The sequence below is a fragment of the Corvus cornix genome, chromosome 2 (assembly GCF_000738735.6).
Source record: "Corvus cornix cornix isolate S_Up_H32 chromosome 2, ASM73873v5, whole genome shotgun sequence".
Classification (NCBI taxonomy): Eukaryota; Metazoa; Chordata; class Aves; order Passeriformes; family Corvidae; genus Corvus; species Corvus cornix.
In genome coordinates this window covers 2,965,510-3,253,867 of record NC_046333.1, presented here as the reverse complement: position 1 = coordinate 3,253,867, position 288,358 = coordinate 2,965,510, and the positions used below count along the sequence as shown (strand labels likewise).

Genomic DNA, 288,358 nt, shown 5'->3' with positions numbered 1-288,358 from the left:
CAAAGGGAGCATTTCAGAAGAACTGGGCTGATTTCTGGCACTGAGAGTTTCACAGGGAAGTGAGAACATGGAATGGGGAGAGCCTTGCTTGGAGGTTATTTCTGAATAAACTGAGTAAATTAAATAAATGGCACAACTGCCACTTTTTACACTTTTTGCACTTTACACTGTTCGAGCCTGGCAGTCACCCTCGTGCTCATTGTGGTGTCTGATGGCACATGCCCACTGCCAACCTCCAAAGACAAAAAACCCAGAAATTCCAGGTCTTTGAGCACGTGGCCTTTGGGAAACACAAGGGCTGAGTGCCACTTGTGGGTGATGATACTTCAAACAGCCCAAGCATTTGCCCTTTATACTGAGAAGCAGGAGAAGGTTTGCCCAGCTTGTTCAGCTGTTCAAGAACTTTTCAGAAGTTCTCATCTGCCACGTGGTTGGTGAATATGTGGGGGGTGCCTTTCACAGCCTAGAAACAGCACTGAGGACAAAGGTAGAAAGCCTTGGCACACCCAAGTGTAAGAGCTTCTTCCCAGGAAATTCCACAGCTCTTAACAGCCTGGAAAAGTAACCCTGTGCTGTGACTCATCTCACTGAGAAAACAAGTATTGATTAGACACGGCCTGACTAATTAGTTTGTTTCTTAACAGAGTTGCTTAGATGGCTTAAATGATCTTTTTCATCTTTAAAATCACTTGTAAAATTGATAAAAATCATGAGGCTGTATTTTTAATACGATTTTTGCTCAAATTTCTTTTATTTCTGTGAAAATTGGGTAAATCACTCTGAGACCCATAGCTACAGGACAGAGTGTCACTAATTCATTTTGTAAGAAAGTCACTTCCAATTAAATCGTGAGTCTTCAGCAACTTTGTGCTCGCAGCTTATTTCCCTCAAGCCCTATCCATGGTGCTGTTAATCTTTTTATGGCATTACTGATGTCTGCAAGTCAAACTGTACTTTTGAACAGCAAAAAACCTGATCTAGCTGCACCTCCCACTTCGGTTTCCAGCTAAGAACAAAGTAAGAGAGAAATCTGCTTTAAAAAAAAAATGAAGTGTTTTGATTTTAACAGTTTGATTAATAAAATGAGAGAAAAAAATCTCGTGAAATACTGGGAGCTGGCAGAACTTAGAATTGTGTTTAGAATTTGACTGGGAATGTGCAGCTCCGAAGTCCTGATATTTTTTTGGCTGCGCTGCCATGGCTTCTGTTCTATGGGACACCTGATAAACCGTAGTCAGTGCTGAGTAGATAGCTGGGATGTGTTCTATGCTTTACACTGCCTTAATTATTTAAATTGTACCTTTATTTAATTTAAGTTATCAGTTTAAAAAATTGACTTAATTTGACTTTCTACTTTATTAGAGGAGGGAGGAGAAGAATGGGAAAGGAATAGAATAATATTTATATGTAAAACTATTCTCAAAACCGAAAAAAATCCCCTTCATTTTTCTGCAAATAAATGAGAATTTGGCCCTTTTTTCCAGGTGAAGAGATGTTATTACAGTTCTAGATTTCAAGCCAGCAATCTTAGGGCATATTTGGTTTCTTGATGCAAATCTCCTTGTAAATACTTTTGTCATTATTTTCAAAGCTTTTGCACTCCAGCTGAGAGATTCAAATTGTAAATGGAGTTGGATTTTCAATGTACTGTGAGTATCCATTATCTATTGGTCTTCTCATTCTTTTTTCCCCAAAATGTTGCAGTGGATTCCACAAGTTCCACAGTTATCCCAAAAATAAAATCTTACTGAGTAAACACACAATAAAAGTGGGGTTTTGCTCTCAGTTTTCTTCACTTTTAGTTTCGATGACTCAGGACACGGTTCCTACTTAAGGTGGACTTGTCTAATTATTCATAAATTCCTCATTTGTTCTTAATTGGTTACTTTCTTTTCCTTTGAATTAGTTTTAACTCTCTGGCTGCTGGAGCTAATTTACCCGTCTAGATCCACTTTTGTTTTGTCTGCAGGATTCTTTTTTTCCACAGGCCAGGATCTTGTGAATCAACATTCCATGCCTGGGATTTACAGTGCTGAGATGTGCTCGGTGAGCTCCTGCTAAGGGCAGTGAGGATCTTCAAAGCCAGGGTGAGATCAAAGCGTGGTAAAGCCTCTCCCTTCCAGGCATTCCCAAATCCTCTCTGATGAGTTTGGCTGCCCAAGAGGAACAACATCCTTCAGATGCCGTCCCTGAGCTCACAGCCCTGTCCTTTGCACTGTGGAAGGGCATGGAGGACAAAAACTCTTCTCCGGAACCACTGCAGCAATCATCCCAAAGGGAATCTGGTGCTTGTGTGTTCTTCCTCCACAAAAATCCTGGTCAAACTCATAACAAATAATATCCAACCTGGAAGTTTTGGGTTTAGTGTGATGGTTTTAATATAATCTTTTGTTATTCACTGCCTTGACTTTGGGCTTCTTTGAAAAAGATCCCAAGAGATGCTTTGAGGGCTCTGGTAACACCTCAAATAATTCACGTGGAGCTGCAGAATGTGGGGAAGAGCAAGGAGGATATAGGAGAGAGGGGGGACCTGAGCTTCAGCCGGGGTTTGAATGAGCCCCTGGCTTTGTTCACATTTGACAGCTGGTTCAGAATGAGGTTTCATTCCAACTAGAAAGAAAGGCTTTACATTTTTCCACTTTCAGTTTGCGTATTTGAATGATTTCCTCATATATGTTTGTGTGTGTATACACACATGAAATTTGAAATGTGCATGAATTTATATATATTCATACATGAAAACAAACACATTGTTTTGTTTATATATAAATAATATATTTTATATCTTTTAGATATTTTTTGTTCACATATAAACAGAGGTGTTTTATTTACCACTATATTTTTGGTAGACTTTCAGTAGTGTCGCGGGTTCGGTTTGTAACCGGGCGGAAACACCAATTTAGTGTAGTGGTTTGGTCCAAAATACTCATTACTGTTTATCTGCTGTGAGATAAGAATTTGGAGAAATGCAAAGCAGGCACCAAACTTGAAAGAATATAAAGAAGTTTATTAACAGACCTAAAAGAAGAAAAAAAAAATTATACCACCTTCAGAACTCTCCTCCTCCCCCCACCTTCCTCCCTTCTCCCACTGACAATGTGAAAAGACAACCCTTAAGATGTTCAGTCTGTTTACCACTTCCATAATAACCTTGTTCAGTCCATTTAGAAAGAGAAGTCTCTTCTTGCTCATGCTATGAAAACATTATCACAACGAGACAGCCGCCCACTTCCAAATATTGTTCAGTCCATTTAGGAAGAGGAGTCTCTCTGCCTGCGTGTGAGTCCTTTCCCCCGACTTGCAGCTTTTCCCGCAACTGCTTTCAAGGGTCCACTCTTGAAGTTTTTTGGGGTACAATTTTAAGGTTGAGCCGTTCAGAAACAAAAACAGAGGCCCTTCTCCTTCCCTGGGAGCAAAGGGTCTTCATCATCTTCATCTTTAGGACTATCTCTGGGAGCATCTCTAGGAACTGAGGTTTTCTCCTTTCCCGTTTGGAGCAAAAGTCCTCATCTGGTTCATCTCTAGGGACTGAGGTTTTCTCCTTTCCCGTTTGGAGCAAAAGTCCTCATCTGGTTCATCTCTCCCTGTCCAAACTTCTCATGAAATTACAGCTGCGTCAGCATCTGCCTATCTCAGCGCAGGTGTTTTTGCTCACGAGTTGAACACTCCACCCCCCATATCTTCATGAAATTACAACAGGATACTCTGATATATCATAGCTTCACAACAGAATTTCAGCTTTAAGCATCTCCTCTCTCTCTTCCCTCAGGTTTTCAGCTCTTCACAGCAATAAAAGGGTTAATCTCACCTCGGCCTTGGCAGCTTTGCAGCTGGAATGTTGAATTTTTCTTATCGCAGTGGAGAGGGGGGAGAGCCGAGCCGCTCCGGCTGCCCACGGCAAGGCAGTGGCGGGGGGTTCCACGGCTGGAACAGGTCCATGGCTCCAGGGTGGCCGTGGCCCGGCCCGGCCTGGCCCAAGCAGGGCCTGGGCCGGGCCCCCTGGGCCCTGCTCGGGGCCTGCAGCCGCCTGTCCCAGCGCCGGAAACGAGAGAGAGCTTGGAGGGGGAGTTTGCCTATTCTTAAATGTGGATCACAGAGGTGATCACAACTTTAAGTGGCTTAGAGAATTGTCCATATTCAAACTGGCCAGCTGATAGGTTCTATCAGTTCCCAGAGGAAGCTGTAAGCACCCCTTAGCAAGGACGTCCCTTCCGGGACTATGCTTGCTAACCTATGACAAGTAGCCTTAAGGCTCCTGTTTCCAAATCAGAAGCAGATGTAGATCTTTATTTTTCCCACACAACTCATTAAAGCACCTTTGGGAACTAAAAAACCTCAAACACACCATTTTTGAAACATGGTCCTCAGTTATCTGAATTTTACTCTTTTTTATCCAGACATTATAAAGAGGATGAAATCTGTGTCTTGAGTCAAAATACTGAAATATTTCATGACAGATATTGTGAGACAAGTCTTTAATGTGTTAAAAATGCTTCCCCCAAGCTCCAATCATTTCAGTTTTCTTATTGGCAATTTTCAACCTGTTTTAAGTAAAGTAAGAACCTGTACCAGTGTATGTCTGATATATGTGGGAGAGGCTGAAGCATTGCTCTTCTCCATCGGTGAAGCTTTCTGCTCTTGGGTTTTCATCATTGCTGCACGAATGTGTTTCTGAAAAGTCATCTCTTTGTGCTTTTTGCATTGTCTTGAGCACTCTGGCGCTGCCTGAGCATATGGTACAGCTCAGAAGGGAGGCAGATCCAATGTTCCTCAGGCTGCCATGAAAACATCCCGTTATCCGAAGGGAAAAGCTGCTGTCTGCTCTTGCAAGGGTGGCAGAGTTCAGAGTAATCTTTAATGCACACATGAGGCCCAAGGGTTATCCTGCTGCTGCTTTGAGGCTGCCATGGGTTGATTTTGCAGCCGTTCCCCAAGCCCTGAAGGGCTCTGCTGTGCATTGTGTCTGCTGGGGATTTGTGCATGAGCAGAAGAATTATCTTTCTAATTCCTTAAATGATGTAGGAGCAGATGCAGCATTTGAGGTGTAAAAGAAAATGTGGGTGATGTGAGCTCCTCTGATGTGGTCTGACAGCATGAAAAGGATGCTGACAGTCTGGATGTTATCTCTCATTTCCTTTGCTGGAGTAAACCAACAGCCAATGTGAATAGCATTGGAGCAATCAAAAATTTTCAAATATATATTGAAAATTCATTGTTATTTCCAAAGGAAGTGAGTGTCAGGAAGTTGAGAGAGTTCGGTGATTGGGTTTGTGTTTTGGTTTGTTTGTTTTTAATTGCAATGGAGAAGGTGAAAGGCACTCATATAAGAGCACCTGTACTTGCTATTACTATTAACTTATTCTTTGGTAAGCTGTGCAGTGAATATTCTCTTTCCATGTGGCATAAGGACTGTTTTGTATAGGCACAGAAACACTAAGAATCAGCTTGTGTTCAACACGAACCATAAACTTAGTTCAGATGGAGCAAATCTCCTTTTTTTAATCATATATCTCTTGTCCTGTGATCTCTTCTGCCCTTTGTTTTCTGCAATGACATGGAGACAAGAGTTAAGTGTAACAAAATATCCAACACACCACTGTGTTGCTCTATGTCTTTCGAATCCTCCAGAAAAAAGGCTGCAAACAAGTTGTAGCCACTAGAGCTGAGTTTTTAAAGGAAGGCTTGTGCTTCATGGCAGAGGAAACACCCTTTGTTTTTCAAGACTCACCTTTTGTAAACTGAAGCTGGGAGAAAGGCTGGTGCCTTCTCCTGAAACTGGGAGAAAGGCTGCCTCTGTGTGGCATGATGGGGTTAGCAAACCTCGGGGTGGAGAGTGGGCTGGACCAGCTGGTGTCAGGATCTTGGGTATTTTTATTGCCACGCAGGAAATCTTAATTCCAAGTATATCTTGGACACAGAGCACTGGGAAGAAAGATTCCCTTCTGTTTAACTTTAGGAGAATTTTTGAAGGGACTGGAGAAAAGACCCTTCACATTTCTGAACAGGGATTCAAGCAAGCACCTTGGGGCACTGATCAGTTCTGAAACCAACATTCAAATACTCTTGTTTGGGTGAGGGGATATTCCAGTATTAAAACCTGACTTCTGGACAGTAGTGTGAACTTTCAGTCATGGTGTAAGTGAAAGAAGTGGCCTGGATCATGCTCAGAGTGCCTGGGAAATGAACAGTGAGTGTGGGAGGTGACAGACTACTGGTGTCTGAACAAATAATTTTTCCTTATGGTGGGAATTCTTTGTTTACCTGCACCCCCTGCTCACCATGTGAATGAACAGAGACAAGATAACATTAACAAATCAAAGTCAATCTGAGATAAATTTTCTCCTGAGCGTTGGAAAAAATGCCACCCAGTGCAGTTTGAGTGTGTTACAATGTCTGTGTTCCTAATATCTCTCTTTTCCCCTAAAAGATAATTGAAACAAAATTGACTTGAAAATTATAATGAGAATGTAGTGGGAACATCCTCAGTCCTTGACATAGGAGCTTTGTGTTTGCTCTTCTCCCTGAACATGGCTGAGAGGCATCAAATGGATGTGAGGGAAACAAGGAGAGATCCTGAATTCGTTTATGGGGTCCCTGTAGAGCAGGGCTGAGGGAATGTTCAGCTGATATAACAAAACCTGCACAATGCACGGTTCTCCTTTCCATTGCCTGTTTGACTTCATCCGAGCAAGCATCACTTTCTTGACCTGCTTTTCTTGTAGAGGGACAAGGCAGTTGCAGCTGACTTGGAATTCTCGGAATTTTCATAACAGAGCTGTAAAAATTCCTAGTGATTCCTGTCACGATGGTGCAAATCATTCAATTCATCTTGAAATAAGTGACCAGTTTCTCTCCAGGGGTCAGAGACCGTGAGTGATGCTGCTTTCTTGCTAACATTTGACTATTCTACCACCTGCAGTGGCAAACTCACACTTCTGCATGTTTGTAGTTTCGCTTCCATGTTCTTACCAGATGATTCTCATCTGCTTGCAGCAATAGCTTCAAAATCTGTTTCAAGCTTACTCTAAAATATTTGCATATTCAATCTCCCTTCACTCTCCAGCCCATAGTGGGATGGAGATAAATTTGGTTTACATCAAAAAAACAATATAGAGATAATGGCCTTGTGTTCTCACTACTGTTCCTTACTTTTTCCTACTGGTGGAAAAAAAGATTCCAATTTTGGAGATGTGACACCTGTATGGATGAATACCCAAACCAAAATGCAATATGACAATAGAGGATGTCCAGAGATTTATTTTTGTTTACACAGAAACATAACTTCTGTCTAATTGTTCATCTCTGAAGCGGATCATAAACTTTCTGATTTAGAAAAACCTTAAACCTGTATACTTGTATTCAGTTTTGCCAATATTACGTTGTTAAGGTTGCAATAAAACAATTTAAAAATGATCAAAATTCCTCTAAATTGTGAAATACACAAGAACTGCTTGAGGCAGGTGCTACTGCAGCTTTCCAAGGACTTGGTGTCCAGTGGTTGTTGTCAGCCAGTCACACCTCAGCCTGGGCAGAGTTCATGAAAGGGAAACACCAAGGGTAGGAGGAGCTGAAGGCTTAATCAGGAAATGGAATCAGAGGGACACTCCAGAGAAATCTGAGCTCACAATAGGATGAGATTTTGGAAAACAATTCCTGAAACCTCAGGTTTTGTAGAGCTTGGAAATGCCACGGGCAGCCTTCACAAGCCTGTTTATTTTGATTATCTCAAACTGTGTCACCCACTGTTTATGGAAAATTAAATCCTTGACTCCACTCTTCTTCAGCACAATGCAGGCCTTGCAACCCACCCAAACTGCAAATACATCTAACCCCAGCTTAACCCTCTCTGAATTAATAAATCTTCTTGTTCATTATTTTTTCCTGGAGATGGAACTTACCCTACATGTTTAGAAGCAATGCCTTCATGTAGGCATGGCACAAAGGCAGCGTTGCCATTGGAATGAGCACTGGCTTGTTTTGATTCCCTGATTAATCCCTTTTCCTTTGTGTCTGGGAATGGTGGGATTGGCCAGAGCTTTCATGGCTCAGACAGTCCCAGGCAGCCACAGTGATCACTACTGCTCATTTTATGTTAATCTCAGGAATTTCCCTCAGTGACCATGGAAACTCAAGGATCCTTATGGAGAAAAAACCCCCAAAAAACAGCAACAACACAAAAACATTTACATCTTAAATATAAACCAATTTTCCTCCCAACATGGCATCCACAGAAATTCCCTTTCTTTTCAGACAAGTAAATTATTTTGTGCCCAAAGGGATGTAATAAATTAAGCCTGGAGCTTTCATGGATGTGAAAACCTCATGTCCGTGTGTGTGTATGCATTAATAAAATAGTATGAAATGAGTCCCTGCCCTCTTCCCACATTATTTTGATGTTTCAGGTAAAAAATAACCTCACTGATCTATGGTAATAAAACTTCTATGTATCCACCTAACCTGCAATTGCTTCTGCTAAAACATTTCATTCTAAAAACCAGACTCATATGCAGTAAATTGTTTGGTGCCCCTCTTCCATGAGCTTTATTTTTGTCCTCACTGTTTTCTCTCCAGAGGAAGGAATGTCTTTACCTTCCATGATGGAATTAATAACTCTGAGAGTACAAAATGTCATATTGTTTTTAACAGCCTTGTAAAATTAGATCATAAACGTTTCTGGACTTTGTCATAAGATTTTTAAATATAATCCTTTTTACAAAGGGAAGATGGACACAATACAGGAATTTTCTAGTTGAGGCAACTGTAGTTCTTTAGTATCTGATTAATTTCTTTTACCTTTTGCATTCATTAAAAGTAGAAAAATCTGTCATTTGCCCCACACCATCTTATTTCTCTTTTGAGATAACACCTACTTTTTTCTTATCATATTGTCATTGCTACTTTAATCTTTTCTTCTCGATTATTTTGGAAGATCTTGCCCATCCCTTCTAATCTAGTTTTTAACGTATATTGCAGCTATGTCCTTCACTGACTTCCATGTCATTTCCCTATTTTCTACTCATCCTAATAATTTTAACTCTCATTCTGTTGCCTCGCATTTTCTGTAAACATGGACTTCACTGCTGACAGTTAAATGTTCCCATATTCACTGAGTAGCGAGCTCTGCAAGATCACAGTAAGAGATCATATTCTGGATATTGATAGCAAGGGAAATGCTGGCATTTTAGGCTGCAACCTTTCAATTCCTGAATTAGGACAATAAGCTTCCATCAAAAGTCTCCATTTTCTCCTGTGCTTTTCTGATGGTCTTGTTTTTTAGCTTTTCTTCTCCATTTTCCTCTTCATGCATTTCCCACTATCACTTTTCTTTCCTGCAGTACTTTTTGTGTTTATTTTCTTGCCCTACTCCTAATAGAAAATTTTAGTCCAGATTTGCTCTTCTCAAAGTTTAGTTAGATAATTCTATAGCAGATAAACATCTTTCCCACCCAAAACCAGGATAGATCTGCTGGGATGCTGACATGTCACATTTCTCTGGTTGTAGAGGGTTGTTAATATTTCTTATTATCTGTAATATTTATTGAGGTTGCTTCCTTCAGTAACTGTTTTAAGGACTGTGTTCTAATATGAAAACCACTTTTTTTATAATTTCTCAGCTCCTGGTTGAAGTATTTTGGGCTAGACAGAAACTGAATCAAAATTCACATTAAAAAACCACTCCAAACTCCATCTTCAATGACAGACTTCCTGATAATCTTCCTAAGGATGAAGGAATTTTCTTGCCTCTTCTTCTGCTGATATTTGGAATAAGACTTTCCCTTCTGTGAAATTATTCACGTGGATTCCCTAGTTATTTAATTAGTGCTTATCTGCATCTTTCAGTAAAATATTTTATTGTGGTTCCAGCCAATTTCTGCTTTAATCCTTTTTTTCATAAAATATCTACGTAACATATCAAAATGATTCTTTTTCAGATAATGATTTTTAATGAGAAGTGAAGAAAAACAAACCTGTTTGAAACAAGAAAACTCTTTGAATCTCAAAAATAATTCAAAATCAAGGCTCCTTAGAAACCCGCCAGGAGTTCAAACACGGGTAAAGAAGTCAAGGAGTCATGCTGGGAAGAAGGAATTATAAAAAGGAAATGATAAACATGGTTATTGTGCTGCTGAGTTTCAGCCTCTATACATCCTGGCCGAGAGGAAAATACTAATTTAATGTCTTTAATGCCTCTAATTTTCTTCAACAAAGCAAAAATTAAACCATCAGCTTGTTATTGTCATTTCAGTCTTCACACTGAACTCCCGAGTGTCTTTCTTGATGCTCACAGTGTACCCTGGAGGACATCCGCAATCTCTGGAATCCCCAGATATTACAGACTTCCTGACTCAAAGTGCCATCTTGGAATTTGATCTTCATTTCGATAATTCCAGTCAAGTAGATTCTGAGTTTACCCACAGCATATTGTCTTTTTGGGGACATGGGGCTGACTTTGTTCTTTGGCACAGTAAAAAGTGTAAAAGCTCCTTTTTTTTCCAACAATAAACAAGCTAATTTCTTATTAAAAAAATTGCATTTTTTGCTCATCAGTGAAGCCTTTTCCTGCATACCTTGGCATATTATCATATTCTTTTCCATTCCTTTCCCTACCTGCGTGTTTGGAGGGCTCAAGAAGAAGAGGTTTTCTGTCCTGTGCCCCCCCTCCCAAGCAGAGCTGTTCCGAAAATGACCTTTGAAGTCCAGAGGCTGCTTCCTTTCATTTGCAATAAATGCTCCCTATTAAGATCCTTCTTTTTCTGTTGCTCACAGCAACATTCTCAAAAAGGGAACACACTGTGCAGAACATGGAAAACAGGGAGGCTTTGCCTTTGTTCCCTTCGTGGAGGGAGGTTGGTTCACAGGGGGAATATAGAAATGCTCCAGTCCCTCAGTCATCACCTTAGCCCCTGCTGGACCCTCCCTAGGAGTTCTTTGCCTGTCTTGACCTGGAGAGCCCAGAACTCGACACAGGTCCAGGACAGAGTAGAGGGGAAGAGTGATCTCCCTCCAGCTGCTGGTCACTCTTCCTAATGAATCCCCAGATCCCAGTGACCTTCCTGTCCACAGGAGCACATTGTTAGCTCATGATTGACCTGCTGGCCACCATGACCCCCAGGTCCTTCTCCTGCTCTCCATCAGGTCACCCCCCAACCTGTCTTGAAGCCTAGAGTTATTTCTCCTCAGGTACTACACCTACAACAGGCATTAAGACTGTGCAATGATCCCATTTATCAATTTTGCTTCATCTTTAATTTTTTTAATAATTCTTTCCTTATTCCTAATGTTTATTAAGGTTATTGTTTCTTTTCAAGGCATATTAAATGCATACAGCACACTCGGCATTTTGCTTTTAATTTCAGCTACACGTTGTTTGCTTTTATGGCCTAGAAAATACAGTTTCATTTATTTTTCCTTCCTTTTAATATGCATTCTGATAAGTTAGAGTAACAAAAGGATTCTCAAGCTGGCTTTAGCATAACTAAATCTGTCAGACAAATTCCTAAAAGTGAATGTCTTTTATTTACACCTTCTTCTTGTATTAGCAGAAAAGGAATTTACATTGGTCCTCCGGTTTGTAGTGTTGTGATGTCGATGAAGAGGACATAGCATAGCCCATGGTCTAATGAGGAGTTGCCAATATTTCAAAATATCAGATTATCCATCTGATCGTTTTACAACTTTTAAAGGTGACAACAGTTAACAGAATCCATTTGGCGTAAAAAGCACCCGTTGAGCACAAAAGGCTGAAAGACAGATGCTTTTTGAAGCGACATGATCGTGTACATGAAAATGCTCCTTGAATTCTTAACAACGCTGAGAATAAAACTGGCAGATTGAATCTTGATTATGTTTTGTGCAATGCATAAATGCATCGTGTCAGCTTTTATTGTTAACAGATGTTTGCATCTGGGTCTTGGTCTTTTTTCTTAAGTTGCTGTTTTAAGTGCATGGAGCTGTTGTCCATCTCTTGGGTAGTTCTCTGTGTAGATTAAAATGCTCTTTCTGAATGAGAGGCAGCAGATATTCCTGTGGACAGTTGCCTACTTCACCTGTGATCATTGGTTTGTGGTGAGTCTTGTACCAAACAGCCTGACTCAGGGGGTTTCTATCACTCTCAGCAACTTCCTCACAAGGGGAAGTGGAGGGGCAGGCACCGAGCTCTTCTGGTGACCTGTGAGTCACCAGAGCCTAGTCACCTGAATCTGGTGATAGGACCTGACAGAACGGCCTGAAGCTGTGTCAAAGGAAGTTTAAATTGGGTATTAGGAAAAGGTTCTTCCCTCAGGGTGGTCGGGCACTGAAGAGTCTCCCCAGAGAATGGGCATGGACCCAAGGCTGCCAAAGTTCAAGAAACGTTTGTACAACACTCTCAGGCACAGGATGGAATTTTTAGGGTTGTCCTGTGCAGGGCCAGGAGTTGGACTTTATGATCCTTGTGGGTTCCTCCCAACTCAGAGTATTCTGTGAGTCTATATGCACGGAATACAAGTTAATTTACACTGATGACACAATCCCATCTTTCCTCGGGATGTATCATCATTTAAACACCTGTGGGCAGTACCAAAGCCAATGATGCCATGATGGTTTTTTGCCTTTTCTTTTAAATCCCTTTTATACCTTTTTACAACTTCTGTATTCTTAGTGCTTTTTGCCTGCATTCTTGGACTTGTTTGTTCAGCTCGGAGACTCAACATTTTAGAGGTTTTGTAGGTAGGGATCAGTGTGCCCCAGACCCCAAGGTCCTCTCCAGAACACATTCTGTAAACTGAGATAGAACCATCCAGGGGAAGGCCCCCTGGGGAGGGGGGCTCACTCGAACCTTTCATTGGGGAATCTTTGATAGATCTGCTAATTAGTAACATCTATAGTGTTATACCAGATCTTTTGGGGGTGGGCGTTGCAGGGTGCATTTTGGTTCATTCGACCTGGACTTGAGCACCTAAGGATCCTTAAAATAAATCCCAAGGTAAAATCCCTTTTTCTCTTCTAACCATGTTTGACTCTTAATTTTAAGACCAGAAAAAGTCATCACCACCATGTCAATATCAAGAATGGAGAAGCTTCCTGATGAGGAAAACAAGTGGCACCAACCCATCATGGGCAGGTGTTTCTGATTTGTTAATTTGTGTGATTGCCTGTGGGGCTTTCCTGGTGAGAAAGGCTCTGCAGAGCTGGGAGGGAACAGACAGAGCAGGGATTTATCTCCTGTCACTGTCAGGTGGTTCTGAGTCAGACTCCATGAGGTATCAATGTGCTCCTCTGAAGCAAGAGCTGCTGTTTTTATTGACATTATTTCCTGTGTCTGGTGCTGTCAAACAAACTGTGCTTAAGGACCTGTTGGCAGGACCATGGCCAGCTGCTTGTGTTGGGTTACAATACAAGGGCCAAACACAGAATCAAAGAATCATTAAGGTTGGAAAAGACCTCCAAAAACAAGTCCAACCTTAAACCAAATACCACAATAAAGCAGGCTCTAAAACTTTGGTGGTCAAAATATTCAACCATGCTCATTCCTGATTCCTGTGAGGCACCTCTTGGACTGTCGCGGGTTCGGTTTGTAACCGGGCGGAAACACCAATTTAGTGTAGTGGTTTGGTCCAAAATACTCATTACTGTTTATCTGCTGTGAGATAAGAATTTGGAGAAATGCAAAGCAGGCACCAAACTTGAAAGAATATAAAGAAGTTTATTAACAGACCTAAAAGAAGAAAAAAAAATTATACCACCTTCAGAACTCTCCTCCTCCCCCCACCTTCCTCCCTTCTCCCACTGACAATGTGAAAAGACAACCCTTAAGATGTTCAGTCTGTTACCACTTCCATAATAACCTTGTTCAGTCCATTTAGAAAGAGAAGTCCCTTCTTGCTCATGCTATGAAAACATTATCACAACGAGACAGCCGCCCACTTCCAAATATTGTTCAGTCCATTTAGGAAGAGGAGTCTCTCTGCCTGCGTGTGAGTCCTTTCCCCCGACTTGCAGCTTTTCCCGCAACTGCTTTCGAGGGTCCACTCTTGAAGTTTTTTGGGGTACAATTTTAAGGTTGAGCCGTTCAGAAACAAAAACAGAGGCCCTTCTCCTTCCCTGGGAGCAAAGGGTCTTCATCATCTTCATCTTTAGGACTATCTCTGGGAGCATCTCTAGGAACTGAGGTTTTCTCCTTTCCCGTTTGGAGCAAAAGTCCTCATCTGGTTCATCTCTAGGGACTGAGGTTTTCTCCTTTCCCATTTGGAGCAAAAGTCCTCATCTGGTTCATCTCTCCCTGTCCAAACTTCTCATGAAATTACAGCTGCGTCAACATCTGCCTATCTCAGCGCAGGTGCTTCTGCTCACGAGTTGAACACTCCACCCCCCATATCTTCATGAAATTACAACAGGATACTCTGATATATCATAGCTCCACAACAGAATTTCAGCTTTAAGCATCTCCTCTCTCTCTTCCCTCAGGTTTTCAGCTCTTCACAGCAATAAAAAGGGTTAATCTCACCTCGGCTTTGCAGCTTTGCAGCTGGAATGTTGAATTTTTCTTATCGCAGTGGAGAGGGGGGAGAGCCCAGCCGCTCCGGCTGCCCACGGCAAGGCAGTGGGGGGGGGTTCCACGGCTGGAACAGGTCCATGGCTTCAGGATGGCCGTGGCCCGGCCCGGCCTGGCCCGAGCAGGGCCTGGCCGGGCCCACTGGGCCCCGCTCAGGCCCTGCAGCCACCTGTCCCAGCGCCGGAAACGAGAGAGAGCTTGGGGGGGGAGTTTGCCTATTCTTAAATGTGGATCACAGAGGTGATCACAACTTTAAGTGGCTTAGAGAATTGTCCATATCCAAACTGGCCAGCTGATAGGTTCTATCAGTTCCCAGAGGAAACTGTAAGCACCCCTTAGCAAGGACGTCCCTTCCGGGACTGTGCTTGCTAACCTATGACATGGACCTAATCCTTCCACTGTCTTTTCACAGGAGTAGGATGATCTTATTCTGCTGGTTTCAGTCCCAAGACCTAAAGCCTCCTTGGAGGCATGGTTTAGTAAAAACAGGTAATTTCCACAGCTCCACCCATGCTGGGGGCTGTCTAGCTAGAATTTTAATCTGGAGGATCTGTGTCACCCCTGAAAAACCCTGCTCATAACCAGTTACCAGTTGGACTTTGAACTGTTCATGGCTGCCTCTCCAATCTGCTGATCTGGTCTATTTTCCAGCCACCTGGAAGTCCATGGACAAAAAGGAAAGGTTGTTTTCTGTTTTTTTTCAGGCTCCTGCAGTTTAATTTTGGGGAGTTTCTCTCTCCAAACTGGAGTTTCCAGCAGTAGAGATACCGCTCCAAGGGCAAAGAATTGTCAGCAAAAAAGTCCTCCTCCACTCCAGGAGTGCAGCAGTGTAGTGGTAAATAGTAAACCTTTTTCCAGCTTTGCGAGAGGCTCTTCATTGTGGATTAGGGATTTAAGAGATGTTATCAAAGCTAATTTATAGAAAAACGTAGCTGACACCAGCCACACACTTTCCACCAATGTCTGACTTGCTGAATTCACCAGCATGCTGGATAAAGTTTTTGGATGCTGGGTTGCTGATGTTGCTAGGTTACAGCCTGATGCAGAAGTTTGCATGTAAAATTCACATCATTGCCTCAGTTGCTTCCCCCCCAAAAAAATCTCAGAAAGGTCTTAACAAAACATAAAGTTCTGCCAGTGTATTTCCTTTTCCTTGCAAAGGGAATTGTGCCATGAAAATCAGATGGAACAATCTGCAAGGTGTTGGAGCTGTTTTCCTTCACTGTAGCAGCAATGTGGGCTGCAGCGTCTTGTGTCTAAATAACATCCATAAAACTGACTCAGCAGCCAGGCTGTTGGTGGGCATGATCCTATCATGGAATCCTGGAACGGTTTGGGTTGGAAGGGACCTTAAAATCATCTCATTCCAGCCCCTGCCATGGGAAGGGACACCTTCCACTATCCCAGGTTGCTCCAACATGGCCTTGAGCTCTTCCAGGGATGGGGCATCCACGGCCTCTCCGAGCAATCTGTGCCAGAGCCTCACTGTCCTCTGGGTGAAGAATTTCTTTCTAACTACTTAATATATCTTCCTGTACCTAATCTAAGTCTCTCCTCTTTTAGTTTAAAACCACTAAAGCCAGGAGTCACAGAGGACAGCAGTTCTCCTGTGTTATTGGACAGGAAAACAACCCTGGCAAAGAAAGCATTTATTTATTATTTGTTCTCCAAGTCTACACATGTCTTACCAAAATTTAACAGACTCACAGAATATTCTGAGCTGGAAGGGACACAAGAATCATTGAGTCCAACTCTTACAATGGCCCATGCAGGGATGGAACAGCAACCTTGGTGTTTTTAACCCCATGCTCCAACCAACTGAGCTCCATGACTCCTCTGCCCCTTCCTCATGCCTTAGATTAGTTCTAACAAATAAATTCTTCAATATGAGGGTGGTGAGGCACTGGAACATGCTGCCTGTAGACATTGTGGATGCCCCATCCCTGGAAGTTTTCAAGGCCAGGCTTTATGGAGGCTTGAACAACCTGATCTGGCGGGTGGCATTCCTGCCCATGGCAGGGGATTGGAGCTAAATGATCTTTAAGGTCCCTTCAAACCCAGCCATTCTGTGATTCTGTGGTTGGGTACAGACTCACTCTTTATTCTGGACAGGAGCAATGAGTCAGAGAAATGAAGGAAATCTCTCTTCAGTTCTTGGACTGCTTGAAAAGGTACCTTTGTTGCTGTACAGGTTTGTATAACATCCAATACCTCTGCAGATAATTCCTGTATGACACCCCGTGCCACATATGTTGCATATTTCCACACTGGCATTTGTCACAACCCTGGTGTGAGCATTAATTCCTGCATTTTCCACACCTGCTAATACACAACACGTCGTTTAACTACAGCTGTCACTTCAATTAGAATTTTCAGGGACATTTTCACTCTCTGTCCTGAAGGGAATGAAACTGCAGTCCACATACAAAATCTTTTCCATCCAACCACACTTTTTATGTCTTTGTCATGTCTAGTCCCTGTTGTTTATCACTGTCACTTCTTTTTTTTTCATACTTTTAAGCAGCATCAGCTTTTTCCCATGTGCTGCTCTCTTAGCAGGATCACAGCCCTTGAGGTGAAGCAAAGGGGAGATCATGGAAAGAAGGAAACTTTCACACAGAAGCCTTTCTTGATGCTGAAACACTGAACATGGCCACCGAGACCTCACAGTCTGCAGCAGAAGCACCAAAATCATGTTGCATAAAATTTCTAACCACCAACCAACTGATGCCCAGCCAGCCCCCAGGCAGATACCCCTGGACAACCTTTCCCTGAGTTTTATTGCTGAGCATGATGCCACGTGGCCTGGAATATCCCTTGGATTACATGGGGTCAGCTGTGGCAGCTGTGTCCCCCCCAATTCCCTGTGCAACCCCAATTCCCTCACTAGTGGGGTGGGTGAGAGGCACAAAAGGCTCTGTTCAAGCCCTGCTCAGCCATGACAAAAGCATCCCAGAATTATCCACACCATTTCCAGCCCAAACCCAAAATTTAGCCCCATAGGAGTTACTATGAAGGAAATAAGCCATACCCAATGCTCCAATATTTTTCCAGGATGTAGGCACTGATGTGCCTTCTCTAGAGGGGGCATTGCTCGAGAGATGTGCATGATTTTGGGGAGAAAATCGTGTCATCTCTTGCGTTTCAAGTGTCACCAAAGAGCCTCTCACAAATAAAACAGGTTTTCATTCTGCCTTACATCCAGCCTGCCACTGTCTCAGCTTGCCTGCCTGAGAGTAAAAAGCTTTTTCATTTCTCTGAGAAACTCTGGATTTTAAACTTTAAAAGGTAGAAATGCAGCCCTAAGAGTCAAAGCTCTCTCGGAACACGCACTTATTTTTATATTTCGGTCTTCCAGAGTGACTTGATTTTTTTTTTTTTTTGGTCTTTCAGAAACCAGCTTCCACAAATCACCTTTTCCTTCTTCCCTTTTCTTGTTGAGCTCATTGAACCAGTGGGCCAATGCCAGAGTCAGTACATTATAAATGACATTCCTCCAGATCAGCCTTGATGGACTGGAGATGATTCCTGTGGCAGCAGTGACAGGGTGCTTTTGGAAAACCTGTGGATAGGTGGGACAGTGAAGAATGAGGCAGAGCTGAAGGGTGAAGGCCAGGTGGGCATTAATCCTAATTCTAACTTTGACAATGGCCATTTCTGTGACCTGAGGAATTTTCCAGTTTCTTCCCTCGTCTCTAAAGCGAGCACAGAAGAGAAAGCTTCATCTCCCAACCCTCCTCTTGAGCTGGCAGCCTCAGCCACCACAAAGCAGCATATGCAGAGGAAAATCTGTTGGCAGAGCCTGCGACACTTGGTCTTTTCAGAGGTTTTCCTGTTGGGTATTGATCAGTCTCTGCCACGCCGTGTTCAGGGTAGGAGCTCACATTTTTTCTGGCCAAGGTATAAATGAGTCTCTTTGCAATCTTCACTCCAGTTCTCCTCGTCTTTGAATCCCAGTATATATTTTTCCCATTTTCTCCTCATGGCAATATTTTGCTGTTCCCATCCTGACTCCCCTTGCTCAGCTCTTGATTGATTGTCATTCAGTTTCTCCTTCTCCACATCACTTTATTTTTTCTTCCAATTTCCCCACAGGCAGCCTCTGCCTTCCCCTGCTACAGAAGGGTGACAGAGCCTGTGCTGAGCTTAACCAGCAAGTTTTTGCTTTGTCACTGTGCAGTGACAAGGTTAACTTTCCCCCAAAGCTAATTCAGCTTTTCAGAACACCTGTGGGCTGCGGAATCGATATGTGCAGTTAGATATTTTCACTTTTAAAGGGTGGCTCCCAGCAGAGCTGTGCTAACGGGGTCAGTAAACTTCAAATGCCTGGAATTCACAGGGGGAAAGAAGGATGCACAGCCTGAACACTGAGCATGGAGTGAAAACATGCTTGTTTTACTGATTTTTTTTCTTTTTTTGTGAGCATATTTATGCTGTTGCCTAGGATTATTATTAACTAGCAATCTAAAAAAAAGCCACCAGACATGACAAGGAGAACAAGTAAATTTTGAAGTGTTCAGAGTTGTTATTATGGGATTCAGTGTGCTGTACAACTGGATGGAATAATGAACCGTGAAAGCCATTACAGCGCAGCACAAAGTTTCAAATGGAGCTGATGAAAAATAAAAGTACTGGAAGAATATCTGCAGTGTAATTTTCCAGGAGATGGTTCCTGGCTGTCTGCAAGGTTGTTCTCAAGGCTTCCCAACAAGTAGAGGATTCCATGAGGGAGACAGGTCTTTTCTAGTCTTAACACTGTGTCCAAGCAGTGTCTGCTGAACAGAGAATGTGAGATGCAGGTCCATGGGAGGATCATCCTCATACTTGTGAGATCCCCCTCTCTTTTTTTTGCTGTGTCCTATGTATCAGAAAATATCCTGAGCTGGATATCATCAGGATCATCAAAGGCCAATTCTGCCTCAACAGGTCAGCTCCAAGAACCACACCACGCATAAATTCATATATTTCTATATATACAGTACCTTGGAAATAAATAAATTTTCCTTTTGCTGGTCACTTCGCTATGAAGAGTAGATCCAGGCCGGTGTAGTAGCTCCTGGACCTTCTCTATTACCCTCTGGAACCCCATGTTCCTTATCCACTGAGCTGTGGATTCCCAGGGATGAAGGCTGTGGAGCAGCACACAAACCAAACTGATTTCCTACCAAAGCTGGGAGAAAAAGAAGAGCAGCAGCTTGGTTTCACTGCCTCTGAGGGAATGCAAGGAGTAGGAACCAACATCCTCATCAGTGCCCTCTGAACCATTGGTTTTACTGAGTCCAGAGAAACAGCACTTTGTTCCTGGAGGAGAACGGGTTGCGCTTGTAACTGAGTTGTGCATAACTTGTAATTTAATTGTTCACTTACCCATATATTCCAGCTCTGGAAAGGGCTTACAGGAGAGTCAAAGTGTGCCTCGGAGAACAAAGTTGTTGAATGAAAGAATTTGGGAGATAAATTTTGTACTGGTATTTACTGCCTTTTGCAGGACCCATGATATTACATCAACATGGAAATATAAAGCCTTTGACAGCAGGAATCTGATGACCATGTGCTGTGGAAAGAGCATTTATTATCCCACTATTTGAAAATGATCTTTAAGAAACTACTTGTGGGAGATCACTGATGGAGAAAATTACTTTGAAGGAGTGTTATTGCTTTCAGTTGGTGCTGAATGAAGATGAGATCAAGCTCCTTGTATCCACAAGTTCTGTGAACAGTAGCATGGAAGAACCTCTAGGTAGAGATGCACATGAGGAAATCAAACTGCAGCAGGACTCAGCAAGATGGTGTATCCAGAGTGGCCTTTATTTCATAGTTCTTACTTACCAAAAACTGAATATAGTTCAAACAAAAGTAGTTTTTAACAAAAATGTTTGTGCAATTTGTTCATTTTGCTTCAAGACAGTGGAGATGGCCCTGTTCTGCTCCCTCTCAATTCCCTTAAGAATAGACCTGATGTAAATTCAAGTTTCAATACATGAACCAGCCCTCAAGAAGCATAAAATTAAATCAGTATCCAGCTTCTGACCTTGTTTTGAGTCTTCAGTGTTTTAAAAGCCTGAGGGGGAGAATTAACAGCTTCTAGTCTGTCCTCCTGTGTACAGTGGGTCACATTTTACCTAGCACTACAATTTTTAATGAGAATTTGAAAATGAAATTGAGATTTCAAAATTGCAAATAAAAAAAAAATAGTTGTAAGAGCATCTGTGATATCTCTGCCTATCATTTTAAGAAAACTCAAGTCTGGAAAATAGACTGATTATAGCAGAGTGGTTCTTGAGGATGAGGGAACTGGCAGGTTTGGAAATGGAGCCCTTAGCTTTGTAAGGCAAGCAAGTAGACTTGGGGGGGATTTTTTCTGTCACAAACTGCTGTCTAATGGCAGTCACAGAGGGAGGTGGGAGATATTTTTGCAAAGGGCACTGCTGTTACACTGTGCACCCTAATTTCCTATCTCTTTTCTTCTTTTCCTTCTCAGTAATGTGCAGGAAATGAGTGAAGTTAGAGGTGCATTTCATGTAAAATAATCCAGAATGATTGGTAGAATTAACTGAGAGGAGCTGGGCTCTCCTCTGGAAATGTAGTTGTTGATGTGATGTGCAGGCAGTGCTGGATTAATGACTGGACTCGATGGTTTTAGAGGTCTTTTCCAACCTAAATGGTTCTCTCATTCTGTGTTTCCCCCCCCTTTTCCCTCGCTGCTTCCAGCTCTGTTTGTCTGTAAAGCACAAAGAGAACACAGCACACGGGAAGTGTTAGATCTTGCATTCTTACAAAAGCATGACATTCAAACATGAAAGAAACCCCTCTTGTAAGCATTTTGTTAGAAATAAAACTGGCTGAGTGGCATTTAGTAGAGGTTGTGCACACAGAGCCTGGTCTAGAAAGAGAGCCAGTGGTTCTCTGCAGAGGCTCAGCACGACCTGTGCACCTGCCCAGGCAGGAGCAACTTTGAACATCACATAACAGCAAGCTTTTAAACTCGTTCCATGCAAACTTAGAGCTCTCTCTTCATGTACCTATTCTCTCTCACCTTTTCCCCCTTTTGCACTGCTTGTCAGATCTTCACACCCCCAGTGGCTTCAGTTCTGCAGTGACAGCACCTCAGTGGTTTGCTCATGGTTAGGTTGAGTTTCTATTCTACAAAATATTTTTTCCCAGTTTCAGCTGGATCCTGCTATGATCCATAGGCTGGCTCCTGTATAAAAAGTCTGGGTTAGTACAAGGCAGGTGTTTTTCTGCAGTAAGACTAAACTGGATGGCCTGGAAGCTGGGACACCCCAGTATCACCAGTGCAATCTCCCGCAAAAGTTTGCTATGGTTTTTTTTCTATTCTAAGTTAGAGCTGCTGAAGATGGGATGACAGGAATTGTGAGACCTCTGACTGAAAAATAAATGCCTTTGAAAGTAATAAATAAAGTAATCCTGTACACGCTGCTCAGTGATACTGAGGTTGTTCTCTCAGCTTTAATGATCTGTGTGTGGGAGAATCAAAGAGGATCATGTCCAACACACAGATAAAGCCATTCACTATCCCTGGAAATAGTTAAAAGATGGATATATGTGGTGCTTAGGGACCTGCTTTAGTGGTGGATTTGGCAGTGTTAGGTTAAAGGTTGGACTTGATGATCACAAGGGTCTTTTCCAGCCTAAATGATTCCATGACCCACCTTCCCAAGAGCTCCTTGCATTGTCAGTGCTGAGATCATGCTCTGGTGAGAGGAGGAGCATCAGCCCTTGCTAATGGGACATTCTATATCAGAATGGAAGAGGAACCTATGGGGAACACGCAAATCCCAATGGATATTTGGGAAATAATCTTTCTGGCACAAAATCCCACTGCAAATCTAGTGAATAGAATGGAAATTAGTGAAAACCTGGAATTAGAATGCAAATTATGCAATTCCTTCCCCTACCTTCTGATTGTAAGGTTCTGGTGCCTGGACAGAGTGAGAAAAGCTTGTGGATCATAACCCTAAAAGTCAAGTTCTTCCACCTTTCACTTTGTTCTGCAGGACTTTGTCTGCAGGAAATTTTGCTCGTGGTTTTGGATGTTACCTTTGGTATGAACTGCTCCCTGCACAAGCTTTTCAGATGGCTGAGGTTACTGGAATAGGGTCTCTGTTTTCTTTATAGCGTTATTAAAATCAAGTCCTTTGGCAGCACAGACCCATGATCTGCAATGAGCTCAGTTATTGGCAGAATTAATGGACCAGCAATTCTCTCACCTCTTATTTGATAATGGCTTTACCATCATGTCATTGAATATTCTGCTGTGGACAAAATCTGCTGTACATGAGGCCCTTGACTGTTTTCTCTTTGTGATCCAAAAAACACTGGTTTGTCAAGATTTGAGGCAGCATTTTGCAGCTGGAGGAGGTTATGTTTCGTTTTGTTCCAAGACATTTGCTCTTCCATGGTAATGAGCTGAGTGAGTGGGAATTCCCAGATTGCCAGGACAGACCTGTATGTGCAGGAGACTTCCAACAGCATCAAACCTTTATTTAGGCTGGTAAATCTGGAGGTACATTTTTTGCAGTTCTCTCTAAATCTGCCTGACTACAGAATTATGTTAACCTAATACTGATGCATTGACATCCCAGAAATTTTTTAGTCTTTTGAGCAAGTCTGTTGCCCATTATCCTACCGAGGATTTATGTAACAGCATGAGAAATGAGGTAGCATGGTGGTTAACACAATGTGAGCTGTCACCTCTCTGTTCATGGAAGTGGATGATGTTTGCATCCTGGGGTGCCTGAGCAATGATCCTGTTATCCCAGCTGACAGTAAACAACTGCACGACTTCTCTGGAAAAGCAGACGTGTCGCTCTGTGTCAGCAGGGTGCCTGTGACTCCTGCTCCTTCACCCTCTCACACTGAGAGCTCAGCACTTCTGCTGCTGCTGTGGTGGTTGCCAGCTGCTTCTCACTGGAAAACTGGGAAGTTTCAGTCAGTGCATCAGGAAAAAAGGCAGGGAGAGATATTAACCAGCTTCCAAAATGCTTGCAGAAGAAACAGATCCATTTGACAACATGTCCCTCTTCAGTGAAAATTAGGAAAGGCTTTAGGGCTGTTTTAAGAAGTTGGGGGCTTTTAAACTCATTTTCATGCTCTCTTTCTTTCATGCTATACCTGTGTTACCTGCTGAGCTGCAGTATTGCTGACTGCATGGCTGGGCAGGGCAGGGGGAAATGCATGGCATTAAAATTTGCTGTAGCAGGGCAGAGTCATCAGCCTTTGTGCTGTACTTACCCTGGGTTCAGCTGCCCTTTTCTCGTGCAAGAATAGTGCAGAGATCCCCACGATGCATCCACATTCCCATAATGTACCCAACATGACGTGGCTCCTCTGGGGAACCTCAGTCCTGTTTCTCTGGTCACCTGGCAGCTTGTATGAATGATGCTCTCTTTAAATAGGAAACCAGAGGAAGAGCTGAGAACGGAGATGGAGCGCAAAGAGATTCAATGTGGTCGATGTGCTTGCAGCCACACTTCACATTAAAGTGGTTTGCCAGGGGAAGCTCTGTTATGGATCTGGGGAATCAGCTGGAGAGCCTCTCAAAATCGAAGAGGAGATATTAGTGTGTAGCTAATAGGAAGTTTTTTAAATGTCTTGTCATCCATGTGGCATGAAACTTGCCTGGAGTTGTTCAAAAGGTGTTTGGATGTGGCAATTGAGGACAGGGTTTAGTGGCGAACATGGCAGCACTGGGTTAACTCTTGGAAAATCAATGATCTTGGAGAGTTTTTTTTGGATTCTGTGACTCTGTAATTGGTTTTGGGATTACCATCTGACCTCCTTCATGTGCTACACCCTTCACCTTTTTGTAGCATGAACTAGATTTGCCCCGAACGTCAGTGAAGTGCCTGACAAGTGGAGGTCAGGGAGGTTTAGACATGGTAAATACTCTTTAAAACTGACAGGACACACAGACTCCTTTGTTTTGAAAAGCCCATAGCTTAGGGATGTTGTTTGTAGATACCTTGTGTTTTCAAGGACCTTGCTTAAAAGATGTAAGGTATTAGTTCTTCAAAATTTCCCCAGATTTATGAGGTTATGCTTTCACACTCAGAAGAAAAGGGAACTGCTTTTATCCATGACTTCCATCCACGTGGCTCTCTTGCCTATGGAATTCCCCTGTGAGCAGATCCATCAGTGCTCAAATATCCTTGAAAGGCATTTGCTCAGAGCAGGGATTTTGATATGAATAAGCTTCGCAAAAGGAACCTGAAACCTTCCACTTAGTTTAAAATGAATCTCACCACCTGGGATCTTCCCCAGCCACCTCCCTGCTGGTTTCATAGTCCCACCGGAGAGCTGAGGAGCTCAGTGCCTCCAGGAGCAGCTTTGTTCCTTGCCAGAGCCTATTTCTCACCTACTTCTATCTCTGTGTGTGGAGGAGGCACCATCAGCCACTCCAGTGTTCAATAAACGCTGGCGGGATCGGGAGAGGTGGGGGATTCTTTGGAGCCGCTATTGATGTTTCCTAGGCAATGCTGACAAAACCACGCTGCCTCTAATTGGCTCCACTACAAATATTTACAGCTGTGAAAAGAAGTTTGCTGATCCCACAACGGTAGCCATGGTTGCCTATCTTTTTAGCTGCTGTTGTGCTGGTGAGAAACATGAATAGGTTGCAAGAATCCCTCCTCACTGGCTTTGTAGCAGGAACATTTGCTGACCCAAATGTAGAAACCAATTAAGCTCTAAAGCTTCTGTCTGTTTTTCTGGTGAGCTTTGCCATTTGTTCTGTTCATTAGCAAGAAACCCAAACCTAAAAAACGACCAACAAACCCATGGTGAAGGGCTACAACAAATCCAGGGCTTGTTACCATTTGTATTGGTTGTGTGTATATAAATAAAATATTATGTTTAAACATCATATTAATGCATTACTCTGTGAATTTGAATTCCCATGCTGGCAGTGTCTGTTTGCAGCCCTGTGTACTCAATCAGCCCCCCCCTTGAAGTAGAAATGTTGATGCAATATGTTCTAATATTTGTTCTGAAATTACCTTTTAGATTGAATGTGTACTTACTTCTCCTGATGGGAGGAGGGGAAGAACATGGAGCAGGCTCTTCCTGGTGGTGTTCAGTGACAGGACAAAAGGTAATGGGCACAAACAGAAATACTGGAAATGGCTTTTAAATAGAAGAAAAGATTCCTTACTTTGTGGGTGGTCTAAGACTGTAACAGGTTTCCCAGAGTGGTTCTGGAGTCCCCATCCTTGGAGACATTCAAAACCTTCCTGGACACTGTCCTGGCACAGCTGCTGTAGCTAATGCTTCTTGAGCAGAGGGGTTGGAGTAGGTGATATCAGAAACCCTGCCAAGCTCAAATATTTTCTCAATATGGAGCAAAAACTGCATTTTCTATTTCAGTCTTATTTTCTGTTTTGTTTAATGTGTGTCTCTTTTTAACTAAATTATGGCTCTGAAGTCCCACAGGATGAACCTGCAGCACAGGACATGCATTGACTCCTTCCTTTAATTGAGAAGGGCCATGCTCGGGCTTTAAACTGAAAGAGAGCAGGTTTCGATTAGATATTGGGGAGAAATTCTTCCCTGTGAGGGCAGTGAGGCCCTGGCACAGGATGCCCAGAGAATCTGTGGCTGCCCCTGGATCCCTGGAAGTGTCCAAGACCAGGTTGGATGGGGCTTGGAGCAGCCTGGGATAGTGGAAGGAGTCCCTGCCCATGGCAGGGGGTTGGGACTGGATGCTCTTTAGGAGCTTTTCCAACCCAAGCCATTCTATGACTCTATAATTCTATGAAACTATTTGTTCTGCTTTCAGGACTCTGAAATAATGCCCCATTTTTCAACAGAGGAGTGTCCCCATATGTTGCTATTCCTTCCATGCTTCAGATTTCAGAAAAATAACATTTTTTGGGAGTGAAAATCCAGAATTGCTTGGCAGACTTAAGAGCCTTGCTTGCTAATCAAGGACCACTAGACTGAACATTTGTATGAGCTTGTCACAGGCACCGTGAAAGGCAAGACTTCACACTGACATTTTGTGCTGAATGTATTTCTTTTCACTCAGGTAAAATGTGGGCTGATGCATTATGCCAGTGTTTGTTCTCCCTTTCCCAGCCAGTTCTTGAAAGTGGCTCATGAATGCACAGTGAATTACTTACATCTGTTTACTTCCAGCAGAGCTCAAGAAGCTTCTCATGAGGTTTGTTCCTCCCTGCCTAACGTTGTTCTTGGATGGGCTCTGCTTGTCAGGTTTTTGTGTCAGTGCTGGGTCTCGAGCTGAGACTGATGCTGCTGAAGCCTCCACACGTGGCAGGATGTGGCCATTGGTGAGAGCTCTCTGTAAATATTCATTGTGTTCTCAGACAGCAAATTGAAGATTAGGGTTGTGTGTTGGTTTTATGTCAACAATCTGTCAGGAAGGAGTTCAGGAGTGTTTTAGGATGCATCTACTTGGGGAAATTGTGAATTAGGGTTTAACTGGTGATGGATTATCCAAAATCTGCATGTGTGAGCAACCTTGATTTTGGTGGTGACTCAGAGCATGGACAAATGAGGTCATAATGATGGGTATCTCATTGACTAATTAATAAGATTGCACTCCATTTCCCCCTAAACTTCTATTGATCTATTAACATGTCTAATGGCATTGAAGACTCAGGAATTTCAATTTTGCCTTGACTATGAGGGGTTGCATTTAGTTGGAAGAGTTGATTCTTTGCCTCTTGGACTGTCTACTCTGAGCACCAAGCAGAGGACTTCAGGAACACATAAAAAACATCAGCTCCTTATTCAATTTCTTTTTATTTTTCTTGTGATCTTTTCCTAATTCTGTGCTATCTTTCAGATTCTTTGTTCCTCTGCTTTGAATTCAATCCATTCCAAATCAAGACTTAAATGATATTTTTGACTAGAGGATCTCCAAATGACCCTTGCTGCTGGAAGTACTTACCCTTCCTGTATTGTAAATGGAAAGAGAAACCAATTTGACGGGAGGGAGAACATGTCTTGATACAATCTTTGCTGGTCTTAAATTGATTGTTGTACTTCCTGGTGTGGGAGAATGAGAAATCATCTTTTTCAGGTGTATTTGCATGTTCTTTGTGAGGAACATCTCATCTGTCCACTAAAGGTGATCCCCTTTCTGTCCCATTATATTTGGTCTGCTTACTTGCTATTCAGTAATCCCCGATTTTGTTTAAATATCTGCCACACATTCAACAGGGGTGTTTTTTTTTGTTACAAAAGAAATACAGAGAATTAGCTCAAAGCAGACTTTTAAAAGGTTAGAACAATGGGAGTGAACCCAGCTTCAGAGGCACACAAAAATCCGTGATAGCAATGGAAGACCCATAAATTTGGATTCAGGCAATGTGTAGAGAAAGGATCTCAATTGTGGAAGGAATGGGAGAAGGAAAACAGTGTAGTGATACAGATTTTCACATGTTGCAACTCAATATATCTGTTGTGGTTGAGTTGTGATTTTGTCTTGAATTTAGATATTAGAAACGTCTCAAATCTCACTGAGGCAAGACCACCTGGAGTGGTGGTGGAATTTAATAGTCCATAGAGGAATTTAATAACATCTGAAGGCGATTCTGAATGATTCTGAGTTGGATGAAAATCACCTCGTCTCACAACACCAGAACTTTTCTGTCTTCATTTATAAAGCAGATAATAAATACACTTCAGTGCACACTTGGGTTTTAGCAGCTTTTCAAGCAAGGTGATTTCGATACTGTGAAATCGCCTCTTATTTTTCCTTTTTTTCTTTTTTCTTCTGTAAGAAAACTCTGTGAGTGGGCAATTGAAACTAAAACCCGTTGTGGGTCTTCAGAAAGCAGAGAGAAAAGCTTTTGAGAAGCCAATGTCAAGTGGAGGCATTCCACAGCAGCGCAGAGAGGCCTTTGCAACAGAGCCTTGCTTCCTGCAGTGAGGCAATCCTGGGAACCAGGGAAAAGGAACACGTTTTACAAACCACAGGAGAGAAATCAATACAATAAGAGGCTGTGAAAACCAACAGCAAATTTTTTTCTGACTCAGTTGCCTGAGCAAGGCCAACAACAACATTATTTGAAAGGCAGGATGGTGTATGAACAGTGCATGAAGAGATGGGATTTTCCAGCTCATGGAACCAAACTGCTGCCTGCAGCTGAATTTCTACAAACACACATGAAAAAAAAAAAAAAAAATCAGGCTGGTAGGAGAGCACAGAACAGGTTCTGGGCTTTTAGAAGATGGTGTGTTTTGGATGAAATCCTTAAAACAGTAACCATGGAGTGTGAACAGCGTCATTATGATAGAAACGATGTAAAACAAGTCTTGGTCTTATCTTGGATACGTTCCCTTCTGTGCCCAGTGCTGGTGTTACAAGTTGTGTTGCAGAGCTGTGCACAGATGTGCTGTAATTATTTCATTTGTGAATCTTTTAGCCTCTTCGTTCAGACTAATCATCTCTCCAGCTATTTATAGGTTGCAGCTGCCAACTGGAAAACCAGCAAAGATGGGAACGGGAGAGAAAAAACATCTTTTCCTAAAGTGCCTGTGGGCTGCAGCTGAATGCTTTAACTGATCTTGAGGCAGAGGTAGCTGTTCTCTTGAAGCACAGTTTTCTTGCCAAAAAAGAGCTTGTGGTAACACCACAATAATGCCTGCTCCAAAATACAATTTTGAAGTTGTCCGTCCTTTAGGAAGGATAGAAGAAATATATAATTATATATTACCCTTCCCTTTTTGTGTGAATCTTCATTTAAGGAGAATGTGTGATCTGAAAAGAATCACAAAGAGGAGCAGTAATTAAAGAATTTCCCTCCATCAGAACAGTTGATGGGAAAATGCAAACACAAAGAAGTTTTTTTGATTCTGTTTCATGACTACTCACTGTGTTTGGCAGTCATTGGGAGTCATGCAGAAGTGCTACATCAAAATGCCTTTATGCCACGTCCTTCCAAAGAAATATGGAAGAGAATGCTTTTGGGTTTTTTTTGTTGTGGGAAATGATTTTCAGGGCCAGGGTCCGAAAATTACTGTTTTTTCCTCAAAGCATACAAAAATCATAGAATGGCTTGGGTTGGAAGGGACTTTTAAGATCATCTAGTTACAAACCTAGCCCCAGGCACGGGCACCTTCCACTATCCCAGGTTGCTCCAAGCCCCGTCCAACCTGGCCTTGGACACTGCCAGGGATCCAGGGGCAGCCACAGCTTCTCTGGGCACCCTGTGCCAGGGCCTCCCCACCCTCACAATTCCTTCCCAATATCCCATCTAACCTTGCCCTCCTTCAGTTTGAAGCCATTCCCCCTTTTCCTGTCCCTCCATCCCTTGTCCCAAGTCCCTCTCCAGCTCTCCTGGAGCCCCTTTAGGCCCTGGAAGGTGCTCTGAGGTCTCCCCAGAGCCTTCTTTTCTCCAGACTGAGCAAATCCAGCTAACAAGCCAGAATGCTGGTTTTGAAAGTTACCTCTTTGTGAAGGGCAGTGGTGCTGCAGTCCCAGTCCCTGTCAGGAGTTCAGACATTCCTTGCAAGTCTCAGAAGCTCTGCCCTAAGCACTAAACCAAGACATTCTTATTTTGAACCTTTTCTTCCTCAACTGGCAGGGACAATCTTCATAATTTCTTTTGTTTGTGTTCATACTTGAACAGCTGGTACAGGAACCAGACTCAGTCCCTCTTTGTTTGACTTTCCATGCCTTTCACTGTTGTGTGACAAAGAAAAATATCACCAAATCTGCACATATATGCAGATCAGACTAAAAGTTCTTTAAGATCTTCTAGAAACTTCTTTTCCTTACTGGCACGAGTGTTTGGCACTAGGAGTTAAATCTGTATTTGTTTGCCAGATAAGGTGGCTAAGAGTGAGCCTGATTCTGGAACTGCGATTTCTATAAACAGCTCTTGGAAAGGCAGTCTAAGAGAGGAAATATACCTGCAAGAAATCAACCAGTGGTTTTTTGGGTTTTGTTTGTTTGTTGGGTTTTGTTTGGGTTTTTGGTTTGGTTTGGGTTTTTTTTTCGGTGATGCCCTGATTAAAGCAGAATTAAGTTTTCCCTGTTCTCTGCATCTCCCAAAGAACTTGTCATGGCAGTAGGCAGGGCTTAGTTATTCCCAGTCCTTGTGGGCAGATCTCTGGTGGCATTACCACCATTTCTATTTGTACCTCGAGACACTACCACCAGGCTGATGAGTCAAACCAACAGAGATGTGAACCAAATTCATCCAAAATCCAAACCAAGTTCATCTGTGCGAGCCAAAATCTTGAACCTGGCCTTATAACCCGGCCCTTTTCCCTGCTGTTGTTTTAATTTCTGCCTCTACAAGGTGCCTGTGGATGTTGGGCTGAACCAATCAATGGCTTTCTAGGCACTGACTAATGACCTCCTGCCTGGCTGCGGGGGCAGAAAGTCAATTATTTTGTTAACTGAGAATTCAATGCTGTGTCACCACACCTACTATGTTCTTCTTTCTCTTAGGAGCTGTCTAGAAGTTGTCACAACTCCTGAGCTCAGTGTCTGACTATGGGACGCGTAGGGTGCAATCCATTTATCCCAAATTTAGGAACTTGAAAGTGAAATGCCAATTTTTAAGTTCACTTTAGAGACAGATTTTTTTTTTTTTTTGAGGAAGATGCAGTTTCTCTTATTGTAAAATAGGTGATTTTGGAGAAATCAGCCAAATGAGCTCTAGCAGTAACTATTCCAGTGACTATAAATGAAATCTGTAGGGACAATTTAATAAAAAATAATAAACCAGCTACGCTGTTATTTTTCGTTGCTGGCCATGTCTGAATCCTTCAGGAAAGACGTGGAAAAACATTACTTGTGGATTAATACCTCTTTTGCTTAAACTTGTTAAGCAATGGAGAGACAGATGCCTTTTGTTCACTCCCTTTTCCAACAAAAGGGATGGTGATCATAATTTTATCTTCTGATCATAACTTCATCTACTTTTGATCATAATTTTAGCTATTCCTTCTGCAGACCATGACTCTGTCTCACCATTTATACAGGGAATACCACAGTAGGGGGAAGTAGTGGATCTGACCAATTTCTTTCTTCTGTATGAACATGGAATAAGACCCTCAAGCCCTAATGATGCTCCCAACATTTCTCTTCCTGTAGTGATTCTCAGTACTTTGTTGCTTCATTGCTTATTCATGGCAAGGAGCACGTGTTCAATACACAAGATAAAAAATACGACAGCATATTTATAAATGTAATAATTAAATGCAATTTTGAAATAAACCAACAGAAATAAATGTAAAAATCATAAAATTTAACAGTTGCAAACTGTATTTATTTTTAAAGGTACTCTGGATCAATTGCTTTCACGGGCATGTTGCTGTGCCAACATATTAGACTGCTGAAGATGCTGATTTGCCTGCTTTAAATATTATTCCTGAGCTCCTATTAATAGCTGTACTCATCAGAGAGATGAGGTGAGGACTAACACAGGCAAGTGCGGGTTGGTTGTACAATCAGGCTGGGGAATGAGCAGGGCACACACTCCCTGTGTTTCTCAGTCAGGAAAGGCTTGTCTGTGACACAAATGGGATGGTGAAGATGCTCTCCAAATAAATGAAGTCTGTGACTGGAAGGATTGTCCACCTGATGTCCAACTAAACACATCCCAGCCCTTAAAACTGGTAACTTATGCCCATAGGATGTGCAAATCCAGGGAAATGTATGACATCAAACTTAGGGATACATCTACCCTTAGCAGGTTTTTGAGCCTATAGAAGGTTGATTTTATTTTTCAGTGTAGTGAGAACACATCCTCTCCTCACATCTCCACCATCCATGATATTCTGAGCCATGAGCTTTCTACCACTGTCTGCCAAAAGCCGTCTCCACGTGCCTGTACCAGTGCTCGTTGCTGAAGATCCAATTTGTTCATTGCTTGATGGGACCACTCAAGAGTGGGATTCACCTGAGTGAAGGTAGATGTCCCTATCTCAGGTATCTGCAGCAGGTTAATTCACAGGACTGATCAGCATCACCAGTGATTTCCAGGGTGTGACTTTTCTCAGTTTTGTGTAAATGTAGAGAAATGATCAGCAAAATCCGTCTCTGAATGTTTCACTCTGGACCCACAAGCTCCGTTAAGGAGGTACTGGCTCAGGGGGCAGTTGAGCTGCTCGATGTGCTCTCAAAAAAGAGCTACAAACACGTGTGTTTGTCACAGAGGAGTTGGGATAAATGGACATGGACTTGTATTCCTCAGACAACAAGCCAAAGACTGATTCTGATCCAGGTGAAGAGAGGTAAAGTAGATTAAGGATTAATTACATTTGGGGACAAAGGTTAACGTATGAAAAACTGGAAAAATTACAATTTAGCTCCTTATTTGAATAATCAATGCACCCAACATGTGGTTGATGTCGTTTGCTGCTATGCTAGCTCTTTAACTGATTCTTACGAGTTAACAGCCTTCTGTTGGCTTTCCAAAATTTGATTCTCACTAACATAATTGTCCAGGGCTTCTGTGGCATTTTCTTGCTCATCTCTTGTCCCTTCAGTTTGTTCTCTGCAGCATCCCTGCCTCCAGAGACACTCCCCTTGCAGCCAGGGAGGAAAGTCTCAAGGATGTCCTCCGTCACATATTGAAGCTGGGTCTTAAGGCATGAAAGAGGAGAAGTTTCTGGCTCATAACACACCTCCCACCCCAACTGGTGACAGCCCAAACTGCTCTGCCTCAGGGCCCTCTCCCACTCCTTGCAGATGGGCCAGGGATCTTTCCAGAGGAGACACAATGTGTGAACCTCAGCCTGGACTACTTTCCTGTTTATATTTGTAGTTGAACTCTTTCTCACTCTAATTCTCCCCTCTATCAGAGAGAAGTTATGATGCTAAGAAGCTTCTCTGAGTCTGTGAGACCTTACATAAATTTATTAAGTTGGGATACAGGATTTAAGGGATAGTCAAAACTTCTTCCAGGCTGGCACAGTGCACAGAACCTAAACTTATGTATAACTATCTCACCCTTGATTCTGACTCATAAAACTGACTAAAACCAAGCCCTGGATGGTGTTAACTTCTCTTGGGCAATTGAAACAAATAATCTTTCCATGCAGTCACAGCAGAGTATAGGGCAGTGATGCCAGTGCTAGACCAAAATATTTATAAATATTCCTAAATATTTTTAAATCACTGTTGATTTCTCATTTTTGCTGTGACCACAGATGTTTTTGTTAACCAGCTAAGATTAGACTGATGATGATCTACTGGCAGAAGAGGTTTGGAGTGAGCAGTGCTGCTCCTGGAGCAGTTTTGATGTATTCATTCCTATTCTTATAGAGATCTTGGGAAATTTTATTCCTTTTGATCTCCTAAAGGAGATCTTAAGCAAGTCCTTCACACACGGCTGTTCTTCTTCATGAATTTCTGCAGATGGTGGCAAAGAGAGAAGGATTATCATTAATACCTGCCTTCATTTGACAGGTGAGGCAGGTTCAAATATGAAACCAATGGGGTTATGTTGAAGCTTCAGACAGAATTATTATCACTGCAAATCATCACTTTTCCTCAACCCTTCAAGTTGGAGCATTTTAAATTATTCTGCACATCCCCCCAGTAGCCACACAGGACTGAAGGAGAAAACCAGAAATGGTTTCTGTATGTCACATACCCCCACAAACAGTGAGCAGGAAGTCTCCTCTCAGAAGACCACCTTGTCCCCCAGCAGTGATCAGCTGGTTCTGGAGTGTCCTGGAGGAAACTGGAGTGTGGAGGAGAGAAGGATTTGGGTGATTTTTACTGTCTAGAGCTTCCTGATTGGAAGCTACAGAACCAGGCTCCTCCTGGAAATAAATGGCAAAAGGAGAAGAGGCAATGGACAGACAGGATTTCTTGGTGCCATTTCTGGTAGGTTTTCCTCTGAATTTACAGCCTATTTTTTTTTAAGTCCTTTACCGGAGCATACCATAAATACACTTGCTTTCTTCCTTTTTCCACCTCTCTGATTTAAAGTAATTCAAAAGTCTTGTCAAAAGGTTCTGTGTCTGACATCTGCTTTCCAAAATGTCTGAAATCACCAATCTTACTGTGATTAATGCATCAAACCATTTCTGGGAATTGCCTCAATACCACTAGAAGTGCTCTTCTAGCCACAGGCTCACACACCGTAAGTTAAGAGGCTTCTCTCTACTTGTACATCTTCTCTGGGACTGTGTTTATCTAATTCCAATTAAGAGGGCTTAGTGGATTTGCCTTTCTCATCGATGCACACATTGTCAGCTAAACAAAAATTCCTCTGGGAAAACCTCTTTTGATAGACGGGAAAGATAAGTTTGCCTTGTAAAGAAATTAGCATTGTAAACACACTTATAAATATTTGATATGTGATTCTGCTGAAGAAGGATTGTAATCTGAACCAGCATTATGTCAGGATTTTCAGTCTGGTTGCAGGCTCTGTGGAATGTGGGCTTGAAAAAGACCACCCAAGTTATGGCTGAGAAGAGCTGCACTTGATTTGGGAATGACTCCTCCAAACCAGTGTTTGAAGAAAAGCATTATGTCCAGCTGGAAAAATACCAAAATTACTCCAGAAGTCGCCCATTTGCTGCAGTGTGTTCAGGGAGGCCAGTAAGGAGATCTCCACCAGGCAGGGAGAACCAGATCTCTGAGATGTCCCTTTCAGAGAAGCTCCAAGGACATCTTTTTTGAACGCTTTCTTTGTGGCTTCATCCCTGCCTGAACCTCTGGGTTTGTTTTTTTTTTTTGTTTCCAGACTTTCTCATTGTATGTGTGAAGGCTGGTCCTACTGTGGGCAACATAACACAAGATTGATTGACATCTGGTGACATATCTGACATATCTTCAGGGCGTGATTAGCACTTCAAGTGTTTCTTCCCCAGTCTATTCCAATTTTTCATCCCCTGGATAAATTTCCCTATGATGCCTCACAAACTGCAGCTGCAGTAGGAGGTGGTCTTTGTGTTATTATTTTTAAAATGAGGCAGAAAAATTAGATAAATGCATCATACCAAGGCTAAGTTACTATGCTGGAAATGAAATTGAATCCTTTGTTCACTTTGGGCATCACAAGGAGTGGTTGTGGGCCTGGAAACAAAACTAGAAGCCTTTATTTTGGGGAGTGAAACAAAAGTTGAAGGGAAGAATCTGATGAGATAATAACTGTGATATGGTCCATAACCCAGATATCAGTCTCAACGGCTCAGTGCTTGGATTATTTAACACAGCCTGGAGATTTAGCCTTTATTTACCAGGGAGCCCTAAGTCACCCTGTTTGTACCTGTTTGGACCTACAACCCCTTTGCTCTCTGAATATTCTCCCTGCACAAGTTCAGCACCACGAATGCATTGTTGGTGTTGAGCAGGGGGATGCAATCTGTCCCCACACAAGAAACAAACAGAACAGGCTCCCAGCAGCACAAGGAAAAACAAACACACAAACCTGGGCACACTGACCCCAGCTTATTCACTCCCTGCCGCTCTGAAGAGCTCTTCCTTCTCAACTCGTCCAAGGGACAGGCAGAATAAAAATACTGCTCCAGGAATATGGAAGTCAAGTTGTTCCCTTCTTCTGCTTCCTCCCTTGCACATTGCTTGGAAGAGAAAATGAGCTGGAACAGGGCCAGGTGTCACTGCAGAGAGGAGTCCTTAGCTGGCAGGGAGCCTGCAGAATGTTTCCTACAACCTGGGATGTTTTTTCTGACACGATTCATCTTCCCTAACCTTCACCATCCAATAATTAGGCATCTAATCCAAGCCCTTCATTATGTCTCTCTGGAGCTGATGCAGAGAGGTTGGATGAATCGCCCTCTAGGGTTACTTGTCTCTGTGTGTTGACAACAGAGTCAGCCTAAAAGACTGGCTCAGAGCAGACAGCAAACTTCTTGGCAGCTAAAATAAAATGGGATGAGCCCGAGCATCAGCTGCACCCCGGTGACTGGCAGACTGACTCAGAGTAAGTCACAGCTCACTACAACAGTGTAAGTGCTCAGCAGGCATATTCCTGCATATTCCTGGCTCTGGGATCACTGTGTACATCCTCAACTCTGCAAAGTCTGGATTTAACATATTTTCTCTACCTACACTGGCACAGGTTGCCCAGAGAGGCTGTGGCTGCCCCATCTCTGGGAGTGTCCAAAGCCAGGTTGGACGGGGATTGAAGCAATGTGGAAGGTGTCCCTACCTGTGGCAGGAGTGTTGGAACTGGATGGTCTTTAAGATGTGCTTTAAGAGCCCTTCTAACCCAAACCTACGTATTCTTCCATGATATGCAATTTTGGTGGCAGCTGATCAGATCCACGAGCAAATCAGGGAACGAAGATGCATGGACTATGACCACATGAACATGGAATATAAATACACAGTGAGGTGGATTGAAAATGGGCTGAAATACTGAGGTCAAAGGGATGTCGGCAGCAGCAGGAAGTTTGGCAGGAGGCAAGTCAGGAATGCAGTACCACAGGTGTTGATTTTGGGACAAGATACCATGTAATATTTTTATTAATGCTATAAATGATTGGGACATCTGCAGGTTTGGAGACAACAAAAATCCAGGGGGAGTGGTTGTTTTGGCATTCAGAGAACCCTGTGGGTCTGGAGAAAATGGGCAGAGAGGATTCTCATGAAGGTCACTGAAGGAAAATGCTGATCCTTCACCTGGTGACGAATAAACTGATGCACCAGTGGGCTGGAAAGCAGCTTTGCAGAGAAGCCCTGAGGGGTCCCAGAGGACACCAAGCTGGCCATGAAACAGCAGAGTGTCCTCAGAGCAAAGGAAATTAAAGGCACCTTGGGCTGCATTAAGAATGGCATCAGCAGCAGGTGGAGGGACGGGATCCTTCCCCTCTGCTCATCCCCACTGGGATGTACCTGGGGTCTGTGCCCTGTGCTGGGCTAGAGGTGCAAGAGAGGTGTGGACAGACTCAACTGAGTCCACTGCAGCTCCCCAACAGTGTTTAAAACCTCAGTTCCAGAGAGCTGGGCCAGGTCAGCACGAGGAAGACAAAGGGAAGATCTTACCTTGTGGGGGGAAGAAAGAAGACATAGCCAGGGTACTCTCCATAATACCGAGAGAAAGAACAACCTGCAAGAAGAGGAAATCCCATCTGAACTTTTTCCCAAAGCATATTTAATGTCAGAGGGTTCAGTCACAGGGACAGTTTGTCCAGAGAGGCTGTGTAGCCTCCACCTCTGGAGATATTCAACACTTAACTGGAAAAAATCCCGGACAAGATTTCACTGAGGAGATGGCCCAGTCAGGACATTCTCCAGAAGTCCCTGACAACTTCCACCATCATGTCATTCTGTCTATTCCATCTCCTTGCTGCATAAATCAGAATCCCAGAATGGTTTGGGTTGGGAGGGACCTTAAAGATCATCCAGTTCCAACCCTTGCCATGGACAGGGACACCTTCAACTCCAAGCCCCATCCAAGCTGGCCTTGAGAACTTCCATGAAAGAAGAATCAGCTGTATGTGACATAATTCACACTTTGTAAAAAGTCACTTATTTCGATGCTGGTTTTATAGGGTGTGGATAAAAATATGCTCACATCCACTGCTTCCCTTGAGTTCCTGTCTGATCTTTTCTAATTCTTCAAAGCTGGTACAGCAACGGGGCATGAAATCCTGATGCAGATGACAATAAAACTAATGAATCACATCTAGAACATGATGCAAATGACATCACAGACTTTTTGGCAGAGTTAAAACCAGAACTCGCTCTGACAGGTCTTTGTATGTATTTGAAATGTTTTTCCTTCCAGATCCGAAGTTCGTGATCCAGAAATTCCTGTCTGAATTAATTCATGCTACTAGGATAATTTGGTTTTTTTAATTAATCCTCTCCCGAATTGTTTATCTCAGCTTGTCATATATTTGCAGACAACACTTTTAAGTGTTGGAACGGGGTGATCTCTAAGTTGCCCTTCATCCAAAACCATTCTGTGATTCTGTTCTTCTCTTTCTGTTGGGTGTAGAATGCACCCCAAGACGTTAGAGGTGTAATATCTACAGCTCACCTCATTCAGTGATTCATTTAAGCCCTTTAAACTCTGGCCTGAGGGAGTTTTCCCCAAAACATTTTATTTCAAGAGTCAGAAATGCTTCCTTTTCTCAATCGGGGTTTAAGCATTCACTTAAATTCCTTAAAGCACCTGTAGAAATGGATATATGGAGCAGGTTAATGGTGAATCATGTTTTGCTAAGGATAGCTGTGGCTCTCATGTTTGAATTCCTATTTTTAAATTGTAAGAACAGTTATAATTACATATTAAAAAAACTATTATATATGCTGCATATATAATTTTAAGATAATTATATAGCAACTAGATTAGGCTCTTATTTGCTTATCATGCCTAAAGACGTAACTTAACAATTATTTAATATTCACCTAATGTGGAACTGCCTTATTAATTTGGTGCTGAGCAGCAAAGACCTTTCTTTAAAAGAAAACATTCACAACTTTATGAAAGAATAGAATTGTCAGACATCTGTGAAGCAGCCAGTTTTTATTACAAATTAGCTTGGCTTACTTAAGAAAATGCATGTGATGTGTATTTTTTGGTACTGAGGCTGTCTAAAGGGATCTCAGAACCAATCCTTTCCCATTTTTATGGGGTGTGTGGTGTGGAAGCTTCCAGCCATAGCACAGAAACACCTGACACTGCCCAGAGACAAGGAGTGACCAACTCTTTGCCCTTTGAACCATCCCAAAACTCCTCTCTGAAGGGCTTTTCTACTCGTATGAAGAGCACAGAGAGTAAGCATCAGCTTTCCTAGTAACCACCTGAGCAGGAGAAACCATCTCAAAATGAATAAACACCCTTTTAGGTGAGGCAAACTCCAAATAGAGGAGGTGATGCAGGTGATCAGGGGACCACCATTTTTCCTCTGCTGATCCCCAGACCAATATCTGATCTTCCTTCACATTATCCTGCATGCTGTGTCTGGAAGATGCCTCCAAGTCTGCACAGCACTGGAGGGGGATGAAGTAAAGCAGGAAAATGGCATAAATTTCTAGGTATTTATCCCTGGAGGATTAGTGCCTACTACGAAAAGAAAAGCAAACTGAAACCCTGGAGTATTTTTGAGGCATTGAATGCTCAAGAGATGAGCAGAATTCCACATCCTCTTCTTTGGGGGCTTTATGCCAGGTAGTCTATAGGTGAACAAAAGCACACTGTGACCAACAGAGTGCTGATAGCTCATATTTTGTATAAGTACATGGGAAAATTCTAGTCTGAGTGTTTCAGAATTTCAGTGATGTCATTAAGCACACAATGATGTCTGTAAAACAGGCAGCTGGATTCTTTTTTAAAGCCAGCCACCTGTATCAGAGAGTTCAAGTGCATATACTTAAAAAAACCCACCAAATTAATTATTAGCACAAATAGGATGCAGACTTTGCACCTTAATTGTGTTTTGGCTCTACCCAATCCCAGATGTAATAAACTGTCCTGACTTATTTTCAGGGTCTATTTGCTTTTTCTACAATTTAGAGAGTTGAATGAATCCTTTAACCAGATGACAGCTGTGAGGAAAGACCTATGAGCATCACGACCTTTCTTCCGATTAGACTGGAGTCTGCAGTCCTGATGTGTGTTTTACATACAAGTAATCTACTAAGCCATGATTCACTGACAGCGGCTAAAGGGCTTAATTAACCAATTAATTCAAGTTTTATCCTTTCAAAGAGGAATTTAAATCCTAGTGATCTATGACCATACCTCTAAACCTTAAATAAATAGCCATGAATCAGCACAAACCAGGGCTGGCCTGTTTCTTTCCTGCAGGCACAGGACTTGTTGACTCAGTTGTTTGTGCAGGCTAAGCCTCCCAAATCATGTTTTCTAGAAACAAAGAGGGTAACCCAAGCATTCAGAGCAGGAAGCACAAGATAATTTATAATAGGATTAACTTTGCTCCATCACCCTCCCTGTGGCATTGCTGGATTTTCTGTGTTAAGATCTCCACTTGCAGCTGCTCTGGGTGATTGCAATTCTGTCCATGTCGCCTCTCTCCTGCAAGGCAGGGGTTGGCTTTGTGTTTATTTGGGTTGTTTTATTTACTCCAGTGACCATACCCAGCCACCTCTCCAGCAGATGAACGTCTCTTAGCAATGCTGAGGGAAACGGGCAATATTCACACAGAGCTCTTTGGGAGGCACAAGTGTTGCTTTCCTTATTTGCCATGCATGGCACTGAATTGAGGGAGTTTCTCTGTGCAAAGGAAATCCAGCCCTGGGAGCTGCTGAGGGTGTTAAGCTTGGATCTGCCTGCGTGACCCTGCAGGCACAACATGTGGCGTAGGACTCAGCCAAAGATGAAAACAACTAAGTTTAACTAAACATTCTACTGCTAGGTGTGTGTTTCTGCTCTCTCTGTGCTCAGTAGACACCTCAATCTGATTTAACTGTTTACATTTCTGTGTCTGTTTGTGATATCCTGCCTGAACTTCACTTGAATTTCAAGAGGGCATGGACCTTCCCTAGCTGTAGTTCCGTATCTGCCACTTCTGAGTGGGTGTCTCAGCTATCCCAGTCTCAAAAGCTGTTCCCTGGCTGTATGAGTAAATAAACTTACACCCTGAGCAGGGTAGTTCAGCTGCCCCAATGCCAGAGTCTTGCCACGAGTGAAATTAAAAATAATCTCTTTGGATAAAAAAGTTCTTTGGTAAAATGTCAAAGTGCTGGCAAACATGGTCTTACTTCAGACCTTTATTCATTTTGTCTGTTGGAACCTGAGAAATTATGACAAGGGAAGTAGGTTGCTATTTTTTTACTAACCAGAGGTGAGTTTTTGGTTCACCAAATGTAAATCCCTGTGAAATGTTCTAAATTATCTTATATTGCATGTGATATTTAATGGTGCCATACAGCAGTTGCCAGTCCCTTGTGTGTACCCTTAATACTGTTTTTCTGTAAAGGCCTTAGAATAGGAGAGTGAATAACCTGTATCAGTAGAAAATATCCAAGTAAAGGCTTTGTCAGGATTTTTGAGCACCACATCTCATCCTAACTCGTGTCTCATCCTGACTCTGTGACTGCTATAAAATGAGTAAAGGGTTTCCATGGCCTTTTGTCACTGACACCAGTGTTTAAAGGATTATTTGAGGCACTGTAGGAATATTTGCTCTGCTCAGATGGAAGCTCTGTCTAACTCAGCATCGTGCCTGACAAAGTTCAAAGGGAACAGGGAAAACATGACCTTGTCTTTGAGGTGTTCTTCAGCCATTTAGGGAAGCTGGTGTGTGTTTTTAGACAAGAAAAGTGAGTATTTGAAAGTATTGTTTGAATTCTGCAACTCAGAGGCTAAATAACAGTCCTCTGTCTGTAGTCTGAAAATGCATTTTCAGAGAAGAAAACATAATTCCCCTTTGGTTATGTCTTGAAACTCCCAGGACACCAAAGAATTCAAGAAAATTCTAATGGCAAGTGTTTACTCTTTATTTTTTTCCCTGCAAAATAAGATAACAACTAAGCCTGTCAATAACTGGTTATCATAGAAACATAGTTATTTTCATTGTGATTTTATCAGCACTCTCACTGTGATTCCACAGACATTGTGTGTTTTCAGAATTTCTATTTAAAGTGTAGCTTGGATGAATCTTTAGTAACCTTTCAATATATTTTTTTCTCCCTTGTACTGCAGCTAGAAACTAAAATCAAAATTACTGCACTGAAGGACACGAACAGGCCATGGACTCATCTCCTGGAGATGCATTCCACCAACTCTCAGTCATAACTCTGGGGTAGGACTGATATAGCCCTGCACAACAGTTAAATATCTGAGTTAGTATGACAGAATCATCTTACAGTTAAATAATCATCAACAGAAGATAATTCGGGTCATGCTAACCTGAGTATCCAAGACATCAGCAGAATTTTAGTTATCTTACATATCTCCTTTTATTAATTAAAAGGGAGTCAGGAATGATTAGCTCCAAAATAGGTATGTACCTTTTAGGAGCCCGCCTTGCAATAGCTACATTTTGCCTTTGGCAGCATCACAACATGGAATTAAAAGGGCACTGTGACTGTCTAATGTGGCAAATGAGGGACTCACCTGAGTGTTGGAGATAATAAAAGGAAAAGTTTCTTGTCAGTCACTGTGCAGAGAGCATTAAGTAGAAAAGAGCCTTAAAGAGATTTTTTTCAAGGCAAGCAGAGGTGAAAATCAAATAAAATTGACTTGAAGCAGGGAAAAAAAAGGAGGGAGAGAATAAAAGTAGGGCTGGATCAGAGGAGACTGGTTTAGAAATACTTGAAGAACTGCTCATACTGATGAGGAACATAGGAAAATGCCAGTTCCTGGAATAAATTAATTTATCCATTTTGCTACTTGAATGGAAGTAATTAGGCTTGGAATGAAGTGTGAAGTGCCCTGAATGAACATCCTTAATGTGTCTCCCACTGAAGTTTTGGGGATGGATCTCAGAGATCTTCACAGGCTCATGGAGGGAGCCTTTGCTCTGTGGAGAAGCACAAAAGGCTCATCATTGCTGTCCTACAGCCTGCTTAGGCCCAAGGAATGTGGGAGGGGAAAAAAAGAATCCTGATCATCAGAAAGCAGAACCATGGCTGAATTAGGAAAGATCTGTTAGGGTTATGTCCTCTATTTGGGCAACTTCAGGTGTTTTATCTCCCTGTGAGCCCACAGTTAACTCTGTCTGATGGCAGTGAATGTGAAAAATTACCTTTATCATTTTGATAAAAAGGCAGTTTGCAAAACTGTCTCTGTCTCAGTGAGGAGAGTTTCCTCCTTAATAGTCTCTCTGGAGGGAGACGCACATTCCACACCTTTGGAGACTCCAACTTTCATTTCAAATTCATGCTCTGCCTGAGCAGCATCTCCTGCAGTTCCATTTGTAGGGCTGAAAAGGAGCAGATGCTGTTAGGAGACGATGCCATGAGGGACAGCTTCCAAGACTTCTTTTTAGAGCTGGTTTTCTGCAGAACAAACACAGAGATATCACCATGCCAGCCACCAGCATCTAATCCCCTGACACCACAGTCACTGGCTCAAAATTTGGGGACACCGGGTGTTCCTCCTGCCAAACCATGGCCTCAGTGATAGACCAGGCCTCCTCTGCAGAACTGACCCCTGATGTGTTTGAAAAGCACGCACTGGAACATTTTTAAGTTTTCCAAACAGGGATGAAACCTGCAGCCACGGCCAGTGCACCACATGGAAACAGTTAATTTTTTGTACAGCAGAGATTGCCTTGTCAAACTTATTCTTTGCTGTGTTTCTAGGGCAACATCTCTGCTGCTGAGGCAAGACATGAAGCACACGGCTCCTCCCGTTCCACAGAATTTTCCATTTAAAAAGACATTCTGTTTTGGGCCCTGAGGGCAACCACAGAGTTACCTAAAATTAGTGATATGTTTTAAAAATGTTCTTTTTAATTGTTTCTTATTCCTTTTTTTTTTGTCCATAGAACTTAGGAAATTCTCCAGATTCAACCTACCCACAGTGTCAGAGCTGAAGATCAGACCAACCACATCCTGGTGCTCATTGGTTTGAAAATGTGACAATGGATAGCAAAGCAAACTCAATGCTCTGTTGTCTGTGCTATCACAGTTCTCTGGGGTTATTTGCATAATGATCACATCTATTGGGGCACTTTTTGCACCATTGCTTCAGCTGTTCTCCTTCAGCTCTGTCTTGACTGGCATAGTCTTGTAGTCATTAGGAATAATCAAATTAATTTTAAATACCTTTTTATAGAGTCCCAGAATGGTTTGGGTTGGAAGGAACCTTAAAGATCATCTCATTCCAACCCCTGCCATGGGCAGAGCCACCTTCCACTACCCCAGGGTGCTCCAAGCCCCATCCAACCTGGCCTTGGACACTTCCAGGGATAGGGCAGCCACAGCTTCTCTGGACAGCATATCCAACTACCTTCATCTGTGAATCTCAGGCAATTAGCAAGTATAAAATATTCTATTTTAAGTCAGTGCTGTCTATGGCACTAATTAGCATAATGAATGGCTCAAGAGAATCTTTTCATCATTAAAGGTGAGAAGGGACACCAATTTCTTATAATTCTGAAGGAAGAAAGCACAACCAGCCCTCTACAAAATCAGACCTTTCAAGTCCAAGACCAATATGCTGAAGCTCATTTGCCCCAGAGGGAATTTTGTGACTTTTATTATTGAGAAAGCACTTAGATTCCTGATACAGGAGACTTATGGACAAATAACATTTTAATTTTTCTATTTCTCTTTTGGTTAATCAAATAGACATTTGAAGTAATTTTTTAGAACAACAAGACACATGGAGTGCAATTAAAATCTTGATATTTGTTGTTCCTGGTGATTACTTTTAGCTGAGTGTTCAAAGCAATCCTGGCTCTAAACACAGCAAATGCAGTGGGTCAGGTAAATGATTCAGTAAATACTGAAGGTTTCATGCACCTATGGCAGCACAAGGAGCACGTGAGGCACCAAAGAATTTGTTTTATCCAGAGCATAAATAAGAGCTTATTTTTTATTCTTAGTTCAGCTCCCCTAACAGCAGTGTGTAAGGCAAGGCAGAATTTTAATCCAAGATTTGCTCAGAAAAAGTTGTTCACCAACAGAGCTCAGGCTGAGGAAGCAGCCCAAGCAAGGAATGATTAATGGATTGGCAAAACGACAAACATCTGGACAGGTCTTACAGTAGGATCTGCTTGACAAGAGCAGACCAATATTTATGTTCCAAGCACCAAAGGAAGATTATCCTTTGCTATCTTATCAAGGGGTATTGATCTCTTTGCTTCACAGTTAATCACCACAACAGGGACAAAGCAAAATCTAAACCCAAAAAATGATCAGAAAAACTATAACTGACGCTGATATATCTTTTTTTTTTTTTTTGCAATCTTTTTGAGAGAACTTTTCTGACAAATTCCAAGTAGTTTGAGTCCTAAAAATTACCCTTGGGCTGGGAGTTTCTGAGCTTTGATGCAGAATGTATGCAAAGAACTTTTTGTGGCAGATTCTTTATCTGGAAAATGGGTTTAATGATACTTTTTCTCTCCCTTTTCTTTCAGTTCTGGTAATTAAATGTTTACATGATGGTTCATATTAAACTGGGACAGGATCAGGCCTCTTGAGAGGCAAATAATAAGTCTTATGTCTTTACTAAGTGACCATGTCAGAGTGTTATTTTTCCTCCTGAATGATCTTCTAATTATTATTTTTTTAAAACGCACTTAATGGAAAAGGGGAACAAATGTTTCAGCCTTTGGACCTCATCTCAAGCTTGCACATTGCACAAAAGTGCATTATGAAAACCCTTTTGTACCAACTGTAATTAGAGATAATTGCCAGCAGCCTAGCTGTTCATTTTCAGGAACGAGGCACGGGTTATCTCTGCTCAAAATGCCCATTTCATTGTTCCTGCTCGTGTATTTTCATAGCAGGGACCTCTGCAGTTTTACTTCAGCATGTGAAGGGATAATTTATAGCCTGGCTGAACACAGGCTTAAAAAATGTGCAGTGTGGAGAGCCCACTCCAGCTCTGCTGCTTGGGAGGTGAGAGTGGTGTTGCTGCATAAAATTAGATTTTAGTGCCTGACCAAACGAGTCCAGCTATAGATTCTGCTTTATGGGGTCTCAGGAAAGGAACTTTGCTCTTTGTGTAACTTGAATAAAGCTACTCAGTTCTGGCAGTATTAATTTGGGCTGAATGGAAAAGTCAGGTTGTTCCTCCTGGACATCTTGTGGGGATGATTGTGATTGAGGATTTGGGGATGATGATGATTAGGAGAGAACTATTACATATTTATACAACCTCCAGCAAAATATTAGTTATTTTTCCTGCCAGTTCTTCTGATATGCTATGAAAATAAAACCATTAACACATCCTGAAAGTGCAAATGCAAAATACATTTTTGCCTATTTTTCCATATCTACCTGTGTACAGAATCATTGAATCGTGGAGTCATTAAGGCTGGAAAAGACCTCCAGGATCACTGAGACCAAGCATTAACCTCACCCTGCCAGGCCCAACCACTAACCCATGTTTCTAAGTGCCACATCTAAAAATGTGGCCGTATACATTTACAAACACAGTACTACACCTCATATTTTTTGCTCTCACTGGCTCCTCAAAGCAGTTAAATTTCAGATCAATCTCTTATAGTCGTAAAAATGAAAAGTAGCAACCATAAAGAACTTGAACAGGCAAATCATGGAGTCATTATTCTGGTTTGATCTTTGTTTCTTTTACTTTGGAGCAGGAATTACTGTTTCCTGTGAGCTGTATTTTAAGGAAAAAAAAATTAAAATGTTATCTTGAGAAAAATCTATTACAAATGAGTACTCAGGAAACATAGAGCTCAAGGACTGGAATGAAAAACGGAGATACAACCTGTGACTTACAAGGTATTGGCAACAGAAAGGTGAAATTTCACATCCCTTTGTAAGTATCCTTTTATCTTTGCCCTTAGGAAAGATCAAAGGGAGTTCATGGTATTTCTATTCGTGCTCAGTGCTTTATAAGTTGTACAAATATTTTGCCTAATGCAGTGTTAGGGCCCTTTGGGAGCTGGGCTGAGTCCACTCCACACATTGCTCATGATAATTTTGTCCATGCTTTTTAATCTCCTTATGAAACAGCTCTTGGTCCTCAGGACAAATTCTTTACCGTATTATTGTACAGAGCCGGAAGCCAAAAGAGCAGTAATTAAACAGAAAATGACTACATTATCTAGAATGTTTTTACATAAGATTTTTAAGAAATAAGAGCCTAAAAATTAAGCCCCAATATTCTTGTCTTGAGTACTGCAAGAGCTCTGGCCATTGTGACTTTCAAGACTCAGAGTACAACACTCCTGGAAGCTTATAAGACAGACAGGTCCTGATTCCTGTCTTTAATTAATTAAAGATCCTTAAATGAACTGCCATCTGCTGGGAATGTCCTTGAGATCCATGCTGGTTCAATGCTGACAGTGGATAGCTTCAGTTTTTTGCAAGGTGTTGCACAGCAAGGGGTGAAATGCAACCTGAAATGTATAGTCCTTGCAGTCAAAGGGAATCAGTAACATTTGTGCACAGAAGCTGAAGAATCACATTTATTTAACACAGTAAATACTGCTAGAGCAAAATTATCTGTGTCTGCCTCCCTCTCCCGTGACATGGGGAACCTTTCGCTGCTCCTCTGCTTTATTCTGCATCCCAGCCAGCCCAGATATTCATTTGTGCTTGGAGGGGATTATTTTTGCCCATTAGCTCCCTTTATCGCCATGTGAGAAATATCAGATCTTGAAATCCTATCCACCTTTGATACATAAAAAAGTTGCTTAATGAAAGCCTGTAAGACACTAATTATCCCGTTGGATTTCTAACTTGTGCTTGAAGTTCAGCTGCAAGAAGAGGTTGAAAACTGCAGCACAGAACAGAATTTGTGACTCTGGTTCAAAAGGAGGAATAATCTACTGAGCAAATGCTCAAAGTCTGGTTGTGCATTTGCTTGAGGCTGCACACAGGTTGTGGTGATCTGAGGAATCACGTGTGGAAAGCAGTGCCTTCATCATTTGATTTCCTCCTTCAGCCAAGGGAAATGTTTGCTGCATTCTTGTCACTGGAAAGAGAAGTTAAAAAAATATACAATTGTCTTCTTTGTTTTTAAATGAAGAAATCCTCTGTTTAACAGATAGGGGTTTTTATTATGTTAAGCAATGCAGTTAATTAAATTTATGGTAATTTTTACTTACATGACCATACTATTACCTTTCACACTAAAATACAAATTTGGGGAAGAAATGGAGTTCATGAAATTACTGAAAATGGCTTTTTAAATGACTTTCATTCCAAATGTCTTTGGAAACAACCTTGATAGCATTTTAAATGGGTTTTAAATATTCCATAACAATAATAGAAGACTTAGCCCTACATAGTAAAGATAGGGAAGATTATATAAATAGAGAAATAAGGAGAACCTTTGATTCTGATTTCTATGTCTATGCTGGAGGAGTGAACACTGTAAGCTTTAAGTAAGTGCTTCAGTTTAATGAAATAAGGAATATAATATACTGAGAAATTAAAAGTATCTTAATGTGGTTTTAACAACTTGAAGGAACAGAGTAATTAAACAAATAACCTTATTTATACAAAATGAAGAGCAACAGAAATAAGTCTAACCATAGAAATGTTCACCAGATTGTGCTGGTCGCCCAGGGGATTTAAAAAGAAAAGAATAAAGATCTTCATTAGCAGAAGGACTTGCAAAATCTGGTTTCTTTTCCATTCTGAAGATTCTCTGGTGTCAAATATTATGATTTAAATCCTGAATATCCAATTCTTATAATTGCAACACCAGCTGTTGCCCATCTCCTCTCAGTTCCTAACCATCCTTAGCAGACTTTAATACCCTTGAAGCATTTACCTCTTGTCTAATGATGATTGAACCCAGCCAAGGTACTTGATGAATAGTGGGGACTGGCAGACATGCAGCAGGGTTGCAGAAGCTTCCTTTCCTTAGGAAATCAATTAAAAAGTAATGAAGGCTTTGTTTGGGTCTTGCATTTTATGTGTTGGTGGTGCTGGGCAGGTGAAAATGGACTGAAAGCAAGGTTTGCTATGGCATCTAAGAGAAAAGAGGTGTCCAGCGTTAAATGGAAGAGTTGCAGGCCAGCAACCTGCTCTAGGGGAAGGTGTCCCCACCCATGGCAGGGGATTGGAACTGGATGGTGTTTGAGGTCCCTTCCAACCCAAACCAGGCTGTATTCTGATGCTATGGCTCTACTTATAAACAAATAAACACGAGGAAGTCCAGGGATTGGCTAGAGTGTGTGTGTGTGTACCTGCAATAATGTCTCACCTGAGCAAGAGCTGCTTCCTAAAGGCCGAGTGAGGGGATGGCTGAGAAGCCAGACAGGCTTTTTAAAGTCTCTGCCAACTCCTTGCAGCCACAGGAGCCCTGAAGAAACAGCTGCTGTTTTCAGACCCTGACATTTCAGAGCTCACACAGCCTCAGTGCTGGTCAACCCAAGAGCAGCTGCTCTGAGCAGCCTCCCCAGGGGCAGGAACACCCACAGAAGTTCTGTTTAATTGGCATTAAAAAAAATTTAAAAAAAAGAGTGGAGAATCAAAACCTGTCAGTCTCATCTGCTGCTCCTTCCTCCCCCTCAGCTACTCAACAGTTTTGCTAAGTTTTCTCTCAGTGTATCAACCATGTTGACCTTAGTAGGTTGGCTTAAGAGGGGGAGAAAAATTGAAAGGATTATCTGATGTCCAGGTGGCTCCCATCATTCATCACGGAAGCACGCATCCTGGGATGTCTGGGGAACAACCTTTCCATTAGAATTCCTATGTTGCTGTCTCAAGCTTTTCCCAGAGAAACATTTGTGTTCCCCTTGTTTAGTCCATTTCTCGGGTGTGGATACTGCTTCCATTCCATCCCACTAAATAAAGAATCCCCAACATGCAGAGAGTTTGGTTCATGCCACAGCCAGAGATAAAGATTTCCTGCTGTTTGAGACTCCTTTTGCCACCTGCATGTAAACAACTGTAATGATCTTGAAGGGTTGATAGCTTAATCTCCTGGGAATAGCGAAGGTGAAAGGAAAATGTCAGGCTCTGACAGTAATTGCATAAGTATGATTAAGCTAAACTGCTGCCTACAAACTTTGATTGTGGTACAGCAAAGGAAAATGAAAATTATTTCCTGCTTCAGAGCAGCATGGAGGGGAAAATACATCCTAATTTTTAATATATCAAGTGACAGAGGAATGATACCTCAGCAGTTTATTTATACAAATCCATTTGGGGATTTAGAATCATAGCTCAAGGAGAGTATTTTCATTGTGCATTACCCAGAGCCATCAAGGCTATAATTTAATTTGGGAGAATGGAAAGAAGAGGAAAATGTGGATTAAAATGGTGCTGTGTGTGTAAATAAAGCAGTACATAGTGCTAAACTGCAGCAGTATTAGGAGTAAACCATGATTATTTTGGAAGCTGTGGAAAGACAGCAGAAACATGACCTGTTTTTCTTTTTCTTCTCTATTCTGGGGCGAGATGGGAATACTTAGCTCAGCTCAGCAGTGTTTTCATCTGCCTTTGATTCAGCAGTGCTCTCACATACTTATCCTCTTCAGTCCAGATCCACAACTCAGATAATTTGACCCAGCACCACTGACTTTACTGGAATCACACCAATTTACTCTATCTGAGAATTTGGCCTGCCCTCATTTCTTCTTCTTCCTGTAGCAGTTTGTGGTCTCTTGTTGCCTTGGCTCTTTTTTTTTTAAATTAAGTATGTTCTTTCACAGCTTATTAAACCCTTTTTTTTAAAAACCCTTTTGTTTTGCAGCCCATCAAGGACACAAAGGTTAATGTGTCAGGTTTTGCTTCCTGATTTAAGTCTTTAGGCTTGACCGAGGCCACCAGGGAATGGCTTTTACAAATTGCTCATTGGTTCTGTGAAAAAACCTAATAACTTCAGAAGAATTCAGCTAATACACATCAAATAAATCCCCAATGGCTGATAAAAACCGCAACACACTCTGCTGGAAGATGATAATAGTTCATAGCTGTACCCAGCCTGCTCAGCTTTGCATGTGCTGGAATGCTCAGAATCAAACATTTCAGACAAAAGTGCAAGAAAATCTGAAGCTGGCAAATGTAGCGCAGTTTCAACTGTTCAAAGAGGTCCTGCTCTTTTTCCTGGAACACTCTTATCTGTAAGTTTTGCTCAAAATTCTCAGCTCTTTCTTATCCTGCAAAGGGCAGCTGGGTTGATAAAGAGTTGGGAATGTGCAGAAGCATTTGCTAATCAATGTATAAATACACCCAAATGATTGGTTTTAATTGTGCTTTTACAAGAAAGACAAAATTTTCATAGCAGAAGCTGGTAAAATGTGAAAATAAAACCAAGAAAAATAAATCACAAAGCCCAATTCAAGAAGAAAATGTCAAAAAATCTTTTTTGAGGGAGAGAAGAACAAGAGAAGGAGACAGTCCTGTCCTGGGAGGGAATAGTCCTCCTTTCCCTTTCCTGAGGAGCTGAGGTTTGATCTGGAGTTTAGCACTCAAAAGCCCAAATGTCCTGGAATGAAATAATTTCTTCCTTGGGCCAACTTCTTCGGAGGAGCAACGTTCAAAATCAGGCAATTTTATGAGTGCATTATTCTGGTCATTTTTCCAGCAACCTTTGACAGGGCTTGGAGCAGCCTGGGATAGTGGAAGGTGTCCCTGCCCATGGCAGGGGGTGGAACGAGAGGATCTTTGAGGTCCCTTCCAACCCAAACCTTTCTGGAATACCACAAAACACGAGGTATGAGGAGAGGTGGCACTGATACCCCGTTACAGAAAGTGTTGATTGGCTGTCCCTGCTCTCATTCCCACGGTGGGATTTTCTTCCCCTCTCCTTGGGTGCCTGCAGTGCAGATGTGGGTGGGAATTTCACCCCTCAGGGCTTCACTGACCATCAGTGGACAAAGCCAGGCAGCTTTTCAGCATGGCTTATTGTCACCTACACTGGATGTCTAATTGAGGATGACGGGAATTGGATCTCACTGTCCATTGACTGAATTGATCAGACCTTCTCAAGGAGCCCCACGGGAGCAGCTCAGGCAGAAATGTCTATTTTTTGCAGGTGCTTATGAATAGTAGAAGTAAATCCTTTGTGATAGATCTTGTATCTTTTTCTTTTTATCACACAGATACCTTGAATCAGCTTTTTAGCCTAGAATCTTCTATTTGCTTCTTTTTTTCACCATTTTCTCTCTTTTTTTTTTTTTAATTAAAAAATCTGTACACAAGATCTCTGTTACTCTGGGAATTTCTCTCTGTTGCTCTGGGAATTTCTCTTTCTTTTCCATAACCCCATTTAGAATTGCCCTTTTTTTTTTTTTCCCCAGGATTCATCATTATTTCCACAGCAACTAATGGGCATTCTTAAACAAAGAGTTGTTATTCCAGCTGAAAAATAAGCAGCAGAAGCAGATACATGACTGCAGCAGCAGAGGTACAGTCTTCTCTGCTTTTCAGAATTTTTGAGCATCCCTTGTCCTGTTTTATTCAAAAGGTATGACTCCAATGTCAGCCTGAGCAAATAAATGTTTTCTTTCCTATCCTTGCTACTAAAAATCAATAATTCAGTAGACTCTGGGGAAAAAAAAACCCTCTTGAAACCTAAAATATTAAATTTAAATTTAAATATGGCGTTCTTGTTCAAATAAGCAAGAAAACTAAGGGTAATCCCCCATCAGTATGGAATGGTTTTAATCCAGTTTATTTTCTGATATGGCCTGGAAGGGTTAAGTTATGAAGCTGGTGCCAAACATTTATTAGTTATGAAAGGAAAAAAAATATCATTCTAACATTTCACCAGAATGACAATGAAGGAGAAAAATACTGCTTGCCATGGGTGAAGGAACCAGAGTGTTCCCAGTTGTGGTGTTATTTATTCTAAGTCTTAGAAAGGAGAGTGAAATTCATTTCACTGAGCTCCACAAAAGCATCCAAACCACCTTCCTCAGCTCCTTCCATGGTCACTGAAAGAAAAAAAAGCATCTCCAGGGTGTGATTTTACCTAGACACTTATAGCTAATATAATTTTATCCTGTAAGGTGAAGGACTAAATTTAAATGCACCCCCAAATTAAATTATTTTCCTTAAAGCTGCAGTTCCTGTGTCAATATGAAGAGAGAAAAAACTTAACTATAATTGAAAAGGAAAATAAAAGTTTCCACCTTTCCTGATTGTCACAGAACAGCTTTAAAACATGTTGTGATGTCTCTGCAGAAATCAAGAAGCAAAATAAAAGGTTTTAATTGCTTTGGAAGTTTTATTATTTAATTATACCTGTGAGGGATTTCATACCAAGTAATCAGATCCCAAGGAAAAAGCGACAGGACAAGAGGAGACGGCTTCAAGTTGAGCCAGGGGAGGTTTAGGCTGGGAATTAAGAAATATTTCATCATGGAAAGGGTTGTCAAGTGTTGAAAGAGGTGCCCAGGGAGTCGCCATCCTTGAGGGAATTTAAATGATTTGGCACTTGGGGATGTGGCTCAGTGGTGACCCCCATGTCACTGCAGGAAACGCTTTTGACCCAGACGCTCCTTCAACTGCAATTTATCAGACTTATCCCAGAAAGTTTGCTCCTGGGATTTCCTGTCCAGCTGGCAGCGTGGTGACCTGGCTGGGGACACAAGTCATGGATCAGGTAAAGGTTAGAGGGGGCACCCATTTTGCCAGGAAGAGCAATTAACTGTCCTTGAATGGTTGTGGTCGTGGCAGTGCCAAATTCAATTCAGCTGCTGAGATGTAGCATTGCTGGAGCTTTGCCCAGGGTGAAATTGCAGGCACAGGGATCTTGGATCATCTGCTTTGAGGCACAGCCAGAGGATGCCAGTGTCTGTGGTTAGAGAAGTTTCCATGCTCTGTGGCATAGTTGACTGTGCTTGCTGTCACTCCATGACTTGCCGTCCAAATCAGTCACATCAGGACAAAAGATGTCCTATTTTACTTTGAATTTCCAGGAATTAGGGCTGGACACACCTCCCATAGTCACTTCTCAGCTGTTAAGGGTGGTTCATCAGGCCAGATTTTGTGGGTGTCTGTGACCAGAGACCATGGGTGCTCCTCAGAGAATGGAACGTGCTCATTTCTCAGCTCCCACGCTTTCCATCCATGTTATTACCAAGACAACTTCATGAGCCTGACAGATCAAACACAAGACCCTTGGGAATCTCACACCTCTCCTGAGCTGCTGGAGGAACTCTGGCAGAGTGGAGGTGAGGTGTGGTTAATTACAAAACACTCAAAAGCTTCAACAGAGTGAGGTCAAGGAGAAAGAAATCAAGAATGATGAGAAACAGAAACAGGTTCCCTCAGTGCTGCATTGTCCAGTGTAAGACAGCATAAATCAGACTGTGTTCCTTCTCATCACAGGTGTTTTTTGTGGTCTGTGCATATTTTAAGACAGGAAAACTTGGAGAAGTAAGCATTTCCCAGGAGGAAAGGGGTAAACTAGAGCCATGGAGCTCCTGGAGCAGGTCCAGAGGAGGACTGTGAAGGTGATGAAGGGACTGGAGCATCTCTGTGATGAGCAAACGCTGAGAGAGCTGGGGCTGTTCAGCCTCAAGAAGAGATGACTGAGAGGGGCCCCATCCCTGTCTGTCCCTGTCTGCAGGGAGGGCTCAGAGCAGGCACCAGGCCCTGCTCTGTGGGGTCCAGCAATGGGACAGGAGAAATGGGCAGGAACTGATCCCAGAAGTGCCACCGGGACATGAGGCAGAACTTCTTCCCTGCGCAGTGATCATGGGGGATTTGCTTCATTCCCAGGGATTGTGGTAAGGCAAGGGCCACACAGCTTTCTGAACCCTCTTTGTCTTGTTTTTAATTTTATTTTATTTACACTGGGGACACCTTTTTAGCACTGCAAACTTTCACTGAAGATGGAAATTGGCAGGATTTTGTCAGCCAGCTCCCTGCTGGATGCATCCTATTTGGCTCCAGGACTTGTACACGTCCAATTTACCAGGAGCAGGGGTTTGCTAGACTCCCAAATCCCCAATGCAGTGCTTTGTGTCCCTTCTCTCTGAGAAGAGAGACATTTTTTTTGTTCCTCTCTGAATCCATCAACCTAATTATTATGAACAGCTACAGCTGAGGCAAACAGCATCTACAACATTTCAATTAATGCTCTATTGAAAACACTTAGGACTGCATGTATCCACTCCAACCCTCCCAACCCAGCCACATTTTTCCCCTCCCAGTCTTCAAACAAGCCAGATGGAAAAAAAAAACTGTGTGCAGCAAACTTCCAGGTCACCACCGTGGGGCATGGAAAATGGATTGACACTGCACAAAGCACAACAGAAGCTAATTTTGCCTTGTCTCTTTAGTCCCTACTGAGCAGCTGAATCTGTGCCTGACAGAAAACAGCTCATGGTGGTGACAAGTGCCTTTGTCTCTCACTGTGGCCTGATAGTTAGCTCACCTTTCATGGTCCAAATATTTACCTGGAACCAGCATGGGTTGTGGATGCTGTTGTTGATGAAGATTAGACGATTTTGTGGAGTTTTCTACTCCTGTCTGGCATGGAGCCCCCAAAGGCTGTTGGAGACCCAAAAAAATTCATGAAGTACAGCTCAGCCTGGAAAGGGAGTTCCTCATCTTCCTGAAGGGAGGTTGGAATGATGTGGGGTCTCTCCTCCAAAGTAACGAGAGAGAGAACGAGAGCAATTGATCTCAAGTTGCACCAAGGTAGGTTTGGATTGGATTTTAGGAAATATTTTTTCACAGAAAGGGTGGTCAGACATTGGAGCAGGCTGCCCAGGGAAGTGGTGGAGTCACCATCCCTGGAGGAATTTAAAAGATATGTGGATGTGGCACTTGGGGACAGGGTTTAATGGCGGATTTGGCAGTGCTGAGTTAATGGTTCAACTCAGTAAATTTATTGGTCCTTTCCAACCTAAATAATTCTTTGATTCTACAAAATCTCACCTTTTCTAGCTTGGGACACCAGGGAGAAAGCAACAATTCTTTCCTGAGATGAAGGGAAAGAGAAGTGTAAGGGCACAGCACATCTACTTCACACCAGGAAAAACCTCCCCAAGGTGAAGAATTCTCAGACGAAGTGGCCTCATCCTCTGTGCCAAAGCTACAGACTGAAAGGGCCAAAGCTAAAAAGGAATCTGCTCTGTCACCTTTAGCTGATGTTTTGCACAGCTGGAAGTCGGGGATGAGCTCAGTAAAAATAGACGCTGACATTACAGACATTTAGCTCTGGGGTGGGCACCACCCTTTATGGTCAGATCCAGGACAGGATTCTCATTCCTAAACAAAATTTCTTGCCCTGTCAGCTTCACAGCTGTGCTCCAGAAGGACATAAAATTCCTCCACATCGTGCCAAGTTTGCCAGACCTCTGGGATGCCTGGTAGCCACAATAGGTGAGCATCCCTAATGCAAGCAGCCCCTTCCACAAAGGTCAGTGGATCTCTTTCCTGAAGTCTGGCAGGATAAATCTTACACACATGGACTCATTCACTCCCCTTGCTGGCTGTGTTTATAATTGGTCCCTACACAGTTGGAATAAAACTCCTGTTTTGTCAGAGGAGAAAAAAACAATTGCTCTTTGTTTAAGACGTGACATTATTCCATCCTCAAAGCGTCCCCTAAATGGAAACAAGATGAAAAACTAGCAATGACAAATGTGATTAATGTGTTGGAAGAGCTGGTAGTTTTATTTTCTATTGGAAAACTTTTTCATCCAAATAATGGAATGAATTTTTAAATACATTTTTGGTGAAAAATTAGTCAGTGGCACAATTCTAACCAGCTTCCTTTTCCTTCCTAGAAACACTTTTTTCCCCACAAAATGGGGGAAGGGAGGAATTATTTGTTTCTCTGCCTTTCTAGGTCATAATTTCATATTTTTAAAGCACCCCCATCACACTGAGTTATTTCCTTGTAGTGGGAATGAGAAATAAAGTGCATTACAAGAAAAAACTTGCAGGCAACATCTTACAAAACTGATATTATTTACTTTAGTGAACACCTTAGGAAAACCTCACAGGAAGATTAAATCAAACCTCCCTGGCAATTTCAACAAGGTATGCCCTGATAAGCACAAAAACCCCATAAATAACAGTGAAATTCACTCCTCACTTAAGGATCTTATAAATTTTACCAAACAACAGCCATTGTTGATGATAAAAAAATTGTCATTCATTATCCTTCAATTATTTTAAGAAGGGTCATGATACTATTTTATTTTTAAATTGTGATGATGATGATGATGCCATGATGATTTTTTGCCTTTTCTTTTATACCCCTTTTATATACCTTTTTATAGCTTTTGTGTTCTTAGTGGGTTTTAGCCTACATTCTTAGACTTGTTTCGTTAAGTTAGGAGAATAAACATCTTAGAAACCCCAGACCCCAAGGTCCTCTCCAGAACACGTTCTGTAAACTGAGATAGAACCATCCAGGGGAAGGTTCCTTGGGGAGGGGGGCTCACTCGAGCCTCTCACTGGGGAATCTTTGATAGATCTGCTAATTAGTAACACCTAGAATGTTATACCAGATGTTTTGGGGGTGGGTGCATTGCGGGGTGCATTTTGGTGCATTCCATCTGGACGTGTGCACCTAAGGATCCTTAAAATAAATCCCAAGGTAAAATCCTTTTTTCCCTTCTAACCGTGTTTGACTCTTGATTTTAAGACCAGGAAAAGGCATCAATGGTGATGATGATCCCCAGTCCCATGGGGATCCGAAATACATCCTAAATAACATAATGCATCCTAAGTACATCCCAAATAACCCAGGGTGCTGAAAAACCATTGGAATCTTTAGAAACAAAGCTCTGGGAATTTAATGACAGGTATTAAAATTTTAGGGAAAATTGTTTGTTAATCTAATAAAGAGCCTGATCAGAAGGGATTAAGAATAAAGTCATTAAAAACTAAAACTATGGAAAAGTGAAAAATCAAAATTATGACACTCTAGAAACCTAAATTTTAAAAGCATGTGCCCAAGGTCTCTGTGTATTTGCCAAGCCTTCTGAAAACCTTATTTTTCTCCAGGACAGGACTTGAGTTTGAAAAGAAGACAGAAGTAAGAGGAAGTTCTTCAAGGGAAAAGCAGCAACAACCTGCCAGAAGATGAGACAGGAATCAAGATGATGACAGTAAAAACTTCGTGTGCATGTGAAAAAGTTGGCAATATAAATGTTAATTATAGAGCACAGGGGTGTCTGGAGTGCTGACCACAACTAAGCACTGTGCTGTCAAGTTATTGGCATTTTAAGGAACAAAGCAAGTATGAAACCACAAAAGCCATTTCCTTCCAATAACCTTCCAGCTCATTTGATTTGATATCTATTCTGCAGCCTTGTGTTCCCAAAAAAAATGTTTGGCCCAGCACAGACTGAATAAAACCACTCACTTCTGGATGAGGTTTACAACCTTCTCTGGTGGAAAGCTCACTTTTTTTTTAAGCGTAGAATCCTAAACACCAGAAGATATTTTCAGGTAAATTTTCCTTTCACAGGGAAATGGTGTTGACAAGCATAATCTGAATTTTTCATGACAGAAAAATGTATGAAAAATTAAAAATGCTCCGTAAAGGTATGACCAATTTTTTTTTTTTTTTTCCTAGACCAGGGAAAACAGAGGAAGAAAGAGAGAGGAGAAATAATGTGAGCAGGAGCTCTTGTTATATGGTCATAACTATAAATCCAAACCCTAGGACAGTAAGGTCTTAAGATCTATCAATTTATTCTGCAAAGGGAGTCAAAAGTGTGGTCTTTGAAGAAAAAAAGTGAACTTGATCTCCAAAATTCACATGTGGAGACCATCACCCAGAAGTGACAAAGATTCACAAAGATTTACAGGGATCTTCCCCTGTGATCTTTTGCTTGGGCTCTCCTACGTGCAGTATCTCATTATCTTGCTATAAATGTTCTTTACACAGATACCTGCAAATATTTTGTTAGTCTGGGCAGCTGGGGATCACGACCCATGCTGCTGATATTTCATATTGACTAATAACTTCTTTAGAAATCAAATTATCCACAAATAAGGTTTTCTCCGTGTTCTACTCTTTCCATCACATGGTCCTGAAACAGCGGCATCATGGCAATTGAGGGGACCAGGCAGAGGCAGCCAAAATCTGAATTTCTTGTTTTCATAGCAGTTTTAGGAAAGACTCGGTTCTTGCCAGTGCAAAAACCTGTAAAACACTCCCGCAGGCAAGAGACAGATAACCTTGTTTATCATGATGTTAGAGTCTGCTGGATATGGGACAGAACACACACGTACCTCTAACAAGGTTAATGGGTTTGACAAAATGGCAACAAAGTCTTGTCAGACAGGGGGCTGCTTTCCTAATTAATAATTTATAGCAGGTTACAGGAGACTTAATAACACCAGCCAGTGACAGAAGGGAGAAGAAGGAGATTTTCAGCTGAGACGTTGAGATGTGTGTAAGTGGAACAGGCATGACCCAACGTGGGTGGTTTAATTAGTCAAAAAAACTTTGCGAATCTCTGCAGCCTCTGAGGATAAATAGGCAATGCTGAGTTGTGAGCAGTATCAAACTTCCTTCCTTTAAGGTGCAGAATATGAGCTTCTGCTCCAGGTTCATTGAAGACATTGGTCCTAATCACAGCAACAATCCCTAAAATTTTGCCAGATTTTGTGGCAATCACTAAATCTGCCAAATAAATGGCATGTGAAGTTCATCTTTGGTATTGTCCTCTTAAAATGTGTGATCTCTGAACCATGTAGAGAATAAGAGCCTGCTGAAGTGAAGACATTCAGTTCTCTCTAAACCTACACTATAAAGTCTTTTATTTGCTTTTAGTTTCTCCTGAGCGTTGTTACACCCAATGTAACTCCTGTTACACTGTTACACATTGTTATATATATATCTATATAAAACCCCAAACATAAAAATAAAAACAAACCAAAAAATAAAACAAGTATTCGTGAAAACTTCTTGTGAATGAGTAAAAAATATTTTCTATGAACAAGCGAAATGATCTGACCCATTTCTGTTACACACCATGTAAAGAAAGAGAGAAGAAGGATGAGAAAGAGCAAAAGGTGGGAAGTATTTGGCAAAGTTAGAGATAAAATAAAGAGGAAATGTAACATTTTGGTTTTTAGCCTTGACTACAGGAGAATGACAGAGAAAAGGAGGCTCAGGGGAGACCTTCTGGCTCTCCACAGCTCCCTGACAGGAGGCAGCAGCTGGGATGGGGTAGGGCTCTGCTCCCAGGGAAAAAGGAACAAGACAAGAGACAATGTCCCCAGGTTGCACCAGGGGAGGTTTAGTTTGAATATTAAGGAAAATTTCTTTCAGGAAAGAATTGTCAAGCTTTGGAAGAGGCTCCTCAGGGCAATGGTGGAGTGACAGTCCCTGGAGGGATTTGGAAAAGGTGTGGATGTGGCACTTGGGGACACAGCTCAGTGACGGGCTCGGCACTGTGTCTTGGGGTGACTTTATGATGTGTATCCCGTATCTCTGCTTTATGCCAGGAAATTAATTTTGTGGCTTTCTGTGCCTTTAAACTGAGCCTGAGAGGGGGGAGATAAAACCAAGGGAACTTTCAAAGCAGTTTACAGTTTGTTTTCACGGACACAGAGATAGAGAGGGCTCTCTGCATTCAGCTGTGGCAGGAGAGCAGGAGGGAAGGGAAGCACCCAGCTTGCTTTCTTTCCAGCCAGCTCTCGGCCAGTTTTTCAGCTCCTTTTCCTCTGGAGAGTTGAACTTTGTTTTCCTGGGACTCTGATCTTTCCCTTCTTCTCTGATGGATGGTTTCAACATCAGAATACATTGGGAGGACTTTCCACCAAGGCCTTGGCCCTGGAGGTGGGCCCAGCGCCCCATCCCAGCTCCAAGGAGGGGGAGAGAGAGACTACAGAAGGACTCTGAAATTTTCTCAGGTTTCTCTTCCACAGCGAGAGGTTTTATTATTATTTAGCATTATTATCCTTTTCCTGTGTGTTTGTTAAATAAATAGTTTTAATCTCTTTCACTTTCCTTCAAGGAAAATTCATTTTTTCCCGAACCTGGTGGGGGAAGGCTGGTTGTAACCTGCCTTCTCTCAGAGGATATTTTTCCTCCAAATTTGCCCAAACCATCACACACTGTTAAGTTCCTGTCCAGCCTCAACAGTCTTAAGGGTCTTCCCAAAACTAAATAATTCTGTAATTCTCTGACATTCAACCCATGCTAAGCCTGCGCTCACTGATTTGTTCTGGCTGAAGCACCTCCTTCAGAAAGATATTCTATTTTTATTTGAAGGCATCAGAAAGGAAGAATATATGGCTTAACTTTGAGTTGTTTACTGAGTACTAAAAACATGCTTTATTTCTAATATGAACTAATCTGGCTTCAACTTCCAGCCACTCCTGCTCTGTCCTTTACAATTAGGTTAAAGAGCTTATGAGGAGGCCTTATTTCCATCCAAGATGTTATATTCATGTATTATCTGACCATTATCAACCTCCTCTAGGTCATGTTGTAGTAACCAAAACAGACTTTTTTTGTTTGTCTTTCAGACCGTGATTTATACAACTGAAAACCAATTTTTTCAATGGAAATATCTCTACTGGAGTTATTCCCTCTTGACTCTTGGCAGCCACTGAAGAGCCAGTGAAAAGAGTCAGTGGAAACCAGGACACAATTTCTCTCACCCTAAAATAAATATCTGAAATATGCCACATGACTCACACCTGAAAAGGGCCTATTTCTTCCCACTGACTGTAAAATGAGCTGGGTCTGACCTGCTCAGCAGCAAATGCCAGTTTTGCAGATAAATAGTGTCAAACATGTTCTGTATCTCTAGCAATGTTTAGTCTTTTTCAGCAGCAGTGCACAAGGACGTGCAGTTTTCCTGGATGAGTTCCACAGGAACAGTATAGAGAGCAAAAATAATGCATTATTCTCCTCCTCATACAGCCAATAACCACTCCCACTCTTTCTTTGTTTTTGCACAGACAGACAAAGAGGATGACATTGAATCTTCTCTCCCTCTGCAACCCTTTTTAAATAACTGCTTGTCAAAACACACAATTACACACACACTGTTCTTCCATTCCTAATTCTCCAGTGTGGAACTCTCCAAATTACAAGGAACTATTGCACTGGTCCTCTTGGATTCAAGTGCCTCATTTGCTGCTATTTGATTATTTGCTGGGAAAGAAACCACATTTAGAAGTAACTTTTTTTCCCTCTTTCCATGAAAGCAGAGATTTAATAATGGTCAGCATCCTTGATAATGCTGGTCATTAGAATTATCTTGTTCTATCTGTCCCTGGGCCTGCATTTCATCTTCCATCAGGTCTTATCAGGATGCTGCAGCTGTCAATTAACCTCATTATCTGCAAGGGAAAAATAGACCCAGAACTGCTGGCTCATGTGATATCTGCAGTGGTGATTAGAAGAAGATTTGGCCACGTGAAAACAACTCTGTTTGCAAGTGAAGAGTCTGCATTTTGTATTGCAGTCCTGAGCTCCCTCCCTGATCAATCCCGTTGTGTGAGGCTGAGGATACCTCTGCACTGTTTGAAATCGTGTCCACATTTATCATCAGTGAGAGGAGAGGAGCATTCCAACCCTCCCTCTTCAAGATCTTTATTTGTTGGCTTACGAACCGAAAATGCTTTCCACATCCTTAATCTCCTTTAATAGATTTTTAAGGCTGTCTGCTGCCAGTTCAGATTGACAGTTGCAGTATTTCAATATTTATTATATTTAGAAAAACCTCCCTGTTTTGCTTTAATGCGAATGACGTCTCTGATTCCTTCCAGACGTCACCCTTACTTCACTGGACCTCTGTACACACCAAGTAAATGCTGCTACTGCTCATGAGCGATGTGAAAAAGGAAAAAAAACCACCAGAACCACAAACCAAACCTGTCTGGGGCTTGGGGACCCCAGGCAGCCCTTTTGTGCCATCATTGCTTTGCCCTTCCTCACTCTGATCTGCACAGGCTCATGATGTGCAGCTCAGGGATGTGGCAAGGCAGAGATAACAAGTCCAGCTCAAAACCTGCCAGGAACCAGACAAGCAAAAACACTCTGTAACAAATCCCAGGCACTCAGGGGCAGCCCAGAGTCCATTTGCTGTGTGTCAGAACAGTTGGCTCTTCCAGGGTTGGGCTGGCAGGGATAATTCCCTGATTTTACGGATGACATTTTTTACAACGAGGGTGGTGAGGTCCTGGCACAGGTTGTCCAGAGGAATTGTGGATGTCCCATCCCTGGAAGTGTCCAAGGCCAGATTGGAGCACTCTGGTCTAGTGGAGTTTGTCCTTGCCCATGGCAGGGGATTGGATGAGAGGACCCTTAAAGGTCCTTCCCAGCCCAAACTCTTCCAGGATTCCATCATTTTTTCTCCATCCATCATCTGTCTGAGATAAAACAGACTCTTGTGATACGGGACACATTTACAAGGCCCTTGGAGGACAAGAGGATGTTTTTCATATTCTCCTGATGCAGATGCAGGTGCACACATCCTTGGCTTGTGGTCTCACCACTACCCACCTCAGGATGGGTTTAGTGGTGGATGTGGAATTATTGCCCAGCAAGGTAAAGCTGGGTGTCATGAATTATGGTGCAACATATGCTGGGAAGAGGTGAAGATTCTCAGGCCTTGACTGGAAGACTTTGGCCAAAAAACACTCCTTGAAAAACACATTTGCCAGAGTGAGAGGAGGTTTAGAATCATAGAAACATTGGGGTTCTGGAGCTTTCTCCCCACCATCACCTTTAAATAGCTAATGTTCAGATTATGTTGCTCCTTCCTCCCAGTCTGAATGTGATTGATTTGAAAATGCAGCTTAATTGTCTTGTGGACACACCAGCCCCAGCCATTACACTGAACAGAGGCTGTGTGAGCCCAGAGGATTTGTTAGCATTGAGCCAGCATGAAGGGAATGCAGTTCCTGATGCCTTCAGGGTCACCTCTGGTCCAGGAGGAGATTATTGGAGCACAGGCTCAAATATTTGGAGGAACAAAGTCTCTCAGTAAAAACTTTCTGTTATCTAGAGGGGGAAAAATCCCAAAAAACAAAAAAACCAGGCAATCTTCCTCTCTCCTTTCCTGTCCTTCCTCTTAATTTTTCCCTTGGGAAAAAATGATACCAACTGTTTAGGATCAAGGAAGAGCAGCACCGTGAGGAGAAAATAAGAGCAAAGCAACATCGTGCAAGATCCAGTAGAAACCTCCAAGGGTGGAAGTCCCAAGAGCATCACCAGAACCAAAGATGCTTTTTTATAGACGAGCTGTAGCAAATGTCTCTGTGTCAGGCAGGTCTATCCACAGTTCTCCAGCTGAAGGGGTGTTTTCCATGCACATGGACCTGAGAGACCCGTGAAGGGCTGGCACAGGGGCTGACACCATCATTTTCCAGTCTAGTCTTCATCCTTTCCAAATTTTCCACTTATTAAATTGCTGCTTCTTCCACTCTCCGTGCTGCCATGAATCTCCAGTTCCCAATTTCCACCAAAAAGTGACTTGAACTGAGTTAAATCCATCTCTGCTTCGTTGACACCCAAAGCCTCCCTGCCCTGAAGGTGGGGTGACTGTCATTGCACTCATCCTTTCCTGCCTGTGTAGCTTTCCAGTGGCCTGGAAAGCAATAATTTTGGATTACTCTAAAATTATTTCTCACCCATTTTCCCTGATCGTAGTCATTACACAGTTGAGATGCTTTTTAGCCTTAAATTTGTGACATAGTACTGGAGAGGGAAAAAATAGCCAGGGGTTCACAGATGATCAAATATTGAAAATCACTGCTGAAGAAACACACTGAAAGAAACAAGAAAATTGGCAAACTGCTTCCTTGGGTTTTCCAGGCTCATTCCTGGTGAAAATTGAGTATAGGAAGCATTACTTCTGGTTTCCAAGGATGGGCTACTTAGGAAATTCTAGGCCTCTAAATGTCTTTTCCAAGAGGAAATGGTCTCTAGCTGTTCCATGGGAGGTTCAGGTTGGGTATCAGGGAGAATTTCTTCCTTGAAAAGGTGGTCAGGCACTGGAATGGGCTGCCCAGGGAAGTGGTGGAGTCTCCATCCCTCGGAGTGTTCAAGAAACAACTGGACGTGGCACTCAGTGCTCTGGTTTGGTTGACAAGGCCATGTTTGGTCACAGGTTGGACTTGATCCTGGAGGTCTTTTCCAACCTTAAAAATTCTATTAATCTTTAAAATATCTTTCTATTCATCAGCCATCACAAATCTATAAAACACTACCCTCTCCTGCTGTTTTCACTCTCTACCACATCCACATTTATACTCATCTGTGCAGAAAAACTGCTTTTGTATTTGGAATGAATCAAAGTACATAGGGAGGAGGGCATGGGGCTGTGTGAGCATCACCCTGACCCTCTATCCCTTCTTTAGCACTGAATTATCCGTGTGCTGAGATGCTGTTTGCAGGTGCTGTGCTTCTCTTCCTGGACACAGCTTTTCAGAGGTGCAGAACACAAACCCTGCTCTGGCTGCCCGAGGGCACTGCAGGGCTCTGTGCTGAACCACCTTCCAAGCACTGAGGATAATAATTATTATTTCACCAACACTTTGTTTGTTATTCAGGAATCCCCAGGCTGTTTTGCTTCCCCCCACAGAGCCAATTCCGACTCACATTGCAAATTTCTGCCTAGGATTCTAAGGAGATGATCTGAAGTGCTTCAAATGAGAATGATCGCTGGCAATTTTACTGGGAGAAAATTCCATGCAATCTAAATGATTGTGTTAAGCCAGCCTGCTTGCCTGTCATGATTTGGAAAGCTCTTTGAGAAAAAAAAAGCTCTGAAAGAGATGTCCACAAAAATTGCAGCTCTAAAGCTTATAAAGTCTTTATTACCAGTGCCGACACTTCTGATTGGTTTTTTTCCTAGATTACCAATCCATGTTCATTCAGAGCATTTCATTATGGCCCTAAAGTGTAAAACAGCAGAATGGATAGAATGATGTGCTTTATTGCTCTTAAAAAAGAACCAGAAATGAATAAAAGGAACATTCAGAGTTAGAGGCGCTGCAGCTGGATTGTGTTTTCATGCTCGTTGCAGAAAACCAGCTCCGTGGTTCATTGAAATATTTATCAGCAGAACAGATGCTTCCAAATTATCCAGGATAATCACAAATATATAGAAAATCAACTGCAACTTTGGCCTCTCCCTGCTGGTGGCAAAGCCTTAATTAAATGTGGGTGACCCTGGCCTGAAGCGTCTTGGGAAAACATCAGTATCCAGGGGTTGTGCAGTTATAACTCACGTGTGTGTCAACATCTGCTTCCATGAGATGGAGGAAAAACACTCTGGAGTTCAGAGCTGTGTTGTTGATGGTGTTCTCCAGGGGAGACCAGTACCATGACTGCCATTTTTAAATGGGGAAACTGAGGAAGAGAAGTGATGCAATCTGTGCCTTAATTGTGTCTCCCGTGATGGGGGAGGCTTTTTAGAGTCTGTGCCAGGAGTCAGAGATGAACAGGACTTTCAGCCTTCTCTTTCTTCTGTAGTTGTTCATTAAATCTTATCTAGAAAGTACAGGCCACTGACGTGACCCAGACATAGCATGAAGCAGAGAATGCAGGAAAAGCCAAATTATCAAGATTGCACAGCCCTTTTAAAGGTAAATTAACCAATGAAAACTTAAAATGCAAGATATTTTCACTTTTCTGCCAATGTCTAATAAATTATCTTATCACATCTTATCCGCAGGAACTGCGGAATTCTTTAGCCAATTATCCCAGACCACTTCTACTGCAGAATATGGAGAAGGAGAAGAAGAAGGAGAAGGAGAAGGAGAAGGAGAAGGAGAAGGAGAAGGAGAAGGAGGTCTGGAGAACAACAACAATCCTCCATTTTGATGTTTCTTGCTTTTATCTATTTACTATATTAATAAACCCAAAACGTCTAACTGTTTCACCCTGTGACAATCTTACATATTATTCTATCACCTAATTCACACCAGTGTAGATTCTAATTCTTCCCAGAGGCCAGGCAATTTTCCCCATGGATGAAGGTCAAAGATGGTGTTGTCCAGGAGGTAGAACCCTTCAGAACAGGCAGAGAAATATTCTCTGTAGTCTGGGTTCCCACAAGAAGGAGAAATGAGCTCACACCATCACTGTCACAACTTCAACTCAGGTTTTCTATTCATCAGACACAGCCATCACTTCAGAAAAAAGAATAACCTCTGCTTAATTCCCAATGTATTTGCAGGATGTATATTTATTCCTTAAAAAAACACACAGAGAAGTTGTTTTGAAAGATGAAATGGTGCTACAGCAATTTTGCAATATGTAAATTCCTGCTGCCTGTAGATCTAGTGGTATTAAGTCTGCACGTACTTGGTGAAAAGCCAAGGACGTCATGGGAGACATCTGAGGGACGTACTTTATCTTCAGCTGTAAAAGCACTAAAAATCAGCATGAGCAATGTGTATTATTACAGGAATTATTGACCTTATTTGCACTGAGTGGATGTACATATGGAAGAGGAGGCTGTAGTGATAGTCCTTCCACATTTATAAATGTAAACATTTATACTGCAGACATCTTCACTTAGTGGAATAAACTCATACTTTACTTTCAGCGGAGACGAGCTATTTTAAGAATCTCTTCTCTAAGAGAAAATGGGTTGAATCCCAGACTTGTATCTTTTCCAATGTTTCTAAACCTTTCATTCACCACTTGTAAGGATGGAGTAAGTTTGCTCCTGAGGGTTGTGAGACACTCAGTTACCATGGAATCATAGAAACATGGAATGGTTTGAGTTGGAAGGGACCTGAAAAAACATCCAGTTCCAACCCCTTCCACTAGCCCAGGTTGCTCCAAGCCCCGTCCAGCCTGGCCTTGGACACTGCCAGGGATCCAGGGGCAGCCACAGCTTCTCTGGGCACCCTGCGCCAAGGCCTCCCCACCCTCACAGGGAGCAATTCCTTCCTAATGTCCCATCTAAATCTACCCTCTTTCAGTTTAAAATCACACCCCCCCCCAACTATCCCTACCCGTGTGTAGAATCTGTGTAAAAAATCTGATTAAATGACAGAAACAGAATCTTTAAAGCAGCAGCACAGGTGGAAGGAAGCCAGAGGAATAGAAAAGAGAAATGCAAACAGCTACAATTGGATAAAGTGCAAAGATCAGAGCTGATTGAAGAAAGGATGCTGCAACCTTTGTACAAGGGCTTAGACTAAATTGAGTAAGAGAGGAATTAGGTTTTAAGGCAGGCATTAAGTGAATTTGTTATGCTGATGGGAAAAACTAAAAAGACAGAAAGCATTTGTGTCGGGCATAGGCAGATCTCACTCTTGCTAATCTTGCTAGTGCAGGGAAAAAAACCCAACAACTCATAAACCACCAATTTTTTAGGATGAGAATGTGTTATATCCACCTTCTGTAGTGTCAGCATCTTAGAATCAGACAATGAATGCTTTGATTGAACAGAGAGCAGAAACAAAGCTGGTATTTAAAATAAGTAACGTGTGAAGAACTGTTCATTTCAAATGTAAAATATGTGCAGAGTTACACTGAATTTTGAGATAGTCTTGCTGTGACAAAAATACAAAAGAAGTTATATTAAGCCCATTGAATTAATTTGCTGTTTATTGTAAGGCTATGTAAAGCAAGTATAAATGATTAATAGAAATGGAAGTGAGACATTTCAAAGATAAAAGAAAGTGCTAAAGAATCATTTTTGGGGAGCTTTTCCCTGAAATGACATTGCACCATGTCTTTCTGCCATGTGAAACACGAGGCCTTTTGTTCTGCATGACTTTGATTTTTGTAATTAACTCACTCTATTTTGCTTTCTGTAACAGGTATTTCTCTGTGTAACCCTAATAATGATCCTTGTTACTGTTGAGGGAGAACTGCCAAAATCAGGTTATCCATCAGCTGCTTAAAGAAAACATAAGAAATTCAAAAAGCAAAGTGATAAATTTCAGAATAGAGTAGAAATCCAGACCCAAACAAGAAGAGAGGGTGGTGGTTTTATTTATTTGCCTGTTTCTTTGAATGTTATTAATTACCTCAGAAAATAAGATGAATGGATTTTCTTTTTCATATTTTGAAAATATAGGATATTATTGAGTATATTTTGAGAATATGGGAATGTCCTATATTCATCAGATCCTTTGCCTGTCTAATCCAGTCTTCTCTTTGCCCTGAAAAGGTAAATTAGATGAAAATGTAAGAATCTGATGTCTAGGGTAATATATTTTGTTATTTTTGCCTTGACCTTTAGCAATTGCAGACTGATTAAAGCTGTCAAGTTGTAACATACTCTACTAAATTTATTTCAACATTATTAATGTTTCCTCCAGATAATCTTGCCAATTTTTTTTAATTTTCCAATCCCTTTGGTTTAAACTGTACTCTTGCTCTCTGTCATTTTTTACGGAAATGTGTTCCATCACTGGAAATTGTCTTATGAAGTATTTCCCTTTATCAGGGTTAAGTTCTACACCTTCCCATTCATCTGGCACCAGAAGCCATTAAAATTTACTCATTTATTGAAGTCAGTGATTTATTTTTGGATAAAGCATCTCCTTTAAGTGGCAAACAGACTTGTCTTGGAGATATCCAGCGTGGGATTCATCTCACCCACCTTTGGATGTTGACAACACAGGTTCCTTAAAGTCAGTGGAGAGAAACAGCACTTTTAGGATATGATTTTTCTCATTTATCCACATGCCTCCCTCAGGTTGATGTGATACATGCACTGGTTTCTGGCAACTATGAACGAGATTTCTGTGACTAGACAGGGAAACAAGGATTAGTTCAGCTACAGGCACCTCCACTGAAGATATATCCAACCTCTGATTAGATTAATCCCTCAGATATTACAGATCTCCCTCTTTCTCTGGGACATTATTGCAGTAGTTACTTTTTCTACTTCTTTTTTTATTTCTGAAATGCATTTGCTTGGCTTTTGCTTCCTAACTTTGGCTTTTGCTTTTCTCTTCTATGTTTGACAGAGCCCAAGCAGAAAGCCCTCTCCTGTTGTGAATATTTTATCTAATTTATTGTTTTCGTATGTTCATGTTAGAGGAGATGAAGAGAGAAATTTTGGATGAACCTGCCTTTGGTTGTTTGCCCAGAATTTTGTGGATGTCTCTGGATCCCTGGAAGTGTCCAAGGCCAGGCTGGATGCTGCTTGGAGCAAGCTGGGATAGTGGAAGGGGTCCCTGCCCACAGCAGGGGTAGCACTGGATGATCTTTAATGTCCTTTCCAACCCAAACCATTCTGTGATTCTGTGCTTTTCATGCTCAGAGAAGGGAACAGAGGCCACAGTCTCCTGTAGGAGATCAGATTTTATATCAGTGTACACTAAAATGCAAAGGGTTTTATGCAGCATGGGAACAGCAGAAGAGATTTCTGCTAGAGAAGGAAAAGGATTTTTAGCTTTGTCATATTCCATTTAAGAAAACTGGCTTTCAGCCAAGTGCAGGGGAAGAAAAATTACACAGAAAATAAAAAATACAGGAAAAAAGCAGGGGAAAACAGAACATATCTGAATGCAATTAGCAGTTGCACTCCAGTGACAAAGCATATTCCATATTTCAGAGTCTGGCTTACTAAATGATGATAAACTACCAGCAGCAGCAGACACAGCTACTCCCTTTGTGTAAGCACAAGTAGGAGATATTTTGTAATGGCTAAAGGTGCATTTTCAATCCCTGATTTATCTTGGAAGTTGCTATTTCGCATATAAATTCTATATAAATGCAGCACCCAGAACCGAAGACGGTGTATTAAGAAAGAAAAAAATATATGTAATAAAAGGAGTAAGAAATTGAGATAATGAAGTTCTGAGAGAAATACGAAACAAATAAAATTTTCTCCATAGATAAAAGATGACTCCACACAGAGAATGGCATCAGGTGAAACAGCAGAGGCATCAGTTCCTCAAGGAAAACTCCACAAGTTGTATTTGCAAATGTAGCCATGGGCTCCTTCCATTAAAACCCCTTCATGACGGCTTGGCTAACCCAGACTTGATGCTCAGGCCAATCATAGACCTTCTGCAGTCCTCACTGGAGGGTTATTTGCCTCCACTTGAAGGAAAAGAGAATTTTTTGGTCTTCTACAGCTGAATTTTTTTCCAGCTGTCCTCCTCCAGCAGTGGAGAATCTCCCTCCAAAGTGTTTCATGCAAGAAGAGAAGGCCAAGATGTCAAACTGAAGGTATTTTGAGAATCAAAGACCTTGAGCACCGTTGGATAACCCTCACCTCACCAGGAGTGCAGCAAGGAATGAACTCAAGACATCCTGTCAGAGCAATTAAAAGAAAAACACTTGGCTGCAGGGTTAGGGGAGCAATCTGTCTGTGCCTGCAGATAAAGGAAGGCAGAACTGTCCCAAGTGGCAAAAGCAGCTCATAAATCAAGAGAGCTCAGATGGGGAGTGCGACCTTTGAATTTAGCCACAAGTTGGTCGTTAGTAATTTCAGTAGGAACTGTCTAAGGAGGATGTATTGCATCTTCCAGATGCTGAAAACGGCGCTGGAAGATGAGGGAAGGTGTGTGAGTCAATTCAAGGTGGGAGCTGAAGAGATCAGCGACTTCTTCCTCAAATCTGCTTCATTATTGCCTTTATTATGCTTTAAGTAAGGAGATATTTTCTCAGCCAGGGCTTAGGCCACAAACCCTCAGATGAATGATCTGGAGCACAAAAATTCTCAGGTGGACCCCCCTTCAATCATCTTCAAGATCTGAAAGCGAGTATTTTATTAGGTGACTTTTAAAGGAAGACTTCATAGATTCTGATAGTTATCCACGCTATTTGGATAGAATAATGCACCTGAAAGGAGACTTCTGCTCATCAGTCACACTCAGATAAATATCCAGGAATGCCTGAATGCCTGGTGGAAGGTTTTCTCCATGCTTGTTGGCAAGCAGGAACCACAGATAACTTTCAGCCTTCGGAGAATACCTATTTCTTCAAATATTTCTAGTTTAAGCTCCTTATCTCACTACAATCAATATCCATATCCCACTACAATCAATATCCATATCTCACTACAATCAATATCCACCATTCTAAGAATTGATAAGGAATACTCCTTCAGCCTGTATTTATTCATGGTTTCATTTCTTTCGAAGCATTCACAAATTCTTATTAAACACAAAAGCTTTGTGCATATTGAGCTTCTTTACAGCTGTAGGTGGGAATTAAGACAGAGATATCAATTAATCTTTCTGAAGACCACCAGTTATTGATATTTGGATTATGAGAGAAGGCACAGATTTATGTTCCATGGTATTTTAATGCTGCTTTTCCCAATTCTTTCTACAGAGTGTCAAAAACTTTGGTTGAGAAACAAATCTTTGTAGTAACTCTTTCAGTGAAAAAAGGTGTTTGAAATTCTGGGAATTTCAAAAAATACATTGTTAAATTTTGGGGTTTTTTTATTAAATATCTGTTTGTGAAATTGAAAATATCCCTGACCAAATCATTGACTTCTGGTGCTACTTAAGGACAAGTCTCTCATTGTGCTATCTCACCACTCCTCCTGCAACCACCACCCCCCAACAAACAAAACAAGACAAGGAGAAGACAAAAATATTTCACTGGAAATTTCAATTTTCTCTGCCAAACCTCCTGCTGACCCTTAGGGGGACACAAGTGACAGCTCAGAGCTTATCCCTGAGAGCTTCTCAGCACTTTGTTGCTGCTTCCCATGGCCAGTGCTGCCAACACCCAGTCCCTTTTCTTCTCTGTGCTCCTACAGACTTCCCAGAAAAGTGGTGGAGTCACCATTCCTGGAATTGTTCAAAAATCATGTGGATTGGCAATTGAGGACATGGTTTAGTGGAGAACAAGGTGGTGCTGTTGGGTTGGTAATTGGGATTGGTGATTTTGAAGGTCTTTTCCAACCTTGACGATTCTGTGATTGTTAAAAGGCAGAAAACTTCATTTATCTGTGTTTGTTCTTGGATGTGAATGGATGGAAAATTGGACTTCCAGGAGCAAAGCAAGTGAAGAGAAATCCTGGGCTGGCTCTCACCTCAACTGTGGGAATAGCTGGTGTCTTCCATGTGAAACTTGAATATGCCTTTGGATATGACAACAGGAGGTTCAGAGGCTCACCATGACAAAATCCAGAGCCCCAGCCTGGGCTTAAAGTGCAGTTTGAACAGCAGACTCCTTCCACACTCCCGTGGAACTGGAAGTTCTCCTCGTCAGCTTTATTTTCTGTCAGACATAAAGCACCTTTTTGTGCTCTTTGAGACTTTACATGTCTTTTCCTCCTGATAAAGAGGTGCTGTCAGATAATTATAAACAATTCCTTCAGTGGGTGCCAAGTATGGGAACACAGTGCAAACACTGTTGGTCTCTGTTCCAATTCCAATTTTATCCAGCTTTCAGAAGGAGAGAAACTCCCAGATGTTTCTGATGTCCCCTGATGGTCACAGGAGGGCTCTATCCCCAGAAACAGAGGACACAGAACACAGAAATCCCTAGAAAATTAATCCATCTAAACTCCTTAAGTGTGGTAGGATGAATCTTGGCCATGGAGCAATAGAGGAGTTATAAGCAGAGCTGCAAGAATGCTGCAGCTTTCGGTTCAGATCGAAATAGATATTTATATAATAAATTACATAACACATATTTAAAGGTATATTTATAAAATGCATTTCTGTAAATCATATATGGCAGTCAGGTGAACTCCTTGGTGATGTGACAATGCGAAACTTGCAAGCATTTTTTAAAAAAGGTAGAAAGGAGGACCCTGGGAACTCCTGACCTGTCAGCTTCACCTCTGTGCCTGGGAAGATCACGGAACAGATCCTCCTGGAAGCTGTGCTGAGGCTCCTGGAGAATAGGGAAGTGATTCAGGACAGTCAGCACAGCTTTGCCAATGGCACATCCTGCCTGACCAGCCTGGCAGCCTTCTCTGATGGGGTGACTCCATCAGTGGACAAGGGGAGGGCTGCAGATGTCATTTATCTGCAATTCTGTAAAGCCTTTGAAACATCTTCCCCCCAACATCCTTCCCTCTAAATTAGAAAGAGGTGGATTTGATGAGTGGGCTGCTCAGCAGATAAGGAATTGCTTGGATGGTCACATCCAGAGGGTTGTGGTCAGTTGCTCAATGTTCTAATGGACATCAGTGGTGACCTCCAGGGGTCTGTATTGGGGTCAGCACTGATGAAAATCTTCATTAATGACACAGACGGTGGCATTGAGCACAGCCCCCGCTAATTTGCAGCTGGCACCAAGCTGAGGCTGCAGTGACATTCCTGAAGGATGGGGCAATCCAGAGGGACCCAGGCAAGCTCCAGAAGTGACACGTGGACCTCATGAGGCCCAACAAGGCCAAGTGCAAGGTCCTGCATGTGTTTGAGGCAGCCCCTGGTATCAATACAGGCTGGCAGGAGAATGGGTTGGGAGCAGACCTGTGGAGAAAGACTTGGGGATGCTGGTGGGTGACAAGGTGTGACAACAGAAAATGTAAGAATGTCTGCACTGAGTTAGACCAGAAGTCAGCAAGTCCAGCAAGGTCCCACAGAGATTGTTAGAAAGGGGCAAGCATTAACACAGAAGTGCCCTAAATTCCCTCTCAGCATCTACTGAAAAGTGTTTCAGAAATCTTCAGAGCCAGAAGTGGTCTCATGACATTTAATTGCCTTTATGGACTTTTCCTCCATGAAGTAGCTTTGAATCCTTGGAAGCTTCTAGCATCCCTCAGGTCATGTCACAATTTTTGTTTAAGACTTTTTTGTTGTTTTGAACCAGGCCATCCCGATTTTTTTTCTTTTTTGGCATCTTTCCAGCCTTGCATTAGGAAGGAGAGTGGACACTGTTTTCCTCATTTACCTTCTCAATGCCATTTTTATATTCACGCCATTTTCTGTCTCAGCAATCTCTGTACATTGATATAAGTTGAAGGCTCCTAATCTAGAGCAATTCCACAGGCGTAATTTCCATGATGACCTCCTGTTGTGTCTTGTTCATCACTACCTTGCCTGTTTTCACTCTCTCAGAGAAGCGAGCACACATTCCCTTCTGCTGACTCCCTCCAGTGGGGATGTAACTTCCATTGGAGGATGATTCACACAATGTAATTTCTTTAAACAGCTGATCATGAATCACAAGAAGTTGTCAAAGGGCATCTTTAGCTTATTTACCTGAGAAGAGGAAAGAACAAATTCTCTCCTCACGCCAAGTGAAGCTGGAGCTCCAGAAAGAGGAGGTAGGTCAGGTAGGGAAAAGAATTTTGAATTTATTGGTGACTGTACCCTTGACTTCAAGAGCAGTGGGATACTGGAGCCTTGCACCTGAGCTATTCACTCTGTTAGTAGATTTTGTGTATCTAAAATGTTCCCAGAGGAGCTGCAGGAGATGCATGACTGGATACAGGAATCACAGGGTTTGTTTCAAATCAATTCCCTTTGAGGGTATTGTGTTCAATGGCTGTTGCAGTGGGGATCCTGCAACACGCATATACCAAACCAGGAGTCCCGTGGAAAGGAAATATATATGGACAGACAGATTCTTGCTAGCTGTTTCAGAGATGTTTATTCCTCCAGCCGCATGGCCGGAGCTCTGCCCAGGAACTGTTCCAGTCCCCGGCCCAAGGGTCCTTCTGCCCACGCAGGGAACACAAACCAACCAATGGGAACGAGGCTGAGCAGGGGCAGGGAAACCCCGTGTCTGTGCCCTCAGGGCCCCTCTCCCAGGGCTACACAGCGGGGGAGGGACCCCAACACCTCACCCGTTTTATTTTAATAAAAGGAGAATGAAAACAACTGGATAAACATAACAAGAACAGTTTCAAAACAAAACAAGCCACCCTCCTGAGTCTTTAAATGTCTAAACAGATTCTGTGGAACATCTTAGGGCTGACAGAAGGGAGACAGAACTCTCTGAGCATGCTTTGTGGGGAAACTGAGGCAGGAGAGGGTTTAACTTCTTCCCTCCCCCTTTTCATCCCCCACTCGGCATTGGAAAGGGATTTTTGGGGAAACAATTGGCAAAAGCATGGTTTTGTGAGGGAAACCATGGATGAAAAAACGGATTGGGAATACACTGGGGGTAGTAGAACATAGGGTAAAAGGGAAAGGTGGGATTAGGAAAGGGAGACTGTAGGGGGGGCTTACAATGGAGATATTGTCTAACATGACTACAATTTTTTGCATATATACTGCCTTTTACAGAAACACCATCAGGCCCAGTGACCTGCGATGCTTGTAACCCTTTTCTCCCTAGCACAATTTTGAATTCCACCACCTCTCCATCTCCCCAGCTTGGGATGCATTTTTCAGGGTTATTCTTTTTCACTCGTTCTGTGAACGAGTATGTCTTACTGGTTGTCACACCTTGTTATAAAACCATAATTTTGCTTAACATTATACCATTTTACTATCCCTAAGATCTTAGCTACCATGATCTTTTCCTTTTTCCGAGTGGCTGCTGTTTTCTGTCTCGCTGCGTCTTTGCTCTCTCTTTCAGTCGCTCCCGTGTTGGAATTGTCAGGGCTGCTGGTGCCTGTGCGCTCTTCCCGGGGTCGCGTTTGGGGCTGCGCGGGCCGGGCCGGGCCGGGCCGCTCAGTTCTCCGAATGGCCTCCCATCCGCTCACCTGGGATGGAATTTCCAGCACCTCAGCTCTCACTGGTGGCTGCTCTCACACCTTCCAGCCTCCTGAGGTGCACAGCTCTGGGGGCTAAGCTACTTTATATTTACTAAGAGGTAAAAGCAGTCACACAATGGGATACCTGCTGCTCTTCAGGTTCATGGTTTGAGTCACTGCCTTTTAACACCGTGGTGCAGAGCTTTGTCTACCCACCAGGACTGCCCCAGCAGACCACAGCAGGTGAGGGATTCAGGATACTGCATCCCGCTGGCTCTGGACACAGTGCTACGAGCAGAAATGCCTTTGAACAGTACAGCTCACTTACATGGCTAAACAGGGAACAAATGACTGCACTGTCTGCATCATACTCCCACCAGATCTTGTCCTCAGGAACGAGGAATTGCCCCTTTCTGACTGTTGGGAATCTCCTGGTTGGTGGGAAGTGACTGAGGAATATGGAGACCAGAGGGTCCCACCTGTCACGAGGTATTTTTCAACCTCACACTGCACAAGAGAACTTTCCTCTCCTCTGGGTCTCCTTTGCATGCCCAGCACAGCTTGACCATCACACCAGAGGATCTGCAGGCCAGTCAGGCTTGGCAGGAGGGATCTCAGTGTGGGTGGCAGGCTGTGGCTCTATCTGGAGGCAGTTCTTGTCCAGCAGAGCAGAACAAGACATGTGGGTGAGCCTCAATATTCCAGGCTTGTCAAACCTGATAGTGAAAGAGGGATTCATTTCATTAACCATTAGAGGTCTAGAGTGGAGAGAAACAGGCACATTTAGAAACAGGCACAGCTCCTTGGAGCTGCTTTCAGTATCTCCTTGGGCTGGGATGGATCATGCCTCATATTCCAGTGGCTGCACTGATAACACCTGAACTTAAAATGAAGGCAGAGGTGCTTGGCCAGCTCAGACCCAGTTGTCCAGTTAACTAAATCACACCGCAGGTGTCAGAATAAAAAAGCAAGGACTTCCTAATAAAATACCTTTAACCCAGTCTCAGCACATATTCCTGCAACCAGCTCACACATGTAGGAGGACGGATGGATGGATGGATGGGTGGAAGGATGGATCAGCAGGAACTCACACTTTGCCCTCAGGAAGCCTCCTCCTGCCCCCCTCAGTCCCTCATACCAGCCAAGAGAATGGTTATTGTGCTTTACACACAAATAATAAAGACCTATTTAATAGACTGCTCAGGAGGATGACAATAAAACACCATTTACCGGGAAGTGGCTTAATTGTTTTTCTACTCATAAAAATGGACTTCTTTGGGGAACAAAGTTCTTGGATAGACTCTCCTGACTACTTCAGTAGGAAACCTGATACTAAAATCAGCTGAGATCATCTAAGGTCATCCAACTGCTGCTGGATATGGGCCACTAGATGATTCTTTTGGCCCACTGCCCTTCTCCTGGGAAAGATAGGGAGCAGATGTTGGATCAGCACATAATAATTGAACACCTGGGAGTCTTCTTCCATGCTTTGCAAGCTAAGGCAGCATCTCACTGCAGGGCTTTTGAGGCAGGACTGCCATAAATTCTGGGAGTTTTGAGAGAACACAGGGTTTTGGTTTTGTTTTCTCGTGGGTTTTTTTGGAGCAGGGGAAGAGGTCCTTTAAGTCCGCAGAGTGAACATAGATGCTTTTTTGTGGGAAGAACAAACATTGTGTTGTGGAGGGCTTTTTGTCCTACATCATCTAATGCCCTTCATTATCGAGTGCACCCTCAGGAATTTGGCCAATGACACTGATCTGGTGGTGTGGTGGACACGCTGGAGGGAAGGGATGGATCCAAAGGGGCCTGGACAGGCTGGAGAGGAGGGTCTGTGCAAACCTCTTGGAGTGCAACAGGGCCCAGTTCAAGGTGCTGCACCTGGGTTGGGGCGATCCCAAGCATAAAAACAGGTTGGGCAGGGAATGGATTGAAAACAGCCCTGAGAAGACTTGGAGGTGTTGGTGGATGAGAGGCTGGACATGACCCAGCACTGAGCACTCCCAGCCGAGAAAGTCAATTGTGCCCTGGCTGCATCAAAAAAAGTTGAGCAGCAAGTTGAGGGAGGGGATTCTCTCCCTCCACTCTGCTCTGGTGAATCCCCACCTGGAGAGCTGGGTCCAGCTCTGGCATCTCCAACATAAGAAAGATGTGGACATGTGGAGAGAGTCCACGGGAGGCCACAAATTTGATCAAAGGGCTGGAGCCCCTCTGCTCTGGAAACAGGCTGGGAGAGCTGGGGGTGTTCACCTGGAGATGAGAAGGCTCCAGGGAGAGCTCAGAGCCCCCTTCAGTGCCTAAAGGGGCTCCAGCAGAGCTGGAGAGGGACTTTGGAATACCACATGACGTGATGGGACAAAGAGGAATGGCTTTAAACTGAAAGAGGGCAGGGTTAAATGGGATATTAGGAAGAAATTTTTCCCTGTGAGGGTGGGGAGGCCCTGGCACAGGGTGCCCAGAGAAGCTGTGGCTGCCCCTGGATCCCTGGCAGTGTCCAGGCCAGGCTGGACGGGGCTTGGAGCAACCTGGGATAGTGGAAGGTGTCCCTGCCCATGGCAGGGGGTTGGAATGTGATCTTTAAGGTCCCTTCCAACATAAATCATTCTATGATTCTATAATCTTTCATTTGTTTTCTTTCGTCTCTTATCCAGTAAAGTTACCAAAAGCTGTGAGATGTGACTAGAGAAGATGGCAGGCCTGGAGGAAAACATCCAAAAGAAAGCTTTGAAAGTTCTGGTTGATTCTTTAGTCTGCTCCATGGTGCTGGAACAAAACCAGAGCTGAGTGCATTCACAGCGTGTCTGTACAAGGTTTTCTCCAGAGGAGGCATCTGAGCAGCCACGGGGCTGTGACTGTGCCAAGGGACTGGAGCAGGGCTGGCGGGGCTGCTGCTTCTGCTGGGGGGCTGTGCCCTCCAGGCTCCTGCACCTGGGCTCAGAGCCACAGGGACACACAGGAACTGGGCCAGGGCTTTCCACGCTGAGCAGGTCACGGATTTAGTTGATTTTATGACAAAATTGCCTTTTTTTCTCTCCTTTGTTTAAAGGAATTAGGGTGAAGGCAAGGAGGAGCTGAAATTAAGTCGTGCTATGGGAAATTGAAGATGGGAGATGCAGAAAATGAAGGGGAAAGGGTAAAAACCTGTAGAAAAGGAGGCTCAGGAGAGACCTTATCACTCTCTACAACTCCTTGACAGGAGGTTGTAGCCAGGTGGAGGTCAGTCTCTTCTCCCTGGACAAGAGGAAACGGCTTCAAGCTGTGCCAGGGGAGTTCAGGTTGGACATCAGGAAGAATTTTTTCACTGAAAGGGTTGTCAAGCACTGGAATGGGCTGCCCAGGGAAGTGGTGGACTCTCCTTCCCTGGAAGTGTCCAAGGAATGACTGGATACAGCATTCCGTGCTCTGTTTAGTTGACAAGAGGGTGTTTGGTTAAAGGTTGGAATCAATGACCTCGGGAGTCTTTCCCAACCTTAATGATTCTGTGATCCTATGGAAAGATAAGCAGAGGACAGGGCTTCCACAACAGGAGGAGCAGTAGTATGTATGCAGGTGTCATGGAATTTCAGGGTAATTAGAAGAACCTCATTAGCAGGCAGCTGCTCTTCCAGCACATCTCCGAATCTGGGTAAGGATGTGGGCATTCAGCATCTCAGACTCTTGGCACGGATCTGGGGGGCCTGAGAGCAGCATGGTTAACAGCAGCAAAATCAGTGTGGGGCCAAGTGTCCCCATGGGATACCCTGGCACAGGATGGGAGCTCAGGCTCCTTTAGTGGTCATTTTCCAGGTCTGGAGAGCCTCCCCTCGAGCACTGTGCAGAAGGGAGCAGTGCCTGGACGCTCTTGACATGTGACACCCTGCTCTTCTGCAGGTACCGGGCAGGGAACCAGCTGGACATCCCCTCTTCGCAGCCATCTCAGCCCTCCTTACAGCTCCCCTCCACTGGTTTTCCAGCAACAGGTGCCACTCCTGAGCTGCTGTTCCAGGGATCCCGTTGCTGGGTAGCTCTGTGGCACTGCAGGACAGCGCAGGTGCTGCTGTTCCTGGGCAGTCACTTCCCTCCCTGGGTGTGCATCTGCTGTGGGAGGGGAGAGAATCCTTTCCCCAAGCTCAGAGGGCTCAGCCTGGGCACAGGCCACCTGCCCATCTGCAAACACCATCTGAAAAATGCTGCTTCCAGCTGGAATTCCTGCTCTGCTCCCCCTCAGTTCCCCTCCCTGACAACTCCAGCTACTTTATCGCTTGTCTTTGCAATCAACTCCGCAGGTCCGGGAGAAACTGGCTCCCTTCATCCTCCCTCGCACAGCCCCCTCTCCCTCCCAGCAGCGATACCAACCTCCCTCCCATCGCCGTGTGCTGCTGACCCTGTCACAGTAATGATACAGGAAATAAAAATTTCTGGGACAGCAGAAACGGGGTTAAGGTGACAGAGTGAAGGCAGAATTGGGGGAGGTGGGAGAAGGGAAAAAAAAAAAAAAGGGGAAAGGGTGTTCGATTTAAGAAATTTGATTTGAATAAATCCCTCCTCCCGCTCCTCCTCATTGGTTTCTTTTTCTCCTCCATATTAATGAGAGCAGCCAAGGAGAAGCTATTGGTTCCGTATCGCTTTCCCTTTGCTCAGGCACTCGGGGGAGGAGGTGTTTGCATTTCTCCGCAGGACCAGCTCGCTTTGCAGAGCATTGTCTGGGTATGAGAATCACACACAGGCACAGAGGCAGGGGCGAGCGCACCGGAGCATCTCACCCCGGCACAGCATCTCAGCCAGCCTGAGCACCCCTCTCGTTCCCCGCCCCGCCCCGAGCACCGACAGCCCCCCTTAAAAAAGAAAAAAACAAAAAATAGAGAGGAAAAAAAAAAGTTTTAAAATATCCCGCCTCCCCTCTTGGCTTTATTTTTTTTGTTGTTGTTTGGGTTTTGGTGGGGGTTTTTTTGTTTGTTTTTTTTTTTTTATTTTTCTTTTTGATTTAGCGATGGCAAATTCCTTCACGGCCAGGAGCTGGCCCATCCCCTGAGCAAAGGCAGCCTGGACATGACCGGCAGGCGAGGGAGGAGGAATTTGGATTCCCTTCGGAGGCGCCGACCCCTCCTCCGGCCGGGGGGAGCGCGGCCGCGGCCGCTCGGAGCCAGCGCGGGCAGCGGGGCCGGACCGGCTCCCCGCGGCCACTGTCCCCCGCGGCCACTGTCCCCCCGCGGGGATGCGGCATCTCCAGCGCCGGGACGAGCCCTGCTGCAATGGTGAGTCCTTCCCCGGCCTCCCCCCGCTCCTCCCGGGGCAGCCCCATCCCCCGAGCCCGGGGATGCCACAGCGGCGCTGCCGCAGCCGGCGAGGGAAAGGAGCCGGCGGCTTGTCTGCGAGTGACATTGATTTACCGGCTCGTCCCTCGGCGTCCCCAGGTCCTGGAATACTTCTTTAGGGGGGAATTGCATGCGGGCTTCCTGCCTTCGGCAGGCTCGGAGGATGCGTCCTCCAGATAGATTTGGTTCTTTGCAAACAAATCAATCTCCCTTCGCAGGCGGTGACAGGTTAAGGCGCTCGGTATGGGAATCGCGTCTGATTTTAACACAATATGGCTGGTAAATAAAACCTGATTGCTAACAGCCCCGCCGCCGCTGTCGGCATTTCCGAGCTCAAGGCTCCCGATGCAGCTCTGCATCTTCACCTGCCGCAGAAACTCTGATTCACCCTTCAAAGCAGTGCAGCAGGACTCGCTTGTTTTTACTGTGGGGTAGTAAGGGAAAACTGCGGTTAGTGTGCCTTTGACCTCTGCTCGCGTGCGTCTGGGCACTTCTTATCAGTGTTTGAACAGCTGGTTCTAATAATACCATCTTCATGCAGAGCACATCTCCAGTCAGGGGGATGGCACACAGGACAGGCTCTTTTCCGCTGTGCTCTGAATTGAGGATGTCCAGCGTTCAGGTATGTGCTGGAATCTGAGGAGTTTACAGCCAGTGAGAGGAACAGAATGCAATCATGCAGCTTGCTGTGCAGAGCTGGAAAATGCACGGGAAAAAAGGGAGATTTGATTAGTGACACACGGGTGTTTATGGCTACACGATCATCCCACTTACACAGCAGCAGATCTGGAAGAACTCCCTGGAAGTGGATTTCTTCTGCCTCTGATCTGAAGGTGAACAGAATCTGGCCTTTAGCTTGAGGGATGTATTGGAGTAGCACTGGAGGTAGCTATAATAAGAAGAAAATCTTAACTAAAGTGAATAAGGCAGCAAAGTGACGTGATTCTTTCCCAGGGAATTATCAATTACCATCTGTCTGGTGCATGTTAATTACAATGCAAGTGGTGGACTGGTACAGCAATATGTAACTGAAGCAGCTTGTTGGATTTTTTTATTTAATCTGTTGGAGTCAAAAAAACAAATGGATTTGCACTTGCTGTTATTTGGGTGCACAGCCCCCTCTCTCCTCTGCTCAGCCTATGCAGCACTGGTCAGGTACAGCAGGGAAACGCTTCCATGGCTAATCCAAGGGAATGTTGGATTACTGGAGGTTAATGATAGCACGGAGGCAAACTCCTGAAAGTGCTCCTGGTGTAGCTGCAGAGCAGGGAGGTGTTACACAAGCATCTCTGGCTAATGCCAAACACCCTGGAGCTGGCTTGGAAGAAGTTGTCCTATCGTATGGGTAAGGCAACGCTGCTCCGATTTGGTGAATGATTAAGGAATGCTGGTCAGGGCAAAAACGGGAGTTGGATTCAAGTTGATGTGTCTGCTTGTGTCTGGGTTGTGGTCTTCCACCTTTATTCCCACTTGTTTCCGTGTGCTGCGGGCAAGGCTTGCTGCTTTGCTGTCATTCAGGACAGCTCCAGTTGATCTGGTTTTGTCCCGGCCATTTATCTCGGGCAGCGCAGGGCGGAAGATTTCCGCTGTTTTGTTCTCTCCATCCAAAGGCATGTGTGAAGGGCTGGGAGGATAACCATGGGCACTGCACAGCCTTCAAGGTCACGGGGGGCTTTTTCTTGTGATAAACACACTTATTTCTCTTTAAGCAGGCTTTGTGATCGCTCCTTGGCTTTAGCTTTCCATCATCCTTTGGGGTCCCTGCAGCAAACTGGAGGGCTCCTTTCTCCCTGTGGGTTTAAGATGTCTGATGTTGGCACGGTGGTGCCACAGCCTCACGGAGCTGCCCAGACCTGCTGCTGTCGGTGTTTGTGAGGCTCACAAACACGGAGGCAGGAGCTCTGTTGTGGGATGCTACCAGGCAGAGAAAACCTGAGATTTCTGAGCTTGTGGGGTGCGCTGCTGAGCACGTTCAGACCTTTGTTCATCGTGTCTCTCCTCATTTGGCTGACTGAGGCGGCATCCTGGAGATATTTTTTCCCAGGGTTGAGTTCCATATGTGCCTGTGCCTTTGCTAAGTTGAGCCCTGTGTCCCTGAGATGATTCATTCCAATGTAGCAGATTTTGTTTGCCTTTCCTTCCTTCTGAGCACACGTAGTACAAACAGTCTGATTCCTAAATTAGCTCAGATTATCTTTTAATGAAACCAGAGTATCTGAGTTAAGAAGCACTGAGAAAAAGTGAACTCAGGGCAGGATCATGCTGCAACTCATATCTGGTGGTGAAACCTGCAGAAATACCAGGTCTTGCAGTTAGTCCTGATTTGACAGAGAAATTGCTTATTTGCCACCATTCCCAGGAGAGGAAAACTGATCTGAGGATATGGAAGTCAGTGGAGATACTGAATTTTATTTCACCCAATTCTTTGGCCCAGAGAGTGCAGCCACAATCTTTAAGTCAATGAAGTGAATTTTTTTGTTGGCTTGTGTTTCCTTGTTTCCATTTCCTCTGCTCCCTTCACATCCAGCCAATCCCATACCATCTGTGCTTCGGCACACACTGCAGTCAACAGGATTTTGGAGTGAATTTTCCACATCAGGACAGAAGTGGAACAGCTCTGCTGAAAGGGATGTATATGCAGCAGTGAGGAGCTCTCTCTTTTTTGCTATCCACAACTCAAAAGTCATCTTTGCTGACACTGTCTCGTCAGGGTGAGCTGTGGCACCACTGAAACTGTCTGGTTCAGAGTATCCCCGAGGAGACTTTCCCTTGGTGCTGAACTTGTTCTGTTCTTAAGGAATGCTTTGCATACAGAAATGTGTTTGGTAGTTTTCCACAACACTACAAGTACTAGAATTCCTGTGTCTGTCGTGGCTGCTGAAACACTGTTTGGATTGTAATTGAGTGGGCACAAATATATGGGGAAAAAGGTAGATTTTTTTTTTCAGAAGCTTCATGGCTGTTTGTCTGCCCCTCACCCCATTGCTTTGCTGGTGTTTCATTCTCTGACCACCTTTTGCTCTCTCCATTTGTTATCTGCCTTCTTAGGCTTGCACTTTTATCTGCACAAGGCAAACCAGGAATGAGTATAAAACTCCCTGGGTTGTTCAAGCCTTGTTTATGTAACTTGCTGCAGCTCAGTGATTGTGTCCCCCTGCAAGCTCATCTCCAGAGTAGTTGCATTAATAATTTCAGGGCTGAACTTCTTAGGACGAGCTAAACCATTCCATCTCCCAAAGAAAACGTGGAAACATCACCCTGCAGAGCATTTAAAGCCAATGTGGCTGTTGTGCTGAGGAATATTCCCTCAGAAAGGGTCCTGCAGAAATACGCAGCTGCAGGGACTCTTGTTTGCTGCTTTGGTTCCAGGCTACTGTTGAATACAAATTCTTCAGTTTATCTGCCCTGGAGACACTCTGGCAGTCTCATCCCTGCTCATTCAGGGGTCATGTTTTACTCTTTGATAGACAGCTATGATCTGAAACTACTCTCATCTCTTTAATTGCCATATTTTTTAAAAAAAAATGTTTTAAAAGGTGGAAAAACCTCTGCTTAATGCCATTGTTAAAAAACCCCAAAAGAAAACAAGCACTGAAATACCCAACAAATAACTCAATAGTTCTAATTTTTGCTAATGTAATTGATAATTCACTCTAAAACTGAGAGAAAAGGGGATTAATATGTATATGGTCAAATTCTTCTTAATGATAATTATGGCAATAGCAATAATAATAATTTGTTTTATAACACATTGGGAACGTTGGCGTCTAAGTGCTCCTTACTGAGCACACATTAAACATCACCAGGTCTGTTTGCAGGTTTGTCCATCCAGTTTGAGGCATTTCACAAGAAGTATGCCTCAGTCACAGTGGCTTTTGCACCCCATTAGAGATGTTTGGGTCATGATTGCACGGGAGCTGCAAATGGAAGGATAATTATGGTCTGCTATTTATGATTTGTTGGTTTGCTAAATGGAGCTGAGGGTTAGGGCAGGAAAAGATGTTTTAATCTGTGTGGTGGGTTAATAGCCTGGATTTTTTATTTCTATTCATTTGTTGCTCACAATGAGGCACGTGTTGCTACTTTCTGTCCCTGCAAGGGACAGTGCATTGTCCAACCTGATTCTGTGAGGATCCTTAAGAAAAAATTTTGTATTGAAGGGAAATGTGACTGAATCAAGTTGTTTGTTTCTGGGGAGCAGATGTATCATTGGGTCCATCTCTGAGGAGCAGAGGATGTATAAATTCACTCATTGTCAAGAGGAAACTTGTCCCCAAATGATCCCCTGGCTAAACTATTGTTCATTTCCTGTGGAGGGAAGGCTTTCTCACTCAGAAGTGTTTGGCTGCCTGGATGATGCTCATCTACTCTCAGAAAGCATCTGACAACTGAATTCTCACATCCAAGCCAATCACCCTAATTCACGGTATTAGGAGTGAGGAGAGCAGTTCATCCCATCCTGGAGTGGGTCAGATGAATCACCCTGTGGAGGTTCTTGCAGCAGCTGACTCAGATACACATTCACAACCAGCCAGAGGGAGCCTTCCATGGTATCCCAGAGGCATCCCCAGGAAGTGAAATTCCTCTCTTGCTCCCATCTTTCTTTGGAGGGGAAGGCTGGTAATATTTTGCTAGCTCACAAGTAAGTTTTATGAAAAGCCCAAGACTGCTGTGGTGGACCCCACATCTTCCTCATCCACATCTTCCCCTTATTCCATGAAGAGAATTCTCCATGCTGCCACTTGTGCCAGACAATATCCTACCTAATTATCCTTTTTTGGGTTTTGTTTCTTAATTATTCATTGATTTTTTTTAAACCTGATAGGCTTCCTTAGTGTATCAACACTTTCTTCTTCTATCCAGTTACTCAGAGGGATTTGCCAGCTGAAGCTCGGCTGTGGTTTTGTGGACACATCAGCACAGGGACACATCTAGGACAGCGACATGATTTTCTGTGGGCACACACAAGCTGGCTCTGCCCATTCTCCGAGCCAGGCAGGAGCTGTGCAATGCTCCAAATTCATCTGCTCTGCCCTGGATGGGAATGGCTGCACTGGAAGTTGGACGGAGCTGGAGATGAATGCTGACCAGAACTCATTAGCTCAGGGTTGGCACCTTGTGAAATACATTTTGACCAGCTTGGAGCCCTTGTGCTCAGAAGTAGGTGACCTAAAAGCCAGCTTTTTGCCATATATCAACAGCTCAGTGCTTTTTCATTTTAATGCTTTCACCCTCTGTGCTAAGCTAACAAAGTCCACTGATAAATAGATTTAACTACCGCCTTCTTCCTTCACTATGGCCTTTAAAATTATTTACTGAAAACCAAATAATGCAAAGAAATAAAAACATGAATCTCTCAGGACACATTGATATATAGACTGGAGTTAAAGTTGTAGCAGTAAGAATTACATTTCTCCACAGCAGAAATAAATTATATATATTTGGAAAGTGAGTTTAAAATAGCTAAGATATCCTTAACTCCGAATTCCTTTTCCTGGAATGGAAAGACTTTATTAAATCACAATATTTCTGCTTCTGTTCTTAATGTCACATTTTTGAAGTGGATTTAGAGAAGGTGCTTTTTATTTCTAGCAAAAACATAAAATGGCACAGTCATGGTAATAAGTAAAAAGCATTTCCTTTTAAAACAAAATATTTGTAATAATGAAATTTGACATGCATCTGCATTCTTAAATTGATGCAATTAGTACCAAAAGCCAAATATGAGCTTGGGCTTAATTTGTATCTAAGATTTTGGACACACAACAGAACTTTCTCTCTTGGCCTAGAAACAAATTCTATAAAGAAGCCAGCACAAGTGCATTATTTAAAGACCCAAGTTAAAGTTAGTGAAGTTACTCATTTCCTGTGTTTTAGAGAGCTGGATCTTTGGATTCCTTCCAGGAGTTTTGTGCTCTAACTTAAGATGCAGAGGAGATGAGAGAGCATCCAAAATACCGCAGATGCTGGAGCTCTTCATGACTAAGGCTGCGAATGTGTCACAGCTGTCACTGGAGCCTTGCATGGCACAAGCCACACTCATTCATTTGGGTTTCATGGCTTTTGACAGCCTGGATGGGGTTTTTGTGCTGCTGAATGGGTTTGTGAGCCGAGATGATTACGTACAGTGGGCGAACAGCTGGAAGGAACTTCATTAGAGAATAGTTCTTGGTGGCTGCGGGGAGGGAGCAGAGCGGAAAGCCAATATTGGCCATGTGGAAGTTGTTTCTCTGCATCATTCAAGCCTCTGGACGCTGCTCTGTATTCTCCAGCTTTTTGTTCTCTGGCTTGTTGTTTGTTTGCTACACAGCTGGATGTAGCAATGATAGTCATGGAACAGAGCCTTCACAGGCTCCCAAAGTCTGAATTTCATTCAGAAGAGGAGAAGAAAAGCACATTACAGCCTTTTTGTCCCTCCAGCAAGTGTATTCCTGACAGATTTTCACCTCTGGTATTCAACTCTTTCCTCTGTACGGAACTTGCAGGTCCCTTTAGCTAAGGTAATTTTTATGATGCTGACCCAAAATGGGATCCAGCTCACAGATCAAGACACCTCAAGATGGGTGTGGGTTTTGAAGTGTCTGCCTGTATCTGAGTGCAGAAACTGCTATTACAATAAAAGCAGATTTAGGACATGATTCAGCCACTTCAGCATAGGTGTTAAGTGTCGTTTGAGATCCCCTGGGGTATCCAACCTCCATTAGGGATTTGTCAGCATGGTGTTTATCTACAGCACATCATTTCCCCTCTGTGTGAGGGCAGGTTAAATACGCTGGCGTGTTGGTGCACCGAACACCAGCGTTTCAGCTCCTGATTCTGGCCTTTGGCCAGTGCCCAGTCAATGTGGATAAATACAGTTATCTACTATGGACTGAGCTCTGCAGCTCTTTAGCCTAAAAAGTCTTCAATAAACACCACATAGATGGTTTCATTTGCTGTCTGAGTCCTGTTCTGGCTCTCTGATCCCTCCTGATGGTGTAGAATGAGACTGATCAAATCTTGGTCTCAGTGCTCTTACCAGACACACAAAGAATTGGTTGATTTTCATATACTTTCATGCAGGGCTTAAAAATACCTTTTTGTGTTTCTGTCTTGGGATCACAGTTAAGCTACTGGGGCACAAAAAAGAAAAAAAAAAATAAAGCAGCTACATTGCAGCTGTATCTGTTTAGCTCCAAATAATTCCTGGAATCATTTTTTCATGAGACAACCCCAAGACTGAATTTGACTTTTTCCAGATTCAGCTACCACTGACAGCTCCTGGCTTTTGTTGCCCAGATTGTGCTCTCCTTCTAGGGAGAGAAAGAACTGCTGAATTCTTTGAATGTTTGTGATTCACCATCTCCGGTCTGGAGTTTTTCCTTGCGACTCCTTTTCCCAGCTTCCTTGAGATGTAGGTTCTGTGGAGTTTTGCATTTTTAAAGAGAAAAGACCTTTCTGTCCAGGTTCCAAAGTGCTGTTGGCTTTACTACCTGATTGTTTCAGTTTCTCCAAACTCTCCTGTTTGGAATGAACAATTTCTACTACACACTTTCTTTGGTGAAGGTTTGTGTGGCTTTTGTCTGTTACCGTTTTTCTGGCATGTTCTCTGTCTCCAGAAAACACAGAGGTGGGTCCAAGGTGATTAAAGCAAAACATGGCCTATTTAGAGCAAAACTCTGCACAGCTCCAGCTTTAATATTCTTCTGATACACCCAGCCTCTTCCAGGTCTTCTTGGGAGGTTTATGTGCATCAGTTTGAAAAACCTCTGATGAAACTCTCCCTGAAAGAAAAATGTTCTTTTAACTTCCCAGGATCCATCTGGAAAAATAAGCCTTACATCTTCCTAGCACAAATAAAAATGGTTTCTCCAAACTAAAAGTCTCCCTTTTAACATGGTCTTGATTTAATTTTTTTTTCTCCTGATAGACCATTACGTCGACCTCTTGCTTTCTTTCCCACTGTCCCTACTGAATTAGAACAAGGACATAATTTAGTTACTCTGTTATTCCCAAAGAGCTTCTGAGGCAGACCTCAATAAATAGATTATGCATATTTTCATGTACACTGCATTATGCAGTACTATGGGTGTGACTCTTTGCCAAATCCATTCACAGCCAGAAGAAGTTTAGTGTGTGAAATGTCATGAAAAATATGGGTATGAAACCAACAACATGATAGCTCAACCAGATCACTTAGATAATTTGGAACTCACAGTTATTTTCTAAAAAGGTGAGAAGGAAGTTCACCTGAACATTAACATGCAGTTCATTTCTTCACTGACTGGAGGAACTCTAACCTGATATTCTGCTTAATGAACTGTCAGACTATTCCATAATGAATGTCATTCACCGAAATGTCGAAGTTTAAAAACGCTTTTGTTTAAACCAGGGCTTGTGTGAATTTTCTGGCAATCATATGTAATTTTATATAATTTCCTTTTTGCTTCTTTTATAACTACTTGCTCTAAAATACAACATTTTTCTGTGTGCAGATACACATAGGGCAGAACTAAATGGTGTTTCTTAAATGTTGTCTTTACAACAATGAAACCTGTGGAATCCAGATTTTGATTCTTTTGATCCCAAATTGGTCTCTAAAATTTACTGGATTGGACATCCTTTTTAGCTCCATTAGCTATGGGGGAATACAGGGTAGTGAGTGCTGAGGAAGAGCCAGGTAAGCCAGATACGATGATCTGAAAAAAGGAAAGTTAACAGATCTCCCTATTCCATGTAGCCTGGCCAGACTGGCAGGGATGTGCAGGCATGTCTGAGTGCATGGCCAAGATAATCCATATCAGTCTCTTCAGCAGCATGTTCAAACTGGCATTTTATAAATCAGCTCTGAGAGCTTTAACCCAAAATATTACAGCTTCTGATTCATGGGCTGGTTTCAACATGCCAAATTTTTCTGTACTTGTGCCACGTCCTTGCCATTTCCAAAATGCATCCCTGTAATGTGCTACTGTTTCTGTGTGACTTAAATATCACCACCTTTAGTGCCTCTGTGTTTGCATTTGGCCTGCAACAGGCAGAAGAGCAGACGAAAGCAAGGCCTGTATTCATCATTTTAGTGCATTTTTATCAGGAATGGCAAAGATAAAGAAGACAGGCTTGAGGATGGCTGAGCCTACTGTGTTCCTTCACATCTCTGCAGCTGCCCTCAACATAGAATGAGAGAATCAGAGAATCATAGAATGGTGTGGGCTGGAAGGGACCTTAGAGCCCATCCAGTTCCACCCCGTGCCGTGGGCAGGGACACCTTCCACTACCCCAGGTTGCTCCAAGCCCTGTCCAACCTGGCCTTGGACACTTCCAGAGAAGGGGAATCCACAACTTCTCTGGGCAACCTGTTCCAGTGCCCCACCATCCTCTGAGTAAAGAAGGCAATAATTTCCATTAATTTCTTTACTTATTGAAGAAAGTAATAATTTCCATCTTTCCTCAAAATGCATCTCAAGACTTGGCTTTGCTGCTGGAGCAGCATAGGTCAGGATGTTGTCCCGACATTCTCCTGCCTTTATTTTCAGCAATTCTAAACATTGTGTTAACCTTTGTGGCAATTTTTTCTCCTCTAAGTTGAAGAAGGCTAAGAAAAATGAGTGATGTAAGGGAACATGAAGAAGGAAGAAAAATACTGATGTGCTCTAAATTGGGCAGGTAGTAGTGAGATCATCTGAAGCTGGACTTAGCCTTCAACAAAGTTCTCATCTCTAAGAAAGAGATGTAAAGTCTTCCACTCTCACCAAAAGGAACCACAGTGATTTGCCAGTCCATTTAATGATCAAATGTGCAACATAGTAAAACAATGCACACTCCTCCAAGTGCTTTCCACTGCCCTCTGTGCTATTATCATTCTCTACCCCTTTTTTGCTGTGTTCCCTCTTTGTCCAGTTGCGATTCAGGCTGTTCTTACCATTACTTCAGCCAGCATCACCATCAGCTCCATGGCTGGCAGCTCTGTATTTTCAAGCTTGGTTTTACAAAATGTTCTATACGATCCCACACTTCATTCTTTATTGCCTCTCTCAGCACACTGCTGCCTTCAGTGACCCATGAATTACAACACAAACCAGGAGGAGCACAGCGTGACCTACACTTTTCTTCACCTGTTGTTTTGAGTTTTCCCCTCTGAGTTTCCTGTGAGCAGCTTTGGAAGAGCTCCTACATGGTGTTGTGCAATGAGCTCAGGGAAGGAACCCGTGTTCTTAATGTCAGCAATGTTGAAATATTTGTCAGATATATTTGTCCTGCTTGTTGCAACTTGGCTTTACAACAATACCATGGGATAAATAAGACATGACCCCAAGTTCTTAACATGTCTCGTAGCAAATATTCTACCAACATTCTTTGAATTCTTTCAAAATAAATCATTTAGACAAATCATTCTAAGAAACTTCTTTGTTCATTTGGGGATTTATTCAACGTGTTGCTCCAGTAACAATGAAATTCTATTGCAAAATCACAACACCCGGCACAAGACACCTGGAGAACTACACTTTGAGTAAATTTCTACAATATATCCATGTCATGGAATCGTAGAATAGCCTGGCTTGGAAGGGACCTTGAAAATAATTTCATTCCAACCCAACCCATGAGCAGGGACACCTTCCACTATCCCAGGTTGCCCCAAGCCCCATCCATCCTGGCCTTGAAGACTTCCAGGGATGAAGCATCCACACCTTCTCTGGGAAACCTGTTCCAGCACCTCACCAACTTCAGAGGGAAAAATTTCTTCCTTGATACCCCACATAAACCTTCTGTTGTCCTAGCACTACACATCCTTGTAAATAGACTCTCCATCACATCTACATAGATATAAACTTCAGCGATATATCTAAGGAGCATAAGAATATGAAGTTCAATTAATTTCTTTCTTCCTGAAGCAAAAATTATAGTAAATCAGATGTCTTGTGCCCCATAATAGCTTTTTCCCCCCCTACTGTCCATTACAGGAGTCTGGGATGACTTGGTTATCTATAAACATCCACAAAGTACACGTCTGAAGCTACTGGAAGAAATCCACTTTGATTTGTAAAACCTTCTCTTAGCTTCCCTTATGGATTTACAAAACAAAGGCTTTCCTTGTCAAGGATGGGACATAGGGTTAATAGATTTAAAGCAAAAAAAAAAGATCAAAGTATTTTCTTCATAGGTTTATAGAATTTAAAAGTGTATACTTACTCTTCTCCCAAAGGATTTCTTAAAAGTGTCACTGTCATTATCCTAAATTGGTAGTTAAGGAATTATCTGAGGAAAACTCAAGTCAGAGTTCTCGTGTGCTCAGACAGGCACAGACTCATCGTCAAACATTTTTCAGTTGCTTGGGTTTTGCATTTGTGCCTTTTTATCTGCACGTTGCACAGTGACAGAAATTTCTGTTGTCTTTTGGAGATGAAATGAACCTCCCTAGATGAGGGGAAACTGTTTTCATTAAGATCTCTTCAGCAGAGGTGCGTTTGCTTGACAGCACTGGCATGAATACCAATGAGACTGGAAATGGTGAGGAAGGCAGATAATCGTTTCCAGGCCTCTGATGGGAGGGAAGCAGTAAGAATCTGCAGTAACCTGGGAGAATCTGATACCCAAACTCTCTAGGCAATATCTAAATAAGGTATTTGACAAATGAAGGCAAATGGGAGTTGCAAACATTGTGACCCAGAGAGTTTTCACAGGCAGTTGGGATGAGGCTGTTCTAGTTGGGGGTGAAGCAGTTTGGCAGAGTGATTAAGAGTGATGACAAAGCCATTATTTGACTTCAGGGCCAAGGAAGGTTCCAAACCTGATGTATTTCACGATGTAGTTACAATATTAAAGCCATTTTCTTGCCCTGCTATGAAACCACCACTGCTGGTTGTTGGCTACTCCTCGAGCTCCTTCTTGTTCACAAACAGGTGGCTGAGAAATCACTTCTGATCCAAAGGTGGGGATGAGTTCAACATAAAAGCAAAGGCTCCTTGCTGGCTGCACAGAGAGATTTTTACCCCGGTAGGGCACTGCTCTGTGGTTATTGACTTGTTGCCATTGACAGATGGATTCACTGTGGTCCAGCTGTTTACTTGGACAACAGCTTTGCTTTTAGACCTTTAAAGCATTTTTGGTCTACATAGAAACCTCAGAAAGGAGAGTTACAGAGAGCCAGATCACCCTTTTACACGAGGAGAAGGGAAATAGAAGACTAGAGACTGCAAGAAGATAAGGACATACTAGAAATAAACTCGTCTAAATGACATGTTCTGGTTCTTGGATAAAAGTGCTTTAGTCCTCCAAGGAGCCTTGGGAAGTCAGATCTGACATGGACACCTGTCCATGGTAACCAGAAAATATTTCCAAAGTTCAAGTGCTCTGAAATGATTTTACATTAGTGAAACCTTTGCATCTGTTCTATTTAACTGATTTTCTTTAAGTCTTGGCTTAGTCCCCAGCAATTAAAAAAATAATTCTGTTCTTTAGTTGCTGCCTGTTCTGTGCTGTCTCTTTTCAATTAATTTAGCCACTATATGCTCCTTAGTCTGCAGCAGAACTGCTGACAGGGGATATCTGCTCTGTGTGCTCCTATTTAAATGTATTTCAGCAGAATATGTTATCAAACTTTTTGGGACATAAGGGATTCTACAACTCTGGAAAACATTGGCTGTGCTGTTGCTGGGAAATTAAACACCACTACAGAAGATCCTGAACTCCTGGAATTTGGTCACTAAGCCGTTATTAAATAATTATTAAATGAATGATAAATAATTTGCGTGGCATGTTGAATGGGTTTGCAGGTCAGCTAAGATTCTTCTTTACAATGCCTGGGCTCAAATCAGAGGTGATCCAATCTCATACATCATTCCCAACAAGCAGTGTGCAGATGGCCACTCTGCTTGAAGGGCTGAAGAGGTTAAACCATTTCTACAAACCCGTTTGCCTCAATCCAAACCCAGCACACATCTCAGTCACCGTGTGTGTGTGGGGTGTGTGTGAAGTGTGGCTGAAAAAACACCACAAATGAACAGACAGAAAAAATTCTGCCTTGTGCCTCCCACATTCCCCAGCTCCTGTGCTATTCTAGCTCTTCTGGAAGTGCTGTTGGATTGCAGAAGTATCTTAAGGCAAAATCCCTCAGTTTAGTCATGACTCTGTGCTTTGACATCGCATGTTCTGGCAAGTCTGGATTATGGTTTTTCTGGAGCATCAGAGTTCAAACCCCACATGAAGTGAGGCCTCAGCTGAGACAGGGTAGGAGAGATCTCCCTTGGTGGACAGACCTGATTTGCCAGAGGGTTGGAGGTTTTCTGGAAGAGAGAGGTGGCTGCACATCAAAGAGCCTGTATACTCCACTTGCAGATTCCTGGGAAGTTGTTTCCTTAGTGACAATAACAACAAGAGCAATTTTAGCGCATTTTCTTCATGTCTGTTTTTAGTGCTTTAGAGATATTCAGAAGTCAGAGTACAACTGGCACTTTCCTTCAGAAGAGTTGTTTCTTTACTGGGTTGTCTTTCTTTTCTCTTTTGTAGCTCACGTTGGCATATCAGAATTTTTGTTTATCACAGGGATCTGTCTTAAAACTTGTTGGCATTTTTGAATCCACAGACACCGTGGGAGCTGAAGGAACAGCTCTTGCAGGACTTTTAATGTGTCCAGTAAATGGAAGCAAGTTGGGAGGTTATCCCTGTGACATCAGTGCTGTGGGGCATGGAGGGCAGTCACTCCTTAAAGCCAATCCCACTGCCATGGAAGGGACTCACCAACCCCCAAAACAGGCTTGTAACAGGAAAGGTTGAGGAAGTGAAATGGAAAAAAAAAAAACCAAAAAAGCAACATGAAATCACGCTTCAGAGACAAATCTTGACAAAAGTCGTCGACCACCACATTTGTCACGATTCAGAGTAAATTTTGAAACGAAAATTTGGCACCTGATTTGGGGGGTTGTGGGGGGAAGAAATCACAGAGTCCCAGAATAGTTTGGGTTGAAAGGGACCTTAAAGTTCATCTCATTCCAACCCCCTGCCACGGGCAGGGACATCTTCCACTATCCCAGGGTCCTCCAAGCCCTGTCCAACCTGGCCTTGGACACTTCCAGAGATGGGATGTCCTTGCAAGGGAATGACCTGGAATTAGCTGAAAAATGGGACTGTTGTAGCAGTAAGATCAATTTTTTAGTCTTTTCTGAAGAAACCATGCTGGCTGAACACCCACTCTCCATCCTGGCAATTAAAGACCCTGAGCACACTCACAGGAATTTAGTTTTGATTTCCAAGAAAACAAGGCTGACTGAAACCATCCAGAAAAATACACAATTTGGAAGCTGGGAGGACCTTTAGAGGTCACAATGTGTTGTGAAGCTGAGGTAGAACATGGAAAAAAACCTGCAAACTCTATTACGTCTGAATTAGGAGGGCAGTCAGTACAGGCTTCATCTTTAACCAAAGAGACCAAAGAGTGACTGAAGTCAAAATATGATTCATGCCATGGAGGTGTCAGGCTCTTTTTATTAGCAGCAGAAAGAGATTAAAATATCTCTGCGTATAATTTAAATGCTAATAATTGACTGGGAAGAACTCTTTGTCCAGGAGCAGCACAGTCGATTCACTAACACCACATGATACTTTCTTTGTTCAGGGCATCACTTAATTTGAAATAAAATTCAATGTCATGAGCAACTTTGCTTTCCCTTCCTCAGTCAGGGCATGGGGGCTTAAAACATTGTGTTGTGTGCATTTTCAAATGTGATTTTAATTTCTTTTCAATTCTTAGACAGTAGTTCTTGATTAAAGTATGAATTGCTGAAAACTAAATCTGAATGAACCATATAGTATGGTCCAATATGGAAAAATCAATGAAAAAATAGAAATTAAAATATATATCCACTTAAAATATTCTTGAAATACCTTCCCCAGTTATAAAACAGAATTTCCAAACTGTCTCCCAACTCAGTTATCATCAACCTTTCTTCAGGGTGGGGAAAAAAAAAGCTAAAAATGTAAATGACAAACAGAAATAGCATTTATGATTAAATACTGATGGTCCATTTGCTATTTTAACACTTTAATTTGGATCATTAATTTAAATGGAGATCCCTAATAATGAAGCAGCAAGGTTAATTAAGTTCTAAGTCCTGCTTTGGACAACTTGTGCTGATGTCCACATTTCACACCAGTGCTTTGGAGCCAAATTTCAGTCGCTCTTGTGAACTGTTCCTTGCTGTTATGCAACTACTTTTTTTTCAGTATCTCACCATTATTAAGTGGTTCCAGCCTAGACTTGAATCTTTATCCCTTCGTCAAAAACCTGATCAGGTTTGACTCAGCTCTGCAATGCGTGGATGATAAAATCTAGATCACAAACTGTGCACTGCATGTGTATTTTACATTAAACCACTCGATAGTATCTGAGAAAATGAAAGTGATTTTTCTTAGCTCCAGCCTTCCGGGCTCTTTCATGGGTGAATCTATTAGAGCAGAATACCAAATTAGGAATTAAAAGATTTACTAGGTTAAAGCAGAGAAATCCCACATGGGATGCAAAATGATATGATGGTTATGTACTGGGGAGGGGGGGAAGTAAGGAGGGGTGAAAACAAGTAGCACAACAAGAGTTGAACAAATTAAACTGACAATGCACCATTTACTGAGCATGATGTGAACACATCGATTAAATGGCAAATTAAAGAGCAGGAGAATTTGGTGCATATTTTATTACTGGAAAATGTTTCCAGTCAGAAAATGAGAATATATGTGTTGCTAAGACCCAGCTTCACCTGCTCGGTCAAGAATGGCAAAACGAATTTGCTGTTTGAGAGTTCAAATCATAAACATCAAGAGTAAGAAATAGCACATACAAGAAAAAAGGAGAAAACCCCATAGGGTCATAGGAAGACCTTGGGTCCATGAGTTTTGAAGTGTGAAGTCCATGAAGTTGTTTTGGAGTCCTGCAGCTCTCTGAAGGCTCCAGAGCCTCCAGCCAAATCCACCACCTCATCATCACCTCTTGAATCTCCCCGATGAGCTGCTGAGGAGAGTTCCCTGACCTGATTGTATCACGCTGACCTTGGTTGGCAAAGCTTTATTTTTTCATAGAATCACAAAATCATAGAATCACAGACCATTTTGGGTTGGAAGGGACCTTAAAGATCATCCAGTTCCACCCCCTGCCATGGGCAGGGACACCTTCCACCATCTCAGATTGCTCCAAGCCCCGTCCAGCCTGGCCTTGGACACTTCCAGGGATCCAGGGGCAGCCACAGCTTCTCTGGGCAACTTGTGCCAGGGTCCCACCACCCTTTGAGTAAATAATTTCTTCCTAATATCCAATCTAAATCAACCCAATATTTAACCCAATTCACCTGGAGTAAATTGGGTCAGGCAATGATCCTACAAAGATTTCATTGTGGACAGGAGGCAGTGCAGCACTGCTTGGTGTTTCTAGGCTGACTGGGGGTAATGTCCTTTTCAGCATGTCCAGACCTGGGGACAGGGATATCCACAGCCTCCTTGAGGTGTTTGAAGCACCCCTATGGGATTTGTACCCAGTGGTGAGCACCTCATTCCTACAGAGAGTCAGCAGAAGGAAAGAATTCACATCATCTCACAAATTTCAATCACCTCTCAGCTAATGCAAACAAACACTATTAACTTAAAAAGAGTTGAGAAGAAAAACACTGTGAAAGAGTAAAAAAAGAGAATTTTGTGTTATTCCCTATGCTGGTGATCAGAGAAGGTACAGCTGGTACTCGGGGCTAAATTAATCCTGTGTGTATCTGTAATACTGAGGCTACCTAGATGTGAAGTACTCAATGTCCTCCTTTCTTACTCAAGGCACTCTGCAGAAGTTGCTACTTTTGTCTTCAGAGATGAAGATTGCCTTGAGGAGGCCTCTATGTGTGGGAGCAAACAGAGGCATTTGGTTTGCTTTGGAAAACACATTTAAAAGGCAGGAGAAAAAGAAAAACACATTAATTTCCATTTTAGAGAGATGCTAATTGACAGTGGACACAAAACTACTCTCAGGTCTGCAGTCATATTCCTCTCAGGGGGCACCATTTCATGGTAAACAAAAAACTGACTCTCAGTCCAGAGCTAAAAGGAGGCTGGTCTCACCTAAAGCTGCTTCAGCCCTACTTGCTTTATTACTGGCCCTCATCTGGGGTCTTCTCCTCTCTCTTGTGAGTTACCTGCCAGAGGGCCAGCTGGGCTCTGGCCTTTAGTAGAAACACCTGGTTCAGCACAGCTGTAACTCTTCAAGGTCGAGGCTGCCTGCAGCCCATTCTTCTTCTCCTACAGCTAGTCATGGCTTTTTGGACTGGAGCTGGATGATTATCACTGAATAATTATAAGGTTTTATTCACCTGCTTGTTTATGACCTGTAAGTCCTAATGTCCTGGTTTGGGGTTGATTTATTAGTTTGTTTTCCTTTTTGGAAGGGTGTTTTTTATGTTATCCTACGTTATTTTGTTTAAAAAACTGTCATTATTTTCATTGCTGACTTGAAGATAATAGAGAATATCACCACCTCTTTGTAGAATGTCAGCCAGAATTATTTCTGAAAAAAACTGCGATTATTGTCCATCAAGGAGGATTTAGTGATCAATTATAGTCAAGCAGTGCTGGATGGAATTAAACAATCCAAAAGACATCTAAATCCATGCCACAACTTTTGGTTTCATCTAAGTGGGAGACACACCCAAAATGTGCAAAATATTATTGGAAAAAATATTCTCTGCCTCACACAGTGGTTTCATTTCATGGCTGTTTCTGAATAAAACAATCTTCAATAAAATACCCAATTCTCTGGGCACATCTAATGGCAGCCAAGCTGTGCCCTGGAGAGTCCTCTGTGCACCATCCTATCCAGACTCCAGCACAAAATTTATTCTGCTTGTCCAAAACAGCCTCCCACTGTGCTGACTCCAGGTTATCACACATTTAGTTTGATTTGCTGAGAGGAGATCATTCTCTTCCTTCCCTTTCTGTGTCCCTACCCTGCTCTCCCCAGTGAGTTACATGTTTCAGCAAAACATACAAACTCATCCCATGCCTCATTTACTGCAGCTGGCAACAAGCTCCAGGGACAGAAGTGAACTCTGGGATATGAGGAAGGAAATACCATAAAATGTGGATTCACCTTTTCTACTGCATGTGGAGGATTTGATTGGGGTTTGTCTATTTTGGGGTGGGTTTTTTGTGGGTTTTTTTTTTCATTTGGTTGCTTGGTTGGTTTTGGGGGGGATTTTTTTTGGGTGGTGCCTGCAATGAAAAGCTGGTCTTTGGTGCAGGACACGTTCCCAGGTAAGAACAACAAAAGACTTTTAGATGCCAGTTCACCAGACTGTTGTGAAGATAACTCAGAGTTATTCTGTATCACTAGTACCTAGTTCCTAAGACTGCTTCCGTGTTTCAACACAAGAATGTTTCCAAGGTCAGCCAAAGCACAGACAAACCATTAAAATTTGCCCTAGGTTTTACCAACTGCCTCTCACGTACCATTGATGGTTTCTCCTTTATTTTCTCATCCTGGTCCACCTTTAATCTTCTCTTTAATCCTCTGTTTGGATGAGGAAGCCCAGGAAGGCCACTTGAAGGTAGCACTGTGCCATCTGCAGCCATGAGGGTCATCAATAATGCAGCCTGCAGAAATGAGGGCTTTGGGACAGTGGGATTTCTTGTCTTAATAAATTGCATCCTTTGGAGGCTGCTGGAGTGATCTCCCAGTGCTGGAGATCAATGAAACTTTCTCTTTCTTAGGTTGCTTTTCTTTAGATTGGGTATTAGGAAATGTTCCAATTGTTTCAGAAGTTTTTAGCAAATGCTGACCAGGATGGGCAGATCCTGTGTTTCCATGAGAAACCAGCCTGGGAAGCTGTGCCTGCCCACAGCGGTGCTCTTGTAGTTATTCCAGGAGCTTAGAAGAAACCCTCTCCCCAGAGCATCCAAGGAAATAGGGGAATAATGTAGAACTGTTAAATTATACACTGTGGTGAAATTGTGGAATCTTGAGCCAAAATCCTCTGTCCTAAAGAGTTTCTAAAGGGTCAAAGCTTCATCCCCAACGTGCGTGGAAAGGCACATGATGATGATGGTGTTTTTTCAGTGCCATTTCAGCTGAGCTTAAATTACATATTAAACTCAAGGTGGGTGTGAATGAAGACCTGAACAGAATTTACACTTGATATGATGTGAGGGAAGTAAAGGGAGGAGGTTGGAGCAGCAAGAAAAAAACTGTTGCTAAACACTTCACATTATTTGACCTTACTTTGCTGCCCACTATGAGATGCTACTCATCAGCTGAGTGTAGCTTTGGCAACTTTTAATGTTTGGACTGAATCTTTTAATGCTCTGCCTCAAATCTTTCTCTTTCCCTCCCTTCCTCCTGATAGAAAATATAGAGAAATAGGACCTAATTAATCTGTTGCTTTGAAATACATAATTTAGGATAATCTAACATATGCTGGGAACTCTATGGGATGTGCTGATTATGTCTCAAGGACTATACAAGGAATCTGGGGAAATTATCTCGGGTTTAGAGGTGCACATTTGAATGAGGTAACTCTCACCCAGGGCTCTGAAGGACCCCCCCTGCCATGGGGAGAGAAGCATTTTGTTGTGTCTTTGAGACATGAGTCAACCTATTTCAAGCTGTGCAGTGGGCACGCTGGAGAAGAGGGGATTTCAGCTTGATTGGATTTACGTGTTTATATCCTGGGTTTTACTGGGATGCATGATGATAAAATGACAAAGCTATCCAGTGGAAAGGAATAGCATTTTGATTGTTTTCTGGGCCACAAGAGATATTTCAGTTCCACATGACTCCTAAAGGAAAATGTGAATCATAGAAAGTTGGGTTGCATCTGATGCGATGACCATCCTGTCAATTTATAAACTTCATCATCAAACAGATTAATATCTATGATCAGGATTTCCAGCTTTCTCTTCAACAGACACATCCAAGAGAGGAAAATTACCCATTTTTTTAGTTTCCATTGTCTCCTGTTCACACAGGATCTGTACATAAGTTTGCTGCTGTAGTAGCTTGGAATTTGACAGGAGTAAAAACAATGCTATAATGGATGCAACTGATCTTTCCCAGTTGTGTTTTGATGGGTTTCTTTTGGGGTTTTTTTGACACCTTTAGAATTGATAAAATAAGAGAACACATCATTTATTGGCCAACGAATTCGGCATGTACTTGTATGTCTATGTGTGTGTGTGTTTATATTAAATTGTTTTGGTCCTGCATTTCTCTGGCCTTCCCAGGTATTCTCTTAGGGCCATATTCTGCCACCTTATAGAGCACTGTAGGGCCAGCTCATCTTCTAGAACTCTCATGGAAATCCATGAGTGCAAAATGAAGATGAATATAGAGATAGTCTTAATCACTGGCTGAAAAGATGATTCCATGGGCATGAATCACTTCCGTTCATTTGTATTTGCCTTTTTTTTTTTTTTTTTTGGTTTTTCTAGAAGTGGCAGAGCTACTTTATTCATAATAATAGTGAAGCAGTGGTTTATGAATTAAGCTGAATATTTACATTTTCTAGATTTTGTTAAGCTTAACTGCTGTAAGTCATGTATTCACACCCTTTTAAGGCTCTGGGCACCTGAAATACGACTTCAGCTAAGACATCATCAGTGCTCTGAACCATAGCTTGGGAATTCAGTTTTGTAGTGTGGAATTATTTTGCAAGGCTACAAGTTTTTAGGAGTTCCAGATTTTTCATAAAGGAAACAATCCAGAGATAACTACGAGAAGGGGCTGACAGGGTTGGAATTGTCTGCAACATTCTCAACAATGTCATCTGGTGTGTCCTTGCTTCGTGAGGTTCAAAGACCAAGGCCTTTGAAACCTGCTGAAAGAAAGGAAGAGAAAGAAAGAGAAAGAAAAAAAGAAAGAAAAAGAAAGAAAGATTTTCTCTAGACTTATTTCTCTAGACAATATTTTCTCCAGACTCATTTCTTTCTGTGTCAGACAAAGACTGCCTTTTGTGTGAGTAGGAGCTTTTAGAATCTTTTAGGTTGGAAAAGACCTCCAAGATCATTGAGTCCAACCATTAACTCATTAACATCACCAGGTTCATCACTACACCCTGTCCTGAAGTGCCACATCCATACACCCTTGAAACACCTCCAGGGATGCATTTTTCCTCATCAAAGTGTTCCTCATTGCAGAGACATGAGTTTACTCCATGCTTTAAGGTGAAAGGTGGGATCCAGCTCTGAGTCAGAGGGAACCTGTATCTATTAACACTGCAGTGATCCACGTGTCAGAGAAATTGGTTAACAAAGTACACACATGATATGGAGTCCTCTCAAAATTCTAAGTTTTGTTTTTGTTTTCCTCCTCTCTCTGGAAGGCACTTCCAGGGCTTTATCCTGCTGATGGTCCAAAGCTTTCTTGCAGTTCCCAGCTTAACTTCTTGTCCCAACACTGACTTTAATTTCAATCACTTTTCTTCCTCCTTTTTTTGATACTTCTGCTGTTCTCAGGGCTGTGCCTACTCCACACAGGCTTTCCTGAGCTAATCAAACTGATTTTCTTCTTTATTAGCCCTCTGTTTTCCAAGATGAGTGGCACATTTTCTGGGAGCAAGGCAAAGCCACGTGCTGCTGAGGGGAATTGCTCATCTTCTATTCACTGTGGAGGCAGCTGAGAGAAGCCAGCGTGGATAGAGATGGTTCCCTTTTAGAGAGCCAGATTTATGTGCCTTGGATTCCGTCCCTGGTTGCAAAACCATGTGCTGTGGAAGGTCCTAATAATGTCCAAATGTAATGAGTTTATTAAGCACGATATGGGACACAGCTGGGTGAGCTCAGGCTGTCAGAAATGCAGTAGGAAAGGAGGACAAAAGGAAATGTGGAGGGAAGAAAAATATGCGGTTTCCTGGTGCTCATGCAGTGTCTTAACCTTATCTTTCAGTGTAGTAGACAAGAATGAAACTGTTAAAAGGAAAAAAAAAAAGGAATGGAAGATAGGACTGTAGTCCCAGGCCTGTTCTGGGATACATTTCCTTGACAATGTGCACTTGAGGAATCACAAAAGTAGAGGCATCTTTTCTCTACCCAGTGAGGAGTTGGGAAACACATTATATCTGTGCCTTCTTTATCAAGATGGGCTGGAGTTTGGCCCATGAAAGCTTTCAATAATGTTGATTAGAAGCACAGAGGAGGAGCGTGGATGTTTATCTGGGCCATCACCACAGATTGTCAGCTCAGAGTGCTCAGTGAAGTACAAGCTGTTGCATTCAGAATGCCTCTGACTTTGCACTGGAAAATGACAAGGAATTGTACAAATGAGGCAGAGGAAGATCATTTGATCGTCCTCTCTGAACAACTTGGCAATTTTTCCACACTCCCAACCATCCTTTTCTCAATACCAAGGTTGTATCAGACTGTTTTCTTCACGCCATCTCACATTTATTCCTTTGGCATCAGGCTGATGCTCATTGTATTCACCACCTTCCAAAGCAACAGATTACTCCCTTTCATTCCCTATTTTATTACACAGATTACTCCCTTTCATTGCCTATTTTATTACGCAGATTACTCCCGTTCATTGCCTATTTTATTACTTCTGTTCTCATACGGGAAGGGTAGACTTGTTTCCTGGGGGTGATAAGAGTTTGTTGTGCTGTTGCTGGAGCTCCAAGATTGGGTCCATCACCAGCTACAGGAACACTCCTCTGCAGTCTGCCTGTGCTGAATAAATAGTGGAATGTTTTGTTAAAGATACCCTTGGTATTTCCTCACAGCTGAGAGCACCTTGCATGGAGCCTGGCTCAGGTCTGGGGATGTTTGATCTCAAGATAATCAGCTCAGCGCATCAACAGGGCTAATTGAAGTTGTTACTCTGATAAATAGAATATTTTGAGTTAAGGAATTGGTTTGAAGGTACTGTCCAAGTACTGCACTTGGGAAGATCCTCAGAGACAATGGGAATAAAAGGCTCTGGTCCAGAGCTGCATTTTCTGCTCTTACTCTTTCCTCTGCCTGTGAGAGATGTCTGCTCCACGTGTGCTGAGCAGGTTCAAAGCAGAGCCTGATGGACAGGTTGACAGACAGGTTACAGTGCTTACAACCTCCTACGTCATCATGAAAAACAATATTTACACCTACAACCAGGGAAGGAAATGCAGACCACCAGTCAAGAAAAGCAAATTAATCAAGGGGCTCTTGCAAAGCTTTGAAATACCAGGTAGAGAACTTTTTTTCCTGGTTGTGGAGTAATAATTTTGGAGGCCCTCACCAAGCAGCACTTAAAGCCCTGCTGGAATGGGAGCAGCACATCGTTATCTTTATGATCCCAGTATTAATTTCATATTAGCAATGAAGTATCGCATATACCACAGATGCTTAAAAAGGATAATTGATCTGCTGTGAAAATGGAATCTTCTCACATACTTTTTTTTTGCTTTGCATAATGCTTCCTGAATGTGTGGTAGTTGGCAATTATTTCCCTGCTCTATGGTCTTTAGTTAAGGAATCTTGTCATTTCACCATTTCAATAACATATGGGCACAATAAATCTGATGGATAATGCAATAGGGAAAATAATGCCAATCAAGGCAAGAATTTTATCGGTGATGTTATATGGGAGACCTGCCAAGAAAAGCAATCCTGTGCCCAGGGAGGTAGGAATTGTGTTCCATAGCCTCTGCTATCATGAGTCTCTCATTGCTTTCATTGCAAAGATAAGCTAGAAAATCTTGACCTCTGGGTGAATGATCCACCCATGTCCACCTGAATTTTCAGAGAGCCTGAAGCGGCAGCTCCATCAATGAGACATTCAAAGTCATTACAATGTCAAAATACTCAGTCAGAATTTAGATGTCATTAACCTTCAATGTTTCATCATATCTGTACTGGTGAAGCAGCATAATATGAAGGAGAAGAATCGTTATATTGTGAGAATTTCTTTTATTTATAAAATTCAGGCACTTTAAATGAAGTTTGTTAAAAAAAAAAAAAAATCAAGTCTTGTTTAGTTTTATATACTATGTCCCAGAAAAGCATAAGCTTTCAGATCTCAGGAAGGGCTGGGCTTTATGACCACACCTATGAAGGATGGGTTATAGCAGATTTGGACTTTCAAAGAGATTTTGATATTTTGTAGATAATCAAGAAATTAATCAGATCTTCAGACAGTGTAAATTTGGATGAGTTTCTTGAACTGGCTGAGCAAGACTTACTAAAATCTGTTTTAGAATAGTTTTACATGGGGTTTTTTATATGTTAGGAAAATTCTATAAAACTAGAGGACTAGAAAAAACAAGAGCTGTCTGGTTATACAGAAGTGATAAGGAGTGTACTTTGTAAGGACAAATTATAATGCTCATATCTTCAGGGAAATTCAATTTGATGGAAACCATTCAAAGGAAAAGAATAAAATTTTTAAAAAACCAACACTCCACCAAAATTGTAATCAGGGACAGCTGAAGTAAAACATACATGGAAGTTATTAGGCTGTGTTAATAAAAGGAATAAAGATAGTATTGAAAGTAAGAAAAGGCTGCAACATAGAGAGAAGTCAGGGCTCTGCTTTGCTTACCACTAATCCTTTGGTGTCATAAACTTTGGGAATGGAATTTTCTTTGCCCTCATCAGGCTGAACGAACAGAATTAAAAAAAAGAAAAATAAACTCTTGCAAAGCAGTAATTCACTTTGTCCAAAATTAGGCATAGTGTCATAAAACCATAGAATGGTTTGGGTTGGAAGGGACCTTTTAAAAGGCCTTCAGTCCAACCCCCTGCCATGGCAGGGGCACTTTCCACTAGACCAGGTCCCTCCAATCTCCATCCTTAAGGATGCCTTAAGGCATCAAGCTTTAGGATGTAGAAGTTGCTCCCTGAGGTTACCTACATCTCTGCTGACTGTACAGAGAGCCTGGGTAGGCTGGGCTGAACTATACAGATCTTTCTGATGTGGCAGTGCTGTTTTAATTCTTCACTGATGACCTGGATGATGGGACAGAGTGCACCTGCAGGAAGGTTGAAGGTTACACAAATTTAAGAGGAGTGGTTGATAGACTGAGAGGTTGATTCTGCTGTTGCTTGGAGGGAACCAGACAGGCTGGAGAAATAAGCAGAAAGAAACCTCATCATGCTGCAGAAAGAGACATGCAAAGTCCTGCACTGGGAGAGGAATAATCCCATGCACAAGGACAGGCTGGGGCTCAGCTGCTGGGAGGAAGTTCTACAGAGAAGGACTTAAAGCTCCGGGTGGACACAAAGTGGATCCTGAGCCAGCAGAGTGCCCTTGCAGCGATGAAATCCAAAAGCAGCATCAGCTGCATGAGGAAGAGCCTTGGCAGCAGGTCAAGGGAGGTGATAATTCCTCTTTCTCAGCCCTGGAGTGCTGGGTCCAGTGCTGAGAGCATGAACGCAGTGGGTTCTGTGAGGAGCCACAAAGATTGTTAAGGAATTAGAGCAAGACACTCAGAGACCTATGGCTGTTCAGCCTGGAGGAGGTTTGGGGGGGTCTTATCAGTGTGTAGAAATACCCGATGAGAGGGTGCAAAGGAGATGGACCCAGGCTCTTCTCTGTGCTCACAAAAGGCAACAAGCACAGACAGACATACAGGAAATTCAGCTGTAAGATAACTATTATTGTTAGAACGGTCAAATACTAAAACAGGTTGATCAGGGAAATTGTTGAGACTCAGCTTTTGAGATATTCAGAAATTGAAATGGGTTTTGAATAACCTGCTGTATGTGACCCTGCTCAACATGATAAAGCCAAGCAGCAACAGCAAACAGCATGCAGAAAACAGCTTCTTCTTCTTCTGTATGCTCTATATTAGCAGGGGAGTTGGACCAGACACTCTCCAGAAGTCCTTCCAACCCCCAACTCTGTGAATCCTCTTCAGCAGTTATTCTTCTTGCAAAAGCACGTTGCTTTGATTTATTTCCCACACAAGTCCTCATGGAAGTAAATGAAATCGATAATCCTACTTCATGCAGAAATATTTGGACACCTAAGCTCTCATTTGCGTATGGGAGTCTCAGCATCCGCAGTTTACCATTTCCTACTTTTGTAATCACACCTTTATCTTCGCTTCTAGAAAGGGAGTTCTGGTAAAATTCACAGGTGTTTTCTGAGTTTTATGCAAGGAAAAAAAATGAAAAGCCTGTTCCTCCAGAAAGTAAAAGGATTATTACTGAGTATTGCTAGCAGATTTATATTCATTAACACTGAAAAGCCTAAGCCAGGCAGCAGTTGAATGTATTTCTTTCAACTATTTCCATGCAAAATTGTTCTTAGTGCTGTATCAGCTCCCTTTTAAATTTTGTTTTCTAAAGCAACAATTTTCCTGCACAGTGAAAACACTGGATACCAGCAGTCTGTCTGAATGTATGTCATGAATGGGTATTTTTCAGCCTATGATTCCCACATCAGCTCACGTGTTAGAACAACGGACAGCCTGCATCCATCCTTGTGGACCATCCTGTGAAAAAATTCCACATTGTTTGTTGACAACTCTTTCAGGCAACGGTGTGGGATTTCTGAGGCCCTTGAGACATTCATGTGCAGCTGAAAAGGGTTTTGTCCTTTGTAGCAGTAAATCCTTTCTGAAAATCCACCTCTTGGACCTCCTGATGTAATGACCCTTTGAATCCTGTTTTGTCATTGACAGCAGATTTGGTGAGTGGGAACAAGGGCTTGAGGGACTTTCCCAGTTAAGTACATAAAGGGAGAATAAAAGTCTCCTTGGTTTGTAAAAGAAAGCAGAGTCAGACCCTCAGCTGCTGTGATCTGTGAAGAAACTTTAATTTCAGCAAATTTAGGAAGTAGGTAAACAAAACCAACCCAAAATATTTAAACTTGAAGAAATAATAACTACTCTATTAAAGATAGTGGAAAGATCATGATGTTCTTTTTTTTCTGCCTTAATAGGATTGCTCTTTGTGGAGTACTTTCCATGGAAAACTTTAGAGCCCTTGCTGTCTCATATTCAGTTACATCCTCTTTTAGCTTTCCTGTTGCCTTAAATATATCAGCATCAATTTATTGACATCCTAAACAATCAAATTCCTTCTCAATCCTTTGTGGTAGGTTAGACTTTGCTGGTTTGGGTTTCATATTGCTGATCCATATATTTCAGACTGGAGGTGGGATTATTCTGTCCAAATTTAGATATCCACAATGTAGATGTCAACAAATGAGCTGGCTGTTCAGAATTCCTTTACACTCTGGGAGACAAACTGAAAGTTTAAAGTAGATGGGTAAAATAGGTCAGACAAAACGCTTTCTTCACGTCTGCTTCTCCCTGTTGGTATAAAAAGAGACTTGATGATGAGCTCATGTGAGAGGATGTATCTCCCAGGTTTCTAAAATTAGGAGACGTGTCCTAGGTCACTGAGGGGTTGATTTCCCAACTCTGCTCGTTGCTGGCAAGCAGGAACTTGAGGAAGGGGCACCATGCCCTGTAATATAAATGATGGAGCTGGAATACCACGTTTGGGAACTTACAGGAGGGAGATTATCAAATGCAATGGGTTTTGCACCTTTGTATTGAGAGCCTAAGGACAGAAAAATATCAGGTGTGTAATGAAAGGTGCTCCAGCCCTCAGGAGAGCTACTAAGCTGGTCAGAGGGCAGGAACACCTCTCCTATGAATTCAGGCTGGGAGCTGGGACTGTTCGTCCTGGAGAAGAGAAGGCTCCAGGGAGACCTTAGGGGAACCCTGCAGTGCCTAAAGGGGGATTAAAAGGAGGCTGGAGGGGGACTCTTCATGTAGTGACAGTCTAAGGGAAAATGGCCTTAAATGGAAGGAGGGTAGGTTGAAATTAGATTTTAGGAAGAAATTCTTTACTTTGAGGTTGGTGAGACACTGGAACAGGTTGCCCAGAGAAGCTGTGGACTGACAATCCCTGGAGGTGTCCAAGGTCAGAAATCTGCTCTAGTGGAACGTGTCCCTATCCATGGCTTGGAATGATGATCTTTAAGGTCTCTTCCAACCCAAGCCATTCTAGGATTTTATGATAATTACCTGTTCATATATTTTGCACCCTGTAATTCTCCACCCATGTTTATTCTTCATAGGGAAACGTTCTTCATGTCTCTAAGTGTTGGAATAACTGTGCATGGAGTGGTTGACTTCCCTGAAATGTATTCAGTGTGCAAAAGCTCAATTTCTCCTGCATGTTGTCAGAAGCTTTCAGATTTCCACACTTGTGCAGTAGCTTGGTCATGGGGCAGGAAGAGGATGTGGTGGGAGCCCCTGACTGGACACTGAAGGGAGATGAATTAAGTAATGAATTCCCATTTGATCATCGCTGGTCTAAACCATTGTGGGCCAGCTTTGAAATGTGTTGGTTTCCTTTCAAACCACTGGCACGCGTCCCAGAGGACCACAACAAGGAGCCCAACAGGTCAGGTGGTTTCTTTTGGGTGAGATCTCAGTAAGAGCTCATAACTACCTTGGAAAGCCGCTAAAAATCCTCTTTCATTCATCCAAAAAAAAATTCCTCCATTTCATTCATCCAGTGGGTACATTCTGAGATGTTGTATAACAATTTTACCCATTATTTGATATGGTGACTTTTTATCCTTTTGAGCAGTGATTTATTCCCTTTTTTATGCCTCCCTGGGAGCAGTCCCATTGTACCTGGAAAGGACTCACTGTGTGCTTTTATTCATTCGTGACATCAGATTGTGCACTTGACACTTGTGGGCTTCTCATGGAGGAATTGTCCTCCCCAGCCTCCAGAGTCCCTTTTTTAGGTGGAGAAAGAAATGGGCACTTGCAGCAGAACAAGTTTTGCCAGAGCTTTCCCAACCTGCCCTTGAAGCAACTCAGATACTTTCATAAAGAATCTACTGTGGCACTGACAGTGTTTCCAGTGGACAAATGAATTCACCTTCAGAGGGGATGAATTATTTTCTTAAGTCATTATTTAACCAAAACAAAGTTGTTTGTTTTTATTTTCTTCTTCTTCCTGTATTTCAGCCATGCTTGAAATAACCCCCTGAAACCCATTCTATATTAGGAACAATCAGCTGAGTTTCAGATTCCCAGACACTTCAACAGCCCTTCTGTTTCACCAGAGATAATTGAAGATTATTTTGAGGAACTGTTTAACCATAACTGAAAGGTGCAACCCCTCTGTTATTGGCTATTCTGACTTCACTAATTTTAATTACAGTGGCAGATGCAGATAAAACAACAACATGAAGCATCAGTAATGAAATTACAGGATTTATCTACCAGTGGTATCAGAAGAAAATATGACCATTCAAGCTTCCCTTCCAAATGCAATACTGATATATTATTTATTTTTCTCAGTACTGAGTGGTCATGCTTTATCAGCATTGCCTATATTTTTTCTAAAAGTTTATTTTTCTAGTATAATATGGTTGATAGTACTTATCTGGGAGATAGCTGGGCTTTAATTGGTAATAGAGATAACTACCCTTTAACTGATAATAAAGATAAGTAGCTTTTAGTAATAGGTGGACTCTGAATATATGTCTAACTTACCTGCCAGGAACAGCTAAACAATATAAAAGGTTCTGCTGCAGGTCCAGGGCAGAAGTTCTGGGAGCTGTTATTCCCTAATAAACACTCCAGTCTCTGTGGATGACATGAAGGCCTCAGCCCAGTATTTGGTGCAGGTTTCCATGACTACTTTGAAGGGAAAAAAATTAAGTAGATGCTTTTATTTTCCCTGCAATATGTGGAAGAAAAGCCATGAAATGGTTTGCAGAGGTTCTTGTCTCTTTAGAAGCTCCTTTGAATCTCAAGACGAGACAGAAAACACCCACCCTCCACTTTTCAAACCTAGGGAATACCAGGTTAAAGTGAAAAGAGGGTCTTGTAAAGGTTACCACTTTCCCCCAGGGTATTTGTATTTACCCATCTTTTAGTCAGGCATCTCCCACCCTTCCCCTGCATTTAATCATTTCCTGATGAATTACAGTGACAGCATGAAAGGATAGAATTCAACTTCCACACCCCTCTCTGGCTTTTCTGGACTGAGCTGCACACAGGAGTGCAAATGATCAGGAAATAATTTCAAATCCAGTGGCTGCTAATGCATCTGTCTGGTTTTGTCGTGCTTCTGTTAATGGCATTCCAAGTCCTCACGGCTGAATGTCACCAGGGATGTTTGCTGTCCTCCTCAGCTGAGATCTTATCAATTGCTCGTTATTTGATAAACCATCAGAAGTACAGTTAAGTAATTAGATTCCATGCCAGAACAGAGCGTGAGTGACTGATCAAGTGAGGATGGAAGAAAACAGATCAGTTTAGAGTGAATTTCATGAATCATTGTTCTCCCAAAATTTAGAGAGGGATTAATTTTCCTGTTTTATTTTTTAATTGAAAGACTCTCCTTTCTAAATGCTGATGTCCTGGCAGCGTGTTGCAGTCAGTATAAAACTTGGGTGTCCTTTGGTTCTAAAAGTTCTTTCACAAAACACTCCTTTACAAATCAAAGTAGGATAATGAGAAATAAATCCAAATCTTAAAACACCTTCCCCCCAGTCCTCAATTCTTTCTGGGCAGAGACCAAGTGGTGTAGGTCACAAATATGAATGACATTGTTGTCCATGTAAGTCAATCCTGATTATGTCCTGGATGAATTCTTTAGCCTGAGACTCAGTTCATTCCTTTGCCCCTCTACTGCCAAGTTCTCAGAAAGGTTCTTAACAAGGTTATTAACAGGTTATTAACAAGTCTGGTAATGGATTTTGTTATCTGGACAAACTATCTTGGGAACCAGACAACCCCTAAAAAGCCCTGGACAGTTTTGCTTTTAAGACACTACTGAAAATCAGGAAAGGCAAACCACAAAAAGCAGAGATGAAGCAGCCAGGTCCTTTTTCTTCACAGTAATCCACCCTTCCTTCTCCCCTGGGTGCAATTTAGGTCTTTGCAGCTACAGAACCTGTTCCAGTATTTCTTTGACACAAGACACTGATCATACAGACAAGTCCTTGGCCTTAAATTAGATGCCCAAGACCATCTTTAAAATCTGCAAAAGCCTGTTTGATCTCTGCTAAGTGCAACTCGCAGTTCAAGTGTTGGATTCCCTGTTTTCTGTCCATTTCTTTTTCATTCTCTCCGTGGTTTCCATATTTATAATAATTTTCCTCTTTTTCTGCAGAGATCTGAGCCTTGATGTGAAGACCTCAACCAAAATATCTGCAGAGAGCCTGTGCTTCAGCCCTAATCACAGTGTTAACGAGCAAAACTTGTGCAAAATTAAGAGAGAAGATGGCCATCAACTGGAAGATCTGCTTCTTCAGCCTCGTATTGCTTCCTATGGTAAGGAAAAATAGGTTTATTTGCATTGCTCTGATATAAATATATGTTCTCAAGGCCAGCACTAGCCAAGAGGGAAGGATCTGCTGCTGACACTGATTCTGGGTTTTTCTGGGTGGTCTCATGGTTTGGGTTAAAGACTTTTCCAGCCTCCTTTGTTAATGAATTAGGACTGTGATCACTGCTCATCCTGAGAAGGGCATGTCCATCCCTTGAGGGAATTCCTTCACTGTTTCTATCCGAAATTCAAAACAAAATGAAGTAATAATTAAAAAAGAAAAAAAAAAAAAAAAAAGGGTCTCCTGTTTCAAATCCATTGGTTTAAGAATATTTTTTTCCAGACAGAGGGGTTAAAATTAGAGATTCACTTCATGCCCCCCTGTGAAACCTAAACCTTGAGATATTCCAGGCAGTGCTTTTGCAGGCCTCCATTTTCAGAGGAGCAATTTTAGGAAACAATACAACTGGGCCCCTAAAGATCCCAAAGGCACTTAAAGTAATTCATCATCTTTCTGAAGATATTCGACTCTTTATGAAGATGACAGGGATTAATTTTCCCCACAAGTCTTTACTTACTAAACAATGTGCTCTCCCATTAATAACTCAGTGTTAGCACATCTGGGGATTGTAGCTCTCCCTCTCCATTGTCCCTGCACACGGTGACTGGATCTCTCCTCACATAACAGCCATAAAACCACTGAACATAGATTTTTTTCTTCTTTCCTTTTGTAGCTGTGAGGAATTGTACACAAGCCCTGCAATAACCTCTTGTTGCGTTTCAGCACAATTCTGTGTTAAACCATTGATCACAAATTTGCTTTTCAGTTCTTCTCCAGGAGCACTGCTCACAGGGAATCAGTTACAAATAGCACCAGGATTTAAATCCTCCAGCTCATTCCCATTAAGAGCCTTCTACTACTTCCATGCAAATGCTTTACATTGCTTAATACATGGATATGTTCATGTTACTACGCTTTAATAGCCAGGTATCTGAAAGAATTCGTGACATTTAGTTGATTTTATTTTTAAATGATAGCTATTTAATGTGCTGGTGGTGTGACCAGAGCATTTTTCAGAAGTTTTTGCAGAGTTTTTTGCTCTTGTGTATCGATTTTGTGGCCTGTCTTCTCCAGTGCGTAGCAGGCAGCACATGGAACTTGTCTTGACTTTGGCACACAAAAATACATTTTCTTTCCCTTTGGCTCTTGTTTAGAGTCCACTTCATTTCACTGCACATCTGAAATGTGGCATAATTCAGCTAAATTCTAAAGCGTTGGGTTGGCACTGGTACCATGCTTGTGTTCATCCAGATAATACAGTCCTTTACATACAAATATCTGGTCTTGGAATTTTTTTCTAGAGCATGGCTCCTGTGAGTATTCCTTAGATTTCCTGGTCAGATAGAAGTGATTACTTAATAAAAACTGTGTTTAATTTTTATAATGTATCTCTAAAATTACTACAGTAAACTTCCTCTAAACTAATGGGGAGGGAGAAAAATCCCCAGACTTAACCTGATTTAGGCTCTGATGTTCATGTGAGATTCCTGACTGTAAAAGGAGTTTAGCTCAAATTCAGATGCTGTTTTTTGTAGACACAGAAGTTCTGGTGACATGGATCTATCCTGCCCTGGGAGAAACTGGAAAGCTGAATTCCTGGCCATGCAAGCATATTTTTCAGATTGCAACCAAAATAATTAAATGAATCAAAAGATAAAAGGCGTTTTTGTTAAATGGCCAACAACCTTCAATATTTCAAGATTTTAGGTGCTCAGCTTGAGACCTTCAAAAGGTGTCTTGTTATTTAGAGGTGAACAGTTTTTAATTAAGGGAAATAAATGAACAAATCCCTTGAGTTCTCAGATGGGTGACCTTCCTGGCAGATGGAGAAGGACAGCAAATTCCCAATTGCTCACGTTTCAGGACATAACTGTGGTTGCTGAGCTGGATAATTAGTGATCAGCTCCAGCTTGTGGAAAGAACAGTTCTTAATGAAATACCAAATAACAAACCAGAGCTAATAAGAAGAAACCTGCTTTTTATTTGCTGCTTCTGCAAAGTTTGTGATCTTTTTTTATGAATATAAGATTTTACTGCAGTCTTTTGCAGGAATCCAGATATTAAAGTTAACCATTTAACACACGTGAATTTGTGTATTTGCACACACAGAGCCCACCACAGAGATTATACAACAATTTCTGTATATTATTCATTTCTTATTAAATCCCTACAGTTCTTCTCACAGGCCAAATTTCAGGAATGATATGATGTTATTCATGGTTCTTCCCTTGCTGCAATTCTTTTGCGGTGCTTGTGGTAACACATTTCTCTCCACTGGGGCACACCCTTTCCCTTCAAACCATCTCTAGTGCGCTGTGCTGGTGACCTCAAATTGGCACTTTCCTGTCATGCAGATTTTCCAATTTTCTAGCAAGGGAGTGGATGTGACTTTAAAAAAAAATAGAGTAATTGAAAGTCATCCTAGACTCCAGAAAGTTCCTGGAAAAACTGGGTTGATAATGCTTTCCCCTAAGCACAGCTGGTGCTGTTCAGGGAATCTCCAGTCACTCCCAAGGAGAGCTCCTGGACTCAGGAGTCAGGATAGATCCCATTTTCCTCAGAGTGCCTGTATGAGCTCCTGGATCTTCACACCTGCTTGGACGTGTAGTTTTTGGCTCTACCAATAGTCAGACCCATTTTAGCCACAAAAGCCCCCAAACTGATGTCCACATCCATGAACAGACCAAGAAAAGGCAAAAAAGAGAACCAAGTATGAATGGGAAATTCCAGCTGGCTTCAAGTATAGGCTCTGACCAGATGACAAGAAGAGAATATGCTAAGAAATAACTAGAAATGAACATTTTAAGCCAGTTCTAACTGTCAGAGTCAAGGGTGATTCAGTTTTTCATGTGTTCAACAGCTGCTCTGCATTGACCTAACCTATGAACCACTTGGGACTGAAGGCACCATGATGCTTGCAAGGCCTTTAGAGGAATTCTTGAGCTTTATTTTTTTCCCCCCATTTTAAGTGCTTTCCTAGATTTAAATGCCTGTGTTGCTCTTTTGGCTGGTTTTAACCCACTTCTTTCAGCTGGCTCACCTCCTCTCAGTCATTCCCATTCTTTGCTTTGGATAAAGCTCTGAACAATCTGGGATAGTGGAAGGAGTCCCTGCCCATGGCAGGGCTTGGAACTGGATGGTCTTTGAGGTCCCTTCCAAACCCAACCATTCTAAAAAGTGAAAAGTGAATTCCCTTTCACTGTCATTTTGATTGACTTCACATTCCATCCATCTGTGATAACGCTGGGTAATGTTTTGGGTTTTTTTAATTGGAAAATATTAACAAAAGTCATCATAAAATTATGGAGGAGAAAGGATCCTAAACCATTGTTCCTTTGTCTGGTTCCAAATGTACTTGAGAAACAATGAGTTTCATGACTCACAAAGTTGGCTTGGTGTATGAACTGAATTCTAAATGTAACTGCAATGCAGGTGTTCTAAGTGTCTGGAATAATTCGATCAGATGTATTTCTTCACCTAATACTTGGAATTTCTTGTGGGTACATATTTAATATTGCTAAGCTTAAATGTTTCCAGTGGGAGAATATTCTGCGCAATGTTCGAGTAGCTGGGAAGAATGTTACTGTCTCCTTTAAAATAAAAATGTGGAAAAGGGAAGGTGTAAGTGAAGCCCCTTGTATAACAACCCTGAAGTGTGATCCCTGAGTGAGAGTCAGATGGGCAAATACAGATTTGGATGTACTGGCAGCACCTCACAGAGCAGAGATTGGATCTGATCTGGATCTGATAATGTTTAAGCAATTCGTGAAGAGGTGAGGATAGAAACTGAAGTGTTTGCTCAGCCCCTGTTTGTTTGCTGAGAGGGTAGTATCTCTCAATCTTCCCAGGGTGTGTAAAGGCTACAGAGCAGAGAACTCTCTGTATCCTCTATTATTCATCCCTGGCTGTCACTTCCAGTGCCAGGCTGCCTTCAAATAGAATCATCTACGTTCCAGCCTCTGTTATTTTTTAAAAGATGAGACACAGTGTATTCAGACACGATATTCTACTAGTTTTCCTCCCAGCCTGCAGTGTTTTTAAGTGCAGCCCAAATGTGAGGCTCCTCAGGCACGAACATAAACGGTTGGGTTGGTCCCTGCTCTTTAAGCAAACTATTCTTTCCATTCCAGGGCTTAATGAGAGAGCTTTTAATGAGCTTACCTGCCTGGTGATTTGTAGCATCTCATAACCCTGTTAGAGAAGTCAAGCTCTCTGTAGGTTTCTCTAGCACAGTGCACAGTTGCACGGGACTTCCCTGTTATTTATGGAATGAAAATATAAATAAGTACAAACACAGCCAGGGAGCTGCTGGGAATGTTCTCCACAGGAGACAAAGACTCAGCTAACCAAGGCATTAATGCTGCTGTAGCTTTTCCCTTTTAATAGGAGTTGTTGGTGCTGGGGGCAAGCAGCAGAAAATAGCAGCCTCTTAAAAGCCTTGTTTAAAATAGAAAAACAAAGTCCTGGGATGTGTAATACTGGGTAGAGCAGTTTCAAAGAGCAGGCTCAGAATTCTGGTATCACAAAAAATCATCTGAGAAGAGCAGTTTGGTAAAAGCACAGAGGCCTTGATACCAACCGACTTCAAGCACCTTTCTGAGGCACAAAAATTAGGATTTCAAGTTCCAGATGTTCATTATCCCGTCACTTAGGTGGGATAGGGACTTACAGAGAGTGCCAGAGTGAGAGTTCTCTCAGGGTGATGTCTCCACCTGAGATTTCTCTAAGTCTCTGGGGTTATTTTCTGAGAAAACTCAATGTGTTTACGCTCCTGAAGGTGGTGGGAGCCCTGGATATTGCGTTGGTTGCTCTGTCTGGTGCACTGGCTCTTGTAACCTCACCTGGGCACTTCAGGTGCCAGTACGAGTTATTGCAGAAGCTAAAGAAAGACATCTGATTAAAACATTTTTCATAGAATTATAGAATGATTTTGGACCTTAAAGGTCAGGTAATGTCAACCCCCCCTTCCCTGAGCAGGGACCCCTCCCACTAGACCAGGATTTTCAGGGCCCAGTTCAACCTGGTCTTGAAGCTTTTTAAGCTTATTAAGCTGATTTTCACAAAAGATAAATGACAGGGGAGAAAAAAAAGTCTAAAAATACACATATTCTACCAAAATGTGGTTCACAACACTGTGAGAAAACACAGGTATCTACCACAACTTTCCTTTAGACAGACAAGAAATCCCAGTCTTAGAAATGCAAGGCAGCAGGTAACAAAGCAAAAAGTAGTTGCCGTATATTACATTAATGTCTTCACTTTTTTGCCCTCTGGAAGTAGCAATAATTTCTGTGACAGGCAAATAAAATGATGACAACACTGATATAAGGACATTCATGTGATTTTTTTTCCCTGCTGGTTTTGAGTTCATGAGCTTGCAGGAGAGTGGGATGAGCAGTCAAACAACAAACTGGGCGTTAGGAGGAGTTCTTAAAAAGGAGCCTGTAAATAAATAAAAAAAATGTAAAATCAGAATCAGTGGTTTTTCTTGTTGCTCAGCTGTTATTATCCAGCTCCTGGAGGGATATTTTTCAAGTCTCTAGCAAGAATGTTGCTTGCCTGCAACTTGGGTTTGCTGAGTGTGCAGCCCAGGAGGATTTCCTGTGCAGGCAGCTTGAGGGGAGAGCTGTGATGCAGAACCAAAGCTGCATGGAGAGGAGGGGGAAATGGAAGCAAGAGAGCAGGAAGAAAGGACAAAACTATGAAAAAATCACATTTACAGCACTATTCCTCTATTAGGGATTTGGTCTCTTGTATTCCCACCTGCCCCTCTCAGCAGGGCTTGCAATAAAGGGTTTTTTCCCAATGTGTGAAATGAGCTCTGCTGCTTCTCAGAGTGGATGTGTGTCCTGTGGCAGGACTGAGCCCTGCCTGGGGATCAGGGAGTGCTGCTCAAAGCTTTTCTGGGGGAGCAGATGGGGTGAAACTCTCCAGACCAAACTTCCAGAGGTGTCCTGAGCACAGCTGTGGGGTCGGGAAGTTGATGTAAGGCAAAGCCTGCCGGGCTTGAGGGGGTTTCCAGGGCTTCTTTTCCAAAGCCATGACAATGTGGCTGTTTAACCAAAATCTGTGAGGCCTGTTAGAAAGAACTGCCAGCCCTAAAGCCCAAGTGTTGCTGTCACTGCAAGGGCACAGAACCAGCTGCACAAACCCCTCTCTGTTTCCCTGGGCAAGGGGTGAATTGCTCACTCCAGAGTGACTTATGCTCCTGAAAAGGAAGTTGTGTTCCTCTCAGGTCTATTTTCCCCATGAAAATGACTTGGAAGTGCAGATTTTGAAGATATGGATCCTGTCTCTACTAAAATCTGATGATCTCTGTGATACATTTATTTCATGCCAGTTTTTCCTTAAAGGACAACATGAATGCATCAGTGCTGCTTCTGTACTTCCCTGTGCATGTTAGAGCTGAGTTCTGCACCTAAATAAGTCAGGAAATTTACTTAGAGCAGTAATTAGCCACCTAAATGCTGGATGTCTGGATTAGAATCAGAGAATCATTGAATGATTTAGGCTGGAAGGGACCTTAAAGACCATCCAGTCCCACCCTCTGCCATGGCAGGGACACCTTCCACTATCCCAGATTTCTCCAAGCCCTGTCCAACCTGGCCTTGGACACTTCCAGGGATCCAGGGCAGCCACAGCTTCTCTGGGCACCCTGGGCCAGGGCCTCAGATTAAGATATTTATCTATATTAATATATAATCATAATTCTTCTCTACCCAGTGTCAAGGGACAAACACCTTTAGATACTGGTATAACCCATCCTAAAATCCCCCTAATGCTCTCTTTACTGCAGGGCCCTCAAAAACTACCTTAGACTAGACTTTGGTTTCTTTAGTTTTTTGAAACCTCATTTTTATTGAGCATTTATAAATGTTATGTGCATCATGAATAGATGACAGAAACTCACCCTTGCCCAACTGATTGTCTTATATTTTCAGTATCTTGTGACTCATCTTGGTAGGGTGGTTTGTAAGGTTATCCCAAATGCTGTTTACCACTGCTGCTTCCTGGAACACATTTTAAAAATTGAATACTAAATGTGTGTTCTTGTATGGGTGAGGGCAAATGCCATTGGATCTTTGTGTCTGGAGTAAAGAAAAATGGCAAATGCATCCATTAAATAATTTGGATTATAAAATTAAATACTTCATTATAAAAAACACCCCAAATTCAAAGAAGATCTATTTTAAACAGAACAGGGAAAATATTTTCCCCACAGAACAGTATTTTAAAAATATTTTGTAGTGCTTTCATAGAATTATTATTTCCAGTAGAGTTCAAAGAATCCAGTCTCAATTTCAACCACTTATTCTCCCTTTTTTTTCTGAATCCACTTTTTCTTCAGACAAGAAACAATATGGAAATGAACACTTTTTAAAACTCCTCAGCTCTTTTCAAAAGAAACAAATGCCAGTTGCTTGTGGATTTTTTTTTTTTTTGGCTATCAATATGGTTTAGACTGTAAATCCAATCAACGTGTTGAGGGAAAATAGTCTCAAGGAACATCTTTTGGCCAGATTTAATGTGTGCTGGGGAGTTTGATGCTTTCCCAACCTTTGTACGTGTTCAGTGCCTGACCTCACTGTTCCAGCCTCCTTTATATCTGGATTTCTATTGAGGATTTCAAAGTGATAAAGGATTTCACTGTTCCTGCCCTTCCCAATAACACATTTCTGCCGTGCTCTTTTCTTGCTCAGTGGGCTTCTTTTGGAGTGCAAACTTCTCTAAGAGAGTATTAATTCCCTAAGAGCTGTAGACAGAACAAAACACTTTATCTGCTGTGTCCTCTTTTCCAATGATTTTGGCCCCACAGGCTCTCTCCAGCTCAGAATCTGTGACCAAAATGTGTCATTCAGGGGTTATTTAGGCTAAATCCAGGCTTTGCTTTGGTTTGAAGACAGCTGAAATAGTTTGTCAACAATTTCACCTACTGATATTTGCACATTTGGGAAGGGGCAGTCCAAGGATTTTAATTTGGTTTTAATTATTCTTCCCTGACAGCCACATCTGAACATGTTTGCTATTTGCCATAAAACTATTTCAGACCTTCACTTTCTGCTTTCTTCTTTGCTGAGGGCCTTCAAGATAACAGATAATGCAAAATGTAGATTGGAATAGGATTAGAGATCTGCTAAAGCTCAAGGGTAGAATGTTGTTTTCGCTTCCTCAGAGATATTAAAATGTTCTTTTTCCTGCTGCCCTCTGGCTGAGCTGGTTTTAGTTATTAGATCTCTGTTAGCCAGTTATGATAATTTGCTCCATTATTTAAAAAACATACAACAAATGGCAAATTTGCCATTTCTGCAATAGAAATTAAATTCTCGTGTAGTTTCAATCTAAGTCCATTTTAGTAGCTCTTCCAGCAACACAGATATGCAAAATCTAAACCTTTTGGGCATCATATGGTTTATTGTGTCTGAACTAATGCAGGTGAACAAACTGCATCTCATTTAAAATGACTATCGACTCTCACTGTGTATTTTCAGTTTAAAACGTTTGCCCCCCAAAATGATGAATTTACTGTTCATCCCATAAGTGGCTGTAGCTGTAGGCATTCCCAGGAACACTTCGTTTGCAGAGCAGCTGTGGGAGAGCCAGGAATTTTGTACAGACAGGCAGCATCGGTGGGAATGGATTGAAGGATGCTGAAGGGCTTTTAAAACCCTAAGGAAAGCAGAGTAATATGATCACATATATGCATATATATTTATCTTCCCATTCCTCCATGTCATCCCCGTACCCTTAAAACCTGAATGCTGTTGGTTGATTCAACTAAATTTGACAGAACCACATTCTCAGAAAAATCAATTTTCTAACAGTTTCGTGCAGATGTTTAGGCAGGGACTTTTTTCTTAATTTCAAACAGAAAGATAAATTTCACAATAAACTTAATAAACTTGTTAGACAGAAGAGTATCCAAACTGGAGCTCATCTTAGGACTGGGGTTAATGGCTTTAAACTGAAAGAGGAGAGATTTAGATGGGATATTGGGAGGAAATTGTTCCCTGTGAGGGTGGGCAGGCCCTGGCACAGGGTGCCCAGAGAAGCTGTGGCTGCCCCTGGATCCCTGGAAGTGTCCAAGGCCAGGCTGGACAGGGCTTGGAGCAACCTGGGATAATGGAAGGTGTCGGGGTTGGAACTGGATGGTCTTTAAGGTCCCTTCCAACCCAAACCATTCTGGGATTCTGTGATCTGGGAGACACTGCTCCATGTGACCAATGGCTCATGACTTGTGCTGCTGTTCAAAGAACACAACAAATTTATTTAAATTTTTTAAATCTAACAGCTAATTCAGGCGTCTGGCACTTCAGGATGACTGGCAATTAGAGCAGTAACCCAAACCATGAGAGCTTGAGGGTCAATGTTCTTATTGACCCTTTTGGTGCTTGATTTGAGCAATTCTGCAGCTTCTTGCTACTCAGTTCCCTGTGTCAGAGACCAGCAGCACTGCCCTGTCCCTGAAAGGTGTGGAAAGAGGAATCCATTGGATGCCAAGGTGTGCTTAAGCCTTAGTGGAGGTGCCAAGGGTAGATGTGTGACATACAAGGAGTTTGATCTCTCAGCACTGTGGAGAAGCATATCCTGCCTGGAGATCTGTGCAGGGGTGAGGAGCTCTGGCTGACACTTGGCTTTCAGACATTCTGAGCTTTATATCTTCAGCTATCCTGAAATAAAAATAAAAGGACTGTTGTGTTGTATATTCCATCTCTTTTGCAGCTCAGACCATTAAAAATTTTCATCACTTGGATCTGAGTGAAACACAACCTCAGGTCATTAATTCATTGCACTGAAGTGATGATCAAACATCTCTATTTTTCTGCCTTTCCCCTCACACTTCTTTGTACCTCGGCTGGTATCTAAATTATTTTCACCCCCAAAATCCATATCCATGGATAGCACATGGCAGAGCAGCTGGGGACACCCTGGGTGCTGTTGCAAAGCAGTGCCTTCATTTTGCATTGATTTACATTTCCCTTCTCCACAGCAGTTTATTTATTAGATTAATCCAACTATTTGCTGGTTCTATTTTAATATTCAAGGGATTTTTTTTTCTGTGAATTAAAGCAGTAGATGGGGACAAAAAATAATAAAGTTTATTTTCCATTGGTTTTCACACTGTAACCTACTGGTTGCAACATTAATTGTGCAGCTATTGAATTTAGGGACTACAAAGATAGAGATTAAACTTCTTTTCCCTTTTGTATCCCTGGATTTTTCCCACAGCTCTGTTAACAAAATCCAAAATGCCACCTTGTGAATGACAAGCAGTATTTTAGGGGTGGCTCATCTTGTACTGAGGTCAGCTCCCACTGCACGGTGCTGCTGCAGAGGGCAGCTCTGGGATGTTGAGCAACGTGCAGTGGCAATTCTCCAGCTGTGCTCATGGATCTGGGAAAAAAACCAAACACCAAGCAGCTGCAGAAGCTGGCAGAAGCCGTTGCAAAATAACTCTTAAAACTGGGGAAGAATTAAATCCTATTTAACGTATTGCAAGGAAGAAAAAAGGGGAGTTTGACAGGCATGTGTATGAATAACATTAATCTAGAGAATTCTCAGTACTGCTTTTTGGCATTTTGGGACATTGTTTTTATTATTCAGAGCTTTGTGATTTTTTTCCACGTGTGAAAACGTGAAATATTTATCTCTTATCAAAGGTGTAATGTAGAAATTCTGAACTCAGTAATCTTGAGGATCAAATAAATGAGTTAACATACTGGAATCACCCAGAATAATCCGTGAGGGACAATATAAAAGAGGTTTCACCAGTTTTGCTTTCACATCTTTGTTTAGCTGAAGTATGACAGTAATTTGCTCTCCTGGCAGAGGAATCCCTGCTCTATTTCTCTCTTCAGCATGTATTATACAGAGAATTTTTACATGTGTTAATGTTTGCTTCTGAGAGCAGGGAAATCAAAGCAGCCAAAATAGCTGCTCCCATTTCTGATCCTGTCATTCTCCCTGGAACACTAAACTTTTTTCTTTCTGTTAACTTCAATCTGAATAAATTAGAACATTACCACAATTTAACATTACCATTTCAAGGGCTTTGGAACTATATTCCTTTTTTTTTTTTTTAATGAGTGGAGAAAAAATGCTCTGCTTGTCTTTATTCCATTGTACATGTCTGGCTCTAGATGGACAATAGTCAGAGAATCACAGAATCATGGAATGATTTGGGTTGGAAGGGACCTTAAAGCCCATCCAGTGCCACCCCCTGCCATGGGCAGGGACACCTTCCACTATCCCAGGCTGCTCCAAGCCCTGTCCAACCTGGCCTTGGACACTTCCAGGGATCCAGGGGCAGCCACAGCTTCTCTGGGCACCCTGTGCCAGGGCCTCCCCATCCTCCCAGGGAGCAATTTCTTCCCAATATCCCATCCATCCCTGCCCTCTTTCAGCTTAAAACCATTCCTGCATCCCTCCATCCCTTGTTCCAAGTCCCTCTCCAGCTCTCCTGGAGCCCCTTTAGGCACTGGAAAGGGCTCAAATATCTCCTTGAAGCCTTCTCCAGGTGAACACCCCCAGCTCTCTCAGCCTGTGCCTAGACTCCCTGGGAAGTAAAATTAAAGTACATGGTGGAACTGAGTTTTTTTTGTAACTAGAAATTCACCAGCACAAGAGAAATTAGCACCTGGACATGAGCAGGAAGGTGAAAATGAAACTGTTAAAGGTCAATAACTGAGAAATTCTGGGCACTTCAGGTCCTGGGCAGGCATTTATTGGGGATATCCAGCTGAAACTGAGCAGCAACCTCTTCTGAGGTTTTGGTGTACTAAGAAAAAGACACAGGTATGAACTCATGGCTGCCCTGCCAGCCAGGGAAGGTATTCTGAGGTTGGGTTGCAATTTTTGTGTGGCTTTCAGCAGCCACCACTGAGAAAGAGGCAAAATTTGGCTTGTGCTGCTGGGGTGGATAAAACATCAAGACACATCAAAGCATGTGGACATCAGGGATGGCTGAGGATTGCAGAACCACCGTCAGTGAGGTTATGATGTGGTTGGGTGTCAGGAAAAGTTTCTTCTACCTGAGGTTTGTCTGGCACTGGAACAGGTTTCCCAGGGAAGTGGTCATGGCACCAAGCCTGACAGAGCTCAATGAACACTTGGACAATTCTCTCTCACCTGGTGGGATTTTTGGGGCGTCCTGTGCAGGTCCTCAATGGTCCTTGCAAGCCCCTTGCAACTGAGCATGTTCTGTAATTCCATGTCACAGATGAAGTAGTATCCAGCATTTTCAAGCTCAAATACATAAGATTGGGCTCTCTTAGTCAACAGTCAAGGACCCCATTAATATGACATGCACGAAAACCCCAGCAGAACTCTCACCTCTTTCTCCAGGGTGCCAAGTTATTGACACTTTTACTACACCTTTAGCACATTAAATTGGGGAAGAGATGCTTGAATGTATCAGCCAGCACTTCTTATCTGTAAAGTAGAGCTGTAACCATTTATACTTCGGCTCTAAAGCCTTTTTTTTTTCTTTTTCCCTTTCCTGAAAAAGAAAAATTCTCTCTTGTTTAAGTATGGAAAAGGATCTGAGTCTCAAAGCCTGGGCATTGCAGTCAGCTGCAAACAGCACAGCTGAGGCATCTGCTACCCTGGGAGAGAGCCCCTGTGCCAGCAGTTCTGCATCCACAATGTCCCTGTACATGCCAACACTTCAGAAATGCCTTTTTATGAACTTTTTATTAAATGCAGATTAACTGCTGCGCCTTGTTGGAGCTGAGGACAACAGGACTTGCACTGCCAGGTTAATAAAACCCACCCCGAATCTGTCCTTATTTAGTGATGTGTCCCTTTGAGGAAATTTCTGTGTAGCACAAAAGGCAGAACATGTTGGAGCAGAATCTGGGTCATGACAAGGCTCTGACAGTGAGACCTGTGGCTTATCTGTCAGGGTTTGAAATGCATCCAAGCCCTGCTGGTTTGTTTGGAATGAAGTCACCCTTTAAGGGGGAGATCTGTTGGTAACAGAAGACCATCTCAGTCCCTGCATGTCGTCCCTCCTTAAATCAAACCCTACCCCACAGTGAAATAAGAGTAAAATAGAGATTTGAGGGCGGGTATGCAATCTGGCACTGGGTTTTGTTGGTTTAAGTTGGTTTTCTAGTAATTCTGCAGTGATATTTCGTAAGACATTTCTGAACTTTTCGAAACCTCCTAGAGGTTAGGCTCAGGAAATGTTGCGTGATCACTGGTAGGATTTTCTAAGAAGGTCTCATGAGCAGTGCATGTATGATAAATTCATTTTTGCACGCATTTTATGCTCCTATCCTGATGCCACATGAAGCAAAGCCTTTGGATAAGGACTCACACACGGATAGGAAATGCGCTTCTTGCAGGATTAAGTAGTAAGTTGCCTTTTTACATCATGGTTCATAAGCACTTTAAGTTAGAGTTTACAATGGCAGAGTATTCTTGATACACAATAATAAATAATGATACTGATACATAAAATGTTAGGAAAGGGAAAAAAAACCAGGAAAAAATTTGGAAAGGAGAACGAGGAAGCTGGATGTGTAACACACCTGCAGCAAGACCTGCTCTCAACTATGTTGTTCCATTCTAGTCCAAATTTTTACCTTTCCAAAATCTCAACTTTTGGGGATCCCATTCCCTAGCTATGTGAAAAAAAAAAAAAATTAAAATCATGAGTGTTCAGGGTCAGCTTCAACCAGGGAATGTTTTCTAGGGTGTAGGAAGGCTCCAGATATTAGTAGGAAACATTTCTGGATATTTTGCCCTGAGTGTAATTTGGACCAGCGGTTTCATCTGTTGTTTTTTTTTTTTTCTGGTCATTTCCTGGTTCCATCTCCGCTCTCCTCCTGTATCTGCTCTTCCTAACTCCTCACAAAATGGATTGAGGTGGACGTGTCTGAATTTTTCAGAATGTGTAAAAAGAAAACCCCTCTAATTGTTATACCTTGTCTGAGATGTTCTGGAATTCAGTTCTTGTGATTGAAGAAAGGAGCTGGGTGTGATTGTGTTTCCCTGTCTCTCAAGATCTTGTGAAGATGTCAGTAATTAATTACTGCTTATTTTGGGTTTTTTGTGGCTAATACACAGATCCCTGCTGGCTGTGAGTCTGGGCCTCTCTTTTATGGCATCTCTGAAAGAATTTTGTGGTTTTATTGTTCCTTTGAAACATCAGGCATGGGGACTTGAGGTCCAAAGCTATTTTCCATCACCTGTTCATTGCATGTCCTTGAGAGGGGTACATTTGTGCTGCAACCAGATCAAAAGGCATAATCCTAGTCCAGAGCTGCATGTTCTCAGGCTCTGAAAATATAATATATATAAAATATAAATAATATGACTATAATATATAGGGTTATAGGGTTAAAGACAAAGGCCAAATCTCCAGCTGAAAGTCATTATTTGTTAATCTGCATTAATGGAGAAATTAAAACATTTAATGAGACAAACACTGTAAAACAGGTAATGTGTCTTCCTACATGCAGTGGTGTCCAGGGCATCATTAAATGTCATTAAATTGTCATTTTTAAGCTTACAAATGCCCAAGACAGAGATGCTACGTGTGGTTAAACAACTATGAATTACAAACATACCAAATCCCTCCTGCTGCATCAGTGGGGGAACTGTGTTGGTGGAACTGATCACTCCTCTGGCAGGGATTTATCTACCCAGGGCTTGGTTATTCACTGTCAGGACATCACTGTGTACCACCAGAGATTTTATTTCCTGAGAACTGCATTGAAAAGTTTCTGTTCAAGAGTTGTTTCCAGATATTTGAATGCTGGTGATCAACCATGTACACAGCACTTCTGCTGGCCTGTACAGCCTGGGGTGCTGAAGGTGAACAAATAAGGCACAGATAAGAGTTTCCAAGAAGGAGGATGGGGATGGGGTTCCCCAGTGCTGGATCTGCTGCCACTCGAGTCACCTTGGGATCCCATTTTTGTTGCCAGCAGGAAACAAACACTGACACTGCAAGTCTCTCTTTGTTTTCACCCTGATAACTTAAGACATAAATACTGATCAAAACTGAGTGTCCAAAACATTAACTGGCTGTGAGAGAGGTGTTTTCTGCTGCTCCTCAGCAGCACAGCATTGAGACAGCCCTAAAAGCAGAGATAAGGTGCCCTTCGGTTGGCAGACAGTCATGAAAGTAGGACCTCTGCTTTGCTAGATCACCTAATAAAAGTGGCATTAGTATCATTCTCTCTGGTATAAACCCAGACTGAAGGATCACGGTGGATAAAAACTTCAGAGGGGGAAAATTTGGATTTTTTTATTGTGTGGAAAATTCGGTTTCAATATCTTCTGCCATGCTTCAGTAATATGTTAATATATCTCACCTTTTTTTTTTTTCCCCTTTCTTATTTTTTCGTTTTTTTCTCTTTTTATTTGTATTGTTTTGGTTTTTTTGTTTTGTTTTGTTTTAGGGGTTTTTTTTTTGTTTGGGGTTTTTTTGTTTGTTTGTTTTCTTTTTCAGTTTGGTTTGGTTTGGTTGCTTAAGTTTTGGGGTTTTTTCCCCATGGAGGAGGTTGCATCACCTTTTAAAACTCCAAGTAAATTTTTCCTTACCCCTAAACTGGATTACTTGAAGGACACCTCATGGGGCCTCCAAAAGAGTTGGAGAGGGACTTTTGACAAGGGCATATAGTGATAGAACAAAGGGGAATGGTTTAAAACTGACAGAGGGCAGGTTTAGATAAGATATGAGGGAGAAATTCTTCCCTGTGATGGTGGGGAGGCCCTGGCACAGGTTGCCCAGAGAAGCTGTGGCTGCCCCATCTTTTCCTTTCTGATCCCTTTAGCTGGGCTCCACGCTGGTGCTCTGATACCCCATTCACTCTGCTCCCTTCTTTTCTTCAGGAAAATGTACTTTATTCCCCTCCTTGAGTTTTTACAGCAAAATAGTGATGAAACCTTCCAGAAACAAGAAGGAGAAAGAAAGGTTTGCTGAGAAAACAACTCTAAGTACAGCCTTTTGTGCAAAGATTTGATTTTTTTGGGAACTCAGTGGGGTTTTTTAGTAGTGAGGGAATTTTTTTTTCATCCTCCACTTTAGCACAATACCCAACCCAATGTCTCTGAGCACTGAAAGAAGGAGGAAAATTGAGAATAAGCTTGAGCACTCCCAATTACCACTGCTGTAACAAGCTGTTTGCCTCTGTTCTCCAGTGCTCTCCCCATTCCCGGAGCCCCTTTAGGGAATATTGGAGTAAGATCTGCAGCACGAGGCGCTCACTGGAGCTGCCTGCAGGGAAAAGAGAAAGGGAAGAGCATGTGTGATAGTTGAGGGCAAATAGCTTTAATTTAATTAGCAGATTAATTAAAGCTTCCTCCCCTGGGCAGGGTATGTGCGTGTGTGCGTAGAAAGTTTTTCTGCAGCCTGCTGTAGCTGCTCATCAATGTGTTCCTGTTCCAAGTGTGACTCAGATGGGGCTCCCACTGAACTTGCTGGGAGCCTCTACAAAACAAATTTCCTGTCGGGGACCTTTTCTCTTCAGGGTTTTGTTTAAATGTAATGAAGTATAAATGGGCAAATAGTAACAAGTAGCGACAAGAGCTGGCTTTGCAAATGAATGTGGCATCCAGCAGCACGACAGCTGCAGAGCTCCTGAAAGCTTCTCTGTTTCCCGATGTCCCTGCGGTGAGAGAGGCCTGATGTTAGCACAGATTCCCTCAGAGAACCTCCCCAACAGTTCTATGCAGTGTGATGAACCACACAAGTATTTTTGGGAGCCCTGACTCTGCACACTTTGCATGAGTCCTGAGGAAAGCAGAGAAGGCCAACAGTATCCTGGGCTGAATTAACAAGAACAAAGTCAGTAGATAAAAGGAAATGTTTATTCCCTTCTACTCTGCACTTGATGGATCACTTATAAAATCACAGAATCATGGAATGGTTTGGGTTGGAAGGGACCTTAAAGATCATCCTGTTCCACCCTCTGCCATGGGCAGGGACACCTTCCACTATCCCAGGCTGCTCCAAGCCCTGGCCTTGGACACTTCCAGGGATCCAGGGGCAGCCACAGGTTCTCTGGGCAACCTGTGCCAGGGCCTCACCACCCTCACAAAAGATAATTTCTTCCTAATATCTAATCTAAATCTACTACTTCTGGAATATTACATCCAGTTTAGGCTCCTCAATATATAAAATACATCAGCCAACAACAGCAAGTTCAAAGGAGAGACACCGAGATGGCCTGTGTGGAGAGGATGAGGAAATTTGGCTTTTTTTACTGGTGGAAGGAGAGAAAATTTGGGGGCAACCTTGTAGCAGCCTCATGGTATCTATGAGGAGACCAAGAGGAGGAAAGAGCCGGGGCTCTCATCATGATGTGTGGCAGGAAAATGAACTGTGTGTGTCACCTGAAACAAGGGAGGGTCATACTGGAGAGAATCCTTTTCACCCTGAGGACAGGTAAGCATTGGAGTAAGCTCCACCGAGGTTGTGCAGTCCTCATTCTCAGAGTTTTCCAAAACCTGGGTGGAAAAAGCCCTGAGAAGCTTTACCAATCCTGTTTCTGACCCTGCTCCCAGTGGAAGGTTGAGCTGGAGTCTTTCGGAGGTCCCTTCCAACCTGAATTACCCTATGCTTCCATGATGATTCTCCCTGGAGACACCTGTGATGGATAGTTGCCATCATTCAGAGAAAGCCACCAGAGACAGGGATGTCTGGGTGAAGGCAAAGAGTAGGAGGGACTGAAGCTTTAAACACAAAATCTGTAGACCAGGAAAAGCAGGTTAAAGCTTTAGGTTATCTTTTACATCCTATTGATTTTGGGTTGCTCTGGCAGCTGATACAGAGTTCCAGGGCTGCTTTAAACAGGGGACATTCCTGTATTGCCAGCGCTGCCTCAAGAGTGAAAAAGGTGTACCTTTCCTGAAAATCCTCTGGAGAAAATAGGAGAGGAGAACGTGCCTCTGCGTTGCTGTTGCTGACAGAAAATACAGCTGTAAAAATGATGGTCCGGGACCTTCTTAAGGATCATCTGGACCCCCCTGTTCAGAGTTTATATGGGAATTTCAGGCTTCAGAGTAACCAGTCATTTTGCCAAGGCAGCAGATTGATCTAACAGAGAAAATCTGGGATCTGGGAAAGCAGGATCATGGTCACCTACAGGTTTACCCCTCTGGATCAGCAGTTCCTCAGATTCTATGAACCACGTGTCCCAGATTGCTCAGAAATCCAAGTGTTTCTATTTCAGCTCCCTCATTTCAGGTGTTCAGCTGAATCTGAACATCTCATCCCAGATTTATGTCAATATAAATCCTCATTTCTCAGCTGGGCACGATGTGTTAAAAAACAGGGATCCCACCCTTCAACTTCCTCTCCAGTAATTTTTATTAATTGATCAATCTGAACTTCTGTGTTAAATCTGAAATGGTTACCTGAGGCTGGAGCAGTCTGACCACAGAGGAAAAAAATACTCATTATTTATCCTCCTTTGTCAATCACAAATTCCAGCAATTTACATATGCATGACTTGCCTGTAACCCCCCATCCAGGAAATCTCTTGCTGTGACAGAGACTTGGCCAAACCCTGGATCCCCACTGGGCTGTTCTCTTTGCCAACAGCTCTGCCATGTCCCAGCCTGTGTCAGGAACTGGGAAGTGTCCTTGGAAGTGATTGTCAGTGATATTTGCAAGCCCTGGACCCCTGATCTCCTGCAGTGAGGCCATGCAACCCAATTTTGCTCCACTATTAAAAGCTTTCAAAGTGGTGAGAATCTTCCCATAAAGTTTTGTAAGGGAGTAGACCCCGATTTCTTAAATTCCCTTTCCTTTGAACAATTTGAAAAATAAGTGGGGATTGCCATGCTGGCAGGAGATTATCAGCTTTTCTACCCTGTGTTGGCCTCTGAGGAATGAAGGAAGAATCCGACCTGTCCTACTGGGAGTTGTACTTCAGAATTATATCTTTGGAGAAGAAATTCTCAGGAATTTCTGGAGAAAGCCATTTTTATGAAATAAAATCAGCAATCAGAAGGGCTGTTAAACTCTTATCTCAAGCACATTATGTCTAGCAGGATTTTTAATCACTTTTCCAGTGAGTGGTTCATCCTTGCCAGTACAAGGCTTTGAGAAGCATCACCTGCTGTTAGAGATAGGGATAAGTTGGTTTGATCCAAGATGATACTTCCCATGGAAGTCCTCAGCTCTCCTGGGAATGCTTCACAGTGCTCAAAGAGGGGATTTACAACTGGGGAACCTTCAAGAAAGACGGAGAGAGACTGTTTATGAGAGCCTATGCTGACAGGACAAAGGGACATGGTTTTAAACTGGAAGAGAGTAGGTTCAGATTGGATATTGTGAAGAAATTCTTACCATGAGGGTGCTGAGGCCCTGGCACACATTGCCCAGAGAAGCTGTGGCTGCCCCTGGATCCCTGGAAGTGTCCAAGGCCAGGTTGGACGAGGCTTGGAGCAGCTTGGGATAGTGGAAGGTGTCCCTGTCCATGGCAGGAAAATTGGAAAAAAATTATCTCTAAGGTCCCTCCCAATCCAAGCCATCCCATAATTCTATGATACTACAAAAAGACAGTTCAGGCAAACTCAAAACCAGGTTTACCCCATGTTGTGTAACACATCTTTTGTCGAGCATTCACTTCAGAAGGCATCCACTGAGAGAAGGGAACTGTTGAATGTGCTGCTGCTATTTTTTCATCTGCAGTGGGATGTGCATCTCTCCAGCAGCCATCAGTGTTAGAAGGTGCCCATATCTTAAATTCACAGCAGCCACTCTGAAAGGGATCGATGCCTTTTCTTGGCAGCGGGTTCTGCTGGTGTTTTTTTTTTTTTTTCCCCCTGCACAATTTGCTTAAACCATGGCATCCAAACTCTGCGGCAGATTGCACCATTGTGGCTGGGTTTGAATGAGTTCCCAATGGCTTTACCCCCTCACTCAGTGAGAAGTTTGAAATCACAGCGGTTTGGGTGCCATTTACACAGGAAGACAAAAAATGCAGTCAAGTGACAAACCTCAGACCTTTCTGGGGACAGCAACTTGTTGGACTGCCAAGCCGGTGTTGTGGGGCCCAGCAATGATGCAAATCAGTTCTGGAAGAAAATCCAGACAATCAGAGCTCCTTCCCAAACCCCTCTATTTTTAACACAACATTTTGCAATCCTGGCCCTGGTTTGACCAGCTGAATCATTGCTTGGTGAGAACGGGGACTCAATCTAATGGTGTTGTTTCCATGACAAAGTGAGCTGCTTTTGGCAATGCTCACGGAACAATTTATCATTCTTGAAGCTAACTTTCCAATACTGGAAGTCATAACAATTAGTAAAATGTGTGTAATTCAGCTTGAAGTGAGTGATCTCATGTACCTTGCAGATTAAACTCCTCTCTTGCATTATTTTAGAAACAACACTTAGGCAAAAGTTGAATCACACCCTAATTCATCTTTGTGTTGATGTAAACCCATATCCATGAAGGATTTAATGAAGATTTGCTGTCGTTGTTGTTGTTGATTCTTGCCTGTCCTTCTTTACCTCTCTCATTGTCACAGTGCCTGATATGACATATCCTGAATGGAGTGGAAATGTTCACATTCCTTAAAAAAAAAAAAATTAAAAGTCAGGACTTCAGAGATGCAGCACAAAAATGCAGAAGAGGAAAGAACAGCCAGTGGTACTGAATTACCATATTTGGTCTGGTCTTTATAGAAATGCCAAATGAATTCCCAGCTCACCATCATGTCATTACTAGGACTTCAAAGCAGATTTTCTGACCCTGGAGTTTCTCAGGAATACTGGTGACATCTCACTTCTGCAGATCCAGTGAGTTGACTCGTGCAGGGAAATCAAGTTTTATAGTAGTTGTGATATTCTTATTGAGAATAAAATGGGGAAAATGGTATTTTTTGAATAACTGAATGTAGTCAAAGACAGTTCAGGTTTTGTGGCTGGACTGTTCTGCACTGTTGGTATATATATATATAATTATATAGACCAAATTTATATTCTATAAATATATATAAAAATATAAATATATAGACCAAATTTATTGTACATATGTAAGTTGCAATATAAAAATCTGATATTAATTTTACCATAATGCCAAAGGAAGAGCAAAGAGTTAAGTGCTGGAAATTACACACAGCACATAGCAGTTTATATTTGTGCTGGCCACCTTAATAAAAGCCAAGGAAGGAAAATGAAAGCTCTGAATTTGTTGTACATCTACAATGTCCTGCCAACTTCTTGTGTTCTCTCAGAACTAAACAGATATTGACCCTTTTGCTGTCTTTGTATCTAAATGAATATACACCTTTTCTAAACTGATGTGAGTCAAAATCTTTCACTTCATTGAGAGTAATAAATTTTTCAAAAACCTGTGAATTTCATGCACTGTCGACTTGGATTCTTGGTTTTTCTAGTGCGTGTCAAAACAGACTTTAACTGCACACATCATTGATCTCTTCTGGGAAACTGAAACCAGACTGTCTCTGCTGAACACAGGAAATTGCAAATGTCCTCGGGGCAAAAGAAATGGGATCAGGAGGCCGTGGAGTTCAAGCTTACACTGCCACTTGGGCCTGACTTGGCAGGTTAAAGGCTCTACCACTCCATGGTCAATGGAGAAACATCAAACCCGTGGATCCTTTCAGGAAAATGTGATAACATTAAAGCCTCTCTGCATTCAACAGACAAACCTTTTGTTATTAACAGTCCAAGCCTTTTTGATTTTCCCAGATACGGAATTGCTTGTTAGGATGGATGACAGGCAGCTCATGTTCTCTGACACTGAGGTTGATGCTTCCTCCCTTCCTTTGCTTTCAGTTTCCATGTTCCCCAAAATTATTTTTGTAAAATCTGTTGATGAAGTGCTACAAAATGGCACAGAGTTGGTTATGGGAAGTCACACCAGAATAATCTGGCAGCACTGAAAGCTTGAGCAAAGCTGCAGGGACAGGTGAAGCACGTGGCTCTGGTGCTCTCTCTGTCCCCACCTGAGCCTCCTAAGCCAGACTTACTGAGATACGGTTGACTAAATTTAATCAGTTTAGTCAGAGACATCTGACTAGATGTGCCAGTCTGCAAGGAGAACAGTAAAGTCTGAGCTTTTAACCTTTGGCTTGCTTTATAATCAATCAAGTCCTGGCTTTGATACAGATCTAGCAAAGAAGATACCAAAAAAAAAGTAAGGATAAATCACACTCTTTTGTTTTTTCACTGTGGATTGAATCTAAACCTGCTTGTCAGATGTCTCTGAGGACATGGCCATAGTGGGTTTCTTAGTATTCTAGAATAGAATCACGGAATGGTTTGGGTTGGAAGGGGCCTTAAAGATCATCAGTTCCACCCCCTGCCCTGGGCAGGGACACCTTCCACTATCCCAGATTGCTCCAATCCCCATCCAGCCTGGCCTTGGACACTTCCTTCCAGGGATCCAGGGGCAGCCTGGAATAACCTGTGCTAGTGTTTCCCTAACCTCCATCATTTGATGGACTCTGGATAAATATCTGCATCTGTGTGTAGCATTTAACATCCACAGTCTCAAGCTGAAGCGTTCTGTAAGTTCTGCAAGTTAACAGTAAGTGTGTGAAGAAATATTTCCTTTTGTTCAGTCACATCCTGCTTGCATAGACAATGCATTATTATTATTAGCAGTAGTAGTAATAATAATAACAATATTATTACTAAATGACAGCTTTTCCAACTGGTACCTGGTGAGCTGTACAGAAGCTGCCACATTTGTGTATTGAGACAACCCCTGACCACTCTTTTCACACCTGGGCAACTGTGGAGAGTGAACCTGCACTAGCAGCAGAACTCTGGGTTTCTTTGCTATTTCCCTTTTATCTTTTAAAAATATATTCTAAGAATTTGAATGTCAGCCAATGCAATTTTCTCTGTCTTTGGGGAGGCTTAAGGGATGATGTAGCAAAAGCCCTTATGTTCTTGGGAGATCCTAGAGATCTGTGACAGTTTATCTTTTCCAGGCACTTGGGAGCCCTTAAAACAGAACCATGTTTGTTTTGAAGACAAACAAATCTAATAATGTGGTTGTGCCTGGTGTGTCCCTTGGGGGAAAATAGCTGAAATTTATTACTGGGATCTCGGAGATGATGAAACTGTGCAGCATTATGAGTTCCTACAAATGGTGAGGAAAGCTTTCCAGGAGAGTTCATCAAGCAACCCTCTCTGTCCCTGAAATAGGGGTGGTGGCTTTTTGCAAAGCTGGAAGTGTGCAGATGGTTCAGAGCATCATCACACAAACAAAAGCACAACGCAAGCACCATCAAACTGGATTATTACAGACTCACTGAATGGTGTGGGTTAGAAAGGACCTTAAAGAGAAATTTCATTCCAGACTCCTCCCATGGGACACCTTCCACTATCCCAGGCTGCTCCAAGCCCCTCCAGCCTGGCCTTGGACACTTCCAGGGATCCAGGGGCAGCCACAGCTTCTCTGGGCAATGTGTGCCAGGGCCTGCCCACCCTCACAGGGAAGAATTTCTTCCTGAGTCTTGATCGAAATCTCCCCTCTTTTATTTTAAAACTGTTCCTCCTTGTCCTGTCACTATCTGCCTGTGTAAAAATTTTTCTCCCCCTTTTTTATAAGCCACTTTAGCTGCTGAAAGGATTTCATGTGCCTTGGGATTTGCTGTCAGGGTGTGTTGAGTGCATGATGGTATTTTGGTGCATCCCTGATCCCAACTGTTCACTCCATTCCCTGGGAAGTGAGGGAAGAAAAGCTGAAGTGTGCAGATGGGGCTCCAAAACAAGCTAGAGTAGCTTAAATTTGGGTATTTCTTTCCCTGTTTCCTTGTCCCTACTTAGCAGATAAGGGGAAACGGGTCACGCTCCATTTCCTCTGTGGTTTTCCATTGTCAAGAGTGAAGGAAATGGGATGGGAAATAAGAAATAATGAAATTGCTCCAGTGAACCAGGAGGACCTTGCCCACCTTCAGCCAGGGCACTGATTTTCATGGTGTTTTTCACTGAGTGGGGTTTGAACCTCAGCTGTGCCCCTGTAAAGTGATCTCATGAAACCTGAGGTTTTATTCTCCTTGAATGATATTCCCTGGCCCCTGGCTGCTATAGGAATGAAATCCTGGATTGATTTCCAGAAATGGGTCACATTGTTATTTTGTTGCTGCTTTGGGATTTCCTGGATTGTGTTGCCTGCAGAGTTCCTCTCATAAACAAAATTTTTATTCCCTTCTTTTTTCCCCCTTTACTTTTTTGTTGTAGTGGGGTGTATTAGAGAGTTAAAGATAGAAAAATAGAAAAAGAGAAGGAAAATATTTGGATCAAGCCAGCCTGGTTTAATTGGCATTGTATTCTTTTTGGCAAAAGAATTTGCTGTAAATTCTCTGGGAATAAATAAAGTTAACACTGAGGAATGAACAAGGTGAAAGAATAAGAGAAACAGCTTTTAATTTGGTTTGGATTCCAGAGAGATTTTAATGAATTGTGCAAAGACTCACAAGAAACTGGTGGAGGATCAAACCAAGCCTAAATTGATTCCTGATTCCTCTTTAAATTATTTCTCTATTTAAAAGATATCCTTGTTTCAGCTTTTTATGAAGAAGGAATTAAATAAAAAAAAGCAAACATGTTAGAAATCACATTTTGACAGGAGGAACAATATAAAATCCCCAAATAATTTATGAGAATTTAAATTACTTCATTTGGCCTTAGACCTGCTAGAAGAAGAAGAAAGAAGAGTAAAAGTGAAGGAAAGAAAATGAAGTTTGTTACAGTTTTTGTTCAACTTTGAATGATATTTTTCTTTCTTCTTCCTTCTTTTTTTTTCTTGTAATGGAACCTTAAATCTTCCCGATGCTTCCTGATAACCTCACCATTAATTTTTTAAATGTTTTTGGGGTTTTTTTGTAACTGTAACTATTTTAATTTTGTAACTGGGTTTTTTTTTCCCATTTCCCCCCATATTTCAGGTTTCAGCAACCCATTCCAACTGCATCATTAAAAAGGAGCAAGAGACTTGTCTGGAGAAGATCCGGAGGGCGACGGCCCTGAACCCTCTCAATGACTCTTCTCCAGGTGAGTTTCAGTTCATGCACATTGAGCTGACAATTCAAAGTGTTTTTCACCATTTCCTGTGGTGCCTGGAGGGGTTTTCAGCAGTGTCAAAGCAAACACTTCATGGCAAGAGGAGCATCACTGCTGCTGAATGAGCTCGGGGAAATGTTGAAAGGACAAAAATTCAATCAATGGGAGTGCAAAAGAACCATTCCTGGTTATTATCAGAGGTCAGGAATCTGTTTCTTTACTTTAGGTAATGCAGTTACAAAATGTCTACAAAACCAAAAAAAAAAAAAAAAAAAAGGAAGAAAGAAAATTAAAAAGAAAAGACACCTGGATAATTTTTGCCTGGGTGACAGCAGCTTTGGGGACAGGATGTGACACAAAGTGCTGCTCTGGAGCAGCTCATTTTCCCTCCTCGTCTTGGTAATAATTTGTGCATCTCTCCCATGATCCGAAGCCCTTTACAGGGATTAACACTGGGATCTCTGTAATCTTGATGAAGGATACTTGTGCTATTGCTGAGATAAGAAACTGAGGCAGCGAGTGAAGAAATTTATAGTTTAATATCCTGTCTTATTTCCTCCTGACCGCAGCAGCAGCTGCCTGTGGCCAGCACCAAGGAGAGAAGGGCAAAGAATGGCAAAGGAACTAATTGGAAATCAGGATCCATTTACTGAGTCCTGTCCAAACTGCTTCTGCTGTGACTGGAATTGATAAAACCGCAGAGAAAAGCCGATAAAACACATTGTGTGTGATGAAGGAGGGGAGATTTGCCTCCCCTTTTTCTTGCAGCACATTTTAGTGCAGAAGTAAAGAAGGGCAGAGCGTAGATATCTGTGTTACCAGTGTCCTCTAAAGCAAACAGTTCTGCATTTTAGCTGCTGGGAGTGTTTCCATCAGAGGGGAGTGTTTCCATCAGGGTCCTGCTGTTCATCTCATGCATAAATTCATTTCTATTCTGCTGCCCAGCTCTGGGCAGACAAACTGTGTGCTGTGGTGGAAGTGAGAAAAGCTCCGTGTACTTCAGGCAGTTCATTTCACCCCCAGGGATGTGGTTTTGAGACCCTCTTTGTGCTTTACAGAAGAGCTTCCCAGTTTTTCCCTGGTCCAGAAGTGGCATAAGCAAGGAAAAAAGGGGAAAAAAGCCTGTTTCTCATCCCCTACCCCCAGAATGATGCCAGGAGCTGATCATGAGCCCTACTTCTTATGCAATGGCTATTGTTTGGATTCAGGAATTCATAGAACTCCCCAGGTGAATAGAGACCATTTCACCAGCCAGTTTGTTCTTTATCATCCAAATCCAGAATAACCCTGACAGCTGGGGACTATTCACTCTGAACTCCTCCCCCTGCCTGTTCCAAATTGAAAGGACACAACTCAGAGATAGAGGAAGCCCAGAGCCATTGGAAAGGCTTTTGAATCTCAATGTGATTAAATTTTATCACCCACTCAGGCAGGAAGGGACTGGATCCTTTCAGGCTCTCACTCTGAGCAGAACCCAGCTGCTCCCTGTTCTGCTCCCCCAGTCTTTGCAGGCTGAATCGCTGGGAAGATTTTCCCAGGCTCGCTGAGCATCTTTGAGTTGTTCCCCACATCCTGTGGCAACGACTTCCATACTTTATGTGGCTTTGAGTAAAGAAACCATATCCCCTCCGAGAGATTAATCTTCCAGTGAAGGATTCTGGTGTATTTCTTGTTTGAAAGCCCTTTCATTCCATAGATCCTGCTTGCTGTCCTTTTCCTCTAAGTTTTAAATATTTTAAATTTTTTTCTTAAATTTTTGTAGATATGTTTTAAATTTGTTTCATTTCACCTCTGGGACTACATTTCACTCTAAACTCTTTAAATCCTGACTTCAAAGCTCACTTTTCATTATATGGTGCTTACTTCAAGCCAGATCCTGCCACCCTCCCTCCCAACAAAGCTTTATCTCCTTAGTTAAAGGATGAGATATCAACAAAACTCTTATCACCTCCTTACTGGTTAAATTTTTGCGAGATGTTTCACCACAAAACTCCCTGAAGATGCAGTAACTTTCCAGAAGTTAAGCAGTCATAAGTGCAGGGTGTTGATTCCTCTTGCATTCCTCCTGCTGCACACAAACTGTTTCTTATTTGGGGAAAATGAATATTGCTGAACATACTTTTGTTTGTTCAGCACTAAGACTTACTAATGATGGCAGGTAGTGGAGAAATGTTACCAGTTTGTTTCTTTCAAAGAACGAGAAAGATGGGAAATAACTCCTTTGCTTGTCAGAAACAGCTGAAAGAGGGAAGAAATCCCTCCTGACTGGTGAATAAAATTCTGTTTTTTCACAATTACGTCTTCCCCTCTTTGACTATTCCTGCATGGAAGTTCCCATAGAACAATTCAGTATACACATTTTTTGAGAATATATTTCTCCTCACTGTGGCTGCAAGGTATGAAATGGGATTGTGAGCTTTTAGGAAGTCTGTAGGGGCTTGTGAACTGTTTCTGAGTGACTGTGATGTGAAAGAAAAATCCACCTTTTGTGGCAGGTGACACAAAGAGGGTCACGTACAGAACTTGGATCTGGGACATGAACAGTCTCTGTGTTCTGTATTTCTACAGGACTTAGAACAAGAATATAAAATGTTAGAGTTCATGAGTCCTTCTCCAAGGTGTCCACATGGCACAAAAACAATAATGGCAATACTATTTAAAATTATAAATAACTAATTATATTTATTTATTATCTCTGTTTGGAGGCCTTGTTTTCTGCACTGATAATTCTCTGCATGGGAAACCCTGTCCTTGGGTGGCAAAATAGGAAGAACAACTTATGGGTTCCTCCATTTTGCAGGAACTCAGCTCTGCTGCCTTGGCTTTACCCCCTTGCTGTGTTGGTGAACACAAACATCGACCAAATGGGGTTTCTGATGTTTCCCCCTTTCTCTCCTACTCTGCCTCTCATGCCCAGATGTTCTGCTCATTATTTCTTTATTCTTCACAGCACTGTTTTCTCTCCTTCTGCTGCTGTGCCATGCCTTTAATGCTTCAGAGGCAATGACTGCCTTGAGATTTTCTGTTTGGTTTCTTTTTTTCCATTAGTTTCATGATGGATTCTTCCTCTTAAATGCTTTAAATTCTTTAGGAAACTTTATATGAGAAGAAATAGGGGGCATGTGCTGACCCTATGTGTCCGTCCCCGTTCAGTCATCACTTACAGCCTGAATGAAAAAGAGAATTTGAAGGAAATGAAATCTCAGCAGGACCCAGAATCTGACTCCTTTGCTCTGGAGAAGGAATTAAACTGATAAAGCAGAGTAATGAAAGCCAAAGGCAGACAAGAAAGGAAGGAGAGCAGTGATTACTTCATACTCAACTTCCCCAGGCAGTGGAGCCAGGCTATTTCTTACATCAACGTTTCCAATCTCCTCTGTTTGAGTTTTCATCCCTCTCTTCCTGTGAAGCTGCCCCAGTTTGTGCTGGACCCTTTTCTAGCTCTCACCAACCCTCCAGGTGTTTTCTGCCAGATCAGAATTGATGAATCTCACTGCTGATCCACATGCACCCTTTTTTATTTCTGTTTCTCCTGTCCAGACTCTTCTGACCTGTTCCCAACCCTGGGGCTAGGAAAGACTGACACAGGAGTTACTCAGATATTAATGATAGTTTCCTGGCTTATGTGCATTTAGCAGAAGATTTATCTAATTAAATGTTGATACCTGCAAGTGCATCTGCACTACAAATGAGCAAGTCACCTTCCTCAGTTTGTAGCTCTGGATGTCTACCAAGTAGAGCCTGAGACAGACATTTATTCCCTCCTCAATGCAGATTAGATGATGTATATTTTTTCCCTCTGGACACATATGGAATTAAGGGTGACCATCTCAGCTCTAAATAATCACATTTAAGTGTCTACGTTTGATCAGACAAATCCCACCTTTAGCTTCTGGCTCTGATATATTGAGTAGGTCATGCTGGAGGTCTGGATCACCCCAAAAAAATCTGAATTGTGATGGAAAGAACCCTGCTGATGAAATGGAGAACACCTCCAGCTGTAGATTGGCATGAAAGAATTTTCCCAGCCTGTCCCTGTCTTGCTTTCCACTTTTGGAATGGGGTATTCCAGACTTGTCCCTTGAACGTGGCTCTCTCTCAAATGGTGGGGGAGTTCCTTGAGTGATCTGCAGTTTGTGCCTAAAATTTAATGTTCAAAGTGCTTAAAATGCACTAGCCTGGAATGAGCCAAGGTGTGACAAAAGTGAACTCAGCAGGAGAATTTGAATAGAAAAAGAAGTGATGAGGCCTTATTGGTGATTATGTGGTTCGTGACTCACTGTCAAATCAATCTTTAACTTGAAGCCCTTGTTTTCCAGCCCCACTCCTCCTGTCCTTCCTCTGAAAGATGTTGAAAGGAAGCGACATTCCCAGGCATGTCAAGGAATTGAAAGGAAGTGATGATTCCTACAGGGAATCACATCTAATCCTTGTTAAAAGTTACCCTGTAAATCAACAGGAAAGAAGCTGATAAGGGGTAGGAGATGGTAATCAGAAGGTAGTGTGGTGATGCAAAGAGAGATTTTGAATTATGTTTCCATCACACAAAGATGATGGAGCAGGTTTTTTTTTTCAGTTTCACATTTTTTATTGAGTGTCTCATCAGCCTCTTGTTCTCACAGAGCTTTTGAATTATCTGCTGTTATTTCTCCTGGCACCACTGGGAAGACATTACTTCACTGTGTCTCCCTTATTGAAGCAGCTGTGCCCAAGAACAACAGGACCAGGATTGAATCCAAGCTAATGAATTCCTGGAGTTGGAAGGGTATAGATAAGAAAATCTCTCTACACCTGACAGTTTCCTCTGTGGCTCCTTTTTAAGCAGGATACAGACCTAGATAGCTTTGATCTGCTTGGATACATCTCCCTTTGGTCAAAGATGCTTTTCTTTGCACTGATGGATTTATCCGTGTGACACTGCATAAAGTGTCTTCTGCTAAATTCATATTAGAGATGGTAGGAACAAGAAAGAATTTTGAGGGAGAAGCCAGGGACATGTGATGACAGACACAGGGTCTGTGCTTATTTCTGGCATCCATTCTGTAGAGTCTTTATCTGAACAAATCTCCTGTGCACCCCTGGGGACCCAAGCTGTGATCGAACTTTGCTTTTTCTCAGGCAAATGCAAGAAAAACTGCTTCACTGATCTCTGTTTTCCAAGCATTGATTCGTTCTTCAGCTCGTTGCTGAATTTCTCTGACTTTATCATCATGCTTTTTAGATGTTTTTGGGAAAGGGAGAATGGTTTTAAGTGAAAGGGGGTAGCTTTAGATTAGGTACTGGGAAGAAATTCTGCCCTGTGAGGGTGGGCAGGCCCTGGCACAGGGTGCCCAGAGAAGCTGTGGCTGCCCCTGGATCCCTGGAAGTGTCCAAGGCCAGGTTGGATGGAGCTTGGGGCATCCTGGGATAGTGGAAGGTGTCCCTGCACGTTGCAGGAGGTTGGAATTAAATGAACTTTAAGGTCCCTTCCAACCTAAACCATTCTAGGATTCTCTAAGTTTGTTCATCTGATAGAGTGAATAAATTCATGTCACCTCAAAATGGACTTATAAAATAGAGAGATCTTTATCAGTGATAGATATTGAAACTGAGTTTATAGTAGGTCAAAATCAGAACTCACTGACACTTACAAATACTTACAGAACTTCAATTTGCCCTATTTCTGCTTCCACCTCCTGCTGAGAAGGTTGTGTTACAAATGCCCATTTTTCTCCCTTGCCTATTAACACAACCATTGTGGAGGTCTGAAGTTGGGTTGAATGAATTCTGTTGGTAATAATGACCAAAATCTTCACACTCCAGGCATAAACCAAGCTTCCGGATCCATAAAGAATCTTTTCCTCCAATGCAGCAGCTGAAGCTAAAATGTTGATGCTGACCCACTGTGAATTCAGTCACATCAGTGAGGCTGAAAGCCTGGAAGTGCATTGTCATTGGAAAAGTTCAGGATCAGCTTTGACAGGGGAAAGAAAGGGTGTTGTGTCACAGCCAAACTGCCCTGGAATCATTTAAGGAAAGTTTTTTTGCTAGACACGGCTGCAGACAGGACAAACCTCCAGTGGGTGAACCAGCAGCACATTTCTTGGAAAAGTCTTTAGGATGTTTCTTTCTCATCCCTCTTTAATACACAGCCAAGCTATATTCACCTAAATGCTCTTCCTGGGGAGGCAAACTGTACAACAATAATTTTTCTGGTGAGGAATTCCTGGAAAGAGAGATTCAAATGCCATCCACATTGCACCCTAGACACAAAACTAATGGGAGATGAGCAGGGATATTCCTTTGGCGTTGTAACTCCCAGCTGAGATCATGGTGCTGGGAGCAGAAATAGAGTTTTTGTGATCCTACAGCTTTTGCTTCCAGGCCCAGCTGGATTGCCACTAGACTGGAAATCTCTGGACCATTTTTCATCAGGGATCACAGTGTGGTTGGAATCTTGTGTGTTTCAATTTCAAGAAAATCATTCCTTAATATACTGTCCCCTTGTCTTCAGTGCCACGTGCTATCCATGGGATAGTGCTGAGCCATGTCAAAGGGGTGTGTAGGGCCATGTGGAGAGTGTAGGGCCATGTGGAGTGTGTAGGGCTATGGAGTGTGTAGGGCCATGTGGAGTGTGTAGGGCCATGTGGAGAGTGTAGGGCCATGTGGAGTATGTAGGGCTATGGAGTGTGTAGGGCCATGTGGAGTGTGTAGGGCCATGGAGTGTGTAGGGCCATGGAGTGTGTAGGGCTATGTGGAGTGTGTAGGGCCATGTGGAGTGTGTAGGGCTATGTGGAGTGTGTAGGGCCATGTGGAGTGTGTAGGGCTATGTGGAGTGTGTAGGGCCATGTGGAGTGTGTAGGGCCATGTGGAGTGTGTAGGGCCATGGAGTGTGTAGGGCCATATGGAGAGTGTAGGGCCATGTGGAGTGTGTAGGGCTATGGAGTGTGTAGGGCCGTGTGGAGAGTGTAGGGCCATGTGGAGTGTGTAGGGCCATGTGGAGAGTGTAGGGCTATGGAGTGTGTAGGGCTATGGAGTGTGTAGGGCCATGTGGAGAGTGTAGGGCCATGTGGAGTGTGTAGGGCTATGGAGTGTGTAGGGCCATGTGGAGTGTGTAGGGCCATATGGAGTGTATAGGGCCATGTGGAGTGTGTAGGGCCATGTGGAGTGTGTAGGGCCATGGAGTGTGTAGGGCTATGTGGAGTGTGTAGGGCCATGTGGAGTGTGTAGGGCTATGTGGAGTGTGTAGGGCCATGTGGAGTGTGTAGGGCTATGTGGAGTGTGTAGGGCCATGTGGAGTGTGTAGGGCCATGTGGAGTGTGTAGGGCCATATGGAGAGTGTAGGGCCATGTGGAGTGTGTAGGGCTATGGAGTGTGTAGGGCCGTGTGGAGAGTGTAGGGCCATGTGGAGTGTGTAGGGCCATGTGGAGAGTGTAGGGCTATGGAGTGTGTAGGGCCATGGAGTGTGTAGGGCCATGTGGAGAGTGTAGGGCCATGTGGAGTGTGTAGGGCCATATGGAGTGTATAGGGCCATGTGGAGTGTGTAGGGCTATGGAGTGTGTAGGGCCATGTGGAGAGTGTAGGGCCATGTGGAGTGTGTATGGCCATGTGGAGTGTGTAGGGCCATATGGAGAGTGTAGGGCCATGTGGAGAGTGTAGGGCTATGGAGTGTGTAGGGCCATGTGGAGTGTGTAGGGCCATGTGGAGTGTATAGAGCCATGTGGAGTGTGTAGGGCCATGTGGAGTGTGTAGGGCCATGTGGAGTGTGTAGGGCCACATGGAGTGTGTAGGGCCATGTGGAGTGTGTAGGGCCATGTGGAGTGTGTAGGGCTATGTGGAGTGTGTAGGGCTATGTGGAGAGTGTAGGGCCACAGGTGCGTACTGCATCACCTGGGCACAGCTCTGCCATGGATTTCCCGCATAGGATAGATATGGATTCTTCAGTCTCTGCCATAAGAATCTTAACCTCAAGCCTTACAAGTTCTTATTCACCACTTCATCTCCAGGAACAGAATTTGTCTTTCTGGATTTTAGTGAGTAACACCTCAGTTCTCTGACCTAAACGAAGTCTGAACCCTTTAGAGCCGTGGCTCCTTCCTAAGAGCTATTCCTTTCCAGCTCCTCTGGGTTCCTGACATTTGTGGATAAATTGTTCTCTGGAACAGCCTTTTTCTCTCTCCCCTCACTCAGGAGGGAGGCCAGAGGACGAGTTAAGCCCTGTGGACTCTCTAAGCTGGTTAAAGCTTAGGTGAGGTGATCATCAGCCTGGGGATGGTCAGGGAAGATGACTCAGAGAAAAAGATGTAAAAATTGCTGTAATGGGGCAGAAATTTCTATTATGTCCTTGGGCAGCAGGAACACGCTGTGATGGTTTAAACAAGGACTGCCACCTTTGGAAGCCCTGCTGATAAATCTGAGTTTAATCATCTTCTCAGCATTTGCTGGACTTCCATTCAGGAAAGAAGGGAAGGAAAAGTACTGGAATTTAATATCTACAGCTCTGAAAACACCATTAGCTGTGAAACACATGTATGAGCCACTATTCCCATCCCATAGTATATTCATGTGATAATTCCCACCTGGTTCTTTCAAAACCATTACTTTTGTCATCTCCAGAATTGCCAGGAAGTCCTTCTATAATGGGCAAGGAACATAAGTTAAAAGAAAATGAAATGTGAATTAGAATTTGCCCAGGCAGCTGGGTACAATAATGACTTGGGTAAGATGAGTTTCTGGGAACTAGATTGAATAAAAGTTTAGTCATTGAAAAATGAGGGTTAAGGTTACATTTTAAAATAATTGAGGCTGAAAAACAGCAACCATTAACAAATTTGGGAAATGAAAATATATGGCCATTTCATATTGTTCTGTTCAACAGAACATTGTTTCAGAAGTATTGGTACTTAAACTGAATTAGGGATAAAAGCAAAGAAATGATAAAATTCAAGATAAAAAGCTAAAACTGAAATTTCCTTTCTGCCTGTCCAACTCTCTGTTTTCTTGTCAGACAGAATGAAGGAAAAACTCTGACTTAATTGAAAAGAATGGGATTTTTGTGAGTGTGTGTTTAAAAATAAAATATCCATTATTTACACAGTTCCACCTGTGAGTTCCTTGTTTCTATGGTGACGTCCAGTTCATTAAATCCTCTCTTTTCTTTGGTCCAGACTTAAATATTATGAAGACCACTCTAACCATCTAGTTCATCATGTACATGGTGATCTAGAGCAAAGGGGGCAGTTTCTTTCCAGTATATGCAGAGATTATTAAACTGTGAGGGTTTGCCCCACACATTGTTTACCTTCAGGGGATTTTTGTTTGTGTTTTGTTTATTTTTGCTTGGTTGGTTGGTTGATTTGGGGTTTTTAATGAACATTTTCAAATACACAGCATAGTAGATGCAACCTGGCCTAGTGTAAAGTGTCCCTACCCATGGTGGGGGTGAATGAGGTGATCTTTAAGGTCCCTTCCAACACAAACCATCCCATTATTCCATGATTTTAGATGCCTTTGCAATTGGTTTTACCTGTGGGGCAGAGGTACAATTCTAATTCACGTTGCCCCAAGCAGTTGTGAGCTGCACATGTAGTTGCAATCATGTTCTACCAGGCCACTGCAGTTAAAAAATGAATGATGAGAAGCAGCAAAAGTTACCCAATTAATGAGTGATGGTTTCATCTGTCAGTATCAGCAGAGTCGTGAGCAGCTGGAAGCTGTGACAACACTCACTCATCGAGTTTTTTAGCATCTGTACTACCATAGCTAAAAAAAAATTCCCAAAAAAGCTATTAAGGAGTCATCTGAATTATAAGTGAGCGATAATTGATAAGTGGCGTGTGATGGTGAACTCCTCTGAAACCAGTGCTCCATCCCAGCAGGCAGCAGCTGCACTCTTCTGGAGTGCTGAAACAAAAAAAGTGTTTCCTTGCATGGAGCTTGTGTTTTCATAAAGGTCCTGCAAACGTGTTACGCTTCTGTAAAAATGAGTGAGTCAGGTGTCAGACAACTGGATCTTTCTTTAAAAGGGAATTCAGTGAAAATGCTCTTTTGTTCCTATTCCCATGGCGTGTTCTGTGGCTGGCTGCTGGATGTTTTGACAAAGCAAGGCTTTCTTGCTGCTTCAGACTGTTTGTGTCCCTGAGAAAACACAGCAGTGAGAGAGAGAGCTCGATCCTTGCTGGAGGCAATGGCACAGTTGACTGGTTTCTAGGATCTTTATGTCCAGTGATGAAACATGGAGAAGGCAGCACTGATGGACTTTGGATTTCTCCTCACTGGCAATGATTACATTTCAGAGAAACCCTGGATGAGCCCTAGACTTTGCCTGTAAATTGCTTTCTAGTGTCCAATAAGCTCCTGAAGCAAGAGAAATAGGAAATTACGTTGGAGATTTTTAGGACCAGATGCAGGTGCAGGTGTATTCCTTAGGGTATCAAGACATTCTGTCACGGGGACTAGAGAAGAATCATGTCTACCCAGATTGGAAACTCAATGCCCTGAAGCATCTCAGGTTGCAGTAAAACCTTACCTTTGTTAAAACAAATTAAATCCTCAGAGTCAAAATACCTGACATTGCTTTCTAAAAGCCCCATGTCCGGTCTAAGTCAGTCACCCTGGCTCCCTGAATAACCAGTGATGGAAAACAGAAGACCAGTGCAGATCATTGCCCAGAGACACCTTCATTTTATCCCTGGAATTACTTTCAAAGCTTCAGTAAATACATTGACTTCATGGACTGGAGTGGAATGGGGAGACACTGAAGATGTAGTTGAAGATGTCTCTAACCATTGCAGCAGATTTGATCTAGATGATCTTTCAAGGCCTCTTCCAACCCAAACCATTCCATGATTCTAGGAATCTCAGTGAAAAGAGATAGGCATTTCCAGAGAATCAGTGATGTTTCCTAAGAAAATCCACCAAAAAATAAAAAAATTGAGGAAGTTTTGTTTGCTGGAGGATGTTAACCAAGCTATGAAAAAATGCATTGGTTGTAGACACGCAAAAAACCCACATTCCTTAAGTGAATAATTCTGAGCATTTGTTTGTAACAGAGAAACCGCAGGATTACTGCACACCACATCCAGGAAATTTGGTTGTTTTAGTCAAATTACCCAAAGGCAAGGAGAGAACAGTACAGCAACAATTTATGATCCCTGCTTGAGCTTAAAAAAGCCTAAAAGGATGTAAAAGATACTGGCACGTGTTAATATAGACTAAATACAGATTTTGATCCTTTCCTTAATTCTTCAGCTTTGAGTTTCTGCAGCTGAATAATTAATTAAATATGGCCAGTTAGTATAAGAGGATCTACCAACACAGACTGAAATTAGGACTCTGGGTGGTGTTAAGGGCACGTTTATCCCCCTGGTGTGATGGGAAATCTGCAATATTTGCCCATTCCCGCTGTGCCCTGCAATAGCTCCGCATTTGTAATGATGTTCCCCATTGCTGGTGACAATGACAATCAGGATCCTCCTTCCTTCTGGCTTTGTGTTGGGCAGGAGCCCAAGAAGGAGCAGAGTCACTGCAGCAGAGGCTCAGTGTGTGACACTGGTTTGTCAACAGCTGGCAGGGCTGGGGCTTGGACTCAGTGATCCTTGTGGGTCCCTTCCAACTCAGGATTTTCTGTGATTCTGTGAGTTTTCCTCACAGAACTTGAGGTTTCTGTGCCTTAGGTGTTTTCAGCTTGGCTGTTGTCCCAAAGCTGCCTTCCCAGTCAAAGGAAAAAAGCTGGATTTTTGAGGGAATGATTCATGAGATGCATTTCAAACATCTGCTTTCCAGTGAGAGACACTGTTCTCCAGGATTGCCTGTTCCTGTCTATTCCCACAAAAACTTTGAGGGCCATTCAAATGTAGATATTGGCAGGGGTCAGTTAAATCCCACTCTGGAAAGCAAATTTGCCAGGTGCTGCTTCCTTTGTTCACGAGAAGGTTGCCTGTACTTAAGACAACTGATGGGAGAACAATAAAGGTGATGGGAGCAAGAAAGGGTTGGAAGAAATTCTGATGGCTTTCTGTTGATAACTTTGATTGGAAGACTTTTCTGTACCCACTTAAGAATCACCTTTTCACCAGCACTTGGGTTTCTGGAGGAACATTCTGACATTTTATTTAAAATCACTCCTTTTGCTATTTGCCGGTATTGTAGGATCACTTGGAAAGTTCTAGTCGTGAACAAAATTGTATTAGACACTAGACTCAAGAAAGTCTTCTTAGCCTCTTCTTACCATGAAATGTTTTTTTTTCTTATGAGATTTCTGATATTCTCACAGAGGTGGCCAATGCTTAAAACTGCCCAACTGCACAATTTCATTTCTTGTTGCAGCCTCTTCTGTGCTTCATCCACTACTTCTTAATATACCTCACAAACTTAAGCCAAGATCTTCATTACAGGGAACTGCCTACTCAATAATACATGCAGCTGAATAAGTGTAATAATTTGGACTCCTGACAGGCTTTGCATATTGATTTTTCCTCAGCAAAATAAAACTGAAGCACAGTAAGTAAAATCATCTTCAGATGGACGAGCAAGTTATGGTGCTCCAACAAGTTTTTAACTGCTCTGTCTGCTAAGTGGTAGAAAAGTCTCTGTATTTACTTATCTCAGCATGGCAAAAACAAGATAATTCAGCCCTATTTACCCTCAAAAGCAGCAGCACAAAGTCACTTACATTGATATATTCCATGGCCACAGCAGGGGAATTGAAATTAAATGATCTTTAAGGTCCTTTCCAACCCAAACCATTCCATGTAACACCTTAAATATCAGCTCCCTGAGCCCTTACTGAGCTTTATTTTTTTCCACAAAGTTCTTGGCCTTTTCCACCGCTGGACTAACAAGGCAGGAGGAATTGCAGCTCCAGTCTTCATTGTATTTTTTTTAGTTTCGGTGCAAAGGGGGATGAGGGTGGGGAAGGGAGATCCTTGGCTTTACCCATGAGCTGCTATCCAGCACTGCTGGCTCAGACTGGACATGGTAGTTTGCTGCTGGAAAAAGGGAGGGAATGAAAAATGTGCAATTCCTTCCCCAAATTGCTCACAAGAAAAAGAGGGAACAGGAAAGTACAAAGGGAGAATTCTCTCATGTAACTTTTCCGGCCCTTTGTAACAGAAAAGAAAAAAGAACTCATGTTTTGGTTTGGGGATCATAAAGCTCAATATGTGGCAATAGTTCCTTGCAGAGAGGAGAATTTTGCATTCTGTGCTAGAAAACAAATTAACTTGGCCTGTGCTGTTTTGCTTCCCAGCTTGAGATTTCATTTTCTAATATGAGTTCCACCACAGAAACAAGTTACTCTTTGGTGCAGGAATTCTTTAGCAATGTCACTCTTGAGTTTAAAGGTGAAATTAATCTCCCTTTAGCTGGCTGAAAGCAGAGTATTTGCTTAAAGTGGACGTGTAGGCTCTTCTATGAAAAAAGAAAAATTAAATAAAAAAGAGGAAAAAAGTTGATTTGACCAGCCTATCTTTTATAACTATTTTAAGATAATATATGAATTTAAGGCACTTCAGAAGTAAGATAGAAGACCTTCTGCCCTGTTGATGTGTCATCTGTTTTTCCTTCATTTCCTATCGACAGGAATGTTGAACGTTGGAGTCCATTTTTTTTCCCAGTATAACCATTATTCCTGCAAAACAGTTGGAAAGGAACAGAATCTAGAAAACTTGCCAACAAGATTTCAAATCGATCTGTTCAAATAAATGTTCTTTCCTTCTCTTTGCCTTCCTGAATTTTGCTCCCGGATGCCATGAAGACTCACGATTTTGACGGCTCAATGAATGTATAATGTCTCATAAATTATTTACAGACAAATCAAAGTAATTACCTGTCTCTTGCACAACATTGTAAACATGGAGTTTAGAGGCATTTTTGGTTTTAACTTGAATATTTTTGAGCCTCAAGCCATGTGGAAATACCCCAAAAACCTCACTTCCCAGGTAATAAAATATTTATAGCTACGACCAGCTTGCTTTTTTAAAAGGATTTTTGATGAGACACACTTTTAAAATTTTGATGCTTCTTTAAGCAAGCACATTTTTTACCAAAATAAGAGCAGCCAATCGCCAGCTGGCAGTGGAAGGGTTCTGCTGTCAGCACCAAGAACAGGTGGAATTCTGCTGCTCTCAATCCCATCTCAACTCCCACTGAATCCAACAGGCATTTTTGGCATGTTTTTCAGTGAAGAGAACTGTACTGGGCTCCGTATTTAGGGAAAAAATGCCCCCCTTGGGGAACAATTGCATCACTGGATGTTAGACATCTAAATTATTGGCTAAATTAGCTGGCGAGTCTCCCAAGACTCCTTGTAGAGTTGATAGATACAGAGATTTACATCCAGTTTGCATATTAAAAAAACCTAAATTAAGGTGCCTTAATATGCAAGCTGAGTCCCACTGAAGGCACATCCATAATCTCAGAGAGCTGAGCTGCCTATTTCACTTCCCAGCCCTGGAATTCTTCTTTTTTTCAGTGTTCATAGACATTTTTTTACTTTTCCGGTTGGTGTTTTTGTTGTTGGGTCATTTTGGGTTTTTTTGGTGTTTTTCTTGTTTAGTTTTTTGTTTGGTGGGTTGGGGTTTTTTGGTTTTGTTTTTTGGGTTGTTTTTTTTTGTTGTTGTTGTTTTAGTTTTTGGGTTTTGGTGCATTTTGGTTTGGTTTTTTGCGGGTTTTTTCATTGGTTTAAACCAAATGGGAACCTTACCCAAATAGTTGGACATGGGTTAAACAGCATCGTTTTCACCCTTCAGGAGCAGATAGTTGAGCCTTGTGGACAAGCACCTGCAGATGCTTTTCTTATTGATCCTTTTCCTTGCCTTTCTGATTACCCTAAAAGCCATTTCAGACTTCCATGGCAGCTTCCACTTTTGGTAATCAGGCCATACATCTCCTGCTCTCCCAGCTGCTGGCATCGATTGGTTTGTGTCCTTCTGCAGAAAGACAAATTGAAGGGAGCAGAGTGAAACAACACAAGTACAAATCACAACCCAAACAAAAGGCAAGGCTGGAAGGATCCATCACTGAGTGACCTGGCTGAAGAAATTGCTGGACACAGAAGTCAGTGCACAAGGAAATGCTTTAGAGGAGAAAAAACAATTATTAGAGTGTGTAATGAGTATGCCCAAGCCATATGCCAAGAGCAAAGCCAAACTGAAATAATGAACACAAACAATTAATAAAATGTGCTGAAGGATTGTTGGGCATATTTTAAGAACTTACCTCATCCTTATTCCCAAGACAGGAAAGGACTTGAGTCTGCTCCAGATTTTTGGCCATAAAAAATAATGATTAATGTAATTCCACCCCTTCTCTGCTAACCTGCAAACTGCCCGAACCAGAACCCACTGTTACCATAACTGAATAATCCTGGACAGAATTAAATAGAGTGCTCCCAGTCAGCAGGGCTATTCCGTAATTGTCTTCATGCAGGACACACCAGAATCGCTGATCTGTTTCCCATTATTCCACTGGATTGAGAGCTCATAAAGAGATTTTCCAGTGGTGTGGTTACAGCAGCTGAGCATTCCTGCTCACATGAAGAAGATTTCTCACTTGGGTTATAAACTGAGTGGGTTTTGTGTGCTTCCTAATTTTTCTTCTACCTGCATCTCAGACTGTGGACTATCTGCAGATATCTGTAAATATAAACCTATACTCTCTACCTGCATAAATGCACACCTTCAGCTATAAAAACTTACATCTAACTGGGGTTTACATCAGGATTTAATTTTAAATCTGCTAAATAACATCTGTTCATTCGTAGAATATCAGGAAGGAATTTATCATTGTCTTATTATTATTGTCTGACACTGATGTTATTGCCATCCCTGCAAGTCAGAATTTCTCAAGTGACTGAAACATAAAGAAGTTTCTGGGTCTTTATTACTCAAGCACACAGAATTGTGCCCTGTAATACTTTTCTTTTTTCATGCTTTTTCCAGCTAATAAAAATGTCACAGACAATGGGAACTCCCCAAATTCCTTTTAGATATTTTAGTTATGGTTTATTTTGCCTGGGTGCAAAGAAGGATCTATGTGAACTCCATAGGTCCCTTTAGGTGTATTTTCCATTTCTCCATAATGATTCTACGTTCCAGTAAAGGAATATTGGTTAAAGTTATGCAAATTTTCATTGTTATTTATTACTTCAGATAGGAGGATAATTACCTGCCCGCACATATTGGTGAGAAAAACTACAGAGCAATTTCCATCCTACTTGATCTTTAACTCTTTCTAATAGGAAGAGGGGGAGAAGGAATAATAATATGCTTACCTAATTTTCATTTCTTTTTTAACCCACCTCTAAATTTTCTAAACCACTTAATCTCTGACTTATAGCAGCTTTAGACATGGAGAAACTAATTATCTATTTTGGAATTAACTCCTTATTTACAGGTGAGAATGTGCAGACTTTTTTTTCACAAATATGGTTAAAATCCACATTCTTTCCAAAATACTTCTTCCTTCAGTGATTCCATCAATGGCCTTTGTGGAGGCAGTGACTAGCCCATCAGTGTTGGAGGTTTGATCCATATCTCTGTATGTTCTTGGTGTTACTGGTCCTGTAAATTGATCATAAATTGTCCTCTTGGCAGCCACTTCCATTTCTTCCTGTATCCTGCCAGCCTTTAGACCAAGAAAGCCAGACCCATCACACTCCTTGTGATCCAAAGACAAGCAAAGAAGAATTATCTTGTCTCGAATTATTCAGATTTTGCATTAACACAACTGTAATTTTTGGGTCTTCCTGTGGTTTTCTGGGCATTTTCACCTAAGGCATTTCCCCTACCTAAACATCAGAAATACTTCTCACATCCTTTCCTCTGCTGTTTATTACCATTTCCAGTAATCCCAGTGAGGCTGGATCACATTTAATTTGCAGTGTTATTTTTTTTTTTCCACTCTCTGAATACATTGTGGGCACTCAGAGAAGTTCAATATGGAAGAGGAGACAGCGTTTGTTAAACTCTGACATTGTGTTCCTGTTCAGGAGCGTGAAGTGCAGCACATGAACCTCCCCCCTCACAGGGGATGGATATTGATAACGGATTTATTTCCTTTGTTTCCTCCACTAGACCATAAGGTCCCACGAGCTCTAATAAGGAATTGCTTGACTCACCACTGGAACAATTTCCAGGACAGATTATGGAATTTGCACGCTGGAAGAAATTAAGTTATTTAATTCAGTCATTTCTCATCCTCCGAAGGTTTGAAGGAGTAAACAAGGAACAAATTCCTCTCAGGAGTGTCCCCACTGGCGTCACTCTGCTTACATCAGGAATGAATCTGGCCCAAGATCTGTTCTAAGTTATCTTCTACATTTTCCACTGAGATAATTCTATTTATAAAAACCAGAAAAGCAGAAAATGGGCAGCAGGAGTTGGAATATGAAGGGGCAGCTTGATTTTACAACTTTGGCTCTGGAGAACATTTAGATTTCAGTGTCACCATTTATTGCAGTTTGTTTGGTGTTGTTTTCCAGCTGTAAAAAAGAGCAGAAAATCTTCTGACACCCAGAGCTACCCTGAAACAAAAACAGTAATAATTTGTAAATTCCTTTTGAGGGATCTTAATAGATGTGTACCACAATTTAATATAATTTCTGAAATTATCAATTATATAGACTTGAGGTCGGTTGCTCTTTTCAGTTGTTTATTGCCTGCCTGTTTTCTTTGGTCTGTTTATCCTTTTAGAAACAAGTCAAAATTCCTGACAAATGTTATTGAGTGGGCAATTATTAATCTCAGGCTTTGCCTGAATAATTCCCATTGAAAATCTTGGGATTTTTTAAGGCTCATCCTCAGATACAGTTTCAAGGTTAGTGCCTGATTTTAGTCCCACTCCAGTGCTGTTGTGAGATTAGTTAGAAATGACCAAATCAAAAGAAGATGTTATCATTTTTTTCTTTTGAGACAGAAAAGATTTGAAGCTGTGAATTTATTACTGTGAATCCTCAAGGCTCAAGAGACCTGCTGTTAAATTTTCTCCTCATCTTCTTCCATGCAATTAAATCCTGTCTCCATTTTCAAAGGAATTCAGACTCCAAACTACCAAAAAGACAGTCTGAAAAAATGTCCACTTTCTCTGTCTCCATGGCAACTGTTTATCCCAGAGATCTTTCCAGATGTCTTCTTCACAGGCCCATAAATATCATAATGGGCCAAATATTACTCTGAGGGTAGCAAAAGTGACAATGAACTGTTCAGCTCTCCAGCTTGGGAAGATTTTTTACCTTTTTAGCCGTAGCTGAAAGCCAGGTTCACTGTGAGGCCCATTAATACTTGTGGGAGAAATATATTAAACATATAGAATATTTTATATGTATGTATTTATCTCTATCCAGCTACTTCAACACCACAACCAGTTGCAGGTTTAGGTAATATTAATGAAACTATTCACAAAGACAGGCCACAGCTGATACTGCTCCACCCTGCTGTCCTTAGTCAATCCCTTTTTATGGCCAGGCTGTGGCTAGCCCTTGGGACAGGATGTGATCAAGGGAGGTGAGGCTGTGTGGAAGAGCAACACATCTTTATGGTTATTAATCCATCTTCTCAAACTCTGTCTTAAGTCTGCAGCTTTCAGCCAGGGTTTTTTATGATGCCCTTCCCAGAAATTACTCTGAGCCCATGTAAAGATTAAAACTTGTGGCAGTGTGATGCATGAGAAGCCTGCTAGGCACGGATGGAGCAGCTCCCTTTCCCCATCTGTCTCAGCCTGGAGAATTAATGAAAGACAGAGTTGATAAAGTGCAGGATGTCGTCTCCTTCCCCTCAGAAAGGAGGGAAGTGAGTCAGAACTGGTGCTGAGGGAGAATGATGATGTTTCGGCTGCCCCAAAAATAAAGGAAGAGAGGGGGACCAGGTGGTGCCAGGCAAAGCTGCCTCCAGCAGCTCCCCATGGTCTCCCACATCCCAAGTCCTGAGCAGTGCCGGATTATCTGCAGCTGATGAGCTTGGCACTGCCTCGGCTGCTGGCAGCTTGGAAGTGTCATCCTGTCCTCCAGCAGTGATGGAATAAAACATCTCCCAATTTTTTCAGAAATTTTTTTAGTAATTCACAGAGTCTCCCTGCCTCCAGAACAGCGAAGTGGTGCCTTTCTCACAGAGGAGTAGCCAATCCTTTTCATTATATTTAAATCAGGTTTAAAAAAACCAACGGCCCTGCTCAATTTCCCAGCTTATTGGCTTTTTACTCTCCTGCCTAATTAGACAAAGAAATGTTCCCAAGATTTTGCCAAATTGAAGTTTCCCTTAAAAACTCTTCAAAGCTCACCTAAGGCCAACTGGTTGGCAGCACTTGAAAGGTTCTGGAGATTTTCTTGGATGAGGTTTTGTTGGCAGGTATCAATGCAAGAGCAGCAATAAGTGTGAGCTTAGAAATAAATATCCTGTGGCTGCAAGAACTAAACAGCTTTAAAAGTAGAAAAAGAATTTGCATTTCTCTGATTATAAATAACAGCTCCTGTAATTTAAAAGCTGATCTTTGCCATGTATAAAATCTATAAGGAAAAAAAAGTTATAAAATGCAGCATACTTCATTAGTATAATAAATTTTGAAAAATATTATATATGATGTATAAATTTTTATATAATATATATGATATAATACTTATGTAAACTATTCAATATGTAATTATATAAAATATTTACTTCATATAATTACGATAAGAATATACAACAAATGTGTATTTATAATAACAATATATGCTAAATTTATCATGAAGTCATATTATTTTAATTGTAAAATATTTATTTTATAAAAATAATGTCCTATATAATCCAACATTCCAATCAAAAAACTCAGTGTTTTGGGTGCTTTCCCTTTGAGGTTTTAATGTGATCTATTACTAACTCAGTACGTTAGAAGTGGAATATCTCAAATAACTTTTTCTAATTTTCTCTTTGATTAATTAAGCTGATATTTTTAAGAGTTGTCTGCTAACAGTGCTGCACTTAGATCTCTGAAAATGTCATGAAGAAAACAACTCACTTTAGTGATAATGCTGCTCCAGTAGAAAGTCCTCTGATCGTTTATAAGTCTCCTTACATAAAGAATGGATTCTAAATAATCCTAATATAGTCCTGAGTAACTTTATACTGGGGCAGCAGCTGCCTAAGGAAAGGTGATGGGAAATTTTGGGGTGGGTCAAGTGCTGGTGAGTAGCATCCCAGTTTCTTGTTCTTCATGTACCACTCTGGCAGAGAAACTTGGACTGTGAGTGTGGAATTCCTCCGATTCCTGCTGGTTTAAACCTAAAATTAGGGTTTCTCTCATTGCCTTTTCTAATCAGGGGAAGAAAATACGCATCTCCAGGTGATAATTTATCTTAGGACACGTTGCCCAGAGAAGCTGTGGCTGCCCCTGGATCCTTGGAAGTGTCCAAGGCCAGGTTGGACGGGGCTTGGAGCAGCCTGGGATAGTGGAAGGTGTCCCTGCTCATGGCAGGGGGTTGGAATGAGGTGATCTTGAAGGTCTGTTCCAACCCAAACCAATCGGTGGTTCTGTGATAATTAGAAACCTTCTAGCAGTGCCCTCCACAGTTGTCTGTTTTATTTTGTGCACTGTAAAAGAAATGCAGAACTTCCCTTAGAATTACACATAAAATCTTTATACTGGTGAGGTGAATGAACAGCAGGTTAGACAGCACAAGGTGCATCTCTGGGCAGCAACAGCAATTCTTGGATAGAAAAACTACTTCTTGGTGTAATAACTGGGCCAAATGACCAGATGAAAGAACAAATAGACTTCGTTCTCATAATTCCAAAATTTGTCAGGAACTGGTAGAGGAGGAAAAGACTTTCTCTCTTTTATAACTTACTCTGAAATTTCAGTTGATGTTACATTTCTACTCGGTTATGGTCTGGACTTTCAAAAGAAACTAAAGAATCACAGAACTCCAGAATGGTTTGGGTTGGAAGAGACCTTAAAGCTCAATTTCTTCCACTCCCCTGCCATGGGCAGGGACTCCTTCCACTATCCCAGGCTGCTCCAAGCCCCATCCAACCTGGCCTTGGACACTTCCAGGGATCCAGGGGCAGCCACAGCTTCTCTGGGCACCCTGTGCCAGTGTCCCACAGTAAAGAATTTCTAGCACCTTATCTATCCCCGCCCTCTGGCAGTGGGAAGCCATTCCCTGTGTCCTGTCACCCCATACTTTTTCCTAAGTCCCTCTCCAGCTCTCCTGGAGCCCCTTTAGGCCTTGGAAGGGGCTCTGAAGTCTCCCTGGAGCCTCCTCTTCTCCAGCTGGACACCCCCAGCTGTCCCAGCCTGGCTCCAGAGCAGAGGGGCTCCAGCCCTCGAAGCTTCTCTGTGGCCTCCTCTGGACTCATTCCAACAGCTCCACATCTTTCCTATGCTGGAGGTGGGATCTCACCAGAGCAGAGCAGAGCAGAGCAGAGCTGCAGAATCCCCTCCCTTGTCCTGCTGCCCACCCTGATTTTGGAGCACAGTTGGCTCTCTGGGCTGGGACTGCACAGTTCTGGGTCTGGCAGAGTTCCAGGGTTGGTGCCCAACTCCAAACACCTCCAGAAACACCATTTCTGTGACAGGAACTTCTCCAAGACACCTGCACTTTGAAATGTCAATTACTTTTGAAAACCATATCCCCATACTCAGGCCACGCTCAAGCCCTTATTTATTTTGGTATTTACCTAGATTTATAAAGGAACAGAGAACTCCTATCTCATATTCCCCTCTCTCTGAAAGGCTTTATATGTAGTGTGCCCTTTAGAAGTTATTGTGCACCACATAATTCACTTTAATATGCTGCTTTGTTACATTGCGTTTCCTTTGATATTACTCTCCTGAAGGCAATACGACCTTGAAGGTGATATTTTAAACCAATAAATGAGGAGAGGAACCGAAAATCAAATGCAATGCTGTAGGCCAGAAGGACGGATTTTCATCTCAGGCCTTTATTTCCCTACATGAAAAATACAGAAGTCTAACATTTATGTAATTACATTTTTTCTTGATTTGCCAAGGGAAGAAATTTTATGCAAATTCTTGTCTGTTCCCTCCTGTCTGTGTATGAATCCATAAATTCCATTGCCCATCGCTCTTTTACTCCTTAGTTCAGTCCCCCATGTATGAAAATGGCATGCTGGATACAAGAAAAATATCAAAATAATAATTTTCATAGAGAAGGAGACAGGGAGGAGTTACATGCTTTGTTTAGAGGAGGGAATGAGTAAACAGAAAGTTACTACAGGGGTTTGCTATCCAAAAAAATATCCCTGCTTTGCACCTTCTCTTGCCAAAAAGTTGCCAGGGATGAGAGGAAGCATTTTGCACTGGGGCAGGATAAGGACATTGGAGGATTTTGTGGAAACTGGAAAGAGGATTTTAATATAGAGAGTGTGAGTAGAGAGGAGATTGTGATAGAGGCACCATAAACAGGACATAAATCTGCAAAAACCATAAGAAAATAGGACACAAATCTACCAAAAAGAGGGGTTTCTACACAGTCTTGGTGGCACAATGGCTCTGTGTTGGTGGAAGATAACAGGCTCTGTCCTCAGCTGATTTAAAATAAGGTCCATTCCTTCAACTCTGTGAACTTCACCTATGGGGCTGCCTGAAATCTGGATTTATATCTACCCACTAGCAAACTGTGACTCTCAAGACAGCCCTAGACAGAGGAGAAAAGGAATATAAGCAACTGATGCCTAAATGTCTTAAGCTTTTTCATAGATTTCTAACTTTTTAGATTTTTAACATATGTCTGTAGAATTTCTAGCACTTTCTTGCACTTTAGAACAGTAGTTACCCTTTCTCACACATTATGTCTCCTTCTTGAAATTCTATTTAGTCTTAGGGACACTTTCCACCAGACCAGGTTGCTCCAAGCTCCCACTCTTCCATGGATGGGACATCCATCACTTCTGTGGGCAACCTGTTCTGAGATAAATTATCACCTGGAGATGCTTATTTTTCTTCTCCTGATTAGAAAAAAGCAACGAGAGAAAGCCTAATTTTAGGTTTTCCTTTCAAGAAAAGGATTTCTAACAAGGACACCCTGTTTTGCAGCAGCACGTGGGAGACATAAGATAGAGGGTTAAGAACCTCTTGGAGGGACTCCAGTGGGGCAGGGTGGGTTACCAGGACAACCAGTCTCCTGATGTGGCCACCTAAAAACAGGGACTCGACAGGAATAAGGGAATAAAGGTAGGTATTTATTTGAAGGGCCTTCAAAGGTACCCCTGGGCAGGCCAAAGGCAGCACACGAGATGGACCCCAGGGCACGAGTTCTTCACACTTTTATAGGTTGGGTTCGTTTGCACATCAGGGTTAATTCTCCAATTAAAGCTTCAGTTAATGATGTAATTCCCCTCAGCTTGCCCCCCTTAGAGGCTCTTTGGTTTACACATTTGGGCCTAGGACGGTCTGGGTGTCCTTGCAAGCGCAGGCCCAGAGAGGCTTTGTTGTGTCTGCCCAGCACAGAGAGCAGAGGTTAACAGGCTACAAGGAACTTCAGAGTTACACACCAGGCAGTGCAGGATTTGAAAAATATAAAAGTTAAAACCTAAGGCATCAATGGGATGCAATTTCTAGATATCTTAATTAATTAAACTTATAAAAATTGTGAAAATCCAATGCCAGGCATGCTCACAGGGGTATTTTGTGCACCTGAAAGCTTTCATTAAAAGACTGCTCTTTATGTTGTCAATCCTAATATTGTTTGGAGGGTTTTTCTTCCGATTCCAGGCAACAGGACCATGAACAATTTCAGAAGAGCTGTTTATCACTGCTCTCCTGCCAGCATGACTTGCTTTGGGGATTTTTTTGATTTTTTTTTCTCTTGGTGCTTGTCCAGAAATTTCAGGCAAGCAGGAGCCTTTTAGCTGCCAGGAGTAGCAGGTTAGGGAGAGTGTGAAAGGAAGGACGGGAACAAGGCTTGTGAGGACCTCCATGGAGGCAGGACGACTAGAAAGGTATTAGTGCTGGGTATAATTTAAAAAATGCATCAGAAGATTCTGCAAAGATAAATAATTGTAGTTTCCTTGTTAATAGATATGGCCTTTGAAAGAGCTGGTTTTTTTCAGTGTCTGCCAAGTCAGATCCATCCTCAGGTGTGTGAGGCACCTCCCTCAGCTTCAACAGTGTGGAATTTAAACTTGGGTGTCATGGGTTTCACATGAAATTCATAGAAAATCCACAATATAAAATCCACAGTCTCAAATTCACATATAAATTCATATAAATTTCATATAAACAGTGTGCTTCAGCTAAAAGCACTCAGTTTTTTGAAGAAAAGTACAAAGTGGATCCAGTCACAGGGAGCTCACAGTCTATACATTAATTTTATTTCCCTTCTACAAGTAGAAGTTTGAGGCAGAGATATGGGGACTGATCATGAGGGCTTTTAATAGCAGCCACTGTGGCTTGCACTGTGTTCCTCAGGGACATGTCCCAGCCCTCAGCTGGACTCCTTTTCTCAGGATTGGGAAGTCTCTAAGGGACACTGTGGAGCCACTGGTGATCCCTCTGCCCAGAGAACAGAGTTGGCTCATGGCTACCCCAAAAGACCACACAGACCCTTCAGGGAATACAAACTTGTAAAAAACATTTCAAAGGCAGCTGTCTAAGTTAAGCTTTTTCATACCCTCCTTCTACTGAGTATAGTCTGTGAGGAGATGCAAGTTCTCTTTACAGGGTGGTTCACCACCGGTGCCACCTTAAAATGGGATTATTCCTGTCTGGAAAGTCTCCCTCCCGGAGCTACAGAGGAATCTTTGCTTTGCTGAATAGGCCAAAGGGTGAGGCTTGGACATCCAAAGTTGAACTAATCTGGTCTTAACCTATAGTGGCATGACGAGTTTGTGTTTCCTCAGAACTCAGCAGCAAGGAATAAGGGCTCCCAAAGGATCATCCATCCCTCAAAGGAGAGGAGTGAGTAAGTGGAAGCATTTCTCTGCCCATCCTATGAGAAGGACAGAAGCACTTACCCAGATGCCAAGTTTTGCACCACTTCTGTTACCTGGGATGAATCCCACAGTGTTCACCAAGCAGGAATTCCAGCTGCAGGGTGCAGTGCAGACATGGGAAGGGAAGGCAGGATTTGTGCTTTCTGGAAACAGCTTTGAGTTGTGCCAGGGGAGCTCTAGATTAGATATTGGGGGAAATTTCTTCACTGGCAGGGTGGTCAAGCATTGGAACAGGCTGCCCAAGGAAGTGGTGGAATCACCATCCCTGAAAGTGTTTAAAAACATGTGGATGTGGCACTTGGGGACAGGGTTTAGTGATGGACTTGGCAGTGCTGGTTTGATGTCCTGAGGGGGTTTTTCCAACCTTAATGACTCTGTAAATCTGTGATTGTTTTGTTTCCAAAACCATCCATCAGCAAAACCACTTTCTGCAATTTTTTTTTCATTCTGTCCCATGTGAAATCTTACTCTTTAAAACCATTCCTTGTTAATACTGATTCCTAAGGAATGATGAAAATTTAGGAAAATTTGTCCCCTTGAAGCTGCACCTTGCATTGTCTGAGCCACCTCTTTCCAAGCCTGCCTGGGCATCCCTACGTCACTGGGCAGTGGGGACATTGGCCAGTGCCAGAGGAGACCCTGCTGGGCAGTTTCACACTCAAGTCACTTTGATTTCCGTGGGCAGATTTCACCCAGCAGGAATTCCTGGCTGTAGCATGGTTTACAAATGCAGGGAGATTGTGCACGCTGGCCTTTATTCCATTTAATTTTTTTTATTGTTGTTGTCATCCTTTTTTTTGCTCCAGGTTGTTTGTTTCAAATATAGTTTTCCAAGTGGGATCAGACAATGTTCTTATTGATGGGGAAATCTTACAATCTCCATCTCTCCCCTATTTTAAGGTAAATTACTTGACTTGCTGGTTCTCTCTCCCTCTCTCTCAATGTCAGCACACCAATGTTTTCTAACACAATGAACTTGTAATATCGTTTTAAATGGGGCTGGTTTTTATCTCAGCATGGTATTACCAGAAAATCAGCCACCTGCTACAACTGAATTTCATCCACACTGCCATGGGATGTTTATGCTGTGGCTGTTTCTGTTCAGCAGCCTGAGGATTTCCTTGTATTTCTCTGCTTTGCAGTATCCCTTGCTGTCCCAGTGTTTGAAAGACAACAATGTTGAAAAAATATTAAGGAATAAGGAAGTTTTTCCTATTCCTATTCAACCCAGTTAATTCAAGCACGGCCAACAGGTGTTTCTCCAAAGATCTCATTAACCACTGATTATCTCCAGCATCTCTTGTAAGCAAATGTCTCATTAACGTGGATGTTCACACATAATTTACTTTTGTAGACAGTGCCATACTTCAGTGACCTATAAACCTGTTGCTGCACATCCTGAGATGAACATGGAAAATGCAATTCCTACTGCGTGGACAGGCACAAGCTATCAAAGACAATAAAATCTAATAGCACTCAATGTGGTCTTGATTTCCATCTTTAGTACATAAACAGTATCATAAAATCATGGAATCACACAATACCCTGAGCTGGAAGGGACCCACAAGGATCATCTAGTCCAACTCCTGGCCCTGCACAGGACACCCCAATATCCCCACCATGTGCCTGAGAGATTCCAAACCTTTCAAACCCCAGTTTTTGAGACTTTTCGAAATGTTCTAGTGAATTACAGCACTCATGGGAAGAGATCCTCATCTGGCAAAGGAAACAATCTGGGGTAGGAGTGGGAAAAGAGAGGAGAAGAAGCAAGTGTAAAGGATTCCTTTATTTTTAGCCAGCTCCTGTGAAGATTTAATTTTTGCAGTAATTTTGTATTTTGGTGGGTCTGGCGAGGCTGAGGGATTTTATGCAATAGGGTCAGGATTTTACGTGTTTATTAATTTATATTAAGTGATCTGATACAACATCCTTTAGTTTGAAAGAATATTTCCCAACTGCTTGTGCTATGCCATCACTGTGATGTGTAAAATGTTGTTATTACGATGTTGAACATCAAAACAACAACATTGTTTGATGCTGACCTAATTCCTCAAACACCAGCTCACTCAGAACTGCTCTACTCACCACACGTGGTACTCTCAGCCTTGTATTTTTGTGAGAAAACGTAGGACTTGGAAAAAAGGCCCCAATTCCAGTCCTGAGAACATTCCTCCTCCACTGATGGGGATCTGCTGCTATCCCCAGAGCTGATGGAGCCCACACAGCTTTTACAAGTTCATCACCCACATCTCGTTATACTGGACTTGTGCTGGGAGGAAAGGAACACTTGGATGTATTATCTGCTTTTCCTGAAGGTTTTATTTCCCTTGGCATGCAGTCAAAGAGAGAATTTTGACAGACAACCTCATAGAAAGTCATGGAGCTGGAGGGTTTTTTTCAGCTGATAGGATTATTTGCTCAATCTCAACATCAAATGCAAATAAGCAGTGGAAATATTTAGGTTTAGTTCTTTCTTTTCCTGCTGAGGCAGAAGATGATTTCTATTTGAGATTCCTTCACTAAGTCTTTTTCTTTTTTTTTTAACAGCAGGAAATTTGAGAGATTGCTCTGAGTTTTTATGTACACTGGATAAGCCTTCTAGGTTTGTGGTGATTTGCAGAATTACAGGAAGATTTATTCTTCTTAAAAGCCAGTTTTTCACATCTCTGGCACAGAGACCAGAAAGAAGCTGGAGCTGGGTTCTTTTACTGTGTTTACAATAAATTTACAATTAATTTTTCTTACATCCCAAGAGAAGACAACTCCCACCCACAGTCCCATCACCTCCTCTTTCTGCCTTCATGTAGCAGGAAATTGGGATTTTTTACCACTCAGACCCTTACTCCAAAGTTTGTTACCTGAAGCCTCATCTTTGAACTGTTATTAAAGGCCTGAATCCATCCTTAGCTTATGCAAGAAATCGTTAGAGGCCAAAAAAATCCTCTTTTGGCATTGTGAGTTTATATTCTCTAGAGCAACGACTGCAGTAAAAACAATGAATGATGTTAGGACAGTTCTTTGGTAAGGAAGGACATTTTTTTTAGAGAATAAGCAGGATGGAAGAGTTTGTCTCACACATCCACAGAAATGGCTGCAGGATGAAGCAGAAATGAGCAAGTTTCCAAACTTTCACAAGGATTAAAGCCAACAGAAATTCAAAGACTTTAATCAAAGATATGGTCCATAAATCTTTTTTTTTTTTAAATTAACCCAGTATTTCTGAAAGATCACTAAATAGCAGCAGGTTTCATACTCACAAGAAAATTTGTTTCTGGTGTGTTGGAGTGATTTAATTGGGACTAAGGAATGTCATCTTCTGTGGGAGCAGAGGCTGGCCATTACTGTGTGATGCTACTATGGATTTTATGCTATTCCTATGAATGAAAAATATTTTTGTCCCAGGGAAATTGACACTGTTTATTATTCTAAACGAGAACATTTTTATTTCTAGAAGGAAGAACCAACCACAAAGCTCAATAACAGTGTGAGGAAAGGGATGGATTTCCACCACTCACATATTTTATCCCTCCCTCTCTTCCACAGGCTGCCCAGGAATGTGGGACAATATCACATGCTGGAAACCTGCAAGTGTGGGCGAAATTGTCTTTGTCAAGTGTCCTGCACTGTTCAGATTTATCATCTCTGAAGATGGTAAAGTATTTTCTCTTTGTTCTTTGCCTCTGCCTGGTAAAGCCTCATAGCCAGCATGAGTGTAAAACCTCACTTAGATCCTCAGGATAAAGGGAGATCAAAAACTCTGCAGCTGGGCTCTAGTTATAAATAAATTGCAGAAAACCAGGATATTTGTGTGTAGATACGTGTGTGAGCACAGGGTGGGAGGGAAGGTGTGAAAAAAGCCTTCATAGACTACACAACATGAAAATATCACAAATTTTAACTCCTGAAGGGAATCTTCTGCCCTTGGGTCTGACTGAATTCAGTGGGGACCCCAATCTGTGTTTGGGTCTTGGGTAACACAGTTGGGATCTATTTTAGCAAATAATTAAAACTTAGAGCAGCTTCTGCTTGTGCTGAAGGAGAACATAGGCTTGAGATGACCAATGTGAGGAGCTCCCATGCTGGGGGTCAAGGAAAGAGTTAAAGATTTCTGGAGGGAAGCAGATGTTCCATCACACTTTTTTTGTGGGCTGTAGAAATGAGACATAAACATCCTTCAGGCCCTGTGCTGCTAATTAACACTGATTGGTCCATTTGCTCCCAGCACCCACCACGCCCTGCAGATCCCTTAATTAGCACTGTCCTTTGAGGGACAAGTTCATCACTGTCCCCCAGGATCCTTTTTCCCAAAGTTTATGTTACCAATTAATTATTCATTTACAGCCTTGAGTCCAAAATCTGCTTTTTCAGCATCGCCACACACAGAGCACCATTTCTGGGAGAGAGTGTTTCATACTCAGCTCCAGGAACGCTGAAATCCTTCCTTTTAATACATCCATTCCAAGGTGTCCAGGCACAGGCGTCACCTATGTCACCTAACCCATGTCCCACTTTATAAACAAGATTAACTCAATTTGACCTGGTCCATAAATAGAAATATTTTTCATTTATTTAAATTAAATTATTTAAATAAAAATAATTAGGTTTTTTATTGTATTTCTTTATTACACTTATTTAAACCAACATTTTATTTAAATAAAATCAGAAATTTTATTGTATTTATTATATTGACTGCTTCCATTTATTTAAATAAAGATGTTATTTATTTACGTTAAATTATTTAAATAAAAATGATAAAAATTGTTTACTTTAAAAAAGTATTTCTTTAAATAAAAATAATAGAGCCTTTAAAGGAACAATTAAAAAAAAACACATACATACATATATATATATGTAAGCTCTATTTATGTTTTTATTTATTCATAGGCATATTTATTTTACCTATGTCAAATAAAAGGCTGAAATAACATTTTTAGATAATTTTCCCAGGATTTACAGACCTCCTCACACACTGTGCTTCCCACTTGGCCTGTAACAGAGTGACAGTGTGGCCCTAAGGGAGGAATATTCCATCCAGTGGAAACATATGTCCCGTTCCTTTATCTCCTCACGGGATCCCCAATAAAAGTGGCAGCTGTTACCTCGTGTAGGGCTGGGTTTGAGGGGTTTTGGGACATCTGTTCAGTAGGAACAAACCCAAGATTCATAATTCATTAGATAAACAAATAAACATTTAATCTGGAGTAGCTGGAAATCTCGGCAGATGTGGCTGGGATTGCGCTGCTGACCCCAAGGTGGAATTATCAACATCCCAAAGCACTCTCCTGGGTGAATCAGCATCGGCTTTGCCATCATTGCTGCTAATTTTAATTAGCCAAGTGTATTTGTTTCAATGAGGGTTTAATGAAAAAAGTCACATTTTATGATGGTTCCCTAAATAAAGGGTTATTAGCGAACTAGAATGTTTCTAAGACACGGATAATCACATTTTAGGGATTGTTAAGGTGTCCTCTGGCTGCTGCTCTGTTTCTAGAATATGGAGCTAGGCTGGACATGAACACTAATATTTATTAATAGTAAAATCAGTCCTAGTACAGCAACGTTTTTATATGACCACAGATCATTTTTACAAACACAGCAATAACTTGAAATTATATTTTTTTAAATCTTGTGCTCTGAAGCATCTGTAGGTACAATGTAATCACAGGGGAATCATGGGATGTGCTAATCTTTAGGAGTGGATAGGAAATACCTTATTTGGCTTTGGATATTTAAATTTATATGTGAAAGTCTGAAGAGATCACATGGATTTCTCGTTCAGTGGATAGAAATCAATGGGCACTTGTAGAGATGCCTTCTCTGACCCCTCTCAAATGCTTCTCTTGAGGTGAACGAAGTCACTGCAGAGGCTGCTCATTTTATGAATTTCTGAAAGGAATCTGACTGCCTTTACTTGGATGTCTGATTTCCATATGGAGTAAAATGGGAAAAAAATAAAAGAGACTACAAAAGAAAAATTAACTAACTAAGCTGTCATCTGGAGTGATGCTTTTTGGAAAAATTAGCTGTGTATTTGCTAAAAGTACCAGCTGTTGCTGGTTTTTATCTGCTCTGCTTTAACCTTCACTGCAGTGGAACCAAGGAGTAACGTTCGAGCTGCTGTCAACATCATGCAGAAAGTCCAAAGTGAAATTCTGAGTTCTTGGCAACCCTGCCTTCTAAAATTCCATTTCACCTCTCTGATCACCAGAATTTTTCATTCCTTTCAGATGCAGACTGTGAACGAAAACGTAATTCTCAAAATCTCTCCCCTGGAGATTCCATTTCTCCAGTGGAAAAAGCTTATTAGTTCCTGAGTCTTTTCTCATCTTGTAAATTAGGGATTGCAGTGGCTTTCCTTCTAGATACTTCCCAAAAATTCACTTGATTTCCTCTTCCACATGGATTTCTTTGATTGATATCCCTCAATCATTATTTCCACCAGGAGCTCTCACTTCCATGACCTCTCTGTTGCATGTTACAATTTCTCCAGTGCCTTCCCAGCACAGGCCCCAGAGACACCCACTCCACAGCAGGATATATTCAAAGCATTCTAAGGCATCTTTGCAGAGGTAAAAAGAAGAAAACCGTGTCAAGCTGTGGTGTTACCTCTCAGTAGGACATAGCAAGACCTGGAGATGGCCCTAACACACTGATCTGCACTCCCAGCTGGAGAATTTTCTCTGTTTTGTTCTTTTTTCCCTTCTTATTTTTTTTCCTGACAGAGGTGACACTGCCTGGCAATGGAAACCTACAGAAGCAAAGTCTGTGCTTTTTTCTGCTTTTCACTGTGGAGCTGAAATATTCTGGAACCTATAAACCCACCCAAATGGACCACGGAATGAAAGTAAATAACGATCAGAAATGAGCGTGTTTTTAGGTCTTTGATTTGCAGTAAAAAAAAATACAAATTGTACTAGACAGTTTCTGGGCATTGGCATATGCTCCGCATTTGGAAAATGCTTTCATTCACAAATCCAAATGATAAATATGAGCAGCTCTTACTGAATCTTCCAGCAATTTCATTTATCTGGTGCTCAGTTCAGGACACTCCCTGCTACATTTACCACAAAATATGGTTTTCCCATGTACAGCAGGGAAAATGCTCCTAATTTTTACCAAAGGCATAAAACTTATCCTACATTGGTACCAGGATTAAGGGTTCCTAATTAAAATCCAATAGAATAAAGAATGTAATCGGGTATTAGAGAGTTTAAGAGGGAATTACATCCTATGCTCACATTTCTGAACCAAGCTCTTTGGCTTGTTGCTTCTCTTGGTTGAACACAATCAGTGCTCAGGCAACGAGCTCTGTTATCCCAAGAAATTGGAAATAGTTGGTCACTGATCCCATTTAAACCACAGGGAAACACTCAAGTACTTTGCTGTACTAATTAATTGATTAATTGATTCTGTAAGAACCCGAAGCCTCATAAGTGCTGCACTAGAGGTGCCACGGGTGGACAGCGGGATTTACGAACACAGGGTTAATTGGATTTGGGAAGCAGTCTGTGCCCGAGGTTAGATGTTATCCCTCATCAGTTAGAATAAGATGACAAGAGAAGAGTTAATGAGAGGGGAAGTGATGCTCCATCTTCATTTTGTGTCGTTCTGGAGAGACAGTCCTGGTAAAGCCTTTAAAAACTCCCAAACTGGGAGAAAAGACAAGAAAAGTCCTTGACTTCCCAAAGTGAAAGCTGGTGACAATATTTGCAACTTACAAGTTCTATTAGTTTGGGTTTTGTATTGGTAGTTTTTTATTTAGACAGGAAGAAAAGGTGACTGTTAAAGGTCAGGGCCCTTCTAGACACCAAAATGTCCCTGGAAGATTGTGCGCTTATTTTCTGCTGAGGTAAAAGACTCAGGGTTTTGTTGCTACTACTGAAATTAAGGTCAGCATTGCTGCAGAGTGAAATTGGAAATGGCATTTGCCTGTCAAAACAGCAAAAGGTCAGTGCAAAGGTCCGGATTTCTCTTCAAGGATATCTTGCCTGGATGAGTGTTCCAACATCCTGCTTGAAAACCAAGGGAAGGAAAACCCTGTAAGCAAGGAGCTGTCTCTGGAAAACACATATGACCCGTCCCATAGCAGTCTCATCATGGGAACAATAATGAGCCATTGGAGCTTGTTTATATTTATTTATTGATGTAAGATCCTACATAGCATTCACAAGCAAGTTGAATGCAAAAGTATCTGTTTTATGTATAAACCATAAATGTATGTGCATATATAATGGCACTTGATAGATAACAGGTCATTTCCAGGTGGTTTTCATCCCTGGCCTTTGCAGAGGCAGTAAAGCCATGGGATTGCTCCAGCTTTTTCCAAAGAGAGGAGGACAAGCTATAACTAAGCCTCCTCGGTCACAGCATCACAAAGTCCATCTGCAATGCAGAGAGAAATGGGAGGAAAACACTGTCATCAAAGGATAGCAACTGGATCTACTTTTCTAATCAAGTAGCTGAGGCCTCTCAGATGTTTTCTAGCAGAAAAAAAAAAAAGACATTTTGTGGCCTTTCCCACCAAATTATGGGGACTCTGTGCCTCTGATACTCAAACGGGCAGCATGAGCAAGAGCATTTCAGCTAAAGATCAAGTCCTTGGCTCTCTGCAAGGGGACATCCTGCCGTGGCCAGGGGAAAGCTGTAACACAGCTCAAGACCTTTGTCAATGATCTGAGAGCTAATTTGGCCTTGGGAAAAAAAAAAAAATCATGCACTTTGGGAAGAATGCAAGGGTGGAAGATGCTGAGAGCTGCTGAGTGGTTTGGAGAACACTTGGACTGCAAAAGGATGCAGATTGAATTGTAGGTGCAACATGGGCAGATCCTTCAACCTTTCTTAATTGTCTTTGCTCCTCTTGACCCAAATGATTGGGAAAGGAGTTCCAGGCAATTGCAGGATTGTAGGTGTGGTGGGCACACATTCATTCTTACCTTTAAGCAAGAGATTTAATTTGCTTTCTTCTCGAGAAGTCATTTCAGGACCGATAATCTTTTTTTTTTCTTATTTTTTCCTGGTACTTGTTTGAAAAGCATTTGATTTTCTCTCAAATACGATCCCTGCCCTCTTCAGAGCTAGGAGACTCTCCAAAAGCAATTGCATTGATCCTGCACTCTGATGGATGCTCCTGTGACAGCCAGACTCAGAGGAAGGACTCACATAAGGTTTAGATGATGCTTAGTTGCTATGGTGACCTCAGTCCACTTCTAGTTTCACATCCTTTAACAGGAAAGAGGAAGAAAAGAATAAAGCCATGATTTCCCTTACATGTTATTGATCATATCTGTGCATCAGTCCTACCTTAGCCAGCCCTGTGTGCTCTGGCCTTTCTCTTCTCCATATGGGACCTCACTGGAATTCTCCCATTATTTCCAGGCATGATTCACTGGGTCTTTTTGTCCCTGTGCCCTGAAAGTAAACTGGGATATAGGAAGAAATTAATTATATATCAGTTCTGTCCCTGCCTTTACTGCAATGTCTTGCACAAACCACTGGGTAACAAAGAGTTTGCAGAAGTTCCTCTCATGGTAGGACAGATATCTAAACCCAAGCACCCTCTGCAAGTGCCAGTCTCTCTGCCCTTATGGGAGAAGGCTTCAAAACCAGGTGAACTTATCTTCAGGTAGATAAAGTGGATGGAATGAGTTTGCCCCCCAGGATCAGTTACTCAGATGTCCTCAGGCACCAGTTCCTATTCAAACACACAAATATGAACCCTTGATTATCCTCTGCCCCAGTTTTCTTGTTTTCTAATTTTGTGTGAGCATTATGTTCACAAATCCCTTTGTCAAGGCAAACAGTGATATACAATAAAGGGTAGAATAAGAGAATCCCAGAATGGGTTGGGTTGGAAGGAACCTTAAAAATTTTCTTATTCCAGCTCTACTGCCGTAGACACCTTCCACTATCCCAGGTGGCTCCAAGCCCCGTCCAGCCTGGCCTTGGACACTTCCAGGGATTCAGGGGCAGCCACAGCTTCTCTGGGCACCCTGTGCCAGGGCCTGCCCACCCTCACATGGAAGAATTCTTCCTAATATCCCACCTAACCCTGCCCTCTGGCAGTGGGAAGTCATTCCCCCATGTCCTGTCACCTCCTGCCCCAGTATAATGACTTTTAATCTGTAATTTAAAGTATTGGCTATAGAGCATGAGGCTGGAGACTCCCAACCCCCTGGAAATAGTTGTGGGAAGCACTTAGCACAGGGAAAGGTGTGTGAACCTGTAGGGCCATGTACTCTGTGACCTCGCCTGCCTGCTACGTCCTGCAGATCCTGCTAATGAAACTGCAAAGGCCAAGCAGCTAATCCCGGATTAATCAATCAATTACAGAATCACAGAATGGTTTCAGTTGCAAATGACCTTAAAAATCATTTAGTTCTCACCCCCCTGCCATGGGCAGGGACACCTTCCACTATCCCAGGTTGCTCCAAGCCCCATCCAGCCTGGCCTTGGACACTTCCAGGGATCCAGGGGCAGCCACAGCTGCTCTGGAAAACACAAAGAGCCCTAACAAAGGAACTGGGATGGTTGGACAGTGTGTGTGGGACTGTGTGTGTGCAGGCACAGGATTGGGCAGAGGGCTGATGCCCCTTCTAGGGAAGAAGCAGGCAGGGTATGGAACCAGTACCCGTGTGGGGAGCTCAGAGAGCTGCAGAAAAGCTGCTAAGTAGCCTGCTGCTCCCGACTGTGGCTTTGCCAGCCGGCTGAACAGATTGCTGGAGCAGGAGAGCAGCAGGCAGCCATGGGGAAGGGAGAGAGGAGGCTCAGCGTGGTGGATGCTGCGGAGTCGAGCGTGAGAGCTCGCTGATTTATTTCATATTTAGAAATTAAGTGTTTAAGCTTCTAATCAGTGCTATATAAAACAGGAAAAAAAAGATTTCAATTCCTGCCCAGCCGCATATCTGGACAGCCGGATAACAAGGGGTTGTAAATGTTTTCCACAGCCTCCCCCTGCCATAGTCGCACTTTCTGTAGGGACACAATTAACATGCAATGAAAACAGTGCAGGCTTTGTGCATTGATCTTAATGCTGTCAAAATCCAAAACCTTCTGGAGAATTACCTTTGTGGAGCAGCCCTCCAACCCTCAATACGGAGATGAGAACAACAGGGCTACGGGAGAAGTGTGGGCGAGCCAATTGAGGACAGAACCGCTTTGGAAGCCTTTCATCCCCTCCCACCCCGCCACTAATAAGGGACAAATGCTGGAACAAAAGGGTTAAATGCAAGTTGTGTTCAGATAAACAAAGCCACGGGAGGCCAGGCAGGTGCCGTGCCAGCTGACACCAGGAGCAGCCAGCACAGATTTGGCACCAAGGAGGAGATCTAAAAGGCTCCGAGGCTCGTCGTGCACAGGCTGGTTCTTGGCTTCAGCTTTCCCCGCCCTGTCCACTTTACATCAGGAGCAACAATTGCTTTCATCGAGTTTCTCATCAGTTGTTGCACGGTGAGGGATGAGTTATGTGTTCTGGGTCTCAGTAAATAAAAATCAAGGAGGAAAGTCTGATAAATATGCAAGAAAAGGGCAGGAAAGGTCTGGGTCTCTGCCACCAGCTCCGTGGGGAGCCACTGGCAAATCCTTCCACTTCTTTTTTTCCTCCTTCTTTACCTCTTCAGGCAGAAAAAAACAAAAATAAGGAATATTTTCTGCACTTGGGCTTTGGAACTGAGAATTCAGCATTCTGATAGATCTTCTCTAGGATTTCTAAGCAGTGCTGCAAATAACATCATATTAACAATGTCAATTAAAGCATTAATTGTAGATTTGCTTCCCAAAGAGTGACACTTACTCAAGTCTGGTCAGACAGTGAATAACACAGCCTGACAATACACTGGATAAACCATCCTGTGTCGAGGATAACAGCAGCTTCCTCAGGGCTTTATTGACTGATAAGAGCAATTATTGATTTAATAAGTGATGTTATAAGGCACTGTTTAGTCTCTGCTGTCATGTCCATATTTCCATAGTTTAACTACACGTGAGAAGCACAGATGTCATTCAAATAAATCATAAAATCTGATATTTAAGATGCTGTTATCATAGAATAATAGAAACATGGAATGGCTTGGGTTCAGCAGGAGCTTAAAGCTCATCCAGTGCCACCCCCTGCCACAGGCAGGGACACGTTCCACTATCCCAGGTGGCTCCAAGCCCTGTCCAACCTGGCCTTGGACACTTCCAGGGATCCAGGGGCAGCCCCAGCTTCTCTGGGCACCCTGTGCCAGGGCCTCCCCACCCTCACAGGGAGGAATTTCTTCCTAATCCCCAAACTAAACCAGTCCTCTTTCAGTGTGAAGCTGTTCCTCCTCATCCTATCACTACATGCTCTTCTCAAAAGTCCCTTGTAAATGTAATCCTTGAGTTAAACCCCTGAAAAATGTGTTTCCAGTCAAAATAAAGATGAAAATCATAATTTATTTATTCTTCATTTCTGGAAGAGCAACGCATTTCATTAGCCCATTGTATAATCACATCAGTGGGCTTTCTCTTCTTCATCACTGAAGTCAAATACACCAATTTCTCATTGTTTGTGTCCCGAGAGTAGGACAGCGAGAGGGCTTGTGGGAAGGCCCACGCAGTCCCCAGAGAGGGGTCCTGTAGCCTTGCCCACTCCATCCCTGACAGCAGAGGAAATTTGCTGAGGGCACTCTAGAGTCTTAAAGGCACTGAGGTGAAAAAATAACCCAGAAAAAAAAATCTTTTGAGGTCATATTGTGATAAATGAGAATAACTTCCCCATGTCTGGGATTCTTTACAACCCTTTAAATGCGAGGTCAGGTCTTCTCCCTCTCTATGTAAATCCATCAAATGTTAAGCACATCCATTTGAACTCCATTGCGTTCTCAGATGTGTGAGGAAACATCAACGATGCCATGGGTTTCTGTCGAGTAAATATCCGTATTTTGAGCAGGAAGCATAAATTACATTGTCTGAGAGAAGGGCAGCAGCAGCAGCAGGCAGGAATTCAAAGGCAGGTGGTGGCTGTATGTTCCCTCATTACGCCCTGTTATATGTATAAAAATATATCTGTTGGTATATATATTTATAGATATAAATATATAAAAATATATCTCTTTATATCTATATATAAAAACATCTGCTAATATATACACATGAAAATGTATTAATATATCTGTATATATATGTACATATGCGTGTATATAAATGTATGTACAGAGATATATGATATATCTTTATAAAAATACAGAAATTTAAATAAATACATGGAAATATAAAAACATATTCATACACCCACAAATATATTTGTGTATGTGTGCATTTTATCCCAATGCTCAACAGATGAACTTTGACTTTTTGTTGTAACTCAGGGCATGACATTCAATGTAAATCTAATTAACTTCCCAGTAGCTTAACTTATTAGTGAAAATTGGATTGATGAATCAAGCCTAAAAGCCTGTACAGACGAAGGTTGTACTGGAACTTTCTTCAGTACATTAGTTAGGATTCAGGTATAGAAATATATGTTAATAAAAGGCTTGTTTTCTCCTAAAAATCAGAACATTAACGTTGTTGGAAAAGTGAATCCCTTCATAATGCCCAAACAAAGTGAAATGCAATAATAATTTGGCTATAAATTTTTAAAAAACACAAGCCTTTTCATTTCAGAAAAAACTACATTAGTATGATGTTTTAACTGTTATTACAGATGTCATGAAATTAAAAATGAGCTAAAATCTAATATTTTAACATCAGTGGTACTACCTGCCATCTATATTTACAATGGAATAATGATAATTTTTATTTCATGCTTTTTAGATTGTAGGGGAAAAATAGCTGCATTCAAAACATTTAAATTTAAGAGAAATGTCTTTTTCTGGCCATCACTGTAATATGCAGGATGCCAGGAACATCAGGCATCAATCTACTTAATATTGGCCTGGTCTTTCTCCAGAAAGAATTCTGCACAATTTTAATGTCAAATTACTCCACAAATGATAAAATAAAACTGGATTTTTATGAGTCAAAGTGGTTTTTAGAGATTTTCTTGCAGCTTCTTCTTACCCTGCTTGTGTGGGTCGTTGTAAGATCCAGGCTGCTGAGTGAGGAGAACTCACTTAAGGGACAAGTTCCATCAGAGCTGCTGGTTCGAGTGGCAGATGCTGTGAAAAACACTGTGAAAGAAGTGATAAAGGAGTGGTGGTTTGCTCTTTGATCCTCTCATTGCCTGGTAAACCCACAGATAAAAATTCCCACACCACAACCTGACATCTGTGTTCTGAATTCTGATTTTATCAACACACCCTATTTTAGAAACACATCCCGATTTTGGCAACAAATTCCTAAATCTGAGCTACATCACTGCTAATAAACCCGGGGTTTGGTGGATTTAAGAGGAGAAAAGGTCTCTCCAAACTATTGTGCAGAGCCATCCCTGTTACTCTGCAGCATCGCTGCTTCAGTCCCGTGCAGCAGCTGAACCACCTTGGCTGCAAAATGTTTGCTCAGAGCGCTGGGGACTCCTCTTCTGAATTTAGAGACTTCCCCAACATCTGCAAATACCCAAGAATTAAGGAGTCACAAAATATCCTGAGTTAGAAGGGACCCACCAGGATCATCCAGCCCAGCTCCTGGCCCCGCACAGACACCCCAAAATCCCACCCTGTGCATCCCTGGGAGTGTTGTCCAAACACTCCTGGTGCTCTGGCAGCCTTGGGGCCACTCCCATTCCCTGGGGAATCTGGGCAGTGCCCCAGCACCCTCTGGGGGAAGAACCTTTTCCTAAAATCCAGCCTAAATTCTTACATGGGAAATCCTGTGAGCAGCTGGAGTTGGGAAGAGAAGGATGGAGACCTCAGGTGTTCTCGCAGTGGCTTCCAGTATCAACCCTCCAAAGTCCCCAGCGGGTTGGATGTGCAGGTTTGATGTTTAGTAATCCATCCAAAGTTGCAGCACAGCCTCTCTGATGCTTCAGATGAATTTTCTATACTCCCACCACCATTTTCACATTAAACCCTCTTTTCTCTCTCTTAAAAGCTAAACATTCACATCTGATTTACTTCAGAGGGGACACAGAAATCAACGAATTTCAAATTATGTGAATTATAAAATAAAAAATGTGTTTTATGTTGTGCTGAAAAGCCTCCTGTTATTATTTTATTTCTTTAGATGCTTTCTCCTTTCCCATAGGATCAAAATCAGTCTTTGTTTGGATTTTACTTTTAATAAAAACCTTCTCACACAATTTGGGGAAGGTTTTTCCAATCCCTAATTAACATTTGACCATTGGGGTTAAAAGGGGAACAACCTGAAGCCCTGAGGCTGCCCCAGAGGATGCAGAACTAAACTGATGAGAACATTTAACCTGCTCTAGTGGTCAGTGAAGTGCTGGAAACGTTTTTTCCCTGATTTCTGGGCCACTGTCAGAGCGATTTGCAGCAGCTCCCTGAGGCTCCTCTGTGCACGATGCAGCAGCTCCACTCCCTGGCTCAAGGCAGCTCCTCCTCCTGCATCCCCAACTGAGCCAGGATCCACCCAGGAGTCAGGAGAGTCTGATTTCAGCCCAATTCGGATTAAACATTGAGCACAGCAGGTGGGAGGTTGGTTTGGCATCATTCCAACAATTTATTTTGGAAGAACAAAAGAAAGGGAAAGGAAGATTTCTAATGTAAACCCAAAGTTTTATCATTTCCCACTGTAACAGTTGTATTTTTTAGAAACTACTCAGCATGGGTTTGGGAACAATGTTTTGGAAATGTGTGAGTCTTTCTTCAGAACCTTCCCCTGAAAAATAATTTTTAAAAATCCACAAAAATCCTCCTACATCTGTTTTTCTTATTCTTCCCAGAGTCTGATGAAACTTCATGATAACCAGATACTTAACAAAACAATACAATCATCATCTTCGGAAAACCCTTTTCCATTCATAAATACTCAGGACTAATACAGAAATAAAGATTCAAACTTGCAGTTCTTCTCTGGGCTCTGCTACATCCGTTCCTCTTATGGGAGTCAAGCTTTTATCAAAATTAAATTGCAAACTATGATCAGGACTGAATTAATTGTTTTCATTCTTCTAATTTCAGGTTGGGAAGTGGATAATTTGGGGCAAACCCATGCAGGTAAGAACCAGTTGTGCTGCCTACATCCTCGGTACGTCTGTTCCCAAAAATTGTGTGCACATGATAATACCAGAGTACTGAAAAGTTGTTTGTGTATCAACCATTATGACAATGATACGTGTACTTAACTGCAATACTTGCAGAAAAAGTGAAATTAAAAATCTCATGAATCAAAGTGATTTAACCTAATCTTACTTAAACCAATTAGTTACTGCTCTTTGTCGTTGATGGATGGAAACAATTTTTCATTAATTCTCTGAAAACTGATCGTATTTAAATACCTGTGGATTATAAATGTGAATTCCTAAAGATATAATATTTGACTTCTATAATTTTACAATAAGCTTTGCTCCTGTTTGATTGTATGTGGTTTTAGTTCTAAATTTAGAGGTTCAACTTTGATTTAAACTCTCAAGTAAATCTGTGTTTACTTCCTGAGAAGACAGCACCAAGTATTTATTGCCTTTGGGCCTGATCTAAACAAATAAAAATCAATTGCACTCCATTCACTGATTTCCACAGAGACCAGTTTGGGCCCTAATAGAAAACACAATCAAAACAATTTCATACTCAATTTCCACTTTTCTAGGTGATTATGACCTGCTGGAAAGCACAGCCCAGTCTCTCCTAGGTAAGAAACAGAACCATGGAAATTTTTTTCTCTCTTTTTATTTCTCTCTGTTAAAAAGGAAGCTGAGCTTTTTTCCTGCCGTTTTGCTATTATTTTCTAATCAGTTCTAATTGTTATGACACATTTTCTGCTCTGTTACTTTTAGCAATAACATGAAAATTTATTCCTCCTCTCTTAAGCCTTGCAATCTAGCAAGTATGCTGCTATAAATTATATCTACCTGCTTAACAATAATTGCTAAATAGTGTTAAAGAAAGTCAGCACCATGATTCAGTGCTTTTTTTTTTCCATAGAAAACTAGGGATGAATGTGCAAGAGTAATTTAACAAAATGTGCCAAGTAATGCAATGTTCTTAAATGAACGCTGTGGTTAAAGAGATATATTCTGCTGCATGGGTGGCAAACAGATCCTCTAAAAGAAGGTTAAAAGTAAGGTTATGAGAGACTAAACTGCTCTAAGAATGCAAAGCAGCACAACTTTAATAGCAAACCCAAGCCTTAGAAATTTCCATCTGTTTTGGTCAAGATGCAACTGAAACTCCAAAAAGTGTGATAATTTGATAAATGGAGGCTGTTCCTTTGTGCTGGAGAGGAAGAAGTGCAGCAGCAGCTCAGCCCTAATTTTTTAGGAAGGCCACTGAGCTTTGGGAAGAATAATGGTGCTTCCAAAGAGCCCCCCAGTGGCTGTCCTACCTCAGGCAGCTTTGTAGGAAAATGAATGTCAAGAGACTCTTCCTCTTCTGTTCCCAACTCTGCCTTCCCAGTGTGGTTTTTAAGCCTAAATGTGCCAGTGAAGGCATTTAGGAGCTGGTTCTTATATGAGATTACCCAAAACATTAAGGTACTTAAGCCAATATTTGCATAAAATTAATATTCTAAACCAGGATTGGAACAATGAATAGACAGAGGAATGTGAGAAGCTCTGAATTCACCAGCTGAGGTCACCCTGGGCATCTGGAGATGCAAAGGAACATTTTGCCATGAAGACAGGGATGGGAGAGAGATTCCCATTCCATCTTCGTTTTCTGCAGACCCTTCCCACAAAGTCACGCTCAGATCAGAGCCTGGGCTTGAAGATAAGTGAGTGGGATGTGTGTTCTCTGACTACAGCAGATCAATCCAGCTGCCTGTCCATGGATATGTAATGGCTATTCGAGATATCCCACAGTATCCTGACTGGCTTCCAGCACCTGGACAGAAAAGATCGTGTTAGCCTGGTGTTTTCTCACCAGTCCCATGCATTTGCCTCCGATACAGACCACTAAAAATAGCACAAAGGGCCTGTTTTTAAGCACTGGACTTCCCCTTTAGCCACCTGGAGTGGAGATACCTTCATCAAAGCTGTGCTCCTGGGATGCCTTTTCAAGAGAAATGGACATTTAGCTGAGCCCTGGTTCAGGAACCCACTTGAGAACGAGATTTTTGGTGGCTTGGAGACACTGAATATACTGATTAAATGTTTTTGCTCTCTGGTGACCAACTGTAGTAGTAGCCATCCATAGGCACCTCTTGCAGGACTGGATCATTTAACATGTCATTAAATTTCAAGAATTAAATCCATGGATAGGCAGACAAACAGCGCTTTCAGGAGAACTGTGGGGTTTTCCTTGCACCAAGGGGAGGAAGGGGATGTCTTGGGGTTTTTTCATGGGATGTCACGTTCCCCCCTGTCCTTGGCATAGGGGACATCAGCAGGAACTGCACTGAGGATGGCTGGTCTGAACCTTTCCCTCACTATTATGATGCCTGCGGCTTCGATGAGAACGAAACAGAGTCCGATAACCAGGTGCAAATTAATCTCATAATTAAAAACAAATGAAGGGGTGGGGGGAGCAGCAGGCTGCTTTCTGTCCAGCCTCTGGTCATGTTCTGATGTGACAGCGATTAGAACAAACAATCAGATGTACATGGGCATAAAACTGTGAGAAGTGAGATCTGAATCCTTCCTGGGCCTGTATTGAATATTTATAGGGGATAAGCTTTTAATGTTGATGTAGATTGGAACTTTTAGAATCATGGGCTAACCCCTATTCTCTCCCTGGTGATAAAGGATCTCATAGCCAATTCTTTTTTCTATAAATTCTTACAAAAAATATAGATATCCACTGCTAGCTCACTGATAAATAACCTCATGGTGTGCAGACCCAGACATAGAGCAGAGCTTGATGTACAGTGAGATCTCAGAGGAAAGAACCCAGGCTGTTCAAGACACAGATCCTGCCTCTGGTTCTCCCTGCATATTGGCAGGTGTGTGGCTGTTGATGAACCCTTTAACCCTCTGGTTTTTGCCTCCCAAGGATTACTACTATCTCTCCGTGAAGGCTCTGTACACCGTGGGATACAGCACTTCCCTGGTGTCCCTCACCACTGCCATGGTCATCCTGTGTCGCTTCAGGTGAGTGGGGACACGAGCAGTGAGCTGCTCAGTCCCTGGAGGAAGGAAACTGGAGCTCAGCTGCCCCAAACAGAGTTAAAGCTTTTGTCTCACCTGAGGTAGAATAAGAAGGAGAAAATCCTTTAGCTGGGCTGCTCCCCCAGCTTGGACACACTCCAGAAGTCACATTTCAGCAGGGTATAAATGCAGCAGGAGAAGCTGTGCATCTGGTTTATGAAACTTCATGAGCTGCACTGGACTGGTTCTATTGTCTATTTTATGCTTCTCTGCATCCTTCTACAAGAAAATCCACAAATCCTCCTCTTGCTCAGGTTTAGGGTCAGTACTAACATAGTCCTGGCTTAGATGTTGCTGTTCTTAGCACCAACGTGCTCTGGACGAGTGTGTTCAGGCCCAGTGTGACATTTCCATGAAATAAAACTATTTTCTTCTTTCTTTCTCTTTTCCCCCCTCCCCCCACCTCTTTCCTCTCTAGGAAGCTTCACTGCACTCGGAATTTCATCCACATGAACCTCTTTGTTTCGTTCATCCTCCGTGCAATATCTGTATTCATTAAGGATGGAGTTCTTTATGCTGAGCAGGATGGCAACCACTGTTTTATCTCCACGGTGAGTCAAACTGAAACCAAAGCCTTTTCCTTCATTTTTTTTTCCAAAGTGAGATAACAAAAAGCAGTGGGGCAGGCAGCAGTCTGTGGAGTATCATGAGCTGAGATGTTATTGGGGGAAAGTTGGTGTTTAACCTCCCACCCAGTTCACAGCCGGACTGGGTGTTTCATCTCATGATGTCACCAGCATCCTTCAGAACAAGCCCACAGGTTTTTATTTCCTGACTCTACCCTGTTTGTTTCTCCCTTTCCCAGATCTGCTCAGTGGTAGGTGGGATGAGAGCAGACATGAGCAATTTCCTTCGACTGCAGGTCTGGTTTTTCTCCAGAGCCTCATTTGTTCTGGATGTCAGGCAGAGTCACATGTAAACAGGATGACCATTCAGACGCAGAGAATACATCTGATGGTCACACTTGCAGAAAATCATCAGCACTTCCCCCATCTTTGTCTCTGAAATGTGTAGTTTCATGCAGAGCACTCTTTCACTGATGCATTTAGCTGTATATTATGTGTAAATCCTGATTCCTTTCACATTTAAGGCTAGTATTTGATATGATAAATCAGCTCACTGGGTGTAATTATGGCAGAATTACAAACTGAGCTCTCCTTTATCCATCCAGTTATGAGCTAAATTCCCTGTGAGTCACTTCCACAAGGCAAGTGCAGCTGTGTAGTTTCCTAGTCAGCCTTTTCTTTGTCATTGAAACTAGTTTTTGCTCTTAATTCTTCTCCATGAGAAAGCTGAAGCCATGTAAGGTCTGTAGTTTGTTCATGTTGCTCTTCCAATGGTGGCATCTGCCTCTTTGTTTGGAAACACTTAAAGCATAAAACACGTTAAAATCAGCCATTTTATGGCCAGAGCTTCAGCCCTGGTAGAGCTTCCGTGAAGAAACTCGAGATCTGATGGTTTAAACACCTCGGTTGTAGATTTGGCCCAGAGGATGAAGTCTAAGTGGGAAGCAATCACTGCCTCCAGCAGGAGCTTCCATTTTATACACAAATTCTGCTGGGATTTGTTGGAAACTCCTGCTTTTGTAGGACTAATAGCATCCACCATTGCACCGGGGTGCAGCACTGGAAAGACCAATGTATCCCACTCTCACAGGGTAGAGCTTGGTTTCCACCTTAGGCTTTTGTCACAGAATCACAGAATCGTTTAGGTTGGAAAAACCCTCTAAAATTGAGTCCAACCATTCCCAAGCACCACCACATTCACCACTAAAGCACGTCCCCAAGTGCCACGTTTGCACGTCTTTTAAACACCTCCATGCATGGTAACTCCACCACTGACCTGGAGCCTGTTCCAGTGATTGACAACCCCTCTGTGAAGAAATTTTACCTAATAGCCGATCTCAACCTCCCCTGATGCAATTTAAGACAATTTCCTCTTGTCCTATCGTTTGTTACCTGGGAGAAGAGACTGACCTTGTTACCACCTCCTGTTAGGGAGTTGTAGACAGTGATAATGTCCTCCCTGAGCCTCCTTTTCTCCAGGCTAAACAAACTCCGTTCCTTTTTTAAAAAATTTAATGTTTTATTTTAATTCTATTTCTATTTTTCATTTTTCTTTAGTTTGCTCCTTCCCCCTCCTGTCCATGAATGAAAGCTTCCATCATTTTTTTACAGCTGATCACTCAGCCTCCTTTTTTCTCACACTTACTTCCATTTTCTGTCCTTGAGTGACAACACTGATGATGGATGGCAAGGAAGTGCAATTCCCAGCTGCACACAGGAGGGTTCATCCTTTCAGATCCTGCTCTCAGGGCTTTCCACAATCATCCTGCCATTTCACATCCTTCCCTAAGTTTCTCAGCACACAACTGGATTCTTTTCTTCCCTGCATTTAACCCTGGAAGGAGGCTTAAGTCCAGCAATTGGTGTTCTCTGGGGCTGTGGGCTCTCAGCAATGCAGGACATGCTCAAGCTGCTCTGCAGGTGCTTCTTGACCACTTCCCACTGGTAAAATTGGCTTCTTCCCCATCCAGGCTTTGCTGCCTAAGTGATACCTCACATTCTTCCCATTCTTTAAAACTTACTATTAAAAGTCCATAATACCAGTCCCAGCTTTTTCCACTGAGAGATTTGGAGAGCTTAAAAGCATTTTTTTCTGTTAGATTGAAATAACTTTGTTCTTCTTGCTCCTCTGCAGGTGGAATGCAAAGCAGTGATGGTGTTTTTTCACTACTGTGTCATGTCCAACTACTTCTGGCTGTTCATCGAGGGCTTGTACCTCTTCACTTTGCTGGTAGAAACCTTCTTCCCAGAGAGGAGATATTTCTACTGGTACACAATCATTGGCTGGGGTATGTGGCATTTCTTGTCTCAAATGTGTCTCAAGGGTGCAGGATGACTCCACAAACCATCTGGTATTTCCACATGCAGTTTCAAATTATAATTTTAGTCTTGGTATAAAAGTACCACCACAGCCCAAACTATGTTGTGATTTTTGGTGTGATTAGAGTTGCACTGAAATCTGGAGGACATCGCATCTCTTGCAGAGGTGTAATCCACAACAGAAAATTGCCTTCTACAAGATATGATCTTAATATCAACTTCTTCAGCTTAATCAAATCTGTAAGGCTGAGTCCAGTCCATTTTCTATGACTTCATTTGTGCCTTTCTCCCAGATAATGACTAAATAGAAAATGTATCCAAAAGAGTATTCACGTCTGCTTATCCTACCTGGATGGGAAATAAAAACTTGCAGTGGGAAGGAACAAGATTTGTTTCAGAAAAGCCAGTTAAATGATGATAACCACTGTAATTATTTTTCATTCTGGCCTTCTGGATATAAGTTGATTCCTGTGTTAATTCAAGCACTTCTTTGCTGATGTTTTTGTGCAGAAGTCGGATGGTGAATGCAGAAGAATACATTCATTTAAAATGTTCCCTGAGAAGGTTAAACTTCATTTTAATACATATATACACTTCTGAAATAATTAGAAATGATCCTGTATATTCATGTGTAAAGTTTACACACCAACCCCATGCCTTAAACTATTCTCCTTTGAAAACGCATCCTTATGTAGCCTGAACCTTCAAGAAATCAACAGATGGTCTTGTTTTTTCCCACCTGAAGCAGTTGTACACAAACCAAAATTTTTATCTCCTGGTAAAGACTCCCTACAGTAGGGAGAAGAAAAAAATGTTGGGAGAAGGTATAGAGATAAAGAAGGTATAGAGAGAAAAAAGTGAACAAATCATCATAAATAATCTGTGCCATAAAAAGGCTGTTGGAAATGGATGGTTACTGGAAAAGGCTTTTGGAAAAGGAACAGTTGGAAAAAGTGTTCAAAGTTCCTTTTGTACCATCTGCAGCTGTATAATCACATTATAGCTGAGAGAAAAGTGTGTTTCCATGGAGAAATTGGGGGTTACATACATGAAAATCTGACCATTAGAAAGGAAAGCAATGGAAAATTGCAAATTGTAAAATCTTTATAATCTGAACATAGATCAAAAGTTGAGTCCCTTTAATTAATTTTGCACAATTTTCATATGTGTCGATTTCTCTGAATGTGAGAATACTGAAAACCAGCATATATTAACCGACTTTAATATTTTTTTAATCAGTCCTTGTAATGAATGAACTACCCAGATGGATTCATTCTGCAATGCAACCTTAAAATATTTAGCGTTGAGTCCTGTAAATAATATCTGGCTGTTCAATTTATAGACCTGATGGAATCATGGAATGGTTTGTGTTGAAGAGGACCTTTAAAATTCATCTAATTCCAACCCCCTGCCATGGGCAGGGACACCTTCCACTATCCCAGGTGGCTCCAAGCCCCGTCCAACCTGGCCTTGGACACTTCCACAGGGATCCAGGAGCAGCCACAGCTTCTCTGGGCACCCTGTGCCAGGGCCTGCCCACCCTCACAGGGAGCAATTCGTTCCCCATATCCCATCTATCCCTGCCCTCTGGCAGTGGGAAGCCATTCCCTGGATCCTCTCACTCCAAGCCCTTGTCCTAAGTCCCTCCCCAGCATTCCTGAAGCCCCTTTAGGCCCTGGAAGGGTCTCTGAGGTCTCCTCAGAACCTTTTCTTCTCCAGGTGAACACCCCCAGCTCTTCCAGCTTTTCTCCACAGTAAAGGGGCTCCAGCCCTCGGAGCACCTTCATGGCCTCCTCTGGATTCATGGCAGCAGGTCCATGTCCAGCATATGCTGGGTGTCCCACACCTGGGCACAACACTCAAACCACTTCAGATTCAAAACAGTGTTATTAATGTCCTTTAGTAACTCTCCAGGTGTGGATGGTGTGAGGTTTGTTTCGTTCTTTTAAACACAATTATTTTCTCAGCTCTCGCGTGTTTCAGCTGCACTTGCACTTCCCCTGACCTGGTGGGAGCAATTGGCACTTTGCAAAGCCAACAGAGGCACTTCCAGACTCTGGATTCAATCCCTGGAGGGCAAAAGCAGCCCCTCAGCTCAGGTGGGGAGGGAGCTGCGCTGAAGCAGCACGAAACAAGAGCTCAGCACTTTGCAGCATCTGGATGTTTATCTGTTTCTTCAAATGTGCTGAGATGTCAGTGTCCTCATTTGATTAATGAGAACTGCATATGGCTCTGTTGATCCAGGCAATTTTTCCTTCCTAAATCTGCAATATGCTGGTGAATTCTCTGGATAGACTGCTGTCTTCCTGAGCTCTCTCCTAATGCCTGCTCATAACTCAGGGCAGCAGAAGTCAGCAAGAATAAATCTCAGCCTTCAGGGCTTGCCTGTTTTCTAATGTTCCTCAGAAGCTGAAAAGGAGGTGATGAAGAGATATAAATCTTTTGATGTAAAGAAAAGCAGTGTGAGTATTTGTATATTCATGCAGCAGATGGTTCAAAACTCCAAGCTGATCTGAAACGTGGGGTTTTTAACTGTATTTTTATGAAACATTCAGTTTTAATTCTGCCTTCCTGCACATTTTACAGATTTGGAGCACTATTCAAAGCATCAAAATTTATATAGAGGAAATCAGTGCAAACTAAATAAAACATGAGACCCATGTTTCACAGATTCATAGAATGGTTTGGATTGGAAGAGACCATAAAACTCATCTCATTCCAATCCTCCTGCCATGGACACCTTCCACCATCCCAGGTTGCTCCAAACCTCATCCAACCCAGCCTTGAACACTTCCAGGGATGAGACACCCATAGCTTCTCTGGGCAAATATTTGATATTTCAAGGTTAATTTGATAAAATGAAAATTAAAATTTGATATTTAAAAATTAATTTTAGCTCCTTTAAGGGCACAAAGATCTCAGTGTTTTCTAGGTGTTCACCTGTGAGAAAAGTAGACTTCGACTGAAATTAAATATGCATTTCTTTTCCCCAAAGCCTGTCATTTTATGTCTTTATATAATTTTCCCTTCAATTTTTTCTCTGTGTGGTTGTTTGAAGGGGGAGGACTCCATCAGTCACCCAGGTCTAACAGGGATATTTTTATTTCTGATGGTGGGAATATGATTAGACTGAGACTCGTCTAAGTGGGTTCAAATGGGTTACTAATTAATGTGACATCAACATAGCCTTGCAAAATGTATGAAATATAATTGTTCCTGTCAACTCGCCACAGTCTCGTTCACTGCTGGGAGATGGGGTTATCAAGGTCCTTGTTTTGTTTGCTTTTAAGCACTTTATTTTTCCAGAGGCGCCTGAACAGGTGTCAGTAATTTCTTAGTGAAAGATTTTATTTTCCAGACAGTGGAGATCCAACTTGTCTTGCATAAATGCATTATTTTATAAAAATATTTCCACTGAAAAATCACACTTTTAGTTTTTTTCAGAAAGGAAAATAAATCCAGGTTTTTCAGTGCATTCTTACTGTTTTAATTAAATTTGTATTTTACATGCATTTTTTGAAAGTGAAGAAATGTCTGAAATAGGAATTAAATCCTTACTCCAACATTCTCTTTTTGGAGTCTGTTCTTGTGTTTTGGTATTTTTTTAATGAAAAAAAATTAAATATTCCTGTGAGCTAAGGAAACTTCTTTTCTATGGATTTGTTTTGGTTACATAAGTAAAGCAAAACTGGTTATTTACACAGGAACAGAACAAATGCAACATATGTAAATCATTTACAACAAAACCACAGAAGAATACACAGAATCCAATAATGCCATTCCAGCTCAACATCTGGCACTGCAGTTCTTGCCTGATTCCAGTAGCTCTAGACATGGATGTGGCTGATTCTGTTCTGTCCAGACTTTGTTTGACTCCTCATGCAGCAAGATGTAGCAAAACATTGAGCAGTAATGACCCAGAACAGTGTCTTTCTTTCCTGTTACCAGTTTTCCTTCTGCAATCCCACCCCTGATTGAGATGGATATTTCTAGAGCTCTGAATTAACTCAGTAATTTGCATTATCTCATGCACAAGTGCTGTTAGGAAGCAAAACCTCAGTGGAGAGGTTGCATCAAATGCTCACTGCTGAATATCAAGTGTGTCTGGAATGTTAATGGTGTCACTGTTTTGTCCTGTGCAGGTACCCCAACAATTTGTGTCACTGTCTGGGCAGTGCTGAGGCTTCACTTCGATGACACTGGGTAGGTGCTGCTGTGTGGGAAATGATTTCAGGTGCGTCCAGCACCATGGCAAGGGTGCCACAGGAATGTGATGATCGGAGAGCACAGAATCACAGAGTGAAAGAATCATTTAGGTTGGGAAAGACCTCCAAGGTCATCGAGTCCAAGCTGTGCCCCATCCCCACCACGTCACAGAGCCCAGAGCACTGAGTGCCACATCCAGGTGTTCCTTGGACACCTCCAGGGATGGGGACTCCAAACCTCCCTGGGCAGCCCCTTCCAATGTTCAACAACCCTTTTAGTGAAAAAAATCTTCCTGATGTCTAGCCTGAACCTCCCCTGGCACAGCTTGAGGCCATGTCCTATTTTCTCCTTCTATTTCTGGCATTGATTTGTGTACAAACATAGCTTAGGTGCAGTGTTCAAGTAAATAAACTTTCCTGTTCATAAAGAGCCACAGTTCGATGTCTGTGCCACCCCTGCTCTGGGGAATTCCTAAAAGAAGATTCAGGCATCAAACCTGTAAACCTGCACCCCATTCCCCTTTCCATTAAATTACTGGAGCCCAGGATATGGTTTGTCTCATCTTACAAGAGCTGTGAGTTGAATCCCACATAATTCTCTGCTTCTTTCCCACTGATTGTGGAGGAGGATGAAGGTGATAAACTCAGCTGTAGAAATTATTGGAGACAAATCTAATACAATGAAGGAAATCTGCACAAGGCATTGCTGAGCTTTGACTTACTGTGGCAATTAGGAGTTTAGCTTCCCACTGAGGAGGGTTTTCCATGAATCTTGCAGGGGAGATGAATAGGGGTGAGACAGAAATCCACATTCTGTCTTCTGTGTGGAAAAAAAAAGTTAAACTATTTCAGAAAGAATTCAAAAGGGTAGGTCCTTCCCAAATTGTCTCTTTTGGCGAGGAAAAAAAGCTGCAAATATCCTGTATCCCTTTTCTAAAGGACCAGAAGGAAAAGCTGCTCCCAGAGATGCACCTGCATATTTTGGTAGTCAGGATCTGCTCTGATAGAGCAGCAACTGTGGCATGTAGGAATGGATGTGTATTTACACCCTGAAAAGACAAACTTGGCAAGGCTTTTTCAGGAGAGTTATGTTTGAACTTGGTGAAATGTTAGAAAAAATGAGGCAGACTGAGTAAAATTTCAAAAATCAGTCAGTGGTTCTTTGAAAACACAGAACTGACGGGCAGGCACTTCGTACCCAAATCCCATTTCCAAGTCATTGAGGCTTATGCTTTAATTTTCCCTAATACTGGAGATACCTGGATCCAAAATTGCCACAAAACTCATTGTTCTGTCAGGTTTTATTCATCCTTGTTCTTCCAGACTCTCTCTGGAAAGCACATAAAGCCTTTCCTCCAGTGGGCATGCCAGTGCTTTGACCCAATGTTCTATTTTGACATTAAGACAAATTAAATCATTTATTTCCATGCAAAATAAGCCAGAAACCCCTGTTGTGTTATTATTATGATTACAACACTGGTCCTGAAAGCACTAATTTCTCTTACAAGTCCAAATAGCCCTTGCATTTTGCAGGTAGGAGAATGTCTCATAGAATGAAAAAGAAGAAATAAAAAAACAAACAAAAAGGTTCCTTGTATTTAGAGACGCTATTTAGCATGCAAGACATTCAGACAGGTTCTAGCTGAGAGTCTCAGTGGTTACTTTTTGTAAGTCAGCAAGCATTGTTCTGGGAGTGGGGGAGAAGCCAGCATGAGCCTGAAAACATTGCAGAAATTACTGAACCGGAAAACCACAGTGGCAAAGGCATGGACTGGAATACAGGCTCAGAGCCCAAGTCCCCTCCTGCCTGTCCCTTATAAAACTGGCAGAGCTCCCTCGACTTCAGCTTCTGACTTCCATCACTGTCAGTGACAGGATTGAGGAGATAAATGCAACTGTTGATCCAGAGCTCTGCTCCTGATTTAACAGGAGTTATTCCAGACGTGCACCAGAGATGTAGCAGAGATCAGACTCTGGCCTTTGCAAATGGAAATCACATCCTTTCCCCAGCCCTCTGCATCCCTTCCCTTCATCCATCCTGGAGAAGAGTCTTGCACTGTAGGGAAGCATTTGACAGAAATTAGGGAGCTTGTTTACATAGTACAAAAAATTCCAAGCATTCTGTTGTGCATTCCCACTTGTTTATCTGAGGAGGAGATGGTGGTTCCTTGCCCCACATTTATCCTGTAGGTGTCACAGGGACTGGACAAAAAAAATCCTGGAAAAAAACCTCTCATGAGCTTAATCTGATTCACTGTTGACATCTACAAGGAGGAGGTTGGGAATTGAGCTTACTGGGGACATGTCATGTAACAACAGAGGAGTGGTCTAAACAAAGGAAAAGGTCTAAGAAGAGGAGAAGAAAAAAGCAGAGAGGTCTAAGAATAGGAATTTGTAGGGGATGATGTATCACCCTAGAGTACACATTTCAAACACCTCAGTATGGGGAAGAAAACCCCAAAACGACCACCAAGTGTCTCTTTGTCCCAACCAGATTTTGGGATAATTAACTGGGCTATTGGTGTCTACAATCCAGGTGACTGGAATCAGAGGAGGCAGATTCCTATCCCTGTTGCTCCTCGTTCCTACACAGACAAATTGCCACACATCGGTATCTACTTGTACAGCTAAATTAATATGAGAATTTGCCCAGATTCTTCCAACATTGTTCAGTTCACCAAAAACTTCCATGTCAAATTTAATGTCCTTCATAAGGAGGTTGAGCTCGAAAATAATGGATGTTTTCAGTAGACAACACCTAATTGATAAATACAAAGAATTTGAAAGATAGTGGATGATTTTAGGTCCGTACAATTGTTGATCACTGAAAAAACCCCAGATTTCCAGACTGTGGGTAAGGCAAACCCTCTGAGCATTTATCTTCTTTCAAATATTTTAAGTTGGGCATCCAAAGTAAGGTTACTCGGAAATATTAATTTACAATTGAAAATCTCAGTCATCAGTCCCATAGATTTTGGGTGGTTTCAGGTTTCCATGCTTTGCAAACAGAAGGAAAAATACATCATTTTGTGTAAATTTGACACTCCACCTGTAAATTTTCTCAATTCTCACCAGCTGTGCCACACACATCCTTAGTGTTGGTTTTGAGAATCCAGTAAAATAAATATTCTTCATCTGAAATGAATAAATAAATTGTTCGAGTGAAAAGAATGAATATTGTTTGACTGAAAATAATGAATATTGGTCAATGGAAAATATAAATTTAACTGAAATTTTTAAACCAGCCATCACTCAGCCGTTTGGGATTTCTCTCACACGCACTTTGATGATGGGATTTTAGTTCTGCTTCCTCACTTTTACGCATGTGTATAGTTTTGTGTAAAGATTTTCACTTTTCCCCCAGATGCTACCACGCAACCATTTAAATGACACACAAGTTGCCTTAAACTCTCATGAGACCAGCAGTGTTCTATTCCTGTATGTTCTTCCCAATTGTTTTTTGTCATTTGACAAATGCACCGTGACAGCCTCTGCTGGGACTTTGGCTCTTTTCCCAGTGGGAAGGAAAAACTCCTTTCTCAGAACTGCAGGTACAAAGTAGACAGATTTCTGTGATTTAATATTTTCTAGGGGGAAGAAAGTGGAGACAAATGAAAGAAAATTTTTAGCTGACAAATTCCTGATGACTTAAAAGAGTCATTAAGACATTTCTCAATAATAAAGAGTAGTCAGAGGCTAAGAAATAAGATTCTTTTTGTTATTATTGACCTCCTAGCTCTAAAAATGTATGTTAACATTAAACCCTATTTGTACATGAGTCCTATATTTGAATGTCCAAGTGCACTTACGTGAAATAAACTTCTGCAGAATCCTTTGGTGATTCCAGAGGAAGGGTTTAAATTCTGGGGTAGAAATGTCATTTTATTTATGTCTACTCACCAGCAACAGCTTAACAAATTAGCTGACCCCAACTGTTGGCCAGTATTTGATCCTTCTCAGATGAATCCTGGATAGGACTTCCAACCCAATGACTGGAAAATGATTCCTATATGTGAATACAACCAGGATCCTGGTGTGTAAGAATGCTTGTGTCAGGGTCAGAAGCTCACATTCGTCTCTGTTAACCCTAGAAAAATAAGTGAAACTTCAAATTTTGGAATAACCATCTCTTACTCTTCAATGTATCCCTGAAGTTTTGGTTTTTTTTAAAAGAGGCATCTTCACAATTGTAGACACAGAAACACACTTAAATGGGTTTTCCAAAATACTTAAGCTGTTTAATAAGAAGTTCCATTGAAACTGCCACAAAAGTATTTCTTTTACTTTCAGAAAATTGTGGAAAGGCTGTAAAAGAAAGCTGCAATAAGACAAAGTAAAGAACTATCACTTCAAACTTCAATAAAATAATTTAGCTGCGAAACCAACCTCTCGCATTCTTCCCCCTTAAAAACAGTTTTAAGCTCATTAATTTCTTTGTTATGTCTTGTTTTCTTTCCTTCTCTTCCCCCATCCCATTCTTTCCTTAACGTCTGCAGCTGCTGGGACATGAATGACAACACTGCCTTGTGGTGGGTGATCAAGGGTCCCGTGGTCGGGTCAATCATGGTGAGTAGCACTTGGAGAATGTGAGGAATGACACAACTCTTCGTTCTTAATTAATATAAGTAAGAACAATTTATTAAAACAACAATCAGCAAAAAAATTGCAAGTACAAAAGAATAATAAAGCCAAAAAGAAAAACGGGTCTGCAGTGATTAGAGACCTTGTTGGCCGAATGGGCTCAAAAGTCCCAAAGCAGAGACCTTACAACGCTGGGGGGCTTCAGCTAGCCCAAAGTCAGAGTGGTTAAATTGCCTTTTGAAAGAGGTAGAGGCCTGTGCTCCCAGCGTCAGGCGTCACCAGCAGCCCGTCTGAGGTGAAAATGGCACCTCTGAGCTGGTGTGCAGCAGTTTTATAGAGTCTGGGTCCCGCCCATGAGCGCCCACTGTCCAGCCCCCATGGTCCTGGATGATCGGTGGTGTCTTGAGGTGAGGTCATCTCAGTCTGCCAATGGCTTGTTGTTATTTAGGGGAAAAATGCCATCGGCTCCAAAGGTGGGAGAAGCCCTCATTAAAATTCCAGGTTGCCACGGTGGGCCAGGTTCTAAAAATAGCTCCCTGTCAGTTTGAAGGTCTCCTTTTTGGCAAAGCTCAAAACTCACTTAAAACTTACACAGGTTAAGAACACTTGGTAAAAGGTTTAAAACTGGGCTATAAGTATTTCAGAGAACTCTTAAAAACAGGGTAATTAACTTGGGCACATACAGGAATTAAGACATTGTGGGTTTTTACACTTTTTAGGGACAAAAGAGGGGAACAAACTTGTGGAACTTTATTAACAAGGGATTTTTAACGAGGAATTATGTAAAACACTTAATCAACTAATGAGGGGAATAACTTTGGAACTTAATAACTCTTAACTGGGTTGATGGGTAATTTGAATAAGCGCTAATTAAACAATTAACAATTAAAAGTTGAAAACACTTAATATGCAAAGGCCAACACTCCATTTCAGATATGACAGAGAAGATACTTCCTCAACTCTCCTGAGGACAAATAACCAATTTAAACCTCTTGAAATACTTTACAAACTGTGCGGCATCCCTGTGCTGGACTGGTGGGAAAATTCTCTAAATTTCCACTGTTTTCCACCCACAATGCTGAGGAGTTCCATTATTGAGAAGAATTATTGCAAATTAAATGATGGAGCACTTCCTGCAAGCAAAGACTCTGTAGGAAAGGAGTGGTTCAGTTGCTTAAACACAGACACAAATGCCGTAATTAAGACCCCAGAGCATGTGGAACATTGGTCTGGAGCTGGCAGACCTGTCTTAGGATGTATGGAAATTCTGTGCCTGTTGGGGTGTCAGCTGAAGGCCAAGTGGGACAGCCTGGGGCATCTAAGAAAACATTAAATGTCAGTGGCAAGGAAAATGCGCTCTGTTTGCTGAATGGGATTAATTTCAGAGCTACATTTATCTAATATTAGCTTTAAAATAGTACTTGGTCATAGTGCAAGATGCTGAATTGTCAGCAAGGTGTCTGAGCTCTCTTTAAGTGATGGAAGTCTTGCATTTGGCTCAAATTATATCAGATACCTGCACATGGAGGACTGAGAGGTTCTAAAGTGCCCTGTTTGGGCTTCACAGAATGGATAAAATTGGAAAGGATCACTGGAAGTTATCTAGTCCAACCTCCCTGCTGAAGCAGGATCCCCAAGAACACATTCCTCAGGATTGTATCCAGATGGATTCTGAATATCTGAAGAGAAGGAGAAATTCTGTTGCTCCAAGTAATATGGGAATTTTAAAATGCTGTTATTCTCCTGCAGTTAGGAAAATAAATTGAGCCCCTGGACAATATGGTCAGTGGTGCCTGAAAGTCCATCAGGCTTGCCACATGTGTCTCATTCAGGGCACCCTCAGTTGTTCTCCACACTCCAGGGACAAAATTTAGCAGGTTTTCAGTGACTTTTGTGGGAATTCAGGCATCCAGCTCACAGGTAACCAGTAAAACAGGAGGTTTTATCAGGTTTGGTATTTCTCCTTTAAAGTCTTTGGACAGCTCTGTAGAGTCCAGCAATCTTCGGGTAAATCAAAGATAATTCAGCCAATTTCAGCACCAAAACAGAGATGGTTTAATGATCCAAGGCTTTTGTCCATGTGTGAATTTCCATGTTTTACAGACACCTTCTACTTGGGGAATCAGTTAAACCTGGTTTCTATGGAAGGCATTAAAGAACCAAGCAACCAGCAAGGGATGACTGGGCTTCTCCATCCCTTTGTAGTCCTGTGACCAGATAGAAATTCCTGGAAAAGATGCTCATATCTAGTTCCTGGTCTCCCTATAGGAGTGTAAGATTTTATAATGGCCTGACTTAAATTTCCACTGCTCAGGCTTTAAGAAGCTATGGAGCTGGTGACAGCCAAATCTCAAGCCCAAGCATTGAAATAAACTAATTCTATCATTCTCCAGGTTTTTAAAACCAATGGACACTGCTAAACTGAGAAGTCCTTTGGTTCAGAGAGTGGGAGTTAAAAATGCCTTTACTCTGAGGTCTTTATTTTGTGATTTTTATGTGCAGGGATCTCTCCTTTTACTCTGCACAGGTTGATAATGAAAAATGTTGAAACATTTCCATTTTTGTTTCTCTTGTGCTTGAAACTGCAGAAATTCTGCCTCATTTTAGCTGCAGCAAGGGGGTATTTTTACCTGTAAAAGGGGTGATAAAACCTTTGGGGACTTTCCCCATAACTACTGACCTTATAAAACTTTTAGACTGGTGTTTGGAGAAGAAAAAGGGAATGTAACCAGCAAGTCACGGGGAATGTCTCATTCTCATACTTCGTAAAAGTATGTCATAGTCACAATTTTTTCCTTTTTTTTTCCCCCCTTAGATAAACTTTGTGCTTTTTATTGGCATAATTGTGATACTTGTGCAGAAACTCCAGTCACCTGATATCGGGGGCAATGAATCCAGCATTTACTTGTAAGTACAAATAAAGCAGTAATCAATTTAAATTACTGATATACACATAGGAAAAAAACCACAAAGTGAAAAAAAGACACTTCAGCTGAATTTGGCTGATTTTTGAAAAGAGTTGCAGGGTCTATTAAATTACTTTGGTTGATTTTTACTTGAATTTTTCAATCCACCAGCCGTGAAAGTGCATTTTAGTGCCAGCTTTCACCTTTCTTTAAAAGACCTATAAAAAAAGCATAAATACAAGATTAAAAACAAACCCCAACCAAATCTAGAGTTTTTACAGGTCAGTTATCTAAAAATTAACATATTGTCGAGGTAGAAATATTGTTGTTATATTCATGGGATGGTTTGCTGTGCTTCATAAGTTCCAGGACATGGTTCAAAGTTCACTGAAATCAATGAAATTTGGTGAAAAGGTTAAATTAACTTTAGGCTGAATTATAATTTAGGAAGATCCCCTAGAGCTGCTTATGCCCACGTTTCTTGAAAATTTAAATGCATTCCACTTAAGCCAAACATTTCACACACACACCCCTAAAATTTTTTTAAAATGCACACAAATCCTAAAATTTTCCTCTAGATGTTTGTAGCTTTGTGATTTATATATATTTTTTTAAGCTGGAATCCTTTTTATTAGTTTCCGCCTCATAAGAGGGCAGAGGTTGGCCAGTTGAGGTGGTCGTCTTTATCATTTTGAGTGCATGCAGTCATTTTCCTTATCAAAATTACATAATCCTCTGGAATAAGTAGGATATGTGCCACCACATTTGGTGTTGGCCTAAACTCAACACACATTTGATGTTGCGATTTTTTGGTGAGCTTGAGTGGTTTTTTGTACTCATAAACATAGGTAGGACTATTTAATTTAGTACTAAATTCCTGATGAAAATAGACAAACCATGAGCACCTTAAATAAAACTAAAAGGTGTTGGGGTAAAGTAGGAGGTGCTTATTTTGTAGCAAATACAATTATCCAGTGACTAGTTTCACCCTAAGTGACCGCAATCATAGTATAATGATGTCATCTATCTAAATGACAATTTTCAGGGAAAAATATGTCCTCCAGATGCCTATTTTTCTTCCCCCCTCCCCCCCCCCCCCATTATCTAGTTTAGATTTGCATTAAATAATAATATTTTCTACATTGATTTTCATGTCTGTAGCCAGACATCCACTTACTGAAAGCCCTGCCCTTGCATCTTACTCTAAACCGTGTTTCCTCAGCAAAAAATAATGCTTTAAAATGATTCTTCAGGTGGATTTATCTCAGAAATAAAGCTGAGGATGAGAGTTAGTGACTAGGTTAACTTGTGCATGGTCTGCCTAGGGCTTGCATGAAGGCTTCCCATGGATGTGCTGCTGGGAAGTCCTCCCTGAGTCTTAGATTGGAACTAACACCCAAGATGTGCAGAGCTCGTTCTGAGCCTGAATTTTTAAGTGCATGTTTGGTGTCTGCTGCACATCTCACGTATGAAGCAAAGCATGCCATGGGCTCCAAAGATTTAACTGGATTGTTAATGATCAAACATCCTCATCATCTTGGATCAATATGGTGACTGGGTTTTGCTGGTGTTTTTCCTATGTGTATAGTTAGCCACCAAAACCAAGAGAAAACATCATATTTTCTGTTTCATTCGCTGCCATTATTTTTTTCTCATTTTTTTTGCAACTTTTATAACTGGGTGTGTATAAATCGATCTCGCATTGATGTATGTGTTACAGAGTGGAGTGTTGTTTATCCAAACAGATTTGACAGCAGAAAAGTTCACACAGGAACAATAAAAAGGAGTGAAATTAATAATTCTGTGCAGATATACACCAGACAGCGTCAATATTTGTGCAGATATACCCTGTAAAAAGAGAGCTTGCGAGGAAGGAAAACGGTAGATCATAATCTGGTTCTGTCACCATATTGAAATATCTCACATTTAGACTGTGGCTCATATTAAGCATTTTCCATGTTCTATTTTGCTGTTTCAACCTATTACAGCATCATTCCATCAAATTCCTCATCCAGATCTTTATTCCAGAACATCTTTAAGCACTTTCCCTTTAGTAGATGAGGAACAATGAGGTTGAGGAAGGACTTTCAGCCTGTTTCTGAAGGTAATACCACGTGGATCTGCAGCAGGGATTGAGACTCATTCTAATATCAGTCCTCCATTTTTTTGGAATAACCCTTTAGCCAGCTGGGACTTCCCTTTCAAAAAAGAAAATGAAAGACCCCAAAAACTTGGCTACTGACTTTGAGGAGGATTTCTTTTTTTATATGTTTGGCACATATTTAGGTCCAGGTCCTTTTAATGACTATTTTTGTTAGACAAATCTGCCTCTGCTTCTACTTCATAGACACGGTGGTGGTGGTTCTGCAAAGCACTTAAGCCTGTATTTGATTTTGAAAGCCCTGGGGGTGGGCTTAAATTCAAAGATTAATCATATATTGCTACCACTGTGCATTCATTATTAAACTCTCCCACTGGAGAAGTTAGCTGGGAGCTATGACAGGACCGTGGCAGAAGAGAGCACTGCAGGGGAACTGATGCTTAATTAATGCCGTGTAGCCACTGGAGAATCTAAGATTTGCCTTAAAATAAATCAAACAATCATTTGTATCATTTGCCACGCTTTACAAGCGCTTTACTCCCATAAACAAAATTCTCTCTAATTCTCTCATTGTGTGAAACAATGCCTTTAGGCTGACAAAAACCTGGAACATGTCGCTAATTCCTAAGAATTTTCGGGAGTGGCCAAGTGCTTCCGTGGTTATAAACTTCCATTTCATCAGTTTGTGTGTTCAGTCATTCATTGCCAGTCTCATGCCTACTCAACCTTTCCTCATGCTTTAGCTCCCCTCAGAGCTGCCTGCATGCTGCTGATCCCATCTCAGCCCAAGACCCCAAAAACCCACCAGGTTCTGGGAGAGCAACAACTCCATCTTTCTTTCACTGATGTTTTCGATAGAAACTCCTCTTTAAGGCTGAAAATATTGGGGGCTAGATTCATCAAAATGCCTAAGCAGCTGAGGTAGGAATTCAAAAAGGAACAGAAGACACCCTTTTAATGATCATTTTAATTTTATTATTATTTTGGGTTCTTTTTCTAAGAAACTTTCATGCTTCCTCCCAATAGTCATCCTAACCATTAGTTACTTTTTAGTGTGAGGAGTGCCAGAGGCAGAAGTTTTTTCTTGAAACGTGCCTAGTTTCAGTTAATCTTATGTCAGTCTTGAATAATTCTCCCAAATTAAGCATAGAACAGAAGCAAGATCAGTAATGCAATTTAAATAGATTTTTATCTGAGTGAGAAGTTCTGAGACTCCCAGGTGGTGGGGAAGCATAAAGTGCAATTGATAGTATTCTTAAAGGAATTAAGACAGCTATTAGCATAGTTCAGGGAGGTTCTCACCCCATCTGGTGAATGAGTATCATAAACAGCAGTAATGTGCCACGGTTACAGGCATAAAATGGTTTGGGTTGGAAGGGGCCTTAAAATCATCCAGTGCCACCCCTGCCATGAGCAGGGACACCTTCCACTATCCCAGGAGGCTCCAAGCCCCATCCAGCCTGGCCTTGGACACTTCCAGGGATCCAGGGGCAGCCACAGCTTCTCTGGGCACCCTGTGCCAGGGCCTCCCCACCCTCACAGTTTAAATTCCATTTAAAGCCATTTCTCCTTGTGACAAGTCCTATTTAATCTCACGGAAAAACTGACCAAGTCTTGAATTAGTATCTATATTTTCCATCCAGCTATAAATTAATTAACGTGATTCCAAACAGAAAGAACCCCCTGATTTTTAGCAATCTCCAATTGCAGTTTGTAGCTATTTTGAAGAAGTAGCAGATTATTTAGGGATAGTTACCCCATGTGCTCAGAGCCAAGGAGCACCACACCAGGAGTCCATGAATTAAATGGGATCTCACAGGCCTGGGGACCACAAACATTTATTCACAACCCTGCAGTGGCTGTTTCAGCACACAGAGCAGCACATCAGGCCCACATTATTTGCATGGATTTATCATCTATCAGTTCTTTCTCTGGACTTTTAGGAAAGGGATAATAAACTAGTCTGGCAAGACTTCACTATTTTTACTGTGAAAAATCCAGCCAACAACGTGTAACCTGGTATGTCAGAATCTGTTTTCGGGCATCCTGGTTTTGGTCAAATTGTTGTAGAGAGAGTACATCACCTTCCCCCAAAAAAAGCCATAGTTCTGCAGAAATGCCTACACAAAGCCTAAATCCACACTGTTATTTTCATGAGCATTGCTGCATTGCTGAAATATTCACTCTAGAGAGAAAATCATCAGCATCACTACCATAAAACACCACAATATTTAGTGGGTGCATGATGTAGATGCATGCTGGAATAACCCATAAGATTAAAAAGACCCACACATTTCCATCAAGTCTTTGCTTCTTCATTCATTTTCAAGGATCAAGCACATATAACTGAAAAAAATCCTCTTTTTATTTTATTCTGATTTCCAGTTTATCATGACTGGTATAATTTGGGAGGGGGAAGCTTGTTTCTGCTTTTGCTTTGACAGATTCTTCATAAATTTTGTATCACATGTTGAAAACTCAATGAAAAGAAAATAAACCCCACATATATATCTAGCTAATTCAGGTCTACGTCATTCCTCCAATCAGCATCTTGCTGGAAAGAAAGGAGAATCATGGCATATATCATAGGTAGGTATGATTTTACCTATGGTGCAACCTAGAGGGTTAGGGCAGCAAAAGCAATGTTGTAACCCAGATGTTTTGGTAAACAACACTCCTCTAAAATTCACCTCCAAAGTCACTGGACACGCAGTGATTCATTCTGCTGCCGCTTTGTCTTGCTGCAAGTGCTCAGACTGCCAGAATTGATGATTACTGACAGGGTGCCTTGGTGCCAAAAGGCTCATTTTTTGACCAGCAAATGGCAGATGTTGGATGGACAGTGTGTTCTCTAGGAAGACACTGCAATTTCTGACCCCCAGGTACTGCCAGTTGGGTGCTGGGATGCCCAACGACCCAGCAACGAAAGGAACTCATGTCCTTGGGTTAATCCGTTTCTACCACAGGAAAACAAACTGGAAAACACAGATGATGGTCATTTGATGTCAGTGCATGATCAGCAAGGACCTAGTGCTCATTTCTAAGGAATGCCAGGGGAGTAGATACTTGCTGCTTTGATCGACACTAATTCTTGATGGATTTATTTAAAGCTCTAGAAAAAATGTGCTCATTCACTACTGTACTTTTCATGTGCCCTGCCCAAGGCAAATTGTTATTTTGGGTGCTGATTTGATTTTTTTGGTTGTTTTTTATTTTGGAATTTTTGGCTGGGGAGGAGGGGGGTGTTCATTTGTGCCAATCTTTTCAGGTAGGGATTGGAAAAAAACTGAGCGTACTCATTAGGAATGTAAGATCATGTAGGCTGTGTACTATAATTAGCAGGAGTATAATTAACAGGGATTTATTTATTTTCAGATAAAATAATCAAAAGCCCAGTTCTGCTTTGATTATCTGTGGTTTCTATTGCTGTAAAATCAAACAGCACAGAATATTTAGTGTGTTTATAATGTTCCTGTGAGCTGTTATTGCTACTGAACAACTGAGGGTAAAATGCACCTAAATCCCTCAGGTGCCTGTGGCAAGGGCAGGAAGATGAATTTATGGTTGTCAAATCTACTTTCCCAACCTTAATGCTGTCCTGTCATCCAGTGCATCCTTTACATTCTTACATAAATGGTGAGATTAGACCTAAAACTATTTCTACCTTGAAAGGGCTTTTGTTATTCCATGGGCCACTTGCCAGAGGGATATTCCACAAGAGCAAATCAATATTTATAAAGGAAATTCCATTCCATTTCCAATGATATACAAGCACCTGACCAGAGCTTTGGTGGGATCTGATTTTGAAATCATGGATCACAAAACTTATTTCTTGTGGTTACAACATCACCTGTGATGAATGCAACATTAAAAAGGGTTCTGCTTCTGCTATTTGGAAACATTTAAAAGGTGGATTTTAGGGTGCAAGGCCTTGGCCTGCACAGGTGGTGTCTGTGTGGTGGAGGCTGACTCCTGTCCTTTTTCCTTTTGCAGTAGTATTGAAAAATAGGATGACTTTGTCTTTAAACACTATTTCTGTGGCTGTAAGGCATTTTTATGGGAAATTTTATGGTTTAAATGGGTATACAGACAGAGAAAAGGACACAACGGTGATTTTTGTTCTTGATGAACCCATGATATTTTGAAATCTGCCTAGGTTTCACATGTAAGAATTCTCTGATGATGACTTAAAATTTCTCCTTGGCTCCATGATCTGTGGCAGCCTTAGAGAACAGTTCTTTGTCCACAATCTGCATCCTAAAAGAGCAAAGCATGGACTTTTTTCCCCCATCTGTCACAAGAGCAAGCCATGAACTGAAAAAGAGCAATTTTGCATCAGAAGAGAAGCCACTAAAAGATGCTCCTTCTCTTGAAAGATCAAGGAGGTGTGCAGGTTAGTGAGGGAGAGAATAATGCCAGGTTTTATCCAACAATGTAATTCTCTTTAGAGAAATGATTTTTCCATTTTTTTTTTCTTAAGAAAACACAGTAAAGCTTGATGCACTCTCAACAGTTCTAACAAGGGCTGGATTAGCCCTAACAGCCCTGTTTCCATAGAGTTTGAGGGGCCAAAAAAGGCTAATAGCTTTTTATGAGTTCCCATTGAAACGTTAGTGGCATATCTCTGCAAATTTCAGATCTAAACACCTTTCAAAGACAGTACCAAAGCCATCATGGCTTGATTGCCATAACTGGTGTGGAACAGAACTCAGAACACCCAAGCCAGAGGGATTTATAGGTAAGTGCTTGTGTCTGTAGGGTGCCTGTGTAAATATAGGATTTTGCCCACACATGTGCTGTCTGAAACACTTTAGATATCTAAAATTGTTCCAGCCTTGCTGTTTAAAAGGTCACAAATACTTTAGCAATGTGCACGATATAAAGCTTCATATTGTAAAGGGAGAGTGGCTGCACTTCACTGAATTTGCTGTAACATTGTAAATTTTGCCACACACTGGAGCTTCCTGATTAGCAAAAATAAGGTAGCTTTTGGAAAGAAAATGTAGAAGGGATCTCAAATGTGCTTCTGAAGTCACTGCACTTGGTCAGAGTGAATAACCTAATTTTGATGTGTATTGATAAGCTTCAGTTGTCATGGAGATCAGCAGGAGAGGGAACGTCCAGTGCCCAAGGCCACTCATCTTTACAAATTACCCATGGATTTGGGTGCAGTATCTTTTACCAGAGTAGCTTCCTTACATCCTGGGAAAGATAATGGCTTTGGAGATTCAGAAAAATTTTCAGAGGATTCAAATTTAGCGTGAGCTAGGGAATACCCAAATTAGAGCATTCTGGCTGTTTGGCCTTTCCCTCATGCATTGCTCATAGCTGAGTTTGCTGTTTGAATGCACTGTTAGACTGAAAGGGGTAGATCTGAATTTTTACTTGTCCCCAAATCAGTTTGCACCTCTGATTCTTTGAATCAGTTGCTTAATGTAAAGTTGAAGGTGGAGCTGAAGCAACTGGTCATGCAGCAGTTGATGTGAGACTGCAGGAAATGGGGAATCATTCTGGCATCTCTGATCCTGAACGTGCTTTCAATTTATACCAAGGCTTGATGCCCACCAGCATCCATGGTCTTCCAGTTAGTTTTTCCCACCATTCACATTTTTGCCTCTATCATTTGAGGACAACAGAAGTTTTACTTTGCCCTCAGTGTCTCTGCTTCTCCTTGCCATTGATTTATTATCTTCAGCAGCTGGCACATTCCACATCCAGTGGGGTTAGTTTTACATCTGGAGAGATTTTAGGATGTACTCCAAGCAATTACACAGCCTGAGGTAAGGAAGGGACAAGAAAGATGGCACTGTCCCAGTGCAGAAGGCATTTTGATCTGGATAGACAAATTTCTTGTGAGGAGCTCATGACTAACACTGTGTGTCAAAGGAACTGTGTGGTGCAGAATCACAGTAATCAGTTTTCCAATAACAAACTCTGCCTTGGAGAGTAAAAGAACATCCTCAAAGGCCACCAGGCTACAGTGGCTTAATACTGAATTAAGTCTCAGTGAAGGTGGTTTAAACAAATGTAAACTACCTCAAGACAGGACCAATCCAAAGCCATGTGTAAAGTTCATATCCCAGTCTTAGTCCCACCTGTATCATTACTGAGAGACTTCCAAACTGTAATTCCTCTTCATATTTCCAATGAAAACACAGGAGTTGTTCAGCTGATTAAACATCTGCAAGCCCAGGCTTTTTTAACAGAGGCAGTGCTCTCTTTTTTCATTAAGGAGAGTTGTAGAGATGGGTTGTACCTTGAATCTGCAGGGATATTGTATAACATGTAAGGCAGGTGAGTCAAAACAATGTAACCGAAGCTTCAGAGCTCAAATTATATAAACTCAGTGTTGTTATACTGAGCTGAGCTCTGCCAGCTGACAGGAACCAAAACCTGTCTGTAAGACTTAAAAATGCACTTCTTGTGTCAGCCTGGGACAATAAACACCTGTGGGCTTTGCTCATTTGCTATCTTTCACAATGAGCTAAATCCCATTCTCAGATATTTATGCCTGGATTTGGAGATGCACATTCTTCATTTGAAACAGTGATGTATTCAAGACCATTTAAGAATCTCATTTGTCATGGTACATTTTTCTATTTGAACATTCTATTGCCTGCTGCACCACAGTTATGTTACTGCACCTCCATCAGAATGATTCCACAGTGCTCGACTTGGATCTGTGCTCTGAAGTCAGAGAGAATAACCCAGCTCGGTAAAACAGGAGCTCCAGAGTTAACACAGGGGAAGGATCAGGACACAGAACCTTGAAGCTCCTGTTCATTTAAAGGCTGTTATTGTTGGAAGAATTCTGCCCTCTGCTGCCAGCTTTATTCTCTAGAGCACCAGCAAATACTAAGCTTAATCTCTTCATTATTTAACTCCAAGTGTAGAAGCGATGTTCTCCTTCTTTTTATGTCCGCTCTGTAGAAGTTAGAAAAGCCAAGAATGAGCACTACAGACATGATTTTTGGCTCTCTTTGGCCATTCTGTTTCACCTTCAAGCCTCAGATCTGCTCAAGGGTCGCATTTACTGGACAAAAATTTCCAGTTCAAATTCATCTTTGTTAAATATTTGGTTTTAACCACAGCATTAACCTGCAAGCACTAATTCAGATTCGGCCTCTTATTTTGGTTGCATTAGCAGGGAAAAGTGAAGCTCTAGCTAACAAGACTAAGAATTTGGGGGTTTTTTTCAGTTAAAGGCTAGAGAAACAGAGTTTCTTTTTTTTTCTCATGAAGACTACAACATTGGTTTTATGTTTAGCCCAACAGCATGGGATCTATCTGATTTAATAAAACAATCCTGCTGTGGGCTCCTTCCACAGTCAGTAGAGACCTACCCAGTCCAGAGAATAGAATCCTTTAGTACAGCTTATTTCTCTTTAAACAACAGGTTTAAAATAGGTCAGGTAAATCTCACTTAATGGCCTGTTTCTCACCAGTGACTGCCAAGGTGGCATGGGGTGACAAGGAAAAAGGCACGCAGCTATTTTGTTAACCTCAAAAAATAGAGGAGATACAACTAAAAAACTTTGCTGAGAAGCACCTGTGCTTATTCTGTGTCAGGATGAGGGGTGAATGACTCTGGCTGCACACAGTGGGTCAGAGCTGCAGCCACTGCAGGGTGATGGAATTGTAGAGTCTGATTGCTGCTCGCAGAACGAGTTCTGATGTCCAAACTGTTTCCATCTGCTCTGTAAGGGCAGGGTGTTTGTAAATGTGGTCGGTGTTTTGGAAGGGAAACAAGTGCAGCTTCAGGGAATCCTCAGCTACTGAGCAGCAAGGAAAAGTCCCCCAGCCTAGAGCAGGATCAGCTGAGGGGAAGTGGGTGTGTGATATAAATAATATACTATACGGATCCACTTTTCAATTTTCTCCTCTCTCTCCCATACAATCTCTCTGCTTCCACTTTGGTTAACTTTCTACTGTATTTTCAATGCTTTACTTCATTGATTTGTTTCTGCATTCCTTCTCCTGCTACTACACAGTTGCCAATCCTACTCGTGGTGAGGTTACATAGAATGAATGGAGCAGGTTGCACAAAGATTCGTCACGAGGCGCAGTTTTAATTTGCATGAATCAAGTTCTACCTTTATTGCGTTTCCCAAAGGATTCCCGTTCAGCACATTCAGAGACAAGGCACAAACTCCATCATTCCCTGAGTGCTGGTAGTGACCTAAATTCAGAACCCTGACCATTTTCATTATGGATATACTTGGCCTGGATAATGCAGCATAACCTCCTTCCCCTGGATCAGCATGCTTGTTTCACTCCTCTTAAGCACCTCTGAGACATCTAGAATTGAGTTGCAACTCCTTTTGCCTCAGACTTGTGTTCTCTCTCATTTGCATTGACTCGCCAGACGTCCAGGTGTTCGGTCTGATGCAGTGTGGCCTTCAGCCACATCATCCATTGCTCATTTCTTCCCGGGAATGTTTAACCTTTTCTTTCCCCTTCCACCCTAGCACCCTCCCTCTTCCTCCCAGATGCAGCTGCAGTCCCTGCCCAGGACACTTGCGGTGAGACTCAGCTTGTTTGCCTTTAGCTGTCTAAAGTCTCGTACTCAATCTGAGCAGTCCAGTCGTCGTCTATGGTCACTCGGGGAGACCAGGGCACCTCCGTCAGACAGAGCATCCCCTATGGCTTAGATGCCTCTGTCACACAGGGCAGCTCAGCCTGGAAGTCCCTGCTCTTTCCATGATTGAGTGAGCTCAAGATGATAGTTCAGTTCGAAATTTGTCTCTGGCACGTAGAGTTAGATGTGACCAATTCCGTTCTCTGTGTGCCTACAGAGGTCTGAGGATCCTGCCCTGATTTGTGTAGTGTTTTCATAGCCATGCTCTCATTCCTATTCATTTTCTTATATTTGTCTATTTTTTCCTCCATTTTTTTTTCTGGTTCCTGCCTCCTCTGTCTCTTCTCTTTTTCTCCCTTTCCTTCCACCAACGTCTGTACTTTGATAATAAATAAATAAATAAGGTTTAAAAAATAAAAGAGGAGGGAGAAAGGAAAGAAAACATCTCTAAATTCTGTACTCTAAAGATTTGGGACATTTTACACCATTCAATATCAGAGAGATGACTCTACCTAAATTAGAAATGGCAGAAAATAAGTGCTAACAGCACTTAAAATATTAAGGTTTTCCTAAAAAGTGCTAGCAATATTTTCCATCCCAAACCTGTGTGTAAGTATCCCCTCAGTGGGTGGGGAGCAGCAGTTAATCCTTAGATAATATTTTCAAAATCAAGTCTGTTTTTTTTCAATAATTCTAGTAAATACCAAGTGCTGTCACATTAGGTCTATTCACCAGGAAAACCTATTAAAAAAATCAATTCCTGTCAAATAAAACAGGGCATAAGCAGTAAAGGAAACATGGATGGGAATTTATTTCTAGGTTGCCATAGCAACATTAAGTATATCATTGAAGACCACAACCCCCTACAACAACCCATGGCTAAGACTTTTAAAAGTGATTATTGATTTTTAGATGTTTCATTTTCAGGTTCTGTACCTTAATATGCCTTGTAAATGCTGCTTTTCAACACAGGCTGAGCAGCCCCCTTGTGGTAAAAATTGGTCTGAGAAATGTGTTTCAGATCAAGTGATCAAAAAAATGAGTGGCACTCAAAATCCGTAGTCACTTCTGAAAGCCTCAGTCAAAGTAAAATGTAACTATCTCTAAAACCTCCTTCCTCATTTCTGTTCAGTCTTAGCTGACAATTAATGCCCAACTCAGCTCTGTGAAAAACAGGTGGTTGAAAAATTTAGCACAGAAATTGTAGTGTAAAAGGAGCAATCACTTTCATATTTACTTCCTCAGCAACATCCGAGAAATGAAATTCATTTTACGAGTTGAAACAAGTTACTATTTCTATTTTCTGGATGTGTGCATGCCACAAGACTGTGTTTTTTCCAGGTCTTATGCTGTAATATTTAAAAACAACGCAGTTATCAGGCTTTAATTATCCAAAAGGAAACAAAACATAACTCCAGTAATGGGGATTGACTTAAAGGAGTTAAAAGTGGGGAGAAATTTAGTAAGCTTTCAATTTATCCTGGTTTACTGTTCAGATTATAAATTCCATGAGTTGTAAACACAGATCTTAGACTGTGTAACAGAAACAGAGTTTGGTTTGTTTGAACAAGCTTAAATATTTGCCTTGAAGGCAATTAATTTAAAAATCAACATATTATCCTTTATAGTTTAATGGAGGTTCAATCAGTGATGTGGGGTGTTCATCCCATCCTAGAGTGGACATCTGAAACAGGTCAGATGTACCCTGGCCAGTAAGTGTGTATTTCTCTCTCAGCTATTTATTCTGGTGATTCTCAGGGTCCATTTTACTTAGACATCCATACTGTAAACATCCAACCTTTCCTGAGGTGAATCCCACCAAAATAACCACATGTTGAAAACAAAACAAAACTTCTCCCCTTGAAAGTCGACAAGAAATCATTATTTTCAATTCTCATGGTTTTCAGCCCCTCGTAACAGATATAAAATCTCTTATAGGATCCCTCCAAATGCCTTTCCGTGTTTCAGATTACCCTTCTTAGTGGCTGATTTAAATCAGCCTCTCCTGGCTGGTTGTAAAGCAGCTATTTTGTTCTCTGTAGCAGCTGTTCCTAGAATCCAACATGCAGGGATCAAGGTCCTGCTCCACAGTGTATGAGCCTGTTGCTTTGATGACCACACTGTCTCAGTGTATGTGACAAAAAATAAGTGGTACCTCCAAAATTACCAGCCAGTCATGCAGATTCCATTCTGAGCTCCCTCCCCATCACCAAGGATGATGGATGAAAAACTGCTTTGGTGTCCTTACTAGAACTCTGCTAAAAAGAAGGGATCCACATTACAATAAAAATCAGGAATACCTGATCCAATTCACCTTAGATTGATCCCCATCCTACAAGTTTATGTTACTCTCTGATTGTTCTCCACGAGCATGCAGTCAACTTTCATTTAATATATTGTTCTGTTACCCTCTGTACAAGGCCAGACTGCACAGGTCGTGTGCATTTTGGATGCATAGCGCTGCCTGCCTGCCTTCAGGGTGTTCGAGTTTTGGTTTGTCTGTGAATCAGCACATCACAACAGCCAGCAACAGCCAATGCATTTTGATTTTAGTTAATTCTTTAATTTCTGCTTCAGTCAAGCAGCTGGTTCGTGCTGTGACTCCATTCTGTCGTGTCCGCTTTCCATCTTTGTGACGTGTCTCATGAAATGTGTTGAAAGTGACCTACCTTGGCCTGTTCACAATATGCTGAAAAAAATGCTAATCTTGTCATATTTAGCAGCTGCGTTCAGAAATGCTACTGTAAGCCTAAGAGGGCTAACCAGCACTCTTGCAAGATGTCAGAACTATCAACCATTACCCTGTAAGTGTACGCACTCCTGTGACATTACTGTGTGTGTGTGACGCATGTTGCAGTTAAATGAATGGATGAGAGCAGAGGGGAAGTAACCAGAGAGCAAAGCATTCATTTAGTTCTTGTTGCATGTAGAATTTTTTTGTTCTTGTTCTGTGCTTTTGCTGATGCACCACAATTGAGGATTTGAAGGTTGTTTTAATTTTTTATTTTTTTTTTTTTTTTTTTTTTTTTTTTTTTTTTTTTGTAATTACGGCTGATGCTATTTATGGTTTTGGGTAGTATCTGTACAGAATTAATAGCTGCTCTTTATTGTACAGCAAAAAGGTGAGAACCTTCATACTGAGAGAAAATGTTTCACCTGAAAGTTTCCTAGAAAAACTGGGTGAGATTGAGTCAATCAGACACTCAGTGGGTATAAAACATCTTCTGTTCATTGCACTGAGTGAAGTTAACTTAATAAACACCCAGGTGTGAGGAAAGGCTAAAGTTGACCTAATATCAAAATGAATTGTGTCTATCAGAAGTTATAGAATCATTGAGGTTGGAAAAGACGTCCATGATCATCACCTTCAGTCCAACATTGTCAAATATCATTGCCAAATATAGAGTGAGGCATCCAGAAGAATGAATAAATGCCATTCAGCCAAGAGTTGTGTGAATTAATCACCATCCCATAGTCCACCTGACTCCTTGCTCCTGGCACAAATAACCCACAGGTTTTCACAGATTCCTGCAGTCATTAGGGATGGAAAAGAGCTTCAAGGTCATCATCTCATTTTGTTTAGATGAGGTGCAATTTCAGATGTTTTCTGATGGTCAGTCTCCTGAATTTCACGGCAGTTTTTTTAAGTGTGAATCAATACTCAGAGATGTCCTCACACACAGACCAAACACTCCAGGATTTTGCTAAAGAATATTTAGTAGTTATCTTTGACACCATTAAGGAAAAAAATATTATTTTATAATTTAACTGCATATATAGTTATGGGTTTTTTTAGTTAGAAAAAACATTAAAGTGAATTTTTTATATGCTTTCATATCTCTTTGAGGTATTTAAGAAATAGACCAATGAAGATGCTGAAAAATATTCACTCAACAGACTGGAACTCTGCAAAAGCAGATAGAAATAGAGGAGAGGAAAACAGCAGCTCCATATTCTACACAGAGAGCAGCTGAAGACTAAGAACAGTTAGGTAAAACTAGGAGTTAGGTTTAGGAGGAAATAGTTTGAAATATAAAGTTTGCTGCTTAGTGGACATCCTGATGCAGCACAGATGTCATGTTGGGCCTTTGCAGAGAACCAAATTTCATATTAAATGCAGCGTTTCTGAAAGATGGGAGACTGATAACTCTCTAAGCTGAAATCCTCTGCCTAGTCAAGGGCAAGAAGAGTTCAGCCTCAACAGGAGGTATTTAAACCTATTTTTTGTGTGTGTTAAAGTATGAAAGTCTTGGTAAGCTTTTCTCTTTTTCAAGTCCTTGCTCTGGAGATGGAAAAATTAAAAACCTGGAATCACTTACTGTGTTCAGGTGTTTCCTCAGGTCTTTTGGAAGTGATCCTACAGGCCTAATTAAATTTTTGGGAAAGACTGGAAAAGATCTGTCAGGGAAATTACTGAGGTTCCTGAAAGTTGTTTTAATATGTTGAGCATTTTGTGATAAAATAGATTCTTCAGTTTATTAAACATGAGCTGTGTTGAGCATTTCGTTCTAATGACATCCTGTGCCTTCATGGTTTGCTCTTTATCCTTCTATTTGAAATCCTGTTATGATTATTTTTTGCACACATTTATCATGGAGATGATGAATATGTACCTTTGGCCAGAGAAACTGGGTTCCTCTAATCTAAACTTCACAAATCAACAGGGCAGCAATTTCTATGACAAACTCAGTCCTGGTTCCTTTTGAGGTCAATTAATAGATTTAGGATGTGATAAGAACTTCCTTAGGGGCAGAGGATTTGTCCTTGTGTGTCAGTGCTTCTTGCTCTTCATAAAGAATAAAGGGAATGTAAGTGTGGATTTAATTTAACTAAAAATAGATGCCATCATTGCAGATATGTCAAAGCATTAAGTTAATCAAAGTATACATTAATAGATGTACTCAGTACCCACAGGGTTTACAACAGGAGTCACCTCTTGTTAAAGAGACATCTGTAGCACACAAGAATTATGTTTTAAAAGTCTAATTTTCTCTGCAGTGACTTTAGAGACATTTTTAAAATAATTTCATTATCAATATCTACACTATGTATGTCCAAACCTTGGTGAGGTGAATGTTGCTTTGCAGGACTAGAGACCTTGATGTCTTCATTGCAGAAGTTTATATTTGATCAAAGTATTTCACTTAAGAGAGCTTTTAAACTGGGCAATTCTCTTATTTTTGAGACGTGGGACTAAATGGCAAAACAACAATATAATCTTACTTCAAAGTCTGTGGTTTGGAGACTTTTGCTTCTTTTTTGATTTTTTTATCTCAACAAGGGTGAGCGGTTGAGACTTAAGCAGTCTCCTTAATAAGTGTGCAATGGAAAAATAAAAGCATGATTCCTTCAAATACTGGTCAAATTAGACAACCTTCCTACTTTGTGTTTCTTTTACCATAAAGTTCTCATTTCATTTTTCAATAGAGGACTGAGGGAAAACAGAGGACTCTGCTATCTGTTTGTTTGTACTAACACTTCATGGAAAATCCACATTCATAGCCATGCTACTGGAGAAAGTCTTATGTTTGAAGTGTTTTTAAGGAAAATAAGAGCTAGAAAACAGAATGTCAGCCTCAACAAAAATTGATATTCAAATAGCTTTTTTTAAAAAAAAACCTAAGACTTTCTTCTCTGTGGGGAAATCTGAACAAGGCTTTCACTAGACCTTTTGGAGAACATTATCTTTCAAACAGCCACTTGAATGATCATTGTCCTCAGAACTTTTAGCTTCACCCCCCAAGTTTCTTCTCTGTCTGAAAGAGTGGGGAAAGAAAAGAGGAGGAATATCTTTGGCTGTAACACTCCTGAGAATTCCATTATGTCATTTAAGATTTTCATTCCCCGCTGCACATAAACTTAGACATCTCACAAAACCTTCTTTAAGTCTTCTCTCTTCCCAGTGTTCTTGAAAAAAAGCAATTCTTCATCATCATCCATGCAGGCATTAATATCTCTCAAGTTTTTTCTTATCATTAAAATCTTCTTTTCCTCTTTATAGATCTTAATAATCTATAAACTTCAGAATGTGTTATTTAATGCATTTTCTGCCTCGTTTTTATGACCATATTGAAGACAACATCTCAACTAAGTTGATGATGGCACTATATTTTAAGTTTCTACAAACTAATTACATGATTACTCAGGTATAAATAATGTCACAAAGCTGAAAGTAAAAAAAGATTTATTCTGCATCTTTCCCTAAATTAATCTCCCAAGAGTGCAGTGGGACAGAACATATTAATACACAATTCTATTCTGACTTTCAGATCAAAACAACATTTATCCTTTTGTTGTTGTCCTTAAGTCTGAATATAAATGATAGAAGATACAGAGAGATGATACTTTTTGGTCCAGTTTATTACCTTTAATTTGATTTTTTTTTTAATTCCATGACTAGTTTAAGACACTTATATTCTTTACATACATTTTTTACAGAGATAACATTACTCTATAATCTCTTCTTCAATGTTTCTGTTCCTTTTTATTAACCTGATTGCATGTCCGTAGAGAAAAAGAACTAGGAAGGACTCCAAAAGCTCTTTTATACTGGCTCACTCCTGTATAGATTACTTTTTTTAGAGATCATCAAAGCTGGGCACTCTTTATGCTCTTCATCACACTGTTCCAAGGTTGTTCCTCCCTTTTCAAATGCTTTTGGCCAATGTGTAATTTTTTAACCCACAAGAACAGTGTTCTCTGGTTTGTGGGGTCTTTCACCAAGACCTGAGGTTTGGTGTCCATCAGACATTTAGGGCAGTCTCCAGGCAAGAGTTGTGATAAATTTATCTCCATTATGGCCCAAAGTCTGACTGAGAGACACCAGCGCTGCCCTGATGTCCCATTCCCAGTTCACTACTGGAGATAACTGTGCTCTCAGAATTCTTGGAGATGAGTTAATTAAATCTTCAATGCTGCTAAAACAAACACATCATTTTGGGTTATCATCGAGCATGTGTTGGCAAATTCAAATCTGTCTGCAAGGTACCAAATAGATAAAAGCAGAGGGGACATTTGAGTTTTAACAAATATGCCGCTCTTCAAAAAATCTTTATGGCTTTTTTCCTTCTTTTGTCCTCCATCTGCCTTCTTCCCTTACCTGAATGTAATCAATTATATCCTTCTCCTCTGAAAATGCCCTGGAGGTTACTTTAGGTGGCTTTGTTTTTAATAAAGCACTTGCTCATTTTCAGATCAACATCTGCTTTCTCTTTGCTCTTTCTTTTGCTGCTCAGTCAGCAAATGACACCAAAACAGGCCTGAGTCTTGGCTGGTCCCTGCTTTGGGGGAATGTCACCAGTTAAGTGCTCACATGTAACACATTCATTTCCAGCCCTTTTGTTTATATCTGCTGGGCTTGATTTCCCTCTGAAACCTCTTTATTCTGAAGCAACTGCAAAGTAGTTAAACAGTGGAATTGCACTCAGGTTTCCAGTAGTATAAATGAGACCAAAATCAAACCTTCAGGAATAATTGTGAGTATAAGAACAAGAACATGCAGGGGGGGTTAGCTTTTATTTGTATGGCTGTTGTTTTTTTAGCTTTATTTGTGTGGTTGTTTTGGAATTTTTTTGCTGTTCAGAAACATATTCACACACACACACAAAATCAACAAAAAACCCAAGTGATTTCAAATGCTCCACTGGGATTAAGCAAGAGGGTGAGAGGTTTATAATTGTACCATGGTAGCAGTCTGAATCCTTTAGCAAGATTCCCCTCCTCATTTTTTGGCACGGTAGGAGGAAATTCCAGGTTATAATAATGCAAATTAAAATAGCAGCAGAGAGCATTAAGCATTATTAATGTGCCATTACTGTAGCAGTGTGAAGAAGGGGGAGCAAACTGCAGTGTGTGTGCCATCAGTCTTTGGGAGCAAACAGGAATGTTGCGTATTTGTTTGTATAATTATGCAGTGTATGTATTTCCCCAAAGTCAGTCAGCAAAATATTTTCTGTGTTTTCTTCTTTAATTAAAGCGCAGGTTGCTAATTGCAAGGCTGCATTAAAGTTCTCTCCCTCTGTTGTGACAGGAGACTGGCTCGCTCCACCCTGCTGCTGATCCCCTTGTTTGGAATTCACTACACGGTGTTTGCCTTTTCTCCTGAGAATGTCAGTAAGCGGGAGAGACTGGTGTTTGAGTTGGGACTGGGATCCTTCCAGGTGATTATGCACTGAATTCTGCCTTCCTTAGAACCAAATCTCTATTCTTCATAACTGCTTTGCATGCACAGCTCTCAGAGTGTGTCTCTGCTCATTTATGTGTATGTTTTGTATACCAGGATTTTGGTTTTATTTGTTTGCTTGGTTGTTTTCCTTTTTTTAAAATCCTGCTATTTTCTGGCATTCCTTCAGGATTTGAATTACTTTTTTGTTTTCTCTCCCATTTCCCTAGGGTTTTGTTGTTGCTGTTCTCTACTGCTTCTTGAATGGGGAGGTAAGACTTTTAATATTTAGCGTCCCTCACCTATCATCCACATCCCATTTTCTTGTGGGAGTAACTGCTGTTCTAACTGTCCATTCTAACTCACCATCTACCATAATCCCTGATACCTTAGGCTGAATCTCACAATTCTCAGAAAAAAAAATAAATAAAAGAGGATTTGTAATGTCTTTTTTAAACCAAAACACTGGCCTTTCCAGAGATGATGGCTCAGATTAAGGCTCCCTAATAGGGGTAGGATATGGACTGGTCTCTTTTGAAATGTCATCCCAGGTGCAGAATTTTGCAGTGGTTTTGTTGAACTTTGCCCTGTTCTTGCCAGCCCACTCTCCCAGCCAGTTCAGCTCTCTCCAAGAGGTCTGACATGTCCATTTCACCACCCAGTTTGGTGCCATCAGCCAAATTGGTGAGGGTGCTTTCAATCCCTTCACTGGGATTGTGATGAAGATGGTGAGGCCCTGGCGCAGGGTGCCCAGAGAAGCTGTGGCTGCCCCTGGATCCCTGGAAGTGTCCAAGGCCAGGTTGGACAGGGCTTGGAGATCCTGGGATAGTGGAAGGTGTCCCTGTGGGAGGGGGTTGGGACTGGATGGTCTTTAGGGTCTCTTCCAACCCAAACCATTCTATGCTCTGTGTAGAACAGTGTGGGGTCCAATATCAATACCTGGAGGACCCGACTAGTGATAAGGTGCCAGCCTGAGTAAAAACCATTGTTCACCACCCTCTCAGTGTGGTCTCTTTCCCACCATGCAGATCACCCACTCACTCCTTATCTTGCCAGCTTTCCTAGGAGAAGGGCTGGGGGAAACTGCCAAACCCTTCACTGAAGTCCAAGTTTTCATGGGTCCTGGGCCTCTTTTTCTGGCACCGCCCAACTGGTGCCAGCTTCTCTCCTGAGCCCTGCCACTTTCATCCCTACACACAAACAGCCCAAGGGTGTCAGATACCCAGAACCATCCCCCACACACCACCTGGGTGCCTTGCAAGCCTCACACCTCTCAACACATGGCAACTGCTGCTGCTGCTGGCATCAGTTTCCCACATTTGTGGGGTATTTTCTGATTCACTTGTGTCAATCTGCATTTCCCTGCCTTTGTTTATCTGGCTGAATATCTGAGGTAGTGGTTTTCTGAACTGATGGAAGAGGGTTCCCTGCTCAAGGTTGCCTTAAGAGGAACATCTAGAGTTCATCCATTCTCTCCTCCACTGCTACACATCTCTTGTGCACCCCAACAGCTGGAGTCTTTTCCTAAAATCACCTTCTTTTCTTCTTTTCAAGGGGGCTGAGTGCAGGTATAGCCTGACATTGCTGATCTCTGGTACAAAAGGTCTCAAACTCCTCAATCCAAGTGATTCCTTCTCAGATAAACCATAGCAATCTCTAAGCTCATCAAACAAACTCAGAGGTCATCTTTGCTCATGGGTATAGTCAAGATCTCCTGAAAGCCCTTGGAGAGAGTGGGGGGTGGTTCTTAGCCAAACCAACAAAACCAGGTTAATTAAAGCCATTTTCCCTCTCAAGATATCAGAGAATGGTGATGAAAGAACGTCTTGGGCCTCCACTAAATTTCCTACAGCAAGAAAGGGTTGGGAATATCACACTGTCCCAGATGCAAGCACTATTCCCATTTTACAGAGATAATATAACTCCATGCTCTATCTAATTTGTAAATATCTATACTTTAACCAAAATAGGAATTTGGAGGTCCTAGAAGGAGAATGTAAGTTTTCCAGTTGGATTTTTCCTCCCTATAGTTTTTGTCCATACGGTTGAAGCCCTTGTTTAGCATTTCAACTTACGCTGATCCATTTTGACAATATTAATCCAGGAAAATCTAGAAACTACTGTTACAGACAAGAAAAACATCTTTGTCACAGAAGCTCACTGGAGACTGGAAAAATATATTGGGAAAACATCTCTGCATAGTTCCTTGTTCGTCCTCTATTTAATTCAGAAATATGATACAGGAATGAGTAATAGACCAAGTAAATGTTGGTCTGAACTACTGTGATCTTTCTCATATTAAATCTTTACTATTTTATATATTTATACATATGTGCACACCCTAGCAGTGTTGCCAGGAAACTGGTGATGAGTGAAAAGAAGAAAAGCTGTGGACTTATTGTCTAATTGAATTTCTGAGCATGGATTGTTTTACTCTTAGTGATTTACTGGGGGTGCCCATTAAGAAAAAAAAAAAAACTTTCAAGAAAAAAAGGGTGTCACAGATGAACATTAATCCCAGAGCTGGTCTGCTTGGAGAGAATCTGAAAGCAGGAGGCAAAGTTTTCAGTAAACATCCATCCATTAATGGCAGGTGAGAGCAGCTGCCTGTGTGGACAGGGTGTTTCAGTATTTTCCAGTACTTTTTGATTGCTCATTTCTTTGGCTCCTTATTATGTCTCTGGTAGTGGCCTTTGATGAAAACAGGCTATTTTTTCCTCCAGGTAGTGTTGATCAGGTCTTCCATGCACCTCTGGGCTGATCCCAAATTATCTGAAGTCAGACACAGAACATGGGCTGGGCTGTAGTTCCCACTGCATGCCCAGACCTGTTCCAGCCATGGAGAAGTAACTTCAGATTTTGCTGAAAATCTGAGTTTAATAACAACCTTAAAAATAGTTCTGTGGAATTGTGGGGTTTTTTCTAATCTTGATAATTTGTCAGCATGTCCTCGAGCGGCTAAGTACATAAAAAATGACCTTTTGAAGTTTCTCCCTAAAGGTGCAATCAGAAATAAAGAGAAAATGGAGGAGCTGGAAAGTCAACCGGTATTTTGCTGTGGATTTCAAACATCGCCATCCTTCTCTAGCGAGCAGCGGAGTGAACGGGGGGACACAACTCTCCATTCTGAGCAAGAGCAGCTCTCAGATTCGGATGTCCAGCATAAATGCGGAGAACCTGGCGACATGAGCAGCTGAGGAGAACATAGCAACCAACAAGCAAACCAAAAACCATCCCTCGAAAAAGAAAAAAATGAAATAATAGTTTTGGTGGTGGTGCAGGTCTCTCCTTCCCTTTTTCCTTTCCTTTCCTTTCCTTTCCTTTCCTTTCCTTTCCTTTCCTTTCCTTTCCTTTCCTTTCCTTTCCTTTCCTTTCCTTTCCTTTCCTTTCCTTTCCTTTCCTTTCCTTTCCTTTCCTTTCCTTTCCTTTCCTTTCCTTTCCTTTCCTTCCTTTCCTTTCCTTTCCTTTCCTTTCCTTTCCTTTCCTTCCTTCCTTTCCTTTCCTTTCCTTTCCTTTCCTTTCCTTTCCTTTCCTTTCCTTTCCTTTCCTTTCCTTTCCTTTCCTTTCCTTCCTTTCCTTTCCTTTCCTTCCTTTCCTCTTTCCTTCTCCTCTCCTCTCCTCTCCTCTCCTCTCCTCTCCTCTCCTCTCCTCTCCTCTCCTCTCCTCTCCTCTCCTCTCCTCTCCTCTCCTCTCCTCTCCTCTCCTCTCCTCTCCTCTCCTCTCCTCTCCTCTCCTCTCCTCTCCTCTCCTCTCCTCTCCTCTCCTCTCCTCTCCTCTCCTCTCCTCTCCTCTCCTCTCCTCTCCTCTCCTCTCCTCTCCTCTCCTCTCCTCTCCTCTCCTCTCCTCTGAAAAAGCAAAGGAAATGTGTAAATATCTCTTTTTAACAGTCACTGTAAATACCCAGCTGTACTCAAGACCATTAATGGAGAATGTTTAAAAGACAAACAAGAGGCCAAACCCACCCACTCAACTATTGCCATTGCAGGGCATCTGCGAGTAATCCGTTGTCCGTCCAAAGTAACAAGTGATTGCTGTGCAGTTGTGATCCTTGGTTGCCAAACTGATCCTAGTCTGTGAATGGACATGACCTTTGTCATTTTTCCACTTGGTTTCCATTTTGGGTTGGATTTGCCTATTTTTGTTCCCCTAGTCCAACATGTCTTAGCCTGTCCCTGTCTTTTGGCACGTGAACTTCTGCAGTGTTTCTCTTTGGAGTCTTAGGATGGAGCTAACATGCTTGGGTGGATCAATCCAGCTGATTCAGGAGGATCTCCAGAAAATTAAGTTCATGGCTGGATTTAGTCAGACATTCCCGATGGATTTAAAGGAACAGCTGTGACAATGTGAATCTGCACATCAGTGCAGGAACTTCAGGCGAGAGCAGTGGGATCCGCTGTGCTTTTCCGTACCCAGGGACACTTCCAGGAATTCTTTCTGTCCTAGCTAAGCTGTGAATTTTCTAAAAGGGCCGTGCAGTTGAGATATAGCTCTATTTTTGGCATCAATTGATAGATTGATCATTTGGACTCTTTGAATAACACAAATAATTGTCCCTTCCCTCCCACTTTAAGAGCAAGAGTCAGTTCCAGGGTGGCCTTTCTGTCCAGATGACCTTGAACCCTCTGCATCAGTGGCCAGAAGTGGCATTGGTGGCTTGGGGCAGTGCTGTCACAGAGTGCCGTGCCTTTGCAATCTGGTTGACTTCCATGTGCTGACTCTTCTCTGCCAGAGCAAAGAGGCACGAGGAGGACCTGGCAGGATCACTCTGGAAGGTAAAAAATCACCTGCATTTGGTGTGAAAAAAATGACTAAACTGAACACTAAGATGGCACAGAAGGAAAGGATAAGGACTTTGGATGACTTCTCACACCTGGCAGTTCTCTCTCTCTCGGGATATTCGGTTTGTTTCACCACCAATGGTCTTACTGCTTTTCTTGGAGAGGAACTGGAATGTTCTTTCAACCTTTGCCTTGTAGTTAAAGCCACGACTGCTACAAATCTACTTCAACCCAATGTCGATGATGTCAATTCTTAAGAGTCTTTATACAGCGCAAAAAAGGCTTCGAGGGCCGTCCTAGCGCTCCCTTCATCTTGGATTTATGGATTTATGAACTGAGAAATATATATATATATATCTCAAATATATATATATGTGCGTGTATGTGTATGCATATATTACAAACAAAGACGAAAATGGCATTTTAAATGTGAAGTTTTGAACTGAAACTAATAGTAACCAGGAAATTCAAAATTCAGGCTTGTTCTTCGGTGTTAGTTGACATGATCATAAACTAAAAACAACAAAAAAAGAAGTGAAATACTCGGAATTTTAGTGTCAGCTGAGTGTGAGCTTTTAATTTCACTGGTTTTTGTTAGTTTAAGTAAAAGAGAAAAAAGAGTTTTAATGTCATTTTAAGCAAAGATTTTTAAAGATAATCCTAGTTTACTTATTTTTAAAAGGAGAAAAAATAAGGTCTCAGAAAGTTGTGAAAGACATATTAATTATAATAATACTTAACACTTGTATAGTCCTTTATGGGAAATAATCTGATCTTGGCTGGAGCCATCTAAATGTATGTAAATTTAATTCAAAACAGACAGAAATGTTGTTTGAGGTCATATTGGTACAGGATCATGCTCTTAAGAGATGGGGACAGCCCTGTCATGTGAAATCTACCCTGGCACAGAGGACCAGCAAAACAGTTGAAACCACTTCCATTTTACTCCAGGTTCATAAGTGGGATTATTATGATCCAAACACCTTTTTTTTCCCAAGCCTACAGCACTGATTTGCTGCTCTGAGAGCAGATTTTATTCCCCTCCTCCCAGCTCTCTGCAAAAGTCACTGAAGTGTTTTTAACTGATAGATCAGCCCTTCCTCTCTCTTTAGATGCTTCTAAAAGCTGTTTTAGAAAGTTTCCCAGGGAACCAGGTACTTTGCTGTCCAGAAAGAGTTAAGGAAAGGCAGATTTATCAGGTAAATGCATATTTGGACAATTTTCTGTAGGATGGAATTTCACAAGGATTATATATTGACAACACTGTAAATGTATTATTTTAAAAAAATCCAAAGCTATTTTTTGCATGAATGGCTACTAGCCAGTTTTCAATCATCAATAAAATAGAATTGTTGAGAAAAAGATATCAAATAACTGCCTCTAGCTGGAGACCTTTTTCTTGTTTCAGTCCAGAACTAGAAGGTGTTTGGATCTTTTCTTTTAATTTATTTTTATTGCTGTTGTTGAAATACTTCTGAGCTTACTTCTGGGTTCTGTTGTTTTCCTGGCCATCCTACAGTGCTCTGCAATTTGAGTTGGTGGATCTCAGTCCAGTGCCTTGTGGGCAAATGTCCACATCACCAAAACCACCCTCCAACCCTGCACACTGGAGACCAGGTCCTCAGCTAAATTAAATCCAGTACAGAAAACCGCTGTTATTGTTGTTTGAATAAACCCACTTCACCTGGAATTGGGATTTGGCCTCAGCACATTGCTATTACCATTAACTTCTGGTGGTCCCAGCTAGAGAGTCCAAGGATGGAAAGTTGTGAAAATTTGCTACTTCCTCGAGCCAATGCTCAGGAGTTTGGAGAGCAGTGGAGGGGAAATTTCTGCTGTTGCAGACATTGTGTTTCTTGTTCAGTAGAAAAATTGAATCTGTTCACTGATTTACCAGAAGAAATGGGATCTCTCAACATATTAACTATAAAATATATAATACAAGAAAAACCCCAAACCAACCCTTTTATAATGATATTATTTCTCTGAATAAAAGTGCTGATGCACTGGCAGATGGGGCTTTTCCTGAGTCACTGGAACTTTCCCAGTGTCCCTGGAAAGGTCACACTCGAGGTGTTCACAGTTATGGAATCCAGACTCTGATGCCATCGCACAAACGAGCTCTCCACAAATCTCTCTGTTGAATGTAAGCTGCAGGTTCTGGCCAGGCATGGCCACCCCACAGTGGCTGTTTTCCCATTTGTTTCGGGAAGGAAGGATCCAACAGGCAGTTTGCTTCTATGTGTGTGTAAATATCAACTGAGTGTACCAGTGCTTTGTTTGATTTTTCACTGTGAAATATATTTTGGAGCTAGAAAGGCTGTGTTATTAAAAACAGTACACAATTAAAACAAAACCCAAGTGTGCAGTGCTCCTTGAGCCATTTTTTCTACCATGTCCATGATGTATTTCCTGTCTAAATTTTCTTATTTTGCTTTTATAAATGTACAAAACTTTTTGTGCTGCAGGTTTTGTGACTATTTACTGTATCTAACCACTGTTTGATTATTGACTTGTCAGTGTGGAGTGCTGGTACTGCAGGACAATTCACATCCCAAAAATGAAAACTACAACCTAGATAGGAAAGGACAAGGCTGTTTTGTTGCTGCATGGGGATGTCACCTCCTTTTACCTTCACTTTTAGTATTTCTGGAACTCAGAGCCCAGGGAAAGAACCTGCAATGCTTAGTTCTGGGAAGCTTTCTATCCTAGAGGAAAAATACCCAAGTTCCTCTGCATCATTTAAGCATTTGCATTTGAAAACCAGGTGTTAAAATGGAGTGGTGGTAGATGGGATGAAGGTAGGTGAGTCCAGTGGAAAATGTAGTTTGGAAGTTAAATCCAGACACTTTATTGGGTGTTTGGCTCCTCCTCCTCAGCATCTGTCTCTCATTGTGCCTAGACACTGCCCTGCAGCTGCAAAGCTAAACAACAACCAGAAGTGGGCATGAACTGATAATTTGAGATTACCTTTGCAAAGGATTACCTTTGTGCTGATAATTTGAGATTACCTTTGCAAAGATGACTCTCCCTGGACTCTCTCCATCATCACAGCAAGTGTGAGATACCTTCCAGAAGGGAATGCAGAGCAGTTCATAGAATCCACAGCCAAGGCTGGAGGTGACCTCAAATGGCCCATCTGGTCCAACCTTCCATGAGAAAGGGAGACCAGATGAGTTTATCCAACATCCTGTCCAGTCACATCTTGAAGATTTCCACTGATGGGGACCACGCCACATCTCTGGGGAGGTTGTTCCCAGGAATGGCTGTTCTCACTCTAAAAAAATTTCTTTCTTATATCAAGATGATCCCTCTCCTGGTGCAGCTTGTCACCCTTGCATTCTCCATGTGGATCCTTGTGAAAAAAGAACCTTCATCGTCTTTCTCACCACTCAGTACCGGAATAGTTTGATGAGGTCCCCACTGAGGTTTCTTTTCTCCAGAAATTAGTTCAGTTTTTCTTCTCTGCCCACATTGTCCATCCCTTTAATGATCTTCATGGTCCTCCTTTTGACCCTCTCCAGTCTGGCCACGTCTTTCTTGGATTTTGAGGACCAGAATGGGACACAAGATAGAGTTTCTTGGACTCCTGCTGAAAACCTGACCATGAAACTCTGATCCTCCTCAGCAGTGATAGAAGGATTAGAAGCCATCATTTGCCTCGCCCATGTAATGTAAAATTGTGGCTTTTCATAATATTTTCGTAGCAAAGGTGAATGAAATTCTGCTTCTGAATAGCAGAATAGATCGAGTGCTTGGATATGAAGGAACCTCTCGTCAGCTCAAAAATTCAGGTTTTTTTTCAAAAGTCCCATGGACAAAAGAAACCAGTAACTAAAAATAGGCAAAGCCACAAGGATCAAGACCAAAACATATTCACTCAATATGAAGGAAACTCTGTAACTGCCATTATTTTTGTACTATTTTGCTCCCACTCCTAAACTGATCACCTCTCCCTTCAAAATTCAGCACCTTTTGTTCACCTTCTCTTCCCACTGGAAAGTTATTGTAAAACTTTTCTGGCAGTGAGAAACCTTTATCTGAACTTGGAGTTGAAATAACTCCTGGCTCACTTGGATTCCTTGTCATATTAATCTTGCCTCCAGTTTTCTTCTCTTTTCCTGAGATATAAACAGCTTTATTTCAGATGAGGTCTACAGTTTGTCTTTGATCATGCAGCTGAAAGATAAGACTAAAAATAATCCTGTTATTAAGATGCATTTCTTTCAGCTCTAATCCAAATTTGGGCAGCAAAACCAATGCAAAGAATCAAATACAGACAGGCATGGATCCATTAAGAACAGCAGGAAAATTACCTGGAAGCAGCAGCCAAGCATCCTGAGGGGAAAAAAAAAAAAAAAGGAAAGAAATAAAAAAGAAACAATAAAAATTAAGAGAAAGATTTCCAGTTCTTGAAAGTGCATAAATGAGATTTGGGGGTTGAACAATTTTCACTCAGCCAAACGCAAAAGGAAAAGAATTCCAATATTTTGCTTTTCTGTTTTCAGTTATAATTTTGCAAGGGAAGCTTTTCCTGTCAAATGGATGGGACACTCAGTCAAAAAACTGCAGGAAATCATCATTCAAATAGGTTAAAATACACTGATGGTGTCAGTTTGGGAGGTTTCAGTGCTTTTGTCTGACACTGTTACTAAATCTCTACTAAATCTGGCCTGTGAACCATACAAATATCCAACTTTACATTATTTTTTCCAGCCCAGCCCTGACAGAAACTAGAAATTTCCGATTTATAGCAAAAAAGTCTATGTCCAGGGTGACTTTAGCAAACAGTAGCAACAAAAGCAATGCAAACCCCATTAATTTAATTGGCTTGTTTGCCTTGGCATTTAAACTTGGGTTTCAGTAGTGTTTCAGGAACAATTGCCCATGTCAGAAGTTTTCAACCTGTAGCTTGTGGAGGCTTCAGAGCCCAGAGATTGTTTCTGAAGTGTCCATGGAAGATTATTAAGGAAAATAAGTTCATTCTTTGTATAACAATAGATTCTTTAAGGCTCCTGAAGAGCTTTAGTCTTACTTGTATTTTATGCAAAGGCTCCCACAGATCAAAAACTGAGAAAGTTCAATAAATTAAGATTTTTCCCCGTAAGATTATGTGATTCCATGATACCACACTCTCCCTTTAGTTCTGAGATCTCTCTCATGTGGGCAAGGCTTCAAGAGCAAGGTGTGCTTGTATTATTAATATTGTGCTTCTCCTCCTGTGCTCTGTGGCACTGCAGGACAGTGATTCTGACCTCGGCAGAGCTGTCAGAGCGTGGAAGGTCTAAAGGGAAGCAAGATCTGTGGTAAGAACAGGATATATGGATGCCACATGGGATCCTGCTTGGCATCCAGCTGCCAGGCAGGATTAGTGTCTCCTTAGTCATATCTATGGATATCTAGGAAACAGATAAACTCACGGAGTGGGATTCAGTCCAAACTCAGACTTTATAATCTCAGTGAGGGCAGTGTTCCTTGGGCTCCCGTTTCTGCAGCTGTAAAAACGTACATAATGCAAAAAAACAACCATATATCTGTTTTTAACTATTTTTCTTCCTTAGGGGTTAAATATCAAGGGCTGTGTTAGAGATGTGTCCCTTTGAACATCTGGCACTTCTGGCATTAGGTATTAAACCTCTGGAAGAGATCTTGTGTTCCTGAGGAGACAGCTAAGAGCACACCCACATCACTTAGACACCAAAAGTGAAGATTTCTTCCTTTAATCTGTTTTCTCCACTTTGCCTTTTTGGTCACAAGAGAGAAGTGAGCAATTTCAGAGTACAAGCATCACACATATTTTTGATGTCTACTCCAGGGCCAGGTGATTCACACTTTGCCAGTGGCTGTTTCTCTCCACCAGGACATCTCCCTGACCAGACTGGAGACAGATGCTGACCCTGGGGAGGCCTAGATATAAATGAATTTTCCCTGTTAACTTTGCCCAGTCACTATTGCTCTGTCTCATGCATGCTGAGAAATGATGGTCTTGAAAAGCTTTGGGCTGGATCCTGTTGGGTGCTACCAAGCAGATCTGGGAGAGGTGGATGCCTGGTAAAGAGTTAGGAGCTCTCATGAAGAGTTTTCAGGATGCTTTGTTCTCCCTGTCAGATTGTGTCCACGCTACCAGCACTTCTGTGTCCAGGAGCAAACCATAGTATATAGTGCACATGCAGTGAGAAAAAGAAAAAACCCAGGATTTTACCCTCTGATTTTAGCAGTCAGGCACATGCAACCAGTTCAGAATTGCATTTAAGAACAAATTAGGAAGATAAGGAGGATGCAGTAGCAGCTAAGGATGCTCCGATGTTAATGATGCTCCGTGTATATCTGTACTAAAGAGCTAAGTTCAGCTAAATACACATTGTACTTTGTGTATGGAAACACACCAGCAGAGCTTGAACAATGTTTTGAACCTCATGGTCTTTCACCTTCTTATGATTCAAATTGCAATTTCCCATTGGCTTTCTTTTGGGGAATTCATCCATGTGAAGAATTACTGTGTGATATGACACTGTGTGATATGACACTCTTCAGTGTCTGAAATTACTTAGGCTTCTGCATATGCCTTTCCCAATGGACTTTGTGCTTGCAGAGAAGTCTCAAGAGGCCTTTGTGTATCAGTATAATCTGTAAAATACAAGTATTTGGTGTGTTCATTCTCTTTCCCTTCTACTTGTCAATTTAGTGGCAATGCAACCTGCTGTAGCTCTGAGAAGAACCAAGTTATCGGATGGAAAGCTGTATTTTGGCTTTTGACTGTGTCAAGGTACAAAGGTACTGGCCTGGTGGGTCTAATACTGACCTTTTTTGGTCAAAATTGGTTTAATTGGTAACAGGATCTGGGGTTATTAAGCTTTGTTATGAGGTGGAAACACAGATATCAACTGCTGCTTTCTAACCTTTTTTGTGTTTTGAGAAATTGTTTTTAACATGTATACTGCTGTAGATGACACAATAAATGTATTATCATTTTGTAAAAGTCTGTTCTGATATAAAATTGCACCAAAGAGAACTTTTTGTCTGTGAACTTACAGGGCAGTGTATTCTTCTTTGGGCTAAAAGGGTTCTCTGGCTTCTTCATGGGAAGGAGACCCTGGATTCTGCTGGACAAAGTCAGTCCTGAACCAACCAGGGGTGAACTCTCTGCCATGCACAGTGTTCCTTCTCCAAAAACCAGTGTTTATGTCCCTGCGTCAGTATCAGACAGGCCTGTGGGCTAAAATCACCAAATCAAATGTAACACACTCTCTAAAAACCCCTGTGGCTCTGGGTTTGATCCACAGGTCCTCTGGGGACTAAATACTATTGCTGCAGGGTATAAACAGTAGAAGAAACTCTGTTGTCCTCAAACAAAGACGTTGCCAGCTGGCAAAGGTGGGAAAAGATTGGTCTCTGTAACACCTGATGTGTTTCAAGGCTTTGTTTCTTTCATAGTCAAAGCAAACCTGAAGAGTTTTATCATCAGGGTAATTCTTAAAGTATCAAGTACATTCACACTACTGAAACAGAGGATTCCACAGAAGATGAATTATTTCTGATGTTTTTCCCCCTCTTTATCCTTTGTTTCAGCTACCATAAGTCTTTGCCTGTCCCTCGTGGATCTATGAATCCTCCAAACAGGCTGCATCTTTTGAATGTTACCCTCCCTCATTGTTAAGCCAAAGTTCAGGTGTTTGGAGCCCTGTCGTTTGATGGAAAAGTGGACACACATTTAGTGAAAGTGAGGTCAGAGATGTGTCAGGGAGCAGCAGGGCTGGGGGCTGGAGATCCCCGTCCCACAGCATTGCTGAGGCAGCACCTGGGATCAAAGGGGACCATGGGCAGATGGGGAATTGGGAGGGACAGGGCAGATCTATATATTTTCACTTTTTGCTGCATTTCAAGTCACCATAAATACCCTTCACATGGATTTCCACGTGACCTGAGGCAGCCTCAGCCCTTTTTTTTGAGGGCTGGTTGATGGGGCACAGGATGTCCCCTTCCCACCATGTGCAGAATGGCTGCACCAGTCAGTGTCTCCCTAATCATGGAGATCAGCAAATGTAGAACAGGGAATCTGCAGAAAGCCTAATTTCTTAAGGTTACATCTAGCCTAAGTGATTTTTTAGGCTCCTTTTATAGCTAAGAGGCAGAGAAAGAAAAGGTACCTCCAAAAGTATTTCAGCCACTCTAAAAGCCCTACATAAATATCTGCTATTTTAAAGACAAAATACCACACTAGAGCACATTTGCTCCAAATCCCAGACACCTGATTTAAATGAGGAAAACCTCATTAATAGGTCTGTCAACACACCAAGGAACAACGACCTTGAACTCAGTTGTATTTTCTGCAACTGGACAAATCTTACTCAGATGCTCAAATAATTCTTGCTCTGGATGAATCAGGCAGCCTCAGGGAAGTTTTGAATGTGCAAATCTGCCTGCTGGAAAGATTTATTTTAATTTGGAGCCCAATCAATCAAATTTTCTGAAAAAAAACATGCTGACATTGTCGGAGTTAGAAATCTACTCTCTGCTCTAGAAATTTCAGTTACCTCGACAACCTGTCTTTGCTGCAACGCCACAAAAAAAAAGCTGAAAAAGTAGGTTTTGATCTTGCCAGGGTGTCACGTAGTTTGTAAAGGGATTTTAAAACAATTCTTGGAGAGTTAAACTCTGCAAAAGACGCGAGGGGATCAGAGGAGAAAGCAGCCATGGCCTTTAAAGATCTGTTGCAGCTGCCCTTTGAGAGTCGTTTAAAACTCTCTCATAATTCCAGGAGAGGTTTGGGAGCCCTGCCTGGCTTTGTGGGCTGCACACATCCAGCTCCAGGAGGTGGCAGTGGCTCCACACGGAGCACACAGCACTCAACGCGGTTTAGGATGACGTTCTTCTGTCTTCCCCCGCCTTCTGGGAAGCAAAACATCCCTGCCTGAAGCGCTCCCGACTCATAAACACACCCACACGAACTCAGGTGGGTCACCAAAACAGGGATCAGGATTCTTTTCACAGCCCAAATCAAATCTTTATCCAAGAAATTTTTGCACTCCTCAGGATTAGTAACCTTTTATTTTATAAAGTCTCAAATGAAATATCCAAACGGACACAAACTAAATGTGCAAACTCAAATGAAATATCCAAACTGACATAAACTAAATGTACAAACTCACAGCAGCTGTAATTTCCACTTGCATTTTATGAATGGACATCATACATTTTGTATCCAAATTCTCATTACTATGCTCAGCAACAGAACACAGGAACAGAGGTTACTTTTACAAACAATGCTGATAAAAAAGTCAGAATAGACAAAATTACTCCTTATAATGAACATATGAGATTGTGGGCAGATGGGTTAAATGCCTAATTAGTAAAGAACTTATTTGAATTGAATTTATAGAACCTGGACTGTTCATCTCTGCTCTAATAGAACTAGAGATGAAGCACCTAAATCAGCAAAGAGGTTTCCAGGAGTCAAATGTCTGTTGACCTAAATAATTAACCAAGAGCAGAGCAAACTGAGGGACTGGAGTACTGGGGGTTTTAGCTAAATTGACACTGGAGCTCAGAGTGTGAGTGAATGGCTGTGGTCTCCAGCAGTGCTTCCAAGCCTGATGCAGGTTCTCCTGGGAATGCTTGACCCATCTTGTGTACCTTGAGTGCCTTTTCTTTGCTTCTGGAAAGGCTGAGGTCGAGTCCAGCTCAGTCCTGAAGAAAGAGGAAGGTCACCCAAAGAATGGTGCAAGCATGGCTCTGGTTCACTCTGCTTCACCAGACCAGATTTTGCTTCACCAGACGTCACTGCCGGGCTGTGCATCCTGATCCCTGAAACTGCACTGAGTGCAGTGATAATGAGCTGAGAAACGCTGGGCGGGACTGAGACTTTAGTTCTTAAAGGCAGGTCCTCAAAAAAGCACAAAAATACAGTTTAATTGGGTGTTTCACTGATTGATCTTCAAGGTTTTGAACGTCTGTCCCACACAAACCGACATCTGGGCGCTAAGAGTAGGTCTGTAAGTCATTCTGAGCACAAGGCACCCCAGCTAGCACCTGGCATTGGGTTTGCTCTAATTTATTCCTTCACACATCATCTGCCTAATATTCCTCTGCTCCATATTTTCCTTTGGACAAGAAAGGGTTTGGGATCCTCTGGCCTAATTTAGTCTCTGTTCAACAGGCTTAGAAGGAAAAAAAAAATCAAGCAGATATTTTGTGTCACTTGTTTGTGTCACTGAAGACATATTGAGATTCCTTTTAAAGCAGATTGCTTTGCTGTAGGTAAGTGCTTGGCAGGTTTCTGTGCCTCATCTCCATTAAATTGTCTCAAGACACCTCAAAACAAGTCGTAAAACACCAGAAATCATTATGGCAAAGCCTGGCCACCAAATAACCCTTTCAAATGATGGTTAGGAATCATGGTCTTGAAAACTGGAAATTTTGGGAAATGCTAACAAAGATATGACAAACATGCTGGGCCTGGGAGGAGTTAATGTAGGGGGGGGTTGTATGCTAACCTGTTGATTCACTCCAGCTCAAAGTCTGGCTTTTCACAGCAAAACAAAGGGGATTTTATGCTTCAGGACAGAAAGAATCAGAGTTGTGATGCAGATCTGTACCAGGTGAGAAAAGCAACTCCTGTTCAGGACAAGGAATTTACAGGAGGCTCCTGACACTATGGAAAGCCACAAAGGATCCAGTTGGCCACCTCGGGATAGCACATCACAATATCACAATGTCACAGCAATTTGCCCTGCTCAGACAGTGGTGACACCGTCCTGGGACACAGAGGTTCTCCGTTTGGGGCTGATTTTGTCCAGCAGGGATAACTGAGTGACGTGGTTGACTGGGCTGGTTTCTCTGGACAAGGTCCCGTGTTTGTGGGTGAAGGTCAGGTATTCCTGGTACTGCCACTTGCACAGTTGTTTCTTCAGCTCAGTCTGAACCTGTAGGAAGTTACAAACAAAGAAAAATTTGCTGAACACTGAAGGTAAAATATGCCCAAAAGTCTACCTGAGTACTTAGCCCAGATAAGTCAGGATTAAACCTTAACACATTTTTAGAAGAATTTGAACTCTGTCCTTATTCATTTTGAAAATAAATCAATTTAATTTCAAAAATTCAGAGGATGGCATGCAGAAGTACATTTGGACATCAGGGAAAGTCACTGGCAATATTTATCATTTTGGTGGCTCCTACTCTGCCTTAATTTTCCCTGTTCACCACACAGACACACAGACAGCCCCTGTGTACAACTTCATGGATGGGTCTCTGGATCTTCCAAGAATCTAAAAAATAAAAGAGAGATTTCCTCCACCAATTCAGTGTTCCCGCACTATCCCAGCAAACTCAAGGCCCTCCAGCACTCCTCAGTTTCATCCATACTGATAACACCTTGCCTGGAAGCAGCACAGTCTCTCACATTGTCACAGATACTCAAAAACTGTGAAAAAACACACACACACACACACACAGAAAATAATAATTAATTTTTATGATTGCAGGGAGCCACAACAGATGCACTGCCAAGTGGTAATGAGTGGCCAAGCTGCTCCAGGAGCAGTTATTCCTAAGAAACATGGACAGAAGCCAGCCCAGCTTCGTTTTGGGGCCAAAGATCAGGCTCTGCCTGTCCTGCTTTCAACACCTACTGGATTTCTGTGCTGTGAGGTACATTGTGCAAGCTATTAAAAGGCTGCTGAAGCAATTAAAAGGCTGCTGGCAAGGAGTCTGTGATACAGAAGGCAGGTTGGAAGTAGCACATTCTGTATTTACAGCTGAGTCTTGAAGGCACTCTCTCGGAATGGCCAATATCAATTGTTTTCCTAAGTAACAAACATATTTTAGGAATTATTCGTCGTTGGGTAGGATTGCTTGCACCTCCATTTAGCCTTTCCTGTGAGGTGCTGGAGTGTGTCCAGTGAAGGGCAATGGAGCTGGTGAAGGGATTGGAGAGTAAATCCTGTGAGGAGCAGCTGAGGGAGCTGGGAAAGGGGCTCAGGCTGGAGCAAAGGAGGCTCAGGGGGGACCTTGTGGCTCTGCACAAGTCCCTGACAGGAGGGGGCAGCCGGGGGGGTCGGGCTCTGCTCCCAGGGAACAGGGACAGGAGAGAGGGAACGGCCTCAGGCTGGGCCAAGGGAGGCTCGGGGTGGACAGCAGGAGGAATTTCCTCATGGGAAGGGTTGTCAAACATTGGCAGGGGCTGCCCAGGGAGGTTTGGAGTCCCCATCTCTGGAGGTGTCCAAGGAAGGGCTGGATGTGGCACTCAGTGCTCTGGGCTGGTGACAAGGTGGGGTTTGGGCACAGCTTGGACTCGACGGTCTTGGAGGGCTTTTCCAACATTAATAGTTCCTTGTTCTATGAGAATTGTCCAAGTTTAAGCCACTGCAGAGACTGAGGCACCATTAATGTGTAATTCTCAACTAACACACTCACTTTTCTGAGGTTGAGATGTGGTTCTGCATTTTCTCATCAGTTTTTATTTGTTCTGCTCTTTTGGAGAAAGCGCCAGCAAATTTAGTGAGGTTTTTGAATGATAAGCTCACTACACTCTACTGCAGGGAATTTATCCAAATTCTACCGGTGTTATAAAACCAGGGAAGAAAGGGTTTGAACAAAACTCCTGATTGTACAAGATGCCCTGGAAAAGGGAAAGGGAAAACAAAAGGGAAAAGGGGAGGGGAAAGAAGAAACAGAAAAGGGGAAAGAGGAAAGGAAAAGGGGAAAGGGAAAGGAGAAAAAGTAAATGGGGAAAGAGGAAAGGAGAAAGGAAAGGGGAAAGGGAAAAAGAATGGGAAGTGGGAAATGAAGAAAATCACTAGGAGAAAATAAACATAGAGAAAGTGAAGAGCTCTACAAGATTTCCATTGACTTATCATCATGATAGCTATCAAAAATAAACCAGGAGAGAAGTCCCCTGAGAGGAAATTCAGCAACCATTTTTAAAGGGTCATTGCTTCAACGTTTATTTTGTATCCTCCTGTCAGAACTGCATGAATACAAATAAAGTCAACAAAGGTAACAAGGGACAAAAAAGATATGGGGATGTCATGGTTTCAGGAGCAGATCAAAGACAGATCTGTTCTGAAAATAGGAAAAGAAATTAAAAAACAAGAGGGAACTGTTGAGTTTTAAACTCAACAGATTGATAATCTCACGTACTTGCTACTCACCTCTGCATTTGAGAAGCAATATAGGAGAGCAACAACAAAACCCTAGGGCAGGAGGATAGGGGGTAGAGGGAGAAAAACCATAAGGATTTAAAATACAGAATCAATGACAGACATCAGGTTTCAGTCACAGTTTGTGTAAGACAAAGAATGCATATTTTCCATTTTTCTATTGGAGTTCAGGCAATGTGACACTATTTATTGAGTTTTCATAATAGAATTAAATTCCTCAGTGGACTGGTGACATTTTATGTTTATTACTGCCTTTGTACAGAGACAACAAGGATTAATTTGCTGTTTATTTTATCCCACAAACTAATTCTCCCTCAGATAAGGTAAGCATGGAAGAGGGGTCATTTGCAACACATGTCAATGTGGACAAGTTGTGGTGGGGTACAGAGGAAAGGGAAGGGAAAAGATCTCAGCTGTTCAGTACAAAATGTACTATACACTGGTCCTGACCATCTCAAATTCATGATGTTGTTCTGAGTAGTGATACAGCAAAATAAACAATGAAATACTGACATGGTTCACTACCCCTGAAGGGTGAGGGCAGAGCAGGTTGTTATAAACTCTTATTTACCATCCCTCTTATCATTATTACATGTGAAATCATTTTCAATCAGTTCACCTTAATCCACAGACCGGTCTTCATGGCATTCTGTCATTTTTATTCAATAAAGGTAGATATTATACTTATTTGGTGATTATTAATATGAAGCCTGACTCAGAGATTTCAAATAATAAAAGAGCAAGCAACAGAAGAGCTTGTGAAGGAGTGAGATGGGACGTGTGCATTGAAATTGGACACATTAATAAATCCTACTCTAACAACCAGCCTGAAGTGTGGTGTTACAGACCAGACATCCCAGGGCTGTTAAATATTTTGTCCGTCTTACCTGAAATGAGCCCAGGCCCAGCTCGATATAAAGCCGAGCTTCCAGACCAGTGCTCTCTGGGAAAAATGCAAACACAATGTAGTGCACCCCAAAGAGGGGGATCAAAAGCAATGTGGATTTTGCAAGTCGCCTGGGAAAGCAGGAATTAAAGAACAATGTTAGAGATATGGAGTGAGTGTCAGCAATTATATGGTGCAACTTTTTTTCATTCAGAGAACTGTCGCTGTTATCCCCAGAGAGACGGCGAAAATCACGACTTAAGTCCAGGTCAGATTCGTGTGGCTGAAGCGACCTCATTTAATCACCCATACCATTTATAGCATGGTTCCCAAAAGAGAAATTACATGATTGGCTTATTGACCCACCACCTCTCAAGGTGATAGGTTGAGCAGTAAGACACCCAGTTCCAAATATTACTCTTCAAGAAGGAAAATAATTTTCCCAGTTCTCACAACAACCTGCAGGTATAAAAATGGTTTACATTCTCTCAAACTGTTGTCCGTCCAGTTCGCATGAGAACGAAAGCTTTCAAAGAGAAGCTGTGAGAAGCTGCATTTCTCTAACTGCCCTCTCATGAGAAAGAGAAGTTTCACAGGAAAATTCCTCTGCCAGCCCTTCCTAGCATCCACAGAGAACAGCTTCAAATGGAGGCAGCTGCATCCAGAGAAGTTATGGAAAGGTCCTCTGACTGCACTGGTGGGATCCCCAACGGCTGCGAAGGGGTTTTTAAGCAGCCAGGACTAGGTTTGGTTACAGATTGTATCCTGTTACTGCAAAGAATTTAAAGGAAATTATCTGCATCTTTCTCTGTGTGGCCATTTGTGCAGAAAGGATTGGGAGTGAGACGGATGCATCACCTGGCATTTAGTTTTTACACTTTCAAGCTTTTGAAGTTTCATGCTTTATATTTTACTTTGCTCTTTGTCCCCAACATATGGACCCCACCCTTTTTGCCCTGAAGAAAAAGCAAGATGTGATATTTGGGATGAAAAAGAACGTTCGTGTTGTCATTTCTTCTCTTTCTATTAGAGGAGGAGTAGAACTTTCTGTTCTCCTACCCATAAAAAATGTCTTCTAGGAGATAGAACAGGTGAATACCAAGAGACACAGAAATACTTACACAAAGTGGCTTGAATGTCTCCCTCCTCCCTCTTGGGATTTCAATTTATGGACTAGAATCCTGATCACATTAATGAATATAATAAAGTTAATCTGTGAAGACAAGACAAAATCTGTAAATTTACTACAAACCAGGACTTACCTTCAGTTGATACAAATAACTGAAAATCCCCACTTTTAGGAATTGCACTGCTGTAAACCAGTGCTCATCTGTTCTCAGCTCGAATCAATAGCTTCAGAAATAATAATCATCTTTCCCACCAATATATAGTTGCATAAAATATGATGAAAGTTCTGTTTAATTAATGTAGACCTACATATCTTAATATCATTTGATGTCTTACATTAATGCCTTGTACTTCTGGTTAGAACTTTGCAGATTTTAAATGGTCTAAAAAGTGCCTCCTGTTCTCTTCATTGTTTATGACAGGGATTATACAAGATACAGACCTAAAAACCAGACTGCTCCCTCCCTAAATTCAGGTGGTATAAATTCCTGGATAAGGGAGATTTTTTTGCCTTATGATCATAAGAACTCATTTTAAAAGCACACTAGATAAAAATATCTGTACTCAGAAACTGAAGGGGAAACTAAAATACTCACTAATACAGTTAGCAGGATGGGGCCTTTGATGATCCATAACACCACTCCATTTTCATCATCATCCCAACATCTGAAACAACAAATAAAACCAGTTTTTTATCTGTCCCATGAGAGCTTCCCACAACACACAAAAGCACTTCTGCCACAGGAAAGGAAAGTGGTGGACACTAAGTTTTAAATCGCTGTCTAAATGTCCCTGGTTTCTGTATAGTCCAATCTAAAGAAAATTTAATCAGCAAGAAGCACAGATTGAAGAAGCAAAACAAAGTCAAGAAATACACATTTGTGTTTTCAGGCTTCTTTCCTGCTCTTCTTACCATTCTCAACTCAACTTCTTTCTCAACTCTCCTGAGTTCTGAGCAGGTAGGTATAAAATAGTGCCTTTTCCAGCTGATGTGAAATGATCTGAAAGCCTACAGGACAGCTTTTGTATCTGAATCTCACTTAAAAAGATTAAAATAAAATAAAATCAAATAATTGAGTGCAAACAAAAGAAGAAACTACCTAAGACTTAATGCTGGTTGTTTGGGAAGTTCTTATTTGAAGAGATTAGGGTTAGTAATTTATGGTTGACTTTATACAGAAGCAGCAATTTTCTTGAAATATAATTATTTCAAGGACTGGGCATTAGGGAACTAAAATGAAATTTCAATAGTTTATGTGATATTTCCAGGGTTTATTAACCCATGTATGGACATAAAAATCACAAGACTTAAAGTATTTTCTCCCTTACTTATGTACAAGCTGTAAAAATTACAGTGCAACTTTGGAGCATGAGGGGTTTTTCCTTTCTTTCTTTTCTATACATCTTTTTTCCCCCCTCAGAAAAACAGAACACCATAAAAAATGGGATGCTCTTGTCTTCCTTATCCAAGCTCTGACTTACCCAGTGTTTTGTTGGTGGATTCGTGTGAGGACCCAAGCAAACATCACAGCAGTGGGAGCTCCTGAGCAAATCAACGGGAACACAATAGCTGGTTTGAATATCATGTCCCATGGAATCTTTATTCCAATAGGTTCACAGTTGGATTAAAGGTCAAATTATGGGTCAGACAATTTTCAATAACTTTATGAAAGAATTTAATTTGCAGTTCAGGGAAAGGAAAAAAGAAAGGAATAAAAGGACAGGAGAATGAAATCATAACAAAGGAGAACAGGGGATGCTGTGAAACTACATTTTCAGAAATAAAAAGCTAAGAATTACTTGAAGGTTTGGATAGGAATTGAAAGCACTTGTAAAGCTGGAGTAAGCGTTTATTTAGCTGGGGCTCTTTCATCTTATGAATTGTGGCCAACAAACTCTCTTTGTACAGCAGCTGGAAGAGTGCACATTTTTGTCCTAAGGACTCTACTAATCACCCTAGACCAACCAGTGGATAAGAATTCCATGAAAATTTAACTGAATCCAGGGTCCAGTGATTTCCAGCCTCATTTTATCACTGCTTATCGTTCTATCCTTCTACATTCATGTGTTTTTTTAAGAAGGTCCATAAACTAGAAATTGCTTTTGCTCTCCTCCTGTGGAATTGAATCTCCAAAGACTGAGTGACTTTCAAAGCTGCCACAAAAGGCACTCTAATCTGAAACAGGTGACATTTTCACTGAGGAATCTATAGAAATATAGGTAATTTCTTTCTAAGTATCATTTGAGTTCTGTAGGAAGGGTGCAGAATTTGTCCTTCCAAATTTTAGCCCTTTGCTCAAGTCCTTTAAGGTGGGACCATGTTAAATTCAAGTTGGCTTTTTAATTAATGAAAAGAAATATTTACCTCCACATCACCTGAGATCTGAGTTACCCCTGAGGTGTCTCTCACCTTCCATTGATTACAAAAGGAGATGAGGATTATCACATTATTAATTGAGTTGTTTGCCTTCTTATCTCAAGTTGTCCATGATTAATCAAGGGCTGAGAGTCTACTTTCAGACAATCCTATTTGGAATAGCTCCAAAAAAATTTAATTACATTAAATAAAGTCTAAAAATCTGAAGGTGAAGGATAAATTAATATTTATTCAGGATAATTTGGATTTCACTTCTAAGTCAAAAAATGTCATTGTAACTGCTCAGTTTGGGTGCCTGTGTTTTAGACCAGCCAAGATGAGATGGGGGAGTATCTGAGAGTCACAATAATTCTGAACAGTGAAAGAAATCTTGTGGGTTTCACATTCCCATTATGAAGAGATGTAATTTTATTAGAGATAATTTAGATTGCTGTGTAACATCAAAAGATTCCTTAAAACCCGGAGATCTCTTGAAAATAAAAGAAAAATAGAATTGCTTGATTCCTAGGCTTGGACTCACATGATTTAAGATTAATCTGTCAAATTCTGCCAACTTAATCATCCAAACTTCTTTAGTCAGTGGAGGAATTAAACATATTTCTAGGATATTATCTGGCCATATCACTCATCCTCTTGAGGCCTGGATAAATCACCACCATGGTGTAAATAACTAAAATATAAAAGGCAATAAATTGGTGTGGCTTTGATGTAGCATTACTGGATGAACGGGCAACTTCCCTCAGAAAAGTGGCACCTTTGAAGGCTCCTTTTACCTCAAAACACAGATTTGATCCAGTTCTGCAAGCAACCAAAAATACTGAATGGCACAAAGAGGAAGGGAGTACTAACCCCAGCCAGTAAATATGAACCACCACACAAACTTCTTGTTGGAAACAAAGGTCAGCAGCAGCAGGGTTTGCAGGTAGATCCCTTCGATAAGAAGCCAGAAGAAATTGGCTAAAATACTGAATTGGAAGAATGCCACAGCAGCCTTACAAGCAACCTGGAAGTGCAGAGGAAGAAAAACCTTTTAGGTCTACTCTCGTTATGTCTGGTTTCTTTAGACATGTATGCAAAATTCAATGTTACCATGCAAGAATGAAGAAATAACAAAATTTCTGTAGGTTTGGGGTTCCATAATTTGAATTGACTTCAGATTTTTGAAAGGGAAATATTGGGTTTTTCTTACAGATTGAATTCTTTTACTGGTAGAAATCGTTAGAGTTTCATTAGAGTCAACAGACCTTAAATATCAAAGCTGAGTTCAGCCTTAGCACTTGGTCTTTGGGTTTACATCATGTAGTTTGTTTAAAGATTTCTGTTTTAGCAGTAGGAGAAATAGGATGAAAAGATCTCCATGTTGCCTTCAGGTAAAGAATTAAATGTTCAGCCAAGGGTGAGAGAGAGGGGAAGTTCAGTACCGTTGACATGAGACAGTGGTCCATAGTTTCATCTGCAAACAAAACAGCATCTTTGGTGAAAACAGCAACTGCTCTCAGGATGAAGGAGACAAACAGGTGCATGTGGATGTAATTCCGTGTACAGTGGAATTTTCTGGCATGGAAAGAGAAAATAAAAATAGTTCTTTGAGAAAAATTTCTCATGGTCTTATGAAAAGTCAAGCAGGAGCACACGAGACTGGAGATACCTTGCAAAGCAATAAATGATCTGTCACTGTTTGAGAGGCAGTGAGACAGCAGGGAGCAGAGCAGTTGTACCTGTTTAAGCTAAAAAAAGCTCAGGGATAATTGTCCTTGGATCACCACACATTTAAAGGAGATGCCAGAAGCAGAGAGTAACTGTGGGACTCTTGGGCTGGATTATGAAAATACCTTTTAATTATTTTAAATAACTTTTTTTTTAAAGTTGAACAAGCTTGCAACAGGCTTTTCAGCCCCTTTTGGGTCACAGAGAGATTGAATTGGTGTCAGTCACATGTTATGAGATGGCTGCCAGAGCAGTTACCCTAAAGTGCATTAATCTGATGAGGAGCAGCTGAGGGAGCTGGGGAAGGGGCTCAGCCTGGAGCAAAGGAGGCTCAGGGGGGACCTTGTGGCTCTGCACAAATCCCTGACAGGAGGGAGCAGCTGGATGGAGCTGGACTCTTCCCCCACGTAACAAGGACAGGACAAGAGGAAAAGGCCCCAGGTTGTGCCAGAGGAGGTTTACATTGGATATTAGGGAAAATTTCTTTAAGGAAAGGGCTGTCAAGTACTGGCCCAGGCTGCCCAGGGAAGTGGTTGAGTCCCCATCCCTGTGGGTATTTAAAACACACCTAGCTGTGGTGCTTGGGGTTGTGGGTTAGTGATGGACTTGGCAGTGCTGGGTTAAGGGCTGGTTGGACTTGATGATCTTAAATGTCTTTTCCAGCCCAACATTTCTATGAGTCCCTTTCTCTAGGCTGCCCTGTGCACATTCTACCTTGAACTGAAGGAATCTCCCTCAAGGTTTGGACACATCAGCCTCGTGCTCCTGGGTCCCTCTGTAAGGGCCATGACCTTTGTGACTGCCAACCCACTCCAAGTAGGGAGCTGTCCTCTGCTCTGCTCCAATCAAACCCCAGATCCACTTCTTAATACCCAACATCATCAAAGGAGGCATTTAAATTTAATCAAATCTCTTCTAATAGCTCTCAGTTATGGAATCAATGGCCTTTCACAGAGGGAATGGACCGTTTAGGAAGCTGTGGTTTAGGGGCATGGGACACATCTGCAGAGTCTGTCCTGCGAAAAGAGTTCACATTTTTGTGGAGGAATAATTATGTTAATAATGATATAGGGTCAGGGTATTTCCTCTTGATGGTGTCATTGAGGACATTAAAACAGACGGCCCAGCTTGATTGTTTTAACATCTGCAGGGAAACACCATGGCACGAGTAGAGAAGGACTCATCGCCATCAAAGATGTTATGTCTTAGAATGATTAGAAAATAACCATAAAAAATCCCACAAAACAAAACCACAGAGGATCTGAGAGAAAATGTCTTAAAACATCCTGAGAAAGGGCCCATTTATATTTACCTGAAGGCAGCAAAGACAATTAAAGCTGTAATGAGCGAAGTCACGGATGCTGCATAGCCGGCGGTGTAGACACGCCAAAATGCAGAATAATAGGATTTCTGCGGGGAAAGGAGACACAGCCCAATGCAGGTGGTTCTGCAGGATGCACCCTGGGGTGCTCATTCCACAGGGACACATTTCCCTCACTGGTCAGTCCCACAATCTCAGTGCTGCTTGCATGCTCGAGATCTGCTTCAGGATTTCCCCTCCACCGCTAACAAAGGTTTTCCTTTGAATCCCATTTAACCCTGCACAGAAGTTTCACAACCCACAGGCTCTCTGATCCCTCTGAGCACGTTCAGAAGGAAACTATTAACTTTGATATGTAACTACCTTTTCTCATGTCAGTACATAAAAACTCTGGAGCACTGAAACCTTCTGGTGGGAGATTTGTGAATCTGTCACTTTAGGCCCAGGCCAGATTTGATAATTATTGATTTTCATAAACAGCTATAGCTGAAAGAGAAATAAAACTCTCAATTTGTAGGTGAGGATGCTGAAACATTGACAAAGACTTACATCATGTTGTGGAGGTTAAAGTAAAAGCCAAGAAAATCACCTCACAGTCCTTAATTCTCTGGACAAAGAGTTCATTCCTTGCTGTATATTGTAGCACTGTAAATTCTTTATAATTCATTTGTTTTCAATTTAGACCTATATCCTTAGAAATCCTAATCCTATGTCCTAAGAAAAATAAAGCTTTTTTTCTTGGCTTTAACTATGCAAATTTTATTCTGGTTCACTACAAGATCACCTAATTATTTAAAATCCCAAGAAACTAAATTCTCTGAACCTAGGCAAATTTCCTCCTTATAAACCCAGTGGACACTTTGTTCTCTAATTGATCCCAAATCTGTTTATCCAAGAGGCTGCAATTCTAGGTTAAGGCAGCAGATTAGCAATTTTAAGTAGATCCATAAATAGATCTTGTAACCCTGACATTATAGGAATCATCGTGGTGTTTCTGAAAGAGTCCTGATCTTTTGTACAGTGTTTTCCAAACACAGATGAAAATTAGGAAACAGGTTATTTAACTGAATAATGGAGTGTTTCAGTTCATTTTATCTGTTTTTGTAGGAGAGGTGAAAAAACTAAATACAGAAGGCATCACTGGTGCTCACTGCCCATACAAAGTACACAGCAAGTGGTTCTGTTAGGACACAATTGGGACTTTTTCTCATTTCCCTGTGTTTGCAGGGCAGCAGAGATTGCTGATTTATCTTCCTTTTGTAGTCCAACCTTGTGGATTTGACTGGAATGACAAACTAAACACAGCCAGAGCACAGACAGCAGCTCTGTGCTGAAATCTGCTATCGTTGTGAAATATAAATATAGCTTCTTGCTTGATTTTATCCTAGGCCAGCCTGAAATTAGGCCTGGTTTAGCATAATCCAGGGAGTGCTTGGAGAAAGCCACCTGGAGAGTGAGCTTAGCCCTGTGGGAGAACTGCATGGGGGCTGGAGAACGGTACTCCAGAATACACATCCTTTTATGAATCTTGCATCCCTCCTGAACTGTTCAGATCATTTCCAGCCTCTTTCCAGAAGGCTTTTTAACAGCTGTTTAAGTTTTCTAAGCATTTATTTAAGCTTTTTAAGCATTTATCTTTCTAGCTTCCCCAAAGTGCAAAGTACAAATATACTTATTTATAGGAGGTGGATTGAGCTCCAAATATGAACTCCAGTGTAATGAGGAGGAACGTGGAAATTTAAACCATATCAAGATGTGGATGTGACAGAAATGCTGCTGGAGCTTAATTGAGCACCAATGATGATCATCAGATAAGAAAAATATTCACTTCCTGCTCCACTGAACACCTGAGATAAAGTGTGGAAATACTAAATGGCATCCAAAAGTTCCCTCCCAAGGATGTGTGTTGACCACCAGGCTTTAAAATTAAGAAATATTTTTCTATGACTCAAAGAAAATCTGGAAAAAAAAAAATCAATAGGAGGGATCCAAAGGAATTCTCCCTGAAAAAATCCCTGAGGACAGGTGGGTGGGGCTTCCCTGAGAGATGGGTGCGTGATGAGGATTCACATCACCTCTGTCAGAGAACCAAAGTCTTTGTTAGTTTGGACAAGTGAACTAATCATGAGTTTAACACCAAGAGGAGATATTTGGATGGAGATGAAAATGCTGACTGCTGCTCACTTGCTTTATGTTAAGCCTAATTTGTTAAACGAGCTCTAAATATACCTAAAAGTTTTGAGTTTAGCGCTGAAAGTTGGTAATTACTGGGTCCTGACAGGACTCAGATGTGTGGAGCATCCAGCTAGTCAGGAGAGGATGCTCTGGAGATGTTCAGAAGCAGGAAATCAAGCACCCACCTGATCCTCAGGTCCTTTGCTGGAACCTTCGTCAAACCCACAGGCAATGGTGTATGGTGGGAATGGCTCTGACCAATATTCCTCCTGTGTACAGTTCCTCTGAAGGAAACCTTCAAAGGTGAGACACAGCACAGAATTGATTATGGGAGGGTGGTGCTGCTGTTCTTTAAGTTTTGATGAGTAGCAATAATTTTTTATTACCCCTTTGATTCCTAAGTTAGAGACTCACAGCTTAAGTCATGTTCAGCAAGATTAGCTAAAAGAATTACAATATTCTATATATCAATCCTTTAAAAAATTGAGGGAGATGTTCCCAATCATTTCGAGATGCAGTGGGACTTGCACATTTCATAGGGGAAATCAACTCTGCAAATTCAATCCGTCCACGGAGGAAATCAAATTATACATTTGCAACACATTTGGGGATTGTGGGCAAAGCCCTGAGCTGCCTGTTCCAGACTGGAAGCTCCACACAAGTTTGGATCTTGGTCCTGCTCTGACTGGAGGATTGGACTGGATGACCTCAGGAGGTTCTTTGTAATATTAGTTAATGTACATTTTTATAAATCTGTGGTTCTATGACATATTCCTTTATAAATTTAGCAGCATGGTGTGCTTGTCCATCATATTTAGATCAGCAAAGGGATTAAACAATTCAGTACAGCTTAACACCAAAAAAAAAGAGTGCCAACATTGACCCCAAGCTATTATCTGGATAATTACTGAATGCTGACTGACATAACAGCATTGTGAATCAGGAAAATGTGAAGGAATCCTCAACTACTAGAATTCATTTAAAATAAAAAAAAATAATATGGAGAAAAAGAATAGGAAAAACATCTTGCCATGGGTACTGGTGAATTCTTCAAAAAATCGTGGACAGGGAATTTTAACCACTTCTCCAAAAGTGGCTCTAGGCCAACAGGTTAAACCATCCCAATCTCTGGCACATCCTGCAAAAAAAGAAAAGTGCATCTAAATAGAGAAAAACACAGAGAACATCGCAGATTTGATCTTCCGTAATGAGATTGTCTGTGGCTTTCCCACTCGTGCACATGCAAGAGACGCAGCAGTTCTGCAAATGAAGAAGTGGAATGGTTTCCTTTTCTCCTTGCATGCATCCTTGCTCAGACTTGGTATTCCAGCTGGACCTTCCCCCTCCTTATCTCATGAGAGAAGGTACCTGAAATTCAAGCAGACACAATCCAAAAGTCAAATCGATTGGAGATCTTTTCTATTGTCAAAACAAAAGCCACCAAAATAAAAATATTGAATAACGATCAGCACTTGAGATTTCTCATTACTCCTTTCTCATTACTTGAGATTCCTCATTACAGTCTAATGAAATACATCAGACTTTAAATTCAGCCTTAACCTCTTTATTTCATGTTTGAAAATCTACCAATTTCATCTGGCTTAAGGGAAAGAAGGGCTGAAGTCCCCGTTTTAGGCAATCAATGGCATTTTTCCAATGGATTTCCAAAGGGATTAGATTCATCCCTGACTAGGAGAAGATCTCAGCATTATAAAAATGACCATCACTGGAAGTGGTTGCAACTCATGAGGTTCCCTAAAGCAGAGTGCTGGCTGATGACATGGGGTATGCTACTGGCTCTGAGTCCCCCAAAAAGAGTTTTCAGCAGTTTCAGTGAATCACAGCTTTGTCACAGCTGCATCACACTGAGACTTCAAGCTGCTGGCAAGAGGGTGTGGGGGCAGCACAGAAAAATTGCCAGCATGTAAATATGCCTGAAACAATAAAAAAAAGCATCATGCTGTAACCAGAACTAAACTCTAGGGAGTCATAAGGCAGGTATAAAGCACAGGTTTGGGTTGGGAGATGTTATTTTCTTTCATGATTCTTTTCTACTGCCTCTGTGATGAATGAGAAGGCAAAACTAAAGTTGTCAAGAGCTGAAATGTGGAAGCAATACTTGCCGGCAGCTGAGCAAAGTTACTCTTTGGCTTTTAAAATGATAGCCCTGAGAATCTCCCACAGCATTATCCTCACCCCACCCTTGTGAGGATGAAATTCCTGGCATACCCAATTTTCCAGGGAAAAATAGAGGCCCTGATTCATTAGCTGTAATTTTAATTGTCTCAAATATTTCAGCTAATCTTAGCTACGTTCCCTTTGTGATCAGCAGGAAGAAACAGTGACTTCCAGTGCTGATTCATCCCAAATATTGGCGGCTTCCTCCTGAGGACAGGATGAATCACACCCTGCAAATATCTGGCTCTCACTGATGGTTACAGCCTAAACTCGGCCGCTAATTGTCAAATTAAGAAAGACAGGTAATTCGAGTCCCCCTTGGACATGCAGTGGCCCCCACACTTACACTTAGCAACTGAAATGGTCCTTCTTAGAGAGGCTGTAGTAGATTTGAGGAGCTGGGTCTAAAATCCTATTTTATTTGGCAATGTGGAGTTAAAAATGATGTTTGTGTGACCTTGTGTAGGAACAGAACCTGTATGTCTCAAGTCTTAGATGTGGTTTATTTCCAGTGACTTCTACAATTTATATTAAAGAAATTCCTGAGGGCAGAGGCTGAAAAGGGAATTTTTCATGCCAAGGTTTTCAAGAGACTGGTGGTGTCCAAGTCACCTAAGGTTCCATAAAGACAACTGCAGTAGTTGTATCTATGAATACTGACACCATAGATATTTAAGTCTTGTTCAGTAATCCAGGAATTTTTAGACAGTGAAGAAAAAAAAAATAGGGTTTAGAACTTGATTCATTTGACCTATTTTATACATCTGCTCCAAAATGAGAGGAATTGCACCTGGGCTCTGCTGGTGACACTCACTGGACACTGCTCTGTACAACAAGAATAATGTGGAGCTACTTTGGATTAAGAACTGTGACACAGATTGATTCCAACACAGATTCTCTGTGACTGCTGAGGTTTAACTCTACAAATTGTGGTCCTTCTCTTTGTCTCATTGAGTTCCTGGAAACTGAAACACAAGCAATGGTCTTTTACCTGTCTTAGTCTAATTTTATCCTCCAGATAAAATATTTGGGATAAATTTCCTGATCTAATGTTTGATTTCAAAATATATTGAGAAAGGCTGTAAATACTAAAACAGACTTTCATTAAAGTCCTTCCATATCTAGAGAATAAAAGGTGGAAAGGGGAGCTTTGAGAAGCCCAAAGTTGACAAGGTTGTAGTTTTTACAATAGTTTAACAGAACTCTCAGGGATTTTTACTTCTTTTGCTACAATGAGCATGCTAAAACCATGTAATTATTTTTGTGTTGAAGAGGAAGATTCCTGGAATGACATCCTGTAATGCAGGTGACAAATCATTTTTGAAAATGCCTGATTTATACCAGAACTTTTTTGGGGTGGGTTACTGTGTGTTCTAAGTGAAAAATGTGTCCCAGAGATATTTTGGATTTCGTTAAAGTGTGTGTGAGGGAATAGCACCAAAATAAAATAGGAAACTGGAAGAGGAATATGAAACACTAGAGTGATTGGGAATACTGCAGAAAAGTATAAAAGACAGAGGAAATATTTTGGGGATTAGACTCTGATTTTCACCAGGCTGCTAAAGGCAAAATTCCAAATGGTCTAAATAATTTTATGCCAACCAAATGCATGAGGTGTCTTTGTCTCATAATTCCTCCGCAGAAAATAAACATCTTAAAATTCACGGCACTGAAAAATCTCACTGAGGTGGATTCAAATTTTTCTAAGCAAAGTTGACCAGCAAAAAAAATGACTGATTTTATTAAGGAGTTTGAGCATTTTGAAATTTTCTGTTGAGTTATTTCTAAGCATATTTCCACAATGCCAAAACCCCAGGAGGGAACACCCTACACAGCATTCTAAATATATTTTACAGGCTTTGTTCCACATTCAGTTTAGTTTTCAAAATTTATACCTGAGCATGTAATAGACTTCCAAAAACCACTGCAATAAATCTTTAAAAGCAAACAAATAATGTCTTAAATTGTAAAAATGTAATATTTGTAAGAACTTGGGATTTTCTTTAATTTTTATTTCCCCCCAAATAACATTTCCACCAGATTGGAATGATTCCCAACATGATATAATCTCAACAGGGTCTTCAGTGCTTTCTGAGGGAGTTTCTTTGGAGTTTTGGATATAAATCAAGACCACACCAAACACTTCAGTAACGTGAGACATTCCAGGCCAGGGAATGACCATCAGGACCATTACCTTTAAGATCAGGTGAGGCAGATTCATTGTGTTCCAAGCAGAGAGCCTCCTCTTTGACCACCTGCTGGAATATTTTGCATTCTGGATGGATGCCCGTAACCTTGGTGAGAGAAAGACAAAAAAGAACCCCAAGAACTTCTGTGATTATCAGAATGTGAAAAGTCAGTTTGTACCTCGTGAGTTGTACTCTGAGGTCTGAAAATGTGAAAACTCCAGCTAAAATAGTGGGGGGTTTTTTTCCCCTTGCAAATAGAACATGGGAATGGCAGGAGGAGTCTGTGATCCCAAACAATTATTAATTTGTATACATTTCTGGGTGTACATTCCGGATGGATTCCTCAGTGTACCACAATAGTCAGCTCATGCAGCACCTCTCCTCCAATCTGGGCATTCTTATTCCCTTTCCTTTGCAGTTATGATTTACAGAAAACTTAAATGACATTCACAGCTTTTTGGATTTTCACATATTTACCAATTATGTGGCCAAAATTGGATGAATCCACCAGCTATGGGGATATCCACATCAAATTCTCCAAACTTACGTACAGTCTGACCGCATAAATATTTCTTCTCCATAAACCAACTAAAAATAAATAAATTTATTTAAAGAATTATAGTCTTGGCCATAGTTTAATCCAAATGATCGAAAAATTCTATGAATATATTATCTGAGGATGTTGCACACACCTTAGGCAGAGGAGCTGCTTCCATTTTAACAGCTGAAGAAAAGAGAAAAAATTCATTACTTGATTGGGAAGCTTAAGGAATTTATTTATCTCACAGATTAAGGTACATTTAAACAGCTAAATGGATTTCTAGGCAGCAGTTGTTGAATAGGGTCTGAATTCATTCTCTTAGCTACAGCTATTTAGTCCCATTTATTGTCATGTATTTTGCTTGACCTTCATCTCCCACTCCAGAAAGTTTCATGTCCCCTGTAGTCCTGCATCCTCCACAATCCCAAAATTATTTCCTCTGCAAAGGCAAATAAATTCTGAGAAAGAAACAACAATGTCAGTGCCTACACATGATTTTGTTGTCTCAGCCTCTTTTGCATCCCTTGGGAATTTCAAGGAGGTCTCAGTCACCCAGAAATGGTTGGTGCTGTTTGGGATGTTGAAAGGTATCTCAGCCCTCCTGTGTAGTCTCTGCATTAATTTTGTCAGCCCCATCTGGCAGTCTCAAAAGCATTATTTGAAGTCTCAGATGAATTATTTGATGTCTTAAATCTTCTCCACACCCATCTTTAGGAAACTGAATTAAGCTCATATTCAAGTTAAGAAAGCCACTGAAGTGTATTCAGAGAGCTGGGTACTGGACCAAAGCCTCTTTTGGGATATTGGGATCTTCAAGACAGAGGGAGTCTTGTCTGGAATAGAGCAGAGTTTTTGCTTCTCTCTAACCTATGCTATTCAAGACAAAGCCAGGGGCTCAGTTAGCAGCGATTTTAATGGAAAATGATGGATTGAAGACTTTCCAAGACGTTTTTGAGGAAGACTGTAGGCCATTTTAACCTTTTCTGACTTTGAAAAGTCAGTGCAGATGTAAACATCGCTTCTATACTGCCTTTTCAATCTCAGAAAAATGATTTATTGGCCCTCAAAATGTTTTCAGTGAGCAGAGCAACCAGGATTTCTTTTAGCCTCCACAGAAACTCTACTGGAAGTTATGCAGTCTATTCCATCTTAGCAATAATATCTGCTAAGGGGCAAAAATTAGAGCACAACTTTAAAAACCTTTAAAAATTCTGCCAACATTTGGGTTTTAAAGTAGCATAGACAGACTTGTCTTAATTATGAGGCCCCAGAGAGGGTTCATCCATGCTAATATTAGAACAGAAGGAGGATTAGGGGCACTGTTTGAAAAGAAAGTTAAGACATGGTGCTTTTCCATGCATTTTATTACTCCAGTGGGTAATTCAAACTACATTTTATAAATCAGAATGAATTACTCTGAAGATAGTATTTTTTGCTCTTCAACTATAGTAACTCAATTCTGAAATGAAAATTTTCAGGTATTAATAGAATCCCTGCTCATCACTTTACATTTAACCAGACATTTCACTTTGCAGTTTGCCCACATAACAAATGAATTCTCTGAGTAGAAGTAACAAAATAATTGCTCCATAAATCTCTCACTATTTCAGTTCATAAAAGTGGATTCAGCTGGACAGAGAAAAAGCCATCCCTCTACTTTCTGGAATTCCTGGGTTCTGTTACAGCTGATAATTTTGTGTTTGGAATATTCTTAGGCTTGATGTTTAAAAGTCATGACAATTTGAGATGATGCTCTACCATCTACACTGAGTCCTCTGCTGAAAGACTTGAAAGCAGCAGCCACTCATAACCCAAAACACAAACAAACCACGAAATTTGAAATGTCTTAGAAAAAAAGCACTGAGGAGAAGTGGGTTAAATTAACTCCCACCTCATGGCAGAAAAGTTGGGAATCCTAGAAACACACAGAATTAGTTCTGAAAAATTTCAGAGGAGGAAGAGTTATCTTTTCTCCAGAAATTCATCTGAGAGACACATGGAGCTGATACAGGTGGAATGAGGGGCACTGAGTGTGCCAGACTCCTGCTGCTCAAAGTAGGCTGCATCTCCTGTCTTCTCTCCTTTGGTAAATCCACACCTGCTGAACCAGACCCTCAATCACCATTATTCATCAGAGTTGCTGGAAAAATGGGGGGGTTCTTCATTTACAATGGCTGGGGAAGCTCATACCCTACCCCTGGGGAGGTGGTACTGCCTTGGTTTCACACACAACAGAGGAATTGCTGAAACAGGTCCATGTAGTCCTGCCTCCTGCCTCTGAAAATGGTGATAACTCACCAGAAAACATGATTTGATAATTTCTTTTGGAAATCCTGATCAACGGGTAGTGATACTCAGAGGGTGGGGAGGCCCTGGCACAGGGTTGCCCAGAGAAGCCATGGCTGCCCCTGGATCCCTGGAAGTGTCCCAGGCCAGGTTGGAGCACCCTGGGATAGTGGAAGGTGTCGAGGTTGGAACTGGATGATCTTTAAGGTCCCTTCCAACCCAGCCCATTCTGTGGTTCTTTGATACCCATGGTGGTACTGCAGTCGATCCCACTGGCACTCAGAGCTAGAGCAATTAACCAGTGGCTCACAGTTTGTTTCCTTCTGGGTTACTGGGTTTGGGGTGGGCAGGGCTACAACCACAGGACCCAGACATTTTATTATGGGCCAGTACAGATATTAAATATCACTGACACTTCAGTGTTTGAAAATCAACATCAAGTCCTATTTCAGATGTAGCCTACAGACTATCCCATCAGAAGAAAAAACGAGGCTGGTGTTATTAATTTATAATCATGCAGCCTCACTCAAAGTAATCCTACTGTTGGACAAAAAAATAAGGAAAAAATGACACATATACAAGAAATTGAGAGTAGTGACAATGCTTCAATTCGATGGCTCTCCTCAGGCATTAAGAAAAAGGAAAGCATTAAACTATTGCATAAAGAAAAGCCTTGTGGGCAGAGCATTACTTGTGATTTGTTGTCCATGGCTTATTTTCTGCTATTAGACTCACAGTGCCTTGAGTGAAAAGTTTTTGCTCTGATCTGCCTACGAGGGTTGGGTGATGGGGCCTTCTAGAAAGCAGGAGCTCTGCATTCAGTGTAGGGACATTTTGTGGCAATTTGGGAGGTATCTGCTCAAAAGATGGTTTTTGTAGGGAAAGAGTAGCTCCTGCTCAACATAAAAAAGGAAAGCAGAGCAGAGCTTTCTGAGGCAGGCATGTCCAATCTGGCAGAGTGTTCCCTGCCGCAGTGAGAAGAGTAAGAGGCTGATTTAAAACGTCATTCCTTGGATCAATATTTCCCAGTACCTCGGCGGTAACCTGGCCTGACTCTCACTGGAAATCACAGTGGGATGCCTCCACCACAAGATTTACACATAAAACTTAGAGGTTTCAGGAAGTGTTGTAGACAGTCCTCAAGGAACTGAGCTTTGCATTCCTGAGCACCATAACAAAAAGATCTTTTTACTGCACTGAGTGTTATTGATCAGCCAAAATTCACAGGGGTGTTTCGACTCCTAGTCCCTACCACTAAAACAATCTTGCCTGGAACACAGCGAACACTAAAAAATTGCCTATGACAACCATGAGCATGCTAAAAACCTGGGCTTGCACTGACTTTAAGACTTCATTTTCTTCACATCTGTAAGGTTATTGCACAAAAACCTTAAGTGGCTTATTCACTGAGAGTAAGTATAGCATTGTTTTCTATTTCCTCTGTTTCCTGATAGTTTATTTATTTCCCCAAATCTGAACAGAAAAATCAAAGTAATGGCACTTTGGGCTTTGATTTACTTATGTCGGACAACGTGGAATTTAGCAAGCACTGGGAGGAGTATTTCTAGTGACATCCTCACATTATGCTTAGTGCAATTTAATTTAAAGCAATCTTTCTTAGGGTCCACCCAAAAATGGTGCCCCCAAGGTGCTGTGGGGGTAGAAAAACTGTAATTTAGATGTCACACAGAAGGCAGATCTTCACTCATTAAGATGTCCATTAGCACACTTGGGGAAAAGCAGGGACATTTTCTATGCTCTCTGCAAACAAGGGAAGTGCTTCAAAGCTGGGCACTGAATATATTATTCACCTTTGAAAGAGCAATTCCACGGGATCAAAGAGTCAGCAGTAACACTCAGTCTTTTTTGAAAATTAATCAAAGCTCGAAGAATTGGCTGAATTCATTGACAAGATGAGAAGGCTTCAAGAACTGGAAGGCTCTTTCCAGTGATCTGTTTTAGCTTCCAGTGCCCTGCAATCCTAAAGCCTCACAAACAGGTTTTGCGTCAAGTACATAAATCATTGACTGAGAATATTCATCACTGTTCTTTTTGCCTCTGTCTCCTCAGCTCACATTCATGTCTCAGATCCCAACTCAGATATGCTCTGAAATCAATCCTGTACTCCCAGTTCCCACTGTCTGTGCTTCCCCTGCTCTTCTGATATGACTCTGACACCTGAATATTTTAGCTGTCCCTCACACAAAGTCGTCTGCCATTCATGTCACACACTGACTCCCACCTTGGAGGATTAAAACTCACCTGGTATTTTAGAATACAGAAAAGCACAGCAGGGACTTCTCCTGCATCCCATTTAAACGTGGAATGAAGTGTTCATTTAGTCCTAAAAGTTTGCCAGGGATGCCGAAGGCACGGGGCAGAGAATCAGGATATGTTTTGAAATAGACTCATTTTTTCAAGTGAAATTTTGATGTTCAGGAAAGGCTTTTAGGATGGAGGAAGGCTCATGGAAAAAATAAAAAGTTGAAGACAGGTTGAATAACAGAAAAAGAACACCTCAGCCTTTTTCATAAACTTTCCAGTCTGTTGAATATCTCTCATCAAAACCTCCCATCTGCTTAAGTCCTTCCCAAAAAGCAAAGTGCTAATTAAAAATCTTTGAGATTGGGGAGTGCACGACACTGAAGCCAATTTTCTCATGTGTTAGGAGGGATCTGGAGCCCACCCCAAGCTCCAGGAGCTCCTGTCCATTTCATAGCTACATTCCCAGTCCCTGCAGTAAAAAACCTTCCTGTCCAAGCCCTGGCCTAGAAGTAATTCTGGGATATTTATAAGGTAATATGTGTAGAACTGTGTTCTGTCAGAAAACGACAAGAAACTATAAAAAATAAAGATTTCTTGTGCAGTAAAAAAAGTCAGCTCAAATCTTATAAACTCAGTTGCATCCATTTAGGTTTTTTCCACCATCCCCAAGCTATGTTTATCACTCTGGACTCTGAAAAGCACCAGGTCACCCCAGTGGTGACAGAACTCCAGTCCCCAGCCGTGCATTCAGCTCTCACACAAAGTCCTGCCCTTGGCTTCCAGCTCTGACACAGTCCTGATCCCAGAAGCTTCCAACCCCAAAGCTAAAGCCTCATTTCCAATCTTTCTCTTTAGTCAGTTAAATAGATTATTTCAGGAGTCTTTTTGGCTGGAAATGACTACCTAGAGGATATTTTCCATGTATGTTTTCTCTCTCTATCTCGATTACCTATGGAAGAGGGGAAGCTGAGACACTGATTGCCTCACAGTCATTTAGAGGAACATATTTTCAATATTGTTTTCAAGACATTGAATGCTCCTCTGTGGATTGGACTGTATTTATACGACTGTGTTTAACTGCATGACCTTATACAGAACAGCCCTTGCCATACATATTTATCCATGTATATCATTATATTTATCCACTCATAGGTATTCTTTATGAGACAACACAGCCATACTAATTTATTTTGTTTATAAACCCTGTGTAATTAGTATTACCTTGGGAAAAATTAATTTATCAGCGCTATGCTAAACTGGGTAGAGCATTTAATTATTACTAATGCTTGATGAATAACAGAACACTAATAACTGAGGATCCCCATTTTCTGCTATTGCAAGTATTCCTGTAAACTAAAGAGAAATTTCTCTCTTTCTGTATCATTTTTTGCCTACAGGTGGGATTCATGTCAGCTCATCCCAAAGTCCTGAAACCTGGAAGTCGAAGTCCTTCAGCAAGTTTATTTAATTGATCTGTATTCTTGGAGTGTTTCCGTCTCTTCCCAGTAATACTGAAGGAGGCTCAAGGAGTAGCTTTAGACCAGATTCCTAATTTTAGACAGTTAATTGTAGATGATTAATCTAAATTTGCCCATCAAGCCTCCCTTAATGATCAGTGAAAGCAGACAAGCAGTTCCAGGGAAGGATTCCTCCTACTTTGCTCGGACACCTGCTTGAGGACAGTGACTGCCTGTACAGGAGCCTGTCTCCCTCCATTAACTCCCTCCAGGCTAAAGAAACACCCAAAACCAGATTATTCCACACATCCAGATCCCTATGGAGAGGAATTACAGTCTGCAGGGACCAGCTTGGTAGAAGAAGCACAAATTAGCCAATATTAGCTAAACACGGAAATTTAGACGCCCAGCTTTGTTTTAGTGGGAGCTCAGCACCTTGCCATAGGTTTGGATCCACATGTCCATTACCACAAGAAATGCTTTGCTGAAGGGAATGTACAGCCCAGTGATGACCCATCTGAGTGGCCATTCTCACCTCCGTTCATCAGATCAGACTGAAGCCCTTCTCAGAAATGGGAAATGCAGGTGTTCGGAGAGGAAAGCAGTTTAGCACAGCAGGGAGAGCAGTGAAAGCAGAGTCTTTTCTGCTCCTTGTCCTCTGCTTCCTGAGACTCTGAACTCTTTAAGACAGGAAAAGTCATTTTTAGGCATTTCAGCCTCCGCTGCTCTCTGTTCCTTGTCAATTACTAGTGAAGGGTATTTTTTTTTAGTGTCAAGGACTCTATTCTGCAAGGCACAAATTGTATCCTGCAACATCCCTGTGGAGCTGACAGGAGGTAACAGTACCCAGTTCCACAGAAGAAGTGTTCAGGATTAGCCCTCTAGTTTATTTTCATATTGATTAATGACTTATTTGCAGAATTCATACAGGAATTATTTCTCTGCTCAGACATGATCCTTTGAAACAGGAAAGGATTATTTCCTCTGTACATCCTATGGGTCTCAGGCCTTCCCTGCCTGTTTACCTGAGCATGCAAAGAGACCTAGATTGAGACACTTTAAACCCCACTGACATTCAGAGCATTGCCTCTCACCAGACATGCAGTTGATGTTCACATTTGAGCAGCAATTTGAGGCCAAAATCTGTGTAGATCACACAGTTGATAGAATTTCTTTGATTATGGGCACAGCCTGCTGCAATATGCTGCAATATTAACATGATGTATGGCAGCCCACGGATGTGCACGATACATCACTTTGGATCGGCTCCACTCTGCTAACAGCTGCAAGAATGAGCTGTGCCTCTATTAGGTGTAAAAAGGCTGGCCCAGATGCCAAAATCACTTTACCTGTAGCAATCTAACCCTTAGGCTGACTGGTTTTGTCTGAAAGGACAGTATTACACATGAGAAAAACTACACTGGCGAGGTTTGCATGGCAAGGACCCACAACCTATCCCTTGTACATAGATTTGTGTAAATACGGAGGAAACTGCGAGATCCAGAGGTCGTGCAGGTGTGAAAACTTACATCCCATCTCTCACCTTCTCAAAATGAAAGGTCAAGACCAGTCTGCAGCCATTGAAGCTCTCACAATTATCAACAGGAGAAAGCAGGCCCTAGAGAAGCACCCACTCCATTTGGCTTTCTCAGGACAAGATGGAATATTTCCCGGGAAGGTGATTCTCTCCCTCTTGACTACAGCAGGAGCCTGAATGCCTGCCCACACTGAACATTTCACTGGGAAAGGGCAAAAGTTTGCATTAATGAGTCCTTGGTAATCACACCCCGAGGAAGGGTTCCAAGCACTTCCCGAGGCTGAGGATTGAGGGCAAAGAAGAGAAATGACTGTGCTTGGATTTGCACTAGCTTTTGTTAAGCAGCCCAGGCAATGCCAGTGGTGGAGCATGGAGATCAGGGAGGGATGGCCGTGCCTGGATTGTGTTCCTGTGCTCATCCATCTTCCCTGATGTCCAGCGGCACAACCTCACCTGCTGCCCTCAGTGCACAGCAGATATGAGACAGTTCATGCTCCTGCTTGGTGATATCCTAAACCTTCAGCTCTGAACACATCTGTGCCCTCTCAAAGAGGTAAATGTCCCCCATCCATCAGGAGGAACTATTCCTTTCTAGTCCTCCTCCTTCTGCAAAGTTGCCTTTCTCAGGACAGCTGGGACAGCAACCGGTCCCCTTCTGTCCCTCTAAAGCCCTGCTACAGCCATTTTGATTTAGGGGTGCTCTTCTGTCCTTTGGAGACTGCAGTTCTAACAGGTCGAAATGAAAAGACATTTATTAACAGCATCTTGAGGCTGGAAAATTTTAATGAAAGGAGCTAGGTCAACACACTAACTCAGGGATATTTTTTTCTTTCCTCCCCTCTAATGTCTCTGTCTCATTTTATATTTTTCTTCTTAATCTTTTCCTTGTTTTTCCTTCTTTCTCCCTGCTCCCTGTCAGGAGAAAAGTTAAGCAGCTTCTGCCTACTTTCCCCCACCCCGGCTGCAGTGGGGCAGCTGCAGAGCCATCCAGCTGTGGCGGGCAGTGTCGGGAGCCAGATGTGCGGTCCCCCCGCCCCAGCGGTTCCCCCGCAGGCACTCACTCACCAGCGGGAGCAGCAGCCAGCAGAAAGTTTCGCATCCTCCGCAGCAGCCGCCGGGTCCTGCTGCTGCCTCTGCCTGCTGTGATGCTGCCAAAAGCCGAGGCTCTGCCCGCCCCCACCTGCCCAAGACCCGCCCCGAGAGCCTCGAACCTCCCGGAGACCCCCGGCATCCCCCCGCAGGATGGGAGAAGATGGACAGAGATTCTCCAGGATCGCCCGGGGATATTGGATTCACCTCCATGCACCTGTCTGGTCGCCCACCTGCAAAACAGGGAGCTGGGACACCAACGTGTGCTTTAGGGTGTTTTTGGAAGCAGAAATTCTCTGTGCAAGCAGAGAGGCTGCGTTCACTCCTCCTGCTGATGGGGCCAGGAGCGTGGCTGCAGGTTTTCCAGGGATCTGGGGTCTGAGTGGGTCTGACAGCGTGGGATTCCCTTTGGGACTCTTAGAGATGGAGTTTCTGAGTTTCAGCATCCCCCTCCTCTCAGATGGAAAATGTTGTGCAATCACAGAATTCCCTCCACGGCTTGAACAAGATCTTTTTGGCCCTTGTGTCACAAAGATGTCTTGAGCTCAGGTTTATTTCTTGGTGCTGAGAAAGTTAAAGCTTTTCTTGCCTACAGCTTAGACTTTTGAGAGAAGAAAAAATGAAGAAAAAAAATTTTTTTAGTGTCAGGGTTCATAGGACCTGGGCAGCAGCTCTGGCTTTTGCCCCATTAAAGATTGCACTGAGCTATTTTCAGGACCTGGGAGAACCAAAACTATGGACATGACAAAAGCATTTTCCCTTGATAAGACTGAAGTCCTGTTTCCTCTCCTGTTTATCATTCATTATTTCCCAGTGGTGTTAAGCACAGAAGTTCTGCACAGAGGAGATTCAAGGCTTGCTTAAGTTATCCCAAAATAGGCATCCAATGCCATTAGAAAAAATATTTATTTATGCAGCTTCGTCCATAAGCATGCATCTCTCCTACAAGTCCTGTGTCTGGTTTTCCAGCTCCACCCAAATATTTCAGATATACAGTAGATAACATTTGTAACCAAATTCTCACTTAACCTTCTCTTTTCTATACTATTGTCTTTCATTTGTGCAAAATGGCGCTTGAACCCTGACCTGCATAGGTAAGCCTCAAATGCTGCTCCAAGAATCAAATTTGTGAGAAAATAAAGAGATTAAATTTTTTTAAAATAATTTGAAGTCTGATTTTGACTTTTTTTCCCCATCTGCAATGGATAAGTTAAAGCTGTGGCCACTTTCACTAGTCAGCAAGGTGGTTTCTGTCACACTGGAATAATTTTTAGGATCCCTCTACAAGGCAGGCTCCACATGGTATCAGGCACTTCCTACTTCTAATGCAAAGAGAAATGCAAAGTAGAGACCTATCAAACATCCCAAGTGCCTCAAAAGTCGCTTAAATGAAGTTTTTTAGGTCGTCACAACCAGTTTGGAGCAAAACCAAGTGTGAACCACTTTTTTGGGTAGTTTTTTGCGTAGTTTTTTGACATGAGTATTTGTAAGCAGTTTTTAGGAGAAGGTGTTGCTTCATGGAGCAGACCTGGTCTCTCATTATTTGCTTTCTCATACATTTTCTTTTCTCCATCTGCTTTTCCTGTCTCATGTCCAGCTGATCAAAACAGCAGGCCACATTCCCATCCTTGAGATTTAAATCAATTAGCTGGAAACTCCTCTTGCAAGACCATTTTTCCATCCTAATAAGGAAATCAAGCCTGTTTTTATTGGGTTTTTGTAACTTCTTGCTGAGGTTAGTGTTATAAACCTCACCTATATTAAAGTCTCTGAGTTCCTCAGTCTTCTTACATCCCTTCACTGCTTTAAACAGATACTTTTATAGGCTAAAACCTTAGTTAGTCTAAAAACTAATTTCTGTTCATCGTATTAATTTGCTTGATTCATTTTACTCTTTGCTGTTTCTCTGTATGTACCCAAAGAAGATCCAATAATGAAATAATGCAGGAAAGAAATCATACTTCTTTCTCAAAATATTTTTGTCCACTCTGATGCATTTTGCTACTTTTTGTCACAAAATAGATCCTTGCCTGATAAGCTGCCTATAACTAAGGCTTATTTTTTTTTTTTCTCCAAGAATTACAGGAAAATTAATCAAAGGTAAGAGCAACCTTTGCTTTCCTGCTGCTCCACAACATCACCCTGGGCTCAGAATACAGCAGATGTGCATAAAAACATCCTCTTGTTAGCAACAACCAGCCATTGTGTTGGTATGAAACTTAATCAATGAGGCAACAGACCTGAGATTCCTCCTAATCCCCCTCATGGATATTCTGAATCAATTGGTGCCATTTCATGAAAATTACTTGACATTTGCTGAGCTGCTGAGCACCTTTGTGGAAGCTGGAGAATGGAGTTTCAATACCATATGTTACCTGAAAGTGGCTTTTTCATAACAAAAATCTTCCTGAAGGGCACCTGCATTTTCTCTGAGTGCCCCCACCAGCACTCACTCAGGTTGGAAAATAGGGAATTCCCCAGCCCCACACTGCAGGACGAGCCATCAGCAGAGCATAAAGGTGAATTTATTGACATTTCTAAACAACCTTTTGATAAATCTGACTAAAGATGCAAAACAAAAAGCCCTGGGATTATGGGAAGGAGGCTGCAATTAAGGAAAGTACATAATTCAGTGCTCAGGCAGAACATGATGTTACTGAGAAACATATTGTGACTGTAATTAACAGCAAAACTTCACAGTATTTAAAAGATGAGGGTATAAAAAAAGGCTGGAGGTTTTATTCCTGAGGGTGATCTCTGTGGGGTGTTTGAGCCCGAGGGGTGAGAGCAGGAAAATAAAACACCTGGAGGCAATAGGCTGGGTTTGAGATACTAAACAGGGAAGGCACTAAATATCAGACAAGTGCTTGGAGCTGCATAAAGATAATTTGTCCAGTTCATGTTCTCTGTAAACCCTCCCTGTGTTATCTCCTCACTGTTTTTCTTGGATAAAATTGACTCCTGCTCTGTCCTGGGGCTCTGACTCCATATGTGCCCATATTCTGTTACTGTTCCGTGGCCTGACTCCAGGGACACCTCCGAAAGAAAGGCAGAAATCACAGACCCTTGGATTATGTGGATTCTGTCCTACCTGTTTTAATCTGTAAACTTGATTCCACCCAAGTATCTAAGATGCTGTGTGAATTTGAAAAACTTATCTGACTTGTACTCATCTTCCACAAACATATTATTTAACTCTTTTAAAAATAAACTCCTTTAATCTTTTCAGCATTTCTACTTAAAAAAACCCAAACCAACAGATCTGCCAACGATCCCTTCTCTACTTCCATTGTATTTTATTCAAGTTTTTTTCCAGCCTAAGGGAAGTTACTTTTCCCAGTGACACACAATGAAATCTTCATTCCTATTAATAGTCTCTAAAGAGTTGACAGACCAGCTGTTCCTGTCCTCAGAAATAGTTTTATGCATTGTATTATTCATTGTTTTGCTTGCTGTCCTCTGGCCATTTCAACTCAATTTCAAGTCTGTTTCATTTTCAAGGGGAGGAGAACAACCCTGATTTTTATTCAGTAAAATGCATGTTTAAGACTAAGCTTGTTGTCTTTATAAGGGCCAAGAAAAGATTCATGTTTCTCCCAAGTATAGATTGAGCCTATAAAACAGAATTTGGGTAAACAGGAATAACCTTTTTTTAACAACACAGAACTTTAGTTACTGGTGTATACTGGTCTTTCCTTCTTTTATGTTTAAAAGGGAGAATCACGGAATTCCAGAATGGTTTGGTTTGGAAAGCACCTTAAAGCCCATCCAGTGCCACCCCCTGCCAGGGCAGGGACACCTTCCACTATCCCAGGATGCTGCAAGTCCCGTCCAACCTGGCCTTGGACACTTCCAGGCATCCAGGGGTAGCCTGAGCAGGGGCACCCTGAGCCAGGGCCTCATCACCAAAAGGGCATCTTTTTTCCAGACTTTTCCCTTTGATTATCCCAATTTCTCCCCTGACTGCAGAGGGAGCTCAGCCAGCGGCTCACCTCACCCTCCTACAGCAGTACTCGTCTCACCTAATTTCAGACATTAAGAATGTAAACGTGAACTGATTATTCCAGGTTATTTTCACAGTCACAGGCACCGCTGAATGCAATCTGCCTGACATAATTTGGATGTCTACAGAGGACAAGATAATCATTTCCTCAAGGCGTGCTCCTCTCCACCACCATCTCTGAACGGAGGGACGGATGAGAGCTCAGCTATGGATGTTTGGTTGGGGGGTGAAATTCCGCACACTTCACACATTAGGTTATGAATACCCAATGCAGGCTGGGTAAGATGGAAAAGTGAGCTCCCACTGTGGTTAATTGCCAGCCTGAACTAATTAGCCAGTTTACTCTTACAGTTCCTCCTTCGTGCTGTGTTGTGGTAGGTGGCCCTGAGTCCCAAGCCATCCTGTCTCTTTTAGTGACTTCAAAGGCAGGTGTGAGTCATGCCTTAGGTTTTAACTTTTATATTTTTCAAATCCTGCACTGCCTGGTGTGTGACTCTGAAGTTCCTTGTAGCCTGTTAACCTCTGCTCTCTGTGCTGGGCAGACACAACAAAGCCTCTCTGGGCCTGCTCTGCAAGGACACCCAGACCGTCCTAGGCCCAAAATGTGTAAACCAAAGAGCCTCTAAGGGGGGCAAGCTGAGGGGAATTACATCATTAACTGAAGCTTTAATTGGAGAATTAACCCTGATGTGCAAATGAACCCAACCTATAAAAGTGTGAAGAACTCGTGCCCTGGGGTCCACCTTGGGGTCCATCTGGGCAGTGGCCTCTGGCCCCCAGGGGTACCTTTGAAGGCCTTTCAAATAAACACCTGCCTTATTCCTTCGATGCCATGAAGATTTTTTGCCTTTTCTTTTATACCCCTGTTATACCTTTTTACAACTTCTGTATTCTTAGTGCTTTTTGCCTGCATTCTTGGCCTTGTTTGTTCAGCTAGGGGACTCAACATTTTAGAAGCTTTGTAGGTGGAGGAAAGTGTGCCCCAGACCCCAAGGTCCTCTCCAGAACACATTCTGTAACCTGAGATAGAACCATCCAGGGGAAGGTTCCTTGGGGAGGGGGGCTCATTCAAGCCTCTAATTGGGGAATTTTTGATAGATCTGCTAATTAGTAACACCTATAATGTTATACCAGGTCTTTTGGGGGTGTATGCATTGCAGGGTGCATTGCGGTGCATTCGACCTGGACGTGTGCACCTAAGGATCCTTAAAATAAATACCAAGGTAAAATCCCTTTTTCCCTTCTAACCGTGTTTGACTCTTGATTTTAAGACCAGGAAAAGGCATCACCTTACTCCTGTCTCGTCTGTTTTTAGGTGGCCTCTCAAGACATCATGAGGTGGAGTTTGTTAAAGACATTGGGAAATTCAGATACCAACATGTCAGTGTCCAGATGCAAATAGGATGTTTCAGCTTCCTTTGGGGTCGATAATCACCTAAAATGGAACCTTTTAGTCTGTTTAGTCCATTGAATGGTTCTTTAGAGTCCATTGACTGTATTGGCCAAGATCCTGCATAAATTCACACACTTCAAGGCTCAGTTGTGTTTCCCAATAAAAGGTGATCAGAGCCAACTGAGATGTCATATAACATAACATAATATAATATAATACAATGTAACACATAATATAATATAATATAATATAATATAATAATAATATAAATATCTTATCAGTGTTTTTAAGTGTCTGCAGGGAGGGCTCAGAAGTTGGATCAGGCTCTGTTCTGTGGGCCCCAGCAACGGGACAAGAGGAATGGGCAGGAACTGATGCCCAAGAAGTTCCACCTGGACATGAGGAAGAACTTCTTCTCTATGCAGTGACCAAGCACTGGATTGTCCAGAGAGGGTGTGGAGTGTCCCTCACTGGAGATATTCAAAAGCAATCTGGACACAATCCTTAGTCATGTGCTCTGGGGGCCCTGCTGGAGCAGGAGATTGGACCAGACACCTCCAGTCTCCCTTCCAACCTTCCCCAGTCTGTGATTCTCTGGTTTAACATTCCCAGGAGCAGCCAGCTATGACACAGGAACACTGAAGCCGTGGCAGGTCGAGGCTGCCTGGCCAAAGGGAACCAGATTCCTTTGTGTGGAGAAATGAATCAAGCCCTGAAATCAAATAAGATAAATCCCAGCCAGACCAGATACCTGATTTTGGTTGACTTTTCACATTCATCTTCGGTAAGAGGAATCCCTCGCCAGGTGTTTCTCAAAGATGAACTGAATTACAAAGCCTGGCTTCCTTTATCAGAACCTATTTTCCTTTTTTCCCTAAACTCCTTACATAAACCTATTGTCCACACCATCCCAGACTGGTTTTCCTCAGGGCACTGAGCTTCTTGCACGGCTATATCATGTGGTGGAAGATTTCCCTTCCTCTATTTAAAGTAAATCTTTAGTTTCACATTAAAAAAAAATGGTTTTTTTCTGAGGGGAGATTCTCATAAGATTTTTGTTTCTTGCTTGCTGTATTTCTGCCTATTACAATGAACCACACAACTAAATCTTGCATTATTTACGGTTGGACTCACAATAAGAAAGGATTTATGTCCGTGACTTTACAAGCACATTGTGACTCCCTCATTAAAGAGCTCAGAACACGTAAAGAGTCACAAAGTTTATCCTTGAGCTTTCTGGGTGTGATAAAATACCCACTACTCAGAGAATGCCGTTTCTGTGGTTATTTTAAAGATGGATGCTGATACAAGCACGATTTGAAACACATCTGGGAGGGAAGGTAATAAAAGAGCAGGTTTGTGACAAGAGCTGTTTCAGGAGATCTGTGGGATCTACAGAACTTCCCTGATGGTGGGAAACCAGAGTGCTGTGCTGGCAAAAATTATGGGAGATCAGTTGTTTCTGTGCCTTCCTGTGTAACTCTTCACCTTAAACTTAAGGAAATGTGCTCTGCTCTGTTATTGATGAGACAAACCTTTCTCTGAACAATCAACTGAAGACTCTTTCCACCACCATTTTCTCTAAAAAACAACAACAAAGTTCTTGGTGTGTTCCAGTTCTTCCTGTCATTCAACAAAACCTCGTTAGCATTTCTCCCCAGTCTCTCAGCTTTGTGGAAGTATCACACTTGGCTCAGTTTAACCCAAAACCCAAACTGCTGGGAAGGGCCAATTTCTTAATAGTCATGGGAGAGTGTAAAAAGAGCCTTCTAAGAGGACATTTAGCTAAGAATTGATTGCCTTTTGATTAGCTAAAGATTGCACACAGAGCAAGATGGAAGAATGTAAACACACAGATTTATTTAAATTACCAGTTATTTAAAATGCAATGCAAAATATGTAAATAGAAGTAAATACAAAGACACAAGTCTGATATATATTCAACCACTGTTCCTCATTGGTTCATTCATTTATTCATTCACCCCTGGTCCCAGAAAAAATGAGGTCCTTCTCTCCTTCTTCAAGTTTTTATGTTGTATATATGTACAGCTGAGCTTCTCAAGCCATACTTTTATTTATAATGAAAGAAGAAAAGAGGACACACTTAAGCATTTCTTTGTCATGAAAATTTTTGCATTTTTATGTTACCATTTACCAACTTTTATTTTACCATTAGGCCACCCAGATCCTTTGTGCAACTGACTCTACTTATAAAAGGAATCCAACACATAAATCCTTTATGTGATCTGCCCACTGGAGACTCATTATTCTGAGTGCTGGCACTTTGTAAAAGGAGAATCACAGAAAAAGGAAATCATAACAGGAACCAAAATCTTTCCCATGAGGGAAACTTTGTGAGCTCAAGGCTAAGCACTGCAAGTTATATGTAGGGAAAAAAGAGCTGATTCAACTTCTGAGAGGGCAAAATTCTGTAACTAAAGATTTCTGAGTCAGAACCCTCAAATGAGACAGAATCTGGTCTTACAGGGATGAAACTTTCTTTTTTTTTTGAGTCTTCCAGCTCAAGCAGTGATCATCAGAGCACTGGTATTTGCCCAGAAATGTAATTACCTCAGGAGAACAGACGGTCCATCAGTCTCTGGGATTAAAATCAAAACCAAAATCAGGTAATTCAACCACAAAGTGGTTTTGGGGGTTTTTTAGACAACAGTGCAATAGTGAATATATTGCACAATTATAATCAGATAATTAGACTCTTTCCTACAGTGCAACACAATATTGTGTTGAATAATGTGAGAAAATTCTTATTGCAAAACCCCATGAGAAACAGCTGGGTGAAAACCATGTCAGCTTTAGGATTGATCTATACTGAAAAACTCATGAGCAGAATGTACATAAAAACTAACTCAGTGTTACAACTGATTTACACCCAGGAGAGCAGGAATAAATAAATGTTCTATGAAGCACCGACAGGGGAAACTTTGAGGTTTAGAGCCTTAGCCTATTCGAAGATCCTATTGGGTTAAAACCCTTTATTTGTCAAAAATTCCTTTTATTTTAAAGACAGTTTTGTTTGCCTTGCTCTTCTTTCTCTACCACTATTTCAAAAACTGTAAGAAAAATTCTGGAGTTATGGTAGTCAGGCCAGAAAGCATAAACCCGTAAATTTCCTCTTGAAAAGGGATAATTCCATTTATATTTTTAACAGAGTTTTCTGTACTGAGCAGTTCATCATTTCTAAACATTCACTGATCTCCTTTTCCTGGTACTTAATTTTTCAGAAAGAGATTTTAATTCTCCCAGATGAATTATTTGAAAAATTGGAGAGTAATTCTTGCATACTGACAAAATAATTGTGACTTGAAGCTTCAGGCACGTGGTACCTTTACACACTCTGATGACAGCAACTTTGCTTCTGTTTTTGTTTTCCTGGTGAAAAAATTATAGTCATTATTTCAATATTTGTGGGGGTTTTGTGTGTAGTGAGATCATGAAAGTGGTTATTTGCCTGAATTTTCTTCTCTCCCAGGAAAAATAGTTGTGAAATATAAGTCAGAAAACACTTCCTTCACAAAATCCCTACAATGGTGGTGGTGAAAAAATCCTCAAATCTGTGAGGAGAGTCATGATTTATACACAGGCCAACAGAAATATTAGAAAATGAGGATGATGATGATGCAAACAGATGAAAAAACCTGAAATCAGACCCCATCCTTAACAAATACCTCCTTTTAGCAGCAGTCAGTCTCAGTTTCTAGGGCCAAATGGGCCAACAGGCACCCAAATGTGACCAGTTGAACTTAAACCATTGTGCTGAAAGGGACTGACTAATGGAAAAGGTCATGAAAGCACTCCCAGATTTGTCCCAGAATACTTTTCAGGAGCTGCAGAGATGCAGATTTGCTGGAAATCAGCCAGGCATTCTTGGAAGAATCACTGCATGACTGTTGTGCCCTTTTACCTTTTTTTTTACCTTTTTGCTATAGCCACTGTCAGAGCGGTTTTCATGTTCTAAAGCTTTAAAAAGAAGGAAACAAATAAAAAGCCCACAACCATCAACCAAAAAACCAATGTCTTTCCTCCTTTAAAACATTTCAGGACTGGAAGGTTGATTCTGCTATTTAAATAAAAGCTCTTGGAGCAATAATATTTTATTGTAATGTTTGCCATTAAGAGACCCTGAATTTTTCTCCGAGATATGATTAAGGGAATAACAACAAAACAGTGCTCCTTTTTACACTTGCTGCTGAATCTAATTCTGGCTGGAAATATTACCAGCAAATCAAATTACACAGAGGTAGAAGCTGGGCAAGGATGAATGAAGAAAGCAAAGTGGAGTTTTCCACATTGGTGGTTTATTCCTGGAATTGCTTTTGGGGCAGGGAGATGAATCCTGAAAAGACCCATGATTACATCCTTGGCCTGAGCACACATCCTCAGAGCTCTTCCTGGAAGTTCAGCTCCTCAATTCAGGTTGAAACGAGGTGATTAGTGGGTTATTTCTGCAGCTCCTATTACAAGAGGTATAAACTATCAGCTGCAAATATAATTCTCTTCCAAGAGGGACAAAAACAGCTCCCGTGGCCTCTGCTAATTAATAGATGGCAGCGAGCTTGGCATGGAGGGCTTAAATGTTTCCTCCTAATGCAGGGCTTGTTGTTATTATTGTTTCTCCTCCTGAGAGGGGAGCGCTTATTATAGAGGAAAAGTTACTGAGGTAGAATCACCATAATTAAAAAGACATTTCATGGAACACGAGGCAGCAAGAGTGAGATTGTCTTTTTGTGTGCTGACTGAATGTGAAAATACTTCATGGTCTGAGGTTCTTCATTCTAGAAGTGAGACAGTGTTGTTGGTTGGGAATAAAGAGGAAAAGAGTGTGGAAATCCAGGCACTACAGACCTCAGATTTTTGAAGCGGAGGAGCAGGAACAATTGATTTTCCATCTTGCTGTTATTTCTTATAAATGGAAAAGATATTCAGGCTGGCCTGGTTTCTTCCCTTCCAACACACCACTGAACCAAAAAACCCCAAACCTCAAACAGGTAGGAATAGTGTGCTTAGGTTTTATGAAATCTCTATTTTTTAAGTAAAGTTCATGGAAAATCCCAAAATGCCGAAGATAACATGGTAAATATCCACACTGTAAAAGAGCAACCATCCCAAAACCCTCTGTGATATTTTTGTCACCTAAGTTTATCTCCTTCTCTCTCTGCAAAGTTAAAACAAGAAAGGAAGGGCCAAATATTGAAAAGTGTTAGAACACAAATGCTACATTTATGTGAAAACAGAGGCAAGGCAAGCCCTTGGAAAGATGTTTTGAGCTAAGAAAGGGGCAAGAAAATCGAGTGTTTATTTGAGTGCAGGTGCTAAGAGAAATCAGATGGACAGATTTTAAATCTTCATTTAAATCTTCACCTTCATTATGGAACCCATACAGAAATGTGGGTAAAACAAGAAATGTCTGTGTAATGCACATTTATAAACTTGGTAAATGTTTGTACAAAGCCAACTCTTTTAAAGGGCTGCTGGTGCATAAATTTTAATGAGAATCCCATGACAAAGGAAAAAAGAACAGACAAAATGAAGTCAGGAATAAAAGAATTCTAAATAATGTTTGGGTTTTGTTGGTTGCAGTTTTTCTTCTTGTTCAGGCTTTTTTTTTTTTTATTTTGGGTTGGGTTTTTTTTGAGCAGAACCAATTAACCTAATAACAAAAATTATAATCAGGTTTTATTGTTGTCTGGGCTTCTGAGAAAGGGTAGAACATCCACAAAAAATGTTCAGTCACACTTTGAATCCAACATTTACAACCAGACCATCAAGGTGATAGCTGGGGAGACACTCTGTGATCTCTGCATTGCTCAGAACTGTCCCTCAAAGCATTAATGTGATTCCCATGGAATATCCAAACCTAGACTTGAAGGCAATGGAAATTGGTAATTTCCTCATGGAATCCCGAATCCTGGAAGCAGAATGCCACCCGATGAAGGCAGTCTGTAATTAGCCTATAAATTGTCTTTTCATTCTCACCCCGCTTCCAAAACAACCCTAACCTGTGCTTTAAAATTAGCTCGGAAATTTTCCAAGTAGTTGCAACTTTTTTTTTTTTCCCCAAAATACCATGATTTTATGTGTGCGATTTTTATGAGGGTTTTTTTCTCACAAAAAGTTTAAATGTTTTACTGAAACCTTCCAAGTCAAAACAAAAAAGGAAATATTCCTACAGTGAATCTGATAAAATAATCTTTTCTTCTTTTCCCCAGGCAGCTACTTAAAGAATAATTCAAGTGCCTAAGGATGGACATCTGGTCTCATTTGAGATTTTTGGGGATATTCTGCCTGGTCTCCAGCTGCTGCTCCAGGAAGACAAAATCCATGAGCAAAATACAGTGCTACAAATAGTGGTATGAAGCATCTGAAAATGAAATCCTTCTGTGAACACTTCAGTGGTTTCATGGAGGATGAAATGTGTGATTTCTATATACCTGTGTGGTCCCAGTGGTTTTCCCAAAAAAATCTTTGAAATCCAATATCCCACTTCAGTCACTCTTGAGAAAATGACAGTCTGGACAAAAGAATGGAAATAAGGTATTATAGAGTGGAGCATGAACATTTCATCACTTTTTATTGTGCGTGAGCAGTGCATGAGACCAACATTTAGAAACCACAGAAATCACGATTGTTCAAATTTTCTGACCCATTTTCATTAAAAAAAAGAAAAAAAATTCTTCACTGTTTCCACTAATCATGTTATTCAGGATCTAAAAGATCTGAACACTGAGTTAAAGGTGATTTTTATGTCCTGCTGGCACAGAAAAAGATCACATAGCACTGTCGTATATGCCAGTAAATAAAACTTTTTCTGTAAACAGTAATTTATTTGGTGCTCAATTTTTTTTTTACTTTTTCCTTGAAATACAATTCTGTGGAACATCCATAAAACTCTTCTGCCCTGGGGAGGGGAACTCAAGTACTCAGCCTTGCTCCCATTGACTTCTCATGTTATTTCCACCAAAGGACAGAGCTCCTCTGAGCAACAGGGTATCTCCAGCCCTTGGAGACATCAATTATCAGGACTTGGACCCACTGGAGCAGGTCCAGAAGAAGTCACAAGGAGAACTGGAGCCCTTCTGCTCTGAGCCAGGCTGGGAGAGCTGGGGGTGCTCAGCCTGGAGAGGAGAAGGCTCCAGGGAGAGCTCAGAGCCCCTTCCAGGGCCTAAAGAGGACCTATTAGAAAGATGGGAACAAAGTTTTCAGCAGGGCCTGTAGTGACAGGAAAAGGGGGAATGGCTTTAAAGAGAAAGAAAGTTGATTTAGATGATGTGTAAGGATGAAGTTTTTTACAATGGAGGTGGGCAGGCCCTGGCACAGGGTGCCCAGAGAAGCTGTGGCTGCCTCTGGATCCCTGGAAGTGTCTGTCCAAGGCCAGGTTGGACGGGGCTTGGAGCAACCTGGGACAGTGGAAGGTGTCCCTGCCCGTGACAGGGAGGGATGAACTACATGATCTTTAAGGTTCATTCCAACTCCAACAATTTCATGATTCCTATGAGTATCTCTAGTTCTTGGAGATATCAATAATCCCTTTGAAAAGTCTGGAAAAAAAACCCCACATGTAGCTGCAATGTGCTGACAAACAACCCTTCCCCAAAGACCAAACCCTTTTCTACCCTTGCTAACACGGGCTTCGCATCCCGAAGATTTGCCTTGCAGTATTTCCAGCTCTCCCCTCTCTCCCCGCCTGTGTGGCACTAGATGGAGCTGCGGACCTGCTGAAGGCTCCGTGCTCCTTCCCTCTCCTCCTGCCCGCAGAGGGACCCCGAGCTCTTCTCCTCTCCCACCAGCCCATCCAAGACAAGGTTTAGTCCAGGATTTGGAGGCGTGGGACAGGCAGCGGGTTTGATTCAGCCCCTCTGATTTATTATTGTCTCAAGGGGGAACTTTTTTTTTAACTGGGTTTTGAGCAATGCGAATTTTTGGAAGTAGGTAGAGATGGGACAGTCAAAGGCGTACAGCAAAGAATTTGGGAATGTTTCTGTATCATGGTTTAACCAAGCAGGCAAATAAGGACCAGGCAGGTGCTCACTCCCTCCCTCCCCAGAGATGGGGAAGAAGAATCAGGAGAGTACAAGAGAGAAAATTTATGGGTATAAAAAAGGATGGTTTAAAAACAGGAAAAGCAAAACACACAAGCAAAGCAAAACAAGGAATTCATTCACTGCTCCCCATGGGCAGGCAGGTGTTCAGCCACTCCCAGGAAAGCAGGGATCCATCCGGTGTAACAGTGACTTGAAAACAAGCACTCCAAATTCCCTTCCTCCTTCTCCCCAGGTCTATATGCTGAGCATGTTATAAGGTGTGGATATCCCTGGAGTTCATTTGGATCAGCTGTCCCAGCTGTGTCCCCTCCCAACCCCTTGTGCACCCCCAGCCTCCTCACCGGGTCAGAGAGAAGCAGGAAAGGCCTTGATGCTGTACAAGCACAACTTAGCCACCACAAAAACATCCCTGTGCTACCAGCCCTGTTTCCAGCACAGATGCAAAACACAGCCCTGTAGGAGTTACTGTGAAGGAAGATGAAATCCGTATCAGCCAGACCCAGCACCCTGTGCTAAGCTTGGCTTTGGGATGCTTTCCCGAGGTTAGGAACGCCGGATGGGACAGCAAAGACAGGATTGCTGAAGCTGGAGGTTGAGAAGCTGCATCGTTGCAGAAGCACAGGAGCCAGATGGATCCCTCCTCATTGCTTCCCACCACCACCAGTGTGGCTGTGGGGACAGCCCTGAGATGCCAACCCAACGCCTCTGATATTCCATTCTCTCTTTTTCCTCACTTTTCAGCAAATTACAGGCCCAACTCATGTGGCCTAACGCTCGCCCTCAGCTCCCTCACCTGGGCACACGGTCTCCTGAAATTCCAGATGCTCTCCCAGCCAAATACTGAACCATCCAGAACTGTCCCATTTCAAAACAAAATATGTTTAGCTGATCGTGGCTGCTCATCATTTCTAGATTTCCTGTCATGTAGTTAAGGGAACTTGATGGGAGATGGAGCAGCTTCAACAAGGGAACCATAAGATGACCAAAGCTGCCACGTACTGTACTAAAGGCATCCTGCATGGTGACAAAAACATCCAAAATGGGGATTCTACAGCAATTTTAAAAGCAGATTTCCCATTTCCAAAGCAAATGAGGCAGATGCTCTTTCTCCTGATCAGATGACAAAAGCATGTGATCAGATTTAATGCCCCTAGCAAGCCATGCACCTTGTGTAAATCATTATCTAGAATGTAAGCTGTATAAAATATCTGTGTGCCTTTATCCAATTTTATACACACATTTATTCATATTTGCCTTCCCTTGAAGATAAACTCTGCCATGTTTACTGCCTATTCAGTCACTAATTAGTTAAGAGAATTAACTGACTGTACTGTTCTGTCTATCACACTCAGAAAGCCAGACAAATATGATGGCTCTTGGGGGAAACCTGGTTTTTCTTTTGATCTTTATTTTGCATGATTTCAATTTAATTTTTGGATTAATGTGTAGGAATCCTCTTTTTGTAGTGCTCAGGCCATTTTTTTTCCCACTGAGTTCATCTGCAACAGGTGCCTGACTTAATGAGATCCAGGAGGTCTGGCTTTGAAAAGGGCAGATTTGTGAGCAACATGTCCATGGTCTGCATTGTGGCTGATGGCAACATGAAAACCTGACCTTGTCCAGCAGCAGGATTGCTTCCAGCTTTAATGAAGCAAAGCCTGGAATGATGCCTTTTCCTGGTCTTAAAATCAAGAGTCAAACACGGTTAGAAGGGAAAAAGGGATTTTACCTTGGGATTTATTTTAAGGATCCTTAGGTGCACAAGTCCAGGTCGAATGCACTGAAATTCACCCCGCAATGCACCCACCCCCAAAAGATGTGGTATAACATTCTAGGTGTTACTAATTAGCAGATCTATCAAAAATTCCCCAATGAAAGGCTTGAATGAGCCCCCCTCCCCAAGGAACCTTCCCCTGGATGGTTCTATCTGAGTTTACAGGATGTGTTCTGGAGAGGACCTTGGGGTCTGGGGCACACTGATCCCTACCTACAAAGCTTCTAAAATGTTGAGTCTCCAAGCTGAACAAACAAGGCCAAGAATGTAGGGAAAAAGCACTAAGAATACAGAAGTTGTAAAAAGGTATAACAGGGGTATAAAAGAAAAGGCAAAAAATCTTCATGGCATCAGGAAAGGGACCAGGAAAAAGCAAAGCCCACTCCATTCTTCAAGTCTGAAAAATCAGAAGCCACAATGTTCCACCTAAACTGAGCTTGGGGACAACTATTCCATGTTTAATTTGTGCTGATTGGCCACAGCATAAATAAAAGAGACCTTGGGAAAAGGGGAAAATCATTATTCAGTGTGCAAATATTTCTTTATTCACTTGTTGATTAATTAATTTTATTTCCCCCAAAAAACCTTTATTTTTGCTATCCCTTTGGGACAGATGATGTCATTAATCCCAATCCAAGTGGAATTTACCTTCCTGGGATGTAAAGTCCTTTGGACAAGGAAGTAACGAGTCCTAGAAACAAAGTTTCTGTAGGAAAAGGGGGAAGGGAAGGGAAGGGAAGGAAGGGAAGGGAAGGGAAGGGAAGGGAAGGGAAGGGAAGGGGAAGGGAAGGGAAGGGAAGGGAAGGGAAGGGAAGGGAAGGAAGGGAAGGGAAGGGAAGGGAAGGGAAGGGAAGGGAAGGGAAGGGAAGGGAAGGGAAGGGAAGGGAAGGGAAGGGAAGGGAAGGGAAGGGAAGGGAAGGGGACTCCTTTTTGTGGGTTTTTTTCTGTTTGTGTGGATGAGGATGTTGTCTCTTTGGGACCCTTCACCAAAGCCTTTAACCTAATAATCTTGGCTAATATTTGGAGGTTCTTTGATCTGCCTTAAACATCAGGGAACTTTATTTCCTCATGAGCAGCATTTTTCTTGGAACTGTCTGAACATGAAACAGCAAACCCTCAACTCTGAGCAGCCAGTCCAGCAGCGAGTTCATTTTATCAGGCTAATTAAAGGAACAATTTAATAAGCTTACCCAGGACACGCTCAGAATACAAGGCTGCTGCAGTCTGTGGAGAGAAGGGTCCATCAAAAGTGTTCTGCATCAGGGAATACGTCTTGGTTTGTTGTAACTCTGATGGCACATTGCTGCCCTGAGTGCTGTGTGAGCCGACTCTCTCCTTTAAACCTTCCTTCAGAACCTTTGAATATCCTTCATTTAGCTGCTCACTGCTGAAGTAGGAAAATATCCTGTGTTAGGAGCCTTTCCTCGCATTAAAAAGTGATTTTTGCTTTAATCCAGGGTGACCGCTGATGGCAGGGGGAGCAGAATTCAGGCCCTAATTACAAGCTGTGACATGCTGTGGTTTTCCTTGCAAGCAGGTCCCTGGGATAGCAGGGATGTTTGCAGTCCTGTGGGGAGGGAGGGGGGCTGGCACAGGATGGTGCTGAGACAGAGCTCAAGCTGATGAGCTGAATCCATAAAACAGCACAGCTGATTAAAAGCAGGCTTTAAGTCTCGATTTTTTCTTTCCTTTTAATTTTGTAGAACTTGCTATGAGATGTTTCTGTTCACCCATTATCATTTTAATGCCACTTTTTCCTAAGTGAAAGCAATTTTGAAAATTTGTTGGGTTTTTTATCTCCTTTCACATCTCCCTCATGTTTTCAGAAAGTTGATATTTTTATGGAGATATAACATTTTTTAAATGTGTATCATAGAATCACAGAATTCTATGGGTTGAAGGGACCTTAAAGCTCATCTTGTTCCACCCCATGGGCAGGGACACCTTCCACTATCCCAGGTTGCTCATAATTAGGGATTGTTTGTAATTTTTTTCCAAAATAATCCTAAATACACTTTGATTTTGAGAAGTAGAATGGAAAGGCAGAATTAATGTATGTGTCAGCCCTTACTGACAGAGAAGGAGGCTGATGTCCTCCTCCGCCCCAGGCAGTGTGTTTGTCTTTCTCAGTGCTTTGATGCTTCTTTCACAGGTGCTGACAATTCTTTATCTCCAGCCAGACACAGGGCAGATGTTGACAGACCTTGAGTCCATCACGTGAAGCGGCCACCAAGCAGCTCTTTGCTGCCATTACGAAACAAGGTATGAATTTCTTCAGTCCTGGAGAATAAATCTCACTGAAAGACAGAAAGCAACATCAATTGTGTTTTTAAAACAACACAGATGTGCCCTACACGTTAAACTGGGCAGCTTAAAATCGTTCCCCTTTGTCCTGTCATTACCGGCCCATGTAAAAAGTCATTCCTGCTGTTTGTAAGCCATTTTTATGTCCTGGAAGGCCAAAATGAGCTCTCCCTGGATCCTTCTCTTCTCCAGCCTGAGCAGTGCCAGCTCTCTCTGTCTCCACAGGAGAGATTCTTATTGCTCTTGCCCTGACAATAAATAGCCTACACTGTTTCTGTTTAGTACAGTGTTGTTCTCCTAAACATCTGTTGCTTTAAAACCAACATAAGTCAACTACAGATTTTTCTCTGCCATCCCCACTCGTTAAGAAACATTAGAGCTGCTGACGATGGCTCTGCCCTTTTGTTTTGCTCTCATTCAGAGAATTCGGGCTCCTCTGCCTTTTGCTTTGTGACCCAGATAAGGCTTTCTCCCCGCCTTTTCTCATTTCTACCTCCTTTGGATAAAACACCCACTTTTGTTAAGGGCATTGTATCTATCCTGCACCAAGAGCAGGCTTTCGCTGAGAGCTGCAGGAACTTCCCAGGATTAGCCACAACTTTTTTTCCCCAAACGAAATCCTGGGGAATTTTCAGAATGATCATTTCATCCCTGGAATTGTCCAAGGCCAGGTTGGATGGGGCTTGGAGCAGCCTGGAATGGCGGAAGGTGACCCTGCCCGCGGCATGGGGTGGAACAAAATGATCTTTAAAGTCCTTTCCAACTCAAGCCATTCTATAATTCTGTGATATTAAGGAATTATTAGGCCTGGTAGCTGGTGCCTGTCTCCCAGTGGGGCTGAGGGAGGGACAGCAGTGATTTCCATCCCACCACTGCAGCGTGGACACTCAGTTTAACGCAGTGGATTGAAACCGAGCAGCCTTCAGCAAACATCCACCACTTTATTGCTGAATCTCAGCCCCCACATCCAACTCTGACATTTAGATCCCTTAGCTTGTTCATTTACCTAAGGAAATGGTCTTTGCTCTCCAGGGGCATTAAGATCTGCTATTTTCTTTCTTTTTCTTAAATTTTAATATTTTTTTTTAATTAACTTGCTCCATTTCCAGCTCTTCATGAGTGTTTTTTTCCCCCTCGAGTTGCATTTACATCTCTGACTCAGGGATCTCCCACTTGCAGCCCTCCTCAAACATTTATATTCTGCCTTAGCCAGAGGTTGTGCTTGTTTCCTTCAAGGTTTGGATAAGGTTCATAGATAATTAGCATGTTGCAGTCCCAATAATGAATTAATTGTTCTATTTTCCCCTTTACCTCCTGAACAAAGGTACTCCTTTACAGGCAGACCTTTGCTGCAGTCAGGTTTTTCAGTGTTTGCTTAGTTATTCTTTGCCTTTCCACCCCCCAGAGTATCTGCTACAATGAACACTGGATATGAGAGCAAAACCCTGCATGAATCTCAGGAAGATCCCTAAGGATACAGAGGACTCTGACCTTAGACAGGTAGAATTTAGAGGAACCAATCTGGGGCTTGTTCTTGACTTTGACATCTCTCTTAAAGGATTTTTCTCAGCCCAGGCCCCTGATAAGATTGCAGCACATTGTTAACTTGTTTTTTTCCATTATTTTGTGTCTTCTTGGAGAAAAACACTTATTTTTCTGGGAAAAAAAAAACCAACAAAAAAAGGTAACTGCAGGATTTAAAATGTTGATGATGAAAACTCCTGCAGCTGAATTGTTCCAGCCACAGGGTCACAGGGCACACAGAAAAAAGACTGAGCAACGTGCTGTTTTCATCAAATGGTGCTTTACTGTCAGCTTCTGTGGAGAAACCAAGCCTGAAGGAAGCTTTTCTGTGGCTGAGAACAATTAATAAGGGATATAGAGCTGGCATTAAATTCCCTGGAATGATAGGCACATTTCCCATTAAATTGGCACGTTAAATATCCTTCCTTGCTCTTGGGCCCCACGTGAGGGTCTCACTTGGCCTGGAAGTCCTTGTGGCTTGCCTCTAAAACAATCCTTTAAATTTTATTGAATTTTTTTCTTTGAATTTCCGCCATTTCCTGTTTATCTGAATTTTCTTCTACACTTTTGTTTCCACTGCTGAGCTACTTGGGAAAGGGCTCACAAGTCTCTGTTCAGCATTTTTTTGGGTTTTCTTCCAATTTGCTGTCCTTTCAAATTGATTGTAATTAGTGAATTTGAGCCAGCCTGCAATCTGCTTGACTTCTTCTGCAGCCTTTAGGAATAGTTTGGGATTTTCACAGGTGGACCACAGGTTGAAAATTATTTTTAAATATCCTTGTAGCTTTCTGGGCTGTTTCTCTACACCGAAACGCAAATGTTGGCAGAAAATCCCCTAATCACTGATCTTCAATATTAATATTGGTCTAGTGGGAGGTTCCTTGCCTGTGGCAGGGGGGTTGGAATGAGATGATCTAGAAGGTCCCTTCCAACCCAAACCATTCCGTGATTTTATAAGTTTGATGATAAAACTGAGCACTTTTTCTGTGATAACATCCCAAGATGTAAATTGTGAGCAAGTGGAAGGGCAGAGTTCCTCATCCCTGCCTGTTGCATGGAAGAAAAGAGAAAGGAGATGAAGAAAGCTCAGCACACTCATTATAACACAGAACTTCTCCTTCTTTGTCCTTCTCCTGTGGTTTTCACTTAAGGAAATTAAAGTGATTTGACACTTTAAGGGGAAGTGGCTTCCAGTTCCACCAGAAGAGGTTTAGATTAGATATTAGAAAGAATTTCTTCATTGTAAGAGTGATCAAGTGTTGGAAGAGGCTGCCCAGGAAGGGGTGGAATCACTCTCTTTGCAAGTGTTCAAAAAACAAGCAGATGTGGCACTTCATTATATGTTTTATCATGGAGGTATCACCTGAAGGTTGGACTTGATGACCTTGGAAGTCTTTTCCAACCTTAAAGATTCTATGAATTGTGCCCTGTGTTTCATCAGTATCTGTGATTCGGTGAGCAGCTTCAAAATCACGTTATTAATGAACAGAATAAATGGAAAACATGCTTAGAAATCATAGTGGCAACATCTCGTAGCTGTGGTGTTTTAGAGAGAGGAACAATAGAAGGTTTGTATGTAGAGGGTTTATTTTAGGTAGGATGTTTATTGGTCTGAATAGTATAAAACTGAGAAGGTCTTCAGGAATCAGGATGCTTTGCTCTGATTAAAAAAAAAAGCTTTCTGAATAAACTCTTCTTGCACTAGAAGTCATTGTTTCTGCCTCTTCGCCTTAATCATGATATTATTCCCTTCCCTTCCCTTCCCTTCCCTTCCCTTCCCTTCCCTTCCCTTCCCTTCCCTTCCCTTCCCTTCCCTTCCCTTCCTTCCCTTCCCTTCCCTTCCCTTCCCTTCCCTTCCCTTCCCTTCCCTTCCCTTCCCTTCCCTTCCCTTCCCTTCCCTTCCCTTCCCTTCCCTTCCCTTCCCTTCCCTTCCCCTTCCCTTCCCTTCCCTTCCCTTCCGTCTTCTCTTCTCTTCCATTCCATTCCATTCCATTCCATTCCATTCCATTCCATTCCATTCCATTCCACTCCACTCCAATTATCCAACTTGTACTATCAAAGACAGACTGGGACATCTGCACAGTTACAGCCGGGGAAGCATTTTATGCATCAACTTATGAGCAGGGACACTGAGGATCATTTTTGCCCCCACACTGATGTGCTGTGACCCAGAAGACCCCTGGAGTCTCCATGAGCTCAGGAATTTTGCATGAGGTCTCTCTTCTCCCCCTGAATCCAAGTAGGAAGGTTTGTAAGGGTTATGCAGCAGGAACAGTGACTCTGAATTTGATCCAAGTCCTCGTTGCCTCATCGATTTCATTATTTCATTAGAAATATTTATTAACTGTCCCATTTCTTATGTTGGTGAAGGCACAAAGATGGGATTCAAACATGGTCAGGCAAACTGGGCCTGAAAAGTGAAGCAAGAGGAAGAAAAACCTTACTTGTGTGAGAGAATGTGTGGTATGAGCAATTAGCAGGCCTTTGGATCTGTCTGCCTCGAAGCAGCTGTCTGAGTCTCTAAGACAATTCTAGTCCCTCTGGTGATTTATCTCCAGTCAACCATCCCTAATTAGTGCTTCCTGAAAAACACCAGGACCCCCCTGCAGATGTGCAGTTTTCCTGCCTCTGTCAGGAGGGAGGTGGCCAAAAACTGAGCATCTCAGCCAGGGAGCCAGTTCAGGCCCTGACTGATGCAAATCAAAGACAACAGGATTGATTGATAACTCTAAATATCAAAGGGCCTTTCGGAAACTTGTGCTGCCTGCCTCAAAAAAATCCAATAGCGCCATCCCAGCCGCATTCACAGGGGGAACATTACACCATATAATGGCAGGAGAGGTTTGGATGGAGAGTTACTGGGTTTTATCAGATCATCTGAGATATTTGGAGAGTACAGATGAGGGGTTTGGACACTCCTGTGTTTCTCTGGGTCTGAGGCACAGCAAATTTCAAAGAGCAATTCCTCAAGTAAAAAATCAGTGGGTTGATTAAGAACTGAGAGTAGCTTTCAGTTTTGAAAGAACGTGGTTGATATCTGAGGGACTGAGGGATGTCACCCAAGGGAGATTTAGAAGGAAAGAAATAGTGAAATAAATAAACTAATCCTCATCTCCATTAAAAAGTTGCTGAGCATTTTCTTCTATGAGAGGTATGAAAAGCCGCTTTGATCCTGACAGAAATCAAGTGGAATATAAACCATTGGTGGGCATGAGGAGAGAGCCATGATTAATTTCAGGGGTGTGATGTGGGAGGAGTACTAATGTTGCCCAGAGAAGCTGTGGCTGTCCCATCCCTGGAAGTGTCTAAGGCCAGGTTGGACGGGGCTTGGAGCAACCTGGGATAGTGGAAGGGGAAGCAGGGGGTTGGAATGAGATGGTCTTTAAAATCCCTTCCAACCCAAACCCAGACCTTCAGGCCTGGCTTTTTTTAAAACTTTGTTGTTTTTTCTCCTTTAGTTCTTGACACAATCCGTGCCTTAATTGAGTCTCCCCTGATGGGGGAGGCTTTTTAGAGTCTGTGCCAGGAGTCAGAGACGAACGGGACTTTCAGCCTTCTCTTTCTTCTGTAGTTGTTCATTAAATCTTATCTAGAAAGTATAGGCCACTGACGTGACCCAGACATAGCATGAAGCAGAGAATGCAGGAAAAGCCAAATTATCAAGATTGCGCAGCCCTTTTAAAGGTAAATCACCCAATGAAAACCTAAAACACGAGATATTTTCACTTTTCTACCAATGTCTAATAAATTATCTAATCACACAGGCAGGAACTGTAGAATTCTTTATCCAATCATCCCAGACCACTTCTACCGCAGAATATGGAGTAGATGAAGAAGAAGAAGGTCTGGAGAACAACAACAATCCTCCATTTTGATGTTTCTTGCTTTTATCTATTTACTATATTAATAAACCCACAACCTCTATATTTTTCACCCTGTGACAATCTTACATATTATTCTATCACCTAATTCACACCAGTGTAGATTCTAATTCTTCCCAGAGGCCAGGCAATTTTCCCCATGGATGAAGGTCAAAACCAGTGTTGTCCAGAGGGGCAGAACCCTTCAGAACAGGCAGAGGAGTGTTCTCTGTAGTCTGGGTTCCCACAGTTCTAACTTTTTAATGTTACAGGTCAGAAGCTGCACGTGCTTTCCTATTCTACTTTGTCTTTCTTTTTAATATTGCTACGGATACTGGCATTCATTCAATTAACCCAAACTCAGTTTGATCTTACTCGATTGATTTTTCTGTTAAGTGCATGTAACACTAGGAAAATATTTGTCTAGCTGAGATAAATCTATGGGGACTTGCTGGAATACCCATACAGTCTTCATGTAGTTTATCAGCACTGTCAGTTCTTCTTATCTAATTCTGACACATACATGACCTCATTATTGAGAGATCTGAGCACTTCAGTCTTTTTTTCTTTTTTCTTGACAGCTTCTTTAAGAGATCAGGACATAATGTTATCTCTCTTTTACAGTTGGCTGAAACCCATGAGATCAAGTCCGGATTTATTAATTTCTTTTAAGGACTGTTGAACCATACTGTGTTGCTCTGACTCAGCTATTTAGGGACCACAGGGCAATTAAGAAGCAGATTCATAGAGGTAGTGAAACACATGGCATTTGTTGGAAATAAGATTATAATCCTAGGGTTTTTGAAAAAGTATATTGTGGAAATGGGGTTTAATCCTTTTGACTACACTCAGGTTTTATAGTACTACGTAAGGAAGCACTGCATATTCTCTTGGAATCGAGTCCTAACTAATTTCCACAGAATAATATCTGTAATTACTTGAAAACTTCAACTTCTGCTCCACAAAAATTAAACAAAATGAGCAGAACACCTGAAATAATTATTAGGCTGCTTCCAACAAATTAAGGAAAAAAAAAAGGCATCTACCTTGACTCGTTCTCCTAAACTGTCATTTTGTGGAAAGCAGCAACGAGGTGACACACATGGATGAGAAGGAGGCTTTCATTACAATTTCTGTTTTGAAATGTGGACATCAAACCCTCCCCTCCGTGCCTGTTTCACCCAGGTGCAGCTGTGGCTGTTCAGTCCTTGACGAAACAGAAGCAGGGCTTACAGCGGTGCCTGCCTCACCAGAGCAGTGGTTTTTTAACTATTTAGATCTGTTTATTGCTGACCCTATCATGGTCAGCACTCTTTTTCTCTAATATCTCACCCCAATTACTGTTTTTTAGCCTGCAAATTCCTATTTCTTGCTGTGTCTTTGCAGTAGCTGCAGAATGGATCACAAATGAAGTTTGAATGCCTCCTGCAAATCATCGGCATTTTGGGGTTAATGGTGGAGCTTTAATCGGGTCTTTTATTCCTAATAAGAAACTTTTCTACACATTACTCTTTTTCACTCTGTTACAAAAATTGCTTAGGGGGAACCTTATAATTTTGAGAAAATTGAGCCTCTGCAGCTGCTGGAGCTGACAGTGTCTGACAAATCCTTTTCCTCTGGGGTTGTGTCAGTTATGTTGTTACAGAACATGCTGAGCCTGGATTCATCCCGGCTTCTTTTGCTTTTTTTGACACGTCTCTAGGAGTTGTCATTTGCAATGATGGATGAAACAGTCACATTTCTCTAGAAAGTTGTGCTTTTTGGAGAAAAACCAGTGTTTAATTGCAGTTTGGAACCGTTGTAGCTTTTTTTATTAAGCAACATAATGGGATAAAGAGGCCTCTTAACATCTCTAACTCTTGGGGTTGCTGCATTAAATAAAGTTTCAGAAAGCTGTAATGTTCTTTTTTTTTTTTTCCCCACTCTGAACAGACTTAGTTCTTTTGGTTTTGTGCTTCTTTTGTTTTTCATTTATTTAATTTTTCTTAATTTTTTTTCTAACAAACTTTTGTGTTTTCCCATTTGGATTTCTGTAGCCGATAATATTCCAGCTAAATGTATTCTGTGTAATACTCTGAGTATTCTGTGTAAGTGCACAGGGCTTAATCCAATCAATACCTTTAATTTCATTGGGCTTCCTTTGTGTTTTTGGGGAGTTTTTGTGGGGGGAAGGAGAGTCTGGGATCAGAAATAGCCATCAGTTTTTAAATCACATGTCACAGTTTCAGCCTAGCAAACTCTTCAGCACCGGGGCAGATTTGATTACCCAAGCAGGTGAATTATTACATTTTTAACATAGTTCTGGCCATGTATTCGAATCAATTTCTGGATTTGTTCTCATCAATTAGCACAAGCCATTGGTGATTTTCAAGAACCAGTTTGGATGAATCCCTGAAGGGAGGGATGGATTTATCCCAATGCCTATGGAGAGACTGGTCCCTGCCCTATTTTAGGCACAGTACAGATGGAGACACAAAGTCTGAAATGCAGCAGCTCAACACAGACTCCAGAGACATCAAGAGAAGAGAAGAAATTTTAGGATTGATGATTTCTCTCTCCTGCCTTCAGACTGTCACAGGTGTCTCCACCAAGGCTGCTTGTGTTGACTTCACAGTCAATGAATGGAGAGAAAAGGGCACTTTTTCCATCCTTTGCTGACTTGTTTTGAACTTCTACAGTAGGATGAGAGAAAAAAACATGTGAAAAGTTCTATAGCTCAGAAAAGAGTTGGAAGGGACCCATCAGAGGTGCTGCAGAGAAGTCTCACACTTCCCACCAAGGGTCTGTAGTTGTTTGTGTGACACAATTACACCCAGAAAGTTTGATTCTCAGCACCATTTGGGAAGTACAGGGAACTTTGGGAATTGTGACTGTTCCTGGTGCTGCCTATTGCTTGGAATTGAAACTGGTGTGTTTTAGAAAGGTATTTCTTCAAAAGCTGCTCCGTTCAAATAATCAATTAATTTGGATTTGGAAGAAGTAAGCCCACCCACCTTTGTTAAAGGGAATCTCTGAGGCTCTGCATTAAGTTTAGAAACAGTCTAAGATATTTTATTCCTTCTGCAGCTCTAATTGTTATAAAACATACACAGAACTCGGCCCCAGGCCACCAGAGTGAAGATAATTCTTCAACAAATCCTCAGGAAAGCAAATAAAAATTCTTGCAAAATGTGCTGTTGTTGGATACAACACTGCAGTTATTCATCATCTCTCCATGCAATTGCACTTTTCCTGTGCCCTTTTCAGTTCACTGAGAACTAAAATTTCCTTACGTTGCTCCCTTTGAAATTCTTGTTATGTGCAGAAATATTAAATCCAAAATCCAATTTCTTAACATCTTTTCTAACCACTGCTGTGAGAGCTCTGCAACTTCTCATGATGCTTCCAATTGTACAATTTCTCATCTCCACCAGGTACCTCCTCTTTGCTTTTACACCTGCTTTGTGACTCCATGACAGCATTTAAACCTACTCAAAACATTAAAGGTGTTAAAGGAGAACAGCTTTGCTTTGATATTGGTTTGGAAATGTTAGAGTGGTTCCTGATATAAAAAAATCAGTGATTTTTACATAAAGAATTTTCCCTCCTTGGTCCAAAAAAAAGCACAAAATGAAGTGCTCCTACTTGCAGTTAATATTTGGAGCGATAAAGCATGATAAATCTGTGAGAAAGCTGAATATCACACTCATCTTAAATTCTGTCAATCAAACAAAAAGCCAGATGCTTCTAAAAAGCAACATTTGTTGGTCCTCTTTCTGTGAATAAAGAAACTTCCATCCTAAAAGTAACAGTCCAGGACTCTTGAGATATTTCATATGACTTTTTCTTGGCTTACAGCAATTTTTCCTGTGACATTTGCCATATTGCCAGCCTTGGTGGGCCTGATTTGCTGTTTTCCTTCTGGTTTTAAACCTTCTTCATCAGGAAAGGCTCTTAACACAAAGACCACTTCAGCTCCTCTGTCACCTTACCAAGGACACCATCTGCACAAAAAATTATCCTGCAAACTTTATAAAGGTCCCATCCTGCTGTGGATTGGGATAAAAAGCTGGCAAAGTTTAATTAAGGCAGAAGAAGACGTGTCTTTAATCATATAAGCACACGCACTTCTGATCTCTGGGGACACCCATAAAGGGAGGATGTTTGGGCTGGATTATCCACTAAATCCCAAAATCAGTGATGCACATCCTCTCTCCTGATGCTCATGCACAGGCTTCTGTTGGAGTTCTGGAAGACAAGACATCACAAAGAAAGAATGAGAAGAAACAAAGTAAAAAGGATTTTTTTTTCCCCACAGACATATTTATTACAGAGGAGATAAACAGATCTGGGTTGTCCAATATTTTCCACAAACCTGCATCCACAGAAAACTGGACCCCGCAGGGAAATCATTTCATTTTACCAATTTATCTGACAATGTTTGCAGATCATAAATGCACAATTCAAATAACATAGTCACTGATATAAGATAGGAAATTGCACATGACTTGAATGGGCCAAAAAGGACCATTTCAAGTAAAACTGGGTAATTTATAGCCCACCTCTCTGGCACAGGTAGTTTATAAATCTGTGTTGGCAATTGGCTCATGGTAACCCTGTTTGCTTCCTAGGATCCATCAGTGCAAGATAATTCCAGGTGTGGGTGAGGAAAGCTCTGTTTTTCTCCAAGTTCACTCTAGGTGGAGTTAGAATTAAGGTTCTCCCTTCTCCTTGGGACAGATTTTTCTCAGTAAATCCCAGTAAAAGTTCACGAACTCCTTGATTCCTGCTGGCAACCTTAGTCTTCAAGATCTGTGCATTTTAGGGCGTGATAGTTGGAGACTGTAACGTGCTCTATAAATGCTCATCATTTGTAGATCTAGTGAGGAAAGCTCTTTGATGAAGTAAATTTGATTTAAATGTTGCTGGTGAGATTCCTCTCATTTGGCTTTAGGGATCTGCAGTTGGTAGCTCAGCTGTTCCCCCTGGGAAACTCAGGGAAAAAAATGAGCACTTCCAGGGTGATTCATGGTGGCCTCCTGGATGTTCTGTTCAAGTGAATTGTGCCAGAGACTTCACTGATGGTGCTGATTCGATCTCCCATGAAGGGAGCACAGGGTCAAAAATTAACTTTATTTGCATTTAGTCAAAAGCTTTTACCTTTTAATTCTTCATGTCTATGAAAAAATGTAGGCAAGGATGATGCTGCTGTATCCATGTTCATGGACATGATGATTCAACCCCCTCGGATTTCAGGGAACACAATTTCAGCCCTTTTCACTCAGAATTTGACTTCAGTTTTGCTTCCCAAGTGAAAGCTATGATTATTAGGCTGGAAGCAATTCTCTAGGGTGAGCTTTTGAGAAGAAAATTCAGCCTGCATCTTGAAAACTCTATTTCTTTGGTGTGAAAATAGTTTTGTATCATTCTGCCTTTACCAAAAGAGATGTCTGGGAAGGGCATGGGGGACCCTGGTTGTCTTACACAGTAATTGCTTTTATAAAGCTCCAGTAGAGATATTCTGAGTATTTATCTATGCATTAGCCTGGTGTATTTTTGGAACCCGTAGGGAAAAGAGTTCCATAGTTGTTCCATTCAAGAGTTTTATTTTGCTTCAGTGCTGGAAGTTTCTCAGACTCTGGGCTGTCAGGCAGCTGATGTTTACTGTTTTATAGTACAGAAATAATGAATGAGCAATAGAACCCCCCGAGTTACCACTGCTGGTATTTGTTTGGCTGATATTTGCTCTGTAGGAAATTTAGAGCCTTGAGTAACCATGAATTGGTCTTTCTCCATTTAATTCCTAATTCTCTTTGCAAATTGACATGACCATTTAGCCTGTTAATTGATTCTTTCCTACATCAGTTACTGCTTAAACCAATGTTTATGTAGCAACACTGAGTCAGCCAGGCTTCATTGAGAGCTGAATGTTTGTTTAATTGAAGGTTTTTCTATGGGTTTTTTATTTAATAGTTGTATTTTACGTATTTAAAGAAATGATGAAAGGTCCATGTGGCCTCTTCTCCATCACTTATTTCGTGCACCTAAATTTGCCTGAAAAAAGTTCCTCACTGAGGAGATGTTTCCCTATAAAGCCAAATTAATGTCTACAAATGTGACAGATGGTGATGCAAAAATCCATTCCTTAAGAACCTTTGGAAATATTGCTTGGAATCAGACTGTGATGATCCTTGTGGGTCCCTACCAATCATATCCTGGGGTTCCTATTTCTCAGGCAATGACGGGCCAATTAACAAACTAAAACCCCAAATTAATCCCTGTGATTAGCAAGTAGATGTTGCATAATCAAAAAAAAAAAATCTGATTGGCAATAATTCAGCATTTTGGAAAAGAAAGACAAGGGGGGAGAGGATATAAGACATTTCTTATTCCTTATCAAGCTTGCAGCCTAATTTTACTGATCAGAGAAAGATGTTGCAAATCATCTGATTGCAGTTGCTGCTCTTAAATGAGTACAAGACATTAGAAACTTAATAATGATGTATTTCTGAGTACCTGGGACTAGAAAGTTTCCACAGAAGTTGTGATAACAGCAGAAAAGAAATGTGCAGAAAGAAAATCTGATAGGTTTTGTGCCTCGCTGATGGTATCAAGAATAGAACAGGGGTTCTGGAAATCTAAAAAACTTAACACAGCTGTTTATAAGGAATATGTGTGCTCTAACCCTGACAGGCAGCTGGGTTTAGTGGTTGTCACTCCACGGCCCAGATGAAAAAGGAAATCAGATGTCACAAAACAGCCCAGGGAATCCAGCCCTCTGCCTAAGCCAGCGTGGCCGAATGGCTGTGAGCTGTAATTAATGGCTGTGAGCTGTAATTAACTCCGGCTCCCAGAAATCCTCCCAGAGCCTGAGGCAATAAAACACCTCATCCCTGGGAATCCCAGGCAGTGGTTATTTTCCTCTCTAACTGAAGTTTTGTCCCATGGCCACTCCACTCACCTGCCCATTGGAGGGAAAAGTGGTTTAAGAACCCCTCTGAGAGGATGTCAGGGCTCTGGGCTCCTTGGGCCGTGTGCCTGCAGTGTGTCCAGTGAGCCATTTCCATTCTTCTGCACAATCAACCTGCAGAGGAAAAACACCTGTTAGGGAAAAGCCACATCCTGATGTCTCCCAGCTGCCCCATGATGGAAACAAACTTGGAAATTGCTTGGCATTAAATCCAGATTGCCAGAGTGGGTGATGTCAGGGAACAGACAGCATCACTTCCTCAACAATGAATCCCCCTCTCCTACGGGGTGTGGGAATGAAGCTGTGGGGCCGATTTAATCCTTGCAGAGCTCTGATTTTATCAGCCTACACATTATTATCCCTTTCACTGCTGGCTAGAGCCTGCATTATGGGCTTGTCACTCCAGCAAGGACCTGGAGGGATTTTATTTAATCTTGGGCTGCTGCCAGGCTTCCCACTGAGCTGGGAAACCACAGCCAGGTTGGGTTTTCAGTTTCCCTTCCTTCTGCAGATGCAAAGGCAGGCTCTGAGGGAGCTGAAGGCGCTGCCCTTGTCCAGTGGTCCCAGATGGGTCCTTTTTGTTAGGGATTGGATTCCAATTTGAAATACAGCTTCTAATCCCCACATTTTGAACTCAGAAAATTGTTTTCTATTTGCAGCAACTTGTTGAATGTTAAGAACTTACGTTGTGGAGCTCTCTTGCTGTTACTAGTTTCCATCAGCTTTTCCTGCTGGAAAACACCTCCTTCAGCTGTTCTTGTTGGCCATGCCCTCACTTACCTCTATTTCCTGCCATTTCCTTTTTCTGCTCTGCACCTCTTAGATGAACCCCACTCTGTGGCTGTCACGGTACTCTAAATTCAGAAACTTTGCTAATCATTAATTTTTCAGGTAATAGAAGAAGATTTAAATTATCTCTCAGCTCACAGAACACTCTTAAACCACTTTTTCCTGTCCTACTTATCTTGAGAAATATTCTCGCACATATACATGTTTTCATTCTATATTTTATAAACTTTGATTCTAGCCTTTACGACAGAGTCATTTAAGCCTGAGATCAAGTCCAACTTTTGACTGATCCCCACCTTGTCACCCAGACCAGAGCACCGAGTGCCATGTCCAGTCGATTCTTGAACACCTCCAGGGATGGGGACTCCACCACCTCCCTGGCAGCCCATTCCAAGGTGTAACAACCCTTTCCATGAAGAAATTCCTCCTGATGCACAAAATTTCTCCTAATTTCTGGCCATTATGCCTTACAAGACACCGGCAAATTGTCACCTCAAGCACCTGTAGATGAGGATAACTGCTTTGAATTTCTAAATGTTATTGTAAAAAGCTCATTTCAACAGAAATACCTCTCAAAACCCTGAAAGAATTTTACTTCTGGCCAAGGTTTTCCTTCACTTGGAGCTCATTCATTGCACCAGATAAGAGAATGCCCCTCTTGTAAACTCCCCACTTGTAAAGCCCCATCCTTGATGTGAATTATGTCCCCACTTCAGTGTTATTTTTAAATAGCTTGTTGGGACTGAAGTGTGGTGCAAGGATTGTTACAGATGGACTATTATTTTAAAAAAAAGGTTGGTTTAGCAGCCTGATTAAGGTTTTGGTTTTTTTTTTAAATAAACTTTTAGCACTGGATCACACAACTTCAGTTGATTTTGTAGAGGTTCTATGGATTGTTGGGAGTGTGTGAACCAAGTTATGCAGAGCACAGGGGAGTGGTGCAGGTGAAGATTCCTGCTCTGACAACCCCAGCTGCGACAAGTGTTTAATGTTGCATGAAAGTGATCCAAATTACTTTTATTTGTACAGTTAGGGAAAAAAAAAAACCTTTGTTTT

General features: G+C 41.8%; 2 protein-coding genes across 13 annotated transcripts; one reads left to right on the top strand and one right to left on the bottom strand.

Moving 5' to 3' along the window:
• The first annotated feature begins 81,109 nt into the window (after positions 1–81,109).
• ADCYAP1R1 (ADCYAP receptor type I) lies at positions 81,110–218,828 on the top strand. 9 transcript variants are annotated; one of them, XM_039549635.1, is made up of 19 exons: positions 81,110–81,193; positions 81,475–81,741; positions 112,867–113,027; positions 137,974–138,079; positions 166,540–166,647; positions 179,040–179,075; positions 179,665–179,706; positions 181,389–181,492; positions 182,004–182,101; positions 182,577–182,709; positions 184,859–185,012; positions 189,186–189,246; positions 193,745–193,814; positions 196,645–196,736; positions 207,305–207,358; positions 210,135–210,218; positions 215,444–215,573; positions 215,806–215,847; positions 218,563–218,828. In XM_039549635.1, the coding sequence occupies exons 3-19, from the start codon at positions 112,977–112,979 to the stop codon at positions 218,770–218,772; spliced, it is 1,575 nt and encodes a 524-aa protein (XP_039405569.1). In that variant the 5' UTR covers positions 81,110–81,193; positions 81,475–81,741; positions 112,867–112,976; the 3' UTR covers positions 218,773–218,828. The 9 variants fall into 9 exon arrangements, with proteins under 9 accessions (XP_039405569.1, XP_039405570.1, XP_039405571.1 ...); XM_039549636.1 differs by lacking the exon at positions 81,110–81,193 and having other exon boundaries at positions 81,395–81,741; positions 210,138–210,218; XM_039549637.1 differs by lacking the exon at positions 81,110–81,193 and having other exon boundaries at positions 81,395–81,741; positions 218,576–218,828.
• A 10,554-nt stretch (positions 218,829–229,382) lies between these two features.
• Positions 229,383–256,702, bottom strand: LOC104686400 (vasoactive intestinal polypeptide receptor-like). 4 transcript variants are annotated; one of them, XM_010394790.4, is made up of 14 exons: positions 256,623–256,680; positions 248,164–248,195; positions 247,477–247,576; positions 244,135–244,242; positions 243,290–243,399; positions 240,921–241,018; positions 239,323–239,455; positions 238,751–238,904; positions 237,007–237,067; positions 236,121–236,190; positions 235,518–235,609; positions 234,398–234,527; positions 233,502–233,543; positions 229,383–231,275 (listed from the first exon to the last, which is right to left on the bottom strand). In XM_010394790.4, the coding sequence occupies exons 1-14, from the start codon at positions 256,654–256,656 to the stop codon at positions 231,087–231,089; spliced, it is 1,353 nt and encodes a 450-aa protein (XP_010393092.3). In that variant the 5' UTR covers positions 256,657–256,680; the 3' UTR covers positions 229,383–231,086. The 4 variants fall into 4 exon arrangements, with proteins under 4 accessions (XP_010393092.3, XP_039405996.1, XP_039405995.1 ...); XM_039550062.1 differs by lacking the exon at positions 248,164–248,195 and having other exon boundaries at positions 256,623–256,702; XM_039550061.1 differs by lacking the exon at positions 233,502–233,543.
• Positions 256,703–288,358: the final 31,656 nt, after the last annotated feature.

Bases quoted from the DNA above. Each gene is read 5' to 3' on its own strand.
- ADCYAP1R1 (XM_039549635.1), top strand. From the start codon at position 112,977: ATGGCCATCAACTGGAAGATCTGCTTCTTCAGCCTCGTATTGCTTCCT. The intron at 113,028-137,973 runs GTAAGGAAAAAT...CCCATATTTCAG, and splicing joins GCCTCGTATTGCTTCCTATG to GTTTCAGCAACCCATTCCAA. The intron at 179,707-181,388 runs GTAAGAAACAGA...TCCTTGGCATAG, and splicing joins CACAGCCCAGTCTCTCCTAG to GGGACATCAGCAGGAACTGC.
- LOC104686400 (XM_010394790.4), bottom strand. From the start codon at position 256,656: ATGCGAAACTTTCTGCTGGCTGCTGCTCCCGCTG. The intron at 244,243-247,476 runs GTAATGGTCCTG...CTTTTTTTGCAG, and splicing joins TGCCTCACCTGATCTTAAAG to GATGTGCCAGAGATTGGGAT. The intron at 233,544-234,397 runs GTAAGACGGACA...CTCCTGCCCTAG, and splicing joins TGGGCCTGGGCTCATTTCAG to GGTTTTGTTGTTGCTCTCCT.